General features: G+C 34.3%; 1 long non-coding RNA gene across 1 annotated transcript; it reads left to right on the top strand.

Annotated features, from left to right (window-relative positions):
• Positions 1 to 65,603: 65,603 nt before the first annotated feature.
• Positions 65,604 to 70,174, top strand: LOC141401844 (uncharacterized). Its single transcript, XR_012412457.1, has 2 exons — positions 65,604 to 69,088; positions 69,711 to 70,174. It is a non-coding gene; the product is annotated as an uncharacterized lncRNA (long non-coding RNA).
• The last annotated feature ends 218,184 nt before the right edge of the window (positions 70,175 to 288,358 follow it).

The raw sequence follows: 288,358 nt of genomic DNA, 5'->3' as shown, positions 1-288,358 counted from the left end.
AATTGTACCAAATTCTGTACAATTCGATTTTCCAAAACTACCTTAATCCTTCACTTCAACAGTAACCATAATTCCAAATAACAGGATTCCAGCGCTATCCGTGCACTCAAATCCAAGTTGTACCATTTGGTACATTTCGTACCCATAAGTACGAATTTCAAAAACTACTTCCATCTCAAGCCTATACTCCAACAGCAGTCTGACCAAATTCCAGGATTCCAGCTCTATCCGTTCCCCCAAATCCAAATTGTACCAAAGGTAGTACCACTTAGTACTTTTCGTACCCATAACTACCGCAGTCCTACACTCCAACAAATTTCAGGACTCAAACACTATCCGTCACCCAAATCCAAATTCTACCACATTTAGTAGCATTTGGTACTTTTCATATCCATAAGTACGAATTTCCAGAACTACCTTAATCCTACACTCCAACAGTGATCTTTTTTCCTAATTCCAACTCTATCCGTTTACTAAAATTCGTACTTTAAATTAAAATAAATAAAATTAAAATACTTAAAATTCAGGATTCCAGTTCTATCCGTTCACCCAAATCCATGTTGTAATAAATTTAGTAACATTTAGTACTTTTGGTACACATAAATACGACTTTCAAAGTAATCTCAAATTTCATGATTCCAGCTCTGTCCTCACTCAAATCCCTATTGTACCAAATTTAGTACTTTTCGAAAACATAGGTACGAATTTCCAAAACCACCCTCATATCTCAGTCCTACACTTCACAGTAATCTTAATTCCAAATTTCAGGTTTCCAGCTACATATATACGTTCACCCAAATCCAAATTGTACTAAATTTAGTACCATTTAGTACTTTTCGTTCACATATGTACGAATTTTCAAAACTACCACAATCCTACACCCCACCAGTAATCTCAATTCCAAATTTCGAGATTCCAACTATATCCCTTCACCCCATTTTACCAAATTTAGTACCATTTCATACATATAAGTAAGAATTTCCAAAACTTCCCCGATCCTACACTCCAACAGTAATATCAACTCCAAATTTCAGGAATCCAGCTCTATCCGTTCACCCAAATCGAAATTGTACTAAATTTAGTACCATTTAGTACTTTTCGTACACTCAAGTTTCCAAAAACCGTTTGGTGCATCTTTCTTACTCATCATAAGTGATCCTCAGTCGAAACTGTACCAAATTTAGTACTAATTAGTATTTTTCGTACCCTATGTACGAATTTCCAAAACTTCCACAATACCGAACTCCACCAGTAATCTCAGTTCCAAATTTCGAGATTCCAGCTCTATCCGTTCACCCAAATCCCCATTGTACAAAATTAAGTTCCATTTAGTACTCTTCATACACATAAGTACGAATTTCCAAAACTTCTCCAATTCTACACTCCAACAGTAATCTTAATTCCAAATTTCAGGATTCCAGTTCTGTCCGTTCACCCAAATCCCTATTGTACCAAATTTAGTACTATTTAGTACTTTTGGTACACATAAGTACGAATTTCCAAAACTACCCTCATATCTCAATCCTACACTACAACAGTAAACTTAATTCCAAATTTCAGGTTTCTAGCTCTTTACGTTCACCCAAATCTAAACTGTACTAAATTTAGTACCATTTAGTACTTTTCGTACACATGATTAGTAATTTTCCAAACCATTTCCTTTTAGAAGCACCACTTCCCAACCTTGATTTCCATACCAAATTCCATGATTCTAGCTATATCCGTTCAAAATATACAACTGGTACTAAATTTTAGTACTTTTCGTACACTTAGAGGTTGAATTTCCAAAAACCCTTCGGTACATATTTCTAACTCTCCATCAGTTACCCTCATTCCAAATTTCAGAATTCTAGCTCTTCCCGTTTGCCTAATACAAAGGGTACCATATTTAGTACCTTTTAGTACTTTTCATACCCTTCTAGGTCGAATTTCCAAAAACCCAGCCTTATCTCACCCCTACACACCGACAGCAACCCACAGTCAAAATTTCAGCTTTCTAGCTTCAGCGGTTTCGTCTGGGCGATGATATGTCAGTCAGTCACTCACTCACTCACTCACTCATCACTAAGCTCTTTTATATATATAGATTATTTTTCTGCTACTGACTTTGTTTTGTCGCGTGGAAATTTACATATATTTTATTTTGTAATACTTGTCTGTGTATTGAAAATGTTTTATAAGTAGGTGTAAGTGTGACCTGTCATGGGCTATATTCCCATAATATAATGTCGTTGCTGTCATAGATTTTATGTTGCCAGTTTTCTTCTTCTATATATGCCAGCCATTGGACTTTTATGGCAGTCATGCAATTGGCAACCAATGTCATTGCCCGCGGTATTGCAGATTTCATTGTAGATGTTTTAGATATTGTCCCCATCAGCAATGGTTATTTTATAGGATATACTCCAATTTGATGTCTGTGTATACTCGTGCCGCTCATAATTGCTTTAGTGAACTGTTAAACTGCACTAAATTTAATATAACTAAGATGTGTAGTATGTTATGGTCTACAGTCGATGCTTTTAGTATGTATATGTGTTGTTGTTTTGTGTTATATGTAAGGGTTGGTTCCCCTCTGTCTCAAATCAACTTCTTGGGGTTAATGGGGTGAGCGTTGTAGTTGTTTTATTAATTGTTACCCAATGTTGCGACACTATGTGGATGGGGTATGTAGAGTAGAAATGGTGATATTGACAACTCAAGTGGTTAATATGTTGGTGGTAAATGTGTCAGCCTTGAAGTAGGTTACTTTATTAGGGGATCCGACAGAAATTGGATTAGTTTCCAGAAAAATTTAGCATTGTTTAACGAATTATTCGAACATAATTTAATAATTTTTAATATATAAATAAGTTAGGTTTTCAGTAGAGGAAAAAATAAGCATCGCTTCTAAACCACAAAAAGCTTCACATTTCCCTCATTCTCCCTATGTTGCTGAAGTTTTTTTGCCATAGTGCGGTGTCATTGAAAGTTCCTGCCAACGGAAATATGTTTTTAAATTGGAACAACAATTTGTCCGCCATTCATCCATCTACCATTCATATTCACTCAGCAAGTGGAAAATCATAAACAACAGCGCATTTCAATTGAATTGAATGACATAATTTTCCATATTTTTATGTGAAAGATGAATGTTCTGTTGTTGAGATATCGTCGGTGTAATGCTTAAGTGTTCCATACGCCATTTTTCACTTTTTGAGATACAGGTGGTTTCTGAAGTTTTCCGGTATGCTCTTTCTGAATTTCTAGTCGGCTTCCTCCTATCTGCTCTAGTTTCCAAGATATCCATGCATTGACGCGAAAGCTTAAACTTTTTACAGCTTTAAAATTAATATTTCAAAAATTTACAAGTTAAAAAACACATTTCAAAAATCAGAACTTGAATTTTCGCTTTAGAAGTATTTAATTTGTTGAGACAAAAATAGAAAAAGTTTTGTCACTTTGTTCCATGTGATTTACAATATTTCACATTTGTGTCATATGGAACAAATAGACAAAACTTTTTGTTTTTAAATCTGTATAACCTTTACATTCCAATACATATTCCCCTATATTTTTGCAAATATGTTCTATATACTATTATTAATATTTCAAGTCAAAAATATATATATTTTCTTTATTCAGCTCCACGCAGTTATTACGCAAAACATTAAAATGCGATTATCTCAAAACTGGCAAATGGCGTATGGAACACTTAAGCATGACAGCGACGATATGTAGAGTATTGTAGTTTTTGTTGTTCATGGTCATGTTTGTAGTTCTTATTTAAGCCCTAATTTTGCATTAATACCTGAGATCGTAAAATGAATTTGTAAAAAGAACTTATTTGTGATCCAAACGCCACATTATTCATAAAAAAACTTAAGAATATATTCCAATCTAAGCCTTAGTTTAATTACTATTATGGATCGGTTTCTCCCCACTTTTGTACCGTGTCGGGTGTAAGAAGGATGTCAATGATTGAATTGTTGACCTTTTTGGGTAATCAGGAACTATGGGGGATGATTCTAATACTTCTTGAGGACTTCGATAGATAACAGAGCACTTGATAAGGTATTCCATAGAGAACAAAAGTATTCTTGAAGTATTCCTTAGAAAACGGAAGACATCTAGAGATCTTCTGTAGGCAGCAGATCAGCAAAAGACCTCTTGAGGTTTTCTAAGACATCAGAAGACTTCCTGAGGTTTTCTAAGAGGCAACAGAATATCTTTTCTGAAGATCTTCTATTAACAAGGAAAGCCTTCTTAAGGTCTTTCATAGACAACATAAGACCTCTTCAGGCCTTCTACACACAACAGAAGAACTCCTGATTTCTTCTATAGGCAACAAGAGACTTCCTCTAGATTTCTTCTGTTGGCAATAGAAAACTTCTCAAGGTCCGTAGACTTTGTGAAGTCATAATTGGAGAACAAAATATATCTTCTGATATCTTGTTAAGACAGCAGAATAGATTCTGAGGTCTTTTATAGACAGAAAATATCTGTAGATAAAAAAAAACTTCGTAAGATTTTCTGTGACAACAGAAAACCTCTGAAGGTCTCTTCAGGAAAATAAAAGACTTTTTGAGTTCTTCTATAGTCCGTAAAATACTTTTTTTAGGTATTCTATAGACAACAGAAGACCTCTTGAGGTCCTCTATAGACAATAGAAAACTTCTGAAGGCCTTCTGTGGGCTCTTGAGGTCTTCTATAGACAACAAAAGAATTATTTAGCCCTTCTATTTGCAACAGAATACTCATTGAGGTCTTCTATAGACAACAGAAGATTTCTTGATTTTCTTTCTATAGACAACGGAAGACTTCTGAAGATATTCTGTGGACAATAGGAGACTTCTTGAGGTCTTCCATAGACAACAAAAGAATTCTTAAGGTCTTAAATAGACATCAGGACTATTGAGCCTTCAAAATAACAGAAGACTTCTTAATGTCTTCTATAGACAACAGTAGCACTCCAGAGATCCTCTTATTTAGGTCATGTTTGCACACTTCTGGATTTATTCCATTGACAACAGAAGACTTCTGAAAGTCTTCTATAGACAGCAAAAGACCTCTTGAGGACTTCTATAGACAACAGAGGTCTCTTATAGTCATCAGAAGACTTCCTTAGACCTTAACTGGACAAAAAGTCTTCTTACTGCGGTTCTCCTTGACGGTTTCTATAGGCAATAGAAGACCTCGAGAGGTCTTCATTAGACAACAAAATGTCTTCTATAGACAGCAGGAGACCACTGTAAGTCTTCTATAGACAACAGAAGACCTCTTGAAGCCTTCTTTGGACAACAGAATGCTTCTTGGGGTATTCCATAGGCAATAAAGGTCTGAGGTCTTCATAAGACAACAAAAACCCACTTGAAGTCTTCTGTAGACAGCAGGAAACCTCTTAAAATCTTCTCTAGACAATAGAAGAAATCTTGAGGTCTTTATTAGACAACAAAAGATTTCTTGAGATGTAGCTTAGACAACAGAAGCCTGAATCATTCCTTTATTGTCATAATATGTCATATCTATATATAGTACAGTCCTAGTTTCTATCTGCATTTAGGTATGCAATATCACAATTTTCTAAAATTTGAAGGTTTAAAGATTTACACAGGAATACAATTTTACAGACTATATTTGTCTGATTCATTCAGTTTAGAAATACGTAGATATTCGCCAACATTTTGTAAAACAGTTCATATATTTACAAAATGTATTTCTTATTTTTTGTCATTTAGTTTTATTGGACTCTAACCTAAGGTTTATAAATCTGATTCTACCTTCCCACATATGAACATGTGAGCAATTTGTTGCATTTTGACCGCATGGATATTAATCGTATTAACGAAGTTTTCTATGAATAAGTAATTAAGCTCTTTTGTGAGATAAATATTTATAAATAATTCATGATGCATAACATGGGCTTGACTTTATTTGATAATGGACCAAAATGTTAAGCAAAAATTAATATATTAAAGTTGTAATTGGGAGCAAGAAGCTGTTAAATATTTGTGAAAATTGTGATGTATAGGTAATAAGCTTATGAGTATCATCATGAGTATCATTTGAAATCCAAATCCGATATAAACCTTATTTGTCAAATTTTATATATGCCTATGTATTTTCTAACAATTGTTTTATCATTGTATCGTTATAATGGTCCATAGTGTTACTCCGATCATTGTTGTTGTTCAACAAAAATCCATAAATAATACTTAGTCATGGTGAATTAACGAGCAACAATCCACACCTGTTACCACAAAAGCTATTTGTGGGTTATTTGAAATATGTGTTTGGTTAATAGCAAACCAGGGTATAATTAGCAGTTGTATTTCAATTGCTTTGTGTGACATATTTATGCACACCACTAAATAAATAAATAAATTCTTGATAAATGGGACCATTTTAGCAAGAGTTTCTATCAATTGAAATGCAATAACTTAAAGTGTTTTGAGAAAATGAATGATATATTATTTAGACCTTAGTACCTTCACTGGTGGATATATCAACGTGATACATAGCAGCCCCTAAACGTGGATCTCTTTTAAAATATCGTTTAAACATGATGTTTTATATGGTTTATGATGTTTATTTAGAAGCCATATTAAAAACACATTAAAATATATTCATTTAAAATAGATTTAGTAGAATTTGAAGGCCTAACGACAAAATTGACAATTAACATCCTTATCAATACAACATATTCTGTCGTCTTTCTTCCCAAAGCACACACAATAGCGTCCTAATAAAGCATAGCATTTGATTGCAAGCATTAGCAGATTATTTTTCCTCTGGTAATCCATAAAGGCTATTTTTCTATGTGACTTCTTCCTTTATGAATCATCTTTATTATCCGATTAGTAGACAATCTATCATAACTATATGTGTATCTGGTTTCAAGTGTACATTTATTTCTCATTTTTTTTAAATCACACATAAATGAAATTCAATCAAATAGGAAAATAAAAACAAATCTCAGGGAATTTTCTCTTATCCTCTTCTTCTCTCGTTCCTTCCTGCTTTGAGTTTATGGCATGGCAAAAAAAGAGAACAACGGAAATGATTTATCTACGAAAGGCCGATATGTGAAATTCAAACCAAATCAAACAAACGGCCCACGTAACCAACCAATAGGCCGACAAATATATTGACGTATTTTCTTGTCTTTTATCCAGTCATCCACTCCGACTCTGTATGAGAATCCATTTTTGTCAGCCGATTTCCTTGCCAATGTAGTAGGAAAAAGGAAAAACAGAATACTAACGGAAATTATTGGAAAATAGATGCGACATAAATAAAAATGTTCATGTCCATGTTGTGGTTGTTTGTGTAACGGAAATTTCTTGTTTGTTTATTCATGTATGCTCTAACCTAAAATCTTTTTTTATTTTTACGACATTGTTAAATGTATTTCCTTTAATCTCTAAAATATAGTTGTCGAATTCCTTTAAATTTTTGTGTAAAAATCATTGTCGAGGATAGTCAATCTCTCTTAGAAGACCAACAACATACCTATGAAATTAAATGTTTAAAAATTACAAAATTATTTATTTTTTCTTTATTTTTGCAAAATGTTTAATGAGCTTATCGAGCTTTATTTTTATCCCTTGATCTTTTGACAAAATTAACATAAGATCAGATTTAACTCATGCCTTAATATGAAAAGATTTGTGTAAATTGTTGTATGTTTTCTCTTTTGCCTGAAGAAGAATATAATAGCAATTGTAGAGAATGAACTTTGTTGATTGCTAAAAATGTAAAACAAATTTATTTAGGAATATGTAAAGAATTTATGTATCCTCGGGAAGAATAGCCGAGAGAAAATATTTTTGCATAATTTTCCATTACCCCAATCAGAAATTTGCAAAAATAGGATTTAGGTACAGAAGTTCTTATATATATCACGGATTGGAAAAGGGCCTCTAGCTATATAAGACCAACATACAAATGGTAAATTTCAAATTTCCTTTACAATTACATAGAAAAAAATTAAAAACTTTTTTGGCGAGCACATCCGACATTTTTTGGTACATGGGTAACGGAAAAAAATGTGGTTTCAAATCTGTTCGCGTTCAAAAAATTCGATGCTGCACTCAAAAGTTATATGGGGTTTTACTCTCTTATAAAGAAAAAATATTTAAAAATCCCATTTTGTTGTAATAAGAACATGTATATATGAATCGTTAACAGCATTTGCTATCTATCCGTAGATGCTAAAATAGTTGCTAAATTTATTTTTATTTTCGCGGAAAATCAAACAATATTGAAGAAATCTTGGAGTAAATTTTATTTATTCTAACTCAGAGTCCAAAAAATCTCTAAAAAAATAATTTAAAAATACGCACAGAATCTAGACAACGTGTAGAAAAATGTGAGAAATTATAATGATCGCGTTTATAACTTGCATATTACAGCAACAACAAAGAAAGGAAACTTATTGTTGGAAATTATTTCAAAAATATATTTTTGGTTAAATGCGAAAAATTTGAAAAATAAATGTTGAGAGTTATTCTATTATTTCGCTAAATTTCCATCCAAATCCTGAAGTATTTTGCTTAAACCTCTACAAGAAAAGTAATTAGTCAGTAATAGGTTTTTTCAGAAAATTTACGCACCAAATTTTCGCCTTTGGACTCCTATTTCTAGGAAGCTGTACGGAGCACACTCATGAGATATACATCGAACGACGTGGAATCGCGAGTTCTACAATCCTATTAACTAATTTGGATTATTATCTAGTTGCACCCTCTAATTATAAGAAAAATTCGAAAAACACTGAAATCTAAACTTCAAAATATCAGCATCGATTTTATGGGGATGCCGTGTATGTATCGAAAAGTCATACAATAGAACCATGTTGCCCAAGAGATATTCTTTAGTTCTTTCTTTGGGCACAGGTTCGAATTTTGTGCGGTTTGGCCAGAAATTAAAAAGAACACAAAAAAAATTGTTAACTTCAACACATTTTTCCCATTTTTTTATATTACCACCAACGCAGCTTCCACGAAAATTATTTGTTATGGTCCATATTATGAGATCGTGGCTAAAACACTTCAATTAATATAAATATATTCATATTTTATAAAATATATTAACAGTTCGCGACTTATTAAATGGTGAACCTCAACTTCAACGATTGAAAAACTTTTTTGAATATTACCATATATGTCTATCTATATATATAAAATTGAAATTTGTTTGTCTGTCTGTTTGTTTGTTTGTGCCTTATAGACTCGAAAACCGCTGAACAGATCTTACTAAAATTTTAAGGGTACATTGCTACATGACCTGGAATGAAAATAGGCTATATCATTTTTTGAAATTTCGCGTTGATCTGGAGATATAGCATCAAAACCGGAGGTACCTCCAGAAAATGTAGAATTTGTATGCAAATATCTTTAGAACTATTACAGATACAATCTCCAAATTTTGTATGTGTGACAGAATTTGATGTAGAAATAAATTTACCAAATTATATCCAAATCGGTTCAGATTTGGATATAGCTCCCACATACATATATTTTCGGCCGATTTCCTTATTTTATGTACCAAACATGCTATTTATGTCCAACTTCAATGAAATTTGAAATATGTGACGGAACTTGGTCTGGAAATAAACGTGCCAAATTATATCAAAATCGGTTCATATTTGGATATAGCTCCGATACACATATATTTTCGGCCGACTTCCTTATTTTATGTACCAAACACGCTATATATGTCCAATTTCGCTGAAATTTTGAATGTCTGACGCAATTTGTTCTAGAAATAAATATGCCAAATTATATGGAGATTGGTTCAGATTTGGATATAGCTCCCATATACATATATTTTCGGCCGATTTCCTTATTTTATGCACCAAACAAGCTATATTTATGAAATTTAAAATGTGTGATGGATATTGGCCTAGAAATATATGTGCCAATTTATATCGAAATCGGTTCAGATTTGGATATAGCTCCTACGTATATTTTCTGCCGATTTCATGTATTTGAGGCACCAAACACGCTATTGATATCCAATTTCAATAAAATTTGGAAAGTGTGAACTTGGTCTAGAAATACATGTGCCAAATTATATCGAAATCGGTTTAGATTTGGATGTAGCTCCCATATATATTTTCGGCCGATTTTCCGCATTTGATACACCAAACAAATATATATCCAAATTCGCTGAAATTTGGAATGTGTAACAGAACTTGGTCTAGAAATAAATGTGCCAAATTATATCGAAATCGGTTCAGATTTGGATATAGCTCCCATATATATTTTCGGTCGATTTTCCGCATTGGATGGACCAAACACGCTGTATATGTCCAATGTCGCTGAAATTTGGAATGTGTAACGGAATTTGGTCTAGAAACAAATGTGCCAATTATATCGAAATCGGTTCATATTTGGATATTGCCCCTATATATATTTTCGGCCGATTTCCTGTAATTTATGCACCAAACACTGTATGTATGTCCAATTTCGCTGAAATTTTGAATGTCTGACGGAATTTGGTCTATACATAAATGTGCAAAATTATATCGAAATCGGTTATAATTTGGATATAGCTCCCTTATATATTTTCGGCCGATTTGCTATATTTTATGCACCAAACACGCTATTTATGTCCAATTTCAATGTAATTTGGAATGTGTGACGGAATTTGGTATAGAAATGAATGTGCCAAATTATATCGAAATCGGTTTATATTTGGATATTGCCCCTATATATATTTTCGGCCGATTTCCTGTAATTTATGCACCAAACACGCTATGTGTGTCCAATTTCTCTGAAATTTGGAATGTTTGACGGAATTTGGTCTAGAAACAAATTTTCCAAATTATATCAAAATCTGTTCAGGTTTGAATATAGCTCACACGTTATGTATGTTCAATTTCATTGCAATTTGGAATGCGAGACTGGATTTGGTGTAAAAATAAATGTGCAAAATGATATCGAGATCTGTTCAGATCGGAAATAGCTCCCATATATATTTTCATGTTTTTGTTACATATGTCTAATTTGAATGAAATTATGAAGATTTAGAAGTCATCATTATATACACAAGTACGAGTACTTATAGTTGAGAAGGAATTGACCAAGGCTATAGCATTAAATATTATATCTTTGAGAGACTTCTTAAGAATAATGTTTTAATATGATATAACTAAATCATTATTTGAGTAAAAATTTTGAATACGAGTGGGAGTTATCCTAAGAATAATTTCAGATATAACAATATGTTAATATGTATATGACCTGGAAATAATAAGTCCCATTTATAAAATAAATTACAACTATCCTCAAACCTAAGGTTCTCAAACCTGGTTCTATTCTTAATTTTATTCACTTCAAATCCAATCTGTACAAATAAAGAGAAATTAATATTGTAAGAGTATATAACTACCGTAGGAATACTTATAGTCGAAAAGGCTTTAGGAGGAGTGTTACCTCCTGAAACATACAAAAATACCATAGTAGCTCCAAAACAGCCCTGAATGGGTAGAGAACGCCTTCATATCTCCTATATTTATACGTTAAAATATTAAAAAAGCATTGCATTATATTTTATTTAAGTCGGGGTAGCAAAGCGCACCGGGTTCAGCTAGTCTATATATATAAAAATGGTGTAAAAATGTATAGTAATTCATAAAATGGGAAGGGCTAGGCCGATTTCTGTAAAATTTTTTGTCAGTTATTCGTATTTTCGAGGAGAAGGTCTTTACGGAAGAAAATTTTGGAAAATCTCTCTGGAAAGGTCGGAAAATTGGAAAAATCGAAAATTGAGTTTTTGTATGAAATTTTATTCCATAATAGCGAGACGAAGTTCGCCGGGTCCGCTAGTGTATTATATAAAACTCAAATGAAGTTCGTACGTGAATCAAAAACTCGACCAATTTACAACCGATTTGTTTCGCATTTGTTTTAAAATGTTCGTATTTATCCAAGGAAGGATCTGACGTATTTTATTTTTGAGATATCGCGAAGAATCCGCGAAAATTTGCAAAAATATATTTTGAAGAAATTTAATTGTTTCCTCACATTTCGTTGAAGGCTTTTGTTGTCGACTTGCTTATTTCCACCTTTTTTAAATTTGATAAGTATTTTGACCATGTAGCCCAGACAGCATCAGAGTAATCCACTGCCAAAGGCCAACATTTAGTGCGATATTTTTTCGAAAAACCCTATTTTTGGGGTTTACAATATCCGTTTGATTATGCTGGGACCCCAAGATATTTTAGTTTTTAGTCGTCCGGATCATATAAATCATAAATCGTGAAAATCCATCCACTAGAACGGCGAAAACAATGAAGAAACTGACACATCACTCGCGTTTGTGCGAAAACAGCGGTTTAAAAAATGTAGTGGCATGGGAGCTGTATCCGATTTATCCCAGAAATAGTGTGTGATGCTATATCCACGGCTCTTGATGGATTTTATCGAAATAGGTTTAGATCGATGTATTTTTTCTTGGATGATAGTGACATCGGATGCGCATAAAAAGTCTATGCACTTTGTGCAAATTATAAGCGTTATACCGTTTTTTGCACACTACGCTGCGGGCGATGCTACATCTTAGCGGCCAAAGTAAATTCTGGCAAATGTTTACAAATTAAAAGAGAAGAATTCGGTGTATTGGTAAACCACATGCGCATCAAGCTATTTAGAGGATTTCGCGATTCACACGCATTTCAATATGAACAACACCCGATAGAAATTTATTTCAAGATTATACCCCATTTAAAGGAACCCAAAATCTATTTAAACTTGATCTTCCGTATTGAGAAATCAGGCAAAACCTAATTTCAAGGATGGTTAAATAACTAGAACATCTAAAAAATGTGCAAAGGTCATTGAAACGACGGGACAACCATGTGGTGTATCTATAATCTATCTAAATGTATATAAAGTTATTTATGAATGACATGATGTTCTAAATTAAACTTCCCAGCCGCTTAGTAAGTGGGACAGCAAAAACGCCATGAACATAAGAACGTTGACCTATGCCGATAATTCTCTGCAGAAATGTTTTATACCGCCAAGGGAGACTAAGTACCAATTATAGCCATTTCGTTTGTATAATGTGGCTATAAATTTGAAAATACCGAAGACCAAGAGTTATGAAGACTATTTACAAAACCTGGACCTATAGCGAATGTTCTACGTTGTATACCCTCACTGAAGACTAAATAACAAATTGTAGGCATTTCGGGGGAATAATGAGAGTAAAACATCCAAAAAATCGAAACTCAGGAGGTACCGTTCTTGGGTGCTCTATCATTTCGGTAGGATAATAACCTTGAAAATATCGAAAATCAGGCGATCAGTTCTATGGGGGCTATATCAAAATGTAGACTGGTACAACCAATTTTCAATACCAAATATTCTACTTTTTAGAAACTTCTGTATGTTACATATCGCGAGCTGTGTCTTGATTTCAACAGATAGACGGACATAGTTATGTCGACTTATTTATGTTGATCACGAATATATGCTTTATAGGTTCTCCGAAGAATATTGCGATGTGTTACAAACAGAATCATAAAGTTGATTATATCCTTGATCCTTAAAGTAATTTTCTATTTTACATCTGGAGGTACCATTGCATGAGGGTTATACAAATCTTCGATTTATCATCAATTCGGTTCGAAAATCTAGAGGTATCAGTATTAAAAGATAAATTGTAGATAGATTACTAAGGCTTACACGGAAATCCAAAACGACGGGCCAGCAACGCGGAACCGGGTCAGCTAGTATGTATATACGCAAAGTTTAGTAAATTTTTAAAGTTTTTGAAATATTGCAACTTTAAAAGTTGTTTTTGGTTAAAAAGACCTCTATGACATTTTGTGCCCTTTTAGTAAACAGCACCCGTAGATATTTTTGTTTGGGTGGGCGAAATATGTGCAGTTTAGTTTAAAGAAGATCAACATATTGCTTATCATCTTCAGTCTTCGTGTATGTTTACATATAGACACAGATAGGATTTTTTTTATGTTAAAACCATAAGGATGTTCTTCGTCAATCTTATTTTGTGATTTTGGTGTAAAATTTTCTTTTACTCGCTTTATAATGCTATCTTGCTTGAAGCTCTTTTCAGATTTCATGTCTGTTTGCGTATGGGTATATGTAACTTTATGAATACATGAGCGTATGTTTACTAATATGCAGAATAGGGTTATGACTTTTTGACATTTTTCCTCAAAAATGATTTCCTGTAGCAGGGATGAATGAACTTTTGCCTATTAATCACTATGCTATCGTTTATTCCATTGAAATATAAAAAAAGTTCACGCATAAATCGATTTATTTTAGTCAATTCTAACTTAATATCCCTTTCATACTAATTTTATCGACATTTCGCAGCTATTTTTCATCAAGAAATACACTTTATTGTAGCTACGTTCCGGCAAATATCTCCAGGGTTAAATGTCTTCTTTAGCAGAATATGTTGTCGCATTAGACTGTTCTTCTAAAATATCCACATGAGGACTATGTTTCATAGTGCAAGCGAGAAAAAGGAGTCATTAAAAGGAGGGTTTGGGAAGGCAGACAATATCTCCATAAATTTACGCTACTACTCAGCATGTTTGCCAACCATGGCATTGTGTATGATGGTAGCTAGCTCATGTTTTCTAGACATTCAATGTGGAGATAACGTAGAAACATTGTCAATGTGCACTTCCAATAATGGATGGATTGCATTGACCATTTCATTAATCTTTGCAAAGCTTATATTTTGTTTGACATGGTCAAACATGGAAGGTAGGTTGATATTTGCTATAAATAATGGAGAATTGGTGGCAAGTAGAAGTTAGTGTATGATTGTCTGTATTGTAAACTGCATAATGGCGTTGGGCCAAATTCGTTATTGTCGAGTTCATATTGGGAGGATAATTTAATTCGTAAATTAACCTCAGTTACACGATTAATTTTCCCAATGGCCGCTTGGTAATGTCATAGATTGAAGGTTGAAGATAGATGGATGAACTGGGTGGTAGGTTAGTAGTTGTTGGTTTCTTAATTGGTTTTCGCTATGGATGGTTGGCTGGATGTGTTGCTTAATGTATACATATATTGTTCATTTTATAATAGTTGACATTTTACGAAATTATTGGAAGTTTGTCAAACATGTTGATTGAGCGTGGGAAATTAATGTCTTCTTCTTCATAGGTATTGGAAAAGACATAAACATGTAGAAGAACAAAAAATTGTTAATTTGTTTTGGATTAAGGGTTTATATTAACAAAAATATAACAAATAGCCCAATCGTGTCAATTCTGCCATGAAATGTCGACATGCTGAAAAATGTAATATTGTGTGATCTGGAAGCAAGAATAGATATTCAAATTGGAATTCCCCCGATAGTCACTAAAATATAAAGTTTGATTGATCACTGACTTCAGAATTTAAAATAGAATTGGGCCTTCCCAAGTCCCCTTCAATACCTGCACTTCCTATTATCTGTAGGCATTTAATTTAATTTTTTTATAAAAAAGTCATATGGTAAATGGGATACATCATGAATAACACCTTCAATTTTTTTGCTTATTGTGTTTATCACTGTTGTTGTTACTTCTTCAATTTCATGGCCAACAGGAAACAATATGTTTTTATTCAGAAAAATTCTGCGGTGGTCACATGCGTTTAATGGTGTTGTCAACAAGATACAGATTGGATTCATATATGCATTTACTTACATGGTATATATTATTGAAAAAACAACGACCAAAACATATTCCCTTCATACAAAGTATAACGAAATATCAACACAATACACATAGCGGGAGTAAGGCACACACTGCATTTCACATTCTCCCAATTGTGCCCTAACTTCATCGCATTGAGTCAATTTATGTCTGGAAACCATAGGTTTTTTGTGGTTTGTTCAGGTTCTCTTTTTGCTTCCGTAGCTACAGCATAAGTAGTGTAATGCACTACATGTCCTTTCAAAATTGTAAATTAAAAGCAATCACATGGACCGCTACCAACATCAGCACCACCACCACTATAATTTTTATGTCCTGCAGTCATAAATATTATCATACACCCTCCAACTCTACCAACTGAGCAAAATCAGCAACGCGCCTTTTCATAGCGACAGAAAATTCGTTTTGATGTTTTGTATTGGAAATATAGCATTAAGTGTTATGGATTTTCTTTTTCTCTTTCCCCCATTTGTACAATAGTGTTGCAATTGGTAAAGGGGGGATCAATATGCAGTAGAGAATAAATTCAAAACTTAAGAACCTTTTGAGAACATTTTGAACATCAAATATTTGCGACAAAAAAGAGCAACAATATTGCCATCATTCAGTTCACAGAGAATATGGGCATTCCTATTGTCTATCAACTGTCAAGTAGAGGATCCTTGAATCCTTTTATGTCAATAAACACTTGAAAACATATATTGACCTAGAATAGCGACTAAAAAACGAAATTGCAAAAATTTATGAAATATGAACAACATTTATGTAAAAGCCAAAGAGTAGAGGTCAAGATTAATAGAAGGCTTTTATAATGCAGGTTTTTCGTGGAAGCCTTAAAAACGAAGAAGGCCCTATGAACAATATTGGAAAAAAAAGAAATTGCCATTAATCAAAAGAGCTTGTTTTCATCAACAAAACTTCTGTTTATCTATCAAAGACTTTTAAAAGGTTTTTTGCCTCTGGAAGATATTTTGTCTTTTGAAGGTATTTACAAGGTTTTCTGTCTCTAACAATAGAAGCAATTCTTTTTATAGAAAGCGTTTACAAAATGTTTTGTCTATAGTACTCATTAAAAAGATCATCCGTCTACAGAAGACCTTTAAAAGTTATTCTGTCTATAGAAGACCTTTAAATGAAATTCTGCGTATAAAAGGCCTACAAAAGGTCTTCTACCAATAGAGGACCTTTACAAGTTGTCTTTCTAAAGGAGAGCCTTAAACGTCTTTTAAATCCTGCTGTCTATGGACTACCCCAAATGGTTTCCTGTCTACTACCCTGACGTCTTCTGTCTAAAGAAGACATTTAAAATGTCTCCTGTTTAAAGAAGACCCCTGTAGGACCTTTCAAAGGTCTTCTGCCTATAGAAGACCTTTAAATGGTCTTCTGTCTACAGAAGGCGTTCAAAAGGTCTTCTGTCTATAGAAGACCATTAAAAGGTATTTTGTCTATAGAATACCTCCACAAGATCTTCTGCATAAAGAAAGCTTTCAAAAGGTATTATGTCCATAAAAGTTTAAATTGCATTCTTTTGAATGTATTCTGTCTAAACAAAAAAAACATTGTTCCACAACATCCCATACGGGACAAGGGAGACTTCTCTCATATCAATGAGTGCACCCCGATTCATATTTATCTCAATGATATGGGACCTACTGTTTATCGCCGAGTCCGAACGGCGTGTCCTAAGACACCACTTGTAGAGAAGTTTTTCAAGGCTGAAATACTCAGGAAATGTCGCCAACATTACTGAGGGGTATTTTGCCACCGCTGAAAAATGTTTGGTGTTGCCTGGCCGGGGGATCGAACCACCGACCTTCTGCGTGCAAGGCGGGCGTGCATACCATTGCACCACGGTGGCACCCTATTCTGTCTATAGGAGGCTTTAAATGGCTTTCTGTTCATAGAAGACCTTTAAATGGTCTTCTGTCTATAGAAGACCTTAAAATGGTATTTTGTCTATAAAAGACTTTAAGAACGACTTCTGTCTATAAAAGACCTCCAAAAGACATTCTGCATTCAAAAGTTTTTTGTCTATAGAAGACCTTTTAATGGCCTTCTTTCTATAGAAGACCTTTAAATGGTCTTCCGTCTATAGAAGGCCTTCAAAAGGTATTCTCTCTGTAGAAGACATTCAAAAGATCTTTTGTCTATGGAAGACCTTCAAAAGGTCTTTTGTTTATAGGACAACATTAAAAAGGTATTTTGAATATAGAAGACCTTAGGAACGTTTTCTGCCTATAGAAGACCTTCAAAAGGTCGTCTGTCTGAAGAAGTCTTTCAAAAGGTTGTATGTATAAATGAGACCTTCAAACGGGATTCTGTCTATAGAATGGTGTTTTGTCTATATAAGCCCTCCAAAAGATGTTCTGCCTATAGAAGGCAGTTTAAATTCTTCTGTCTATAGAAGACCTTTAAATGGTCTTCTGTCTATAGAGGACCTTTAAAATTTGTCTGTCTAAAGGAGAGCCTTAAAATTCTTCCGTATGCAAAAGAACCGTTATATGGTATTCTTTCTACAGAAAATCCTTAAAATCCTACTGTCTAAGGGCGACCCCAAAAAGTTTCCTTTCTACGATCTTGAAATCTTCTGTCTAAAGAAGACATTTAAAACGTCTACTGTTTATAGAAGACCTCTGTAGGACCTTTCAAAGGTCTTCTGCCTATAGAAGACCTTTAACTGGGTTTTTGTCTATAGATGGCCTTTAAATGGTCTTCTGTCTACAGAAGGCCTTCAAAAGTTCTTCTGTCTATAGAAGGCCTTTAAAAGGTATTTTGTCTATAGACTACTTCCACAAGATCTTCTGCCTAAAGAAATCTTTCGAAAGGTATTATGTCCATAAAAGTTTAAATTCTATTCTTTCGAAGGTCTTCTGTTTATACCCTCAGCCTTTAGGCTAAGGAGGGTATATACACTTTGATACGATGAAAATGTGCCTCAACGAAATAATGGTTTTAGACCCCAAGTATGTTTGGACGAAATGTGTTTCAGACAATTTGGAGTCGATTTAGCCATGTCCGTCCGTCTGTCTGTCTGTCTGTCTGTCTTGCTGGCTGGAGCGCACGATAACTCTCGAACGGATAAACCGATTCGGTTCAAATTTTGGCTTTCGTAATATTTTGCCCAAACTTAGTTTAAGTTCGAAGAAGAGCTACATCTCCATACGACTGTACAAGTTTCATCAGGGGCAAGTCCATACTTCCTGAGAAAATAGCCTGAAAGTTGCAAAAAACCCCTATGACACCGTGTGAGGTGGTTGGAGCGCAAGATAACTCTCGAACGGACTTGCCGATTCTGTCCAAAATTTGGCCTTAGTAATATTTTGTCCAAACATAGTTTAAGTTCGAAGATAAGCCATATCGGTCCACTCCTTCAGGTACCTCCCCCACAAAAGTTCAAAAATGTTCGGAAAAATTGTTCGTACGGTAACTCTTGAAGGTAGTGTTCGAATTGGTCCATTCTTTACACATCCTAATATATCTACCAGATATAGATCAGGTTCAAATATGGACTATATTTGTCTACTCCATCCGGTACCCCCCACACAAAATTTCGGATAAGTCCACTTTAAGACCCGATATCGAATAACTTTGATTTTTGTTGAAGCAACTTGCATTCGCTGCCTCAATTACGATGGTAAAAGTTTTTTAGGGGAAAATCCATACTTCTTGAGCAAACAGTCCGAAGAGTGTAAAAACCCCCTATGGCACCATATGTTGTGGCTGGAGATCCATTTCCATAACGGTCAATGTCGATCCATTCCTTTTAGTATCTCCTCCGCAAAACTTTCAAACGCCCAAAATTTTTAAAATCCCCTAAATACATAAGTTTTTTGGGAAAAATTTGTTTCAATATACACAGGCTGAGGGTATATCTCTGTCGGCAAAGCCGACTGATCCTTTTTTACTTGTTTTAGGAGGACTTTAAATGGCTTTCTGTCCATAGAAGACCTTTAAATGGTCTTCTTTCTATAGAAGACCTTCAAATGGTCTTCAAAAAGTCTTCTGTCTATAAAAGACCTTCAAAACAACGACTACTCTCTATAAAAGACCTCCAAAAGATATTCTGCCTTCAAAAGGTTTTTTGTCTATAGAAGACCTCTAAATGGCCTTCTGTCTATAGGAGACTTTTAAATGGTCTTCCGTCTATAAAAGGCCTTCAGATGGTCTTCTGCCTATAGAAGACCTCCTGAAGGTCGTCTGTCTGTACAAGTCTTTCAAAAGGTCGTGTGTCTCTAGAAGTCTTTCAAAAGGTCGTATGTATATATGAGACGTTCATACGGTCTTCTGTCGATAGAATGGTGTTTAGTCTATATAAGCCTTCCAAAAGATCTTTTGCCTATAGCAGGCCTTCAAATCTGTCTTTAAATTATTCTGTCTATAGAAGACCTTTAAAAGGTCTTATGTTTATTGAAGACCTTTAAATGGTGTTCTGTCTATAGAGGACCTTTACAGTTTGTCTGTCTAAAGGAGAGCCTTAAAAGTCTTCCGACTGCAGAAAACCCTTAAATGGTATTCTTTGTATAGAAATCCTACTCTCTAAGTACGACCTCAAATGGTTTCCTGTCTACGACCCTGAAGTATTCTGTCTAAAGAAGACATTTAAAATGTCTCCTGTTTATAGAAGACCTCTGCAGAACTTTTCAAAGGTCTTCTGTCTATAGAAGACCTTTAAATGGGTTTTTGTCTATAGATGAACTTTGAATGGTCTTATGTCTACAGAAGATCATTAAAAGTTTTTTTGTCTATAGAAGGCCTTTATAAGGTCATCTGTCTATAGAATACCCCCACAAGATCTTCTGCCTAAAGAAAGCTTTCATAAGTTATTATATCCATAAAATTTTAAACTGTATTCTTTTGAAGGTATTCTCTCTATAGAAGACCTTCAATTGGTATTTTGTCTATAGCAGACTTTAAGAAAGACTTCTGTCTATAAAAGACCCCCAAAAGATATCCTGCATTCAAAAGGTTTTTTGTCTAAGGAAGACCTTAAATGGCCTTCTGTCTATAGAAGACCTTTAAATGGTCTTCCGTCTATAGAAGGCTTTCAAAACGTCTTCTGTCTGTAGAAGTCATTCACAAGGTTTTCTTTCTATAGAAGACCTCTGCCTATAGAAGACCTTTAATAGGTCATCTGCCTACAGAAGACCTTCAAAAGGTCTTCTGTCTGTAGAAGACCTTTGAATAGTCTTCTGTCTATGGAAGACCTTCAAAACATCTTCTGCCTATAGCAGGCCTTCAAAACATCTTCTGCCTATAGAAGACCTTCAAAAGGTAGTCCGTCTGTAGAAGTCCTTCAATAGGTTGTCTGTATATATAAGACCTCCAAAAGGTCTTCTGTCTATAGAAGACCATTGAAAGGTGTTTTGCTATAGAAGGCCTCAAAAAGATCTTCTGACTATAGAAGGTCTTCAAATCTTACTTATATAGAAAACCTTAAAGAGGTCTTCTATCGCTAGAAATCTTTCTAGTAGTTTTCTGTCTATAGAAACCCCCACAATGTCTTTTGTCTATAGAATACTTTTAGAAAGTCGTCTGTCTATAGAACACCTTTATAGGTTCTTCTGTCTATAGAGGACTTCTAAGAGATCTTCTGTTAATAGGCCCTTGTCCGAATAAAGAGGAACTATAAGAGATTTTTTTGCCTATAGAAAACCTCCAAATGGTCTTCGGTCTATAGAATACCTATAAAAGGTTTTCTGTCAATAAAATACTCTTATGAGGCTATTTGTGTAAGGAAGACGTATGAAAAGTCTTCTGTTTTTAGAAGTCCTTTAACAGGTCATCTCTTTATAGAAGACCTTCGAAAGGTTTTCAGTCTACAGAAACCCTTTGAGGTCTACTTTCGCTGGAACACCTTTAAGTCTTCTATATATAAACAAGTAAAAAAGTATCAGTCGACATTGCCGACAGAGATATACCCTCAGCCTGTGTGGATTGAAATTGGAAAAAAACGTATTTAGGAGGGTTTTCAAAACAATATGGATAGAATTAAAGCGCAAAAATTTGCGGGGATATCGATATATAGGGTTTTTTTAAACTGAGTTTCGACAATATTTAGAGTACCATTTTAGTGAATATTTTTGAACTTTTGTGGGGGAGGTATCGGAGGTATCCACTCCTTCTACCTTCGAATTTCATCTAATATTCGAAGAAATATTACGATATCCAAAACCAAATCAATATTCGGTTCGAGCTCTCCAGTTACTACATATCGTCGGTGTCATGCTTAAGTGTTCCATACGCCATTTGCCCGTTTTGAGATAATCGCATTTTAATGTTTTGCCTCACAACTGTGTGGAGCTGGCTAAAGAAAATATTTATATTTTTGACTAGAAATATTAATATAGAACATATTTGCAAAAATATAGAGGAATATGTATTGGTATATAAAAGTTATAGAGATTTTTTTTAAAAAAAGAATTTTTGTCGAATTGTTCCATATCCACACTAGGGTTATGACTTTTTTACAACCTCATATAAAATTTAAAATTTTTTGAAGTGACTTTTTTTCGCGACTTTTTTAATATTTGAATGAAATAAACGTTATTATAGTTATTAGTAGGCTTATATTTATTCATTCGTGCAACAAAAAATAATTTTTTGAAAAAAAAATTTTTTTCATTTCATAAATTTTTTCAAGAAATTATTTTTTTAAAATCGATTTATGCGTGAACTTTTTTTATATTTCAATGGAATAAACGATAGCATAGTGATTAATAGGCAAAAGTTCATTCATCCCTGCTACAGGAAATCATTTTTGAGGAAAAATGTCAAAAAGTCATAACCCTAATCCACACCCAGCAAAATTTGAAGGAAGGGGTTCTATGGGATGATGTGATTTCATTGCATCTTATGCATTGGTTCGAAGGAAGTCGTGAAAGATCCGATCTTTCCATTAGCATTTGAACCCATGCAAAGGAAGTCGTGAAAGATCTGATAGTTTCATCAGCATTTGAACCCATGCAAAGGAAGTCGTGAAAGATCCGATCTTTTCATCACCATTTGAACCCATTCCATCGATCCAACAGAGATGAATATTGTGTTTTTATTTATACACATGTTTCTAAATATATAAGATTAATTCATTACAATAGGCTTGAATTAGTCGGAGACTCAAAATCACAACCAACGTTGTTTAAACTCTCGTCGTAATGATAATGTCATTGCCAAGGGATGGTGAAAATGACATGCCAAAGCATTGGTGTATATGACATGTTTTGGATCCAAAAATGAATGGCACCTTTTGGGGTCCAGCTCATACAAAATTCATCGATGAAGATGCTAACAAGATGACATGCCAGATCACTTTCACCCATTATTGAATAGCATCTTTGGCATCGAACATTTTGCTGGGCACTTATGACATAAATGTGAAATGTTGTTAATCACATGGAACAAAGTGACAAAAGAATTTTCCATCTTTGCCTCAATAAATCAAATACTCTAGCCTTCATCTGTGGATATAGGGCTACTTAGTATTATTTTCTTTGTTTCATTTGTTGCCAATTGTGTGATTATTGCTTTCCCAGCAAAATGTTCGATGCCAAAGATGTCATTCAATCATGGGTAAAAGTGATCTGGCATGTCATCTTTTTAGCATCTTCATCGATGAATTTTATATGAGCGTGGACCCCAAAAGATTCTATTAATTTTTGGATCGAAAGCATGTCGTTTACACCAATGCTTTGACATGTCATTTTCACCAATTCTTTGGCATGCCATTTCCACCAATGCTTTATCATGCCATTTTCACCTACCTTTGCAATGACATTATCATTACGACGATTTGTGATTTGGACTCTTCGACAGCATCAAGTCTGTTGTAAATAATTAATATTATATATTTAGAAAATGTGTATAAATAAAAACACAAAATTCTTCTCTATTCGATCGATGGATTGGGTTCAAATGCTGATGAAAAGATCGGATTTTTCACGACTTCGTTTGAACCAATGCAAAAGATGCCATGAAATCACGTCATCGCATGGAACCCCTTCCTTCAAATGCTGTTGGTTTGTTATGAGCTTGATATTGTCATCTCTTAATTTCTCATTGTTATTGTCCCACTTTTATGAAAACGTGAGTATCCGCGAGTAAGTTTCCACAACAATATTACAATTTGTTCATTTATTGTTATTTATTGCAGTTGAGGTCCTTGTGATGATTATATTATTTAGCTTTGGTGTTCTTTTTTTGGTAAGCTCTTCTCACAGTGGTAGGTAACATGATAAGTAGTCATCTCATATTGTTGTGTACTCATTGTGCTGTTGCCGTTGTTTGTAATTGTTGTCGTTGTAGTCCTAAATTGTGAAATAATTGCTTTGCTAACAATAAGTATGCGATTTTTGCTATGGGGTTTTTGTGTTTTTTTTTGCTTTCTGCTTTTAAGGGATTTTCTGCCATGGTCCAGTATTTTTATGTTTACACCACCGAGATTGGGTGGGGATTGTAATAGTTTTTGTTGAAGCCTCCGCTCTAGTGGCTTTTTCGACAGTGTTTGGCATGCTATTGGCAGATAAGTTGAAAGCTTGTTCCAATATTTTATAGAGAAGTTGGAAAATCATTAATATTCGTTAACAACCAAAAAATACAATGCAGAAATAACAACAACAATGACCATGCACTACCGCTGAAAAAGGAAAAATTCTGTGTCAATTGTGTCCAAGCATTTTTATGGCACATAAGTTGAGATTCACCAAGCACTCCCTCTGTTTATGTTGGGGTATAGGAAGGATGATAACAAATATTCACAATAGGAATAAGAAATAAAAAATATTCTCGTCCCATGGGTAGAAGTTTTGCAAGGCTTACGTGAATAAAAAAGCCTTGAGTAGTTTGTAAGCATTATCAAACATTATAAAATGGAAAATATCGGCATCTGAGATAGATTTTGAAAAAAATGTTCGTTAAAATCTTAGATTTTTGCCTGGGGGTCCATCAAATATACTTGAAAATACTCATTAAACGACTTCTTGCTTGGAATATTCTTTAAAACTGTTTTTATTAATCTCGATGAAGAAATATTCAAATTTCAAAAATTAAATTTACCTCTTTTACCCAAAAATCTTCAAAATCGATTTGTTAAGTAATTGTTTTTATAACCTTTACTTAATTAAATAATAAACAAGCCCATCATGCTACCCTTGTTTATAATTTGTCAGTGCACAGAATAAAGTAAGATGAATGAAAAATAACTTCCTACCATAGCATATAAGGCAAGCAATTAATAAAGAAATGTACCTGAAACTTGTTCATGATTAGTTTTTTTATGCAGCAGATTTTATGCATACAAATCCTCAAGCAGGCCAGACAGATAAACTGTATGTGAAGCCAGTGTAAATATTTACTGGGTGAATATCAGAGGCAAAAACTCAACTGTTTCGAGAGCTTGTTCACAATATTTGGACAGAAATTTAATACGTTTTTAAAGTAATAGCAACAACAACAAGCGAGGGATAACAGAATAAAAATCATTTCAACCAAAATACTTAACCTAAACTTAAACATTCAATAGGGGGGAAAAAGTTAACGAACATGTTGGGATGATTCAAAAGAGGGGAGCAATGAAAAACATCTACATACTTATTACACAAAACAAAAACAGGACAGTAATTTTATAATAAAGATGGCCATCAAAGAATCAATTGGCATTGTGGTCAAAAAATACTCTTAGCATATGACTGTACAAAACAACAGTAACTGAAGTGGTAGACCTAAATGTGCTATGAACAGACTTTTAATTTTAAAAATAAATGGCGTTTTCGTGGATGACAAAAAGGTTTTGTAAAGGACCCCATCAACACAGTCTACACCAAAAAAGCATAATCCTTCTTGGACGGTGTGTCTGAAACATTCGAAGTACGAGGAAAGTGTGAAGAATACCATTTTGATGTTGACAAAAAAGACTACTAATACTTTCCCAGCAAAATTTGAAGGAAGGGGTTCCTTGCGATGACGTGATTTCATGGCATCTATTGCATTGGTTCAAACGAAGTCGTGAAAGATCCGATCATTTCATTAGCATTTGAACCAAAGCAAAGGAAGTCGTGAAAGATCCGATCTTTTCATCAGCATTTTAACCCATTCCGGCGATCCAATAAAGATGAATTTTGTGGTTTTATTTATACACATTTTTTTTAAATATAAAGATTAATTATTTACAATAGGATTGATGTTGTCGGAGACTCGAAATCACAACCAACGTTGTTAAAACTCTCGTCGTAATGATAATGTCATGACATGCCAAAGCATTGGTGGAAATGACATGCCAAAGCATTGGTAAAAATGACATGTCAAAGCATTGGTGTAAATGACATGCTTGGGATCCAAAAATGAATAGCATCTTTTGGGGTCCACCCTCATATAAAATTCATCGATGAAGATGGTAAAAAGATGACATGCCAGATCACTTGCACCCATGATTGAATGGCATCTTTGGCATCGAACATTTTGCTGGGATTATGCAACACTGAAAATACAAACAACTTCTAGTATGCATTTTTTGAAAGTACATGTTGAGACTCGTTCGGATTTTATGGCCTCATCTATACCGGGCTAAAACTACAGTTTTTTCATTTATCGGGCTTTTATCTTAGAAACGAATAGGAATATGGCCTTGCTGTCTTTGGAAATATTGTAACTCTGAACTAGTGGAACTTATCTTTTGAACAGACCACATAATAAAAACTCCATCTCGGGCATCAAACTGGATAAAATATAGAAAACTTTACATAAGTGCTGAAATTCTGGTCATTATCAGCTAAACTATTGGGAGTTGAACCAAGTAACCCTTTGCAAAAGACTTCCAAATAAAGTTCTCAGCAATTCTTCAGAAAATTCTGAAACTCTAAAATGCTTACTTCATGTTGTTTCAGCGGTATTTTCCATCATATCTGTTAGAACACGTATTTTAAACACAGTTTAAACAAACAGTTCATTCTCGCATTTCGGATTTAGCAATATTATTTACAAATTTATTAAATCGTCGTTGAAAAATATACTGAAAACAACGTGATATGATATGTTCTGAAGAGTTGTGTATTACATTCCAGTGAATTTTTTTTCAAAAGAAAACGTTAAGAAAAAATTAACGGGTTTGGAGATATGGTGCGATAAGTATACAAATTATAGAAATTTTCGATATCTTATTAGATTTGAAGCAATAAATGTAGTTTTTGGAGTTCATTTTTTCCACAAATATTTTATTGTTGCCCCTATCTACAAATTTGCTTCAGAGGTGATATGAAGATTCACATAGGATTCAGAGATATAGCTCAGAATTGTTTTAAAAATTCAATATATAACCATGTTTAGATGAGGCCATAAAATCCAACCTGGATCTGACACAACAAAACCCAACCAAGGTTTTTGTCGTTTGGGTCTGTCTATACTTTTAAAAAATCCTGAGCTCAAATTCTTTGCACAAGATTACCTTAAAAATGTTGCCCAGTGTTATCATCACTATCAACGCCATCATTATCATGAACAAAATCAATCAAAAAATCATCATCAGCTGCTAGCTGCTACTGTAATATGTCAACAATTCAACCTACACAGTTATCGATATCAAGTACATCATCAACAATAACCATAGCTTGTGATTGTTACCTTTCCACGGAAAATAATACCCCTCCCCACCGAACAAAAAAACTCCTCCATCGCAGCCTCCATCAAAGCCATGTTGGAGTTATACCAAAACTGGATATGGAAATGGAATAGAAGAGCGCCAAAAACGCAAAGGCTTAGGGAGAATGTCTTCAACTTCATCATCACCGGTGTTGTTGTTAACGCCTTTTGACAAGTGGCATCTTATTGTCTATTGGATAATTATTTTATTATATTGCATAAGTGAGTATCATTCGAATGTAAATATTTATTTGTGTTAAATATAGCCACTAAAATGGGACTAAAATAGTACATCATGAGATATCTTTAACACTTTGTAAAACGATCATTAAAATTTTCGAGTTCTGTTTTGAGGACTATCAGACAAGAATTTTTTATTTTGCTTTAGGGATTTAGGATTTTATGGCCAAAAAACCTAGATTTTTTTTAGGAAAATTTTTGAGGTCAACATACTAATAAATGGGAAATTCCTAAAAAAATGTTTGATAAATAAGATCACGCATTATTTAATAATATGCTATTGGAATTCACACTTGGACGCCTCCATAATTCACTAACCACATTTTGAATTCATTTATCTACAATTCAGACATGCACTCACACTGACATCTATTGTCACACATGTCACACGTTTAAACGCATTTTAATATTCCGTGACATAGTATCGTCTTCATTTTGATTAAATTCCTTCGCAATTGATTACACTTCCTAATATTGTTGTAATTTACTTTGAATTCAATTGACTTGACTGGTATGTACATTCTAGTGAAAGAAGAAGTTAAATCTTCAAATTATGATTTTTAATTAAATGCAATTTTCCTCTAATTGCGAAAGTTCTTTATTGACAGCTGTCACTTGTAATATATTAAAGGAATAAGTCAATGTCAAGGGTAGGAAGACTATATTTTAATAATATCCACAAAATGATTGATTTCGGACAATGAAATGCTCAAGCATTTTAATGACATGCCAGCTGGAACGTAATTCCACATAATAGAGACAATTAATTGTCATTACTAATAGAGAATTCCGCGAAAATTAATCATAATATGGCTTAAAGGCAATGACTTGTCGTACAATGAAATTATCGGACTTAGTGTGTGTGCGTGTTTTGCATCATAGAATTATATGGGATATCTACTAGAACTGGCAAACTATCGATAGTCAGACTATTCTTTTGATTGATTTGTTACGTCGACCAGCAAAACAATGTATTTGGGTTATAAGTCGCGGATTATTTAAAACATAATTGCTTCTGAGTCCGATATTAACAATGCTTTGCGACAGTAATCAAAGTCCGACTATCGATAGTTTGCCAGCTGTAATATCTACATTGTGTATCAATAACGATAAATATATGAAGGAAGAAAGTGACGTAAGATGATTGAGTGAAGCCTCAAGGACACAAACATTGTGATAAAGACGTTAATATAAGGCGAAATAATTAAACTGAATGCCTTTTAATCATTTAAGGAATTTGAACTATAACAATTGATAATTTAATCAGAATCAATCGGCTTTTCCAACTGGAGTGGTGAACCTAAATGTAGTATGAATTGAAAAATCAAATCCATAGCTGCAAAGAAGTATGAAAAGTTTCCACAGTAAATTTTTAGGCGATAGTATAATAAACAGTGGGCAGACCCAATAAACACAGAAAACAATAAAAGTAAAAAAAAAAAACATAATCTTGTATCTCAGAGAAATCGATAATGGTCTATCGAGATAGGTGTTTAAAATAAAATAAGTTTTGTAACAAAAACCACAACGGCGAAAGGTGTATGAATTAGCGGCCAAATATTGAGATATTTCTGACACATAACTCAGGAAGTTTGGCTTCCCCTAGAAAAAATATTAAAAAATTATATTTTAGATAGAATCACAAGAACTTCCCGCTATTAACATTTCAACACGATCAGAGAAGTGGCCTCAAATTGGATCAATGCGCAAAAGTTTATAACTTTTGCGGAGGAGGTACCTAAAAGAGTAGACGCATCTAGTCCATCTTGTAACAGGATCTTGCCAACCATCTCTTTTAGTTGGTTATTGTAGTATTTTTTAAATCATTTGGGTCATACTGTCAGTAAACATGAAGTTGCCCCCTCAAAAAAAATTATATTCTTGTAATCATCGATAATTGTTGAACTTTTGTGAGGAACGTTCCCGAAGGTGTTGTCCGATATAGACCTTCCTGGCATTTTACATGTGTTTGGAAGATATTTCACGATGTACCAAGTTTCGACTAAATCGGATACTCAATTAGTAATTCATTTTCATCATCAGTTGTTGTTTTAGCAACTCAAATATGTTCGTTTGTAAATCTTTTTTAGTTATCTTGTTCATCGGTGTCCAGATTACAAAATTCTGCAACCACGATTGGCTGCATCCATAAGGAATCAGCAGATACCTAAGTGGGTTTTGCTGAGATGTTGAACAAATACGACGTGTCGTGCGGTCCCAATACACATGCTGGGCATGTCCAGGGTATCGTACTATCAATTCGGGTCCAATATGAATTGAGACGGCAGTACGGTTCGCATCTTAATTGAGCTAAAACCAATCGTGTTTTACTTGTCAACTGGTATTGTTGTTCTGCTGCTCCAGTCGTGATTTACGAGTTCGGATTTCATGCTATACCTTTGAACCGTCTGTGCAACTTCATCAATGTGAATGCTATGCTAGCTTCCCTGATATGCTAGCTGCACCCTATTGCAGTCTTCAGGGCTCTTACTTTGTAAGAAGTCAGCAAGATTTCTTGTATTGAGGCAAATGATGTGAATGCTAGCAAAGCAAGTACATTTTAAAGGATCAATATCATGTATGTATGTGTATCAATGTGTAGGCATATCTGCATGCATCATTCCCAATAAACACTATCATTTCATATAAAAAAATATAATTTTGTTACCAATGAATCTATATTATCCGCGTGATACAGAAAATGAGTGAAAGTAAAAATGTCGCTTCCAACTGCTAGCGTTGAAAGTGATAATTTTCCATCATTACTTAATTGCAGTTTCAATAGAGTTATTCATTTAAATTGCTATAGCAAATTAAACTTTAATGGAAATTCATAAAATAAAATTCTTCACATCATTAAATCGTAAATTGAAGTATAATTCGGATGAAATCCTTTCATATGGTTTTTTTGTAACGAAAAATTTTACTCCTGGATACTATTTTCTTAAAACATATAGACTGAATTTAAGGACACAAATTTAACATTTTCAACTTCCATAATCCTCCTACTACATGAGATAAATCAGCTACTTTTGTTCTCCGATAAAATATTGATATGCAGAGAAAACAAACAAAACAAAAACAAAAAGAGGAAATCTTCTTACTTATCAACTTAAAAGTGTGTAAACTGAGGGATTAGCAGTAGAGCAACTGTTTTATCTTCCAAATCTAGTTTGGGTGACAATGCCTGACTCGGTGTCTGTATGGATAAATAGGTCACCCGTGTTATTATTGAGATTTGCTTCCTATTCAGCTGAATAGTCATGCTGAAATCAAGATATCACCATATGAGCTCTATCATCATCATTCCTACCATCCTCACTTAACGCTAGAAATATTGCTTCCTTCTAACCCTTTTGACAATTCTTATTTAAAAGTAATACAATTAGTAACATATGAAGCGTTCAGAGCACACTTCGACTAACTCCATAAAACAAAAAGTTGAGAAAAGCAATGATGAAATGTATATTGTTTTTTAAAATTCCCCTGATAATATGGATTCAAATATATAATGTAGAATGCATAATAGCAGGTATAGCTTTCATCTAACGGTATATAAAATAAAATAAAAACAATAGTCAACAAACAATCGTTAGTAATGTTGTGGTAATGGTGGAGTTAATCGAAGTGTGCACCGAAAAAAGTAATAAAGTTAGGTTTTGAATTTTTTATTAACGAAAAACTTAGTTTTATACACATATATTACAGGTTTCACATAAAAATAAATGTTGGCAGTTCGGTTATAAAACAATATTTGTAATTAATTCATGTTAGCTTTATGTTAGCGTCATTCGTCATGGCTAGGTTTTCGACGTTTTCGACGTATGTAATATACGTCAAAAATGTATGTTATATACGTCATAATTTTCTAAAGGCCATCTATAGTTTCAACAAAAGCCGAAAGAGTATTGCATGTACACGTTGCGAGCAGAGCTACATTTGAATGTGGAGTTAATCGAAGTGTGCACTGAAAAAAATTGCATATTATTCAGTGGTCAATAAAAACTTGTTATTTAAAGGTGCTCATCTTTATTATTCAGGAAAGATATTATAATCATAAATAGATATGGCGATATCAAAGGCTTTGACACTAAAATCTCAAAATTTTCAAAAAGTGGAGTTAGTCGAAGTGTGCACTGAGCGGCTCATATTATCAAGTTAAATTGATGTGGTAACGGATTTTACATTCAGAAGCCTTCAAAAGCAAGATTGATCGGAATTTTAATTTCCATAAACTATTACAAATAATGTCCACCTCAAGGGCAATGTTGATACCATCTTGATATTCAGATTCTGTGGAGAATGTTGTGGATCGTTTTAAAAATTTCCCCAAATTTCTTATAAGTGAAATCCTATATCGAAACACTTGTATTATTCTTCTTCAAAATCGCTGAAGCTTGTACCATGATGTGTCCATCATAAATAATTCTTAAAAAATCAAAAGGATAAAATAATGTTACGACCTTTATTTATTTATTTAAGAAAAACTTTCGTTGATATTTATATCATTTTGCATTTACCACACCGTATTCTATTAATTTCTCAGCAATAGTTTTCTAGCTATGTTCATTCATTCGCAACCATTCTTCTCAGTACCAACCATAAATGTGACAATATCTTTTCCATTGCACATTCCCTTTTCCTCTTCCCCTTCTTCGCGAGCATTTTAATGGCAATTCATAAATGGAAAACTTTTAAGAACAATTCATGAATGCTCGAAACCACAACCGAGTTACGAAGCAAAAATATGGTGCAATTGCAGTTTAAGTTACTACAATAAAATTCAAACAAAAAAATTAACATTCGTTAAAGATGATGCCCCTAAGGGTTAAAGAGGAATTGTTCAGTATCTCGGGTATAATATCCCGCAGGAATTTCACCTATATGAGAACGTTTTTCCTGAGAATCTTTAACACAAACATCGAGATTGAGCAGTCGCTAACCAAAGTTTTAAACAACTCAAGAATTTTTATAGTTTAAAGAATGTTTAAGGGTCTTCCAAATAAAAATATTTTGCAATGTACGAGCCATAAAAGGTTTATTGTATTCCCTTCCTCTAAACAAAAATGAGGACGACACTTTCAAAGGGTCTTCTATCTATATCACACCTTTTAAAGATTCGTCTATCTATAGAGAACCCTCTTAACGGCTTTTATTTAAAATTTTCAAAAGAAAATTCTTTATATAGAAAATCTTTGAAAGGTTGATCCTTTCAAGGTGTTTTTATCTATAGTAGACATTTCAAAAGGCTTTTCTATTTATTGAGAACCATATCGAGGGATCTTTTATCAATAGAGAATCTTTTTAGATGCATTATATCTATAAGAGAGACTTTATAAGGGACTCTTGCCCATAAATAACCCTTTAAAGGTATTTTATTTTAACCAAGCGAGCATTCTACCCAAACAACAGTTTAGCTTCGACGTTCAATTCAAGTGGACGCTTCACTTTTAAATAAATATCCCTGAAGGTGATTGTCGATAAAAATCGAAATATTGTATAAATAAATAAAAAAATTACAAAAAATGATTTTTAATGACCTTAAGCCAAAACAAGTAAAAAAGTATCAGTCGGCTTTGCCGACAGAGATATACCCTCAGCCTGTGTATATTGAAACAATTTTTTCCAAAAAACGCATGTATTTAGGGAGTTTTAAAATTTTTAGGCGTTTGAACTGACAAAAATGTTGATTAGGATTTAATATCAAAAGTTTTGCGGAGGAGATACTAAAAAGAATAGATCTCCAGCCACTACATATGGTACCATAGGGGTTTTTTAGAACTTCAGGGATGTTTGCTCAAGAAGTATGAACTTGCCCCTGAAACAACTTTTACCATCGCAATTGAGGCAGCAATGCAAGTTGCTTCAACAAAAATCAAAGTGATTCGAAAGCAGGTCTTAAAGTGAACATATCCGAAATTTTGAGTGGGAGGTACCGAATGGAGTGGACAAATATAGACCATATTTGAACCTGATCTATATCTGGTAGATATATTAGGATGTGTAAAGTATGGACCAATTCGGCCACTCTCTTCAAGAGTTATCGTACGCACAATTTTTCCGAACATTTTTGAACTTTTGTGGGGGAGGTACCTGAAGGAGTGGACCGATATGGCTTGTCTTTGAACCTAAACTATGTTTGGACAAAATATTACTAAGGCCAAACTTTGGACCGAATCGGCAGACCTGTTCGAGAGTTATTTTGCTCTCCAACCTCCTCACACGGTGTCATAGGGGTTTTTTTGCAACTTTCAGGCTATTTTCTCAGGAAGTATGGACTTGCCCCTGATGAAACTTATACCGTCGTATGGAGGGCAGTGAATACAAGTTGCTAAAGCAAAAATCAAAGCGATTCGAGAGATGTTCCTAAACTGAACTTTTCCAAAATTTTGTGTGGGAGGTACCCGACGGAGTGGACCGATTGAGTCCATATTAAAACCTGATCTAAGTCTGGTACACGCTCCACGATGGGCAAAGTATGGACCAAATCGGTTACACCCTTCAAGAGTTATCGTGCATACAAATTTTCCGAACATTTTCGAACTTTTGTGGGGAAGGTACCGGAAGGAGTGGACCGATATAGCTCATCTTCGAACTTAAACTAAGTTTGGACAAAATATTACGAAAGCCAAAATTTTAACCGAATCGGTTCATCCCTTCGAGAGTTATCGTGCGCTCCAGCCAGCCAGACAGACAGACAGACAGACAGACAGACGGACGGACATTTCTCAATCGACTCCAAATTGTCTAAAACACATTTCGTCCAAACATACTTGGGGTCTAAAACCATTATTTCGATGAGGCACATTTTGCCCGTATGAAAGTGTATATACCCTTCATAGCCTAAAGGCTGAGGGTATAAAAAACAAGTAAAAAAGCATTAAGTTCGGCCGGGCCGAACTTTTCATACCCTCCACCATAAAATATTCATTCCTGTCCCCAACTTTAAGTGAGTACGTTAAAATGTCAGATAATGTACATAAAATGCTTCATTCGGGAGGCCCTTTTTTATGGTGCCTATATCTAACTGTTGACAATTTTTGGTGGGCTAGAAATTGGGAGGTACTGTTATATAGGGGTTATAATAAAACATGTTGACAGTTTTATTATAACCCCTATATAACAGTACCTCCCAATTTCTAGCCCACCAAAAATTGTCAACAGTTAGATATAGGCACCATAAAAAAGGGCCTCCCGAATTCGGTTAAAAAATTTAGCTAGAATCCTCAAAATATCGAAAATCGGTACATAGCGTGGGAACTTCAAACATTCGGAGGTATCTGGGCTATACGAAAATATGAACTTAAATGAACAATTTTTGTTGCAGAATTTTTGTTGACTTTTAAATTTCAAATTACAGAAAGTTCGTCCAAAAAATTAAGCTAAGGTACGGAAAATCGGGAGGTTTGTTTTGGGGCTATACAAAAACATGGACCTACGTTCGGTTAAACATTTTCAGTAAAATCCTCAAAGTACCGAAAATCGGGAAGTATCGTTGTTGATGCAGATGTGTGGTGACCACTACAACCTTCAAATGTCAAATTACAATTAGTTCTGTTTAAAATTGTAGCTAAAATTGCCAAATTACTGGAAATCGGGAGGTACCGTTACATGGGAGCTATATCCGAACATGGACCTATGTTGACAATTTTTGATAGGTGTTGTGACCACTAAGAACTTCAAATGTCAAATTACTGCTAGTTCGGTTTAATATTGTAGCTAAAATCATCAAATTACTGGAAATCGGGAGGTACGGTTATATGGGGGCTTTCTTGACAATTTTTGGTGGAGAGGTGTGGTGACCACTAAGAATTTCAAATGTCAAATGTTCAAATTACAGATAATTCGGTTAAAACTTCTTGGTAAAATTCTCAAAATACCTGAAATCGGGCGGTAACGTTATATCGGGGCTATTCAAAAACATGGACCTATGTCCACTAGTTATATAAGTTTATTGACATTTAAAAACCCTAAATGTCAATTGATAGCTAAATCGGTCTGAAAATGTAGATAAAAACGTCAAAATGCCGTAAATCGGGGGTACTGTTATATGGGGGCTATACCAAAACGTGGACCTAGGTCCCCAACTTTTGTTATATAAGTTTAGTTACACTTAAGAACCCTAAATGTCAAATTATATTATATAGCTAAAAACGTCAAAATACCGTAAATCTGGGGGTACCGTTATATGGGGGCTATACCAAAACGTGGACCTATGTCCACATGTTTTGTCACATAAGTTTATTGACATTTAAGAACTTCAAATGTCAAATTATAGCTTCATCGGTCTGAAAATGTAGCTAAAAACGTCAAAATACCGTAAATCGGGGGTACCGTTATATGGGGGCTATACCAAAACGTGGACCTATGTCCACAACTTTTGTTATATAAGTTTATTGATACTTAAGAACCCTAAATGTCAAATTATAGCTAAATCGGTCTGAAAATGTAGCTAAAACCGTCAAAATACCGTAAATCGGGGGATGCCGCTATACCAAAACGTGGACCTATGTCCACAACTTTTGTTATATAAGTTTATTGACATTTAAGAACCCTAAATGTCAAATTATAGCTACATCGGTCTGAAAATGTAGCTAAAAACGTCAAATTACCGCAAATCGGGGGGTACCGTTATATGGGGGCTATACCAAAACGTGGACCTATGTCCACAACTTTTGTTATATAAGTTTATTGATACTTAAGAACCCTAAATGTCAAATTATAGCTAAATCGGTCTAAAAATTTAGCTAAAAACGTCAAAATAATGCAAATCGGGGGGTACCGTTATATGGGGGCTATACCAAAACGTGGACCTATGTCCACAACTTTTGTTATATAAGTTTATTGATACTTAAGAACCCTAAATGTCAAATTATAGCTAAATCGGTCAAAAAATGTAGCTAGAAACGTCAAAATACCGCAAATCGGGGGGTACCGTTATATGGGGCTATACCAATACGTTGACCTATGTCCACAACTTTTGTTATATAAGTTTATTGACATTTAAGAACCCTAAATGTCAAATTATAGCCAAATCGATCTGAAAATGTAGCTAAAAACGTCAAAATACCGTAAATCGGGGGTACCGTTATATGGGGGCTATACCAAAACGTGGACCGATATAGCCCATCATCGAACTTGACCTGCCTGCAAACAAAAGACGCATTTTCCCAAAATTTCAGAGTCCTATCTCCATTTTTGTGGATGCTAGAGTGATTACCACAGACGGACGGACGGACGGACGTGCTCAGATCGACTTAGAATTTTTCCCTGATCAAGAATATATATACTTTATAGGATCGCAAATGAGTATTTCAATGCGTTACAAACGGAAAAACAAACTTAATATACCCTCCATACTATGGTGGAGGGTATAAAAAAACAAAACCATATATTAACAAAATGAAAAACTCGAGATAACCGGTTAAAGGGGTTTTTATTAAAAGAGGGCGGCTTCTAAAAAAGGAAAAATTGTGATGTATACATACAGATAGTATTTTTTGTATTTATTTATATGGTACACATCTCAAAAAATTCGCGCTGGTGGATACTTCAAAAAATATTTAAAAAATTTACGCCGATTGATACTTCAAAAATATTTATTTTTTTTTAAATTTGCGGATTTTAAAACAAAATCCAGGCTGATTGATACTTCAAAAAATTTTTTTGTTTTATTATTATTTTATTTACATTAACTAGTAGTAAATACAAAGTTAATAAGAAGGTAGCATAAGGTAACAAATCCACGCTGATTAATACTTAAAAAAATATTTAAAAAATCCAAGCTGGTATACTTCAAAAACATTTTTGAAAAATTGATACTTCAAAAAAAAATTAAATAATATATTTTTTAAAAAATTCACGCTGATTGATACTTAGAAAACAATCCAAGCTGGATTATAATTCAAAACTTATTTCCTTAAAAATTCCACTCTGGTTGATATCTCAATCAATGTTTTTTAAAATATTTACGCTGGTCAGTACTTAAAATAATATTTTTTAAAATATTTACGCTGGTCAATACTTAAAATAATATTTTTAAAAAAAATCCACGCAGGATGATACATCAAAATCCACGCAGGATGATACTTCAAAATCCACGCAGGACGATACTTCAAAAATATTTTTTAAAAAATTCACGATGGTTGATACTTCAAAAAATATTTCGTAAAAAATCCACGCTGGTTGATACTTCGAAAAATATTTCTTGAAAAATCCACGCTTGTTGATACCACAAAAACAATTTTTTTTTTAAATCCTCGATGGATTATACTTCAAAAAATATTTTTTTAAAAAAAATCCACAAAGGATGATACTTCAAAATCCACGCAGGACGATACTTCAAAATCCACCCAGGATGATACTTCAAAAAATATTTTTTAAAAAATTCACGCTGGTTGATACTTCAAAAACTATTTTGTAAAAAATCAACGCTGGTTGATACTTCAAAAAATATGTTTTTTCAAAAATTTACGCTGATTGGTAATTCAAAGATTATATTTTTTTGAAAAAATTTGCGGTGATCGATACTTCAAAAAATTTTTAAAACAAAATCCAGGCTGATTGATACTTCAAAAAATGTTTTCGTTGACAAATCCACGCCGATTAATACTTCAAAAAATATTTAAAAAATCCAAGCTGGTGAACACTTCAAAAATATTTTTAAAATAATCCACGCTGATTGATACTTTAAAAAATATTTAAAACATATTTTTTTTTTAAAAAATCCAAGCTGATTGATATTTAAAAAATATTTTTTAGAAAATCCAAGTCGATTCATACTTCAAGAAATATTTGTTTAAAAATCCACGCAGGTTGATACTTCAAAAAATATTTTTTTTAAAAAATCCACACTGTTAACACAACAAAAATTATTATTTTTAATCCACTTTGGTTAATACTTCAAAAAGTATGTTTTTCAAAAATACAAGCTGTTCGATAATTCAAAACTTATTTTCTAAAAAAAATCCACGCTGGTTGATACCTCAAAAAAATTTTTTTTTTATATCCACCCTGGTCGGTACGTCAAAAAATATGTTTTTTTCTTTGTTTTAAATCCTCGCTGGATGATACCTCAAAAAATATTTTTTAAAAAATTCATGCTGGTTGAATCTTCAAAAAATATTTTGAAAAAAAAATCCACGCTTAATTATACTTCAAAAAATGTTTTGAAAAAAAAAAAATCCACGCTTAATTATACTTCAAAAAATATCTTTTAAAAAAATCCACGCTGGTTGATACTTAAAAATTTTTTTTTTTTTAATTCAATACTTCAAAAAATATTTTTTAAAAAATTAACGCTGGTTGATACTTCAAAAAATATGTTTTTTTCTTTGTTTTAAATCCTCGCTGGATGATACCTCAAAAAATATTTTTTAAAAAATTCATGCTGGTTGAATCTTCAAAAAATATTTTGAAAAAAAAAATCCACGCTTTATTATACTTCAAAAAATATCTTTTAAAAAATCCACGCTGGTTGATACTTAAAAATTATTTTTTTTTTAAATTCACGCAGGTAATTACTTCAAAAAATATTTTTTAAAAAATTCACGCTGGTTGATCCTTGAAAAAATTTTAAAAAACACGTTGGTTGATTTTTGAAAAAATATAAAAAAAACGATGTTTGATCCTATAAAAAATATATTATATTTAATCCAAGCTGGTTGTTCCTTAAAAAGTATTTTTTTTTAATTTAATTAAAATTTACACTAACAGACTTCTACTTCCAAATCCTTCCTGGTTGTTATCCCTTTCATGGTAGCACCAAGTTAAAAACGTATTGCAATGTTAAGAGCAAAAACATTGATTTTGTTGTCGTTGGAAAAGGAGGACAAGTTTTAATATTATAGATTGCTTTCGAAGCCAAATTCTTTTTCTTGCTCTTAAAAACTATTCTTGAATATAGCTGACGTTCTATAGAAGAGGACAATGCGGTTTCAAATATCGCAGTATTTGAAGTTTGTTCGTAAAATATCAAAAAAAAAACACAAAAAAATCATAAAATTTCTTCCAAATTTGAATTGTTTCCACATTCCCTCTGGGTACAATGTAGAAATTGTGAACTAAAAATTTTGATATACATTTCTTAATAAAGAAATTCTGTTAAATTTTTATGGAAAAACTTCTTACTTTGCGAAAAGCAGAAGGAATTGGCAACTAGAATGTTGATCCATCGACTGGAAGTTTTTGTTAAGTGTTCTGCACGAAATCACGGGAGAAAACTGGTAAATTGAAATCGCTTGATGAGTTTAATGTGGCGACCTTATGATTTGATGATCCAGATGCGGAGACTTCCTTAGAGATGGATATATATAAGCAGGAACGTAAAAATTCACGATTACAGATTTTCGAGAAATATTTGTAAACGCATTTGAAATCTCTGATTCAAAAATGTAAAAAAAAATGTATTCTAATTTTGTATTTTCAGGGTCCCTCGGTCCAAACGAGAAATGTGGTCACTCTGTAGCAGGAAACTGGAATTGCATTTACGAATCAAGTGGGGCGGAAAATAAACAAAATCGCTCGGATTTTCCCACGAAATTGGTCCCGGTTGTCGGTGCGGTTGTATGGTGCACTTAGGTGCTTCAAAAGCGAAAAGGATTATTGCCGGAGCAACACAAAGTTGTCCGGGAAGATCATTTTGGTTATTGCAGGTAAGAAGTAACTTTAAAATTTAAGAAATATTAAAAGTTTAAATTAATTTTGGGGAAGGTGTAGGTGTATATGTAGAATAATATCTATGTAATGCAAATGCAACAAATAGAAGTCTTCTATCCCTTGGTGTGTCTGTAAAATGTTAGTGTTTGTGGCATTAACAAATTAACTTTTCGCGAATCTGTTCTTACAATATAACCTGCACTAATTTACATCACACCCACATTCTCCAAAGTTTATTGTGATTCGTTTAACAAACAAATTCTCCCAAACAAATAACTTGGCAAACTACAAATAAACCGAGAAAAATATCCTGCTGCCTTTTTTTGTGATAAAAACCATTTAATAATCTCATACATCTGAGGCAACATCGGCATAAAAGCGCTTAACAATCCCAGCTAAGAAAAAATGCTGTCAACCAGCTAACGAAGCCATATAAACTATTGATCCCTAGAGAATAAGTAACTGTAACAGCAGGACCACAAACATCACTACAGAAAATCCATACACATACAACATCGTATGGTATTTTGTCGGCTAAACCATTCACGCGCCTGACTGCACGATGTAGTATGTATGGAATATGTGAACTGGTATGCTATGTATGAATGTGTGTATTTTTGAAAGTTTATGGAAAGTGAAAAAATATGGAATGTTATAGAAATCGGAACAATAAGTTAAAGCAATAGAAATATGGTAACATGTGGCGCCTTCGCCACGTTTTTGTTCAAAATGTTCTCATACCGACACCGTTAAAGTTTTTTCAAATATTATTTTTGGTACAAATATTAGCATATCTTTACTCTAAGTTTTGATATATAAATGGTTATAATTTTGTTTTTAAAATATTATTTTTGAGAATTTACAAAATGTGTAAAAAGTGGCAAAGCCTCCCCACCCATGGGGCAGCTTCGCCATCGATATTGAACATTCTCCAACTGACTCTAAAACTGTAATTTACCATACTTCTTCCTTAAATATCAACATTATGCAAAAAAGCAACATGTTTTCTATTGAATAATCAAAAATTATTTTAAAATTCACAAAAAAAGTAGCCGATTCTAGCGGTTAATTGAAGTAGGTGCCTTGAATTTAGGTACACAAATCACAATATAACTAAAACAAGATACGTTTAGGATAATATTTAATTTTAACTTCATATTATAGTGTGGTATATCTATGGTATAAAGAATTTAAGTTAAACATGACAAATTTCTAACATTAACCCACCACGTCCCTACCATGGCGTAGGCACCTCACCCCTTACATATTTCATAATATTAATATATTGACATTTGCAATTGCTTTTTTCGTGCGAATTATTGGGATTTATATTCTTCAGTAGTTGTCTTCTAACGGTATAAAATGTGTTTTTGATATCACAAAAGGCGTGCGTCCGCTATCATACCTATGACACAACTGCCAACTTTTGGGGGATGATAGATCTTCATTAAACTCACAATTTTGCTTTTAACGGATTTTTTCTAGCACTTGTATTTTGCGAGAAAATCGGCGCTGGCGTAGCCGCCCCATGTTACCATATATAGCAAAAGAAATTAAGAACCAGGAACAATAGCTACAAGACAAAAAATGTGAAGCTAAAAGGGCAATATGAGAATATATAAGAAACAAAAAACGAAAATTTAAGTCAACTATTGTAAGTCACAAAATAATGAAGAATTATTAATACAGAGTATTTTTGTGGACTCTCACAGAATCCGTTGTCCCTTTCAAATCCTACGAAGACAAATGGATTTACTTTTATGAAGAAGCGGAGTGGGAAGCTATTAGACATTAAATTTAATTAAATGTAGGACCTATTGCATTCTATACCAAAGCAAATTGTCATTAATAGTAACAAAACCATTTGTTATATCCATTTGCACTTCTATAAATAGCTACAGTATTCCATAAAAGAAAAACTAGTCTTCCATAAGAAAACCTAGTGGTCTTCTATAAAAAGACGACTTATATTTTATGAGAAGAATTACGGATCTTTCTTTGAAAACACCTACAGGTGTGGGTTGCTGCTGGTATGTAGGGTTGAGATATGGCTGGGTTTTTTGGGAATTCGATCAGGAAGGGTACGAAAAGTACTAAAAGGTACTAAATATGGTACCCTTTGTATTAAGCAAACGGGAAAAGCTGGAATTGTGAAATTTTTCGAAATTGTAAGTGTACGAAAAGTACTAAAAGTTACTACATTTTGTATCAATTGCATATTTTTAATGGATATAGGTAGAATTTTGTAATTTCAAGGTTGGTAAGTGGCGTCAATATAAGGAAATGGTTTTGGAAATACGTAGAGGTGGATACCTGAAATATGGAATTAAGATTACTGTTGAAGTTAGGATTGACGAAGTCTTGGATATTCGTTTTTATGGGTACGAAAAGTACTAAATGTTACTAAACTTGGTACAATTTGGATTTGGGTGAACGGATGGAGCTGCAATCCTGGAATTAAGATTACTGTTGGAGCGTAGGATTGAGATATGGAAGTAGTTTCGGAAAGTTGTACTTATGGGTAAGAAGCGTACTAAATGGTTTGGTAATTTGGTACAATTTGGAATTGGGTGAACGGGTAGAACGGGTAGAGCTGGAAACCTGCAATTTGGAGTTATGATTACAGTTGAAATGTAGGATTGACGAAGTTATGGAAATTCGTACTTATAGTACGAAAAGTACTAAATTTGGTACAATTTGGATTTGGGTGAACGGATAGAGCTCCAATCCTGGAATTTGGAATTAAAATTATTGTTGGACAGTAGGATTGGAGAAGTTTTGGAAATTCGTACTAAAATTGATACAAATTGGATTTGGGTGAATCAAAATAACTGGAATCCTGAAATTTGGAATAAAGATTACCGTTGGAGTGTATGATTGAGGTAGTTTTGGAAATTCGTCTGGGTCTGAGCGAACGGATAGAGCTGGAACCCTGTTGGAATCTAGAATTGACGAAGTTTTGGAAATTCGTACTTATGGTACGAAAAGTACTAAATGGTACTTAATTTGATTGATTTGGGTGAACGGATGGAGCCGCAATCCTGGGATTAAGATTGACAAAGTTATGGAAATTCGTTCTCAATGGTACTAAATTTGGTACAATTTGGATTTGGGTGAACGGATACAGCTGCAATCCTGGAATTTGCAATTAAGATTACGGTTGGAGTGTAGAATTGACGAAGTTTTGGAAATTCGTACTTGTGGGTACGGAAAGTACTAAATTTGGTAAATTTGTATTTAAGCGAACGGATTGAGCTGAAATTTAGAAATAAAACAAGTAAAAAAGTATCAGTCGGCTTTGCCGACAGAGATGTACCCTCAGCCTGTATATATTGAAACACTTTTTTCCCAAACAAGTAAGAAAAGCGTTAAGTTCGGTCGGGCCGAACTTTTTATACCCTCCACCACAAATTTCAGCCATTTCGGTGGATTAATGTGGCCACAACCTTCAAAATACCGAAATTCGGAAGGTACCGTTCTATGGGGGCTATATGATGGCTTGGACCTATACCTACAAATTTCTGGGGGAAAGTTTTATACGCCTAAAGAAGATTAAATACCAAATTTCAGCCATCTCGGTGTGATAATGAGGCTAAAACGTTCAAAATATCGAAAATCGGGAGATATTGTATTATGGGGGCTATATCAACACGTGGACCTATATAAACATTTTATGGTAGAAATGTTTCTTAGCCTCTAGAAACACAAAATACAAAGTTACAACCGATTCTTTGGTTAAGTGGGTCTAATACATTCAAAATATATTAAAATGACGCGTACTTTATAAGGGGCCTTATGTGGGGGCTATACCAAAACGAGGACCTATATAACCCAACTTTGGTAGGAATATTTTTTGGCCTCTGGAGACACAAAGTACCGAATTACAACCAATTCGGTGGTAAAATGGGCCAAATATCTTAAAAATTCCTTAAAACGACGACGCGTCACGCGTCATTTTGTATAGGGGCTATACGAAAGCGTGGACCTACATAGCCCACTTTCAATACCAAAAGTCCTACGTAAATATAACAGATTTTCCCAAAATTTGAGTGATTTCCACAGACGGACAGACGGAAGGACATGGCTATATCGATGTAGAATTGCACGCTGATCAAGAATATATATACTTTGTGGGGTCTACAATGATTATTTCGAGTAGTTACAAACGTAGTGACAAACTTAAGATACCCCCATCCTATGGTGGAGGGTATAAAAACGTATGTATGTATTTAGGGGTTTTTATAAATTTTGGGAATTTAAACCGACAAAAATGTTCATTAGGATTAGGGATCAAAAGTTTTGCGGAGGAGATACTAAAAGGACTGGATCTACATTGACAATTATGGAAGTGGATCTTCAGCCACTACATATGGTGCCATATGTGGTTTTTACACACTTCGGGATGTTTACTCAAGAAGTATGGACTTGCCCCTGATATTTGAATCTGATCTATTGAACAAATTTTCCGAACATTTTTGAACTTTTGTGGGGGAGGTACATGAAGGAGTGGACCGATATGGCTTATCTTAAAACTTAGACTATGTTTGGACAAAATATTACTAAGGCCAAGTTTTAGACTGAATCGGCAGATCCATTCTAGAGTTATTTTGCGCTCCAACCACCTCACACGGTGTCATAGGGGTTTTTTACAACTTTCAGGCTATTTTCTCAGGAAGTATGGACTTGCCCCTAATGAAACTTGTACCATCGTATGGAGGTCAGTGAATACAAGTTGCTAAAACAACAAGTAAAAAAGTATCAGTCAACTTTGCCGACAGAGATATACCCTCAGCATGTGCAAATTGAAACACTTTTTTCACAAAAAAATTATGTATTTAGGTGGTTTCAAAATTTTGATCGTATGAACCGACAAAAATGTTGATTAAGATTAAATTTCAAAAATTTTGCGGAAAAGGTACTTAAAGGAATGGAGCGACATAGACCATGGGGGTGCCATAGGGGGTTTTTACACCCTTCGGGCTGTTTTCTCAAGAAGTATGGACTTGCCCCTGAAACAACTTTCACCATCGTAATTGAGGCAGCGAATGTAAGTTGCTTCAACAAAAATCAAAGTGATTCAATAGCAGATCTTAAAGTGAACTTATCTAAAATTTTGTGTGGGAGGTACGGGATGGAGTGGACAAACATAGTCCATATTCGAACCTGATCTATATCTGGTAGATATTATGAGAATGTGTAAAGTATGGACCAAATCGGTCACTCCCATCAAGAGTTATCGTGCGCACAATTTTTCTGAATATTTTTGAACATTTGTGGGGTAGGTACCTGAAGGAATGGACCGATATTGCTTATCTACGAACTTAAACTAAGTTTGGATAAAATATTACGAAAGCCAAATTTTGGACCGAATCGGCAGATCCGTTCGAGAGTTATCTTGCGCTCCAACCACTACACACGGTGTCATAGGGTTTTTTGTAACTTTCAGGTTATTTTCTCTGGAAGTATGGACTTGCCCCTCATGAAACTTACAGCGTCGTATAGAGGACAGCGAATACAACTTGCGTAAACAAAAAGCAAAGCGATTCGAGACCAGGTCCTAAACTGAACTTTCCCAAATTTTGTGTGGGAGGTACCCGAAGGAGTGGACCGATTGAGTCCATATTGGAACCTCATCTAAGTTTGGAAGAAATAACACGATGTGCAAAGTATGGAACAAATCGGTTATTCCCTACAAAAGTTATCGTGCGCACAAGTTTTGCGACAATGTTGAACATTTGTGGGGGAGGTACCTGAAGGAGTGGACCTATATAGCCCATCTTCGAACTTAAATCGAATCTGGACAAAATATTTCGATACCCAAAATTTGAACAGAATCGATTGATCCGTTCGAGAGTTATCGTGCGCACCAGCCAGCCAGACAGACGGACGGACATTGCTAGATCTACTCAAAATTGTCTGAAACGGATATCGTACAAATATACTTGGGGTCTAAAATCATTATTTCGATGAGGCACATTTTTGGTCGTATCAAAGTGTAAATACCCCCTTTAGCCTAAAGGCTGAGGGTATAAAAAGAGGAGTACTTGTCTACTCGTACAAGACCTACTGTTTTTTTCATGATAAAACCTTTGGTATTTTAAATGAAGAAGACATACTGATCTCCTAAAAGAAGACCTAATGGTCTTCTATTAGAAGAAGGAGGACCTAATGGTCCTCTAAGAGAAGCCTTACTGGTCTTCTCTAAGACCACCTACTGGTCTTCTTCTAAAAGACCTACTAGTCTTTTATAAGAAGATCTACTGGCTTTCTATGAGAAGACTGCTCTTCCATAAGACGATCTATTGGTCTTCTATGAGAAGAACTACTGTCTTTCTATGAGAAGACATATCGAAAGACCTACCCATTAGAAGACCCAATTGATTTAGCGGTATTTTATATGAAGACCTAGTGATCTTCTATAAGAAGGCCTAGTGGTCTCCTATAAAAAGACCTACTGGTCATTTGTCGGAAGAAACAATGGTTTTCTATTGGAAAACCCACTGATCTTCCGTCATACGACCTATTTGTCTTCTATCAGAAGACCTACTGGACGTGTATGATGTGACCTCCTAGTGTTCTGCTAGACGATATACTGGCCTTCCGTTAGAAGACCTACTGGTCTTCTATCAGAAGTCTTCTGATCGTCTATAAGGATACCTATTTGTCTTCTATCAGAAGAAGATCTACTGATAAGGAAAGCTACTGGTCTTCTATTAGAAGATCTAGTGGTCTTCTAAAAACTGGTCTTCGAAAAAATAGCTACTGGATTTCTTTAAAAATATATATTTGTCTTCCATTTGAAGACCTACGTTCATTATATTAGAAGACCAACTGGCCTTTAGTAAAAAGACCTATTGGTCTTCTCATGGATGACCTAATGTTCTTCTATGAGAAGACCTATGGTTCGTCTATCAGAAAATCTACTTCCTTTCTTTAAGAAATCCTTCCGGTCTTTTAGTACAAGATCTACTGGTATTCTATGAGAATACCATCCAGACTTCCCTGAAGAATGCTTAAAAAATATTGGAATTTAATCTTGATTTGGCTTTGTCGATATGAAGGATTTTCAACACTATTGAACGAAAAAAATTATCGAGTATCTGTTATGGATATAATTGAAGCTCCTTCTAGTTCCTTTTTGGAGCTTTAAAATAAAACTGGTTTAGCCTTACCCGCGAATTGTGATTCAAAGCCAATAAGAAAACAATCTGCTTCATTTGTGCTTTGCGGTATTTTGCTATTTGTGTTGCTTCTATAAATATGGAAACACTTATTCCCTTGGGAATGCCCAAAGTATTGAAATGACAAATTTTGTCTAATTTTATAAAAAAAAAAGTTTTTTCCAATATGTTCGCAGTCACTGACTTCGCCATTCCTTAACGTTCCGCTTATATACATATTTTTCCCATTAAATATGATAATATTTTATGGTAATAGGATCAATGTTTTTAGCATTGTAATCCAATAAACGAAACAATCAAAATGATTGGAAAAAAATGAAAATCAAGGGGAGGCAAAAGATAATAACAACCAAATCCTTAAAATCAAGGATAGCCAAAAACCTTACATGACTTCTTGCTTCATATTTAACCTTGTGTAGCTCGTAATCCCCCCTTTTCTAATATGCCTAATGTCTTGCATTATTTTCTCGCCTCACGCCCTGCTGTTTTGTTCAATTACTTAAGTGTTACCCTTAATACTTGCTTATGTTGCTTTATGGTCTATTCTCTAAATTGAGTTGCTTTGCCTCTTCAATTTTTGCTTCTTTTCCACAATCTTCATCCATAATAGCCTTAAGTGACCTAAACAATTTCTTTGGAAATGTATCTTCTCTATTTTCAATATATTTTGCTCTTATCTATTCGCTTCTATTTTCATCTCTTTGCTCTATGGATTTTGCTGTAGTTCTTTTTTAGTCTTTGCTGACTCATTTTCAGCCTTGTCAGTCTTGTACTAAGCTTGTAGTTGTTGCTGTTAAATTGTATTTATATTGTGTAAACGACAAAATCTTTTTGAAATTACATTATTTTACGTTTTCAATCATGGGCATTGAGTTCGACGTTCATATTTTCTCGTTTTCGATTACTAGGACTTCTTTAAGACAAATAAGGATGTAAAATGGAATTGTGCATTGAGATAAACACAGTGGTCAGGAACGATATGTGTTATTAGAGTAGAGGTGTGGAAGTTTACGATGAAGAACATTGTGGCGACAAATTTCTTAAATAATCTCTTAAGTTCTCGGTACGTAAGTGGATGTCTTTCGTGACCAAATTATTTCTTGTAAAAGACTAAAAGGCAAAGGGCAACGTAGTTCGACTTTGGCTAGGCCGTTCTTTGGCTGGGCCTTCTTTTAAAAATGCCGGAAACTTCGAATAAATAAATAAATAAATAAATAAATAATCGATATATAACTTATTAGTCAGTACAGTCATAAGTTCACCCTCATCTTATCACCTCGCAACAGTAAAGCATTTTTGAGGAATAAGGCCAAAAAGTCATAACCCTAGTGTTTATGTGCGTACAGAATAGTTATGAGATTTCGGTCAATGTGCAAATGGCACGTACAGTTTTGGTCACACAATTAGCACACCCCACTACCAACATTTATTTTGCCTAAAAAGACCTTCAAAAGTAGTTGTATTGAATAAAGTATTTGTACTAATATATTCTCAGTAGTATGCTTAAAGAATACAACGCAATACAGAAACTGAAACATAACTGTCAATTTGACTAACCCCCAAAAATGTAAAAAATTTCCTAAATTCACTGGACACGTAATTAGCACACCTTAAAAGAATCACTAATATTGTGAATAGTTTCAATATGTTCGTCCATATTCAGTTTTAAATCCCTTTCGTTTGGGAATAAGTTCCAGTCTGCTAGTTATACTCTCCACCTGTCTCCGAAATTTCAGTATCAGAAGGGAATTATATGGGGAACACCATGGGTCCCAAGGACTGATGGAAATTTCAGTTTTTTAGTGTTTTTTATCGATTTTTGCACATGTAAACAAATTCAATGAGGCAAGTATTTCATAGAAACATCATATTCTTGTTCATCTCTGTAAATTTGCGAATAGTGGAATGTACCCACCAGCAGTGTGCATCTGTAAAATCCGTTTGACACAAAAATTTTCATTAAGAAACTGTAATATCATGGTTTGAGCTATTGATTATATAAATACTTATCCATCTGGACTGAATTTTACCGATATGTCGTGATGTATGCCACGATAAACCTATGTTCATCTCTATGGGACCTACGCAAATTTTAATAATTTTGTAAACATAAGGCAAATTGGAGATAGTCTAGTGAGACCGCAAGATAATATGTTTCCCGAAGCTTAAAACGATTAAATTTAAAATCAATAATCCAGAAAACATTTTTCTTGAATAGTATATGCCTACTTTCATGGATTCTGACCAATTTCAGCAAACCTCAAAATCCTTTATTGTTAGAAAGAGGTTATACCTTTAAACATACCCATGTGCTACGTGTTCACCTAGCGCTTTGTTGACAGTTTTGTAGTGGCAGGTCTTTGGTGTTATTCAGACGTATAATTTTGAATAACAAATGGTGTTATAAGTTGATCCTTCTTTTATTTTCAAAAAATCACTGATAATACTATTCACTTATATCATTAAATCTGTTAAATACATTATAGAAAAGGATTTTGTTTACGAAAATATTTCAATTTGCCCTATCAAAACTCTTAGCTGACTGAAATCATTTTGCCCCAAAGGGGTGTGCTAATTCTGTGACCAACACTGTATTTGGTTTTAGAATATTTATCCTCGACCCATAATTTATTTTTACAAAAAAATCGGTGACCCTTTTTGTTGTTTCCTATTTAATTCTGGTTTTCTTATTCAGAGTCACCGATCAATGGTCATATTATGGATGAAATATTGTGGATATGCTTTCCGTACACGTATTAATATGTTATGTGTATATGTATATGTGTATTGATGTGTAAAAAATATTCCCTTAAGAAAATTATTGAGGTTAGCTGTTATTGATATTAAAAATCTAACCTTTTTAGAATATTATATATTTTTTTACAAAAAATCATCAACTGCTCAATCAAATATTGAAAAGTTATTCTAATCGTAAAATGATAATATGGGGAATATCCACAGAGAATATTAAGCAGGTGAATGAATGAGGATGGGTGGTATGAACTTTTGATAAAACTGACTAGTTAATTATTGTGTTGGTTATTTAGTTTATAACAACATAAAAAAGTGTTGATATAAAATAATAACAATCGTACGCACTCAGTTTTACCCGACTAAAACTTTGAATATTGGCGCAATCAAAGGATGTTAACACACATTATGGACAGTGAATTCAATATTCAAATGATATCGACTACACAGGCCAGAACAATAGCGGCACATATTCTGCTCTGTCGCCAGTAGTACACTATGCAGACATTTTAGTTTGTATTTTGCATTTCCCCAGAGGCTTACGCAATGTCAGAACTTATTGAACAAGAACACAATAAACATTCATTTATGCGTTCACCACTTATCCTCTGTCCATTTCAGATTGCAGTTAAGCTTTCTACGTTTGCCGTGTGCCACACAATATATCAAAATTCGTGATGGACCATCATTATCATTTACATTACTGATGGAGTTGCAAGGTGGTGGAGGAGGTCGTACAAGAATTGGGTATGCTGGTAGCGTCAGCACCAACACTGTTGGAGACACTGTGAACCAGTGTAGTGGCAGTTCACCTATTATTGTGGAATCCAGCGGAGCTCAATTGTTATTGGAATTTTTTGTCGGTGATGATAATAGCAGTGGTAGCATTGCAAACAATACTGCAATTCATACGGGTCTAATACGTACTGGTGGTTTTTGGCTTATGTGGAACTAAATGGTAAATGATTTTTGTCTCTGTATCGGGTGGGGGAGAGTGATGAATTACTTAAACCTTATTTGGGGAATATTTGTTTCAATTTTCTAGGGAAAAATGCAAGCGCCTCATCGAGAAAAATAGAACAATTTTACCAAAACCTAAATTAAAATCAAATTTAAATTGGTCCACTTAGTTGCCATTGCTTTTGCCAGTATTATTATTCTGATAAGTGCTTTGTTGGGTAAGTTTCAAGACTCCGAATCCCCTTTCACTTTAGGGGGGGCCCAATATATGGTACGTCATCGCAAATATCACCTGGACAAAACTAAGCGTAGTGATGAGGGCTCTCGTCTGCATATACCCAGTGCTTCAATGAATTCACTGGCCAGACCACCTTCAAGAGCCATGTCTACTACGACACTCATCTCGAAGGATATTTATATGGTAAAAATGCGCCCCAAATATCAGTTAAGTCATTCGATATTCCGCAAAAGCGTAGATGCTGAGAATTTGGCAAGGGAGACAGAAATGAAAGAGATCAACATTAAGGCAACCACAATCATGATGTGAGCAGCCGCGCACTTACTGGCTGGTTGGATCATATTCTTTAAAAAAGGACTGTTGGTCCTTTAAAAAATATTCTTTAAAAAATCCACGTTTTTAGGGACTGTTGGCCCTTGAACATATATTCCTTAAAAATCCTCGCTTTCAAGTACTGTAGGTTCTGGAAAAAATATTCTTTTAAACAAATTACCTCACCAAGGACTGTTGGAGCTCGAAAAAATATTATTCTAAAAAAATTAGTGTTTCAGGACAATTGGTCCTTGATAACATATTTTTCAAAAAAATCAGCGTTTTCAAGGATCACCAGTACTCTTTAAAAAATCATCAGTTTCAAAGTCCATTGGTCCTTGAAAAATATTCTTTATAAAATCCACGTTTTAAGGACTGTTGGCCCTTGACGAAAATATTTTTTTAAAAATCCACGTTTTTAAGGACGGTTGGCCCTTGAAAAATATTCTCTAAAAAATCCTCGTGAAACAAATTATGAAAAAATATTCTTTAAACATATCCCAATTTTTAAGAACCGTTGGTCCTTGAAAAAATTTTCTTTAAAAAATTTACGTTTTTAAGGACTGTTAGTCCTTGGTCAATGAAAATATATATATTTTTTAAAAAATTCCAAAATATTCCTTAATAAATCCAGGTTTTTAAGGACTGTTGGTCCTTGAAAAAAGATTCCTTTAAAAAATAGGGTTTCAAGGGCTATAGGTTCTTGCATAAAATATTATTTACAAAAATTAGAGTTTTCAAAACATCATTTTCAAGAACGGTTGGTCCTTGAAAAAATATTCTTTAAAAAAATTAGGGTTTTAAGGACTCCTGATCCTTGAAAAAATTCAGGTTTTTAAGGAATATTGGCTCTTGAAAAATTATTATTTGAAAAATTCTCGTTTTTAAGGACTGTTGGTCCTGGAAAAAATATTCTTTAAAAAAATCCATGTTTTTAAGGTCTGCTGGTCCTAGCAAAATATTTTTTAAAAAAAATCCAAGTTCTCAAGCCCTTCGGGGAACCTGTAACCCCTATAGGGCGCGTCCCCAGGTGGCGGATAGGGTGGCGGAAATCAAATACGTCCCGCGGACCAACAGGTTGCTGCGTCTGTCCTTAAGTAAAGCGGCAGCAAACAGCGTCTGAACTCCATGAGGAGCGGCTGAAAACTAGATGGAAAACTGTAAACCCTTCAGAAGGCAACGGGAAACCCCTGGAGTACTATCCCATGAAAATCATGCAATTTATGAATATAAATAATGAACGGCCCTCAGTCTCCGGCCAAACGAGGGTGCTAAGAATCCCCGGAGGTAAAACAAAAAATAACCTGAATATTGGTACCTGGAACGTACGAAGCCTATATGAATCTGGAAAATTAGCTAACACCATTAATGAGATGAATAAACTGAATATTGATATACTTGGAGTTTGCGAAACATGGTGGCCTGATAATGGAGAATTTGCATCTCAAAATGTCAAAATATTTTACTCAGGAAACCTGAATAGAACTCATAGAAACGGAGTAGGTGTCATTTTAAAAAACCACATAGCACAATGCGTAACAGGATTTGTACCAAAATCTGACAGAGCAATGCTTATAAAGTTAGAAACAAAACCCTTAAAACTAAATATTATACAAGTATATGCGCCCACTGCAGACAAGAGCAAAGAAGAAGTGGAAGATTTTTACGAAGATGTAAAATACCTAATAAATATGACAAAACCCCATGATATAACTATCATCCAAGGAGACTTTAATGCCAAAGTTGGACAAGATATTGTACCAGGCATAACAGGCAAATTTGGACTAGGCGAGAGAAATGATAGAGGTGACAGACTTATTCAATTCTGTCAAGAATATGGACTGAAAATTACAAATACAATGTTCTGCTTGCCAAAAAGAAGATTGTATACCTGGAAATCCCTCAGGACAAACCAACAAATATAATACGGAACCAGATAGATTATATTTTGATCAATAAACGCTGTTCTTCATGTGTAATGAAGACATCCACATATCCAGGGGCAGATGTTCCATCGGATCATATCCTGTTAATGACAAAAATAAGAGCAAAATTGAAGAGAAACGCAAAGAGAAAAACACGTGGAAAACTCAATACTGGAAAACTGGAGGAACCAAGGGTAAGGACAAGAATGAGGGAGATCATTGATCAAGAATTTAGAAAAATTGAAGCTGCAGATAGTGAACAGATGTGGAATTCTGTTAAAAATACGCTAAAATCCATAGCGGACAATAATCTAGGAATCACAACAAAACCACAAAAGAATGAATGGATGACAAAGGAGATACTAGATCTGATGGAGGAACGTCGAAGACATAAAAATCGAAACTACGAATTATATTACGAATTAAATAGAGAAATACAATCCGCAATCAGAATTGCGAAAAATAATCTCATAAACAGGCAATGCCAGGAGATTGAAAGATTGCAACAATTAAATGACGATTTCAATCTTCACAAAAAGAACAAAGAAATGGCAGGTGTATACCGCAAATCAATACCTAAAATTCTATACAATAAGGAAAATGAACCTATTTTTGATATATCAGAAAAGATGATAATATGGAAGGAGTACATAAAGCTCCTTTTTGCCGACCAGAACCGATCAACATATGTGATGATGACGAATGAACCGCCAGAAGGAACATCTATAACCAAACAAGAAATTGAGTCAGCAGTAAAATCCTTAAAACTTAAAAAAGCATGTGGTCCTGATGAGATTCCATCGGAAATATTGAAGTTAATAGACGGAGATAACATTAATATCCTGAACAAGCTATTTAATTACATATATGAGACCGGGGAATACCCAAATGACTGGCTGAGATCAAAGTTTATAACTATACCAAAGAAAACACAGCCGAAACACTGCAGTGACTACAGACTTATCAGTCTAATGAGCCATGCATTGAAGATTTTCCTAAAAATAATTCATGGGCGAATATATGAGAAGTGTGAAAAAGTTATGGGTGCTTCCCAATTTGGTTTTAAGGAAGGCATGGGAACCCGCGAAGCTCTTTCTTCCCTACAAATCCTAGTTGAAAAATGCAAAGCTGTTCAAAAAGATGTATATATATGCTTTATTGATTACGAAAAGGCTTTCGATACAGTACAGCACGACAAGTTAATAGAGATTCTTACGTCCATTGGTATCGGGCAGAATGAAATTCGATGTATAAAAAGCTTGTATTGGCATCAGACTACACATGTCGATGTAAACGGAGAATGCACGGAAGACATAGTAATATCAAAAGGTGTCAGACAAGGATGTATATTATCCCCCTTATTGTTCAATGTATACTCCGAAAGAATATTCCAAGAATCTATCAATGATGTCAAAAAAGGAATACTGGTAAATGGTACTTTTCTCAACAATATTAGATATGCCGACGACACAACCATACTAGCCGATAGCATTGCAGGGCTGCAATACCTACTTACTAGACTAACAACGCACAGTGAAAGATATGGTCTAAAGATAAATATTAAAAAGACTAAGTACATGGTTATTTCCAAAGAAAATATGAGTAATCAAACACAATTAAAAATTAAAGATATGGACGTGGAAAGAGTACATAGCTTTAAATACCTCGGCGTCACAATAAATGACAAGTGGAACATTTCAAATGAAATAAGAAGCAGAATCGAAATGGCGAGAGAAGCTTTTGTAAAATACAAGAAAATTTTTTTAAGTCATGATATTACTATAAAGTCAAAACTAAGATATCTGAAAACATATGTATGGTCTGTTTTGCTATATGGAGTCGAAATGTGGACCCTGAAGGCCGTTGACATGAAAAAACTTGAAGCTTTCGAGATGTGGACTTACAGGCGAATTCTAAAAATACCATGGACCAAGTTTGTAATGAACAATGAAGTACTGCGAAGAATACACCAAGAAAAAGAGCTTATACGTACAATAAAGAAACGAAAAACAGCATATCTTGGACACATCATGCGAAACAGCAAATACAAACTACTTCAAAACATCATCCGATGCAGAATAGAAGGCAGACAGTCCAGGGGAAGAAAAGAGAAGTCTTGGATTAACAATATTCAGGAATGGACCGGCATAAATGATGCCTCAACTCTACTCAGCAGGTGCAGAAATCGACAATCTTTTGCTGAAATAATAAACAACTTATAAATACATATAATCACTTAATATAATGTAATATATTTTATGTAATTGCACTGATCGCCATAAATTCGTAAAACGAATAGGCAAATAAAGAAGAAGAAGAAGTTCTCAAGGACTGTTGCTCCTTGAAAAAATATTGTTTAAAAAAGTCCACGTTCTCAAGGACTGTTGGTTCATGAAAAATATTCTTCAAAAAATTGCAAGTTTTCAAAATCAAAGTTTTCAAAAAATCATCATTTCCAAGGAAATAATAACAAACAAAGCACACACATTTATTCTTTTTTATCAAAATAAAACAACAACATTAAACGGTCTCGCGTTGCAGACTCCGTTACTTATGGTTCTACCATGAGTAAAAAGACTAAAACGTCTAATTCTCCGAGAGGAGAAAATCAGAATTATTTTCACCCGCTTCAAACGGTTGATGATGAGAATGAAGATACCAATGCATGTGACGAAATTGTTATCGATAACGATAATAAACCTAAGGTGAGAGTGCCACCAATAACTCTTCTTAAATGCAATGTTGAACAAGTACTGGAAATGTGCAGAGTATTGAAAGTTATCGATTTTTCAATTAAAAATATATCAATTGGGCTTAAATTATTATGTGCCAAGGAAGATGATTTCAAATTGATATGCGAAAAAGCATCAACGCAATTCGAATTTGAATTTTTTACGTATGGTACAAAATACGATAAACCTTATAAGGCCATACTGCTAAAGTATGATAAGAGGGATCCTGAAATAGTCAAAAAGCTTTTGATTGAGCAAGAATTAAAATGTCTGGATGTTAAAATCATTATTAGAAAGGTAAATAATGAGGAACAGGTTATTTATGTTGTTTATTTCGAACGGAAGTCCGTTACAATGAAGGAATTGAGAGAACTCCACTCAAAAATTGGATATTTAAATGTTAATTGGGAGTATCAAAAACCGAACCAACATAAACTAACACAATGTCATAATTGTCAGATGTTCGGACATGGATCCAGTAGGTGCAAAGTTAAATCTTTTTGTGCCAATTGTGCAGGAAACCACTTAACTGCTGAATGTAAGGAAACCCGTTTAAAATGTGCCAATTGTGGAGGCGAACATAAATCGAATTCCCTGGAATGTCCCAGTAGAATGAAATACTTGGAACTTAGGGAGAGGCTCAAGTCTAAAAAGTCTCGAATGCATTCTAATTACCCACGTTTTCAAAACATTGCACAAAATTTTTCGAATAAATTACATCAGGAATATCCTAACACAAATAACACGTCTAATTGGAGACAGACGGAAACAAACAATTTACTTTCAGTTGAAGAACTGAAAAATATCACCTTTGAATTGATTTCAAAATTAAAAAATTGCAAATCAAAACAAGAACAATTTGAAGTGGTAACTGATATTGCCTTCAAATTTTTAAATTGATCAAACCATTGAAATTAGTTTCCTGGAATGCCAGAGGCATTCGCAATAAACATCAAGAACTATATAGCTTCCTAAATATAAGTGAAATTGATATTTGTCTTCTAAGCGAAACTTGGTTAAATTCAAGTATTTCAATAAGACACACTTCATGTGTTATCGCAACGATCGTGCAGAAAGAAGAGGAGGAGAAGTTGCTATTTTAATAAGGAAAAATATTCGTCATAAGATGTTAAGGCCTATAAATACTTCCCTTATTGAAAATATTGGAATTCAAGTTTATTACAATAACAATGTTGTCAATATTTTTTCTTGTTATTTCCCTGGTGGTGTTCGTGATACCCAGAAAAAACAAGAGTTCCTGTTGGATATCCATAAATTGACCAGCGTCAAGAATGTTGTTCTTGCTGGAGACTTTAACTGCAGGCATCAGTATTGGGGTTGTCGAAGAAGTAATGTTTGGAGTAATATATTGTATGATAAGCTACAAACAAATGCTTTCAATGTTATGTTCCCGCAGGAATGCACTTATATTCCCGCAGACCCAAGGAGACAATCTTCCACCCTAGATATCTTATTGACCGATATGCCAACATTTATAAGCTCGGTAAAAACTCTAAATAACTTGGCTTCCGATCATCTTCCAATTAAAATAGAGATTAACTATAATGTCGATTTATTAGATAACTCGTACTACAATTTCAACAAAGCTAAGTGGCATCGTTACAAATCATTTATCAACAGAAAAGCTGATCGGAGGCAAATAGAAGACACTTCTGAATCAAATATCGACCACGTCATAAATCATTTCACAGAAATGATTAAAGCCATCATAAGCCATTGATGTTAGTGTTCCAAAGTGCAGAGGTCGTAGTCCAGTTAATGATATTCCTCAACATATAAAAGAATTGATCCAGTTTAGAAACATATACAGAAGAAATTGGAAGCGTTTCAGAGATACTAGTGATAGACAGCAAATGAACTTACTCAATAGAAGGATAAATGCCGAATTGACAAATCTTCGAAATAAAAAATGGAACAAAACGCTGACTGAACTTGAAAAATCATCATCTCCTTTTTGGAAATTATCAAAAGTTATTAAAAAAAGTCTAATATCATACATAACAACCAAACATATTTTACTCAAGGTGAAAATGGGAAATATTAGCGGACAACTTTCTCAGTAATCACACCATTTCTGAAACTCTGAGCGATGCCAATACTATAAGCGAGGTTAACAATACCGTGGAAGACATAAACTCCTCTCGACCAGAACCGTCTAGCCTGAAATTCACTTCAGTAGGAAAAGTTTCAAGTTTAATTAAAAAAATAAAAAACAAAAAAGCACCTGGCATCGATGGCTTAAGCAACAAGTGCTTAAAAATGTTGCCCAGAAATGGTATTATATACTTAACAAACATTCTAAATGCCTGTTTACGAAACTTTCAAAAACTGTCCCAATTCATAAAATAAACAAACCTTTTGACGATCCTAAATCATATAGACCTATTAGCTTATTATCCAGTATAAGCAAAATATACGAAAAGGTCATTCAGGAGCAACTAATCGATCACATAGACAACAATAATGTTTTGCCAAAACAACAGTTTGGTTTTCGAAGGCAACATAACACATGTCACCACTTTTAAAAATAAACAATATGGTGAAAAGTAATTTTATCAAATCCTTATCTACTGGAATGGTACTACTAGACATAAAAGCTGCATTCGACGGAGTCTGGCACAACGGACTTATTTACAAAATGAATAAATTTGGATTTCCCCTTCAAATTATTAAAATAATAAACAGCTATATTAAGGGAAGGTCTTTCTGTGTCCACATTGGAGCTTCCAAATATATCAAATGGCTGCCCACAGGGTTCTTGTTTATCGCCAACATATATACATCTGATATACCAGCAATAAATAACTGCGTTATTTCAATTTTTGCTGACGACACCACAATAACTAGTACTGGATTGTACTCCAATACGATATTGGAGCATCTTCAAGAAGGACTAGTTAAATTAAATGATTATTTCAAGAAATGGAAAATAATGGTAAATCCTGAGAAAACGCAACCTATTTATTTCTCGAGGAAGAGGAAAACATGTTTTTTGCCCCAAAATCCACTACAATTTTTAAATTGCAATATAGAGTGGGAAAAATAATGTTAAATACTTGGGAGTCATACTGGACAAAAAACTTAATTTTGGTGACCACATTTCCTATGTTGTGAATAAAACAAATAAAATAACGAGGATTATGTATCCATTTATAAACAGAAAATCTGGATTAAATATAGAGAATAAAAAATTGATACTTAAATCAATATTTTTGCCAATAATATATTATTGTGCACCATTATTTTCAAACGCTGCAAATAACCATATAAAGAAACTGCAAATTGTTCAAAATAAGCTGCTGAAAATGATATTTAATCTTCCGATGTATTATTCCACGCAAAGACTGCACTCCCTATCCGGATTTCAGCTCGTTAAGGAAAAACTTGAAATATTCAGGACCAATTTTGAGACAAGATGTATTTCTTCGTCCCATACTCACATAAATGAACTTGTTTCATAAATGGATGTAAAAATCCAACCCCCATCTAGTCAAACAATCTTAAGGTTTAATTTTTTTCCTTATGTATCTAATATCAAAATGTTTAATCATAAATCATATTGTTACAAACAAATATTATAATTAAGTAGAAAAGGAAAATTAAATTTCCTAAACTCTTTATATGTATGTATATATCTGATAAAACCCGAAATGAAATGAAAATGAAAACTGAGTCTACTTTCTCAAGGGCGTTTGGTCCATGAAAAAATATTTTTTAAAAAAATCAAAGTTTTCAAGGACTGTTTGTCCTTGAAAAAATATTCATCTAGACAATTTACGGCCTTTGGATCTCACTTTCAAATAAAATGAAAAAACCTTGCATTCTTCTTTACAGCGTTGATGAACTTGGTAGCACTGATTCCATAGCTACACTGCGGAATGAAATCATTTCCCCCACCAAGGAAGGATAGTGACAAGGATTCGGAGAGTATTATATCATCAGGAATGTCTTCAACGTGTAATAGCCCACCAATGAATGCCAAGCGAGGTAGCATATATTCTGACTATTATGATGCAGCCACTTTGAAGATGACCAGGGAGAGAGATATATGGAAAAGAAAACCTATTGTCAGTCACTGAAGTCTGTAATCGTTCACAAACAGCAGGAGCGAGCAAATGTAAGTTGTAGTTTTTTAAAGGATGGGAAGGGAACCTTATGATAATATTTTTTGATTTTTTCTTTCCATTTCTTCTCTTTTCCTTCTTTATAGACCTGCTATTCTCCTGCCTCAAGTGTATCCAGCTCCGCTACGATATGCAGCACAAATGCCAAATGAAACCACCTTAGGAACCGATTCCATGAATGGTTCTTATATTGAAAAGGAAACATCAGTTGTTAAATCTGCGAGTGACTTACGCACATATTTCTCATTGGCAGTGGATGATATACAATTTGTCGATCACAGCGATGGAAGTGATCCAGAAATAGCATCGGAAGAAAACGTGAAGAAAGAAGAAAAGTATAAAATTGGGCGAAATATAAAGAAGTCTAGCGGAACAGTGTTACAAAATCAAAGAAATGCTAAGAAAATAACAGAAGTTGTCATGAAGGGATTTCCAAAGAATATCTGAGGCATTAAGAAGGAAGGAGGCTTTGCATCTGGAAATGACTGTGATATTAAAACATAAGGTTTACATTTAAGTTTAATTCAATCAATATACACTACAATTATAGTCGCATCCGCAATATCAATTTAGGTCGTGAGCTATTCAAATATAAATTTTATATAATATTTCCCATACTTAAAGTCCAGTTAATTTACTTTAGCCAAATATATTTATAATCACCTAGAGTAAATTAACTTAAATTTTAAATTATATAAGTAAAGGTATAAAATAACGTCTGTGTTTAATTTTTGGGGACTGGAAGCCGAAATAACTAACTATCCTGTAATAAAATATTCATTAACCCTTTGTGTCACGACGTTGCTTGCGGGCAATTTTGCATGATCGTGGGTGCATATTTCCCACACCGATAATCGGGTGGTACCGTTCTGTGGGGGCTATATCAAAACGAGGACCGATATAGCCCATTTGCAATAATAAACATCCTAGGAGTAATAGAAACTACTATACCAAATTCAAAATTTCGAGCTGTATCTTGATTTCAACAGACGGACGGACATGGTTATATCGACTTAGAATCTTACCTTGACTAATAATATATATACTTTATAGGGTATCCGATGTATATTTCGATGTGTGACACCTTTAACTGGAAGGTGCTTACAACTTTAAATGGAAGGTGCCTGCACCTGGGAAGTTTTTGCGGATTCTAAACTTACAATGTTCATAGATGAGAAAAATCAAAAAAAAAAAAATCGCCGGAACGCTTTTTAAATAAAACGCGATTCAAGTTGACAGTTTTACGGTTTTTTTCGTTTTCACGAATTTGCTTGGAAACCGCAAGTCCTACCAAAATGGAACTAAATAAAATTTTATAAGTGTGCAGTGAGCTTTATGATAATTTCGCAGGTTTTACCGTTATTTAGATATAGAAGTTTAAATTGGGACAATGCATTGACTGTATAGCTACCTTATAAATAGACAACGGAATTTTATGCAACCCCTATTTTTGATCCGATTTATGTCAAATTTTGGGACTGGGCATATTTTTGGCTTCTGATTACATTGCAATCGAAACATATGACATATGCAAAATTATGCAAAATGCTTAAATTTTTGCATATGCAAAATTTATGCATTTTGCATATTTTCGTATGCAACAAATATTTCGATAATAGATACAAAAATGTTTGTGTGTACAATTTTCCTGTTTAAAATTCTCTTTAGACAAGTCAATAAAATAGGGAAATGTATAACCACAGCCACAACCTTCAAAATACTGAAAATCGGTCCAATGGGAGCTATATGAAGGCTCGGAACTTAACCGACAAATGTTAGGTGGAAAATTTTTTACCCCCAAGAAAGACTTAATACCAAATTTCAGCCATTTCGGAGGGATATTGAGGGCACAACCTTCAAAATACCAGAAATTTGGATGTACCGTTCTATGGGGGCTATGGGCAGACGTGGACCTATACCGACAAATTTCAGGTGGAAGGTTTTATACCCACAACGAAGACAAAATGCCAAATTTCAGTCATTCCGGTGGGATATTGAGGCCACAACCTTCAAAATACCGGAAATCGGGAGGTACCATTCTGTGGGGTCTATATGAAGACGTGGACCTATACCGATAAATTTCAGGTGGAAAGTTTTATACCCCCAACGAAGACTTAATACCAAATTTCAGCCATTTCGGAGGGATATTGAGGGCACAACCTTCAAAATACCAGATATCCGGAGGTACCGTTCTATGGGGGCTATATGAAGGCGTGGACCTATACCGACAAAATTCAGGCGGAAAGTTTTATACCCCCAACGAAGAAGACTTAATACCAATTTTCAGTCATTTTGGTGGGATATTGAGGCTACAACTTTTAAAATACTGAATATCGTATGCGGACAGATTTCAGCTGTATAGTTGCATACCCCTAACGAAGATTTAATACCATATTTTAGCCATTTCGGTGGGATATTAAGACCATAAATCCTTGAATATATGTTTGTAAATGGTTTTGCATATGCTCATTTCAGCGGAATCCTCATGTAGATATGTACAAATATGTCAAAATATGCACGATATGAAAAATATACAAAAAATTTCTGGTCCTAATTCGTTTTATTTTGTAATAAAACGAGTTTCTGTCTAATCAGATTTTCTCTACGACCATCCTAACCATATATGCATTTGCATAGGATTCCGCTGTCTACTTATAAAACAATATCATACACAGTGCGCCTTAACTAGCTTTAAACGGGTAACACCTGGGAAGTTTTTGCGGATTTCGAAACAGCAATGCTCATAGATGAGAAAAATCCAAAAACAAGAACACATTCTCCATACAAGTGGATCCACTGTGCAGTGGTAACAAAATAACTATTATTCATGAAAAAGGACGAATAGGATATGTAAAAATTAATTTAGAAGGATAAAATGTTCAACAATAAGATTCGGAATTTGGTTTGACTTTTGACAAGGAATCTCAAAACAAATCTGCAATAACGTTAAGGAGAGATGATAAACTGTTTTCCAATCATTATAAAGGGACAATCCAAAAGTTCATCACATCATATCTCAGAAACCTGACCTATGGCGACAATTTTATTTTAGTTTAACGCCCAAAAATCCTGTTGCACAGTGTAGTCATTATAAAGAATGAATCATTCCATAATTGTTTTCTCGGTCTCATTCACATTAAGAACAATCAATGGCAATAATATTTCAATCAACATACCAAAGGAAATGTGCAAAAATAAAATTAAGCGAATAAAACCTTCACCATTTACCTTCTGTTGTGAAGTTCAACAATAAAGGTGGTTGTAACTGGTGTTGCAATCTATGCGTAGATGATTTAGCCACATGCATTCCTATTGCAACACCAGTTACAACCACCTTTATTGTTGAACTTCACAACAGAAGGTAAGAAGTAAAACACCTCACCCATACTCCGTAACGCATTGTTTAAGCAACATCAAAACACCGCACTCTGGGGGTAGCATGATGCACATGAAGGGTCACAAAAACAATCCCTCAGAGTAAAATCGAATGTTATTCTATTTGGTTATTCTTCTATGTTTTTCTATTGCCGGTTGTGTGAGAAATCTTACAGTTGTTATTCATTGCAATTTCATTGAGATTTTCAGTGAGGCAGCTCACTTTCTTATCTCATATTCCTTTCGTTTGTTGTTTATGTGCACTTGCACACATGTTGATGCCTGTTTTGTTTTGCTGTATTTGAAGTATTTCCGAGAGAGCTAGTAAAAACGACGCTCACCATTCGACGGAATGTGTTTGAGCAACCACATTAAATACAATTCTGTTATTTTATGAAGGGCAAAGAGAAGAGGTATTCTCATTCTAGAAAATCAAATAAGAATATTGTTAACTTATCCTCTGTTAAATTTCAATGCATTTTACTTTTTTTTAAACATGAGTATGCATATCTGGTTGTGTAAATAAGGCATATCTAGGGAAATTTTAATGTTGTGTCCTTAAATTTAACAAAGACACGTACTAATAATTCCACAAAATATTTTTTCAACATACACGCAGAGAAAAAATATGTTTGATCCAACAATATTCCAAGAGCAAAATATGTATTGTTAACATATTGTTGGATTCCTCATGTAGTATTTTAAATCCAAAAATAGTTTGTGTCAACTGAACAATATTTCTCTCTTTTCTTCGAAAATTTGTTTCTCTTCTCTCGCTATTCGATGCCGTGTTGAAAAAACAATTTTGGTGAGTTGTGGTGTGTTTGTATGACATGCTTGCCTTTACCTTTGTTTTTGTGTGTATGTTACTTGTGAGACTCTTGTTTTTATTTGTTTCTGTTTTGTTTCATTCTTCTTTCCTTTTCATGTTTGTTATGGTGTTTAATTATTCCTTATGTTGTGGTGGGTTCTTGTGGCTTTTTGTTTGTCTTTGTTGTCAGCCAATGCAGCAAACCATGTATTGTGTTCATCAATGATTGCAATATTATACGCGACATTTATATCAAAGTTATGCGAAAAGTGTATATGAGAAGTATATGCACTCAAATAAAAAATTTCTGGGCTGGTTTTCTGTATTGACAATACTTTTTGTAAACAAAATTAGATTATGATAGTTCCTACAATCGGTATTGTTAACGATTTTAACAATATTGCGGAAATTCGAAAGTTGTTTTTGTTTTCTATGTTTGGAACAAAAGATGGTATTTTTGGAATGGATTACAATGTTTGAACAAAACAAATACATTTTTGGAACCAAAACATATATTTTTGTTCCAACAAAAGCGAAAAATATTTTTTCTCTGCGTGTAGTTGCTGTAAGCTAATGCTTTCCTCCCCATACTCATTTTTGCTCTTATACAATCTGGCAACACTTCATATAGCTTTGTTTTGATTTTAGCCGGCATTTTTGCTACCATATCCTCAGTGGATAGAAACGCAACAGAAGCCGACTCAGCAGCAGCTGAATCAACTGAATCAAGGATAGCAGGCTATGAGCAGCTACATAGGGCAGACCAAAACACTGTATTTCCACCACGAAGCAACGTTGTAGTCGACTGAGTCACTGCTTATGTTCCATGTTTGTCTGCCATCATTGTTGTTCTTACTGTCTGCTGTTATCCTTTCCAATCGAGACGTGTACGTCTACGCCAACCTGCGGTCATTTGGTGTACGTTGCGTTATGGTATACGTTCAACACCAGCAGAGCATCACGTGTGCCTTCAGTTTACAATAGGACGTCGCGTGCGGTGGTTCATTGAAAGCGGGGCAATTTTTTTACGAAAAGAAGAAAAAATTCAACAGACGTTAAAGACCACGCGTCGTAACATTTGCAGAAAACAGAAAAACTACAAGTGTTCACAGTGGATGTCGTTGGCCTTGTGACAAATACGTGAATGAAATATATAAGAAAGAAATTCAAATTGCTTACCACAAAAATAATAAAAAAATAATTGCATACAAAAGAAATAAAGTGGAAATGGAAAAAGTCAATGATTTTAAAAATACTGTCGGAAAAAGGAGAAAAATAAATAAATAATAAAAAGAAGAAAATAAGAATATTTTGATAGAAAGTTCACAATTTAGAAATTGAAGGAAAAAATCCTTGCATCTTTGTCTGGCATCTAAGCAGAAGCAATTTGAAAACAAATGAAATGAATCATCAAAGGAATACCCTCAGTTTTGGTGGGAGAAAGTGAAAGTCTGCTGTGGTAAAACTCAATATTGGATGCAGGAATTAAATGTGTTTTGCTATTTGGAAGAAAAGAAAAACGAACACCTCTAAAGTTGACGCACCCCGCAAATGTTTTAAGGACCATGATCTGCGAATCTGCTCCTTTATAGAGAAGGTGCAGTCTTCGCATTGGCAGACGTACTTGAAAAGTACAAGACCGATATTACTGCCATACAGGAAATACGATGGATTGGGAAAGGCGTCACAACAACACCTAAAGATGACGCACTGTATTATAGCTGCCATGACGTAAAGCATGAGTTTGGTTGCGGATTTGTAGTTAGTCGGAGACTAAAACATCTGGTATCCAGCTTCACTCCAGTGAATGAAAGACTTGCTGCAATTCGAATAAAAGCTAAATTCTTCAACATCAGCTTTATTTGCGCTCATGCTCCCACTGAAGAAAAGGACGAACAGACCAAATATATATTTTACGAGCGCTTAGAAGAAACATATGACCGTTGCCATGCCCATGACATTAAAATCATTCTAGGCGATTTTAATGCCAAAATTGGAAAGGAGAATATCTTTGGCCCAACAGTCGGGAAATTCAGTCTCCACAGTGAAACAACTGACAATGGTATGAGGCTGATAGACTTTGCAGCTGCAAAAAACATGGTAGTTAGCAGTACCAGATTTAATCATCTCGATATTCATGAGGGCACCTGGCTGTCTCCAGATCAAAGAACAAGTAATCAAATTGATCATGTTTTGGTAGATGGAAGACATTCATCGAGTGTGTTGGATGTACGATCGTTCCGAGGCACAAACATTGATTCGGACCACTACCTTGTTGCATCAAAGTTACGTACCCGTCTAAACGTTGCAAACGGACTACTACCTTGTTGCATCAAAGGTACGTACCCGTCTAAACGTTGCAAATAAAGCTCGAATAGACACAACGCGGAAGTTGGACATCGATAGGCTGCAAACACAACAGATAGCCACAGCATATTCCACTCAACTTGCCCAATTGCTTAATTAGAGCACTGCTTGTCCCGATAATATAACATAACAACACAATGGCAAAATATTGCACACTCCATGCAAACAGCCACAAAATCCATACTTGGATACCAGAGAACCCACAAAGGAATTCATGGTATGACCGGGAGTGTCATGCTGCTACCGAAAAGAAAAACGCGGCATATATAGCTACTTTACAATCAGTAGCAACGAGTAGCGCACGAGAGATATATCGGGAGAAAAGGAGAGAAGGGAAACGTCTTTTCCGCAAGAAAAAGTGAGAAATGGAAAAGCGGGAGTGTGAAAAAATCGAGATGTACAGGAGCCAGAATGAAGACCGAGAATTCTATCAAAGAGTGAAACATCAAACAGATGGCTTTGGTACAGGCACATCCTCCTGTAGAGACCAGCAAGGTAATCTGGTAACAGATACAGATAGCGTGCTCAGGATATGGAAGGAACATTTCTCCAATCTGCTGGTATCCAATAGCAGCGAAGACGATGATACCACAGATCCAATCCCAGAAGATGGTATAGTATGTATACCGCCCGGCCAAGATGAGGTAAAAACAGCAATCAACCGGAGAAGAATAATAAAGCAGCAGGAACCGATGGCTTACCAGCCGAGCTGTTTAAAACCGGAGGCGACGCGCTAATTAGGTGTATGCATCAGCTAGTTAGTTAGGCAAGTCCACCATTGACCAGATGTTTACCCTGCGGCAAATCCTGGAGAAGACCCAAGAGATGCAGATCGACACATATCACATTTTTGTCGATTATAAAGCAGCATTCCACAGTCCCCTCCGATCAAAGGTATTCCATGCAATGTCCGAATTTGGTATCCCCGCAAAGCTCATCCGGCTTTGTAAGATGACTTTAACTGATACAAGGTCCTCAGTTTGAATTGGAAGGAACCTCTCCGAACAGTTCAGTACCAAAAGAGGTTTCAGACAAGGAGACAGCCTTTCGTGTGAGCTATTCAACATTTTGCTGGAAAAGGTAATACGAGATGCAAATGTCAAAAGAAATGGCACAATTTACACCAATAGCCACATGTTAGTTGATTATGCTGATGACATAGACATCATGGGACAATACGTAAAGGAAGTAACTGATACCTTTAGGAAGGTCGAAGTAGAATCTGCGAAAGTGGGTCTGGCGGTAAACGGCGAAAAGACCAAATTGATTGTGTCGACGCGCAAAGCGTCCATAGAGCTCGGAGGTTGTTAAAGACTTCGTCTAACTCGGCACTGCCATTAACACCACAAACAACATCAGTTGTGAAATAAGAAGAAGAATTGTATTGGCCAACATATGCTACTATGGTTTAAGTAAGCAATTTAAAAACAAAGCCACATCTCGTCAAACAAAAATAACACTATACAAAACGCTGATACTACCCGTGCTAATGTATTGCTCCGAAGCATGGGTACTTGCGCATGCAGATAAGGCAGTGCTTGGTGTGTTTGAGAAGAAAATTCTTCGACAGATCTACGGGCCGATTTGCGTTGACGGTGAATATCGACGTCGTATGAACCACGAGCTATATCAGCTATACAACGACATCAGTATAGATAAACGTATCGAGATGCAACGATTGCGTTGGCTAGGTCATATCATAAGAATGAGCGATGATGAACCCGCTAAAAAGGCGTAAGAATACACGCCACATGGCGGTGCACGCAGAATCGGCAGGCCTAAGCTTCCATGGAGCATACAAGTGGATGAAGAAATGAAAAGGCGCGGTATTCCAGAAAGCGAACCGAAAAACAGAGAGAATCGGAGATCTTTTCTTAGTTCGGTCTATGCAACAAATGTTCTGTAATGGGCCAGCTAAGTAAGTAAGTATTTGGATTACATCTTCCCGTGATTCTTTACTTTTGGATTTTTCACACTAAAGAAAAGGATATTTGCCGGCATATGCTCTAGAGAGCTCTAAAAGAGCTGACGCCAACATATACATATAAATACATTCATATGAAGCTTGGAATCTTTGTAAGTGACAAAAGGTATGTACAGTGAGACAATTAAGTATTTTGCCTCTTTAAAAAAATTGAAAAAATATAAATAAATTCGTCTAATTTAATTTACATATTTTTGACGGTCAGTTGCCAATGGTTGTTTTGTGGGATATGGGACTTTAAATTGTAGAAATTTTAATAATTTCGAAAAAAGGGATCCATCGGAAAATTATAATTATTTAAAGAATATTTTGCAATGACAAACAGTTTTTAAAGATTGGATTAAAAAAAAATAAGCAAACGTAGTTTTTTAATATTTTTTTATACATTTTGAAAACCAACTTTTGTTTTTTCTTTAAAAGGAATGGACATTTTTAAAGGTCCAGAAACGGAAAACTTTAGTTTTTAATAAATATTATTTTAAAACTTACAAAATGTTGATTGTTTAAATGTTGTTTTAGAAACAACCATAATGTGTTATTTTTCGAATTATCAGCAAACGTGGATTTTTTAACAAAAATATTTTTCGACTGGTCAACTGGTGGATCAAAAAATTTCAAAAAAAAACTGTGGTTTAAAAAAATATTTGTTTAAATTTGTATTGATTTTGTAATATTGTATTGTATTTTTATTTCTATATTTATTATTGTTATATTTATTTACTTTATAGAGGCGGCAGAAAACCTGGAGACATCACTGCTTCATAGATCCCTACAATATTCTCTTGATATTGATGTATCGCTCTTACGCAAGCATTTACCACCCGCAGCAATACCCAAACTAATTAATGAAGGTATTTTTTATAATAATGCTAAATTACATTTTAACCACAGAAGGTTTAATACACTAAAAACCACTGACACAGTTTTGATAACTTCCCAGTAACAAAATGTTGACACATTTATAAATATTTGTAATAATTAATTTTAGTCCTTACTTTGTTTTTACTTTCATTTCTTAGTTTTAAAACAATCAAACAATTAGATATGTGCTAGCAGTGTTCCTGCAGCAATTTAATCTGATGTCAAGAAGGAAGCAAAAAGCCACATATTTATTTATATAGTTCTAACATTAAGCCAATCTGTTTAGTTGTAAGATTGATTTTCAATAAATTTGGCCATAGGCAAAAGCAAAGCAAAGTATTGTATTTTTTCAAGAAACAAAAACGCGGATTAATTGTTTAAAGGAGGAAAAAAGTTAGTTTTTTTGAATACATTTTCAAAGATTAAATAAACTATAATGTTCCCCTTAAAAAAAACCTTTGCCTTTGTTATTCTGTAGCGCCAGATGCTCTAAGAGTTATCTTCTATTACAACAGAAGGTCTAAGAGGTCAATATCTATATACCCTTGAACACAAAGATCACCTAAAGATCTTCTGTATAATAACACAGGGCTTCTCAGATCTTGTGTATAAAAACTAAAGGTATCTAATGTCTTCGGTATATCAACAAATGGCGTATTTAGAACTACGAGCAGGGACAGAGCCCGCTGGTGTTTTGGGATTAAAGCCTTTTTGCTACTCAAGAGCTCCATCGTCTTTTGTATAGAAATAGAAGACTTCTAATGTCTTCATTGTAGGAATAAAATGCCTCCGGAACTTTAGATATCCGAATGACTAAGATGCCTTAAGTAATGAATATGATATGAAAGGCCGCTAGCGCTTTATTTGGGCTTATTGTGTAGTAGTAACAGAAGGCATATGTTATCTTCTATAGCACAAAAAACATATAGCAACGCATAACTACTGTGGACTTTTTTCCCCACAGAACGCGGTTTCTTGTTATATATATACTAGCTAAACCCGGTGCGCTTTGCTGCCCCGACTACGATAAAATATAATGGAATGCCATAATTATTTTAACGTTTTTAATATTTTAACGAATAAATGTAGAAGATATGAAGGCGTTATATACCTATTCAGGGTTGTTATGGAGCTACTATGGTATTTTTGTATGTTTCAGGAGGTAACACTCCTCCGAAAGCCTTTCCGCCTACAAGTATTCCTAATGATTTAGATATATCATAATAAAACATAAATCTTAAGAAATCTCTCAAACATATGATACTTAATAGCTGTAGCCTTGGTCAATTCCCTCCCAACTATAAGTACTTGTGTAAATAATGATGACTTCTAATGACTGCTAAGTCTTCAAAATTTCATTGAAATTGAACATACGTGACAAAAACATGAAACCGACCGAAAATATATATGGTCAAATTTAGTTTTAGACCAAATCCCGTCTCACATTCCAAATCTCATTGAAATTGAACATACATAACGTGTTTTGTGCATAAAATACAGGAAATCAGCCTAAAATATATATGGAGCTATATCTAAATCTGAACCGATTTCGATATAATTTGTCCCATTTATTTCTAGAACGAATTCCGTCACGCTTTCCAAATTTCAGTGAAATTGGACATATATAATGTGTCCAAATCTGAACCGGTCTCGATATAATTTGGCACATTTATTTTTGGAACGTATTCCGTCAGACAACCCAAATTTCAGCGACATTGGACACATATAGCGTGTTTGATGCATCAAATACAGAAAATCGGCCGAAAATATATATAGGAGCAATATCCAAATCTGAACCGATTTCGTTATAATTTGGCACATTAATGTCTTGTTCAAATCCCGTTACGCCCTCCAAATTTCAGCGAAATTGGACATATATAGCCTGTTTGGTGCATCAAATGTGGAAAATCGGCCGAAAATATATATTGGAGCTATATCCAAATCTGAGCCGATTTCGATATAATTCGGCACATTTATGTCTAGACCAAATTTCGTTACACATTCCAAATTTCAGCGAGATTGGACATGTATAGCGTGTTTGGTGCATCAAATTCGGAAAATCGGCCGAAAATATAATCTTAACCGATTTCGATATAATTCGGCACATTTATGTCTAGACCAAATTCCGTTACACACTCCAAATTTCAGCGAGATTGGACATGTATAGCGTGTTTGGTGCATCAAATGCGGAAAATCGGCCGACTATATATGTGGGAGCTATATTCAAATCTGAACCGATCTCGATATAATTTAGCACATTTATTTCTAGAAAAAATTCCGTCAGACCCTCCAAATGTAAGCGAAATTGGACATATATAGCGTGTTTGGTGCATCAAATGTGGAAAATCGGCCGAAAATATATATTGGACCTATCTCCAAATCTTAACCGATTTCGATATAATTCGGCACATTTATGTCTAGACCAAATTCCGTTACATATTCCAAATGTCAGCGAGATTGGACATGTATAGCGTGTTTGGTGCATCAAATGCGGAAAATCGGCCGAAAATATATATGGGAGCTACATCCAAATCTCAACCGATTTCGATATAATTTGGCACATGTATTTCTAGACCAAGTTCAGTCACACGTTCCAATTTTATTGAAATTGGATATAAATAGCGTGTTTGGTGTCTCAAATACATGAAATCTGCAGAAAATATATATAGGAGCTATATCCAAATCTGAACCGATTTCGATATAAATTGGTACATATATTTCTGGGTCAATATCCATCACACATTCTAAATTTCAGCGAAATTGGACATATATAGCGTGTTTGGTGCATAAAATAAGGAAATCGGCCGAAAATATATGTATATGGGAGCTATATCCAAATCTGAACTAATCTCGATATAATTTGGCTCATTTATTTCTAGAACAAAATTGGACATACATATCGTGTTTGGTGCATAAAATACGGAAGTCGGCCGAAAATATATGTGTATGGGAGCTATATCCAAATCTGAACCGATTTTGATATAATTTGGCACGTTAATTTCCAGACCAAGTTCCGTCACACATTCCAAATTTCATTGAATTTGGACATAAATGGCACGTTTGGTACATCAAATAAGGAAATCGGACGAAAATATATATGTAGGTACCTTCGGTTTCGATGCTATATCTCCAGATCAAAGCGAAATTTCAATAAAATATGTAGCCTATTTTCATTCCAGGCCAGTACCCTAAACATTTCAGTAAGATGTGTTTAGCGGTTTTCGAGTCTATAAGGCACAAACAAACAAACAAACAGACAAACAAATTTCAATTATATATATATATATATATCTTCTATCTAATATATAAAAGGCAATGTGTGTATGTTAGTATGTTTGTTTGTTTGTATGTTTGTATGTTCCGAATAGACTCAAAAACGGCTGAATAGATTTTCTTAAAAATTTCAGATAATGTACTGGGAACACCGGTGGTGAAAATAGGCTATATATTTTTTTGAATGGTCATCGCGGAAGTGAGATATCGCGGTCATCCCAAATTATTCAAAAATGTATTATTTCAGATAATATACCTAATTTTAGTAAGCGTGACTACAAAACCGCTATAACACTGGCTTCAATATGTGGGATAACGCGGTCAACGCCATATTTTGGAATATAGTAAAATCCCGATGTCTTGAGATGTCACTATATAGAAATTCCGAAAAATCGATTGGGAAATCTTATGAAATTTTGTATGTGGAGTTTTTAGGTCTGAGAATAGGTCGTAATCTATTTTTTATCCCGCTAAGTGTAGTGACCGGTGGTCCTCCCCACAATTTTTTTAAGAAAACCGCGAAATTCAAGATACGTTTTAATATATTGTTTACAAATTGTTTACAATGCTATGGTAATTACAGTCTTGACCCTGAATGGTCGTCGCGGAAGTGAAAATCGCGGTCATCCCAAAATTTTCAAAAATGTATTATTTCAATTAATTAGAACTGTCGTAAGCTGTTTTTATACGGCTAGGAGTAGTGACCGGCGGTCCTCCCCACAACGTTTCTAAGAAAATCTGAAATCTTTGATATTTTTTTTCCCTGAATGATCGCGGTCATCACAAAGTTTTCAAAAATGTATTATTTCAAATAATATACATAATTTTAGTAAGCGTGACACAAAAATGATATAAACACTAGCTTGAACAAGTGGGATAGCGCGGTCGTGAGCTATTTTAATACGGCTAAGTGTAGTGACCCGAGGTTCCCCTTCATTTTTTTTAAATCTGAAGTCCATGATATTTTTGAACGTATTGTTTGCAGATTGTTTGCAATACAACTGTAATTACTGTCTTGACCCTGAATGGTCTTCGCGGAAGTGAAATACCGCGAAAAGTGAAATATCGCGGTCATCACAAAATTTGCAAACATTTATTATTTCAGATAATATACATAATTTTGTAAGCGTGCCTAAAAAACGCTATAAACGCTGAACACTAAACAATAAGTGGAATACAGTAAAATCCGGATAACTTGAGATGTCACAAGATCGAAATTCCAGAAAGATCCATTGGAAATCAGACAAAGTTATTGATATACAATACAATATCATCATTGAATCAGAATACCACGATCGTGTTCGATTTTTGAAAATATTATAATTACGGATAAAATCTCAAAATGTGGGAAGTGAAACTTCATGAGCATTGATTTCAGTCCTTGGAATAGCTAGGTAAAGATACATTTTTTTAAATACAGCAAAATCTCGATAATAACAACTACAATTTATAGAAGTAATTTTTTTTTATGAATTATATAAATGTTGCCATACATATCCCGAAGGAATATACATTTCGCTGAGGGGTATTTTACCACTATTGCATATAGAGCGCGAAGAAAAAAGGCGTTACGTTCGATCGGGCTGAATGAGGCTAAATCCACCAAAAAATAGCGAAAATCAGGCGCCACCATTCTATGGGAGCTATATCAAAACGAGGACGTATACTGAACAATGGCTATATCTCTGAACTATCGAAAATCGGGAGGTACTGTTTTATGGGAGCTATATCAAAACGTGAACCTATTACTGTTACATACCGAGCGCAAATAAAAAGGCGTGTCTTTTGGTCGATACTAATATTTTTGCTCTCCTCTTTAAAATATATTTAAACCAGATTTCAGCCATTTCGGTGTGATAATGATGTTAAATCCTCAAAAATAGCGAAAATCAGCCGGTACAGTTCTATGGGAGCTATATCAAAACGTGGACCTATACCAACAATTCTTTGCAGTAATAATTACGACCCCAACCGAGACCAACAATCCAATATATAGCAATGTTAATTGACGTGCACCGACCATTATATGTGGGTCACAAAGTGCTTTAAACTGTCGATTTATGGTGAAGGGTATAATAAAAGAGATTTTATATCTTAAAGTTGGGGGATACCATTATATGGAATTTATGTCAAAACATAGATTTATATTATGAAGTTTCTAGAGGGATGCCTAATTATGGGTGTATCAATACTGGATAGATAACTAAAGTTTACACAGAGAACCCAAACAACGGGCCAGCAACGCGGACCGGGTCAGCTAGTATATATATATATATATATATATAATATATATATATATATATATATATATATATATATATATATATATATATATATATATATAATCATGGGGCCACGTTTTTGTTCAAAATGTTCTCATATCGACATCCTTAAAGTTTTTCCAATTATTATTTTTGGTAAAAATATTAGCATATCTTGACTATAAGTTTTGATATAGAAATGATTATAATTTTATATATTTTTTTTTTTAATATTATTTTTGAGAATTTACAAAATGTCTAAAAAGTGACGAAGCCTCCCCACCCATGGGGTAGCTTCGCCATCGACATAGGACATATATCAACGGACTCTAAAACTTCCTCCTCAAATATCAACATTCTGCATAATAGGAACATGTTTTCTATTTAATAATCAAAAATTATTCTAAAATTTACAAAAAGAAACATATTCTAGCCGTTAATTAAAGTAGTTACCTTGAATTTAGGCATAAAAATGCCAAATTAGATAGGTTTAGCACAATATTTGATTTCAGCTTCACATTATAGCGTCGTATATCAATAGCATAAACAATTTAAGTTAAACCTGACATATTTCTCACATTAACCCACAACACCCCTATCATTGCGTAGCCGCCCCTCCCCCTACACAGTTCATAATATGAATATATTGACACTTATAATTACTTTTATCATGCAAATTATTTGGATTTATATTCTTCAGTAGTAGTCTATTAACGGTATAAAATATAATTTTGATATCACAAAAGGTATACAAGATGACTACAAAACCGCTATAACACTGGCTTCAATATGTGGGATAACGCGGTCAACGCCATATTTTGGAATATAGTAAAATCCCGATGTCTTGAGATGTCACTATATAGAAATTCCGAAAAATCGATTGGGAAATCTTATGAAATTTTGTATGTGGAGTTTTTAGGTCTGAGAATAGGTCGTAATCTATTTTTTATCCCGCTAAGTGTAGTGACCGGTGGTCCTCCCCACAATTTTTTTAAGAAAACCGCGAAATTCAAGATACGTTTTAATATATTGTTTACAAATTGTTTACAATGCTATGGTAATTACAGTCTTGACCCTGAATGGTCGTCGCGGAAGTGAAAATCGCGGTCATCCCAAAATTTTCAAAAATGTATTATTTCAATTAATTAGAACTGTCGTAAGCTGTTTTTATACGGCTAGGAGTAGTGACCGGCGGTCCTCCCCCACAACGTTTCTAAGAAAATCTGAAATCTTTGATATTTTTTTTCCCTGAATGATCGCGGTCATCACAAAGTTTTCAAAAATGTATTATTTCAAATAATATACATAATTTTAGTAAGCGTGACACAAAAATGATATAAACACTAGCTTGAACAAGTGGGATAGCGCGGTCGTGAGCTATTTTAATACGGCTAAGTGTAGTGACCCGAGGTTCCCCTTCAATTTTTTTTAAATCTGAAGTCCATGATATTTTTGAACGTATTGTTTGCAGATTGTTTGCAATACAACTGTAATTACTGTCTTGACCCTGAATGGTCTTCGCGGAAGTGAAATACCGCGAAAAGTGAAATATCGCGGTCATCACAAAATTTGCAAACATTTATTATTTCAGATAATATACATAATTTTGTAAGCGTGCCTAAAAAACGCTATAAACGCTGAACACTAAACAATAAGTGGAATACAGTAAAATCCGGATAACTTGAGATGTCACAAGATCGAAATTCCAGAAAGATCCATTGGAAATCAGACAAAGTTATTGATATACAATACAATATCATCATTGGAATCAGAATACCACGATCGTGTTCGATTTTTGAAAATATTATAATTACGGATAAAATCTCAAAATGTGGGAAGTGAAACTTCATGAGCATTGATTTCAGTCCTTGGAATAGCTAGGTAAAGATACATTTTTTTAAATACAGCAAAATCTCGATAATAACAACTACAATTTATAGAAGTAATTTTTTTTTATGAATTATATAAATGTTGCCATACATATCCCGAAGGAATATACATTTCGCTGAGGGGTATTTTACCACTATTGCATATAGAGCGCGAAGAAAAAAGGCGTTACGTTCGATCGGGCTGAATGAGGCTAAATCCACCAAAAATAGCGAAAATCAGGCGCCACCATTCTATGGGAGCTATATCAAAACGAGGACGTATACTGAACAATGGCTATATCTCTGAACTATCGAAAATCGGGAGGTACTGTTTTATGGGAGCTATATCAAAACGTGAACCTATTACTGTTACATACCGAGCGCAAATAAAAAGGCGTGTCTTTTGGTCGATACTAATATTTTTGCTCTCCTCTTTAAAATATATTTAAACCAGATTTCAGCCATTTCGGTGTGATAATGATGTTAAATCCTCAAAAATAGCGAAAATCAGCCGGTACAGTTCTATGGGAGCTATATCAAAACGTGGACCTATACCAACAATTCTTTGCAGTAATAATTACGACCCCAACCGAGACCAACAATCCAATATATAGCAATGTTAATTGACGTGCACCGACCATTATATGTGGGTCACAAAGTGCTTTAAACTGTCGATTTATGGTGAAGGGTATAATAAAAGAGATTTTATATCTTAAAGTTGGGGGATACCATTATATGGAATTTATGTCAAAACATAGATTTATATTATGAAGTTTCTAGAGGGATGCCTAATTATGGGTGTATCAATACTGGATAGATAACTAAAGTTTACACAGAGAACCCAAACAACGGGCCAGCAACGCGGACCGGGTCAGCTAGTATATATATATATATATATATATATATATATATATATATATATATATATATATATATATATATATATATATATATATATATATATATAATCATGGGGCCACGTTTTTGTTCAAAATGTTCTCATATCGACATCCTTAAAGTTTTTCCAATTATTATTTTTGGTAAAAATATTAGCATATCTTGACTATAAGTTTTGATATAGAAATGATTATAATTTTATATATTTTTTTTTTTTAATATTATTTTTGAGAATTTACAAAATGTCTAAAAAGTGACGAAGCCTCCCCACCCATGGGGTAGCTTCGCCATCGACATAGGACATATATCAACGGACTCTAAAACTTCCTCCTCAAATATCAACATTCTGCATAATAGGAACATGTTTTCTATTTAATAATCAAAAATTATTCTAAAATTTACAAAAAGAAACATATTCTAGCCGTTAATTAAAGTAGTTACCTTGAATTTAGGCATAAAAATGCCAAATTAGATAGGTTTAGCACAATATTTGATTTCAACTTCACATTATAGCGTCGTATATCAATAGCATAAACAATTTAAGTTAAACCTGACATATTTCTCACATTAACCCACAACACCCCTATCATTGCGTAGCCGCCCCTCCCCCTACACAGTTCATAATATGAATATATTGACACTTATAATTACTTTTATCATGCAAATTATTTGGATTTATATTCTTCAGTAGTAGTCTATTAACGGTATAAAATATAATTTTGATATCACAAAAGGTATACAAGATATTACAAAATATACCTACCATGGATATTTTTCGCAATACCCCAAAAATATGAAACTGCGGGCATCAGCAATCATATATTTGATAAAAATGCCAATTTTTGGGAGATGAAAGATCTTCGTTAAACTCAAAATTTTCCCTTTAACGGCATTTCTGTAGCAGTTATAATTATCAAGAAAATCGGCGCTGGCGAAGACGCCCCAGTGGCGAAGCCGCTCCAAGTTACCACAATATATGAGGCGCTCAGCGCCAAAACGGCGTAACCCACATTTTCAAAAAAATCAAACTGACCATGCTGAACGAACCGGAACCTTTTTAATATATACTAAAAAAATCTAGAGTTGGGTAATCTAGTTCCTTGTACTAGTTCCAAAACGTATGAGTAACATCATGAAATATAACGTGTGATAGTAAGTATACGCAGTTTGTTCAAAGAAAAAATGTGGGCCATTGGAACTGCGAAGTGAACTATATAGTTCCAAATAGTTCCTTTGGCACAACTCTAAAAAAATCCCCAATTGCATAGGTTAACCCTATGTTATTCAACATGCCATAAACTGTTTTTCCTTTACTGAAAGTTTGAAAAAATGTGGACGCCAAAATGGCCTAAGCCACATATGTAGGCAAAATCGAATACTGGAATACTGGGTTAGGCCAAAAACACGTAACACGTAACATTAAGTCAGGAGTATATTTGAAAAATAATATAAAAATAAATTTTTGTGAAGAATATGTAAGTAAAAACCAAAGGTTATGTAATAAAGTTGACTTACGCCCTGGTGTCAATGTAGAATGTAAAAAGTTAATAATGTATCGCGATCAATGTGGTGGCCAAAACCGTAAGATAAGAATGAACATTATTTGCATATACATGGCCAATAATTCGGCCTTCTGTGTGGAACGGATATACCACAAATTTTTAGTGACTGGCCATTCATGCCTACCATGCGATCAAGATTTTGGTCTCATTGAAAAGGAAAAAAAAAATATTATAAGGCACTTTTACGCCTGATGATTTGGAATCGTGTAATCCTCACGGCAAAAAGGGAACCATGTCTCTTGGTAAAGATGACGACAGATGAAATAAAAATCATATCCTCAATTGAGAAACTAGTATCAAACAGAAAAATCTCCGAAGACAAGACTTCAAAAATTGAATGGCTTAAGATTCAGTGCCTACGATTCCAAAATGCGAAGCCAATTATAATTCATGTTTTATTTCAAGAAGTTAATATTTCAAAAAGGAACTCCAGCAAGTACGTAAATTTTGAATTGGAACCGCTTTATCCGGGAGAAAGATTCATTAAAGCTGCAAAGTTTAAGGATTTACAGAAACTCAAAGGGTAAATCATGCATTTTATAATAATTTAAAAACAAATTCGAGAGCCGAAGATGAAGATATCCAGGAAGAAGGCCAATAATTTTTATTAATATGTATCAATTAAAACGCTCACAGTTATTTTTATTATTCATCTGCATAACTTTTGTTTTAATAAATGGAGACAAAATGGCCTAACCCTCAGTTCCTATCAATATATATTTTTTTAAGGGATGCCAAAACGGCCTAAGCCACTTCAATTTTTTTATTAAATGATTAAAACAGTCCTTATCTATGTAAACTAATATCTAATGATTAACCTTAAACAAATATTACAACTAATATGTATTTATGATTAATAAAAAAATATAAAAATATTTTAAAAACTTGTTTTCTTTCAACTTCGATCATCAACCATTTCTATGTGGGTTAGGCCGTTTTGGCGCTGAGCGCCTCATATATATATATATATATATATATATATATATATATATATATATATATATATATATATATATATATATATCTATATATATATAAAATTCTTCGAGACTGCCATGATGTTCGAAATTAAACTCCTCCGAAACGGCTGGACCGAATTGAATGAAATTTTGTATGTGGAATTTTTAGGTCTGAGAATAGGTTTATAGCTATTTTTTATACTGGTCAGTGGAGTGACCAGGGTACCTCCTCCACAAATTTTTTTAAGAAAACGTGAAATCAAACATATTTTTGAACGTATTGCTTATTGTTTCCAATACGATGGTAATAACTGTCTTGGTCCTGAATGGTCACCACAGAAGTTGAATATCGCGGTCAGCCTAAGTTTTCAAAAAATGTGTAATTATAGATAAAATCCTTAATTTTAGTAAGCGTGACTACAAAAACGCTATAAACACTGACTTCAATAAGTGGGAAAGCGCGATCAACACCACATTTTGGAATACAGTACAACCCCGATAATGTTAAACGACGCTTGACCGAAATTCCAAAAAATCGATTGAGAAATCCGTCAAAACCTAACTTGAAAGATGGTTAACTAACTAGAACGTCTTAAAATGTGCATGGTCACTAAAATGACGGCCCAACATGCGGTGTATCTATAATCTTTCTAAATGCATATAAAGTTCTTAAAGACTGACATGATGTTCTAAATTAAACTTCCAGCCGATTCGGACCGGTTCATTTGGTGGGAGAATAGCGAAAATGAAGGGTGTGGGGACCTGCCCAACAACGGATTTTAACAAATCGCGAAATCTTAGAGATTATCAATACAAAAGCAATTGTGGTCTCCGTCATTAATGTGTGTTTTGGAAGCAGAATACCGCGTCCAATTTTTGAAAACTTTATTCTTACTGATTAGATTTACAAATTTAGTAAGTGGGACAGCAAACATGCCATGAACATTGACGTTTTAGGATAAATCCAACTATAATTTTGAATTCATTTTTATAAATCACTGATGTTTGATGTTATATAATAACATGTTCAACGAAACAGCACTTTTTTAACAACATGTTCGACGACGTTTAAGTTTGCCGGCCCGAACTTTTATACACACCAGCATAAATTATATTGAAATCAGGTTTCAGCTATTTCGGTTGAAAAATGTGGCTAAAACATTAAAATCCTCAAAAAGTCGATAGGTATCGTTTTATCTCCAACGTGTATTCATACCGACAATTCTCTGCTAAAATATTGATACCTCCAAGGGAGACTAAATATCAAATATAACCATTTTTGTTGAATAATGCCGCTAAAACCTTGAAATTACTGAAAATCGGAAGGTATCGTACATACAAAACGTCTTCCGAATATTCTATGCGGAAATATTTTATACCCGTAATGAAGACTAAACACAAAATTTTAACCATGTCAGGGGAATAATGACACTACAAATTCCAAAATATCGAAACTCGGGAGGTACCGTCCTATGGTAGCTGTACTATAACGTTAATATTATAGCCATTTCGTATGAATAATGTGGATATAAACTTGAAAACACCGAAGATCGAGAGCTACCGTTACATGAACATTATGAAAACCTGCACCTGTACCAAATATTCTATGTTTTACAACCACACTGAAAACTTAATACTAAATTGTGAGATAATGAGACTAAAACCTCCAAAATATCGAAACTCAGGAGGTACCATGCTAGGGTAGCTCTATCAAAACGTGGACCTATGCCTATAATTCTTTGCAGAAATGTTTTAGGCCTCTACGGGAGAATATGGTCAATCACTTTTTAATACCAAACCATGCTAAGACCATGTTTATATTATAGCCTTTATGCCGGGTTAATCTCCTCAATGAGGATTTATTTGACGTATACCAAAGAAATTGACATTTGAAACCCAGTGGGTTTGTTAAATTCGGTTATATATAAACGTACTATAAGAGTAATAAATATAAACTTTTGTACTAAATTATGTTAAATGTCGGGAGCTCCATCTTGATTTCAACAGATAGACGACATCGTTATATCGACATATTGTTTATGCTGATCACGAATATATACATACTTTATAGGTTCCGACGAATATTCCGATGTGTTGCAACAGAATCTTAATTATACCTTACACATCTTATGGTGGAGGCTGCAATAAAAGTAATTTTCTATTTTACATCTGGAGATATACCAAAACATCTACTTATTGTCAGTTCGGTTCGAAAATCGTTGGTATTGTTGAGGTTACGAAGTTTTTCGGCAAATCACACACACACGAATCGAACGCAAAGAAAGAGCTTGCATGAGAGCAAATGTTTGAATTGTTTTTGTTTTGTAGCTAGGGTTCATACAAACTTACTAACACACTGTCATAAATTGCCAATGTTTTTAATATATTCACATTTTTTTTCTTCCCTCTTCTTGGTCGGCAACTAATCTAGAGGGATCATTATTAGATAGATAAATTGTAGATAGATTATTTAGGCTAACACGGAAAACCAAAACGACGGGCCAGCAACGCGGAACCGGGTCAGCTAGTATATATATATATATACATATATTATTCTCTCTCTCTAAATACTTTATTTTGCATTGACTATACCTCTAGTTCGAAAAACCATTTCACATTTATGTATTTTCTCAACTATATAATGGGATTCTTCCATTCCATTTGTGGGCAATGTTTCCACCGAAATTCGCGTCGATGTTGTTGGCACCACTATATCCTCTTGTTGTTATTATTATTGTTGTACAAATATGTTGAGTAGAGTTGTACCAATTTAGTTCAATTGAACGACCTAGTTCCCTATCTAGTTCACTACCTAGTTCTAGTTTGCCCAACTCTAATGTTGAGTTAATCCCTTATCCCTTATAACTTCTCACATCTTTATGGGTTAAATGTGTCTGCGTACTTGCAACCCCATTTTGTGTTATTCCTGTATGTTAATCCACCAATGCTACCATTTTAAAATCATTGCAAAAATCGTTTAATACAACGACTGTGGGAAACGAATGTGCGTTTGTATTTATTTTAAAGTGTAGGAGACCAACAACGGCTCACAAAAATCGAAGTTAGCAATAATAACATTTAAATAGACAATTGTTTTTGTATATTTAAAAGACACCAAAAACATAACACAATGTTAGGCAAATAAGGGTACAAGCGTAGCGTTACGTTAGCGAAAATATTCCTTTACGAGTATTTACCCCATAAATTAAACAGTCAGGATTGTAGACAAAACGAACTCACACAGTAAAAATAACATTATAAACTCTGTATGGCGCCAAATATTATCTATACAAAGAGGCGAAATTTATTGTTGATAATTATTTCAATACCAGCAAAAGTGATTTCCTTGTTTGAGGGGTCTAACATAGACAAAGTTTGCTCTCCTTTTCCTTGAGGTTTCTGTATACTAACACATCCATGGAGCTAAAATTATTTGCGTTATAATTTTTTCAAATCCAACATCACCATGAAAAGTGAAAGTACAGCAGTTTTGTGTTTGGTAGAAATAAAAAATATGGTATGAGAAAGACAATTGCTATCCGGTAGGGAATTTGCTTTGCATTTAGAAAACGAATCAAATAACGTTTTTTTTTAACTCAAAGAAATTTCCCAGGTACAAAAATAATAAAGAAGACTTCTTGTAGGTATGAGGCCGCCAGAACGTAAATATTTATTTGCGATTAAAGTTTATTTGCGATTTATAATTATTTCTTTATTTGATGATGAAGTAGAATTTGAACCCTGCGGTGGTGGATGATACCCCATTGGAATCTGTGCAACAGAAAATATAAGGGCGAATAAAAAACCGTTAGGAAGGAAATAAAAAATGAGATTACATAGAACTCTGCCATAATCCATTAACAAACAAAAAATAATGTGAAAACTTTCTACGTTTTTAGCTATTTGAAATCAATTAATTTAATTATAGGGCGATATTGCCATTACAGCACCATTGTTGGTACAAAAGTGATTTTTTTATTTGATTGAAAATTGATTAGTAGTGGCTTCTTACTGTTCGATACACTTAATTGGATTGCTGTGATTGAAGTTTGATAAGGATTTGAAATATTGACGGTCGAAGATCTTTATATTTTAGATATCAAAGGATGAAAATCTCATGATGAGAGAAATAATATGAGAAATGCTATAATTTTTAAAAAAGAAAAAAAAACTCACACTTATTTTCACGATTTTGCTTGAAAATGGTAAGTCCGATCGAAATGGGCCTAAAAAAATATTGTTTCTGCAAAAATTCTCTAGAGGATTGACCTTTATAATTTGTTCGTAGGTTTTAGCATTTTTGAGATATAGAAGTTCAGGTCACATTTTTAGGTTTTATTTGTTAGGTTTTCACCATTTTGCTTGGGAACGGCAAGTCTTATCGAAATGGGACTGGAGAAAATCATATAGCTGTGTAAATTCTCTACAAGACTTAGTTTTGCAATATTTTCTTAGGTTGTACCATTTTTGAGATAGATATATTTAAGTTGGTAAATTGTAGTCATGGTATAGTTTTATAAAGAGGCGATACAGTCAGTGCATTGTCCCAATTTGAACTTCTATATCTCAAAAATGGTAAAACCTACGAAAATATCATGAATGTCAATCTTCCAAAAATTTTCACTTTCTTTACACCCATAGGACTTGCGGTTTTCAAGCAAAATCGTGAAAATTTAAAAACCCCCTTATAAGTGTGAAGTTTGACCGCGATTTATTTAAAAAGCCCCCCGGCTATTACAGTTTCAGAATCCACGAAAACTTCTCAGGTGTAAGCTCCTTCCATTTAAATTTGGTTAAGGGCACCGTGGTAGGTCTTTCGTATGATTTCCCTTAAAGTACTACAAGGTTTTTCATAGAAGTCCAACAGGTTCTTTTACAGCAGATATAAATGACTTCTAATAAAAAAGAGAAGACCAGTGTGCCTTCCTTAAAATGACCTGTACATCTTCTAAAAGATCTTCTCCAAGTGTATTTGGAGCATGCAAACATTATTCCAATCAATTGACCCAAAAATTCTTCCGATATGCATTTTGTAGTCAAAATAGAGATTAAGAGTTTTTTTAAACTATGATCATTTAAATAAACTAAATTGATTTGACAAATTTTGATAAGTGTAGAACAAATTTGTGCCCGGAGTCGGAGTCGAGCTTTTTTTCACGACTCCGGCTCTGACCCTGTAGATGGTCTCAGTGCCTTTTACGCTATGGTAGACGATCTCGCTACGGTAGATGCAATCTGAGCCTTTCAACTATATTGAAGATGGCGTCAAGGTACATTCACTCTATTGCAGATGGTCTCAGTGTCCATCTATTCTAAGTAAAATTCTCTCAGGGCTTACATACTCTATGACAGATGGCCTCAAGGCCCATCTACTCTATAGTATATGGCATTTGAGGTCATCTACTTTATGGTAGAGTGCCTCTGACTCCATTTATTCTAAGGAAGATTTTCTCTGAGGCCATTTACCATAGAGTCGATGGGCCCTGAATTCATCTACCATACATACATCTACTCTGTAGTTAGTTGTTGCCCTCAGGGTTCCATAGTAAATGAAGTTGACAACTGATCGCATCCACGTTGTGAAAAATTGCTTCTGAACCCATACATCCAGTCTATGACCTCTGGTACATTTAGCCTATAACAGCTGTATTACGTTCGATGTCGTGTTTTGTTGTTTTTACAATTAAAAAAAATTAAAGTGGCAGTTAGTTTAGTTGTATTGTATTGACTTCATAAAATTGGGGTAGAATTTTTTCTATCAATACAAAAATTTAGGATAAGTTATGAGATCTTTTAACGAAGACAAAACTAGTTATATTTTTATGGGTGACGTAGGGGATGGATTATACCAAGCAACGGTCCTGACCGGTTTTATGAAAAAACGAAAGAAAAGAAAAACAAACCCCTTTAAAGTTGACGAACCCCGTAAAGGTTTTAAGGACCATGATCTGCGAATCTGCACCTGGAATGTTCGCACTCTTTATAGAGAAGGTGCAGTCTTCGCATTGGCAGAGATGGAAAAGAGGGAGTGTGAAAAAATCGAGATGTAAGGGAGCCAGAATGAAGTCCGAAAATTCTACCAAAGAGTCAAGCATCAAACTGATGGCTTTGGTACAGGCACATCCTCCTGTAGAGACCAGCAAAGTAATTTGGTAACAGATACAGATAGTGTACTCAGGATATAGAAAGAACATTTTTGAAATCTGTTGGTATCCAATAGCAGCGAAGACGACGAAGATACCACAGTCCCAATCCCAGAAGATGGTATTGAATGTATGCCGCCCAGCCAAGATAAGGTAAGGACATCAATAAATCGGCTGAAGAATAATAAGGCAGCAGGGGCCGATGGCTTACCGGAGGCGACACGCTGATAAGGTGTATTCATCAGCTAGTTAGCACCATCTGGCAGGAAGAACGAGTAGCCGACGATTGGAACCTGAGTATCCTGTGCCCCGTCCACAAGAAGGGAGATAAGACTGTATGCTCTAACTATAGGGGCATAAGTCTACTCCCTATTGCCTGCAATAATTGGACCATACCAAGACGGCTTTAGACCTGGCAAGTCCACCATTGACCAGATATTTACCCTGCGGCAAATCCTGGAGAAGACCCAAGAGATGCAGATCGACACCTACCACCTGTATGTCGATTTTAAAGCAGCCTTCGACAGCCCGCTGCGTTCAAAGGTATTCCAAGCCATGTCTGAATTTGGTATCCCCGCAAAGCTTTCGACAGCCCGCTGCGTTCAAAGGCATTCCAAGCCATGTCTGAATTTGATATCCCCGAAAAGATCATCCGGCTTTGTAAAATGACTTTAACTGACACGAGGTCCTCAGTTAAAATAGGAAAGAACCTCTCCGAAGAATTTGGTACCAAAAGAAAGACAGCCTTTCGTGTGAACTCTTCAACATCCTGCTGGAAAAGGTTATACGAGAGGCAAATGTCAAAAGAAGTGGCACAATCTGCACCAATAGTCACATGTTACTTGCTTATGCTGCTGATATAGACATCATGGGCCGATCAGTAAAAGAAGTAACTGATACCTTTATAAAGGGCGAAGGAGAATCTGCTAAAATGGGTCTGGCGGTAAACGGCGAAAAGACCAAATTGATGGTGTCGAAGCGCAAAGCGTCCATAGAGCTCGGACCAACTGTAGAAGTTGGTACCTACAATTTTGAGGTAGTTAAAGACTTCGTCTACCTCGGCACTGCCATAAACACAACAAACAACATCAGTTGTGAAATAAGAAGAAGAATTGTATTGGCCAACAGATGCTACTATGGTCTAAGTAAGCAATTTAAAAACAAAGCCACATCTCGTCAAACAAAAATAACACTATACAAAACGCTGATACTACCCGTGCTAATGTATGGCTCCGAAGCATGGGTACTTGCGCAAGCAGATAAGGCGTCGTATGAACCACGAGCTATATAAGCTATACATAGACATGAATATAGTTAAACGTATCGAGATGCAACGATTGCGTTGGCTAGGCCATATCATGAGAATGAGCGATGACGAACCCGCTAAAAAGGCGTATGAATACATGCCACATGGCGGTGCACGCAGAATCGGCAGACCTAAGCTTCGATGGAGCAAACAAGTGGATGAAGAAATGGAAAGGCGCGGTATTCCAAAAAGTCAAGCGAAAAACAGAGAGGAATGGAGATCTTTTCTTAGTTCGGTCTATGGAACAAATGTTCTGTAATGGGCCAACTAAGTAAGTAAGTCATTTTCCTCAGCAGAAGGTATGCAGTTAATCTTGTGTTCTGTATATCAGGTTCTAGCTGTCTGTTGACAACAAAAATAAGTCTAGGGGGCATTCTGTATGGTAGTCAGTAGCTGAAGTCAAGGTTTCCCAATTTTAGCAGTTTTTAAAATGCAAATTAACTTATATTCCATTGTTATAACCATATTCTGTTTAATATTCTGGTTAAAAGTTTTACTGCAGATGACTTCAGTTTTTTCTGTTCCAAAACCTTGGTCACTACCAAACAAGTTACCTTTTTGTTACAATTTAATTTCCTCTTACCTTGTTGTCCATCCTATAACAACAAACAAACAAATAAAGGAAACAAATGCCTTCACGTTTCAAGTGGAGAACCAGAACATAGCAGGAAATTACAAACATCCGTATGTAAATCTATCCAATCTTCTCCATAGACTAATGAATGTATAGACAGAGTAATTGTAATGTGTTTGTTTTTTGTAGGGGTCGCTCTCACACCCAAAATTGCATTTTGTTTGGGTAAATTGCAAAATATTGTTGATTTTTTTATATGAAGGTGTACATCCGGCCAAATACTACCCATATATTGTCTTTTACCATCATAAACAGTTTAAAAATGTATAGTTATTGCCACTTTAAAAATTGAGTATCTCGTAAACTTACTCAATTCTCATTAAGTGAGTGGATTTCTTCGTATATACATTCATTAGTCTATGACATTCTCCAATTGCATGAAATTTAATTATTTTTTTCAAACTCGAACGGTATTTCCTCCAGAACCATAGAGAGAATATCTGACTTAAAATATAAAATAAGTTTGAATAGACTTGAAATGATTTTCATCATCGAATTTCACACAAAGAGAAAAACCTGTTGATAGAGCGGAGACATGACAACAAATTTCTAAGAAAGGAAAATTGGTAGTAATAACCGAAGGAGGCGACTGTCAATGAAAATCTTGTGGGGAGCCTACAGCAATGAGAAAATTCAAGGAGTTGATTGTACGCAAAACTGATTGTTGTGATTGTCGAAAGTTTCGACAAAGAATATGTTGTCAATTTTAGGGTCAAAATTATATTTTTTACTATTTACATTTGAATATATTGTTTCTAATCTTTTTAATTCAGTGTTACTGCCTACCAGCCCGGACGATAATGTCCTTTCCGCAAAATCTGTGTTTGCGAGACTGTTGTTATTGTGCTTTGTTTGAGTCTTGGGACTAGGATGCTAGCAATTAAACCACACACACACACACATAAAGCACTTGACATCTTCTTGTGGTTTAATAGTCGACCTTCTCTCAGCTGTGGTCGTTGGGTAAAGAGTTAATGTCCTAAACTAATATATCAGTATTAACTAGAGATTCATTTGAAGGTCTATTATTAACGAAACGAGGATTCTATAAATAAGTTCGGTTAAAGCTAGGGTTTTGGGTAGGGAAATCCCGCACCGGGAATTCTCGGTTTTTTGGTAACGGGATTTTCCCGGGAAACAAAATCATATTTCCCGGGAAATCGGGAAATATCTTTTTACATTTATCACAACTAATATTAAATGAATGAATAAATTATGTCCGTCACTTATATACCATAGGATCAGAATGCGATTAGATTTTACAGAATCGATCAATTACAAAAGATTTGGAAATAACTTTAATCTACAAAAGTGTTTTCAGGGAAAAAGTTATATGAGCCGCACCAAAAACATGGACTATAACGACGGATTTTTATTCTGTTCCATTTAAGTGCGAATCAATATTTTCTATTTTAAAGTACAATTTTTACACCCTCAGCCATTGGGCTAAAGATGGTCCGGTTGACTGGCTGGTGAGCACGATAACTCTCGAACAAAGCCACCGATCAGGTCAAAAATTTGGCATTCGAGAGTTTTTTTCAAACTTAGTTTAAGAAATGGACCATATCGGTGGCCCACTACTTCCGGTACCTTTCCCATAAAAGTTCAACAATTATCGCTATAATGGTGCGCACGACAACTCTCGAAGGGAAGAACCGAATCGGTCATAATTTTGCATATTGGAATATTAGTTCCAGACATAGAACGGATTCCACACAAGATTCGGAAAAAGTGAAGTTTAAGAGCTCCTTTCGGATCGATTTGAAATTTTTTCAGCAGTGTGTCTTTACGATCCCCCTTACGACGGTACAAATATTGTCGGGGGGCAAGTCCATAACTAACGCAGGAAGTTTCTGATTGGTCCAAACTTTGCACATCATATTATTTCATCTAGTCATGTGTCAGATTGGAATATGGACTATATCGGTCCAGTCCTTCGGGTACCTCCAACACAAAATTTAGGAAAAGTGCACATTAACAGCTCATCTCGATTTTTTTTTTAAATTCTATCCAAAAAGTTCTACTTGAAGGCCCTGTTACGACGGCGCAACTTGTTTTGGGAGGGCAAGTCCACTCTTCCTGAGTTAGGAGGAAGTTCGTAAGATAAATCTAACACAGTCTCTCTTTTAAGTGTTTGGCAATATGTTTTGTGTGCGGCCCTAGTTAAAACGGTACACAATTTATTCGGTGCAAATCCATACTTCCTAAGAAATTGGCCCAAAAACTCAAAAAGGCCCTGGAAACGTCAGAAATATTTTGTTTGCTTATTTTCTTTAGGTCCGATGCTGAGGGTATATATCTGTCGGCACTGCTGACTGAGAGTAAAGAAAGAAATTACTTGTTTCAAGCAATCTTAAGCATAAGAATAAAACATACGATTTTCGAGGTCCGTAAAATTGGAATTTCTGATCAATAACGTCATTGCTTGAGCCAATCACTTTCCATCGAGCGATTTCCTTATTATTGAATATTGGAAATGATGAATGTGGGCAAAATACGGGAAACATGGTGCATTTTTAGATATTTTTTCCATTTTAATCCATAAAGCGAAAATTTTATATAAGTTACTATGGGAAGATAAAAAATCAAGGAAATAATGATCCACTCTCGTATTTTAAAATTTCCCGGGAATTCCCGGATTCCCGGGAATGGCGATTTTATGATTCCCGTTTCCCGGGAATGATAAAAACCGGGAAAACCCAAAACCATAGTTAAAGCAGATCGAATATCAGAAAAGATTTTATGTAGTCAGATTCATATGTCTTCTGCATGGTAACATCTGGTTTACATGTCTTTTCTAAAGGCAATGCGGGTCTTTTGAAAGCCAACAGAGGTTCTTCTGTATATCATAGAACACATGAATTTCTATTTAATAGGTCTTATAAAACATCTGTAGGCATCGTAGATAATCTGTTAGTAAAGGAGCCTCAGATATATTCTTAATAGTAACAGAAAACCTAATGGGCCTCCTGTTTAACAATAGAGGTTTTCTTGCTATCAACAAAGTCGTTATTGTTTTCAACGTAGACACAGAAGAGCTCAGAGCTGTTTCTGAAAATTTAAATCATTCACAGATATACCCGTCGAGTAATCGCTGTTCGGCGTCACAATTCCAGCCAACGTCAGCTTCATTAAAAATGGGAAAATGTCTTAAGCAAGTTCTTTGAAGCTTCAAACTAAGCTTAAAATAAGCAAAATAATTATCATGAAATTTTTTCATCTGCATTTTTCGATCACTACAGTGTAGCTTGATCCTTTTTGGCTCTATCTTTCTTTAAACCAAAGCCTTATCCTATTGTGTAACACTTACACTGGCATTGGCTTCACTATGATGCCTTGATTTGCTTCTGTATCTCTATTTCAAACACCAATTTGTTAGTCGTGCATGCCATAATATTAATAGCTTCCTTCATTACACAAGACGTCGTCTTTCAAACATCCAACGTCATTGAAAGTCTAGCTGCTAGCAATGATTGTAGACGACATCAATGTCTCATTTAGTTTCTTCAAGACCATCAGAAGCAGCTGCAGCATCACATCAGATTCAGTCTCATTCATCATGAGCAGCATCATTTCATCATTATTAAGGCCTTATTCATTCATTCATTGCACACCATTTTGAATCTCATTTTCTTTTGGTAGAAGTTTCTATTAATTTTAAATCTTATTTAGCTCTAAGCATTACGCAATCACTACGCGAGTACAGTATTCTATGCAGGTTGTTTCTTGTTGCTGTTTTTAATGCCTAGCTTTCACGAATAAATGGCTGATTAGAGAAGGTAGATGCACGGTGTTTTTTAGAACTATGTTAAAAAGAGCAGATATTATAATATTCTGTCACAATTTGTTACAGTTTTGATGTCAAATACTCTTATAAGACGTCTCTAAGAATGCACTTTTCGTATCTTTCACTGGGACATATGGGTAGGTAACAGGAAAACTTTTATTTCCTAAACAGAAGACATTCGAGTTCATATTTTACTATACAGAACAATTCAAATACCTTCGGTTGATATACAGAGATTTTCAGCGGCCTTCTATTTCTATACAGATGACATCAGGGACTATCTATTGCTTCCTTTTATGAACACACTTGGCGTGTTTTCCCACAGAAACCATGGTATTGTGTGAAGGAACAGGAATGTCCCTTTAATTTTCTGCAGCAGAAGGCCTGGTAAGAGAAGGAAACATTGTGTTTTGTTTACCAGGCTCCAGCTGTCTATTGGACAGAAAAAGATAGCCTAACAGATACCCTGTATGGTAGTTAGTAGTTGACCTATGGTCTCCAAAATTTAATACTACTAATAAACATAAAGAAGGGCATATTCCTTTGTAATAGGCATATTCTATTTAATCTTCTCTTTAAAAGTTTTACTACAGATAACATTAGTTTTTTGCCAAAAACTTAGTCACAGGCAACACTAGTTACTTTCTTTTTACCTTGTTGTCCATCCTATAACAACAAACAATCAAATAAAGAAAACAAATTTCTTCACGTTTCAAGTGGAGAACCAAAACATAGCAGGAAATTACAAACATCCGCATGTAAACAAAATCTATCCAATATTTTCTGGCATGAATGTCATGAAATTTAATTCTTGTTTTTTGTAACTCAGACGGTATTTTCTCCAAACCCACGTAGAAAATATCTGACTTAAAATTTAAAACGTTTGAAGAGACATAAAATGATGTTCATCATAGGCACACATGCCTGCAAATGGCTAAGGTCATGTTTATATTATAGCCTTTTGCAGGATTAACCTTGTTTATGAGGATTTATTTGAAATATAAGCAATGGAATTGACATTTGAAACCCAGTGGGTTTGTTAAATCCAGTGATATATAAACGTACTATTAGAAAGGAAAGTTGACAGAAATGACAGAAGGAGGCGAGTGTCAATGAAGATCTTGTGGGGAACCTACAGCAATGAGAAAATTCTTGGAGTTGATTTTACGCAAAAATTATTGTTGTGATTGTCGAAAGGTTCAACAAAGAATATGTTGAAAAATTCATTATATGACAGTCATATAATCTCACCAACACAAAACAATATTTTTATACCCTCAGCCTTAAGGCTAAAAAGGGTATATGGCGAAAAACAAAAATTTTTTACAATCGATGAATCCGAGTTTCACCCTTTCAGAATTCGCGAACTGTTAACATATTCTATATAGTATGATATACATTATTTAAACTGAAGTGTTTTAGGAGGAATCCCATAAGGTCGACCATTAAAATTAATTTACGTGGAAGCTGTGTTGGCATCAATGTAGAAAAATAGGTAAAAATGGGTTGAAGCCAACAAGTTTTTTTATGCTCCCTTCCGATTTTAGGCTTTACCTTACATTTTATAGACATATGTCCAAAGAAAGACTCAAAGAATAATTCATGGGCAATATGATACTAGTGTATCATTTTTCGATATATCAACTGCATCCACCTAAAATTGATGCTGACATTTTGAAGCCGGAATTTCGGGGTTTTTTGAATTGTTTTAATAATTCGGACGCGCAACAAGATAATATTCAAAACTCACATTAGGATTATAAAACTCGTGATTCTACGTCATTTAATGCATATCTCATGAGTGTGCTCCTTACAACATCCTAGTAATTGGAGTCTAAAGGCCAATATTTGATGCGTGATTTTTTTTAAAAACCTATTTTTTGCGTTTAAAATTTACAAGTGCCATTCAATTTCCTTTGTACCCCGCGTGAATTTAGTTTTTTTTACGCGACGGATCTAATGAGACCTTCCGCGATCGAATCCATCCACTAAAACCGCGGATATAGATACCCTGAAAATAGGAAAAGCAGCAAAAAATTATTTCGACAAATCCGCGTACTAAACCGCGATTTTCTTGAAATTTTTTTACGTAAATGAAATCCTTTATACGCGATTATAATATTTGCGAAAATGCGTGTCATAAATTACAGAGATTCGCGTGTAATATGGGTTTTTCACCAAAAATAGAATGTGGAGGCACATCCGCGGTTCTTGAAGAATCTAATTAAAATTGGTATATTTGGACGTATTTTTGATAGGCGCTGACGAAACCGGATGCGCATCAAAATCGTATGCACATTGCGCGACTTTTACTAACTTTAAGGTTTTTTGCAGTGTATGATGCAACTGGTGGCACACAATGGCCCCAGAGTTAAACATCGAAATATGGATATATATTGAAGGAGAATGATTCGCTGTATCCAAAAACGGATGCGCATCAACCGACTTTAACTAATTCGCGAATAACAGGCTTTTTAATTATAATATTAATTGAATGATTGTAATTTCAATATTACTCTTAATTTCCTACCCTTATAAGTTATCACAGTAATCAGTTAAACTCTCGCGATGGTAAACCATATGTTTTGATGAGTTTTAACTGTATACATTCATTATTCTATGGGATTTTAGAAAATAGTTGGAGAACTCCCAAATATTTTTTTCTAATTTTTAGAATCAAACCAAAAAAATATTTGCAACAATATTTTCCAACAATAAGTTTTTTTCTTTTGTTGTTGCTATAATATGCAATTTATGTACCCAATCTCTATAAATTTGGTATCATATTTTTCTACGCAATGTCTAGATTCCGCATATATTCTTTAATTTATTTTTTGAGGGTTTGTACGGATTCTGGGACAGGATAATTTGGATTTACTTCAACTTTTTTTTATTATTTGTTGACTTTCCGCGAAAATAATAATAAATTTAATAACTATTTAAACATCTACGAATAGATATGAACTGCTGTTAACGGTTTATGCATACATTTTCTCATAACAACAAAAAAGATATTTTTAAATATTTTTTCTTTATATGAGGATAAAAACCGCTATAACTTTTGCGCGCATTGGCCAATTTCGTGAACGCGAGCAGATTTGAAACCGGATTTTTTTCCTTTACCTCTGTACCAAAAATCGTTGATGTGCTCGTAAAAAAATTTTAATTTTTTTCAAATGGAATTGTAAAGGAATTTTGTTATTCGCCATATGTACCCTGTATATATACACTTTCATACGGGCAAAATGTGCCTCATCGGTACCGGTACCTCCCCCACAAATGTTCCAAAATGAAAATTTATGGGCATGATAACTCTTGAAGGGAGTAACCGATTTGGTTCATACTTTACACATCGTGAAATTTCTACCAGACTTAGATGAGGTTCCAATATGGATTCAATCGGCCCACTCATTCAGGTACCTCCCACACAAAATTTCGGATAAGTTCAGTTTAGGACCTGCTCTCGAATCGCTTTGATTTTTGTTGCAACAACTTGTATTCACTTCCCCCCATACGACGGTACAAGTTTTATTTATTTATTTATTGAGTCTAATTTTATTAGGGGCAAGTCATACTTCCTGAGAAAGTAAAGGTGCAAAAAGCCCCTATGGCACCTTGTGTAGTGGTTGGAGCGCAAGATAAATCTCGAATAGATCTGTCGATCCGGTCCAAAATTTGGCCTTCGTAATATTTTATCAAAACATAGTTTAAATTCGAAGATGGACTTTATCGGTCCACTCCTTCAGGTACCCCCCCCCCCCACAAAACTTCGAAATGTTCGGAAAAATTTTGAGCACGATATCCCTTGAAGGGAGTGACCGATGTAATCTATACTTTGCACAACCTAATATATCTACCAGATATAGATCATGTTCGAATATGGCCTATATTTGTCTACTCCTTCTGGTACCTCTCATACAAAATTTCGGATAAGTTCACTTTAAGACCTGCTCTCGAATCACTTTGATTTTTGTTGCAGCGATTAGCATTCGCTACCTCCATTAAGACGATAAAAGTTTTTTCAGGGGCAAGTCCATATTTCTTGGTAAAACAGGTGTAAAAAACCCCTATGTCACAATATGTGGCGGTCGGCGAGAACGATAACCCCGAACTGTTCAACCGATTTGGTCCAACATTTGGTATTCCTCATATTATATACGAACTTAGTTTCATGGGCAATACCGGTCCACAACTTTCGCTACTTCTCCCCAATATTTAAAACATTTCACTAAAATGCTAGGACGATATCATTTGAATTGGGCAACCAATTTGGTCCAAACTTTGGATCTCCTAATATTTATCAAAATTAAGTATAACTACTAAATTGGCCCATATCCTCCCTAAGGGTACCTGCACTACAAAAGTTCAACATTTGTGTCTTAGTGCAGTTAATTCCTAATCCACATTTTTGTCGGAAAGTTCAAATGTCCAAAAAGGGCCACAAAATTCTGAAGAGACCTTATGGACATTCAACCTGTCCGGAGGTGAAAGTTTCGCTCTACATTGGCTGAGGGTATATCATATTTTTGAAAATTTAACATAGCTGAAGCCAAGGTTCACCCTTTTAGAATACGCGACTTGTGGTTCTATACTATACAAATTAAATATTTTTGGATACAATGAAATGTTGTTGGACGTGGCAAAAAATATTGGCCTTAAAAGATAATTTGTGTGGAAGCTGTGGCTATATTTATGTTAAACAAGTAAGAAAAGTCTATAGTCGGACGGAGCCGACCATGGGATACCCTATACTACTATCCCTGGACAATCGCTCTCCACGGAACTTCTTTTCAATGATTGTGAAAATTTAATTAACAAATATCAGAGATGTAATGTATAATACTTATGACCAAAACCAAAAAGTTATCTAGCATGACAAAGACATTTTTGTAGCAGGAAAGGAAAATTTAGTTCACACATACGTTGCACAGTGGATCCACTTAAATAGAGAAAGTGGCCAAAAATATTTAGAGTGTAAAAATCAAGTCAATGCGCCAGTTACAGCTTTGTGCTGCTGCGAAGAGTGTTTTAAGAAACCACGAGCGTAACATTCTCCCCCCTTTCCCTTCTGGAGGGGGTATATGGTAAGAATTGTTTTATGCTGTTAATACAAAATGACATGAACAAAGGTCCCGATTATCTTATGATGCAAAAATAGGCTTTGGGAAACAAAACAATCTCCAAAACTACATAAAATCCAACCAATTTAGCGGATTAAAAAAAGTCAACATTTTTGTCTGAAAATTGGTAAAATTTTTAATATTCATCTTATAGCGATCTTCCTGGAAGGCACGTACCGCCAACGTAAGATAAATTTGGAAGAAGATTTCTTCATTTTGCCACTGATACCAATAATGTACGTGGTCAGATAACACAGTTATACGCTAATATATCCATAGAAACCCTATTCTAGGGCAGCTTTAGTCAGCGGCCCACCATTTATAGTCTGGCACTAGATGGCAGCTGATTTTAATACAGAATAATCTTAAACCCATGAACTACTTTGGAAAATAATTTCCGAGGTGGGCACTGGTGGGCATCATGACTAAAACCTTAGGTCAAATTAAAGTACAGGATCGAATTGGCATTACAAAATACGCTAAGAAAATATGCAGCTAACTAGAATTCCACAACACGCTAAAACACTATTTTTTTAGTGAAAATTAAGCTATTACCTCCTCCTTCAAAATCCATTATAATATTTTGCTATACGTATTAGTTTCGCGATATTTTAAATATATTTACTTGCACTTAAAATATAGGTTGTACTCACAACAAACAAATATTAGTCAAATGTTCCGACTTTTGAAGATATTCTTAAAAAGATCACGTCCGAATGAAATAAAAATTAATATATTTTTAAAAAGCTCCATGTCATAGCTGTCAGAGTTGCCAGATGTTGTACCATAATTTTGACATTCATTTTTTTATTTTTGGCCAATGGGTGGATCCTCTGTGCGTTGGTTTGTACGCTTCTTCTTCATCATAGACTCAAACTTTGTTTAAAATTTTGCGGGTTATTATTTTGACTTACAGAGCCGCTACAAAATTGGTTAAAATTTTGTTTTTGGTCTATTTCATTCCCTGAACATTTCACGATCATCACCAAAAACTAATCATAACTAATTCTGGCCCGAACACAACCTCCTTAAAAAATTCGTTACAATCGGTCCATAATTGCGGCTTTAAGCTTGTTTAAAATTTTGAATGGTCGGACACAAATCGCTAAATCGCTTTATCTCGTCGAGATATGAATTTTGGCACACCAAATAAGGGGTCTAGGACGAATATTTCGTGGGGTTACATAAACTTTTGGAGCGACAATATGTAGCATGGGATAAAAATCTGGTTCTCTACACAGAACCCATTATATATTAGGCAGTAGGCCCGTTATCTAGCAAACACTTTATTGCAATTTACATCAGAGGAAAGGTCAGTAGTTTTTTCCCATATGTAGGCTACTTTGCGAAATATATATGTCCTCAAGGAATTGAAATATCGACCAAAAATAAATTTTTATACTTTTCATACAAAAGTAATGGTCCATTTCACCCGCTAAAGAATATCAAATCATCATTCAAAATTGTAGGCATCTTTTTCGACCTATACTCCTACCCGGTGCAAAATTTCGTGACTATTGATGTATAATTGCGACTTCTAGCGAGTTTATTATTACATTACAAACAAATAACGGAATATATTAGGCTGTAACTCTGTTATCTGATCATGCACAATAACATAATTGGCATCAATTGAAAGGTCAAGCGTTCCACTTTCAAGTATATCTCACTTGTCCGGAATGTCACTTCCAGGAATTAAGATATAAGCTGTATATTAAAAATTTTCACAATTTTCACACAAAAGTTTTGGTCCATTTAACCCTCTAAATGTTATCCGATCGCCATCTCAAATTGCAAGCTTCTCCTTTGTGATATACTCTTACCTTTTTTAAAATTACGCGTTGATCGGACTATTCTTGAGACCTACAGAACCGCTAGAAAATTGGTTAAATATTATGTTTTTGGTCCATTTCACCCGCTAAATATTTCACGATTATCACCAATAAGAATAGGGATCTATTCTGATCTGAACCCGACCTCCATACAACATTTCGTGACGATCGGTCCATAATTGCGGCCTGGAGCGTGTTTACAATTTATAATGGACAGACGGACGGACGGACTGACGGACGGACGGACACACATCTCAAAATCGCTTTATCTCGTCGAGATATGAAGATTGGTATACCACATTGGGGGTCTCCGACGAATATTTCGCGGTGTTACATGAATTTTTACCAAAACAAACTTATAATACCCTTTTCCACATTGTGGTATAGGGTATAAAAATGGGTAAAAATGGGTTGAAGCCACCAGGTCTTTTTTGTTTTCTCTCGATTTGTGAGTAAACCACACTTCTCTCGATTTTCCTGTCAAAGTAAAAGTAGAAGCAAACTAAATAAGGATCATCTCACTAATGTATTACTTTTCAAAATTTGAACTGCTTCTACCATTAAATGATGCTGACAGTGTTTTTTGACATTTTCTTCTAATTTCATTCCGCAAACAGGTTTTACAAAAAATCGTATATAGGATTGTAGAACTCGCGATTCTGAGTTATTTGATATATGTGTCGTGAATGTAGTCTACGCAGCTTCATAGAAATCTGCATACAAATGCGGAAATATTGTGCGCACATTTTTCTAAAAATCATATTTTTCGGGCCTAATTTTTACAATTGTCATTCGATTTCGTACTTGATTGCACATTTTAGTTTTTTACGTTCCGGATCTAATAAATCATTCCCCGTGAAAATCCATCCACTAAAACGCGAATTACAAGAAAGTCCAAAGTAGAAAAATCACCTAAAGTTGTTTTTGGAAATAACGCGTATTTTATCGCGTTTTCTGCGGTTCGTTTCCACTGCAATGAAACAACTAATACAGCATCTTCGTTTTAGCGGAAACGGAGTTTTGAAAACTTCAGTGATAAGGGAGCTACATTCATTTTATCCCAAAAAATAGCGCGTGATGCTACATCCACGGTTCTTAATTGATCGCCTTGAAATAGATATATATCGATGTAGATTTTCATGGTGGACATTGAAATCGGATGTGGACAAAAATTGTATGCACTTTGCGCAAATTAGCGATATTTTATAGGTATTTTAATGCTAAGATGCAGCTGATGCTACATCTTAGCCTCCAAATTAAATTTCGAAAAATATATACAAATTAAAAGATATGGTCTTGCTGTACATGAAAATCACATGCGGACAAAATGATTTTGATAATTACGCGATTTACACGTATTTTCAAATGCATATAAATAAAAATGGGTTATTTGACCTCTATTTCCATTTCAGAAGCTTTGACATATATCCTCATTAACCCAATTAGCTTCCCTAATGGGAAAGCTTTAATGTGAATGTCAATAAAGCAAAATCCGTCTATTTTATTGGGAGATTTAAGCAAAATGAAGGAAGTATTCCTGTAAATTTTTACAATATTTTCTAGTACATAATGTATGTGAAAAAAATATTTTTTCGAACAAAAAATTATTTTTTGACCAAAATATGTGCTTATTTTGGCTGTAACATCCAAACTATAACACCAATCTGTATGATAGCAGTCTCATTTGATACGCCGTGAAGTTTGGATCCACAACAATTTTTTATGTAATTATATGACCACTAAATGGGCTTTAATTTTGAAAAAAGTAGACTTATATTCAATAATTTAGCAATTTTATGTACATTACGCGAATTCTGTGTAACATTTTGCAGGTATTATAAAATCTACTCGCTGAAGTCACTTCGAGAGAACTTTTTTGTAACAATTGTGCTCATTAAAATAATTAGCGTTTTTATAATATTTTCTTTCTTAAAAAGCGAAATAAAAGCGCCATAACTTTTGTCCGCAACAACCAAAAATTGGCGCGCGACCAGATTCGTACTGGGAATCTTTTTCTTAACCTACATATCAAAAATCGTTGATGTAGCGCGAAAAAAAATTATCCTTTTTTCTGAAATGGAATATGAAATAATTGACAATATTCCTGATATATCTGTCGGCAAAGCCGACTGACACTTTTTTACTTGTTACGCCATATTTTCTTCTTTGAGGTTGCCAAATATAACCGGTTCAACAAAAGGACTTAAAATTGTTTCCCATTATCAGACGTCAGTCATAAATGTCATTATCTGTCTTGTATTCTGCCCCTCATTCGCACTTTACGAGCGTAAAAATTGTTTGAAGGATATAATGAAATTTTTACCCACAACTATTTACATTTTGTTACAAAGCTTTTGATTTCACTGTCACTGCCCACCAACCAAACTTACCCTTTCATTGAATGATAATATTCTTTCAGCAGAAACATTGTGCGATCATGTGCTTTTTCTGTTTCTTTTGAGTTTTTGGATTAGCAATCTAAAGATTAAACCGCAAACACATAGACATACATAAAACACTTATCATCTTCTTGTGGTTTTATAGTCGACCATAATCTCTCAGCTGTGGTCGTTGGGCAAAAAGAGTTAATGTCCGAAAGTGATAAAACAGCATTAACTAAAGATTTACTTGAATGTTTATTGTTAATAAAACGAGGGTTATATAGACAAGTTTGGTTGAAGAACATGGAATGGTGTCGGCAACGTTTTTATTTACTGTAGCAGATAGCCACAGGGTTCTTCTGTGAGGCCTCAATGTTCGTTTGTATACCAACATAAATACATAAAATCGAAGTTTTGTTAAGCAGCAGAGGATAATTTATTTGGCAACAGAAGTCCTCAAAGATATTAATCATAGTAACTGTACAATGTTTGTATGGAAACGGAAGGCCCAGATGTCTATTCTCCACACGCAGAAAAATTTATGTTAGAAATATGTTTGGATCCAAACAAATATATGTTTGGGACCGGTTGCAAACAAATATATGTTTGGATGCAAACATAATATGTTTGGGTCCAAACAAATATATGTTTGCAACATTTTGTAACATATCTCAATTTGATATGTTTGGGTAAAACATATTTTTTATGTTAGAACATTTTTTTCATGGGTGGAGAGAGGATGTTTGTCAACGAGAGTAATAACAGTGCTCTCGCGGCTGCGGAATGCTGTTTAATAATAAAGAGTTGTGTGTATTGTATAATAGAAAACGGAGAAGCGAAGAAGGGGGCTTTGGTGCTTTGATGGCGTGTATGCGTCAAACTCGTGTGTTTCTTGTTTTGTTATTGTTAACCAACGTAGCTGAGGATAAGAAGAAATGGTATGAATTATTTTGTTTTTTCTTTCTTCAGTGTTTTAGTTGCCGGCGTAGCGTCAAGACGGTAAAGTGAGTGAATAAATCAGTGTTATGTGTTTTCTTAAAGAAATTGTTCTTTTTAGTAAATTAAATGCCCAATACATTTTATAATTGAATCGGAAAGTTGCATGGAATTATTTTATTGGACAAGGAAGAAATCGCATTTAATATTGGTAATTACATACATACTTATGTATATTTGAAATATGTCATATCCATATTTATTTATTACATTACATAATCATTTGATTCCAGATGCCGATTCCCCGCTGATGATTTCAACTATGAGGAAAATTTGTTTTATTTCACAACTAAGGAGAAGCGTTCAACTACGTTACTATACATTTTTTCTTTCTAAAAGTGTAACTATTTACAAATTATGTCAATCAGTTTTTCTTTTATTAAATTGTGTTATGTATTTCTTTGGAATTTTGTATGTACCTATGTGTTTGTTGTTGTTTTGCATTTAACTAAACAACCACAACATTTGTGTGTATACTATAGAGATAGCCAGTGAGTTCTTACTGAGAGCAAATGAGCATAAATTTCAAAGTGTTTTACATTGAATTTTACACTCCCTTGCTCTCAGTAAGCGCCCACTGGTGCATGTGTTTGTTTTTTTTTGTGGCTTTTGGGTTTGTATTTATTTGCACCCAAACATTTAAATTGTTTGCACCCAAACATAGATTTGTTTGCACCCAAACATATATATGTTTCCACCCAAACATAAATTTGTTTGCACCCAAACATAAATTTGTTTGCACCCAAACATATATATGTTTGCACCAAACATAAATTTGTTTGCACCCAAACATATTTATGTTTGTACACAAACATAAATTTGTTTGCAGACCCAAACATATATTATGTTTGGGACTGTTGCAAACATATATATGTTTGCTGCAAAATATGTTTGGGACATATGTTAGAGAGGCCGTTTTTTTGCGTATAGCAACAAAGTTATTTCCTTTGAAGAAACAAAAAACCTCTATCGATCTGCTTCTATATTTTTGGATTATGGAATCCAATTCCCATCCCATTCGACATTAGACTAATTGAAACTTTTTAGTCTCTCATGATAGTGTAGCTTGAATGAAGCTTTCATGGCTCTATCTCCCTTTCAACTAAAGACATCACGTATTGTGTGACACTTGTGCCAGCTTTGTTCTCTCTGTGATGTCATGATTTGCTTCTTTATCTCTATATAATCACCAATTTGTCCAACTTGTATGTTATTTTTGTATCAGCTTCCTTCGTTTCGCAAAATGTCGTCTTTCAAACATGGAATGACAATGAAAGGGTAGCTGCTAGCTAGGATTGTACACGACATTATTGTCTCATTTCATTTTTTCAGGAGCATTTCCAGCACCATCATATCAAATTCGTTGTCATTCATCATGAACAGCATCATCTTTTCATTATAATGGTCATTGCTTCGCTTTCTTTTTCTTTTCTTTTGTTTTGTCATCCATTCATTGATTGCACTGCCCTTGTAATCTCATTTTCTTTTAGTGGAAAATCCTATGAAATTTAAATCTTTTTTAGCAAAAAGCATTGCGCAAATAGTCTTTTCTATTAAGTTTGTGAGCACTTTTTCAATTTCATTTCCATAATTTTAAATAGAAAGGTAGATGAAGGCGAAACTTATCGACAGAAGCCTGATTAGAGAAAGTTGCAAGGTGTTTTCCTTATTCTATAGTCACACGTTGAAACTTTCATACGAAACTTTTTAACTTGTAGCTTTAGAGTTAGACTACAGCTAAGGATCCTGTCGCATCCTGTCGCAGTTTCTTACAGTTGTAATGCCTATTACTCTTGTCAGACAAACAGATGGGAAGAAACGTTAGGTAAATTCTAGGGTATTCTTCTCACTTTTCGTTAGGATTGTTGGTGGCGATTTAAAGGAAATGTTGCTACTTAGAAGACCTCAGAGACCATCTGTTACCGCAGACTTCAGAGGCCTTCTTTTGCTGTATAGAACAACTCTAAGACTTTCTGTAACTACACTGAAGGCTTCAAAAGCCTTGTTTTGATATACATGGGACCTCTGAGCATTTCTCTTGAGACTTCTAGGGCCTTCTGTCAATATACGAAAGAGTTTTGAGCCTTTATGTGGTGAACCGAAGACCTCATAGACCTTCTGTTGCTAAACAGAAGGCCCAGATTCTTTATATTAACATACCAAACACCTAAGAAGCGTTTTGTTGGTCTACAGTAGACCACAGAGGCCTTTTGTTGCTATACAAAAAACCTTAGTGGCCTTCTTTTACTATACAGGATATGTCAGAGGCCTTCTGTTGATATTTAGAAAACTTTAAGTTCTATTGTGGTATGCATAAGACTCCTAAGGTTTTCTGTCGATATACAGAAGACCGTGGAACCCTTCTGTGGTATGCAGAATATCTCTGACACTTTCTATTGATATACATAGTGCCTTTGGTCACTTCAGAGGTATACAAAAAACCTCCGATGCTACTGATTCCTCCTATTAAGAATACATCTAAGCATTTCTCTCCAATAGACGAAAACACTAAGCCCGTCCCTAGTACACTGAAGACATCAGAGTCATTTTATTGCTCTACGGAAGCCCTTAGAGCCATTCTGGTGTTTTACAGAAGACCACGGAGCCATTCTGATGTCCTGCATAAAACCCTTGAGGCATTTTGCTATTATTCACAAGACCTCACAGACCTTCCATTGCTAATTTAAGCCCTCAGAGGTCTTCTGTTGATAGACTGAAGATCTCAAACATCTTCTGTTGCTACAGAGAAGACCTGAAAGACTTTCTTTTGCTACACCGAACACCTCTGAGACTTTTTTTCGATATACTGAAGACATTGGAGCCCTTCTGTGGTATGGCGAAGACCTCTGAGACATTCTATTGATACATAGAATACCTGCGAACACTTCTGAGGTATACTGAAGGTCTCTGAGATCTACTTCTATTGATAACCAGAAGGCCTCTCATGCTTTCTGTTAACATACAGAAAGCTTCGAAGCACTTCCGTCGTATAGAGACGATTTCTGAGTTCTCTTATGCCCTACATAAAACTTTAGACACCGTTTGTTAGTATTCGCGAGACCGCAGAGGCCTTCTCTTGGTAGACGGAAGACCAGTAAAGCATTCCTTGGTTTACAGAAGATCTCTGAAGCCTTCTGTTGCTATGCCGATCTCAGAGGCCTTCTCTTACTATATTTAAGGAGTCATGTGCCTTCTCTCTGAGGACTTCTGTAGATATACAGAAGAACTTTGACAAGTTTTAAAGATCTTTGAGGCCTTCTATGAGTGTATAGATGACCATTAAGCTCTTCTGAAGAATACAGAAGATCTTTACTTGGTATAAAGAAGACTTCCGAGGTCCTCTGTAACTATGCAGAAGATCTTTGAGCCCTTCCGTGGTATACAGAAGACATCTGTGTCCTTTTGTTGATAAACTGAAGATACACGAATTCATTTGTTGTTTTATAGAAGACATCAGAAGCATTTCGCTACTCTTTAGGTGACCTCAATGGTCTTCTGCTATTCTACGCATGGCCTTAGAGGCCTTCAGGTGTTTTTCAGAAGACTTCAGAGGTCCCAAACTGCTCTATAGAAACATTTAGAGGCCTTCTGGTGCTCTACAGAAGACCTCAGAGGTCTTTCATTGCTCTGAAGAAGACCTCAAAGACCGTCTGCTGTTCTACAAAAGACGGGGTTCTATTTAGTTATGATTAGAAATCGGATGTATGCATATTTTTGAAATTTCAACCAATTGTAACTACATTATTATATAGAATTATACCGTTCAAATTATGGGAATTTGATGTCATTCTGAAAATAATCAATATTACGTACAAAACTCCAGCTTCTGTTCAATATGGACAACGGAAGTAGGTAACAATAGTCATTATTTTTCTATCGACTATTAATAATAAGAATCGATTTTTTTATAAAATCAAAATTGTTCCTTTTATAAAAAAAAAAAACAGTTCTCATATTATTTTCTTGTTTTCTATCCCTTTCTACGAAAAATATAGACATTGAAGCGACAATATTGTAAATCCTCATCAAATCTTCATTGCTGCACTCCACTTATATACCATTAAATTTAAATACCATTAAATTTTATAATTCAATTTTCTTTCACACCTTAAAATAAATTTAATAACTAAAACATAATGCTGTTTTACGACACATTAATGAAAGCAAAATTCGTAGAAAGATATCTCTAATTTTTAACAGCTAATGGATTATGACAAAGTTCGACGTAATCTCTTTTTTATTCTGGTATAAATGGTTTTTTCTTCGCCTTTATTTTCTGGGAAAACTAATTTCTGTCGGGGATATTTCAATGGAATATCATCCATCCACCACCTCAGGGCTTGACTTCTTCTTTACAATTAAACAAAGAAATAATTATAAATCGCAAATAAGCAAATAAATATTTAAGTTCTGGCGGTCTCATGCCTACAAGAAGTGTTCTTTACTATTTTTGTGCCGTTAAAGCAGAAATAACATTCTTTGATTCATTTTCTAAAAGCAGCGTAACTAACAGACCTCACAGCATTTATTTACCCCATACGAGTACCGTCTTCTTTGTTCCTCCACAAAAGCTGCTGTACTTTCACTTTTCATGATGATGTTGGATTTTAATAAATTATAACGCAAATATTTTTTGCCTCATAGATGTGTGAGTGTAGAGAAAAAACCTCATCTCTGTTAGACCTTTGGAACCAAGAAATCACTTCTGCTGGGGTAACATAATTTTCAAATTTAATATATTTAATATATATATTTAGTATATTTAATGATTGGCGCCACATAGGCTTTACAATGTTATGTGTGAATGTAGAGAAGAAACCTCAATCAAAAGGAAAGTGAACTTCATCTCTGTTAGACCTTTGAAACCTAGAAATAACTTCGGCTGTGTTGAACAAAATTTTCAACAATAAGTTCCGCCGCTTTGTAAATTTAATGTTTGGCGCCACGTAGGCTTTATAATGATGTTTTTATTGTGTGAGTGCGTTTGTCTATAATCCTGTCTGTTTAAGTTGTGGGGTAAATAAGGGAACATTTTCGCAATCAAAATGTTAAGTCTGTTCCCTTATTTGTGTTATGCTTTTGGTTGCATTTAAATAAACAAAACAATTGTCTATTTAAATTTTGTTGTTGCTTACGTTGCTTTCAGTCAGTCAACCGGAACAGTTCGCCCACTCTATAATATTAACTCAAACGCACAAATCGTCTGCTTACAGAGTTTGTCTGATACAATTTTTGCAATGATTTTGAAAGTGGTAGCATTATTTTGATGTCAGTGTTGTTTTTACAATTACTTGGTCTGGAAGACCAATACACAAAAACGTTGAAAAATGGGGTTGAAAATATGCAGACACACAGTTAATCCAGAACTTTTCACATCTAAAAGAGATTAACTCAACCCACAGTTTTTGCAGCAACACAAATAATAACATTAGGCAAACGGTACCAGCAACCACGGTAGTATTAGACAGTTCTGACATTAAAGCCGCTAATAACATTCTACACAGATTGAATTAATGAAAAAGGCTAGCACAGGATTGTAGAAAAAATTAATAAAGTGAAATGGTTTTTTAATCTATGAAGAAAATCAAACAAAAGAGGTACAAGTCTTACAGATAATAGAAATCAAATACGTGGTAGAACAATATAAGGTAACAACAATACCCAGCTAACTGAACTGGGCTTTAACATTATTGACAAATTCCGATGTACATTAGCGATATATTTTTGAGAAAAAAATGTATCAATCCGAAAAAAACTATTTCCCATAAAGACTTCTTCATATCAATGACATGCAACCTCCTCCAAGTCCGAACGACATGCCGCACATTTGTTAATATGTGTGATGTTTTGTTAAATTAGAAAAAAAAAAAAAACAAGTAAAAAAGTATCAGTCGGCTTTGCCGACAGAGACATACCCTCAGCCTGTGTGGATTGAAATACTTTTTTTCCCAAAAAAAAAAAGAAAAAATTTGATTGCTTGAGTGGAGTATTCCCCCATTGGCTCAACTTCATTTATTACCCTCTATTACAGAGAGAAATGTTTTTCAAAACGAACTGACAGTGTTGCAAAATTTTACTGATCGCTACCAATATCATGATTTCATCCCGGCGAAGGGAATTATCAATTGGCTTCTCAGTTTTTGAAATGATGCCTTTTTAGCGAAAACCCGAACTCTTTAAGTGTCTAGTATTCCCATATGAATGAGAATCACACTCGCTTTTCGGCTTTTCCAAAGAAACACCAAAATCAAAATATTCTGCAACATGTCAGCACGTATCAACTAAGAATTCATCGAATTCTGTGAGTTTAAAAGAACATCACTACAGATATTGGTAGCGATCAGTAAAATTTTGCAACACTGTCAGTTCGTTTTGAAAAACATTACTCTCTGTAATAGAGGGTAATAAATGAAGTTGAGCCAATGGGGGAATACTCCACTCAAGCAATCAAATGAGATTGAATCTTCAACAATAAACAAAACAAACAAAAAAGAAAAAAATTATGTAAAATATTGGGCGTATTCACCGACAAAAGTATAGATAGGGTTAAAGCTCAAAATTTTCCGGGGATATCACACTAGCCTACGAAAAACATAATATCGCTGTAAACAGGGCCACTAGGAAAACCTTCGGTAAAAATGTCCAAAGCATCCTAGAACAGACCCTTAACCAAACAAAATTGTTGAACATTTGTGTTGGCGGTAACACAAGGATTGGCCCAAATTGAAACATAAACTAAGTTTCGACAATATTTAGAGATCAAAAGTTTGGACCAAATCGGTTGCTACGTCCATGAGAAATAGCGCGCACCATTTTAGCAAATATTTTCGAACTTTTGTGGGGGAGGTATCGGAAGGAGTGGACCTATAAGCACCACCTTCGAATTTCATCTAATATTCGAAGAAATATTGCAATATCCAAAGTGTGGACGAACGCAGTATTCGGTTCGAGCCCTCCAGCCACTACGTACAACTTTCTGGCTCTGTTCTCAAGAAGTATGGACTTGCCCCTGAAAAAACTTTTACTGCCTTAATTGAGGCAGCGAATGCAAGTTTCTTCAACAAAAATCAAAGTGATTCGAGAGCAGGTCTTAAAGTGAAGTTATCCAAAATAAAGTCCGTATTCGAACCTGATCGTTGGTATGGACCAAATCGATTACTCCCATGAAGAGTTATCGTGCGCACTATTTTGTCTTGCAGATATATACAGATTTTCGTTGATTCAGAATGTAAGTTTATAATATAGGGCGAGTTCCTGGAGTGTACATAAAATATATGTATTCTGAGACCTATCGTATTTCTGGAGTTTGATAATAAATAAAGTTTTTATATATTGTAGGACCTATATTAACATTTTATGGCGAACATATTTGTAGAATATTTTGATCTGATAGGATCGCATTTTATAGGAAATTTTAATAATGTTTGGGAAAAGGTACCAAAAAGATACTTTTAATGACCCGGTCAAACAAGTATCGGCAACGCAAAAACATAATTACCAAACTTTTGGTCAAAATCCATTAATGTTCAGATTTTTGGCCAGGTTGTTCGGTAAATTCGCCACTGTGCACTGTCTTAAAAGTTTTGATTCCCCATTCTCTGTATAGTATTTTACCTTATACGTACGTGTCAGAGTATGTCTGTGATGTCTGATAGCAACATGCTATTTTCTCGCTTCCTTTCATACTTTTTTGTTTTACCGTCTGGGCATGTCTGATAATCGGTTTGTTGCACACCATGATTGTCGATAGAGTGTGCGTTTAAGGTAGAATATTGGAAGTGAAATTAGTAGTAACATTGCTGTGTGGTTGTGATTGTGTTGTAGAACAGAGGATATAAATTGCAACGAAAAAGAAAAACAATTATAGGGATAAGAATTGAAGGTGGATTTGTACATGATTGCCAAAGGGTTGAACAGCAGTTGCTAAATAGAACATGGTACATTCATGTAGTTTTATTCATAGTCGGAGTGCTTAAAGGTTTTAAATTGTATTTTAAAAATATGCGAGAAATGTAATTTTTTTAACCAAGCACACACTTTTAGGTTATAAAACTGTCAATAAAAAATTACTCTTTTAAAGATACCAATTTAATATGCTTAGTAAGCCCACAAAAGTATAGGAAGATCGGTCCATCCTTTTTTGAGTTAGAATGAACAGGGTTCTATAAATGTAATTTGTGAAAACTACATTAAAAGTTTTTATTTCAAACACGAAACACAACGGATGCTTCATTGTGAGCGCCAATATCCCACTTAATTTTATTTCGGTCGAATTGTAATTTGTACCGTATATTCTTTGGTATTTGTACTTAGAAAAAGGCAATAAATATGTCGATGTTTTGAAATTCGCCAGTGGTTGTGACTCTTTACTTACATTGCTTTGTTGCGTATGACTATTGACGTTACTTATACGCAAACTGGTTTGTTAGATTCATGTGGGTGGAATCTTTTGAACAATATTCATACTAAATATATTTACATCAAAAGAAAATAAATGTTGCCAACATCAGCTAAAAATTAAACAGTTTTGAGAACAATATTGCCTCTGGAAACCATTATTCACATAATTTCCGAAATACATCCTTCAGCAATTTAACACACAATTATTACCACAGAATCTTTACCTCCCCAAAACCAAATCTTTTTTCGCAGAAAGTAACCAAAGAATCATAAGATAATCAAGGAAATATTCACACTTAATAAACTGGAAAATGTTAATTAAAAGCTGCAAGAAACAAGAAACTCTGCGTAAACTTATTACTCTTTTAACTAGCGAAACTACCAACCAACCCTTCATTTGCAATAAACCACAATATTTTTTACTTCTTCTTTTCGGGTTTTCTTTGCTCTGTACAAACTTTTGGCATACTAACATTTCCATATAAAGAAAAAGGAACAAACATGTTCCACAAAACCACAAAATGTTATAAAAAGTTTGTCTCATTTCCTTTTTCTAAAGTAACAAAATAAGTCATATATTCTTTCAAAAATTTTAAATACTTTAAAAACAAGTAAAGCCTTAAAATTTACAATTATTTTTCGCATCGTAACTATTTGCGTAAAATGAAAAAGGAGATTGTTTTTTCGTGTGTATATATTTTTTGTAACGACTTTAAGAGTAATTTGTTGAGCTTACAAAAGAAAACAAAAAGTTTCATTTTATGTCATGTTATTTTTCGGGTGCCATGATAAGAGGCTTAATGCTTCTTTTTTCTTCTTTTCGTTTGAAGTGAAAATCTAGAAGAGTTTATATTTTACCCCTCTATTTCGTTTATGGCAGACAGTGTATTCCTTGAAACGAATGTGCCATAAATGAGGATTTCTTAAGTGGATTATCATAACTTGAAATACTTTTGCTTTGGATGTGCAGCAACTCTAAAAAGGGGATTAAACGTCGAGTATATCAGAGATTAGCATTTAGAAATATATTTGAAACTCAATGAAAACACGGTACGAAAACTTTAAAAGAAACTGCTAAAAATAAGGAAGATATACATGAACCTCCGGTGGGTATGATTGCCACCGATACTTACATATATGTCACATTTTCCTATTTGAAATGTGATATTCAAATCCTCAAAAGACATCAAACAAGGTATTTGTAGGTAAGTCAAGCTTAATCTCATATTTGCTCTTTTCAAATTTAAAAACAACAAGTTTAAAGTGGGATGTTGGTAAAATTTATTACTTTAGGGGATGGCAGAGAAGACTAGTTTCGTCCAACGCCACTTCGACTCATCAGTTCTCTTAGTTCTTTGTATTGAAACAAAGAAACCTTCCCCAATTTTATGACGACTCGACCTCAAGAATAAGTGTGACTGAAGAATTCGTTTAAATGCGAATTCAACCGAAACACCTAAAAATTCTCGTAGCCGCATATGTAAACCAAATTAACTACTCCCACTGTCATGTGTCACCACATTGCAGAGAATGCACATAACTATTTTGATAGTTGTCGAAAAATAACAACAACCAATCGTCCACGGTGCTTTGTGTGTCTATTTTTAGATTCACTTTGGCAGTTTTATTGAGATGTGTGTTTTACTTACTATTTGTAGGTAAGTCAAGCTCAATCTCATATTTGTTGTTTTCAAATTTAAAAGCAACAAGTTTAAAGTTGGATGTAGTTAAAATTGATTACTTTAGGGAAAGGAATTATATGCACGGATGGCACTATATGATCTAAAGGATCTAAATAAATACCAGAGCTGTATATAGCAGTGTTCGAAAATAATCACTATGGTATCGTACCGTACCGTTCTGTACCGTACCAAGGTGGATAGGTACACTACGCTCCGGAACACAAACACTAAAAAATATTTTAGTGATACTGTACCGGAACACGACGATAATCGTAGTGTACCGCATGCCGGAGCACTAAAAATCGTAGTGCTCCGACTGCGGAGGACTAAAAATCGTAGTGTTCCGACTTAAATAAATAAAAATTATTATTTATTTATTAATTTTAAATAAATAAAAATTAAAAGAAAATGTGAAAAACATCTGATTTGGTTTTTGGACAATGGAGCACTAAATCGTAGTATTCGACTGTGGAGCACTAAAAATCGTAGTGTTCGATTGTGGAGCACTAAAATCCTAGTGTTCCTACTACCTGATCACTAAAAATCGTAGTGTGCCGACTTTAAATTTTTAGTGATCCGGCAGTCGGAACACTACGATTTTTAGTACTCCGCAGCCGAACACTACGATTTTTATTGTTTCGATTTTTGGAGATCCGGCAGTCGGAACATTACGATTTTTAATGATCCGGCAGTCGGAACACTACGATTTTTATTGATCCATTGTCCAAAAATCAAATCAGGCGTTTTTCACGTGTTCTTTTAAATTTTATTTTTTAATTTGTATTTATTAAAAAAATTATAAAATATTTAATTTTCCTCACAATAAACACATGTATCCACAGTCAGAACACTACAATTTGTAGCGCGCCATTGTACAACAGCCGAATCAATGTTTTTCATATTTTCTACTTAAGTTCCCAACCTTTTTATGTCTTAATTTGTACTCATCTCAAAAATTATAAATATTTAATTTTCCTTGCAAATCATAATTAACTCGTGTGTGGTACATTATCATTACATTATTTTTTAGTCTTCCGACTGCGGTAACCAACGTTTTTAGTGTACCAAAATGTGGTACACTAGGTTTATCGTTGTGCTTCGGAACAGTATCACTAAAATATATTTTTGTGTTTGTGTCCCGGAAGACTAACGCTAAAAATATTTTAGTGATACTGTACTCGGAGCGGTACACTATAATAGTGTACTGTTTATTTTTGAACTCTGGTATATAGTTCCAATAATTCTTTCTCCGAAATAGTTCGTTAGAACCAGTTCGTTCCGGAACTACACAACTCTAGACTCAGTTAATAACGGTTGTGTATAGGAAACAGAAAATATTCAGCGATGTGTTGATTTTTGACTATACTCATAAGTCTTTGGACATTTTTTCCGGTAATCTTGCAAAAAAACAACTGTTGTAAGCAATAATTTGTAGCTTTGCTTCCTTAGAGTTTTTTGTAAAAAATAGCAGCGGTGACAAGGGAAACTTCTCTCATATCAGTAAGTGCGCATTTTTATATCCGAGTTCGAACGGCGTGTCTTAAAACACTACTTGTAGTGAACATAATCAAATATTTATTTATCTATTCAGCAGATCTTACATTTAATCCCTTCCTTTTAGCCAATGAAAAATTAAATTGTCACAACTTGATTTAGTGAGTTTAGGCCTAAGACTCAATCAATGTGAAATGAGAATTCACTTGAAAGATACAATTTTTGTCACAACTTTCGGTCAGTTAGTTAAACCATATTTAAAAATTGCAAATGCTCTCTTTGTTAAACTCTTTGTATAGCTTGTGTCCAAGTTGCTTTGCTATTTTCTATCTCCTTTCGTTCATTGGTTTGAGTTTAATGCTAATAAACACATCTTCAATACTTTAGTTTCGGTTTGCCATTCACAAATCCAACATAATCTTTGGTTGTTGCGTTTGTTTGCTTTCTTCTTGAAAAGTGCACATTATTGCAATTACCATCGGTGATAGTTTTCAAACCCCAAAAACCACATGTTAACTTATTAATAATTGTGTTTAGTACCAAGGCTTAGTTGCAGGGTTTTTAGTTTCATTTCATTATGATGACGGCAAAAGAGACGGACAATTTGGTTAGGAAGGAAAGCAGAGGGAAATATTATGAGTACCCGACTTCAAAACGAGCACATAATGTAATGGAGATGCAGGAAATACTTGAAATGCTCTTCTGGTCCTTTACAGTTTGTTTAGAAAAAACTACAAAATAGTGCAGACACACCAAAGGGTGAGAGAGTTAGAAATGGAATGAAACAGTTTGGCATGCTTAGCCAGCTTTATAGCATGTTTATGCCCTCAGCATTTATGCTAACGAGGGTACATACACTTTTATACGGCAAAATGTTCCTCATCGAAACAATGGTTTTAGACCCCAAGTATGTTTGGGCGAAATCCGTTTCAGATAATTTTGAGTTGATTTAGCCATGTCCGTCCGTCTGGCTTGAGCGCCCGATAACTCTTGAATGGATCAACCGATTCGGTCCAAAATCTGTCTTTCGTAATATTTTGTCCATACTTAGTTTAAGTTCGAAAATGGGTTATATCGGTCCACTCCTTCCGGTACCTCCCCAACAAAAGTTCGAAAATGTTCGGAAAATTTGTGCGCGCTATAATTTTTAAAGGAAGTTAACAATTTGGTTCATACTTTGCATATCTTGAAATGTCTACCAGACTTAAATATGGTTCCAATATGGACTCAATCGGTCCATTCCTTCGGGTACCTTCCACACAAAATTTCGGAAAAGTTCAGTTTAGGACCTGTTCAGGAATCGTTTTGATTTTCGTTGTAGCAACTTGCATTTACTGCCCCCCATATAACGGTATAAGCTCCATCAGGGGCAAGTCCATACTTCCTGAGAAAATAGCCTGAATTGTACAAAAAAGCCCTATGACACCGTGTGTAGTGGTTGGAGCGCAAGATAACTCTCGAACGGATCCGCCGATTCGGTCCAAAACTTGGCTTTCGTAATATTTTGTCCAAACTTAGTTTAAGTTCGAAGATAAGTCATATCGGTCCAGGTACCTCCCCAAAAACTAATCAATGTGAAATGAGCATATTCTTAAAGAATAAAATAATTTTTAAAACTTCAGTTGAAAAAACTGCAACTGTTCTGTCAGTTACAGACTTTGGCAATTTTTGCTTTGGTCGAAGTTGTTTTGCCTCCCCTTTTGCGTTGCCCATATATTAATCAGTGGCTTAAGCTAAAGCTGTGAGCAAACAACTTTATCAGAGTATCAACTGTTCGTTTTTAAATCAGATATAATCTTTGATGGTTCCTTCTTTTTGGAAAATGTTTTGTATACTTGAACGTGTGTGTTTGTGCAGAGTGCATTATTGCAATTACAGTTGGCAACCCGAAGTAAGTTTTTCAAACACCAAAAACCAAATGTAAACTTATTAAACATAAACAATATGCTTAGGACGACCAAGGCTAAGTTGCAGGGTTTATAGTTTCATTTCATTATGATGATGATAAAGAGAGAGGACATCTGGTTAGGAAGGAAAGGAGGGAGCAATAGTATAGATTCCCGGCAACAGAGAAAAACTAAAAAGAGCACACGATTAAATGAAGAAGCAGAGAATACTAAAAGTTCACTTTTGGTAACCCTTCACTGTTTATTTAGGAAAAAGCCACTAGTTATTATGTGACGGGCAAAAAGGGAAAGAGAGTTAGAGAGAAAGTGGGGTAAAGGGGCCATGGTTAAATAACATCAAAGCATGTTTATTTTCTTTTTCTCCTGTTGAACATTCTGAGTGCCCAATGTTATTGCATTTTGTCAAAAAAAAGAAACCTTTATATTTTCTTTGTTTAATGCCTGTCTGTTTAATTTTTATCCGCTCGAATTTCCCTTTGGGTTTTTGTTTAGTGAGCATTATGCATTTTGCATCTCTGGTAAAATGTGTCTGTAGCATTCTGGTTGTGGTTTTTAAGTTGGCACTGCTTTGTGGTGTAGATAGATTTTTTTTAACAAATACAACTGGGGTTTGTTCCTTTATATTCGGAACAAATTCTCTTTCAAAATGTCCTTAAGAATATTTACATCTGCAAAGAAGAAGTGGGTCTGTGAGTTGTTGCTTGCTTAAAACGCAAAACAAACGTATTTTTGTTAATTGTTTTGCTGTCATTTAGTTTAACTAAATACGGCGTCATGGTAAACAGCCTAGAAACAGACAACAAGTTTAAAAATACACTTGAAAGAAATATCAAATGACGCTATGGTTAGACACAGAGACCGACATACATAAAGAACGTAAACTGCATGCAATTGTTTATAATGAAATGCAGCCAAGTATTGTGGGCACATAAATCGCATTGGGATAGAGAATTAGAAATGCGGTTAGGTCAGTTACTTCAAGGATTTGACTTACATCCACGTATTAAATACATTATGTTTTAATTTATAAAAAGGCGGATGACCCCAAGGACAATATTCTGTAACGTATAGAGACTTTCAACCACCCAATAGAAAAAATATGTACGTTCCGAGGGCAATTATCTTAGATCCTAAGATGACGGGTGAATCTATAAACCAAATAGTATCAGACCGCAGTGAAGTAGCTTTGTGTAAAGTTTTAATACCAGACAGAGACATGTGGATCGATGGACCTCTAGCACAGATTCCCGGTGGAAGCTGCGAGTTTACGGATGGGGCTGTGCTAGAGGGAGAACCGGACTGGGTCTATATATCATGGAACCGTAAACGAAAATCTCCCTCCGACTGCCGGCTCATAATATGTTTCTTCAGGCGGAAATCCGCAGCCCTTACGGCTATAACAACCAAGACAGTGAAATCTAGAACTGTCTTGGAATGTATACAGTCTATAAACAACTACTCCCAACATGGCACTGTAAATATTATATTTTTACCAGGCCATATAGGGATTAGGGGTAATGAAATAGCAAACTCCTTGGCAAAAGAAGCCAGGGAGCAACCTACAGTGAGTCTATATAACGCCAAGCCCTTCAATGCGACGCGTATATAGCTAAAGGCATGGGAAAAAGATGGACAAAACAAAGAAACTAATTTTACTAAGTAAAAAAGACATCAGTAGACTGAACGGCATCCTTACAGGACGCCTGGGGCTACAAGCGAACCTGCACAAAATAGGTTGTGCAGAAAGCAGTGAATGCATAGCATGCGGAGAGGACGACGACACGTTGGAACCCTACATCTGTCATTGCCAGGCCTTCACAAACCCGAGAACCCAGCTACTAGCGACCGACATAATACAAGTACTCGACCAAATTAGGACAATCGATCTCAAAAAATAAGAGACTATGTCAATATAACAGAAATCCTACACTAACGTCTATAGAATAATGAGAAATTTAGTGAATTCTTATACTTTAATTACGCCACCTCATCCTGACCCCAAATTAGAGCTCACAACAGGCCTCTGTGTGGCTTAAGTGTATGTCCACACGGACATATGGTGATCCTACATCACACCTCTTTTCAACCTAACCTAATCAAACCTAAGATGGCAGGTAATACACAATGGGTGGATCCAATATGCAAGTGCCGTAAAAGTAGAGGGTTCACAATCACACAATATATAAAAGAGTTATTTTTGTGACGTCCCAAGATCTTAAAATATAATATAAATAGAGGTAGTATACTATAGAATAAATGGATCAGAGGCTATCTTCCATAAAAGGGAAGGTCTCAGAAAAAATTTTATGGCGTTTTTGTTTTCAGTGGTCAAATAAAATAGTTTAGAGGTCAACAATCATGGATGAAATAAGAACATATGTCATTTATCAAGAGTTGATTTGTTCAGAGGTGGACAACTCCTGATAAGATATGCTCAAATACCAACTACGATGATCGAGATATACCTTTTGTTAATTTAACATAGATTAAAAGGTCTCATAGGCCATCTTCCATAGAATATGTGAGCCGTGTGACAACCTATCATAGAGAAGGTGGGCTCTGAGATTATATTCTATAGAGCATATATGCCATGAAGCCATCTACTCTAGAATAGATGGCTCTTGAAGTCATCTACAATAGAGTAGATGTGTCCTTAGTCCATCTACTGTATGATAGATGACCCTGATGTTATCTAACTATAGAGCAGATGTGCACTATTGTCATCTACTATAGAGTTCATGAGCCGTCAGGTCATCTATTATAGAGTATTGGGATCATGAGGTCATCTACTATAAGGAAGATGGATCCTAAGGCCATGTACACCTATCACAGATTAGATAGACTTTGAGACCATATTCTATAGAGTATATATGCCATGAAACCAACTACTCTAGAATATATAAGGCTTACGATAGTGTAGATGTGCCCTTATGCCATCTATTGTAGGATAGATGGGTCCTGATGTTATTTGCTATAGTTTTGATGTGCACTAAGACCATTTACTATAGAGTTCATGAGCCCTGAGGTCATCAATTATAGAGTAGAGGGACCCTGAGGCCATCTACTATAAGGAAGATGACCATGTACTCATTTCTCTAAGATAATTAACCTCTGCTTTTATCTACCGAAGACAAGAATGTTTCAGAAGTTAATTATTATATGATGATTAGGGTAAGATGACTTTTACCATAGAGTTGACTACATCAAAGTATGACAAATGGTCGTTGGTCAATGACTTTTGAAATCGATTTGTCTGGCCGAAACCCCAATATTTTGCCAGAAACCAAAAATTAGTTCAAAATGTTGAAAGATGTGAGCGTGGTGTGCTTCTAAAGACGGCAATTTTTCTCCATTTTGGAAAACACGTAATTTTTTCAAATTTCTGGAGAAAAAATAGCGATCTCTTGGAAACTTTTTTGTTAGATAGGTATATGTAAAAAAAACTCATATTTTGACGAAAAAAGTAAAAAAAACCACAACAGTTTAACATTGAACTTGAATTCCTCTGCATTCTCTGAATTCTGCAGACAGAATTTGACCGTTTATGGTTCACAGAAAAGTCGATTATGATCAAATGTTACAGATTTTTGACCAGGAAAAAAACTATTCTGAGTCTCAGTGCGCTGGTAAATTCGGCAGTTCAATAACAATTGGCCGTTAGTCAATGACTTTTGGTTAATGAATTTTGACAAGTGGTTAATATCTATTGATGCATGATTATTGACTTTTGGTACATGACTAGTGACCTCATGTCAGTGGCTAAAAACTCCGGTGAGTGATTACTGGTCAATGACCATTGACTTCTGGTCAATGATGACCTGTGGAAAATGATTACTGCCCCTTGACCTTTAGAATTATGGATATAACTAATAGTGGATATTGACACCTGATACAAGACTATTGACCTGTGATCAATTACTATTGACCCGTGTTCTGGTCAATGACTGTTGAACTGTGGAATATTACATTGATCTCTGTTTAACGACATTAGCCCCTCGTCCATGACTATTAACGTCTGTAAAACTTCAGTGGAATTGCGATAATTCGTAACAAACTGCCGGTCCTTTGAAGCCATTTCCTTCGCATTTAAACCCCGCTAATTCGTAGAAAATAGCCGGTCCCTTCGATTACGAATTACACTATGCAACACGGAAAATGCAAACAACTTCTAGTATGAATTTTTTGAAAGTACATATTTGGACTACAAAAAACCTAGCTGGGTTTTGTCCTGTCAGATCCAGTTCGAATTTTATGGCCTCATCTAAACCGGGCTAAAACTATACTTTTTTGCATTTATCAGGCCTGTATCTCAGAAACGAATAGGAATTTGGCCTTGCTGTCTTTAGCAGTATTGTAGTCCTAATTTAGTAGAACTTTGAACCAAGTAACCTTTTGCATAAATCATCCAAATAATGTTCTCATCAATTCTTCAGAACATTCTGAAACTCTAAAATGCTTATTTCATGTTGTTTCAATCATGTATAATATCTTTTACAACACCCATTTCAATCACCTTTCACACGAACACTTTATTTTCGCATTTGGGATTTCACGACATTATTGACATATTTATTAAATCGTCGTTGAAAAATATACTAAAAACCAAGTGATAGAGGCATTTGACAACAATGGCATGTTCTTAAGACTTGTGTATCACATTCTAGAGAACTTCTTTTTCTAATGAAAACATTAAGAAAAAAATTAACAGTGTTGTTGATATGGTGCGAAATGTATACAAATTATGGAATTTTTGAAATTTAAGACAAGAAATGTAGTCTTTCGAGTTCAATATCTTCCAGAATATTTTGTTCTTGTCCTTATCTACAAATTTGCTTCAGAGGTCAGAAGAAGATTCGCATTGGCTTCAGAGATATAGCACCGAATTTCATCAAATCCGAGCTGGATCTGACACAACAAAACCCAACTAGGGGTTATCGTCGTACTTTCAAAAAATCCTCAGTTCGAATTGTTTGCACAAGATCACCTTAAAAATGTTGCACAGTGTTATCGAAGTTCTACTGTACTTTGATCTGTATATTGGTCTTTGGTCCCAGACTATTAACCTCAAGCCCATGACATCCCAGCTCGCTTCCTGTTTTCCATGGTTCAATAGCTATTGAATACTTGTCAATGCCTACTGTCTTCTGGGAAATGGCTTTTGGCTTATGGTCTATGATACATGACCAATGTTCATTGACTATTGACGTCTTGGTAATGTCGAGTGACATCTGGTCTATGATTATTGACTTCTTGTTTATGATTATGGACCTGTAGTCAGTGACTATAGACTTCTTGTCAATGGCTATTTATCTCTTGTCAATGACTATTGACCTTTGGTCAATGGCTATTGGCTTCTTCTCGATTATAATTGACCAATGATCATTGACTCTTGACGTCTGGCCAATGTCGATTGACCTCTGGTCTATGATTACACTGTGATACAAAAGTTAACAAAATTTTTTTTCAGGGATTCTAATGGATTTCGGTTTTGTGGGAGTCCATGGAAGACGAAAATACCTTTGGTTTCTTTGGGTCCCTTCGTTTTTATATTTTATAACGGAAAATGTAGTGAAAAACGGGGTTTCTTGGATTTTCAACTTTAAACGGGCATATCTTATTTATTCCACAGCGGATTTCTACAGCCTATTTTTTCCTTGAAAGGGCAGATCATTGTCAAATGGCTAAGTTGTAGTGATTAGAGTGTGACGAAAACGCATTAAAAAAAACTTGAAAATGTTTTTCGTCATACTCTAGGCTGTGGAGAAGATAACAAACAGTGTAATTATTTACTTTTATCAAAGTAAATAAAAGATTGGTACCATAGTGCGTATGATGGTAACCATACAAGGTACCAATTTTTTATAAGGGAAAGTATACAAAAAACCAAATTTATTTTCGTCTTCCATGTACTCCCACACAACCGAATTTATGCATCAGAACGCCTGCAAATTTTTCGTGTAGCACCGTGTTACTGACTTCTTGTTTATGATTATGGACTTGTAGTCAGTGACTATTGACATCTTGTCAATGGCTATTGACCTCTTGTCAATGAGTATTGACCTCTGATCAATGTGCAATTAATACTGACCATTGACTACAGTATAATGGTCCCTGGCTCTGATCAATGACTATTGACCTCTGGTCAATGATTATTCCCCTTTTGACACATATTACCTCTAGTCAATGAACTCTTGTCCCTAACTATTGAAGTATAATCAGTGACAGGTAACCTCTGTTCCACAACTTTTGATACCTGATAATTATGTACCTCGAATCAATGATTATTGCCCCGGTGTATTTTCCTCACTGGCCAGTAATTTTTAACTCCAGTTCAAAATATATTGATCTCTTTTCAATATATGTATATGGATCTTCGCATTAATTTCTTGGCTCAAAATAGGTCTTTATATTCCCTTTTAAATATTTTTCTCCTTTTCATAGAACAATTTTATGCACTTTATTATTTGCATGTCTGAATAAATTTACATATCATTCCCGGTTTTTCTCTTTATCCTTGCAAATTCTGACATTCCATCCAACATTGTGTCAATCCTTGACTCTATCAGAATTGCTTTATTTGTCCTTTTTAGCTCGTCCACCATGGTTTATATACAGTGTAAATAGTTGAGATAAAAGTTAAACTTTTGTAATTATTTGTGAAAATAGTTTTTTATTTGACAGTAAAATGAAAAGTAGCATACTTTAACAAAGAAGAAAATTCACAAAATAACGAAGTTAATAAAAAGAACAGAGAGAAAAACTGTTGCCTTTTAGTTGTCACGCTATTGTTGTTCACAGCTTCTTATTGTCTCTTGTTTATATGGCAGCCAACAGCATTCTGCTTCGAAGGGGGCAATAGCAAATTAATACTGTTGAAGTTTGCTTAAATACGTGACGCCTAGTGGAGAAGAAATTGTTGGGAAAGATAGTACATTCGAAGAAAAATTTAAATCATGAGGATATTGTAGGGAAATTATTTGCTCTCGTAGTGGATCGCTGGTTACTATGATCTGAATTTAAAACTTCGGGAGACAGCAACGTATTCTTGCAGTGAGCTGCAAAGCATTTTTATTTCACAGAAGCATGCAAAACCAGTTTCCACTTGCATAGGTCATTTGAAATCACAGATTTGCTTGAGTGTTAATGAGTTTTCATTGTTTTATATAGTATTTCGTTCATTCCTTAGTGTTCCTTTATTCCACCATTTTAATGCTAAATGACAGTTAAAAAGCATTTTCATTCACGACCATTAACATTATTGTAACATGGTGTTGGTGTTTGTAGTTAGAGTTTTAATTTCCTCACATTTCATGTTGCTACTTTAGTCTTCTCTTGTATAATTTAATAAAATGCGCATAAATAGCTTCAATTGTTACCTATTGTGATTGTGTTGTTTTAAGGAAAGCACAAAAGGGGAAAAAGAACATTACTTTGTATAGTTTTTTAATATGGCTTTATTGGTGTCTGTTGAAAACATTGTTGGAATGCTAAACTCCCATCTCTGTCTTACTTTTTTACTTCAAAAGAGCTCATTGAATCCATTACACACCACTAAGGCAGTGAAGTGAACTATAAAGTTTTAAATTTGAGGCGAATGGATATTGCATGTTCTGCTTCGCTTTGTTACCTTCCTATTATCCTCTCCAATAAAACTCTTATTTAAAGTCAATTCTACAATAGGTTGGGTGTGAATTTTGTAAGTGTATATGTTATATTTACATATCAGGTTAACACCACACTTGACACCAATTATTTGCTCTTCTTTCTCAATATCTCTATGGCTTTTTACTCATGGAGTGACACATCTCAAAAAATCCAGTTTCGAGAAAAACGCGTTTTAACTTGCCTATTGAACTTTGGCTTCCCATTAAAAAGTTCCGCATTAAAAAGTGTCAATTGAGCTCAATTTAGTCCATTGAACGTACTTCCAAAGATATTATAAATTGTATTCATTTTGATTCTTCTTCTTGCCATTTGTATATTTCATAAGTTGTGATAAAGTTTTTTTGTATTGAATAACAATTCGAGATTGTATCCCTTTGTGATTTAGAAGGTTTGAAAAATTAAACCACGAGCACATACACACCTTTAACTATACAAAGTGATGATTTACTAGCTTGTTAGCTTTTTGTGTGCCAAGGAGTTTGTATGGGTTAGCATAGAGAGCAGTGGTTACCACTCTGTAGAGCTGTTTAGCAGAAGTTTTTAATTGAAATTATCCTGAGAGTGTGTGAGCTGGTTAGTTCGAGAGTATGTTAGTTTTAGGTAAATAACTATATTAGTATTATATTACATAAAGCCATGTACTGTATTTGCGTTTGGTTAACAAAGTCGTTATAATCGACTGCAGTTAAATATGTTCAAACTAATTAACCCTACAAAGTAAATTGTTTAAAATTCAGCTAAGCAGAATTTTGTTTAAATACTGCAAATTATTAGTAAAAACTCTTTTGAAAATATTAAACGTTGTTATATACATAGAAAATTAATTACATAAATTCTTCTATTCATTCCGTGATTTGTGCGAAAAAAAGTAACCCAATTTTTATCAATAGACCACTCAAATTTAAATAACATCAAAAATAATAACACTAGTAAATATCTAATTTTTTGTGTGTTTTAATTCAAATTGGCGAGATTTTTTCAAATCCGGAAGAATTTTTTTCCCCTATCAGCTGTTGTCGTTGAGATATAGCTTAGGGCAATATTTTGCGATTTTTCCCAGGTTTTTGCTATCTTGGGACTCCAAAAATATTTTGGGTGCATTGCTTTGACAATTGGTCATTAGAGCGAACAAAAAAAAAATTGCACATACAAAGTACATTGAAATAAATATCGGTCCGGAGGCACGGGTTATCGTTAAACGATTATCATACATTTTTGTAGCAATCCTTTTTTAGTCACAATAATGAGCTGGTAATTTTTTTTCATCAAGTGGAACATAATTGCGGCCTTTAGACAATTTGCGTGAAAATGCACCTTTGGCCCGTACAATTTACTATGGAAACACGGGCAAGGGTTAACGTTAACCGATCGTCACAAAATTTTATATATTAGGGGTTTGGATCAAATGGAAAAAAATTTAGGGGGAAGGCATTTAAAAATGTGTCGTTTTTTGGGCCGCCTTACAAGTCACGTTTAATTGACCTCAGGCGAATGGCAATGGAAATTTATTCTATTTTTTGATTTCTATTTTGTTAACTACACAAACTTTGAATTCATTTGAATTCCCCTAAAATCATGTATTTTATCTTTCCATTCTGCAATTGTCCACATTATTATTTGCCTTGCCCAACCCAATTTAAACATCATTATTTGTTCGGCTCTTCACCCCTCAAGTGGCTGGAAATGTCTTCCAACTTTGTGTCAATCCTTTCGTCTATCACGAATGTCTTATTTGCCTGCGTTTCCTCATCTACTATGATTGATGTTTTTTGCAATGTAAATAGTGGAAGTAAAAGTTTAACTTCTGCTATTATTTGAAAAATAGTTCTTTATTGACAGTAAAATTTAAAGTTTTTTATTTTACAAAAGAGGAAATTCACAAATGGACGCAGCTAATAAAAAAGGAATAAAAAATTGTTGTTTTTGTCATGCTAATGGTTGTTCGTTGTTCACAACTATTAACATCCGTAGGATTACTTGACACCTAGGGGTAATAGTAAATTAATACCTTTAAGTGTTTATGAAGTGGGAGTTGGAATAATACGAAATTACATTATTTTAAAAGTTTAATCACAGATAGTCCACATTGTCCTGAATACAACAATATATACTTTATCTATGGAAGGTCCATAATTTCCGATATAAAGGCCCTCAAAATTCCAAAAGATCTCGCAGCAGCACAAGTCTGAAAATGCTTCGTAAAAATACCGGTTTTTGGAAAAGCTTATAATTTATATGAAATTTCGTGTGCAGGTACAAAAGTCGGTAGCGCTGGCGAAGGCCTGCTATTCTGAAAATATTACTATTTTTTAAGAAAACTATTGGGCTTAAGTGTGGTTTAGGAGCAGATCTGACCAGATAGGAGTTTTTGTCCTGAACATAAAAATATTTTTTTCTGGGAAAATTCATACTTCTGGAGATATATGCCTTGAAAGTACAAAAAAGGCAGGTCGCGCGTTAGCCCGACTGGTTCCATCCCATAACCATATTTATTTACCAAAGCGTCTCTGGATTATCCATGTTCTTACATTTATTTTATTGAGTGTTATTACTTTTAGCACTTGTTATTCATTACCTATCTTCTCATATTCTTTTGTATTCTCATTCCCTTATTGTAATGTTAAAAGATAATTACAAAGTTTTTTATTCTCGGCTTTCAGTATTATTATTTCATAGAGTTTCTGTTAGTGGCTGGCAAGGACATTTCAAGTTCTTACATTTATTTTATTGAGTGTTATTACTTTTAGCACTTGTTATTCATTACCTATCTTCTCATATTCTTTTGTATTCTCATTCCCTTATTGTAATGTTAAAAGATAATTACAAAGTTTTTTATTCTCGGCTTTCAGTATTATTATTTCATAGAGTTTCTGTTAGTGGCTGGCAAGGACATTTCAAGGGACATTCATATACAGTAGTTTCCGCTTATTTGCACATCTAAAGTCATCAAGGACATTATGTACAGGTATAACAAAAAAACAGTCATATTTAATATGATGATCTAAAACAGCTAAATTATTCTGCGCAAAGATAAAAGTAGTAAGGCAGATATATATAAGAGACATCTAAAACTAGTCTTTGTAAATCAAATCTAATCTAAACAAGATATTTATCCATTGCCTGCTTTAACAATTGTTAACTTAGCTTTTATTGGGTCCTTTATTTCTAAATAAAAAAATTCCAAACGAAAAGAAGGGAATAAAGGGAAACATTAGGTGCAATTCTTAATTTCATTCCTTGTTAGTAACCGTAACGGTATGTCACAAAAAAAAACAATTAATGTCACGGAATGTGTATACTGGCACATTGACACTTTAACCAAAGATGGAAAGTTTAAGATATAAAAAGTTAATCAAAATATTAATATTGATGTTAAAGACGACATTGTCTATATAGTAAACCCCTATCCCTGCCTTACATTCTCTTTACACGCAACAGCTCATTGACTTAATCACACAGAACGAAAAAGTTTTCTGTTAATGCAGTGGGGGTACGCGTTTTTTTTGTATTACACATACGCTTCGATTCCTCTTTTCTCGCCAGTCAGTTAAGTCTCCTCATTACCCAGCAAAATAAATTGGAAGTAGTGCAATGTGGACTAGTTCTGTCACGGCATGTTTTGATGCAGTTCAACTGGAGTCGTGAAAAAGGCACTCCAGTCCTCACATTTTAACCGCATTTGGATGCAATCCAAAGAATCACATCCACTTGTCACATTTTAACAACATCCGGATGCAGTTCAACGGAGTCGTGAAAAAGGCACTCCAATTCCTCACAATTTAACAGCATCCGGATGCAGTCCAAACGGAGTCGTGAAAAAGGCACTCCGTTCGCTACATTTTATTAGCAGTTGTTAGAGATCCCTACCCAGCAAAATTTATTTGAAGTTGTTCCTTGTGAAGTAGTGATTGAATAGCTTTTTTTGAAGCAGTCCACGTAGAGTCATGAAAAATGCAGTCCGTTCTTCACATTTTGACAATGTCCGATTTGAATCCATTTCATAAATTTTTCACATTTTAGAAATTTCAAAATTTTGCAAAAAAAAACTTAAAAAGACAAAGAACTTAATTTGTTTCTTGTTAATTATAATAACAGCAATATGTTTGCATCCATAAAAAGTAATTTGTATACAAAAAATAATAAAAGTGATTTCGAACTACATCTTTGTTTGTAGACAAAGAAGTAGTTGAATCATATGTTGTTGTGATTTATTCACTACAAAGAACTAATGCAAAATGTGTGCTTAAGAAGTAAATTAGACAGTAACCTCACTGCACCATGCCCTTGTAAAAATCATGACTTCTTTCACGTAAAAAGATGTAGTCCGGAATCACTTGCACTCATGATTTAACTAATTCACTGCATTTTAACTGACCCTCTGGCACTGCATTTTAACTGACCCTTTGGCACTGCATTTTAACTGACCCTTTGGCACTGCATTTTAACTGACCCTTTGGCATTGCATTTTAACTAACCCTTTGGGGTAGAATAGGAGGCAGTCCAAAGCACGTGTTTTGATACAGGCATTCTGCGGAAATTGTGCAAGCCATTACAAAATATGCCAGAACAAATAAAATGCATTTATTATTTGTGTAAAACAAAAATATTAAGAGCTTTATTACATTAACACAAATTATGAAAATTTTCAATTGAATTCAATCGCAAACATGCGTGTTTCCTCCGCTCTCCATTTGTTCCAAGCTGAACTGTTTTTACTTCATTTGCTAAATGGGTTGCCTTCCCATCACCAGTTAAGATTTCGACATGTACTCCAACAGCACTCCATTCGGAAATTTTCTTGTCGTGAGTTACCGGAAAAATGTTCACAAATTAAATATTATTTAGTTTGTATTAACAAATGTTTGGAAATGTTAACACGCTTATCTCTTTTTGGAAAATGTAGAGATGTACAAACTGATTTATGTACATGTAGGGATCTCTAAAAACTGCTAATAAAATGTAGCGAACGGAGTGCCTTTTTCACGACTCCGTTTGGACTGCATCCGGATGCTGTTAAATTGTGAGGAATTCTAGTGCCTTTTTCACGACTCCGCTGAACTGCCTCCGGATGTTGTTAAAATGTGACAAATGGATGTGATTCTTTGGATTGCATCCAAATGCGGTTAAAATGTGAGGAATGGAGTGCCTTTTTCACGACTCCGTTTGAACTGCATAAAAACATGCCGTGAAAGAACTAGTCTACATTGCACTACTTCCAATTTATTTTGCTGGGTACGTTATAGAGAAATCGAGGCAAAATGGCAAGCCAGTCATTTTAAAGCAATGAATTAAACTATGCATAGTATTCATTGGAAATTTAACGTATTTTTAATCAATTAATTTAAAAGCGTTAATAGATGAGTTTTGCTTCTCCATTTAAGTGTAAACTTCAATAATGAAGAGCCCTGACGACTGTGTTTTGTTTCACATTTGTTGTGCAAACTAAAATGAATCATGTAGTGGTTTGCGATGGAAATTTCTCTGACATTCTTTTTCATTTACAAAAACGTTCTGATGAATTAGCTCGTCTCGAAATGAATCACGTTTTTCATAAAATCTTTATAGTCGGATTATTTTGTGTGAGAATTTCCACTTGTACATTAAAAAAACTTCGTTATACAGAAGTATTCATTATAGGGAAGTTCGCTACAGAGAGGTTAAAAGAGGTGAAAATGTGCTGGAAAAAGTTATGTTAAATTTTTATTCGTTATAGAGAAAATTTCGTTATAGAGAAGTTCGTTGTAGAGAAGTTCGTTGTAGAGAAGTTCGACTGTATATACGAACTTTCTCTTCGCTTCTCCCTTTGCCACTCGATCACTTTTTCACATTGCACCAGTGTTTAACGGAGTCAATTGGTTGCATTGCTTACCTTTAGGGGTATTATGCTTTGATTTTGTTCATTGCACTGTTGTGGTTTCTTTTTTGATGTCAGTTTTTTGTTCTATACATATTGAATCAAATGGCGTTTATGTTCTTTTGTGGTTTAACAGGTTTGCAAAATTAAAACACACACATTTTAAGATACAAAAAGCTGTTTTACTAACTTGTTAGCCTTTTGTTAGTTAAACATATGGAGGTGGATAGCGTAATATGCAATGTTTCTCTTTTGAAATCTATTTTCAACATTATTTCTCTTTTTGAAAACAAAATAGAAAAATGTTTTGCCATTTTCTTAAAAATTTACTTTTTATTCGGAATTTATAAAAAAGTATTATTAAAAAAAAAGTATACAACTTACTAGTGATTTTGGTTATCATTTGTAACTAGCGAATTTATTGGTTACTGGTAATGCAATGAAGGGACATGTGACTTTCCCAACACATTCGACACATTGGTAATGCAATGAAAAGACAATTGACTTTCCAAAGACTATCGAATTGGTTGGTCACTGGTAATGCTGTGAGAGGACAATTGACTCCCTCCTATGACATCCCCGTGTTAAATTCATCAGTCTATAGCACTGGTGGTAATTAGTTGTGTTTACCAGTAAATTGTTGAAAACTACGGCCTAGGCAAATTAATGTATAAATACAGTTGAACCTCGATTATCCGTGAATCGATTATCCGGGAACCTCCATTATCCGTGATAGAAAAGAAATGTTGGACTTTTTTCCATTTCATCTATTTTTGGTTATAAACTTCGTTGCTCGGGAGTAAAAACACACTTTCCAATTAATCTGATTAAGCAAACAGAAGGCAAACAAACGAAAAATGGAAATTCTCCCGTATTACACAATTTGTGTATTTATGGTATCACAAAAACCATGGGGCAAAGTCCATTCAGATGAATCTGATGATGATGATATTATGTATCCTTCTAAAATTTGGTGGATTACCGTAACGAATTTAATAAAAATTGCAGATTTTCATATTATTGTATAATTATATGTCATTTTTACTTAAAAAATATGTTCAAAAACTGCGTAAAAGCATTGCCTCCATTATCCGGGAAAATCGATTATCCGTAATGCCTCCGGTCCCGACCATCACGGATAATCGAGGTCCGACTGTACTACAGTGTAAACATTAACAGAATACGTTTAAGCGTTGTTTTTAGAAGTTTATTAAATGCGTCTGTGCACTGTATGAATATTTAAAACTATGATCTACACAAAAACGCCAATATAACAATCAAATGATATTGAAACTTCAACCAAAACAAAACAAACAAAATACAGCGGATGGTACGCGCAGGGGAATTTTTAAACAAAATTCCAACAACAATCATTCACAGGCAACTGTGCTGATGTTCTTTTCAACTCACAGATTTCGATGAATTCTTAGTTGATATGTGCTGACATGATGCAAAATATTTTGTTTTTGGTGTTTTTGTTTAGGGAAAGCCGAAAAGTGAGTGCGATTCTCATTCATATGAGAATACTAGACATTTAAAGAGTGCGGTTTTTCGCTAAAAAGGCATAATTTCAAAAACTGAAAAGCCAATTGATAATTCCCTTCGCCGGGATGAAATCATGATATTGGTAGCGATCAGTAAAATTTTGCAATATTGTCAGTTCGTTTTGAAAAACATTGCTCTCTGTAACAGAAAGTAAAGATGAAGTTTAAACCATTGGGATAATACTCCAGACATAAAAGCATTAAAAATGGAGCTACAGAATTATAAAACATACAACACTCCTGGCGTAGGCAACACTGCGTACTGTCAGGAGCCATTTGACATTTCCATGGGAATGATTGACAGTTTTAAGCAAAAAAGTGGAATTTACATGTGAACATTTCCGCCCGATCATCAGAGTGCATCGATCAAATTAAGTCTTTGTATGTCGATAAAGGACGATCCTACAGCACTATGAAGAACTGGTTAATTAATTTCATCGTGGCTGACACTCAATAAAATACGAAGGTCGCTAGGGTCGTCCAAAAACGGCAGTTGGGCCTTAAAAAACAAAGCCGTGCGTGAACGGCTTCAAACGACGTTTATAAGATCATCAGAGACGACGAACTTGAACTTGGTTCTATCTATATGAGACCGAAACAAATTTGCAATCGACCGTGTGAGTCTTCGAAGACGAAAGTTGTTCACGGAAGAAGCACTTCGAAGAAAGTGGTCGCCTGCTTCCTCGGTAACACTGACCATGTGGCGACTTTAAGGCTTGAGGGACATAGGACGGTTAATTCTGAGTGGTACATTACAATTTGATTGACTGAAGTCTTCTGAGAAATTCGAAAAACGAACATGAGAAGACGCATCATTGTGCACCATGACAATGTGAGTTCTCACACATCGATTCAAAGCATCGGCTTTTTGATCGAACCAAACGTGAAATTTATTGGTGATTTTTTTAATTCCCGCACATCAAGAAAAAAGGCGTGGTCAACGATTTTCGTCGCCAGAATATGATGTTGAAGCGTTCAAAAACAATGTTTGAAGGTGTTTCAATCGGAGTGGAAGAAGTGCTTGAACAATTGATTTGAGCGCATGAAATAGTGTATAAATCATGATGAATCTACTTAAGAAAACAATAAAACTATTTTTGATGGTAAATATTCGCGTTTGCATCGCGCATGTTTGCATGTTATCGCGCAACCCTCGTAATTAACATTTTAAATCTGACCAAAAAAGTGATCTTATCCTTAAAGAAGACAAAATAAAATAAAAATTCAGTATGACACCGGCTGAGGCTTCGACTTGCCAACTTCTTAGTTAGATAAAATTATTTAATGTAACTCCTTAGGTCATTATAGTTCAATTAAGTACATCAATAAATATATCACAACAATTTACACCAATAAGGGTAAACAGCAGTTTTTATAAAATTGGAAAATATGAACGATTTTGGTCAAGTTTATATTGAAATCGTGGTGGTGTAGTGCATCATATAGTTTTGTCCTGCCCACTTTGAGCCTTCCCGTACTGGTTTATGTTGATTTTGTTTATATTTTTTAATTAACCCTTCTGAACTTTAGGATGACAAATTTGGATGAAATAAACACGGCTGACAATAACCCTTCTTGAATAAAATATAAAAAATGTTGTAAGCACTTTGTCAAAATTCATCACTTTTCCAATGACAGCCACAACACCCCATTATGTGTTGGAATAACAAAACCACATACGTGGTGACAACGCTAAAAACATATAAAAAATAACTTATTATATCACACACATGGTTAGCCCATTCTCCCAGTTCAAAAGCGAACACAGCCAGTCACTGTTGCATACATACGAGCATTATTGTGCAGCGTGTACTCTATATGTGAGTGATTATTACGTTTGAGGCACATCATGAAAAAACTAGACAAGTTTACATTTTCCACCACTTCATTTTTTTACTTTTTTTACCTTTCGCACATTCTTTCTATTTAAATTTCATCTTGGCCTTCTTGGGTATGTTTATCTTAAACAACTTCAAACAAACATATCGACGCCTCCAAACAATAGTATGCTAAGTCGACTTAGCATGTTTTCAAGTTCTTTACATTTTTATATTTAACGTCCTTTAACTTGAATTCTGTAAAATTTTGGTAATGATCGGACAATCCGAACAGAAGTTATAAACAAATATTTACTTAGCATAGTACTGAAGGTCAAAGAAATTTCCAAACTTTTAGAGCTTGTCCTGCAAAACTCGCTTTTCAGAATTAGCAAACTATTATTTGGAGGTGTCGAACATCCTTTAACTTAAACTCTGTCTAATTTTGGTAATGATCGGTCAATCCGAACAAAAGTTATAAACAAATATTAACTTAGCATAGTACTGAAGTTCAAAAAAATTTCCAAACTTTGAGAGCTTCAAATGCAAAACTCACTTTTTAGACTTAGCATACTATTATTTGGAGGTGTCGATATGAGTGTAATAATCATCATCCTCATTATCATCTAAGACGACAACAGATTTTTTTTAAAAGAACAAGAGAAAAAATTTATAGCAAAAAATTGTTTTAAGACATAATCAATCATTCATTATTGCTTTACCTTAACATTTGCTTATATTACTCGAACAAAAATAAATGAATTTGACAGCTTTGCATAAAAAACTAGGCAAAGCTATGCTATTAAAGAGTTAAATAGAAAATATTAAACCGATATGGGCCATTTTTTTGCTCCTTTCAGGGTTTTTTCTCAGGAAGTATGAGCTTGCCCCTGATGAAACTTGTACCGTCGTATGGAAGGCAGTGAATACATGTTGTAACAACAAAAATTAAAGCTATTCGAAGGCAGGTCCTGAACTGAACTTTTCCGAAATTTTGTGTGGGAGGTACCCGAAGGAGTAAACCGATTGAGTCACGATGTGCAAAGTATGGTTATGGGTTACTCCCATCAAGAATTATCGTGCGCACAAAATGTCCGAACATTTTCGAACTTTTGTGGGAGAGGTACAGGAAGGAGTGAACAGATATTTCCCATCTTCCAACTGTAACTAAGTTTGGACTAAATATTACAAAAGCCAATGATCCGTTCGAGGGTTATCGTGCGCTCCAGCCAGACGGACGCACATGGGTAAATCAACTCAAAACTATCTAAAACGGTTTATTTACATAATTATTATTATAATTATTATTATTTCGATAAGGCACATTTTGCCCGTATGAAAGTGTATGTACCCTTCACGGTGCTCTTGAAACCATTTTAAATGGAAGGTGCTTACACCTTGGAAGTTTTTGCGGATTCTGAAACTACAATGTTCATAGATGAGAAAAATCAAAAAACAAAAAAATAGCCGGAGCGCTTTTTAAATAAATCGCGATTTAAGTTGACATTTTCAGGGGTTGTTTAGTTTTTCACGATTTTGCTTAAAAATCGCAAGTCCAATCGAAATGGAGCTAAAGAAAATGTTGTAGCTATGAAAATTCTCTATAGATGAGAAAAAACCAAAAACAAGAAAAAATCGATGTAGGGATTTTTAAATAAATCGCGGTCAAAATTCACATTTTTAGGTGTTTTTTAAGTTTTCACGACTTTGCTTGGAAACCGCAGGCCAATCGAAATGGAGCTAAAGAAAATGTTGTAGGGTTTCGCGAAATTCTCTAGAGGATTGACGTATCATTTGTTCCCAGCCTGTAACATTTTTGAGATAAAGAAGCTCAGTTTACATTTTTCGGTTTTTTCGTTAGGGTTTCGCGATTTTGCTTGAATACGGTAAGTCTTATCGATATGGGACCTGAGAAAATCTTAAAGCTGTGAAAATTCTCTACAAGACTGGCTTAAGTAACTTATCCTAAGTTGTAACATTGTTTTAGATATATAAGTTTAAGTTGGGAATTTGCAGTCATGACATTGTTTTATAAGGGGGCGATACAGAATTAAATTGAATTTGACTTGTCCCAATTTGAACTTCTATATCTCAAAAACAGTAAAACCGACGAGAATACCATAAAGGTCAATCTTGTAGAGAATTTTCATAGCTACAACATTTTTTTCAGTCCAATTTTGATAGGACATGCGGTTTCTAAGTAAAATTGTGAAAACGCAAACAACCCCTAAAAATGTCAACTTAAATCGCGATTTATTTAAAAAGTGCTCCGGCGATTTTTTTTTTGTTTTTTGATTTTTCTCATCTATGAACATTGTAGTTTCAGAATCCGCAAAAACTTCCTAGTTGTAAGCACCTTCCATTTAAAATTCTTTCAAGAACACCGTGCCTTGTTAGTATAAATGCTGAGGGTATAAAAATTGCGAACTGTGAAAATTTCGATTTGAAGAAAAAATGTTTCCTAATTTGTCCAAAATCGGCAAAAAAAAATTTAAAAAAAACGTGTCTATCTTAAAGACAAGATTTGCATTTATTAATAAACTTACCAAATAATATGAAGGTTTGCACCTTCGTTTCCGAGCTATCGTTGGCACCGACTTCAAAAATCTCATTTCGAGAAATGCTTTTTAAGTTGTGTCTCTACACACAAAACACAATGGGTTCTTCACTTTGATCGGTCATATCTCAGCCAATTTTGATCCGATCGACTTGAAATTTTTTGAGGCATACACTATACTGCCTTTACTTCAAGATAATTCTTTTTTGATTGTTTGAAAGTGATAACTAATGGTAGCCCCTTAAATAGGCAAATGTTTTCATTTTATATTTCCCAAAAAAACATTGAGCCACAAATTCATAAAATCTTTACTGTTGTATTTATGCTATCTTTATCATTTTTTTTTTAATTCCTACATGTAACTTCTTCGTTTGATTTTGTTCATATTTTTTAATTAACCGTTCTGAAATTTAGGATGTTCTAATTTGCATAAAACATTTACTGTTGACATTAAACTTACATGAATGGCAAACATAATAAATACTGTAAACACTTTACCACCATTCATCACATTTTACAACGACAGCGACAACACCCATTGTGTATTAGAAAATTTGCATAACAACAAAACCTTATACTTGTCACTACTCCAACGCTAAAACATATAAAAATTATAATGCACTCCTCCGAGAAAAGTTCACCCTCAACTTACCACACACATTGCAAACCCTTTTCCCGATTCCCAAGAAAACATAGCCCACAGCGTATACGAACATGCTACTTATACTCCATGCCTAAGTGATCATGATGTTTTAGGCACATCATTGAAAAAGGAGGTGAGTATCTCTTTTTACCACCATTTTTATTTCACTTTTCCACCTCTTTTTTCTGTAAATACATAAGCTTTCTTTTTTGCACATTCTTTGTATTTAAATGTCATCTTGGCCTTCTTGGGTATGTTTATTTTCAACAACTTCAAACAAACGTATACAAGTGTAATAATCAGCATCAGCATTATCTCAGAGGACAACAGACTTTATTTAGTAGAATAAAACAAGAGAAGAAAAAAAAACAGTAAAATGAAAACTAATAAATTATTATTTTAAGTTATAATAAATCACTTATTGTTGCTTTAGTTGTCATTTGTTTATTTTAATTAATCACACATCCAAAGTGGCAGAGAGAGTCGTTTACTTAAATGTTAATTTTCTTGCATTACAATAAAGTCAACAAATGTTTAGTTAATTTATAATATATGATTTATTATAACTTCCAATTATAATTTATTTTTATTGGCGTTGCTGTTGTTTTATACTCTAATTCTTGAATTGAAGATGTTTATTATTATGACATACACTTATACATTTGTCTGAGGCTGCTAAAAATAAACATTTTATTAAGGCCAAGACGAAGTTCATATAAAAGGTATGTGTCAAAAGATAAAAAGAGATTTATTTAAATAAAAGGGGTATATGGGTGGAAAAAACACTTACGTACTTACCTACTTTTTGCAATGTTATGCAATAATAACGTACAAATCCACAGACTTTGGTCATATTTCACATACATATATTAAGTCTAGGCTATATGATGAGGATTCGAAAGCGGGAACGGGGGTCCTATGTGTGGTATAATGAGTTGATGGTGAACTTTTCTTTTCTTGGAGAAGTACATTATTATTACGCTGTTGTTTTTTTTCTCGTTGAAGTGTTGACAAGTATGAGTTTTTTCTTATACCCACTTATTGCGCCAGTATGGTGTTGTTGCTGTCATTGGAAAAAGTGATGAATGGTGGGCGTGGTGTTTACAGCATTTTTCATATTTTTCATTCATGAAGAGTTAATGTCGGCAATGTGTATTTTATGTAGAATAGCACATCAGCAGCGGTAATTAAAAAGGGTAAGCAGGATTATATACAAATTATGCTTAAAAAGTTAAAAAATATGCCTTTTTAAAAACAGAACATTTATTATAGCAGATAGGGAAACTCTCAAAATACCTTAAACTGGTCAGTACGTTTATAAGGGAGCTTTACATAAAAGTGGAACAATATTGAATATTTTTTGCAAATGAGGTATTTTATACATACACTCTGTTCACGTAGGAACAGGCTAATTTCATAATAAAGATAGTGAATATATTGGTGAGGGTTGCGTGAGCAGAGGATAGATATATTTTAGTTAATAAATAGGGATCCATTTCTATATAATACAGTCCACTTGAAAATAATAAACATGTGGTAAGCAAACCGCCTTATCGTAGGAGGTCGTTAGATTATAATGATATTAGAATTTCCATTGCCACATGTGGTATATCTGAGCTAGATTGCTGGATGTAATCTCTTATGCTACAGACTGATAACAATGTGTTGCATGTTTGCTTGCTACATGTGAGATAACGATTTAAGTTTAGGGCCTCTCCATAAGATTTTATTGCAGATGCGTTCGCACACATACATATGTGCACTAGGGTTATGCCCTTTTTACATTTTTCTCAAAAATGATTTCCTGTGAAAAAAATCCCAAAAATTATTTCCTTTTGCACGAATGAATAAACTTAAGCCTATTATTAGCTCTTTGATTTTTATACCCTCCACCATAGTATGGAGGGGATATTAAGTTTGTTTTTCTGTTTGTACCACATCGAAGTAATCATTTGCATATAAAGTATATATAATTTTGATCAGGATAAAATTCTAAGACGATCTATTTGAGGTTCCTAGTGGTCACAAAACTTCTCCACCAAAACATAGGTCCACACTTTGATATAGCTCCATATAAGGTTCCCGGCCGATAAAATACACTTTTATGCTTTTATAGTTTACTAGCAAATGCCCGCTACTTCGTATGCGGAAAGGAAACGAAATATATAACGAAATATATATAAGCAATATTCAGTACAATTTTTCAAACTCAGAACTTTGTCTCAAACTTTAGAGCGATCTTCATAACAAATATTTTCCAATTTCGTATTTTTTGTACAAATAGCGTATTTTTAAATTATATAATCCCAGCTTTGTTCCTACACGCAACACCAAATTTAGTACCTTAACTATTTAAAATGGTTTTGGTATCAACATGTTACCCAACTTTTCCTACACATAGGTAAACGTTTCAAAAACTACTTCCTTATATTCAACATATATCCTAACCCCAATTCAGTTTTCCAGTTCCCCTGAAACCCATTTGAGGACTATTTAGTAGTTTTTTTATAAATAAGTACGAATTTTCAAAACTTCCTCCCTACCTCCACTCTAAACACCAATTGCTAATCTAATACCGAATTTCAAAATTCCAGTTCTACCCTTTACAAAAACACAAATTGTACAAAATTCTATACCATATAGCAAATACCAAAAGGTACCAAATTTTTACCATTTAGCACTGTTCGTACACGATTTTCCAAAATGTACTTTCATATCTCAGCTCTATCCGTTCACCTTAACCCAAATTATAGCCAATGTAGTTCCATTTAGCACTTTTCCATAAGTACGAATTTCCAAAACTACCTCAATCCTACACTCCAACAATAATCTGTTCACGCAAATACAAAATATAACGAATTTCGTAACATTTAGTACTACTTCGTGCACATTTGTACGATTTTCCAAAGCTACCTCCATATCTCAATTCTATATTCCAACAGTAATCTTAATTCCAAATTTCAGGATTCCAGCTCTTCTTCATCATCTTCTTCATCAGTGACCCCCATTCCAAATTTCAGGATTCCGGCCCTATTCGTTAACCCATACCCAAATTGTACTATATTTAGTACCATTTAGTATTTTTCGTATAATTGTAATTCGAATTTCCAAAAACCTTTGTTTTTTACTCTCCATCAGTGACCTTCATTCCAAATTTCAAGATTCCAGCTCTATCCGTTCACCCAAACCCAAATTGTACTAAATTTACTACCATTTATTACTTTTCGTAGACTTATAGTTCGAATTCCAAAAACCTTTCATTTTTACTCTCCACCAGTGACCCTAATTTAAAATTTCAGGATTCTAGCTCCATCCGTTCACCCAAATCCAAATTGTACTAAATTTAGTACCATTTAGTACTTTTCGTGCACTTTTAGTTCTAATTTCTAAAAACCTTTCTTTGTTACTCTCCATCAGCGACCCTCATTACAAATTTCAGGATTCCAGCTCAATCCGTTCACCCAAATCCAAATTTTACTAAATTTAGTACCATTTAGAACTTTTCGTGCACTTATAATTCGAATTTCCAAAAACCTTTCTTTCTTACCCTCCACCAGTGACCCTAATTTAAAATTTCAGGATTCTAGCTCCATCCGTTCACCCAAATCCAAATTGTACTAAATTTAGTACCATTTAGTACTTTTCGTGCACTTTTAGTTCTAATTTCTAAAAACCTTTCTTTGTTACTCTCCATCAGCGACCCTCATTACAAATTTCAGGATTCCAGCTCCATCCGTTCACCCAAATCAAAATTGTACTAAATTTAGTACCATTTAGTACTTTTCGTACCCTTGTAATTCAAGTTTCCAAAAACCTTTCTTTTTTATCTTCATCAGTGACCTTCATTCCAAATTTCAGGATTCCAGCTCTATTCGTTCACCCAAACCCAAAATGTACTAAATTTAGTACCATTTAGTACTTTTCGTACCTTTATAGTTCGAATTTACAAAAACCTTTCATTGTTACTCTTCATCAGTGACCTCATTCCAAATGTCTGTATTCCAGCTCAATCCGTTCACCCAAATCAAAATTGTACTAAATTTAGTACCATTTAGTACTTTTCGTACGCTTACAGTTCGAATTTCCAAAAACCTTTCATTATTACTCTTCATCAGTGAGCCTCATTCCAAATGCCTGTATTCCAGCTCTATCCGTTCACACAAATCCAAATTGTACTAAATTTAGTACCATTTAGTACTATTCGTGCACTTATAGTTCGAATTTCCAAAAACCTTTCTTTGATACTCTCCACAAGTTACCCTAATTTCAAATTTCATGATTCCAGCTGTATCCGTTCACACAAATCCAAATTGTACTAAATTTAGTACCATTTAGTACTTTTCGTACCCTTGTAGTTCGAATTTCCAAAAACCCGTCGGTACATCTTTCTAGCTCTCCATCAGTTACCCTCATTCCAAATTTCAGAATTCTAGCTCTTACCGTTTGCCTAATACAAAGGGTACCATATTTAGTACCTTTTAGTACTTTTCGTACACTTCTAGGTCGAATTTCCAAAAACCCAGCCTTATCTCACCCCTACACACCAACAGCAACCTACACCCAAAATTTCAACTTTCTAGCTTCAGCGGTTTCGTCTGGGCGCTGATGAATCAGTCAGTCAGTCAGTCACTCACCTCACTACTCTTTTATATATATAGATTTAGGCATTAGTGGTCACAGAATATCCCCGCCTAAAATTGTGGACTGGAAAGAAAATAATTATTCCGTCTTAGCTCAGAATATTTTATGGTGGAGGTATAAAAAGTTCGAACCGGTCGAACTTAACGCTTTTTTACTTGTTTTTTAAATTATATCTTTGAAAAAAGCGCATATAATATTTTGTACGATTCTCAGGATTAATGAAAATAACAAATTAATGCGAAACAAATATTATGTCAGTTAGTTTATCTCATGTGGTTCTAAAGTTTATTTTCAAATATATACCTTCTAACAGTGACTCAAAGGAGAGAAAATTGGATCAGCTAAGAAGAGCAGTGAGTGTGCCTCATAAGCCTCTTTTCATTGAAAATTAAATCCAGTTTATAATTGGTCATTCGAGTCCGATTGGTGGCCGTCACCAGCAAGCTGGATGGCTGACTATTTGCCTCAAAAGGAGGAAATTAGGTCAGCAAAAGAAGAGGAATCTGGTGAAGTTGTAATATCCAAGTGTGAGTATTGTCCTTAAGGGAAGGGCATTCAACATTCTGCGTCAAAAGGAGACGGCGGCTAAATACTTAAAAGACCATAGACTTTATTCCATTCATTTTCTCGTCCTCTTTTAAGTGTGATCCATATATGCAATATACCAAAAGTAGATGAAATGGGAAATTAAAGCCATAAAATACACATTCAACATTTTGTGAAAATTTTGTAAAATATTTATTCATGATGTGTTTAAATACATACAACAAACGAAAGGAAGCCATTGAAATCCCCAGCGCAATAACATATTTCGTAATAAAAATACAATTTTAATTTACTTAACAACAATACACATACTTGTTACTAAAACAAAGTTGTGAATGCTAAAGGCCTCCTACGGCAGAAAGAAAAAAACAAATAAGAAACAGCATTACAACAACGAGGTCGAGTTCCAATTTTATGTAATTACAATGAATATAAATATACAATGGGGGGAGACTAAAGACTAAAGAATGACTCCTCCCCTTGGTTCCGTCCACGAGAACGAGAAAAAACGAGGATATGAAATCCTTTAAAATTAATATATGTTAGAATGTTGTTTTTTTGTGCCTCAAATACCCAACGGGTTACCACACATTTCTTCACATCTTTACATTTTGTGTAACACTTTCCACACAATCATGCATACCACCTGCCTGCCTGGGAATAGGTTAAATAATTATATGGTCCGCTTTTTTACAGACAGACGACTTCAGGGACTTCAAATAATAGTACCTTGTATGTTTTTATTTTCTAAAAAACATTTTCTTCTAAGCTTGCAAATGATTTTCAGTTATAAACAAACGTCTGTCGCTTTTCTTTATTCTGAAGAAGCTACAGTTTTTTAGCTTCCTGTTTCCTTTGGCGTAAATGTAAATTTACATATATTAACACACATTTGTTTGCTTTTGGGGTAATGGTGGATGCGGATGGATTCTGAAGGAATTTTACTGGTAGCAGTCGTCTCTAGCGTAGAAGATTGGCAACACATTGTTGCTACACGGTAAACAAGTTTAACGCACCGTAAATAACATTAATCTACAATTTGCAGATGTGTTCAGCACCTAACACAACCATGGTTGCCAATAAACGTATAGAATAATTATTTTTTTTCAAGCATCATCAGGCCAATAAACGTGGATTTTTTAATAAATATTTTTCAAGCACCATCAGGCCACTAAACGTGTTTTTTTTAAAGAATATTTTTCACGGATCATCAGTCCAATAAACGTGGATTTTGTAACGAATATTTTTTCAGGGATCATCAGGCTAATAAACGTGGATTTTGTAAAGAATATTTTTTTAGGGCCCATCATACAAATAAACGTGGAGTTTGTAAAGAATCATGCCAATATACGTGGATTTTTTTAAGAATATTTTTCAGGGCCCATCATACCAATAAACGTGGAGTTTGTAAAGAATCATGCCAATATACGTGGAATTTTTTAAGAATATTTTTCAGGGAAAATCAGGTCAATTAACGTGGATTTTTTATGAATATTTTGTCATGGAATGTCATGCCATGAAAAGGGATTTTTTAAAGAATATTTTTTCATGTATCATCCGGTCAATAAACGTGGATTATTTAAAGAATATTATTTCAAGGATCATCAGGCTAATAAATCTGGATTTTTAAAGAATATTTTCTCAAGGATAATCAGGGCAATAAACGTGCATTTTATAAAGAATATTTTTTTAAGGACCATTATGCCTATAAACGTGCATTATTTAAAGAATATTTTTTCAACGATCATTAGGCCAATAAACGTGGATTTTTTAAAGAATATGTTTTTCAAGGATCGACAAGCAAATAATCGTGTATATTTTAAAGAATATTTTTCAGGGATCATCAGGCTAAAAAACGTGCATTTTATAAAGAATATTTTTTAAGGACCTTCAGGCCAATAAAAGTGCATTCTATAAAGAATATTTTTTCAAGGATCATCAAGCCAATAAACGTGGATTTTTTAAAGAATATTTATTCAAGCAATATAAGGCCAATAAACGTGGACTTTGAAGACAATATTTTTCAGGGATTATCAGGCCTATAAACGTATTTTTTTTAAACAATATTTTCAAGGATCTTCAGGCCAATAGATCAGGAATTTTGAGTAATATTTTTGAGTTAATTTAAGTGGATTTTTTAAAGAATATATTTTTTATAGATCATAGGGCAAACGTGTACTTTCTAAAACATATGTTTTAAAGGATCATCAACGTGGATTTTCTAAGGATATTTTTTTTAAGAATAATCAACGTGGATTTTCTAAAGAATATTTATGCAAGGGTCAACTTGAATTTGTTTTAAACATTTTGTTATGACAATCATTGCATTTTACCACTGTTTGTGATAAAACCACCGGAAAATGTTCCTCTAAAAGTTCAACCAGACCAAAACAAATGTAAAAACGGATAACGAAACCTTTTAGTAAAACTTGCAGGTAGCAGACCTATATCAACAGAAAATGAACAAAAGAGTTTTGTTTATTTCCAAGAGGAATATTTATCACGGTTCATGCACTCGAGAACACAAGCGTGCGTGTGAGCTATTTTCACACACCTTGGGTTGTAACGGTGTGGAATTTTTATTGCTGAAAAGGCCCGCTGGATTATTATAGTCAAAAAGTCATTAATTAATGCAGGACTTGAGTAAATCCTCACAAGCACCACACAATATAGCGCCATCACGAGTGCCTACATGTGGTATATAAGTATTAATGCGTGCATCATCTGTGCTGGTATGTATTCTGGAGTTAAACAAATGGACAGGAACGTGTAAATGCTCCAAGTTTAGCGGGTTGGGTAGATGCTGTTGTGAGTTTTATGCGATTTGTTGCTGTTGTTAAAGATTGCGCGGAAGAAAATTTATTATTATGAGATTACATTCCGTCATAGAAGTAGTACAGCGAAAGAAGCGGAACAAAACATAAATGAAAACAAACTGTAAAGTTTTTAAACAAAAAACTTGTTTAAGCCTCTTCACGTCAATGTTATAGCTACCCCTATGACTGTCTAGCTATTGGAGTCTGCAATTTAGAACAAGTGCACATACATATAACACAGTTTCTTCAAACGGGAATTCCTTCAATGTCATGAAGCTGGGCGAAATATATGAATGTATAAAAATTGTTATTACATGTTTTTCATATAAATGCTGGAACATTGTTGTTGCTCTGGATATTGTGCACTTATTCACTTGATTTAGAGTAAAAAAGGAAAAAGTTTTACATATTTTCTGTTAAACATTTGCCGCTTTATATTGTTCTTCTTGTAGTTTTATTTCATTTCCTTGAGAATATCCGTAGTTCACGTGAAGAGAAATTCGTACACACAATTTTAAAGTAACAGTTTACGTTGACGTATGTGTAGTTATGTTGATTGTGTTCAAAATGGTTTTGTAGTATAAATGAAATGTGCTGGGAAATTTCGTTTTAATGTTACAACTCCCACTATTTTTCCTCCCCCACAAACAAATAAACGGAAATGAATGTACGAAAATCTTGTATAAATTTTATTATGTAGAATACTATATTACAAACAGAAAATTGTTCTCGTTATCATCAACATAAAAAACCAAGAGCAATCTGCTTTCACCTGAACTGTGAAAAAAAGAAGAGCATGTGAAAAGAAATTAAATAAATTTCAACTTAAATTGTTCTGCAGGGGAAAATATTTAAATACAAATAACACATGTAAAAATGTATTTGGATGGCACAAAATAGCAAAGATCTGCCAAAGCATAGAGATATTTAAGCATCGAAGCAATTATTCTAACTAAAACGTAACAAATTTTTCTTATAAGGAAGTGGTGCTTTCTTTCTTTAAAAAAATAACATTTGTTTGACACACCTCCTTTAACACCACTTTATGACAACTCATTCAAGGCGCCAGAATTCATTGAAGAATGTTTGTAAAACTGTGAGGGTTTGTTTTTTCTTAGCCATTTAGCTAAATAAATTAAAAGTGGATTTATTACACTCCAACTTAGACGTGGGAAAACGTAATTTTCCAAATGAAATAAATTGACTAGCTAGTCGTATACATTTCGACAAACTTTTAAGTTAATTCAGCAGAGAAAATATAATTTTAAATAAATTAAATAAACTTCGGAAATATACAACACCAACGTCTGCTTTGCAGAATAAGCTAGAAATTCCATTCAGCAAGAGCTTTAGTTATTTTTTAAATACTTTTTCACTTTTTGTTAATTTAATTGAATTCATATATGATTCAGATGCTCAAAAATTTGACATTAAAAATAAATCAATTTATTAGCTACCTATATAAAATTTAAAAAAAAAATTAAAACGCCACTTTTTTCTGTCTGATGATCGTTCAAAAAATGTTTTTAAAAAATCCACGTTTATTGTCCTGAAGATGCTTGAAGAAATAAAATCCACGTTTATGTTCCTGAAGATGCTAAAAAAATAAAATCCACGTTTATTGGACTGATGATCCATGAAAAAATATTCTTTAAAAATTCTACGTTTATTTGGGTGATGATCCATGAGAAAGTATTCTTAAAAAATTTACGTTTATTGGACAGATAATCCTTGAAAAAATATTCTATAAAAAACCACGTTTATTGGAAAGGTAGTCATTGAAAAAACATTCTTTAAAAAATTCACGTTTTTTATACTGATAGTCCTTGAAAAAATATTCTTTAAAAAATCCACGATTAATGGACTGATGATCTTTGAAAAAATATTTTTTAAAAAATCCATGTTTGTTGGACTGATAGTCCTTCAAAAATATTCTTTAAAAAATCCACGTTTATTGGCCTGCTCATCCTTGAACAAATATTCTTTAAAAATTCACGTTTAATGGCTTGATGATCCTTAAATAATATTCTTAAAAATACACGTTAATTGGATTGATGATCCTTGAAAAAATATTATTTAAAAAATCCACGTTTATTGGCCAGATTATCCTAGAAAAAATATTCTTTAAAAAATCCACGTTTATTGGCCAGATTATCCTAGAAAAAATATTCTTTAAAAAATCCACGTTTAATGGTCTGATGGTCCTTGAAAAGACATTCTTTAAACAATCCACGTTTATTGGACCGATAATTTAATGGGCTGATAGCCCTTGAAAAAATATACTTTAAAAAATCCACGTTTATTGGACTGATAGTCCCGGAAAAATATTCTTTAAACACTCCACGTTTATTGGAACTGATAGTCCCTGAAAAACTATCCTTAAAAATCCACGTTTATGGGACTGGTAGTCCTTCAAAAAATATTCTTTAAAATTACATGTTTTTGAACTGGTATCCCTTGAAAAAATATTTTTTAAAAAATCCACGTTTATTGGCCTGTAGTGGAATTCTGTAACTCATTTTTAAGTTGCCGACAAAAATCGGTAACATTAAAACACAAAATTATGAGTGAAAAGTATCAATAAAGTGACGGCACTGTTGCTATCGGTAGGATTTAGCAATAGCTTTATAATGGTTACTAGGGGACCCGGCGAACTTCGTCTCGCGGTCTGTTAGAATTATTACTGAAGTCGATGGCTTTGTTGTCGAGTTCAATTGCAAATATTTCTTTGTTTTGAACTATTTAGGACGATCTTTGACGCAGATGCCCATTAGACAATTGTACTTTCTATAATTGTCAGTTTGTCGAAGAAAGAGGCTACTGAGAGGCAAAGTGTTTCTATTTTCCTCGAATCTCTGTCCCATAAACTGACAATTGGGCAACTGTAAATCGGGACTAAGATATATTTATTAAGCAAATAACATATTTTGCGACGCACATTTGAAACAAAGTAGTATCGTAACGCACCCATTCGTTTCATAATCGTTGGTTTCCTTCTTATCAGTACCTCCTACTGGCTGGTGTGTCTGGCTGGTGTGCACGATAACTCTCGAACGGATCAAACGAACTGAATTTTGAACTTCGAAAAACCTTGCCCAAACTTAGTTGACCCATATTGGTCCATTCCTTCGGGTACCTCCCCCACAAAAGGGCGCAATTGCATTTGGTCCAAACTTTGCAAATCGTATTACTCCTTCCGGATATAGATCGGGTTTGAAAATGGACCATATCAATCTACTCCTTCGTGTACCTACCACACACCATCAATGAAGTTTAGGAGCTTCTCTCAGTTTGTTTTGAAATTTTTTCCAGCAGTCCATACTTCCTGATATACTGGCCTAAAAACTCCAAGAAACCCTGACGGCATCATCTAAAATGCCAAATCCTGAAGATAACTCTCGCAGGGAGTTTCTGATTGGTCCAAACTTTGCACATCGTATTATTTCACCCAGTCCAGTCGGTCCAGTCCTTCGGGTACCTCCCACACAAAATTTGGGAAAAGTGGACTTTGAGGACTCGTCTCGGATCTATTTGATTTTTTTATTCGCAGAATGTTTTCACGATTCCTATTACAACGGTACAATTTTTTTCCGGAGTAAGTCCATGACACCCTGCCGGCACATGCTTAAACTGCTAGTATGAAGGATAACTCTCAAATTTTTCAACAATTTTTTTCCAAACTTGATTTAAACTCTGTGTTTGCTTCTTTTTTGTTTTTGGTTAAAACCTGAGGGTACAGCTGACTGATACTTTCTTAATTGTTTCTTTCCAATTTTGAATATCATACTTTTTCGATATACATACATACATACGTATGTATTTGACCATTTGCAATTGCGTTCCAGCTCTGCGGGAACTAAACTGATTTTCAGTGGGGGTATCAATATATATCTGGTACTGCTCAAATTTTATACCACATAAATCGGAAGTTGATCTTTCGAAGATGTTTTTACTTACGGTTCAAAAGTATACATATGTATGGTAATATGGGGCGGCTGCGCCATCGGGGCTGCTTTGCCACCGCAGATTTTCTTGAAAACTACAAATGCTACAAAAATACCGTTAAAAGGAAAGTTGTGAGTTTAGAGAAGATCTATCATATCCCAAAAGCTGGAATTTGTATCAAATATATGATTGAGGATGCAAGCAGTATTTTGTTTTTCAGGGTATCGCGAAAAAAGTTCATGGTAGGTATATTTTGTTACATCTGGTTTGCCTTTGGTGATATCGAAAATACATTTTATACCGTTAAAAGACAACTCCTACAGAATAGAATTCCAATTAATTTGTATTAAAAAATAATTATAAATGTCAAGATTATTCATATTATGAAACAGGTTGGGGGTGGGACGCCTATACCAGGATGGGGTGGGGTGGGTTAATGTGAGAAATTTGTCGGGATTAACTTATATTGTTTATGTTATAGATATACCAAACTATAATGTGAAGTCAAAATCAAATATTATGCTAAACGTATCGTATTGACGTAATATTATATCTTTTGTATCGAAATTCAACATACCAACTTCAATTGAATTCTAGGATCTGTTTCTTGTTGTCAATTTTAGTATAATTTTTGATTTTTCAATAGATAAAACGTCCATTTATTGTAAAATTTTGTAATTTAAGGAAGAAGTATGGTAAATGAATATTTAGGTTCCCTTGGCGTAGGTATCCACGTCGGTGACAAAGCTGCCCCTTGGGTGGAGCGGGGCGGCTTGGCCAATTTTTAGACATTTTGTAATTTCTCAAAAATTATATTTTAAAAACAAAATTATAAACATTTATATATCAAAACTTATAGGCAAGATATGCTTATATTTTTTCCAAAAATAATATTTGAAAAAACTTTAACGGTGTTGATATTGGAACATTTTGAACAAAAACGTGACACACCCTCCCCATGTTACCATATATATGTCATAACCTCATTTCCAATGAAATTACCTCTGAGCTCTAGATTTTTCAAATAACCCACCAATTTTGTGGATTTTGTACTTTTTTCCATAAAACTGTGGAAACCATTTCCAGCGTTTTCATCTTTTTAATCGGAATCTGACCGAAGCCACTACTAATCTTTACAAACTCTAAACTAAACTCTCTCTTTTTAACAAAGTTTTCGCTTTTACGATTCTATAAAGACGCTTTAAAATAAACGAAAATCGATTTGATTGTTAATAAAAAATGTCTATACAACTTTAAGAAATTGACAAAACAGAGTAGTACAATGGACCCTGACAGTTGGTGCATATACAATTTCACCAAAAACTGTAAAAAAGTGTCACGGTATACTCCTAACACGAAGCTACATACAAATGTGTCAAAAAATTTTTTGCAAAATTTTCGCAGATTTTCGCTATTTTTAAAGGTTTTATCCTTTTCTTCCGAATTGGTGCGAATTGTCAAAATCTGTTCAGCCGTTCTTGAGTTATAAGCGTAGTAACTAACATCATCCTTTTTTATATATACACTAATACCTCGATTTGCGTTGCCTCGATTTGCGTTGTTTCGATTTGCGTTAACAAAAAAATAATAGAGTTTGTTTCGATTTGCGTTACTGATTCGATTTGCGTTATAATAATAATAAATTTATGTCGCTTTTAATCTCTTGAAGAGGACATTCATGAGGTCTTAACGTCACACGATGAAACAATTAACATAATTATTTATTTTCCATTGGCTCGGAACATACATTAGATGAAGAACCAAGATTCCAGCAGAAAAAAGAGGTTTGAAGGTCTCTCAGATATCAGAAGCTATGCAACTTATAACCAAAGAAAGAACCGTTTGTCTCAGAGAAATAAAACGTTATGAATCAAAGTTTAAAAGAAAAAATCATAAGAATAAATTTATAATATTTTTAGATAGGTTTTTCACAAATGAACTGATTTTGATGCTTTTATATGTTAATAATAATATCATTTATATGGCAGTTGTATCAATTACCACATTCACATGAATTTTTAGTGCAAAATTTAGAAAATAAATTTCAAAAAGAATTTTTGGGAACCAATTAAAATATTCTTCACACAAACGTGTGGAAACATGTGTTTCGATTTGCGTTGTATCGCATTGCGTTGAAGTTCGCCGGAACCAATTATTAACGCAAATCGAGGTATTAGTGTATAGAGTATCTTACCAAAAAATATCTTTAATTATCGAAATTATAAGCATTTCCATTTTACCGATATTTGTCGGTAACTCGAAAAATGAGTTACAGAATTCCACAACTGATGACCCTTGAACAAAGATTCTTTAAAAAAATGCACGTTTAATGGCTTATTGATCCTTACTTAATATTCTTAAAAAATACACATTTATTGGCTTGATGATCCTTGAAAATATTCTGTAAAAAATCCACGTTTAATGGCCTGATGATCCTTGAAAAAGTATTCTTTAAACAATCCACGTTTATTGCCTTGATAATCCATGAAAAATATTCGTTAAAAACTCCACGTTTATTGGCTCGATTATCCTTGAAAAATATTATTTACATAAACTACGTTCATTGGCGTGCTAATCCTCGAAAAATATTCCTTAAAAAATCCACGTTTATTGGCTTAAGAATCCTTGAAAAATATTCTTTAAAAACCCACATTTATTGCATTGATAATCTTAAAAAGCTATTCTTTAAAAATCCACGTTTATTGGCCTGAGGATGCTTGAAAAATATTTAAAAAAAAACACCTTTATTGGCATGATGATCCCTGAAAAAATATTCTTTAGAAATCCACGTTTTTTGGCATGATGTATTCCTCGCAAATGAAAAAAAGTTTATATTAATTCAATTTATGAAATTTATTTTCCAGCTTTCATTAAATTTCAAAATGTCTCTATGACAAAATGATGAAAAGTTGCCTTTAATTAATTATAAAACAACGGAAAACGAAAATATTTGCTTTAATTCCATCAAGAGTGCACAAAGTGTAGAAACTATTTTTTTTTCTACAAAGAGAATTAAGTGACTTAAGGAAAGAAGAAAATAGTTGAGGAAGAACGTCAATTTTGGCCCATCACCAAATTTAAGCTTTATGCTTTTGAGCAATTTCACAGATAGGAAGTATTAATAAACAAGATGACATAAAAGACAAAGCACGCAGCAAAATCATGCTGTGAATAGAAAAGACAAAGAAGATGCTACTGATTGAAACATATTATGCTAAGACGATAGGATGAAACAAAGCTATGACGACGAAAGAACAAAATAAGAATACAATAACAGAAGAAGTTGTAATTATAACAAGTAAAAAAGCATTAAGTTCGGCCGGGCCGAACTTTTCATACCCTCCACCATAAAATATTCATTCCTGTCCCCAACTTTAAGTGAGTACGTTAAAATGTCAAATAATGTACATAAAATGCTTCATTCGGGAGGCCCTTTTTATGGTGTCTATATCTAACTGTTGACAATTTTTGGTGGGCTAAAAATTGGGAGGTAATGTTATATAGGGGTTATAATAAAACATGGGCCTATGTTGACAGTTTTTGATGGGAGCTTTTAATGTCAAATAACTCCTAATTCGGTTAAAAAATTTAGCTAGAATCCTCAAAATATCGAAAATCGGTACATAACGTGGGAACTTTTAAATTCCAAATTACAGAAAGTTCGTCCAAAAAATAAAGCTAAGGTTTGTTTTGTTAATAAAGTTTAGTTACACTTAAGAACCCTAAATGTCAAATTATAGCTATATCGGTCTGAAAATGTAGCTGAAAACGTCAAAATACCGTAAATCGGGGGGTACCGTTATATGGATCTAACGTGGACCTATGTCCACAACTTTTGTTATATAAGTTTATTGATACTTAAAAACCCTAAATGTCAAATTATAGCTACATCGGTTTAATAATGTAGTCAAAATACCGTATATCGGGTGGTACCGTTATATGGGGGCTATACCAAAACGTGGACCTATGTCCACAAGTTTTGTTATATATGTTTATTGACACTTAAGAACCGTAAATGTCAAATTATAGCTAAATCGGTCTGAAAATGTAGCTACAAACGTCAAAATACCGCAAATCGGGGGGTACCGTTATATGGGGGCTATACCAAAACGTGGACCTATGTCCACAAGTTTTGTTAGATAAGTTAAATGACACTTAAGAACCCTAAATGTCAAAATATAGCTAAGTCGGTCTGAAAATGTAGCTAAAAACATAAAAATACCGTATATCGGGGGGTACCGTTATATGGGGGCTATACCAAAACGTGGACCGATATAGCCCATCATCGAACTTAACCTGCCTGCAAACAAAAGACGCATTTTTCCAAAATTTCAGCGTCCTATCTCCATTTTTGTGGATGCTAGAGTGATTACCACAGACGGACGGACGGACGGACGTGCTCAGATCGACTTAGAATTTTACCCTGATCAAGAATATATATACTTTATAGGGTCGGAAATGAGTATTTCAATGCGTTACAAACGGAAAAACAAACTTAATATACCCTCCATACTATGGTGGAGGGTATAAAAAAGCATTAAATTCGGCCGGGCCGAACTTTTCATACCCTCCACCATAAAATATTCTTTTCTGTCCCCAACTTTAAGTGAGTACGTTAAAATGTCAGATAATGTACATAAAATGCTTCATTCGGGAGGCCCTTTTTTATGGTGCCTATATCTAACTGTTGACAATTTTTGGTGGGCTAGAAATTGGGAGGTACTGTTATATAGGGGTTATAATAAAACATGGGCCTATGTTGACAGTTTTTGATGGGAGTCTTTAATGTCAAATAACTCCTAATTCGGTTAAAAAATTTAGCTAGATTACTCAAAATATCGAAAATCGGTACATAACGTGGGAACTTCAAATGTCATTAACAGCTAGTTCGGAGGTATCTGGGCTATACGAAAATATGAACTTAAATGAACAATTTTTGTTGCAGAATTTTTGTGGACTTTTAAAATTCAAATTACAGAAAGTTCGTCCAAAAAATAAAGTTAAGGTACGAAAAATCGGGAGGTTTGTTTTGGGGCTATACAAAAACATGGACTTACGTTCGGTTAAACATTTTAAGTAAAATCCTCAAAGTATCGAAAATCGGGAAGTATCGTTATATTGGGGCTATGTTGAAAATTGTTGATGCAGATGTGTGGTGACCACTACAACCTTCAAATGTCAAATTACAGTTAGTTCTGTTAAAAATTGTAGCTAAAATTGCCAAATTACTGAAAATTGGGAGGTACCGTTACATGGGAGCTATATCCGAACATGGACCTATGTTGACAATTTTTGATGGAGAGGTGTTGTGACCACTAAGAACTTCAAATGTCAAATTACTGCTAGTTCGGTTTAATATTGTAGCTAAAATCATCAAATTACTGACAATTTTTAGTGGAGAGGTGTGGTGACCACTAAGAATTTCAAATGTCAAATGTTCAAATTACAGATAATTCGGTTAAAACTTTTTGGTAAAATTCTCAAAATACCTGAAATCGGGCGGTAACGTTATATGGGGGCTATTCCAAAACATGGACCTATGTCCACTAGTTATATAAGTTTATTGACATTTAAGAACCCTAAATGTCAATTGATAGCTAAATCGGTCTGAAAATGTAGATAAAAACGTCAAAATGCCGTAAATCGGGGGAACCGTTATATGGGGGCTATACCAAAACGTGGACCTAGGTCCACAACTTTTGTTATATAAGTTTAGTTACACTTAAGAACCCAAAATGTCAAATTATAGCTATATCGGTCTGAAATGTAGCTAAAAACGTCAAAATACCGTAAATCGGGGGGTTCCGTTATATGGGGGCTATACCAAAACGTGGACCTATGTCCACAAGTTTTGTCACATAAATTTATTGACATTTAAGAACTTCAAATGTCATATTATAGCTTCATCGGTCTGAAAATGTAGCTAAAAACGTCAAAATACCGTAAATCGGGGGGTACCGTTATATGGGGGCTATACCAAAACGTGGACCTATGTCCACAACTTTTGTTATATAAATTTATTGATACTTAATGTCAAATTATAGCTAAATCGGTCTGAAAATGTAGCTAAAACCGTCAAAATACCGTAAATCGGGGGGTACCGTTATATGGGGGCTATACCAAAACGTGGACCTATGTCCACAACTTTTGTTATATAAGTTTATGGACATTTAGGAACCCTAAATGTCAAATTATAGCTACATCGGTCTGAAAATGTAGCTAAAAACGTCAAAATACCGTAAATCGGGGGCTACCGTTATATGGGGGCTATACCAAAACGTGGACCTATGTCCACAAGTTTTGTTATATAAGTTTATTAACACTTAAGAACCCTAAATGTCAAATTATAGCTACATCGGTCTGATAATGTAGCTAAAAACGTCAAAATACCGCAAATCGGGGGGTACCGTTATATGGGGGCTATACCAAAACGTGGACCTATGTCCACAACTTTTGTTATATATATATTTATTGATACATAAGAACCCTAAATGTCAAATGATAGCTAAATCGATCTAAAAATGTAGCTAAAAACGTCAAAATACCGCAAATCGGGGGGTACCGTTATATGGAGACTATACCAAAACGTGGACCTATGTCCACAAGTTTTGTTATATATGTTTATTGACACTTAAGAACCGTAAATGTCAAATTATAGCTAAATCGGTCTGAAAATGTAGCTACAAACCGTCAAAATACCGTAAATCGGGGGGTACCGTTATATGGGGGCTACACCAAAACGTGGACCTATATCCACAACTTTTGTTATATAAGTTTATTGACATTTAAGAACCCTAAATGTCAAATTATAGCTACATCGGTCTGATAATGTAGCTAAAAACGTCAAAATACCGTAAATCGGGGGGTACCGTTATATGGGGGCTATACCAAAACGTGGACCTATGTCCACAACTTTTGTTATATCAGTTTGTTGATACTTAAGAACCCTAAATGTCAAATTATAGCTAAATCGGTCTAAAAATGTAGCTAAACACGTCAAAATACCGCAAATCGGGGGGTACCGTTATATGGGGGCTATACCAAAACGTGGACCTATGTCCACAAGTTTTGTTATATATGTTTATTGACACTTAAGAACCCTAAATGTCAAATTATAGCCAAATCGGTCTGAAAATGTAGCTAAAAACATAAAAATACCGTAAATCGGGGGGTACCGTTATATGGGGGCTATACCAAAACGTGGACCGATATAGCCCATCATCGAACTTAACCTGCCTGCAAACAAAAGACGCACTTTCCCAAAATTTCAGCATCCTATCTCCATTTTTGTGGATGCTAGAGTGATTACCACAGACGGACGGACGGACGGACGGACGTGCTCAGATCGACTTAGAATTTTACCCTGATCAAGAATATATATACTTTATAGGGTCGGAAATGAGTATTTCAATGCGTTACAAACGGAAAAACAAACTTAATATACCCTCCATACTATGGTGGAGGGTATAAAAAAAATATGTAATATTTTATTAGTGATTCCTGAAGGCAAACTACACTATATTCTCTTAACTAAATTATGAAATGAATGAAAATATGCAGCATTATAAACTACATGACAGCAAAGTTACGTTTTAAACTTCTCCAGATGGTTTATAAATTAAGAGTAGTTCAGTCAAGAAAATAACCTCCACTATCCAGTTGAAAAATCTTGATGATTAACCATAAGATTTGGTTTAAAAAACTATAACAAAGCCTATTTTTTTAATTATATTTTGAAAAGGCTTATACTTATTTAAACTTCAACCAACTATGAACCCGTCATTAGCTTCAAAGAAAACCACAAACCTCCCAAACATCATATAAAATCCAGAAAATTAATTATTTAAAACCCTCCATGAACATCACTTGCAGGTGTTCAAACCAATGTTTTTCATTCTTTTCCCCAACGGCAGCAAGAGGAATTGCCCATAAAATACCAAGCAGTGGTGTGATGTACCATTTCAAAACCAACTCACTCAACAAAAGAAAATCCTCGACTATTAGTAGAATATGTTCGAAGGATTCATTGCAGATTTAACCTTTTATTGTTATAGTCAGTCATATGCTAATAAATCTTGTATATCGCCAAACCAAACAGCTGCAAAAAAAACCAAGCCATACATATTTATGGACGATAGACGGCAGTAATAGTTTTGTACTATACTTTTTAGTAATTCATATGGAGTTGGTTTTTTTGCGTTGCAGAAATGTTTTAAATTTGCAATGAAAACTGTTGTACAAAAATATTCACCGACATACAATTTTATTTCAAAAGCGTATCTGTAGCATGTATTTGTGCATACCATTAAATTAATGAAAATTAACTTATAAACCGTAAAAATAATATTCTTTCGTTTTTTCTGCATATGGAATAAACTCGTTAAATATGTTGCATAAACCAACAATATTGAAATATTAAAACAAATCATAGATTAAATGTTTATTTGAATTGTCGTAAAAAATTGATGTTTGATTAAATTAACCGAGGTTTGAAGAATTATTTCAATATGTGACATATGATAGTATCACAAAACTGGATGTCCATATAAATTTTTGCATATTCTTAAGTCCGAAAAAAATTTAAGGGATTTTATAATTAAATTTATTTTAAAACAAATATTACTTATGATCGGATCACCGCACACAACAACATCCATTGTAAATGAATACTGTGCTTAGGTCAAGGACTATTGACCAGAGGTCAGTATTGACTTCTGGGTAATGACTATCCGGTTAATGGCTTTTGATTCCTGGTCAGTAACTATTGTCTTCTGGTTGGAATTCAGTTTTAGGACTGTTTCTGATTACGAGGAAGATGTCAAAAATTTTTAAATAAGTTACAGAATTTTTTGCAAACAAAATTGTTTATTTGCAACAAAAAATAGGTAGATTGTTTTTAATTTCGTGACAATTCAAAAATCATAATATTTACATACCTCATAGCCCTTTCTCATGGCACAATCGTAGCAAGTTGGTTTGTAGTATTGCCGGTACTGCTCGTGGTTCATACGACACACTGTGGTTTGGAATCAAGTTTTCCTGGCCAAAATACTGTAACTTTTGAAAGGACAAAGATATTTTCATAATTTTTTTCAGTATTCCGTTGAATCAAAACAATAAAATTCGGTTTAGGAAATCAAGGTCACAGTTCATAATACATAAACAATAATGATAAAAAAAATTTTAACAAATAAAAAATAATTAAAAAATTAAGTTTCAGTGTTTTATTTATAAATGCACTTAAATGCAAGCGTTCTAGTTTTAAGTGCATTTATAAATAAAACACTGAAACTTAATTTTTTTAATTATTTTTTATTTTTAACTTTTTAGTAAATACATTTTTTGACCACTGAAGTCTCTAACCAAATTACAGTCAATTTAGCCCGAAAATGTAGATAAAAACATTAAATTGCCTGAAATCAGTTGGTACCGTTATATGGGGCTACATTAAAATCTGGTCCATGTCTAAAATTTTTGGTGGGGGAGTTTTGGTACAATTGGGAACTCCAAATGCCAAGTTGCAGCCAATTCGGACTAAAAATAAAGACAAAATCCTCAAAACATCTGAAACCGGGGGGTATCGCTATATGGCGGCTATAGGAAAGACCCATATGGACCCATATTTGTTTTGGTTTCATATTCATGTATTGTCATCCAAATCTCAAAAGTGTGCGAAGTTCCAGTTCGATTGGTCAACTGCAACTGTGTTAAAAATGCAACTTAACAAAACACCTTAAAAAATATATTTTTTATAGTTTAAATAAATTTTATACTAATACCCATATATTTAAAAAATGTCAGTCCAATAATATTTTTATTTCATTAACATTTAGAATTTAGTGCCCGGAGAAAAAAAATAGGTAATTTTGTGTTAATAGTAGGGCAATTTATTAAAACGTTTCTCAAAAAAAAAAAAAAAAAAAAAAAAAAAACAAATAACCCAATACCTGTTGTAGTTTCCAAGAATAATTTAGAGACTTCTTTCTCCAGAAAGAAATTAAAATTTAGGGGCATCCCATGCCCACACTTTCCAATATTTCCACCTAATTTTTTTGCTTGTCTTAGTTTTAATATGTTTACTGTCGAATGCCGTATAGAAATATAAAAAATCATTGACTACAAAAAATTGAGGGTTAGGCAAGATAATTGATATCTGAACCATTGTACGACAGGACGAAGGATTTTTTGTTTTGTTACAGCAATTCGTCTGACTGAGTATGTCAAACATTTGAGACAATCAAATTATTTTTAGTATGGTGATTATAAAATACTTTTTTTGAAATACTTTATTCCCAAAAATAAAACGTATGTATTTAGGGGGTTTTCAAAATTTTGGGCGTGTGCTCCGACAAAAGTATGGATAGGATTAAAGCACAACAATTTCCGGGGATATCGATAGATAGGGCTTTGTTATCACACTAGCCTACAAAAAACATAATATCGCAGTGCCACTAGGAAAACCTTCGGTAAGAATGTCCAAAGGATCCTCGAACCACACAAAAATTTTGAACATTTGTGTGGGTGGAACGATTTGGCCCAAATTTGAACATAAACTAAGTTTCGACAATATTTAGAGATCCAACGTTTGGACCAAATCGGTTGCTACATCTATGAGACATCGCGCGTACCATTTTAGCGAATATTTTCGAACTTTTGTGAGGGAGGTACCAGAAGGAGTAAACCTATTAGCACCACCTTCGAATTTCATCTAATATCCGAAGAAATATTACAATATCCAAAGTGTGGACGAACGCAGTATTAGTTCGAGCCCTCCGGCCACAACATACTCGTATAGTGTCATAGGGGTTGTTTACAACTTTCGGTCTGTCTTCTCAAGAAGTATAGACTTGCGCCTGAAAAAACTTTTACTGCCGTAATTGAAGCAGCGAATGCAAGATGCTTCAACAAAAAACAAAGTGATTCGAAAGCAGTGAAGTTAGCCAAAATTTTGTGTGAAGGAATGGACAAATATAGTACATATTTGAACTTTTGTGTGGGAGGTACCTGAAGGAGTGGACCAATATGGCTTAACTTCGAACTAAACCAAATTGTGGACTGAATGGGCAGATCCGTTCGAGAGTTATCTTGGGCTCCAACCACTACACATGGTGTCATTGGGCTTTTCTGTACCATTCAGTCTATTTTCTCAGGATGTATGGACTTGCCCCTGATGATACTTATACCGTTATATAAATAAAAGTTTTTACCCGTGTAATTTCAATAAATTGTATATGAGTCTTAAACGGACCGACCAATAATATTTTTATTTGACTAAAATTTTGAATTTAGTGCCTGAAGAAAAATAAAATATCTAATTTTGAGTTAATACTAAGGCAATTTATTAAAACGTTTCTCAAAGGCAACATTCCTACCTACCTGAAAAAAAAAAAAAACAAATAACCCAATATCTTTTATAGTTTGCTAGAAAAATTTAGCTCCTTCTTTCTCTAGAAATTTACAAAAATTAAAATTTAGGGGCAACCCACGCCCACACTCTCCAATATTTTCATCTAATTTGTTTGCTTGTCTTAGTTTTAATATGTTTACTGTCGAATACCGCAGATTGGTCGGTGGACGTTTGTTGCTGTGTCTTATTTTCAGTTCGGCCGACTGAGTATGCCAAACATTTGCGACAATAAAATTATTATTTTTATAGCCCGTTTATGTATTTCGAAAATGTGTGCGCATGAAACACGTCCAAACTGTAGTTTTGGAAATATTATTTCCTTTGCTTTTGTTCATGGCACAATCACCAAGGTCTAATCCCTTTATAAGAAAATATTTTTGTTGTATTTTGCCCAACAACATAAAGAAAGTTTTGACAAAGCATATTCAAAATTTTACGATACCACTACATTGGTAATTGTGCCATCCCAGTTGTTCAATAAATAACAATTGTCTACTTTTACATAGGCATGTAACTAGTCACTAGTTATTTTACAACCAAAAATGGCAAATAAAATAACCTATAGCTTGCTTTTCTCACAGGAAAAGGGCGTTCCTGCCTATCATGTCAATTCACTAGTTACAGGTAATGCGGTGTGTAATATATTGACTATTTTATAGACTACCGATGGATAGTGTAATCGACAGCGTTTCTCTCTTGTAATCTCTTCTCAACATTATTTCTCTTTTTGAAAACAAAATAGAAGAAATGTATTGTCATTTTGTATAAAATTTATTTTTTATTCTGAATTAAAAAAAAGTTTTTTGGTGCGTTTGATGTGCAAAAACTTATTGTTAAATAAAGATGCAACAAACATGTTATTGGACTAAATTAAAAAGGATGAATATTTTTAGAAGAATATTTGGTAAGTATAGATCCTCTTTGGGACAATACATTTTTTAATTATCTCATTAAACTTTTACGCATTTTATTTCAGGTACATCTGAATTATTTAAAGCACCCCTGAGATGCACATTCCCAGGACCAAATAAACATAAGTCCCAGTATCAAGGATTCACGCATAAGTTTCAATATCAAGGAATTTAAAGATTAACATTAAATAGTCCTTTATAATATATGTATGTATGTATGTTTATCCATGTCATGTAGTTAAATAAAGCGTGGTTAGCGCATATTCGAAATATACAGATTAGCTGTTATAATTGTGTTGTTCTGGTTACAACTTACTAGTGATTTGGGCTATCATTTCTGACCACCGAATTGACTGGTTACTGGTAATGCACTGAGGAGACAATTGCCTTTCACATGACTATCGAATTGGGTGGTTACTGGTAATGCAGTGAAGGGACAATTGCCTTTCAAATGACTATCGAAATGGGCGGTTACTGGTAATGCAGTGAGGGGACAATAGACCCCTTCCTATGACATCCCCATGTTAAATTCACCAGTCTATAGCATTGCGAGTAGATTGGGTGGTAACTAGGGCTGTTTACCAGTAGCCAGCAAAATTGCTAGTTATTCCCTAGTTACCCGAACAACTGGGATGCTTTTGCTTCAAAACAAATATTAAATTTGAAAAAAAAAACAGTTGAGTTTGGTAGTGTTTCTTACGTATTCATTTTCTTATCGACATACATAAACAGGCTGTTTGTAATTGATTTTTATAAAACAAAAAAGCAATCAATACCTTTGTTGTATTTAAAACATACTTTTTTGGTTACATAGATATTCTGAAATTATATTCATATTCAAATCTTTTTTATTATGTGGTTGATGTTTTGAATACATATATACTGATAAATACGTATGTGTGTGTATAACAAACATTTACATATTGTTCACCAAATACTTCATAAGTTGCTGGGGAATTTACAATTAAAAAGAGATTTTGTTGGTAATTGCTTTTATATGATTTCCTTAAATTCCTTAAGGATATAGCAATCAAGAATCCTTATATGTTTTCATAATTATTTAGGAGGCATTTAGGTTTTGTATTTTTAATATTTACATTTATTTATTTATGGGATTAGAAATATTGAATTGAAAGATAATTGAAATTGATGGTAGTATTATGTGGCATGAATTAAGCAACTGTGAAGTGGTTAAGGCTATATTTATAATTGAAATTTATGGTAATGGATTCATGTGTAGTAATAGAATTAAAATAAATTTAAAATAAATTAAAAAATAAAAACAATAATTTTAAAATAAGATTTTATCAATTCAATTTCATACGGTTATTGCTATTTTCTTTAATTTCAGACAATCAAAAATCTTTGGCACACCCAATATTGCAAACGTAAAGGTAGGCACCATCATTTTTATTAAAGAGATAACTTTCAGCCGGTAACATATTGAAAAGTACAAAACCCAATGCGGACAGTTTTTTTCCTGGAAACAAATTTTCTATTTATTTTTCTACAAATATTCTAATTAAGCCCTAGTTTTCCCTTGAGGATTCGGGAATGTTATGGGAACATTTGTATGTTGTTATCTTGGAAAATATTTTCCAAAAAAGGTGACATGAGGAAGCTTCAAAGACCAGACTCCTCTAGTGTATGATATGATTTCTCCATTGTGCTAAAATCCAGTACGACACCACTTTAAAATATTCTAGAAAGTCAATAAATACTGCCCACATTAGGCGTGAGAGCTTGAACACGCGATGATAATGTAATGGTGTATTTTCGACTTACTATGCAGATGTGATATGCAGATGTGCTTTGTTAACTATTGAAGTTTTTCTCTCACAATTTAAGTTTCAAGGTCTGAAGTATTTGAAAATATGCTCCTAAAAAAGATCGGGATTTGTTGTGGTTGTTCTTAAAAAATTTTTACTGAAATTATAAATGCAGCGGAATGCATCAAGGAGCATTTTTTCCACAATCTGGGTATCGAAATATATTTTTTTCTGGAGCCAAATTCTTGAATGAATGATGTGTTTATTGTTTAAGAAGAATTTTGTTTATCACATTTATCCTTACAGTGTAATTCATCATATAGACATTTGTGAATATTTTCTTATATTTCTGTGTTGAGTATTTAATATGTCACGAATAAATTTATTATTACCAAACCCTTAAAATGTCTTTAAAGGATTGTTATTCTAAATTGTCTTAACCATAACAAGTGCATACATTTACATTAATTAACTGATTAAATTTGTGGTCTGTATAAGTATAAAACTTGTCTTTGGGCATTTTATGGAATTTCTGAATGATGCTGTCCGTCTGGTTTTGTTTTGCTTTAATTGTACATCTTGTTTCTTATGTGGTGCATCATGACCTTAAGTCAAAACACTGAATGTTCAAAGACCACTACTTCAACTTTGGCATTAACCAATCATGTAGTATTGCTTATATTGAAATATTTTATCAATTAGATTCTACGACCAAAAACCATTATTAATACGAGGGGCACTAAAAACGCAGTGTCGTCATTTGGTATTTTTTAGAAAGTTTGACAGTTTTTAACATAAGCGTACTCAGGACACTTTGACATACGACCACATGGTTGTTTACAGTGGCTTGATTGAGAAACCTCCAAAACATGGGGTTTGAACGCTTTTACAGCATATACAGCCGACGAAAATAGTTGACCACGCCTTTTTTCTTGATGTGCTTGAAGCAGATGAAGCCATTGGATCCCCAGTCAGGACTGTACAGCGCATGACCGATCAGATCCACGTTTTATCCGGTCAAACTTGCGCTGGTTTGAATCGACGTGTGAGAGCTCGCATTGTCATGCTGAAGAACGATTCGTCTTCTATTGTTCGTTTTTCGAATTTCTTAGAAAAGTTCAGGCAAACACATTGTAGCGTAACACTCAGAATAAACCGTCGTACATTCCTCAAGCCGTGTAGTAGCCACACGGTCAGTTTTGCCGAAGAAACAGGCTTTGAAGGTCTTCTTGCATGAACAACTTTCTTTGGATTTGGCTCGCTTTCGAAGACGCAAATGGTCGATTCCTGTTTTGTTTCGGGATCCTAAGCATAGATCCAAGATTCGTCGTCTTTGGCGATCTTATGAACGTCGTTTGAAGCACCGCGATCGTTTTTATTCACAATTTCTTTGCACCAATTCACAAGATCCTGTTTTTGAGCAATTGACGATTTTTGCTGGATCTACCGAGAAAAATCCATTTTTGCGGCTAGGTGTTCATGCAATATCAAATGTTAGTTGGTGGAAGAAATTCCCAAGGGGCCTTTATCTCACGGTATGGTGATCTAGCATTATCCATTCACGTATGGCTTAATTTTTTTCTGGCACAACGGCCGATTTTGTGTGGCCCTCGCGACCTTCGTTTTTGGCGAGTGTCGGCCACGATTGAATTCATTAAAACAGTTTTTCATAGTGCTATAGCATGGTCCTTTATTTACATACAAAGATTTAGATTTAGATGCACTCTTGCCGTGATTATCCACGTCGAAAATTGTGAAAATGATAGGACGAAAATGTTCACAAGTAAATTGCATTTTTCTTGCAAAGTGATTTTTCAAGTCACTGTAAACAAGCCGACACACTGCGTGTTGCCTAGGCCAGACTGTTTTTAGTGTCCCTCGTATTACAATATTAATATAATAGTATTCAGATATGTTTAAATGCTAATTTTCTATATATTCTGCATATTAACATGCATATTATAAATTCTATACACAAAGAGACCATGTGAGCGGTCTTGTAATAGATAAAATTAATTTCTATAAGAACAGCATTTTGAAAATATGCAACAGTTTTCCCACTATTGTTGCATTTTTATAATGGAAATTTTCAGCCAACGAGAATATCAATGAAATTATTGAACAACTATATGCGCCATTGAATGCCTTATACTTTGAGCATTAATCACACAAGGCAGACTATTAGGGTGAAATGGAATCATATGAAAGTGTTGAAAAAGAAACAAGAATTTTGATTAAAACCTTATATTGCATTACTCACAATTTTAACACTTTAATTAGGTGATTTAACATGAAAAGTATTGCATCTGAAAATTTTATTATATTGAATCATAAATTGCTTAAATTGTATTATTTAGTTCAGCTAACTAAATAGTTCGAAAAAAAATATTTTTTATTCAGTATATTTTTCAATTATCCTACAACAACCCAACCTAATGTATTATATGTTTCTGGCAACTACAAAATTTAATGCAATACCTTGTTAATGGTTGGTTAAATATGTATGACGAGCACATATAATGTGATGATGAGTGTTTCCTGTTATATGTTCTCGTGTATGTGTCTGTGATGTTGTTTACACATTTTCGGTTATAAGTGTTTGCTTATTATTGGCAACAACGACAGCCAGTCTGTGTTGGCGTCATAAATGCCATCAATGTGTCCATATGTGTGAATGTTTACAGACATTGACATCGTAAGCAAATATTAATTTTATTATTATTGGCTAGCCTTGTGCACTGAGTGAGGCTGCTACACAAACAAACAAAGCATGAGCAAACAAAAACATTTTCATCAGAACAATTTAAATTAGAAAATTGAAGAATGAATGCAATAACATATACAGTGATAATGCATTTATGTGCATTTATGTGCATAATTTAGAAGATTAAGCGTTCTTCTACACACATATATACTTGGTAGACTCAAGCAAAGACAGCAACATTGCACAATTTCCCAGAATAGGCTAATTAAAATTTGTAAATTGCTTTCCACATTTTAAGGCAGAAATGGAAATTATGTTATGGTGAACGCAGAGGTTTTAAGAATAAATTGTGGAATACCTCTTTGATCAATGTGGTGTAAGAAGTATATTGCGATTGTAACAAATAGCAAATTAAATACATATTTCAATTAAACTTTAATTGAGAAAATGGCAAAATAATATTCATAAAAACCGAAATACAAAATCTCATAATTATTGTAAGAGGATTAATCTGTAAATACATATGTATGTAGGCATGATCAATATCATTAATAGTTTAAACAATTTTAGGATTAGTTTGGGAAACACAATTAACTTTGAATTATATAAATTTAGTTTTTTATACCCTACACCACTATGTGGGGAGGGTATTATAAGTTGGTTTTGGCCAAAAAGTTTGTAACGCATCGAAATAATGGTCGTAGACCCATACTTATATATATCAAAATGAATGTCTCGACGAGCTGAGTCGATCTGGCTATGTGTGTCCGTCCGTCAGTCCGTCCGTCCGTCCGTCTGTCTGTCTGTCCATCTAAACCTTGTAATCACTCTACAGGTCGCAATTTTGATCGGATCGTCACGAATTTTTGGATGTTGATGGGGGTCCCGGAGGGGAAGAAGCCTATTGATTTTGGTGATGGTCGGATAATATTTAGGGGTCGGAAAGGGCAAAAAACTTAGGCGGATAAAAAGACAACGTTTTTTTCCAAAGCCAATATCTCAGCTTCTATATGGGGTATACCAAAAGCAAAACCTGACAATGAAAGCACAAAATATCACCTTTGTAATGATGTAAAGTAGGTGGTCGTAGGTGATCAAACAACGAAGATATCGCAATAGTAGCAAATAAAACCCCAATTTTCATTTGTGCGATTTTAATTATATTGACAAATATCACAGCTTTGGTTGAAAATTTTCTAAAAGCAAAGCGTGACTATGAAAGTAGAAGATCCCGTCTTTACAATGATGCAAACTAGGTCGGCGTAGGTAACCAAATAACGGAGATATCGCAATAGTCGGTAATACATCCCATTTTTCTATTTTTTGGAAATCACGCTACAGGTCGCAATTTTGATCGGATCGTCACGAAAATTTGAGGGTTAATGGGGGTCTCACATATGAAGAAGCATATTGATTTTGGTGATGGTCGGATAATATTTAGGAGTCGAAATGGGCAAACACTTATTTGGAGAAAAGTCAACATTTTATTTCAAAGCCAATATCTCTGTTTCTTTAAGAGGTATATCAAAAGCAAAACCTGGAAAGGAAAGTAGAAAATATCACCTTTACAGCGATGTGAATTATGTTGTCATAGGTGGTCAAATAGCAGAGATATGGCAATAGTCGATAATGCATCCCATTTTCCGATTTTTTTGTAATCACGCTTCAGGTCGCAATTTTGATCGGATGGTTAATGGGGGTCCCGAAAAGAAAGAAGCCTATTGATTTTGATGATGGTCGGATAATATTCAGGGGTCGGAATGGGCAAACACTTATTTCGAGAAAGGTCAACGTTTTATTTCAAAGCCAATATCTCTGTTTCTTTAAGAGGTATATCAAAAGCAAAATCTGGAGAGGAAAGTAGAAAATATCACCTTTACAGCGATGTGAATTATGTTGTCATAGGTGGTCAAATAGCAGAGATATGGCAATAGTCGATAATGCCACAGGTCGCAATTTTGATCGGATCGTCACGAAATTTTAGGGGTTAATGGGGGTCCCACAGAGAAAGAAGCCTAGTGATTTTAATGATGGTCGGATAATATTCAAGGGTCGGAATGGGCAAAAACTTATTTAGAGAAAAGGTCTACGTTTTATTTCAAAGCCAATATCTCTGATTTTTTAAGAGGTATATCCAAAGCAAAACCAGGCAAGGAAAGTAGAAAATATCACCTTTACAACGGTGTAAAGTAGGTTGTCGTAGCTGCTCAAAAAACAGAGATATCGCAATAGTCGGTAATGCATCCCATTTTCCGATTTGTTTGTAATCACGCTACAGGTCGCAATTTTGATCGGATCGTCACGAATTTTTTGGGAGTTATTGATTTTGGTGATAGTCGGATAATATTTTGGGGTCGGAAATGGGAAAAACTCATTAGGAGACAAATTCAAAGTTTTATTCTTTGTGAATATATTGGCTTCTAGTAGGAGTATTCCAACGGCAAAGCCTGTCAATGGAAGAAGAAAATATTACCTTTACATTGGTGTAAAGCAGGTTGGCGAAGGTGGTCAAACAAGGGAGATACCACAATAGTCGGTAATGCATCCAATTCTTCCATTTTTTGCAATCAAGCTACAGGTCGTAATTTTGATCGGATGGTCACGAAATTTTGGTTGCTTATGGGGGTCCCAAAGACAAAGAGGCATATTATTTTTGGTGGTAGTCGGTTTATATTCCCTAAACGAAATGTTTACCAGTGAAAAGCTTATGCACAGGGGTAGTGGTGTAGGGTATCACATGGTCGGTCCCGTCCCGACTATAGCCTTTGCTCACTTATTTTTGGTATAATTTGTTGATTTTCACGATAGTCAAATAATAGCTTAGCTTAGGTGTTCAAACAACGCAACATTCCCCAGTCTCTCCCAAATAGCCGCTTTTTTAAACACAAGGAAAAATATTTTTTTAACTGCAATAAAAAAAACCTCAAATTCTATGTCTGCATTAAAACGCGAAAACAGGACTTTTACGACGATTACAGTTTATTCGTGTACAGCGATATAAAAAACAAATACAAAATTAAAAGTCCACGGGGTGTGTTCATAAAATGTGGAGCATATTTCCAAATCAATAAAAAGCAGACTTGTTTTTTTTTTTTTTTTTTTTTTTTTTTGAACATTAATATCGATTTCTTTGTCAGTTTTTTTTTCACAAACTCCTTTAGTTTCTGCGATAAAAATTTGTTTTAATAACATTGAGCTGATAGGGATATATTGATATCAACAAAAATTAAATTAGAAATCTCGGATTAGTGAGAAGTGTTAATTAATATTAATTCTAATTTCCTCTCATCTTCCTGTGATGCATAATTTCAAAAAGGAGTCGGAAATTCTTTCCCGAAGTAAGGGTTTGTAAGACATTTAACGACGTGTTTTCGCTTTGGGGGGCCAGGGTCCTCGCAAGAATTTATGTTTGCTTAGAGACATTAGAGAGAGAAACGCATTACGAGTATTTCATTTTTTTATAAATTATCAGAGGCAAGGTGGCGGCCTGGAATGATGAATACGGATGAGAGGACGGTTGGTGGCGACTCTGACACAGCAGCAGCCCGATGAGTGCCGACGACAGGGCAATTGGTGGGGACCTCTGCAAAGCAGCGACGCGATGAATGCTGATGACAGGACGTTTGGCGGTAGATTTTAGCACAGCAACAGCTTGATGAATGCTGACGACGACGTGGTTGTTGGCAATTTTGGCACAGAAACGGCTCGATGAACATCGGTGGCACATAGGTTGGAGGCAGCTTTTAGTACAGCAGCGGCGGTCTGATATACGCTGACGTCTTGCGGTTTAGCCAAGGGCACGTTTTTCAACCCCACTTGACTAAGACGACAACACAACCGAGATATCCTACGATGACCACAGATAGCTTCTGCACAAGCCGAGGTTCGTTTGGCACCTCACTCGACAAGACAGAAACTACTTGCACTGATCGCCGAGATTCGTTTTTTAACCCCACTCGGCGAGACTGCTCGCCTACGTAGATACTAAACTACTTCCACACAATTCAAGGTTTTGTTTTTCAACACCACTTGACTCCACAACCGCCAATAGACGACGGCCTCTCTTGTCCTTTCAGCACCTCCTCTTATACCAGCTGGCGAATGGCCGTCCTTTGATTTACTTTTGATCGGCGTACTACATCTTTGTTGACCATTTGTCGCTAGGTGTTCCCAGCACTGTCGTCAGTTTCAGGACTTACCACTAGGGGACATTTCGACCGTTAAGTTTGAATTTAACATTTGAAATACATATATTAGAGTTCAATGTAATCAAAAACGATCACGATCAAAAACGATCACCCACGATTTTGAGCGTTACAAACATAACATACCTGAGCTTCTTGTAAAAAAACTGTAATGTATTTGCTAAATGTGCTTATTTCTTACCCAAACAATAATTTTCAATGGTATACGACGTACATTTTGCAAACTTTAAATATTAAATGTTACGTATGTTTTTCATTTCCCCCAAACTGTTGCTTCGAACATGCTCTATGTCCTTCATTAGTATTTGGCCACCTATAATTCAAAATTAATTGCACTAAAAAGGCCACAACATGTGATGATTAACCAACCAAACCAATCAAAAATTGTAAAAGTTGTTTAACTTCACAAACACATTTCCTTAATAGTGGTGTCCCAATCAGCAACCATGTCAACTAAACTTTCTCTCTCCCTCTCTGCAGTCAACATAAAATCCATGTAAACAGACAGACATTTTGGGTTCTGAATATGTGAAATTCTCTAGTCGTCGTTGGCGTGTGTTGAAATTATCATAAAAATCAAACGCATTTTCGTATCAACAAAAATCGAACTAATACCATCACAAAATTATGAAGCCGCTCAGGGAAGAGTACTACTAGTAGACGACCCTTTTCTCCACCACCATAGTCCAAGGAAAAATATTTTAATTTGCAAAAGTGGTGCGCAACTAACTTTTCCACATCATTAAGTGGCATCAGTATTTTGGTCATGGCAAATGGAAGCTTTATTTGATTTTCAATGCTTTCCAAGGGAGGTTTACTCAACATTAAGCCACAAGGGTATGGAAGCTTTACTATGGAAACTAAATGAAGTTATGGAATGTATGGAATGAAGTAAATTAAAATGTTGTTTACTTTGGCAAACAAATCAATTTTAATGTCACAACCGTAATCGACAATGACCATGGTTGATCGCATAGGCAGCATCAATGGCATGTTTTGGGGTAGCTTGGCAAGCCATTACGTATATGTTGTTTTTTGTGAAGTTTTTGTTTATGGACCTTATGCAGTCGATTAATATTTTTGTATGTGTACAAAGAAAATCCATAAAATTTCACAAATGCAAAACTAAAAATAAAACCATAACATAAAACTAAATTAATTACATATGTCACTCGTCCCTATACACTGACCATAATATGAGTGCCAGTGTGTCCTTTCAGGATTTATTCTGTTGTCCAATAAAGCTCGACTAGAGTAATATCTGCTTTTGAGATTATTGGAAAAACAAAAATAGAATAGACAGATTTGAAGAGACAATTGACTTTTACCCATTCTAGGGGGACGTACTTGGAAATCCAGCTCCTTTGCAGTATATGGACACGTATTGGAGAATTGATAAGTTTTAACACAAACTGACAGTTTTCTAATAAAGACATTGCATATTTTTGTGGTGCACTAAAAAAAGAAAATTGAAATGCAAATTCAAGAAAAAAAAGCTTTTATAAAGAAAATTTTTGATTTTAGTGTTTGAACAAACATTTATTTGTATACATATGTTTCATTTATGTTAAAATAAACGCTTAAAATATCACGATTTGACGAAATGTATGTATTGGACGTATGTAAAAATTGTCCGATACTTAAAATTATATTCAATTTCAATAATAAATATTGTATTTAATAAGGGTATGAAATACAATGGAAACAATCGGTGCGGCAACTTTTTAAACGGTAGGGGAAAAGTGATAATGCATTCATAATATTTATTTTTGATATTTGCAAAAATTGCAGAAAAGTTATAAACCTAATGGTGTTTTGAATTGTAGATTTTGGGCTAGTACCTCAATTGAAATAATTTATATATTAGCGCCTTATACAGCCTTTGACGAAATAATAATACATTTTGATAAAAGTAGCTAACCTAATAGCCAATTATGTTTATCATCAATTCCAACAAATAAATATAATGTCCTTTATCTGTTTAAAACTCCATTACAATCTCACAAATTTTATCTTAAATCACTTTTCTTGAATTGAATCTCTTATGTCTTAGAAAGATAACCGGTTTTGACGTGATTTCACGGCAATTTGTATGGTATATCCCACGTTGTTGTTTTGAGTAGCATAGACACTAAGGCATCGAAAGAATCTAGACTCTAGCTAGACGAACAACTGCCTCTAGCAGAATTTCCACACACAAATTCATTAAAACATCCGTTCATTTAAACGCATATAGTCTTATATAGTCTAACGGTAAATAGAAATTTGAAAGTACTGCTGCAGATATTAGCATATTTTGTTGGTTCATTGCCGTTTATATTGCTCTCAGGATCTTGCCACGATATCTAGAACACGATAACTCCCGAACCGATCAATCAATTTGGCCCAAACTTTGAATCTCTTAATAATTTCTCCAAATTTAGTTTAACTTCTAAAATGGCCTATATAGGTCCTCTTCTTAGGGTATCTCTCCCATAAAAGTTCAAGGTTTGTGCCAAAGTGAAGGCTCTGTTCGAAGATCGTTTGTAAATGTATACCGATGGTGTTCGTTGTGGTCATGTCTAGAACGATATTATGTTCTCCGTGGACAAGTCCATGCTTCCTTGCATACTGCTCTAAAATTTATACGATGATCCACTGAAATCACTAGTGGGCGCGATATCTATCGATATGATTTGTCAATCAATTCATTTCATCGCCATAACATTTAGCAGTAGGACTTGTGGATTATTTATGTACATAAGTAAGTTGAAATGACGTTAAACTTTCGCGTATACTCCAAATACCTGGTAGAGAGCAAGGGGTTTGGACTGCATAAATTCAGTGTTTAGGTATTTTGTTAAGGAAAATCCTAAAATGATAAATTATTAAAAAAAAATCATTACTGACTTCAGTGCATGTTCATGTGGCGATTTTTCGCCGCCCTTCTTCTCGACATAATGTAACCTAACCTAACTTAAAGAGTATTGTCTGTGTAGTTCCTTATATAAGAAGTGCTTGAGAGATTTCTGTAATGCACCTGTATTTCTACATACATATATGGACATTATGGCGATCTTCATCTCATGTTTGTGTCCCTTAATTTTCATATTTTAATAGAACTCATTATAGAAAGGCAATAATTTATTTGATAAACGTGCTTATTTCTTACACAAACAATATTTTCCAATGGTATTTTTGTCAAATAAAATTCAAATATTAAATGTTACACATACATACATAGTTCATTACCCCAGACCTATCCTTTGGACAGTTTTCCAGAAAGACTCTATGTCTTTCATTTGCGTTTTGTCACCAATAATTCATAATTTAATTATATTAAAATGGCCACAAAATGTTCAGATTTGCGAACTAAACCAATCGACAATTATGAAACTTGTTTAACACCACAAAACAATGGGGACATCAATAAGCCACCGTGCCAACTAACCCCTCTTCTTCTGTAATCAACATGAAACCCATGCAAACAGACAGACATTTTAGGTTCGAAATATGTGAATTTCTCTCGTCGCTGTTGGCGTGTGTTGAAATTATAATAAAAATCAAACGCATTTTCCTATCAACAAAAATCTTACTAACGCTTCCGTAAAACAGCCGTACTGAGAAAAGTACTTCTAATGCCACCCTTGCCATCACCACCATAGTCCCTGTGAGAAAAATATTTTCATTTGCAAAAATGGAGTGAACCAACTTTTCCACATCATTAACTAATATCTGTATTTTGGTCAAGGTAAGTGGTAGTTTGTGTACGGATTTGTTTGTTATTAAAAGCTTTCCAAGGGAGGTTTACTCAACATTAAGTCACAGGGGTGGGGAAAATTTACTATGGAATTTAGATGAACTTATGGAATGTGTCCCTTCAAGGAACCTGTAACCCCTATAGGGCGCGTCCCCAGGTGGCGGATAGGGGAATGCTTCCCAGATATGGGTGGTAGGACGGAAATCAAATACGTCCCGCGGACCAACAGGTAGCTGCGTCTGTCTTAAAGTAAGCGACAGCAGTGGAGCGGCTGAATACGTAGAAGGAAAACAGTTAACCCTTCAGAAGGCAACGGGAAACCACTGAAGTATCTCTCCCTCGAAAACCATACAATCATGAGTGATGAAACAAATACACGGCCCTTAGTCTTCGGCAATACAAGGGTGCTAAGAATCCCCGGAGGTAAAAAACAACATTTAAACATTGCAACATGGAATATAAGGAGTCTCTATGAAGCAGGAAAACTAGCCAACACCATAGTGGAAATGAATAGATTAAACATCGATATACTCGGAATAAGTGAGACCTGGTGGCCACAAAACGGTGAATTTAGCTCCCAAAACGCGAAAATATACTTCTCTGGCAATTCTACCGAACATCTCAGAAACGGTGTGGGATTTATAGTAAAAAGTAACATAGCGCAAAGTGTAACGGGTTCTATTTTTAAGTCGGATCGGACTATGCTGCTTAAAATTCAATGTAAACCAATTGATATAAACATAATCCAAGTATATGCACCTACTGCGGACAAAAGTAATCATGAAATTGAATCTTTTTACGAGGAAATCGACGACTTATTAAGAATGACAAAAAGCCACGAAATAACAATAATTCAAGGCGACTTCAACGCTAAAATAGGAGCAGAAAAGTGCCAAGGTATAACAGGAAAATACGGTCTTGGCGAAAGAAATGAAAGGGGTGATAGACTAATTCAGTTTTGTCAGGAACATAAAATGATGGTAACAAATACAATGTTCTGTCTTCCCCCAAGAAGACTATACACGTGGAAATCACCGCAAGATAGAAGGGACACTATTGTGAGACATCAAATAGATTTTATATTAATTAATACCAGATACGGATCTTCGGTTATGAAATGTTCAACGTATCCAGGTGCTGATGTTCCTTCAGACCACAATCTTCTGATGATGAAGTTGCGCATAAAAATTGCCACGAGCAAAAAACGGAAGATTCGCCGTAAACTCGATGTGGCAAAGCTTGAAAATACTACATTCAAAGCAAATTTCCGAGATAAAATAAATCAAGAACTGAGAAACATAAATACTGAAAACGTTGACGACTTGTGGAACGCACTATGGACTACGCTCAAGCCCCTAGCGGATAATACCCTTGGATACCACAAAATATCTAAACAGAAAGAGTGGATGACACAGGATATTCTCGACTTGATGGAAGAGAGACGAAAACATAAAAACATAAATTTTGAACGATATTGGGAACTAAATAGGGAAATCCAAACCGCTGTAAGAATAGCAAAAAACAACCACATAATTAAACAATGTCAGGAGATTGAAAGATTAAAAAGCCTTCACGACGATTTTAATCTCCATAGAAAGTTAAAAGAACTTGCTGGTGTATACCGCAAAACTCCCTCAAAAGTACTTTACAACAATAATAATGATCCTGTTTTTGAAATAGAAGAAAAGAAAAATATCTGGAGAGATTATATAAAACAAATTTTTACTGATGAACATAGAACAACTTTTGAAGAACAGACGCAACATACTCTTACAGGAACACCAATAAGAAGAAGAGAAGTTGAAACTGCTATAAACAGTCTGAGAGATAAGAAAGCTTGTGGGTCGGACGAGATTCCCTCGGAAATCCTAAAACTAATAGATGAAGAAAATATAGAAATTATAACAAAACTATTTAACCATGTACATATATGATACAGGCCGATTCCCGCAAGATTGGCTAAAATCAACATTTATTACCATTCCGAAGAAATGCCATGCAAAATATTGTAGCGAATACAGACTTATTAGCCTTATGAGCCATGCTCTAAAAATATTTCTGCATATTATCCACTCCAGAATATACTCAAAATGTGAAAAAGCCATGGGAACATCCCAGTTTGGATTCAAGGAAGGTATGGGAACCCGAGAAGCACTTTTTTCAATACAAACATTGGTTCAGAAATGTAAAAACGCACAAAAAGACCTATTTCTATGCTTCATTGATTACGAAAAAGCTTTCGACACAGTGTTACACGATAAGTTGATTGACATCCTCATCTCCATTGGCCTAGATCAGAAAGAAGTACAATGTATTAAAAGTCAATATTGGAATCAAAATGCACAAATAGAAGTGAACGGGGAAATGACAAATAGTATTGATATATCCAAGGGAGTCAGACAAGGGTGCATATTATCACCTTTGCTATTCAATATCTATTCAGAAAAATTTTTTCAAGAATCGATAAACAAAATTCCAATCGGCATTCCTTTAAATGGAACATTTCTGAACAACATAAGATATGCTGATGATACAACTTTACTGTCGCATAGCATATCTGGACTTCAGAATCTTGTGAATAAGCTCACAACACACAGCGAGAAATATGGTTTGAAAATTAACATCAATAAAACAAAATTCATGGTTATAAGCAAAAAGAATGGCCACAATAATGCAACATTGAAAATTCACAACACCAATGTGGAGAGGGTTAAAAGTTTCAAATATCTAGGAATTACAATAACTGAACAGTGGGACTGTTCAAAAGAAATACGATGCAGAATTGAACTAGCCAGAGAAGCATTTTCAAAATACAGACGAGTGTTTACGAGTCATGACATTAATCTTGAAACAAAGATTCGTTTTATCAAAACCTATGTCTAGTCAGTGCTATTGTACGCAATGGAAGTATGGACCATAAAAACAGCTGATATAAGAAGACTTGAGGCTTTTGAAATGTGGATCTATAGGAGAGTTCTGAAAATTCCTTGGACAGCCCATGTGACAAATTCCGATGTTCTAAGAAGGATGCACTGCGAAAAAGAACTTATCTCAGTTATAAAAAGACGAAAGACAGCGTATTTGGGACATATAATGCGAAATCAAAAATATAAATTACTGCAAATTGTAATCCGCACAAGGATAGAAGGAAGGCCTGCTAGAGGTAGAAAGGAGACAACATGGATCGATAACATCACAGAATGGACTGGCATCCGAGACATTACAACCCTATTGTTTAAGGCTAGAGATGGAGAGGCGTTTGCAGATATACTAAGCAATCTATAAACAAAAATATTACAAATATTGTATCCATATGTATTTATAAAAAAATATTTGTATTGTATTGGTCGCTAACATTCGGAAAACGAATTAGCAAATAAAGAAGAAGATGGAATGTGTGGAATGGAACAAATTAAAAAATTGTTTGCTTTGCAAACAAATCAATTTTTATTGTCACAACCATAATCGACAATGACCATGGTTGAACACATGTGCAGCATCATGGGTATATTTTAGGGTAACAGGGCAAGGCATTACTTACATGCACATAGTGTCTTGTGATATTGGTATTTATGAACCGTATGAAATTGATTAACATTCTAATTTGTGTTTGTGAAAATCTATAACATTCTCAAAATGCATAGAAAAACAAGTAAGAAAAGTCTCCGTACCATATACCACTATCCCTGGACAATCGCTCTCCACGGAACTTCTTTTGATTGATGAATGATTGTGAAAATTTAATTATCAAATATCAGAGATGTAATGTATAATACTTATGACCAAAACCAAAAAGTTATCTAGCATGACAAAGATATTTTGTAGCAGGAAAGGAAAATTTAGTTCACACAAACTAAAATGTAATGAACCCCACTTATGTAGTAATACTACTTCCGTTGTTTAACCGCTACGTTATTGAAATGTTTACCAATTTGTTTAAAAATTTGCGGGTTATTATTTTGACCTATAGAGCCGCTACAAAATTGGTTAAAATTTTGTTTTTGGTCCATTTCATCCCCTGAACATTTCATCATTTCATTTCATCACCAAAAACTAATCATTTCTATTCTGGCCCGAACCCAACCTCCTTAAAAAATTCGTTACAATCGGTTCATAATTGCGGCCATAAGCTTGTTTACAATTTTTAATGGACGGACAAACATCGCTAAATCGCTTTATCTCGTCGAGATATGCATTATGGCATACCAAATAAGGGGTCTAGGACGAATATTTCCTGGTGATACATAAACCTTTGGAGAGATAATATGTAGCATGGGATAAAAATGTGGTTCTCTACACAGAATATATATTAGGCAGTAGGCCCGTTATCTAGCAAACACTTTATTGCAATTTACATCAGAGGAAAGGTCAGTAGTTTTTTTCCATATGTAGGCTACTTTGCGAAATATATATGTCCTCAAGGAATTAAAATATCGACCAGAATACAATTTTTATATTTTTCATACAAAAGTAATGGTCCATTTCACCCCCTAAAGAATACCAGATCATCATTCAAAATTGTAGGCATCTTTTTCGAACTATACTCTTACCCGGCGCAAAATTTCGTGACTATTGATGTATAATTACGACTTCTAGCGAGTTTGTTATTACACTACACACAAATAACGGAATATATTAGGCTGTAACTCTGTTATCTGATCATGCACACCAACATAATTGGCATCAATTGAAAGGTCAAGCGTTCCACTTTCAAGTATATCTCACTTGTCCGGAATGTCACTTCCAGGAATTAAGATATAAGCTGTATATTAAAATTTTTCACAATTTTCAACCAAAAGTTTTGGTCCATTTAACCCCTAAATATTATCCGATCGCCATCTCAAATTCCAAGCTTCTCCCTTGTGATATACTCTTACCTTATTTAAAATTACGCGTTGATCGGACTATTATTGAGACCTATAGAGCCGCTAGAAAATTGGATAAATGTTATGTTTTTGGTCCATTTCACCCGCTAAATATTTCACGATCATCACCAATAAGAATAGGGATCTATTCTGATCTAAACCCGACCTCCATACAAAATTTCGTGACGATCGGTCTATAATTGCGGCCTGGAGCGTGTTTACAATTTATAAATAAATTAAATATGACCTCCGGTTTCCCGGCGTTTCTGGTGTTTCAGCTTGTCAGTTTATTGGAAACACAAAGAAAAGAGAAAAGCCTCAAAATTACATTAACACATTTTCAGAGGAAATTACTTGACAATCCACCTCAGCATTGTCTTATATTGGAGAGTTGATAAGCTTTTACACAATCTGACATTTTTATAATAAAGACATTGCGTATTTTAAAGGAAAATTGTTATGCAGACTTAAGGAATAGAAATAGAAAGAAATAGGTTCGAATTATAACACAAGTAAATTAAAGTTTTTAAGATTGTTGATTAAATTTTAAAGACAATTTTAATTTATTTTTAGTAACTTAATTAAATAATGTACATACATAGATGAAAATGACATATGCTCTGCTCCAGAGCAGCAAGAATCCACTAAATTTGACTGTTATTTCGATATAATTGTATAAATTGTTATCGTAGTAAAATTTGTTGTTGCAAATTCTGGAACACAGCTATAATTATACAAGTCGAATATTTTAACGAACTAATACATTTTGGTATACACAAGTGGCTTTATCGATCATTACATAACTGAATTGAGGCTTTCAATTCCAAGAAGTGTATAATAACTTCTTTATTGTATACATGTTTGAATGCCCGCTATAATCTCCAAAATGTGTCTTCAAATCTTTTATCGTAAACTTTAGTTGTTTTAGAGATATATCAGGATTTAATGTGATTTCACGGTAATTTGTCTGTGGTAACACACTTTAGAGATTATAGTTATTTGTATAAGAACGATGATACCAAACTTAAGAAGAAATGCTCGTATACATACGTGCATTAGGGTTATGACTTTTCGTCATTTTTTTTTTTTTCTCAAAAATGATTTCCTGTATCACGGATGAAAGCAATTTTGCATATTAATCACAAATATGGTGTTTATTCCATTGAAACATAAAAAAAGTTCACGCCCAAATCGATCCTAAAAAAAAATATTTTTTTGAAAAAATGTATGAAATGAAAACAAATTTTCTCAAAAATGACTTCCTGTTGCACGAATGAATGACCTTAAGCCTACTCATCACTAAAATAACGTTTATTCAATTCGAATATTGAAAAAGGTCATGCACAAATCATTTTAAAAAACTTTTGAGTTTTTTATTTCTTTTATTTTTTGTTACAAATTAAAAACAAGCGTTTACGACATTTTTATGATTCTCAGAATTAAAGAAAATAATTGAGAAAGAAATGTTATGTCAGTTTGGTTATCCCATGTTGCTCTAAAGTTTATTTTCAAAAAAGGCATGTTTATGTATGTCGATAAGAAAATGAATGCGTAAGAAAAACTACTAAATTTTAGTATGTGTTTCAAATTTGTTTTTTGTTTTGAAGCAAAAGCAAAGGAAATAATATTTAAACAAGTAAAAAAGTATCAGTCGGCTTTGCCGACCGAGATATACCCTCAGCCTGTGTACATTGAAAAACTTTTTTCCCAAAAAACTTATGTATTTAGGGGGTTTCAAAATTTTGGGCGTATGAACCGAAAAAAATGTTGATTAGGATTAAAATTTGAAAGTTTTGCGGAGGAGGTACTTAAAGGAATGGACCGACATTGGCCATGGGGGTGCCATTGGGGGTTTCTACACCCTTCGGGCTGTTTTCACAAGAAGCATGGACTAGCCCCTGAAAAAATTTTTACCTTCGTATTTGAGGCAGCGAATGTAAGTTGCTTCAACAAAAATCAAAGTGATTCGATAGCAGGTCTTAAAGTGAACTTTTCTGAAATTTTGTGTGGGAGGTACCGGATGGAGTGGACAAATATAGTCCATATTCGAACCTGATCTATATCTGGTAGATATATTAGGATGTCTAAAGTATGGACCAAATCGGCCAATCTCTTCAAGAGTTATCGTGCGTACAATTTTTCCGAATATTTTTGAACTTTGGAAGTGGGGTAGGTACCTGAAGGAGTGGACCGATATGGCTTATCTACGAACTTAAAGTAAGTTTGGAAACAATATTACGAAGGCCAAATTTTGGCCGGAATCGGCATTTCCGTTCGAGAATTATCTTGCGCTTCCACCCATAAACATGGAGTCATAGGGTTTGTTTTTCAACTTTCAGGATATTTTTTCAGGAAGTATGGACTTGCCCCTGAGGAAACTTGTACCTTCGTATAGGGGACAGTGAATACAAGATGTTACAACAAAAACCAAGGCGATTCGAGAGCAGGTCCTAAACTGAACTTTTCCGAAATTTTGTGTGGGAGGTACTCGAAGGAGTTTACCGATTGAGTCCATATTGGAGCCTCATCTAAGTCTGGTAGAAATTTCATAGTGTGCAAAGTATGGACCAAATCGGTTACTCCCTTCAAGAGTTATCGTACGCACAAATTTTCCGAACATTTTCGAACTTTTGTGGGGGAGGTACCGGAAGGAGTGGACCGATATAATCCATCCTTGAACTCGAACTAAGTTTGGACAAAATATTACGAAAGCCAAATTTGGGACCGAATCGGCAGATCCGTTCGAGAGTTATCTTGCGCTCCAACCACTGCACACGGTGTCATAGGGTTTTTTGTAACATTCAGGCTATTTGCTCAGGAAGTATGGACTTGCCCCTAATGAAACTTACAGCGTCGTATAGAGGACAGCGAATACAACATGCGTAAATAAAAATCAAAGCTATTCGAGACCAGGTCCTAAACTGAACTTTTCCGAAATTTTGTGTGGGAGGTACCCGAAGGAGTGGACCGATTGAGTCCATATTGGAACCTCATCTAAGTTTGGTAGAAATTACACGATGTGCAAAGTATAGACCAAATCGGTTATTCCCTACAAGAGTTATCGTGCGCACAAGTTTTGCGACAATTTTTGAACATTTGTGGGGGAGGTACCTGAAGGAGTGGACCTATATGGCCCATCTTCGAACTTAAATCGAATCTGGACAAAATATTTCGATACCCAAATTTTGAACCGAATCGATTGATCCGTTCGAGAGTTATCGTGCGCACCAGCCAGCCAGACAGACAGACGTACAGACAGACAGACGGACGGACATTGCTAGATCGACTCAGAATTGTCTGAAACCGATATCGTCCAAAACCATTATTTCGATGAGGCACATTTTTGGTCGTATCAAAGTGTAAATACCCTCTTTAGCCTAAAGGCTGAGGGTATAAAAACTAAAGTTTGGGGGTGTTTCATGCGCACACATTTTCGTTTCAAAATACATACATCATATGTGTGAGGTTTTTTCACCGAATCGCCTTATAATAAAGATTTTATGTAATCTTATGTAGAAATTCATCACGCTTTGACACATGGGTATGAGGTTGTAAAAATGCATAACCCTAACGTGCATGTATACGTATATATGTCTACTTTGTTAGTCTGTATGATTGTAGACAGTGTCAAGATGCCTTAAAACAAAATATCTAACATTTGCATACGAAAAAAATTCATGTATGATTCACCATTTCTTCTTAAGCATAAACCTTCCCCGCAGGCAGCAAGCATTAAATTACTACCAATCTTCTCTTGGGATATTCTACCCTCAAGTTTTCTACTTTCTTGCCTCTCGTATGCAGATTTTTATTACATATTCTTTACTGTTCCTCTTTTGGGTCTTACTTCTTGGAGTTTGTTGTTGTTTAAAGCTAGTCTTTTTCTTCATTCATGCTTTGCTAGTCTGACTTTCAGTCTCACTGCCTGTTTGTTCGACAGTTTGGAAATTGATTTTTAGCATGTGCCTTAATTTTCTATCAGGTGTTATTGTCGTAATCTTGTTACACACAGCATCCATTCATTCGCTCTTCAGTTAGTTTGTCTGTCTTATTAGTTTTTATTGCTCAAAAGCAGGAAAGTAGTCGGCAAGCATTGCGTTGAAACAGCTGGATTAGTAGATTTTTCTTCTTTGCAAGACCAACAATGTTTGTATAACGGCTATATAAGGGTGTGTGATACTGCTCTATTTCAGTTACATTTGTGTTCTTTTTTGTAGAATAATCCTAGTTGGAATTTTGAGTAGCTTAGACTGTAGACTGAAAGTAAATTGACTGTAGCTAGACTAACAACAAATTTCCTTACATATTTACATACAAGCATCCTTTCATTCATACACGCATAGTCTCATATAGTCTAACGTAATATTATGTCAACGTTAAAGACTTTATTTTATATTCTAATTTTGTAGTTTGGGTAGCACCAAATTTATCCATTTTTGGCAATGACAAAAAAACTGTATAAAGAAAAAGTAAAATCAGGAAACTAAGCATTGAAGCCAAATAGAAAGGAAACAACATTAAATAAACTAGATATTCGAAAGTGTTGCTGTAGATATTAACATATTTTGTTGGGTCTTTGTTGGCGCTTTCGGAATCTTGGCACGTTGTCTACTAAAATTTTATAAAGATTTGATGTTGTTATTTTCGTGATAGCAATAATGATTATAAATAATTATATTTGTCGGTAATGGTGCAATTGAATTTCTTTGGGTGGTGAGAAAATTTTAAGAATTGTCTTTATAGGAATTTGTAATATTTATTAAGGCTTAATTGTATAGCGTTTTGAGTAGCTATAATGGGGAGAACCACAAAGTATCAAAATAAATGAGCCAATGGGGATATTTAAATAAAAAGGAAAGGATTTTTAATATTGTGGACTTGTTGTGGGGTTAAACATTATTCTCAATTTAAAATATACGACTTAGTTTTAAAGCTCTCTTCTAGTCTAGTGTAATTAAGCATTACGTACAGATAATAGTACGTATAACTAACGACAGCTGTCATACGACCGATTGTACACTGACATTGAATAGCATCTAATCAAAACGTTTAACAAACTTATTTTTGGTCAGTCAATCATTGCTTAATAATCTACAATATTAGTTATATATGTCAAAGTACGATGAGCATAGTCAAATCATTGCAGAACAATTTGATGACATTTTTACTTTTTGGTTGTTTATTTCTATTTTGTTCCTTTAGTTAATGTAACAACCACGTATTTTTATAGTGGTAAACTGCATATAAACTGCTACTACATTAGGGATATTTTTAATTTCTATTGTTGTCAAAGTTTCCGTCATAGAATCTGTTTCCATGGTATACAACCAACACATCAATCGATTGCAAAAAGACCAAGAAAACTCCTACTAGCCACTACGCTTCAGTCTAGCATACTACAAAATCGCATGCCAATATCGCAGATCAGAATCACTATGGTCATTGATGATTAAGGTTGTGCCAGTAAGATAAATTACTTTGATAAAGCAAGTAATTTCCACATAGTACATTTTCATAACTTTATTTAGTAAAGTAAACCTTCAGGGTTTGTTTTTTCAAAAGCCGTATATGGTTTTGTGGCAGCATTAGTTTGACTTCCGTTGCTAAGATAATGTGTTGGATTTTTATGACAAAATAAACTATGACAAGAGGTTTTCGCATAGAATTAAGAATACTTATTTGTTTTTATGGCTTTTATGTCGACAGCATTGAGGTTTGCTGGCCCACTAAATAACTAGTATTTCTTACAATAACGATGTGTTATGCGCCGTTATAAAGTTTACAAAATTTTCAATTTGTTTCGCTCTCCTAGCCAATCACCTTGTAGCCTTTGAGTATAATTAAATCATGAATTATTGCTGTTCAATGTAAAAAAAATGAAATATGTAGCATATTTTTGGGAAGTCTTTAATATGCGATGATTTAAGGTAGATATCCATAAAGTGTAAATTTTAAGTTTTGTATGATGTGAATGCTGTTGAATATTTTTTGTAAACTTAAGAAATAAGCATATTCAGCAAAAATTATTTTTTGTTAGCTAGGAAGTTAATTATAATATGCAAATTAGGAGACCCTAATTCTAATTTATTACCAACAAAAGTTAGCAAGAATAAAAGAGAAGAGAAAAATGAACCTGCCAGATCTAAAAATATTTAATATATTTAATTATTATTCATTCACAAAATTTATCAGAGATGTCTATTTTGTTTTGTTAATACTTATTGAAAATTTTTCTAGAGTAGTACAATAGCGTATGATTCATTATCACAATCATACGTCCCGTGTGCATTTTATCGAAACTTAAACTAATCTACTGAATATATAAATGTAACAAGTTATGGCAATTTATGTTTTATGGAAACATATTTCATTAATTTTTCTTTTAAAAATATGTTAGCATCTTAAAAATAGTTTATTATGACACATCAGTCTTGTTATTCATGTCGCTTTTCGCGCACATATTTAGCTATGCATCAATGGTATTGACAGATTTGTGATTAAAATTTCCCCCATTCAACATGAAAGGATTTGTAAACAGTAGAAAAATGTAGGAAGTTAATCATGTATGTATACGACATGAACCCTATATATTAGGGTTATGACTTTTTTACAACCTCATATCCCAATATCATAGCTTGGTGAGTTTCTACATAGGATTACATAAGTTTTAATTATAAGGTGATTCGCCGAAAAAACTCACGCATACAATGATTTTAAAATTTGAATTTATCAGAATTATGGACAACACAGTGACTTCAAAATGTAAGCTGAAATATAATAGAAAATAACCTTTAGAGACACATGAGAAAACCAAACTGACATAACATTTGTTGATCACTAATTTTCTTTTATTCTGAGAATCATAAACATTTCGTAAAAGCTTTATTCAAAGACAGAAAAAATCAACTTTTTTTCAAAGTAGTGGGTACTTGACCTTTTTTCAATATTTGAAAGGAATAAACGTTATTTTAGTTACAAGTAGGCTTAATTTATTCATTCGTGCAAAAGTAAATAATTGCTGAGAATTTTTTTTCATACATTTTTTTAAAAATATATATGTTTAATCGATTTGTGCGTGAAATTTTTTATATTTCAATGGCATAAACGTTATTTTAGTGATTAATAGGCAAAAGTTCATTCATCCATTCTTCAGGAAATCATTTTTGAGAAAAGATGTTAAAGATTCATAACCCTACTATACATCATTAAGAAGGCTGATCGTATGCTTTATTACGTCAATCATAAGCTAAGGTATACTGTACAACAAACATAACATGTAAATCAACATGAAGCTCTTAAAGTTGTGATCATGTTAATACACTTGCTTCTTTTCTACACGAACAGAATTAAATTGTGCATTCATCGTTCCCGAAAGAATCGCTCCCATTTCCAGTCATCGTCTTCCCACAACGTACGAATTTGTCATAATGAAGGCATTTGCATATATTAGCAAAAAGTACTAACAGAAAATTAAATTTGCCTCTTATTAGGGGAACTAGAAAAGTTTCTGGCCGGATGGATGGCCCATCAATTTTACATTTTGACCGGTCCAAAAGGCGCTGCTGTGAATAGATGTTTGAGAGCTCGAATTGTCAAGGTGCACAATGATTCGTCTTCTCATGTTCGTTTTTCGAACAAATTGTAGTTTGCCACTCAGAATTAACCATACTACATTCATCAAGCCCTATAGTAGCCACATGGTCAGTTCAGTCAAAGAAACAGGCGACCATTTGCTTCACATTCACAAATAAATTCCATTGTTTTGCAAAGTGATTTTTCCAAGTCACTCTAAACAGCACAACACATGTTGTCAAGGCCAGAAACTTTTCTAGTTCCCCTCGTGGTTTGCGTGGAATAGGGAGCCTGTTTAACTTTTTAATCCACCGTCTTACAATGCTTTTAATCAATTAAGTAAAAATATAAATTCATTTACTATTCGGATGTGGATTACTTTTTTATAAATGCCACTTATAGCCATTTTACATTAATTACTATACTTTATTAAAAACCCACCACTCAACCAATTGGCTAAAAGAATTTCAGCGTCCGCTTATTCCAGTTTATTGTTACTCTGTTAAATAGTAAAACCACGAATATACCACTACCTTGAGAAAATGAGCATAAAAACCAACTCATTCTTTTGTATACAATTCTCAAATAATATCACAGCCATAATACGGGTTTAATTTATTCATTCCTGGCAACCTAATGGATTCATTGAAGTTAATTTTTCTGCCAATTCTTTAATTTTCTGTCCTGTTGCTTTTTTCCTGGTGATTAAATAGTCTTTATATTCCTGAGGCTTTTCATTGCGAATTAATGTTAATTGCAGAGAAAGGACTGTGACCAACGGTGTGACAAACATATTGAAATGTTGTGAAAAAGCTATACACAAATAATGAAAATAGTTAAACCATAAAAGCTCTCCTAATAGATTGGTGGCAGTCCATTGTCGTTATGGTCATCATGTTAGCCCATGTGAAGCTAACGAAACCGGTAAATTATATATGTGGCTAATTACTCATTTCCATTAAAATGTTGCCACAAACATATCAGTGGTACATAATACATATATTTATACTTCCAGGGAGAGCCATCCAAAGTTATTCCTCAGTAGTGCAATGTTGGCACTGAATGACGTTGCACTTTAGATTTGTGTTAAAACCCCAGTTTCCCTTAATCACTGTTGATGAAAGTTAATTACTAACTGGCTCAGTTACACTCTACTGAAGTTTATATAGGAATGCGATACAAAATGTACTGAAATGAAACCTGAAAAGGCAGTATAAAAAATAAAACAGAACAGCTTGTGCAACCACGTTCGTAATAGAAATTAACTTTATATTAATTTGTAGTGTACGTGGAGTATTTAAAGCTCTTACACATTAAGTACTTCATTGTACGAATGGAGAAAAATGGGTGGAGTTACATTCCAAGCCAAAGGGAAATAAATAAAACTGGTTCTATAGAGCGTATGATTATTGATAGAATTCATACGTACTGTGTTCCGTTTTGAAATAAAATTTTTTACTATTTATTGAGTTAATACATCCTTAACACATATTTCATTAAAATAAGAATAGTTTTAAAATATTATTGTATACATACATAAGTGCACTCGGGTTATGGCTTTTTTAAATCTCGAATCAATGTATCATATTTTAATAAGTTTTTAACTAAGATTAGATGAAATCTTAATTTTAACGTGATTCGACAAAAAAAAAAGCTCACGCTCAAATTCATTTGAAGCTTGTTCCATATGAGCTTTTTTGATTAACTTTTGAATTCACTATAAGAAGATATATAAGCGAAAATAAGCTTTGGAGCAACACGACATAACCAAAATGTTATGCCATTTGTTTCTCTCAATAGTCAATAATAGGCAAAGGTCATCCAATCGTGCAACAGAAAAAAATTTTTAGAGAAAAGATTGTGTTTTAATTCCAAAGTATTTTTTCAAAAAAAAAAAAAAATAAAAAAAATAAAAAAAATAAAATAAATAAATAAATTTGGTTTGTGCGTGACCTTTTTTAATATGTAAATTGAAAAAACGTAATTTTTGTCATTGTTAGGAAAAAGTTCTTTAAATTGTGCTACAAGAAATCAATTTTGAGAAAGAATGTCAAAAAGTTATAGCCTTACTGTATGCGTTGAGGTACTGAATCATTACTACGTTTATAATACCACAGGCATACAAATTACACATATGTATGTATAAGTATACTTTTACCAGCATTTATAAACAGTTATTTATCAGCAATCTAATAAAATGCGCTCCACAGAGTTCTGGAGCACTTAAGCTTTTTGTTAAAAGAACTGTTTCCTTTAATAACTGCTGGTGATATTTAATTAGTAGCTGAGTGATTACCCTCCCATGTCAAAATACGCTTCTACATAGGAAGTAAAAGAGAATGAAATGAAGAATAAAGAAAGAAAAATAATAACTTTACTTTGTATTTGCACGTATTCTGTGCAGTATAGTTTTAAAAATTCGTTTCGTACTTATTTCATTTAAAAAACTAAGTGGACCGTCATGTGCTCTGTCACACCTTTGATAATGAAGCATTTTATGACTGCAACAAAAATACAGAATTATAAAGCGAAAATGTAATAAATAAAATTGGTTACAGATAGAGTTGGGTAAACAACTCCCTGGTTCACCGTACTAATCACAAAACGTATGAGTAATGTCAAAAATCTAACGTGTGTTATTACGTATACGTAGTTTGTTCATGCAAATGATGTGGTCTATAGGAACTGCGTAGTGAACTAAATAGTTTCCTATAATTCATTTGGCACAACTCTAGTTACAGATATCTTATGAGCTATAGAGAACGTATGAGTAATGACACTTATCATACGTTCACTGTTGGGTGTGGAAATCCAATTCTAGTGGTATTTTATTTTATACTTGGTCATATGTCTTGCATATCATTTTTACAATAACTTCGGTATAAGTATAAGATTCGAAGCATTTCATTATCGGCCCAATGGCAAGTTTCTGAGGCAAGAAGTATATTTTTCAAGTCATATATTTGAATAATGTACACGGTGCTCTTGAATCAAATTTAAATGGAAGGTGCTTACACCTGGGAAGTTTTTGCAGATTCTGAAACTACAATGTCCATAGATGAGAAAAATCAAAAAACAAAAAAAATCGCCGCAGCGCTTTTTAAATAAATCGGGATTTAAGTTGACATTTTTAGGGGTTGTATAGGTTTTCACGGTTTTGCTCAGAAACCGGAAGTCCTATCAAAATGAGACTGAAGAAAATGTTGTAGCTATGAAAATTCTCTACAAGATAAACCTTTACGGTGTTTTCGTAGGTTTTACCACTTTTGCGATATTGAAGTTCAATTTGGGACAATGCACTGACTGTATCGCCCCCTTATAAAACAATGTCATGAACGGTGTGCAATGCACACTGTGCATTAACTAACTTTTAATGAAAACCGCTTACACAGGGGAAGTTTTTGTGAATTCTGATACAGCAATGTTCATAGATGAGAAAAATCCAAAAACACGAAAAAATCGCTTTAGGGATTTTACCATCTCAAAAACGGTAAAACCTACGACAAATCCACAAAGGTAAATCTTGTAGAGAATTTTCATAGCTACAATATTATTTTTAGTCCCATTTTGATAGGACTTGCGGTATCTAAGTAAAATCGGGAAAACCTAAACAACCCCTAAAAATGTCAAATTAAATCGCGATTTATTTAAAAAGCGCTCCGGCGATTTTTTTTTTGTTTTTTGATTTTTCTCATCCATAAACATTGTAATTTCAGAATCCGCAAAAACTTCCGAGGTGTAAGCACCTTCCATTTAAAATTGTTTCAAGAGCACCGTGTGTGGTAAAGGGATTCGATTCTTGACATTTTGGAACACTTAATAAGAAAAATATTTCAATCTGACAACGCTTCATGATCACATATCGGGCTGTCAAAGGTATTACATCTAACATTGTAAAACTCTGCTCATAGAATACATTAAAAAGTCTTCTGTTCATCTTTGACAACAAAGTTTCAGCATAAAATATTTCAACATTCATTGAAACTTTAATATGTGCACACACGAAAACCAACTTAGCATATTTTTCTATAGTTTTCTTACTTTTTGTATGTCACATGCCCAAAGACATAAATACAACAAGATAAGACATTTTTGTGCTACCATTCTTCAGTGAATGGCTTTTGAATTTAACATAATGTTATATTACGATATGGTGATATAACATTTTTTTCTTTTATACATTTTTACGTATTTAACCGAATTTACCGATACAATTGACATAGAATTATTCTTGAATAGATCCTTGAATTCATAAATTTCGTTTCTGATAACATTATATGAAATGTTCCTCCTTGGTTGCGATTTTGAATTAACTGCAACCTGTTAAGGGTAAGGTTTCTATACAAAGTTTCGTAAACATTTTTTTGTTGCATGCATTTTGTCTAGACTTAGTTGTATTTATGTCTTTTACATGCCTTTGTATTCACTTTTGTTTAGGAGCACATGCAAAAGTAAAAGCCATTCGTCAACATATTTTTGGAGATTTTGTTAAATAATAAGAGTTATATGCCAACTATATGGCATGTATAAGTAGTATAGTTCTCAGAGTGTCAGGGCTAGAATTACACAACCACAAATGGTTATATAATGGCCATGCAGACAAAGAAAAATATAAAATGATATGGTAAAAGGGAGAGGCATAAGAATACAGTAAATAAGTTGGAGACCTAAGTTGAACTCTAGGCCAATCTCTTTGATTATTACGGTAGCTTTATGTTTGTACATATGTTGAGCATTTTTCCTGCATAACCAACACGGAAAATGTTTCAAGTACTACAGAGACACATATACCCTCTCATGTGTTTATATTATCATAAGAAAGGTACGGACATGTAACCAACTTGAAAAAGAAAATAATAGCATGACTTTGTCTGCGACCATAGTGACGTGCAAAGTTTGCAATTGGGGCGTTTTAGTTGAGGTGTAGACAGACCATTTCATAAAAAGGGGGGTGTAGGATAGTGAATTTTGTTGTATAATGAAGTTGGTTCTTTATGGTGTTTTGATTGGGCGAAAATGAGTGAAGTTCATTCTAAAGTACATATATGTGTTTCTTACACATACCAGAATTACATCGGGACACACTCATACACATCAACAATGTATGCATGCTTGATTACAGGTCCGTATTTTTATGGGTATGCATAGAATACATGTGTTTATAAACTACCACGTATCAGTCAGACAGCCAGGATGTGTGAGAGTCGTTCAGTGATATATAGACAAAGCACGCAATTACCTGTAGACCTTATGTCTGCCTGCATACATACTATACACAGAAGTATGTGTGTTAAAGAATTGTTTTTATTGTTAAACATAAATATTCTTTTAACTTTTACATGGTCACATTGGGTTGTATGGATGTGTATATTGTGTGAGAGTGTGCTTGTTCTAATATTATGTGAATACATTCATGTATGCAGCATTGTTGCTTTTTACATTGTTCATGTTTATTTGTTGCAGTATGTGCTTTATTCAATTTCTTTTGAAGAATTTCTCCACAGGTTCTTTTAAGAGCAAATTTGTTTTTATTCGCGTTTAATGTCGGTTTTCATCATAAGCAACGTCATTTGTAGCAATCATTCCACCCATAACCTCCTTTTAAAAATTTAATTATACGCCTAAATTTCATGTGTAGTTGTGTATGTTAAAGCAAGGTTATATGTATGTAGCTTCTTTAATGATTGCTAAATAGTGTTTGTAGTAGCTGCTGGCATGAGAAGAAGAAATTAAAACGGATATTAACAAGTAAAAAAGTATCAGTCGGCTTTGCCGACAGAGATATACCCTCAGCCTGTGTATATTGAAACAATTTTTTCCCAAAACACGTATGTATTTAGTGGTTTTTAAAAATTTTGGGCGTTTGAACTGACAAAAAAGTTGATTGATCAAAAGTTATACGGCGGAGATACTAAAAGGAATGGATCGACATTGACCGTTATGGAAGTGGATCTCCAGCCACTACATATGGTGCCGTAGGGGGGTTTTTACACTCTTCGGCCTGTTTGCTCAAGAAGTATGGACTTGCCCCTAAAAAACTCTTCCCTTCGTAATTGAGGCAGCGAATGCAAGTTGCTTCAACAAAAATCAAAGTGATTCGATATGAGGTCTTAAAGTGAACTTATCCGAAATTTTGTGTGGGAGGTACCCGATGGAGTGGACAAATATAGTCCATATTTGATCTTGATCCATATCTGGTAGATATATTAGGATGTGTAAAGTATCGACCAATTCGGCCACTCCCTTCAATAGTTACCGTACGAACAATTTTTCCGAACATTTTTGAACTTTTGTGGGGGAGGTACCTGAAGGAGTGGACCGATATGGCTTATCTTCAAACTTAAACTATGTTTGGACAAAATATTACTAAGGCCATATTTTGGACCGAATAGGCAGATCCGTTCGAGAGTTATCTTGAGCTCCAACCCCTCACACGGTGTCATAGGGGTTTTTTGCAACTTTCATGCTATTTTCTCAGGAAGTAAGGACTTGCCCCTGATGGTACTGGTACCGTCGTATGGAGGGCAGTGAATACAAGTTTCTAAAACAAACATCAAAGCGATTCGAGAGATGGCCCTAAACTGAACTTTTCCGAAATTTTGTGTGGGAGGTACCCGAAGGAGTGGACCTATTGAGACCATATTGGATCCTCATATTACCCTTGTAGAAAGTTTACGCTATACAAAGTATGGACCAAATCGGTCACCCCCTTCAAGAGTTATCCGAACATTTTCGAACTTTTGTGGGGGAGGTACCAGAAGGAGTGGACCGATATAGCCCATCTTCGAACTTAAACTAAGTTTGGGCAAAATAATACGAAAGCCAAAATTTGAACCGAATCGGTTCATCCGTTCGAGAGTTATCGTGCGCTCCAGCCAGCAGGACAGACAGACAGACAGACAGACAGACGGACGGACATGGCTAGATCGACTCCAAAATGTCTGAAACCCATTTCGTCCAAACATACTTGGGGTCTAAAACCATTATTTCGATGAGGCACATTTTCATCGTATCAAAGTGTATATACCCTCCATAGCCTAAAGGCTGAGGGTATAAAAACTACTATTGAGGAAATAACAATGCAATTTAAAGAATACCAAACAATGAGGCATAAAAAGGAAAGGCAAACGACTTGTTGAAGTGAAAGTTTTGAAGACATGTTCCTATGCCATCAGGGATTTTTAATCCTTACCCTGTATGTAAAAAAGGTTACGAATCGTGTATAGTGTGTCAAATTTACTAAAAAATATATAAGTCGTTTTCCAAACACAATACCCTTTAAGTGCATTCTTCTTCCGTATATCTTACATTTTACACGTCAATTTTACAATGTCAATATTCAGATACTTTTAATTCAATCAGCTTTATATAAGGATCAGAAATGTGCCTCATGGAAATAATAGCTTTAGTTCACACATATGTATGTCAATACCAAATCCGTTTCAGACAATTAGAACTAGCTATGTCCGCCCATCTATCTGTCTGGTTGGGTATAACTTTGGTTTTATTCCCTGTTGTCCAGTTTACAATGAGACAAGTCCGTGCCTTCTGACATAATCGCTGAAAGTCCAACTAAAATGGAACTGAGGAACAGAATATCACATGTGAACAAAACTTTGAAAATCGTAATGCATACAGTTCCAAGAGAGTCTACGTCGAATAACCTACAAAAGTTTTCGCTTAAATGAAGATTGCGGGCTATTTGGAGATGGTTTTAAAATTTGCATTCAAGGTAATCTTTGAGGGTCTTATTTAAACGATATGTTTTTTCGTACGCAAGCCTATCCATTGTAATATAATGATCCGAAAACTCTATAAAATCTTATGGCGACCAAATAAAATGGCTGGGGGCCCGAAACTATCGAAATAAGAGACACCCGAACTTATATCAAGTTTCAAATTGGAATATGTTAGTATTTTCCTAAAGGTACCTACTCCTTCGAAAACGTATTGCGTCAGCAAGTAGGTGTTTCTAATTTTTTTTTTTTTTGAAATTTCAACTGATGAACACAGGAAGTATTCTAACAAATATTTTTCCTTCCAGGATGAGTCGATAATAATATTTGGATTTTAAAAATAAATTACTTTCGACAAACATGACTAGAAGTGTGGATTTTAGAAAGACACATTTTTAAGGATTATTGGTCAAATACATTTTCAAATATCCACAATTTTTTCATATTTCCAACGAATATTTAAGAAGTGGATATTGCATTCATTCATGATAGATATTGCTGTCCCATTCAGCTATAGGCTCAATTATACTGGGGGAACTAAAATAGTTTGCGGCCAAGGCTACACGTAGTGTCGCCAGGCGTCATTTGACATTTTTCGAAAGTTTGATAGCTTATAGCCTAACCCTGCGTTTACACAATTTTCAAATTTTGTTTCCTTGGGATCACTGTTCTGCTTCTCTTCCTCCAAGGATTAGGTGAATATATTATTCTTCTATGCAGAAGTTCACATAAAAGTACATAACATTTTTGATATTTGTGTTATTCGAAAAACACACATACAAGTACATTCAAACACTTGCACTAATATTTAAATTTCAAAATACCATCTACACTATTGTGTAGTGTTTCGAGATTCTCAACAGGGAGATACGAAGGCACTAGAGAGATGTCACTATAGCTCTTTACCCTTGCACTTGAAATCAAAAATTATCTCGACACATTTCATGAAATGACAATTCATTAATTATTGGAAATATTAAATAATTAATATAAAAATATTTCATTTTGGTACGATACAATACGATTTTTAAACACGCACGGAGCAACCCTTACTCAAAAGTCTCCGTAGCACATGTGTTGTTTTCTAAAAAAAAATTGAGATTTATAAAAAAACTGAGATTTCAATCTATAAAGATTCGGAAATTAAATTTTCGCAAAAAGGGAAATGCACACACAGTTCATATTCCTGCATTTGCTGCAGGACTAATATCTTGTGCAATTGTATTTCGCTCTCAGCAAGCAGTCATGGAGTGTGTGCTTGAATGACTGACATACTTGGCATTGTAGAAAATTTCAACGAGCTCCTATCCCGTTAACAACCCATCTAGCTACTCAACCTTCAGTCTGCTAACATTCTTCTATGGCAATTGCATTTCTTTCATGTTCTTTTAGCACGCAAATCGACAACAATGTTTCTTTACATTTCTCTGTGTTTGCATTTTATTCAAGTGTGTCCATATTAAGGAAATAACGGTGTATGCCGGTTATTTAAAAAAAACTACATTCAATTTGAAAATGTTTAAAGATTGAAATCTTAGTTTTGTGGACATAACTATGATACAACACATGTATCTTTCAGACTTTCGGGATTTGAGTGACCCCTGTCGAGACATAATAATATGTAATAAATTTACATGCCTTTATTTTGGCTGGCATCCTAATCTTCTACTTTTCGTTTTTATTGATATTGTCTCTGTGGATTAATATTTTATGAGTTGTCTTTTCATGGAATACAAAAGGGACACTTGTATTTCTAGCTTGCTTTTTTGTTCTAAGAATGCATGTGTTCTCCTTAGATTTCAAGTGTAAGGATAACATGCTATAGTGAAGAGTCCCCCTTACGACTCTCTTTCATATTGTTTTCTATTCCCTGAGAGTATTGCTGCTATTGTAATCTTTGATTGTAGTTTCCAATAGGGTTTCCGGTTAAAATGTACTTAAACAGTTGTATATATTTAAATGTTGCTGCAAATGTTTGTTTTAATAATTGTGTGAGATAGATTTAAAAACGAAAAGTATTTTTTTTTTTTTGCCTTATTAAGGCGAAGGTCATTTTTAGAGTGATATTTGAATTAATTCTCTTTCGAGTTGAGCTATTTAGACCTAATAGGTACATTGAAAAATTAGGAATCCACCGAAGTCCCACACATTCAACCACTATGCGACGTTTCACGGGTGGTTAGACCGATCATCAGGCATATTGAATGGTGTTTTTTAGTGGGTGGACGAAGGCTAAGCTTGGAGACTAGCATTTATATCACAAATCATTCGAAATTTGTATATTCGAATTACTTATTTATTTTAATGTTAGACATTTAATTCCAAACCTTTCCTATAGTCCGACTTGGCTGGTAACCCTATTTTTCAATGCTTTATTACAAATACTAAGGCAGCTTTTTTCCACCTTTATTTTATTTGTTCTTCTATATCAGAAGATTTTGATCATCAATATTTGTCATCGGAATCTTTGACAAGTTGATGGTGGCTTAGAACGCTAAGACGCCTGCAACCGTGTCACTTGGTTGTTGGGGTCCCAGGTTCGAATCCCAGCCTGGCTCATGCTGAAATCATTTTTTTTTTGTTTTGCCTTATTAAGGCGAAGGTCATTTTTAGAGTGATATTTGAATTAATTCTCTTTCGAGTTGAGCTATTTAGACCTAATAGGTACATTGAAAAATTAGGAATCCACCGAAGTCCCACACATTCAACCACTATGCTACGTTTCACGGGTGGTTAGACCGATCATCAGGCATATTGAATGGTGTTTTTTAGTGGGTGGACGAAGGCTAAGCTTGGAGACTAGCATTTATATCACAAATCATTCGAAATTTGTATATTCGAATTATTTATTTATTTTGATGTTAGTCATTTAATTCCAAACCTTTCCTATAGTCCGACTTGGCTGGTAACCCTATTTAACCCAAATAAAATAAAGGTGGAAAAAAGCTGCCTTAGTATTTGTAATAAAGCATTGAAAAATAGGGTTACCAGCCAAGTCGGACTATAGGAAAGGTTTGGAATTAAATGTCTAACATTAAAATAAATAAGTAATTCGAATATACAAATTTCGAATGATTTGTGATATAAATGCTAGTCTCCAAGCTTAGCCTTCGTCCACCCACTAAAAAACACCATTCAATATGCCTGATGATCGGTCTAACCACCCGTGAAACGTAGCATAGTGGTTGAATGTGTGGGACTTCGGTGGATTCCTAATTTTTCAATGTACCTATTAGGTCTAAATAGCTCAACTCGAAAGAGAATTAATTCAAAAGTATTTAAAATGTTACAAACACACCTCTTTTTCAAATCTGTTAGGAAAGAAAAGTGGAAAGGTGATCTCAAAAAAATGTGTTATTTTAATGTAACAAAAAATATGTTATATAAAAAAAGTGAAAATTTAATCATTGAACGTTTTTAATTAACTGACCTATGGACTATTGAAAAAGTGAATTCTAGCAAAGTCCCACACACCCAACCAATATGTTACAATCGTTTCGCTGGTGTTTAGTCAGCTCATCAGGCACATCAGATGTGACTAATGGCTAGAAGACAAAGGTGGAGTTTAGATAACTTCTATTTGTACGGACATTATTGCAAATTAGCAGATATGAAGAGCTCAATAATCAATCAAACCCTAAATTATTATCAATTTTCTTATTTCTACCCTTGGACTAATTGTTGATATTTTCTTTGTATAGCTTAGATTATCATAAATTACTTTATAGATCATTTTTCTGTTCCTTTACTCCCAAAGGCTTAGTAGAATATTATAATATTTATGTAGATGTTTGTTTGAAAGTTCATAACACTGTTCATCCTCATGTTGTCCGAAAATATGTACATTTAGCATGATATGCAAACACTTTTCAAATTCCGAGTTTCTGGCTAGACAAAAATGAATGCATAGATTGAAGCGGAATACAAATAGGAAGCAGCATTTACACAAAACCATCCATTACAGCAAAGCTACTCTGAGGAAGAATATAAAATTATAGGATACCACTAGAGGCAGCTGTCTTTGTAACATGAAATCACCAAATAAACAAACAACTTGAATATATGGCCAATCGCATTTCATGAGTAGACAATTCTTGGAATAGTTACCAAACATTGTCTACAACAATAACAACAAACAATTGCACGCTAAATATCATAAAGACGACCCGTAGCCAGAACATAAATTAAATTATTTAACTACATCTCTATTCAGAAACTCCTTCGTAGCGCTAGTTCAAATGACGATTTAACAAAGTGTCTCACAATATACATATATAGTAAAGTTTTACATTCCGGAAATGTAGCCGATATAACATAGATGTTTAAGGACCAGTTAAAATTGTTATGTCTTACTGGAGTATTCGACCTATGACATGTCGTAAGCAAAACGGTAGTTATAACCAACCGCTTTGTTAACTGTCTTCATTTTCTCGTCTTCATTAATACAGGGTAGATTATAGCAATTATCACACCTACATATTTACACCGTCCAGTCATACATCATAAAGTCATCAAGTAGTGTTGTTTGCGCAGCATTAATAACGTCTTTTGCATTTGTTTTTCATTCTTATCAAACACTGATAGAATGAGTGTTTGAATGATTGACAGCCTTGTCATTGTTGCAAAAATGTAAAGAGCTACTATCCCGTTAACCAACCATCCAGCCACCCAGCCTGCTAACATTAGCTGTGTCTGGTTACCCTAAAATTTGTAACAATTTGTACCAATTGTTGCTGGAAGTCGTCTGTTAGCACAAAAAACCAGCAAAAGAGAGCGATTCGAGAGAGACATTTTGACAGTTCTTTCACTGAGAGCTTGCAAATTCTTGCTGGACAAATTTCTTCTAGCAAGCACTTGCAAGCTCTTCTTCTTCCTGAAAACAATCAATCATCTGTTTTTAATTTGTTGTTGATTTATGTTTGTGAAAATTAAAAACCATTTTATTGTGGAAAAAAACATAGTCTAATTGTATTGTTTTATAGAAAACAAATTTGTAAAGTGGAAAAATACTTTTTTTGTTTCATTTTCTTTTTTATTTTTAATAAAATACAACATGTTTGCTTCCTTTATTGGCGGACAAATTGTCTGTTTTGGCAAGCCAGCTGATTGCTTGCTGGTTTTTGCTGGGAAGGTGTCTGTTTACTTTTTACAATTTTCTAGCAAAAGAGAACAAAAACCCCTTACTTTCCGAGAAAGTTCTTGCTGGAAAATTTTTGCTGGGAAAGTAACCAGACAGACTTATTTGCTGCTATGGCAATTGCAATTTTGGAGTCTTTTTTACAAATGCTCTTTTAACACGCAAACCCTCTACAATGTTTTTTTACACTTCGCTGTGTATGCATTTTAGTAAAGCGTGTCGCTATTAAAGGAATGCCGTGGCATGCCAGGCCTTTGAAAAAAATATTATGTTCAATTTCGAAATTCTTAAAGATTGAAATCTTAGTTATGGATTAAGACTTTGGCAGTATGAGAGGACCCAAAACCTAAACATAATAATTTTTCATAATTTAGCAATGTTTTTTTTTAATAATATTAAATTTAAAACTTTGCATTGTTATTGCTGTTTTAACAAAGTTTTGATAAATATTTCCAGTCTTTAGTAATTGTTTATATTTGTGTTTTTCTTCTTTTTGGTGTATTTCTTTGTTTTCAAGTGTAAGGATAACAAGCCTTCGTGACAACTCTCTCTAATGTCTTTTTATCATGTTGTCATATCAATGTTAAGGGTATTGTTGCTGTTGTTTTGTATAAATGATACTTCCCATAGGATTTCTGGTTGAAATGTTCACACAATTTTGTGGTGCAATTGTTGCCCGAAGTTTAGAGTTTGGACTGCAGACTCATGGTGTTTTGAAATTTAAATTCTAGTAAATACATACATTCAGATCCATGTATGTGTGTTTTTTTCTGACAACAAAAGTATCAAAACCGTTATGTTCTTTTAGGTGAAGTTTCCTATAGAATTTGAAAACAGGAAAACCGAAAAGTGATCTCTAAATAAATTTATGGAAGTTAAGTGTGAGACTAAAAATAATTTATGTGATATCAACGATAGTCCTTGTGTATTATTAAGATAAATATTCGAGAACTATGTAATTTTGAGAAAATATGGAATTTTTGAATAATTTAGTTCTGTAGGGCAATTTTGTAACATATTTGTTGGCTACGGTCCTAAAATCTATTGGCTTTAGCCTAAAATCTATGGCTTCGTCATAGCTCGGATCCAAGTTCTGTTAGATTAGAACATGCTTACCTAGGAAATTGCCGCTCACTGAAGAAGGATATTGGTTTAGGATTTGTTTTGGATCCGTAACCATTTATGGGGGGACTGCCTGTTGGTATACGGTTTTCATGGAGTTTATAACTGACAATCGGTTGACGTCTGATGAAATGCACGGTGCGCCTGAACCAACTTTAAATGGAAGGTGTTTACAGCTGCGAAGTTTTTGCGAATTCTCAAACAACAATGTTCAAAAACAAAAATATCGGCGGAGGGATTTTGAAATAAATCGTGGTCACGATTTTGCTTGAAAAGGCAGGTCCTATCAAAATGGGCTTAAAGAAAATGTTATAGATTAGCCCTTATGATTTTTCCTAAGTTTCTACCATTTTTGAGATATAGAAAGAAGTTCAGGTCAAATTTTTTGAGTTTTTTTTAGGTTTTCACGAGTTTGCGATTTTGTAAGCACGTTCGCGGACGTTTTTCGAAATTAGTTTTTTTGTATTTATTAATTTATTATTAATATAATTATAATTTTTAATTATACCCTCAGCCTTTAGGCTAAAAAGGGTATATACACTTTTATACGATGAAAATGTGCCTCATCGAAATAATGGTTTTAGACCCCAAGTATGTTTGGACGAAATGTGTTTCAGACAATTGGGAGTCGATCTAGCCATGTCCATCCGTCTGTCGTAATATTTTGCCCAAACTTAGTTTAAGTTCGAAGATGGGCTACATTGGTCCACTCCTTTCGGTACCTCCCCCACAAAAGTTGGAAAATGTTCGAAAAGTTTGTGCGCACGATAACTCTTGAAGGGAGTAACCGATGTGATCCATGCTTTGTACATGCTTTCTACCAGACTTAGATGAGGTTCCACACAAAATTTCGGAAAATTTCAGCTTACGACCAGCTCTCGAATCGCTTCGGTTTTTGTTATAACATCCTGTATTCACCGCCCCCTATACGACGGTACAAGTTTTATCCGGGGCAAGTCCATACTTTTGGAGAAAATAGCCTGAAAGATGCAAAAAGCCCCTATGACACCGTGTGTAGTGGTTGGAGCGCGAGATAACACGCGAAGCATCTGCCGATTCGGTCCAAAATTTGGACTTCCTAATATTTTGTCCAAACATAGTTTAAATGCGGTCCACTCCTTCAGATACCTCCCCCACAAAACTTCAAAAATGTTCAGAAAATGTGTGCCCACGATAACTTTTGAAGGGAGTGACCGATGTAATCCATACTTTGCACATCCTAATATATCTGCCAGATATATATCAGGTTCGAATATGGACTATATTTGTCTACTCCTTCTGGTATCTCTCACACACAATTTCAGATAAGTTCACTTTAAGACCTGCTCTCGAATCACTTTGATTTTTGTTGAAGCGATTTGCATTCGCTACCTTCATTACGACGGTAAAAGTTTTTCAGGGGCAAGTCCATATTTCTTGGGAAAACAGCCCGAAAGGTATAAAAAATCCCTATGTTACCATATGTGGCGATCGGAGAGCACGATAACTCTTGAACTGTTCAACCGATTTGGTCCAACATTTGGTCTTCGTCATATTATATCCAACCTTAGTTCATGGGCAATACCGGTCCACAACTTCCGGTACTTCTTTTTAAAAAATGTCAATAAAATGCTAGGACGATATCACCTGAGTGAGGCAAACAATTTGGTCCAAACTTTGGATCTCCTAATATTTTGTCAAAATTTAGTTTAAATTCTAAAATGGCCCACATCGGTCCTCTCTAAGGGTACCTCCCCCACAAAAGTTCAACATTAGTGCAGTTAATTCTAAATCCACATTTTTGTCGGCAAGTTCAAATGTCCAAAAAGGTCCACAAAATTCTGAAGAGACCTTAAATACATTCGATCTATCCGTAAGTGAAAGTTTCACTTCACATTGGCTGAGGGTATACATATATCTGTCGGCAAAGCCGACTGACACTTTTTTACTTATTTATTATTCTATGGATATATGTACATTCATCACAAAAACTTACGATAGTATACAAGTAAATGACTAAATATTGACTTTGAATGTACATGCTATAGCAGTCACGTCGTCTTACGTGTTAAAGTTGGTTCAGGAGCACTGCGTTTTAAGTTCATAACACTATGATGTTCTCCGAAAATATGTACACTTGGCATCAAAGGCAAGTACTTAGCTTTACATATAAATGTAAAAAATATCAACAGGTTTGCATTTTTCAAGTTCCGAGTTTCTGGATTACATTCACCCAAATAATTGGATATCCCGTTCAATGTGCATACAATTTTGTGGTGCAACTGTTGCTTGAAGTTTAGAATTTAAATGTTAGGGGAAGTGTTTGTATACGATTGCATGTGTGTTTTCGGACAACGAAAGTATAAAAAGTATTATGTAAGTTTAAGTGAACTTTTCTATAGAGCTAAAAACACCATGTCCGTTGGGAGGGAAAATCCAAAATAAATTTCTAAAATAATTTATGGCAATTCAATGAAAGACCAATGTAATTGTACATTAAATATGAATTTGCTTATGTATATTATTTTAAGTAAGTATACACACTTCAAACCTGATGAAGTTGGAAATACCGCCATAGCCAGGGGGTAGGCCGGGCTCCCGAGATGCATTTCTGGCTTAGTCCCTGCTTGCAAACAATTTTGATCGCATTAGTTTGAAGAGTGTTACAGAAATCTGTTTGCTTCTTATTTGAGTGGCTAGCTTGGTAAGACAAAAATTTATCCAACTCGTTCTTCTAAACCACTTCAAGTGGCACCAACTTACGAAATGCTCTCGTTCATTTGAGATTTCCATAGAAGTATGACCTTACCCTTCTCCGTCTTTTGCTAGATACAAATCTTTGAACCTCTTCCTTGTTGTTTCTGTATTTATTAACTTTTTATTTTCGTTTTTTTTTTTTGCAGATTTGCCTATGGATACTGGAATGTTCTGTGATTTGTGATGAAATTACCACTACGATATAAACTATTGTGAGTATGGTTTCCAACTTTGGTTTGTTTTCAGTTGGCTACTCCTTAAATAAAATTCTTCAAATTTCAGTTTCAAGGAAAGACCAACGAGAGTTTTGCCACAATATTTTTGTTAGACAAATAGTTTTTTGGTCCTTCCTTTGGTGTTAAAAAGTTTTACAACAATATTTTTGTGTTTTGGTCGTTGGGTTTGTCAGAGAGACGACAACATGCTGTAATTAAACGTTTGCACACATTTTTGTGGTTACTCCACAAAAACAAAACTCATGTAAATGTGGCTAAAGGGCATTCCTTCCTGTGGTTGAATGGCGAAATATAACACAGAAATCAAACATTAATTTAAATAACAGAATGCAAATTATATGTTATTATTAAATTAAAATATTTGATTTAAACATTTAATCGTTTAAATTAGTAATGCGAATTTTATTGCAAGTTATTTGCCCAAGTCCTCATGTCTTCATTAACATAATTATATATGCCGGTTGAATTAATAGAAAATCTGAATGAAAAATTTACTATTCTAATGAAAAAACAGACAGTTCAAAATGGAGTCACGGCTCATTTCACAGACAAATGATAGAAATGTGCGAGTTCGACACATATCGGTGTAAGGAAAATAATACATCAAAGCCGTAACTGTTACCGACAAGCGCCCAAATCTTAAAATACACCCCAAAAACTCCAACTAACCTAACACCCCAGAAACACGAACGCGTTTTACCGCCGCACCGCCGAATTTGTTTGATTTTATTGTGTCGGAAAGCTAACTGTGTTATCTGTCGAACAGGAATTATGAAAATATCTCTAGCCGTTCCATACTTACAGAGTTTTGACCAGGAAAAAACGATTCTGAACCACTGTACGCCGTGCAGTAAACTAAAATGCGTAGAAATAATTGCTTGTTTAAGCAAACTACTATAAAAACAAGAAATTTTTAAAATAATTAAGCCACAAAAATGTTTTTCTTTGGCTTTTTCCGCCCGCCACCCTCATGTTATACAAAATAATTGGTTATGTGGCGTTATAGTGCTACCATGCTTCGTCGTGCTACTCACTATGCCTTTTATCTATCTACCCTATTGAAACGTTACACAGTAGTTCTTGTTCCTGTCCACTTAATCTGTTTGGCCACGCTGCAAAAGTGAACAACAGTTAGTTTGAAATGAATTTTTGTGACTCTCTTCAGTTTTTTATTTGTTAATGGAAAATATTTGTAAATAGTTTTTTAGTGTTATTTTTGTTTTTGGCTATTCACTGAAGCCAAACTGTTCTTTTGACCATGGAATTGTCAGTTTTGAATTTAGTTCTATGCGAAAAGCATTTTATGGTGATGTTTTCATAACAGCACCAGTCTACTTTGTTATACAAACATGTTTGCATGTGAATATGACGGAAACTAATCAAAATATATGCTCATTCAATTTATATATTTAAATAGCACATTCAAAGAATTTCTATAAAAATATACAGAGCACTACCTTCTCTAGGCAATGGTTGTGTCTGTAATTTTCAATAGAAAAACATTTGTATTAATAGTTTTTTTATAGAAAACATATTTGCCTATAGCATTTCTATAGAAAAATTTTATGTCGCGGAAATTTTTATTTTATTTTTAATACTTGTCTGTGGATAGAAAATTTGTTTATAAGTGTAAGTGTGATCTGCCATGGGCTATTTTCCCATTAGCCTAATGGCGTTGCTGTCATAGATTTCATATTGCCATTTTTCTTCTATGTCAACCATTGGCCTTTTATGGCAGTCATGCGATGGAAAAACCAATGTTATTGCACCCGACATTGGAGACTTGTGTCTCCATTGTATTTGTTTTAGATTTTGTCCCCAACATTTATATGTATTTTGTACAATAAACATGGTCTTCATGCCAGTGGTTACTCGTTCCGCTCATAAATGCTTTAGTGAAATGTTAAAAATGGACAAAATTGAATAGAACTAAGCTGAGTTCTGTGTTATGTGTAGTTTTTTGTGTTATGTTTAAGGGTTTGTTCCCCTCTGTCTCAAACCAACTTGTTGGGATTAATGGGGTAAACATTGTATGCAGATACTTCTGCTTATTTTATTAATTTTATCCAACACTGCGACATTCGCTCGGAGAAGGGATATGTGGCTTAAAGATGGGGATATTGGCAACTTAACCCATTTTTCATTCAAAAATGACAAAATAACAAAATTTTTACTTCTACACATGTAGGATAAGAATCAGTCAACTTTGCACATATGTAAAGTCGCGCTTGGGCATGTAAATCATGTTCTTCATATTTTATGAAACGGTTAGATATATTGGCAATCATTATACCCTACACACTATGTGGGGAGGGTATTATAAGTTGGTTTTGGCCAAAAAGTTTGTAACGCATCGAAATAATGGTCGTAGACCCATACTTATATATACCACAATGAATGTCTCGACGAGCTGAGTCGATCTGGCTATGTGTGTCCGTCCGTCAGTCCGTCCGTCCGTCCGTCCGTCTGTCCGTCTGTCCATCTAAACCTTGTAATCACGCTACAGGTCGCAATTTTGATCGGATCGTCATGAAATTTTGGATGTTGATTTTGGTGATGGTCGGATAATATTTAGGGGTCGGAATGGGCAAAAAACTTATGTGGATAAAAAGACAACGTTTTGTTTCAAAGCGAATATCTCACCTTCTATACGGGTTATACCAAAAGCAAAACCTGACAATAAAAGTAGAAAATATCGCCTTTCTAATGATGTAAAGTGGGTTCTCGTAGGTGATCAAACAACGAAGATATCACAATAGTCGCAAATAAAACCCAAATTTTCATTTTTGCAATTTTAATTATAATGACGAATATCACAGCTTTGGTTGGGGACTTTCCAAAAGCAAAGCCTGGATGTGAAAGTAGAAGATCCCATCTTTACAATGATGTAAACTAGATCGGCGTAGGTGACCAAATAACGGAGATATCGCAATAGTAGGTAATACATCCCATTTTTTCATTTTTTATAATCAAGCTACAGGTCGCAATTTTGATCGGATCGTCATGAAATTTTGGATGTTGATTTTGGTGATGGTCGGATAATATTAAGAGGTCAAAATGGGCAAAAAACTTATTTGGAGAAAAAGTCAACGTTTTATTTCAAAGCGAATATCTCTGCTTCTAAAAGGGGTATGTCAAAAGAAAGAAAATATCACCTTTGCAACGATGTTACGTAGGTTGTCGTAGGTGGTCAAACAACGAAGATATCGTAAAAGCCGCTAATAGAACACAACTTTTCATTTTTGCGATTTTAATAATAACGACGAATATCACAGCTTTGGTTCCGGAGCTTCCAAAAGCAAAGTCTGACAATGAAAGTAAAAAATCCCATCATTACAATGATGTAAAGTAGGTTGGCGTAGGTATCCAAATAACGTAGATATCGCAATAGTCGGTAAAACATCCCATTTTTCCACTTTTTTGGAAATTACGCTACAGGTCGCAATTTTAATTGGATCGTCACGAAATTTTGGGTGTTATTGGGGGTCCCACAGAGGAAAAGTTAATGTCTTCCTTCTGTAGGAGATATATCGAAAACAAAACCTGGCAAGGAAAGTAGAAAATATCACCTTTACAACGATGTGAAGTAGGTTGTCATAGGTGATCAAACAACAGAGATATCGCAATAGTCGGTAATACATCCCTTTTTCCATTTTTGTGCAATCACACTACGAAATATTGATCGGATCCTCATAGAAAGAAGCCTATTGATGGTTGGCATACATCCCACTTTTTAATTTTTTTTTGGGTTGTACTGTCGATGCACTTAAATGCGTTTCAAAAAAATTGACCTGTGTTTATGAAGACATTCAGAGCAAAGGCGCTAAGCTATCCCAATTTTAATATGTTGAATATTATTAGTCAAAAGCTTATGAACAGGGGTAGTGGTGTAGGGTATCACATAGTCGGCCCCGACCCGACTATAGCCTTGGCTCACTTGTTTTTATATTTTTTTATCCAAAAATATAGGTTTAAAAAATTTTAATTTATCGAGGGAGAGATTTCAAGAGAAGACTTTTTTATTTGCTGACGTATGAGACTTAATATGTATACTAAAACTTGTTTAAAATTTTACTGTTTTCATCCAAAAATATTTTTTTTTAAAGTGATTTTACTTTTCGAAAAATCGAACACCAAATACTAAATGGGTTAATGGCAGAGTTGTAAATATACCAGTTATGAAATGGGTTTGTCGTTTAGTGGATCAAACTATTTGTATTGCCTAATAAATTATGGGAAAACGGCCAAAGTATTATTATGTGAGTAGATTAGTTTTCCAGAATAATACCCCGGTTACACTTAACCGGATTAAACCAGTGGATTTCCATAGATCAAACGTCAAATAAATCCTCATGATTTGGATTAACCCAGCAAAAATCTCTAATGTAACCGTACTATAAGAACAATAAGCATCACTTTCAAATCACAATGATCTAAAACTAAAATTCCCCATCTTCACTAACTTCATGCTTTCTAGGAATATAATTGAGAAATTACCTTTTCTTCATTCCATCTCCCTATTTAGTTGGGGTTCCTTTGCCTCTGTGCGTCGTCATTGAAAGTTCCTGTCAAAGGAAAATTGTATTTAAATAGGAAATACAATTTGCCCTCCATTCGCACTCTACAGGTCCAAAAAATAAAGAAAATCCCACCGCCGAACGCTTCATGTCAACATCAAGTGCTTTGATTTAGAAGATATCGTATGATATGAAAAGCACAGAAACATAGGTGTTGTTTTTGTGTAATAACGGATCAAAAATATTTGTTCAGTACTTATACCATGAGTAAAAGATGTGTGGACACCATAACCATCAAAATTAAACCCTTTCCTTTAAAAAAAAAAAATAAGATCTGACTTCCCCTATCGCTAAGGTGTTTCTTCATATCGAATGTCTTTATTGCAGTTTATTTGTGCAATTTATTTGCCCAGGGCACCATACCTCCATTAATATAATTATGTATGTCGGTAGAAATAAGAGGAAAACTAGTAGTAGTTAATTTGGTTTACATATGTGGCTACGAGAGTTCTTAGGTGTTTCGGTTGAATTCGCATTTAAACGAATTCATCAGTCACACTTATTCTTCAGCTCGAGTCGTCATAAAATTGGGGAAGGGTTCTTTGTTTCAATACAAAGAACTAGGAGAACTGATGACCAAGTGGCGTTGGACGAAACTAGTCTTCTCTGCCATCCCCTAAAGTAATCAATTTTAACTACACCCACTTTAAACTTGTTGTTTTTAAATTTGAAAACAACAAATATGAGATTAAGCTTGACTTACCTACAAACAGTAAATAAGAGGAAAACTTACTGAAAATTAAACATTTTAAAGGGAATACAGACAGTTAAAAATGAATGCTTGGTTAATTTAACAGTCTTATGATAGTAATGTGTTAGTTCGACACATGTCAGCGCCAAAAGTAATCTAACGAGACTTCAAATACCCCCCTGTAACTAAGCAAACACCCCAGAAACAGAAACGTATATTAACGAGATGGTGTGAACCAAAACTGTAGTAAAAAATTTGTTGTTTAATCAATACTATAAAACAAAAATCATTTAAAATGTTTAGTTTTGGTATGGTTTGCCTTATCTATGTTGATGTTTGTGGTATTGTTTGGCTATAGGCTTTTCATAAATAACAAGTGAGCAAAGGCTATAGTCGGGATGGGGCCGACCATGTGATACCCTACACCACTACCCCTGTGCATAAGCTTTTCAGTGGTAAACATTTCTTTTAGAGATTATAATCCGACTACCACCAAAAATAATATGGCTCTTTCTCTCTGGGACCCCCATAAGCAACCAAAATTTCGTGACCATCCGATCAAAATTACGACCTGTAGCTTGATTGCAAAAAATGGAAGAATTCGATGCATAATCGACTATTGTGGTATCTCCCTTGTTTGACCACCTTCGCCAACCTGCTTTACACCAATGTAAAGGTAATATTTTCTTCTTCCATTTACAGGCTTTGCCGTTGGAATACCACTACTAGAAGCCGATATATTCACAAAGAATAAAACTTTGAATTTGTCTCCAAATGAGGTTTTCCCCATTCCGACCCCTAAATATTATCCGACTATCTCCAAAATCAATAGGCTTCTCCTCTGTGGGACCCGATATTTGATATTTTCTACTTTCCTTGCCAGGTTTTCCTTTTGATATACCTCTTAAAGAAACAGAGATATTGGCTATGAAATAAAACGTAGACCTTTTCTCCAAATAAGTTTTTTCCCATTCCGACCCATCATTAAAAAAAGTAGGCTTCTTCCTCTGTGGGACCCCCAATAACCCCCAAAATTTCGTGACGATCTGATCAAAATTGCGACCTGTAGCGTGATTACAAAAAAAAAACAACAGAAAATGGGATGCATTATCGACTATTGCCATATCTCTGCTATTTGACCACCTACGACAACCTACTTTACATCGTTGTAAAGGTGATATTTTCTACTTTCCTCGCTTTAGATATACCTCTAAAAGAAACAGAGATATTGGCTTTGAAATAAAACGTTGACCTTTCTCCAAATAAGTGTTTGCCCATTCCGACCCCTGAATATTATCCGACCATCATCAAAATCAATAGGCTTCTTTCTCTTTGGGACCCCCATTAACCCCCAAAATTTCGTGACGATCCGATCAAATCGGAAAATGAGATGCATTATCGACTATTGCCATATCTTTGCTATTTGACCACCTACGACAACCTACTTTACATCGTTGTAAAGGTGATATTTTGTAGTTTCCTTGCCTAGTTTTGCTTTTGATATACCTCTTAAAGAAACAGAGATATTGGCTTTGAAATAAAATGTTGACTTTTCTCCAAATAAGTGTTTGCCCATTCCTACCCCTAAATATTATCCAACCATGACCAAAAACAATAGGCTTCTTCATCTGTGAGACCCTTATTAACCCTCAAATTTTCGTGTCGATCCGATCAAAATTGCGACCTGTAGCGTGATTTCCAAAAAAATAGAAAAATGGGATGTATTACCGACTATTGCGATATCTCCGTCATTTGGTTACCTACGCCGACCTAGTTTGCATCATTGTTAAGACGGGATCTTCTACTTTCATAGTCAGGCTTTGCTTTTGGAAAGTTTCCAACCAAAGCTGTGATATTCGTCAATATAATTAAAATCGCAAAAAATGAAAATTGGTGTTTTATTTGCTACTATTGTGATATCTTCGTTTTTTGATCACCTACGAGCACCTACTTTACATCATTAGAAAGGTGATATTTTCTACTTTCATTGTCAGGTTTTGCTTTTGGTATACCCCATATAGAAGCTGAGATATTCGCTTTGGAAAAAAACGTTGTCTTCGTGACGATCCGATCAAAATTGCGACCTGTAGCGTGATTACAAGGTTTAGATGGACAGACGGACAGACGGATGGACTGACGGACGGACACACATAGCCAGATCGACTCAGCTCGTCGAGACATTCATTTTGGTTTGTATATAAGTATGGGTCTACGACCACTATTTCGATGCGTTACAGACTTTTTGGCCAAAACCAACTTATAATACCCTCCCCACATAGTGGTGTAGGGTATAAAAATCGTTTTTGTGATTTTTAATATTTTATTTTTCCAATATTTCGATTGGAATCTCCAATCATCATCAGGGAACTACAATTTGACACCAAATCAGCATTTACAAAAAACAATATTACAAATTACAAACTTACTTAAAGAAAGTTGTCGTTGTCTAATAGTCAGCGAGCTTACTTCAACTAAAGTTTGTCGGGTTTGTATTTATTAACTATGTGTCTGTATATATGGGCGCAGTTGTCTGTGTCAGTTTTGTAGTTTAGTCTTACATTCGTAGGAGTGTTAATTATATGTAACATCTCAAGAGTAAAACGTTTTTGGTAATTATTCTCTTGAGTTAAAACTTTTATATTATTGAAATCAGGGGTATGTCCCGTCAATGTGCAGTGAGCTGCCAACGCAGTCTTCTGTTCCAGAGGCCTATTGTAAGCTTTTTGGTCAGATTTGTGCGCGGATATCCTTGTCTTTAATTTTGTCTTAGTAGTGCCGACATATACCTTCTGGCATATGTCGGACTTGTCCCCCTTACAATTGATTCGGTATACTACGTTGGATTTGTCCTCGTCTTTTAATTTATTCTTCAATTTACTGAAAACTTTATTTAATGTGTTGGTAGTTTTAAATGCTAACTGATATTTGGTATGATCATATATATCAGAAACTTTTAACCTTTCTGAGAACCCCCGTATGTATGTCATAGGTTTGTATATTTTCTCGCATGTTTCTCGTGTTATTGTGGTGTTTCTGTTGATTGCGCGTCTAATAAGATTCTCTACGGTTAAGGAGGGGAAGTCGTTTTTTCGTAATATTTCTCTTATTTTATGAAAGTTTTTCTTGTGAAAGTCGGTATCACTTATGTCTAATACTCTCTTAATAAAGTTAGATGCTGTGTTAATTATAGTTTTTCTCGGGTGCTTAGAAGTAAAATTAATCAGTCTCCCTGAGGCCGTAGGTTTCTGGTACCAGTCAAGTTTTAGTTGAGTTTCATTCTTAATTACTATTGCATCCAGGTAAGGTAATTTATTGTCTTTCTCTATCTCCATTGTGAATTGTATGTATGAGTTGAATGAGTTCAGAAGGTCCAAATTTTCTTTTATTTCATGTTTTTTCATAACCGTAAAGATGTCGTCCACATATTTGGTCAGGATCTTTGGTTTTGTGCGCATTTTCTACAGTGATGAGTCCAGCAATTGTTCATGACAATATCAGCTACAACGGGTGAGGCTGACCAAAAAGCTGACCAAAAAGCTTACAATAGGCCTCTGGAACAGAAGACTGCGTTGGCAGCTCACTGCACATTGACGGGACATACCCCTGATTTCAATAATATAAAAGTTTTAACTCAAGAGAATAATTACCAAAAACGTTTTACTCTTGAGATGTTACATATAATTAACACTCCTACGAATGTAAGACTAAACTACAAAACTGACACAGACAACTGCGCCCATATATACAGACACATAGTTAATAAATACAAACCCGACAAACTTTAGTTGAAGTAAGCTCGCTGACTATTAGACAACGACAACTTTCTTTAAGTAAGTTTGTAATTTGTAATATTTTTTTTTGTAAATGCTGATTTGGTGTCAAATTGTAGTTCCCTGATGATGATTGGAGATTCCAATCGAAATATTGGAAAAATAAAATATTAAAAATCACAAAAACGATTTTTATTTATGAAAAGCCTATAGCCAAACAATACCACAAACATCATTTAAAATAATTAAGCCACAAAAAGCGTTTCTATGGTTGTTCCCTTGGCTACCTCAGCAAACTATCCCAGCAAAATGTTCGATGCCAAAGATGACATTCAATCATGGGTGCAAGTGATCTAGCATGTCATCTTTTTAGCATCTTCATCGATGAATTTTATATGAGCGTGGACCCCAAAAGATGACGTTCTTTTCTGGATCCTACGCATGTCATTTTAACCAATGCGTTGACATGTCATTTCCACCAATGCTTTGGCATGTCATTTCCACCAATGATTTGACATGTCATTTTCACCAATGCTTTGACACGACATTTTCACCCATGCTTTGACATGTCATTTTAACCAATGCTTTGGCATGTCATTTTCACCAACCCCTTGGCATGAAATTTTCATGTCTTGTTTGGAAAATGGAAATGCTGTATTGAAATATGGTTTTCATGAAAAACAAAACTCTTTATTAATTCAAACGAATTCATGAAATAGCTACAATTAATTTATCAGTTTAGTTTTTCAAAAGTTTACATCCAAAATTGTAATGTAATCACCACCGCTGCAACGCAAAAGATTACTTCCTCCGTTCTCCGCAACTGATATTCTTTCATCTTACAAAAGGTTTTTTCAATTATCTTCCCATCACCAGTTCAGATTTCAACATGGACTCCAAATGCACTCCTTTAAGTGTTTTTATGTCGTAAATTACTTTTATTTTATAATTTTGTTATTTTATAACAACATTTTGGTAATTTATACTCTTTTGTTTAGTGACGGAAATATGTAGGGATCTACAACCCGGCTTGCTTTAGGGATCTCTAAGAACAAAATGTAACAAACAGGGAGGAGAGACTTTTTATGGAAAATACCATTTATGCTTAATTAATTTATTTTTAATTGTTTCTTTCCAAAAGTAGTTTCTTCTTTATTTTCAGATTCTTGGTCCTTTTCGTTTCGGACTTTTTTTCAAATTCCAAGAAGCGAGATTTGATTGATTTCATTCTATGTCAGATTTAGAACAGACAAGGGAACTTTTAAAATAGCAATGTGTGCAGTCCGATTCTATTTTTAGCTCGATGGTTGGGACTTCATATAATACCAATTGTTTAGAAATTTTAGTTGTTTGATATGCAGGGAATGTAAGACAACATCACGACGACAGTTCTAACAACTTTGGTCTGTTCCAGAAACTGCAAGAATCTACTTATTTTTACTACGATAACAATTTTTCCTTTGTGTTATCGGAAAATATAGTAAAAATTAGTAGATTTTTGCAGTAATGGAACATACCAAAATGAAAATAAACAGGTGTGTAAATAAAAACACAAACATCATCTCTATTGGATCGATGGAATGGGTACAAATGCTGATGTAAAGATCGGATCTTTCACGACTTCCTTGGCATTGGTTCAAATCCTAATGAAAAGATCGGATCTTCCACGACTTCCTTTGAACCAATGCAAAAGATGACATGAAATCACGTCATCGCAAAGAACCCCTTCCGTCAAATTTTGCTGGGATGTTTTCAAAATGGTAGGTTATGCGATCTTATACTGTTACCACGCCACTACCCCATCTTGCTTACATTTTATCAACTATCCACTATGTTTTTCATCTACCCCTTTGAAATGTAACTATATAGTCCTTGGTCCTGTCCACTTAATCTATTTGTCCACGCTACCAAAGTGAACAACAGTTAGTTTGAAATGAATTTTTGTTTTTGGTCGCTTAGTTCTTTGTTTGTTAATGGAAAATATTTGTGAATAGTTTTGAGTGTTTTTTTTTCTGTTTTGGCTGTTCATTGTAGCACAGCAGTTCGTTTGACCATGAAATTGTAAATTTTGAATTTTGTGCTCAATGGGAAAAATATCAACTTGTTTTGTTATACGAGACTTTCTTTGTGTATATACTAACCGAATAGATGTTTTGTGTATATTTTAATCAATTTAATAATATTTTCAACACGATTTCTTATGGAAAATAAATATTTTTCTATGAAAACACTTGTCCCAATAGTTGCTCTATAGAAAAACGTTTGGCCTTATAATTTTTCTATAGAAAAACATGTCTATAGACAAACATTTGCCCAATAGTTTTTTCTATAGAAAAACAGTTGTCCCAATAGTTTTTCTATAGTAAAACATTGTACGAATATTTTTTCTATAGAAAAACATTTGTCCCAATCGTTTCTCTATAGAAAAACATTTGTCCCAATCGTTTCTCTATAGGAAAACATTTGTCCCAATCGTTTCTCTATAGAAAAACATTTGTCCCAATCGTTTCTCTATAGAAAAACATTCTTTAGTTCGACTCAAATTGTAGGGTAATCAGTTTTAGGGCCATATAGCAAATTTCTCATTTTGTTTAATTTGCTGGATGGGCTTATTGACCTGTTTATCGATACAGAGTCGGCGGAAAAGGGAACTGATGAAGTTGTTTGGTGACAACTGAAACTATAGTATTCCCTACCCTCCGCCCGCAACTAATCAATTTCATATCCACTGTAAAACATTTTGTTGTTATTCAAATACTTGAATACAACAAAATATGGACTAAAGCTGAAATAAACACAAATATGTATAGTAGTAGTCTAAACAGATACACTTGTCCCATTTATCCCAATAGTTTTTCTATAGAAAACCATTTGTCCCAACAGTTTTTCTATAGAAAAACATTTGTCCCAATAGTTTTTTTATTAAAACATTTGTCCCAATAGCTTTCTATAGAGAAACATTTGTCCCCAAAGTTGTTCTATAGAAAAACATTTGTTCCAATAGTTGTTATATAGAAAATCATTTGTCATAATAGTTTTTTTATAGAAAACAATAGTTCCAATGGATTTTCCGTAGAAAATCAGTTGTCCCTATCAGGGACGTACGCAGGATTTCATTTCGGGGGGGGCCCAACTTGACCAAAAATCATGAAAATTAAAAATGTTGTGTATCGTTACGTAAAGCTATTTTTAAGTGTTTTTAGTTGATTTTATGTATATTCAATATTACCACAAAGTATATACATTCAATAGAGAGATCACAATATTTTAGATACAAGATTGAAATTTGGAACTGATTATAATATACTAGTCATTGGATGTTTAGAATTGAAAATGAACCATATCAGACCACGTTCGGTATAGTTTCCATACAAAAGTTTTTAACCAAATTATACAATAGAATTGAAGCAATAACTAAAAAATCTTTCAAATGAATATTACCCATATAGATGTACGTTTTGGTGTATCCCAGATTTTTCAACCACATTAGCTCTTATTTGACATTTTGGGTTCTAAATCCCGCAGCGAATAGCTTTCGAAAGATTTTCTGTAATTCGAGGCTATTAGCATAGTATTTAAAAATATCGTCAGTAATATGGATTTTGGAAATCCTTTGGTGGGAGAACTTCCATGAAAAAAGTGGTGAAAATAGATCCACGTTCGAACACAGGAATTGCATTCGCGAATATGTCGAATAGATATATACAGTGTTTGGAGGATATAAACAGTTCGATCCGACGCCGTTTCTTCTTTAAAGTACATATATCACACACTAACTTCAGTGGCATTAAAAATTCTTGTATTATTGTAAAAAAAAATAATATTCTTTAATGTCATAAAAACACCAAAACTTTACTATTTTAGCAGAAGTGATGGAGTCCGTGAAAGGAGCCGGGCGTTGCAATCTATGACTCATAGACTCCGAATCCAACTCGCAGTATTGTTTGAGACTACGCAAAAACTTGGTCAAAAAAATATCTCTAAAAAGAGCTCGGCAACATTTTAGCTAAATTTTGAAGAAATAGGTTAAGTCGAAAAACTCCATCTGATACATCAATTGTTGTTGTTCCCGCTTATTTCTATCTTAATTGTACGACTAGATGTTTATGGACTAGATGACCTTTAAAACTTTTCAACGACCAATCACTTCTGTCGGCACAGCCGAGACAAACTGATGAAAATTCATAACTATTGTTTTCTGAAAAACAAGTAAAAAGTAACAGTCGGGTTTGCCCGACTTTTTTGATTTTCTTGATATGGAAAAGACGATTTTAGACATTTTTCGTGATATACCCTCAGCCTGTATGGGTTGAGACTTTTATATATAGACAGAGCGAATACGGGCTACATAGCCATTTTATTCTATAAATTGTGTAGCCAAAAAGATTCAGAATTTCGTCTCCTGTTATGGACGTATAAACTTTCTAACAATAATTTCGAAACATTTGGGGTGTATAACTTCACGATTGTTGGCGTTACGAATCAATGCTTATGTTGTGCTCAAAAATGTGACTTTTATGAAAGCGCAAAAGTTTTGCACTTTTGTACAACCGATACCTGAAAGTATCGACTGATATAGTCCATTTTGGAAGTGGACCTAATTTTGGAATTCAATTTAGTTGGTCGGCATAAGATTTAGAGCTTTTGGACCAATCCTGACATACTATGGACTTACGCACTAAAAATACAATATCGCTGTAAACAAGACCGCAAGAAGTACCATTGGTCAAAAAGTGCAATGGCTCATCGAACAGCCCTTAAACTACACTAATGTTGAACTTTTGTGAAGGATGTATCCGAAGATGTTGTCCCAAATAGACCCTCATGGTACTTGGTATATGTACGTAATTTTAGGATGTTTATAGTTTCGGTCAAATCGGAGAATTGAAATTTTGTGTTGGAGGTATCTGAAGGAGTGAATCGATGTAATCCATATTCGAACCTACTCTAGGTCTCGCAAAAATCGAATTGGACTTTGCTCAAAATTTTGGGGAAACATTTTGAAGTCTGGTGCCCTAAGGAAGTTTGGACAAAATATTGCGCGATCCAAAATTTGGACCAAATCTGCTGATCTGTTCGTGAGTTATAATGAGCACGAGCCTGGAACTGGAATAAATCGACCCCAAATTGTTTGGCGCGGGTTTCGTCAAAATATATGATTAGTCTAAGAACATTATTTCGATTAGGTAAATTTTTATCGTGATGGTTCAATATCACGGTGCTCTTGAACCAACGTTAAATGAAAGGAGTTTACAACTGGGAAGTTTTTGAGGATTCTGAAACAGCAATGTTCATAGATGAGAAAAATCCAAAAACAAGAAAAAATCGCTGGAGGGAATTTTAAATAAGTTCACATTTTTAGATATATTTTAGGTTTTCGCGATTTTGCTTGGAAACCGCTAGTCCTATCGAAATGGGGCTAAAGAAAATGTTGTAACTTTGAAAATTTGTTTGATTTGTTCCTAGGTTTTACCATTTTTGAGATAAAGAAGTTCAGGTCACATTTTTGGGTTTTTTGTTAGGTTTTCACGATTTGCTTCAAAACAGTAAGTCTTATCGAAATGGGACTACAGAAAGTCGTATAGCTGTGAAAGTTCTCTTCAAGATTGGGATTCGTAATTTTTTACTCGGTTGTACCATTTTTGAGATATATAAGTTTAAGTTAGAAAATTGTAGTCATGACATTGTTTTATAAGGAGACGATACACTCAGTGAATTGTCCCAATTTGAACTTCTATATTTCTAAAATGGTAAAACCCACGAAAATGTCATATAAAAACAATATTGTAGAGAATTTTCACTGCTACAACATTTTCTTTAGTTACATTTTGATATTAGGTTTGCACGGTTTTGCTGGGAAACCAAAAGCCATATCAAAAAAACCCTATAATTGCAATTTTTTTTTATTTTCTCATCTAAGCTTCTTTCATTTAAAGTTGGTTCAAGAGCACCGTGATATACAATAACAAATACAAATAACAGCATATTTTAATACAATACCATATAACCAACGTTTAAGCATTAATTTCGTTGACGGTTGTTTTCAGCTACAAATTTGTTACTGATAGGAAAAAATTCAGATTGGCATGCTATTTATAGCAGATATTATCACTTTATAATGCACAATACATTTTTCTCCATTATTTTATTCCACTGTTTAGCAACAAATTGATATAAACTAGGAATACACAATTTTGATTAAGGCAGTAAAACAATTTTCTAAATGGTTTTCGAGATATACTCCACGTATTGTCCAATAGACATTTCATTTAATGTACTTCTAATCCGCATAAAACTGAATATGTAATCGTTTTGAATACAAAATGAATTTAAAGCCTCAAGACCTTTATATTCATTACAGAATTTCAAAACAATGGCATGGCATAAAGAAGGAGTTCAGTTTTACTGGAAGTTTCTCTAAAAAGAGTATTCACACAAAAAAATTAAATATTCTTAGACAACTTGTTGACAAAGTACATTTTCAGTACAGAACCTTCAGAACAATATCAGTTTTCATTTGAAATTTCAAAACCAAAAATTATTTTAGAGAAAAAATCGTAATAATTTGTTAAAGTAGCTAAAAAAAATTGTCGGACCAAACCATTTCGGGGGGGGCCCGGGCCCCCCGTGCCCCCCCCCCCTGCGTACGTCCCTGGTCCCTATAGATTTTCTATTCATAAAATTTGTCCCAAAATCTATATACATATATAAAAGAGTAGTGAGGTGAGGTATTCACTGACTGACTGATTCATCACCGCCCAGACGAAACCGCTGAAGCTAGAAAGTTGAAAATTTGGGTGTAGGTTGCTGTTGGTGTGTAGGGGTGAGATAAGGCTGGGTTTTTGGAAATTCGACCCAGAAGTGTACGAAAAGTACTAAAAGGTACTAAATATGGTACCCTTTGTATTAGGGAAACGGTAAGAGCTAGAATTCTGAAATTTGGAATGAGGGTAACTGATGGAGATCTAGAAAGATGTACCGAAGGGTTTTTGGAAAATCGAACTCTAAGTGTACGAAAAGTACTAAAATTTACAAAATTTAGTACCAATTGTATATTTTGAACGGATATAGCTAGAATCATGGAATTTGGTATGGAAATCAAGGTTGGGAAGTGGTGTTGATGTAATTAAATGTTTTTGGAAAATGGTACTAATGTGTACGAAAAGTACTAAATGATACTAAATTTAGTACAAATTATATTTGGGTGAACGGATAGAACTGGAATCCTGAAATTTGGAATTAAGATTACTGTTGAAGTGTATGATTGAGACATGAGGGTGATTTTGGAAATTCGTACTTATGTGTACGAAAATTACTAAATGGTACTAAATTTAGTACAATTTGGATTTGTGTGAACGGATGGAGCTGGAATCCTGAAATTTGAAATTACGGTCAATTGTATAGAGTAACGAAGAAAACTTTTTTGGAAATTCGAACTATAAGTGCACGAATAGTACTAAATGGTACTAAATTTAGTACAATTTGGATTTGGGTGAATGGATAGAGCTGGAATACAGACATTTGGAATGAGGGTCACTGATAAAGAGTAACAATGAAAGGTTTTAGGAAATTCCAACTATAAGGGTACGAAAAGTACTAAATTTAGTACAATTTTGATTTGGGTGAACGGATTGAGCTGGAATCCTGAAATTTGGAATGAGGGTCACTAATGAAGAGTAAAAATGAAAGGTTTTTGGAATTAGAACTATAAGTGTACGAAAAGTAATAAATGGTACTAAATTTAGTACCATTTGGATTTGGGTGAACGGATAGAGCTGGAATCCTGAAATTTGTAATGAGGGTCACTGATGGAGAGTAACAATGAAAGGTTTTTGGAAATTCGAACTATAAGTGCACGAAAAGTACTAAATGCTACTAAATTTAGTACAATTTTGATTTGGGTGAACGGATTGAACTGGAATACAAACATTTGGAATGAGTGTCACTGATGAAGAGTAACAATGAAGGTTTTTGTAAACTCGAACTATAAGGGTACGAAAAGTACTAAATGGTACTAAATTTTGTACAATTTGGATTTGGATGAATGGATAGAGCTGGAATCCTGAAATTTTAAATTAGGGTCAGTGGTGGAGAGTAACAAAGAAAGGTTTTTGTAAATTCGAACTAAAAGTGCACGAAAAGTTCTAAATGGTACTAAATTTAGTACAATTTGGATTTGGGTGAACGGATTGAGCTTGAATCCTGAAATTTGTAATGAGGGTCACTGATGGAGAGTAACAAAGAAAGGTTTTTAGAAATTCGAGCTATAAGTGCACGAAAAGTGCTAAAGGATACTAAATTTAGTACAATTTGGATTTGGGTGAACGGATAGATCTGGAATCCTGAAATTTGGAATGAGAATCACTGTTGAAGAGTAAAAATGAAAGGTTTTTGGAATTCGAAAAACTTATACGAAAAGTACTAAATATAGTACAATTTAGATATGGGTTAACGAATAGGGCCGGAATCCTGAAATTTGGAATGGGGGTCACTGATTAAGAGTAAGAAAGATGTACCAAAGGTCGAAAAGTCCTAAATGGTAGTGAGTTTAGTATGATTTGGATTTGAAGAGCTGGAATCCTGAAATTTGGAATTAAGATTACTATTAGAATATAGAATTGAGATATGGAGGAAGCTTTGGAAAATGGTACTAATGTGAACGAAGCAGTACTAACTGGTACGGAATTCGCTGTATTTGCGTGAACAGATTACTGTTGGAGTGAGGATTGAGGTAGTTTTGGAAATTCATACTAATGGAAAAGTGCTAAATGGAACTACATTGGCAATAAATTAGGGTTAGGTGAACGGATAGAGCTGAGGTATGAAAGTACATTTTGGAAAATCGTGTACGAAAAGTGCTAAATGGTACAAAATTTGGTACCTTTTGGTATTTGCTATATGGTAGAGAATTTTGTACAATTTGGAACTTTGTAAAGAGTAGAACTGGAATTTTGAAATTCGGTACTAGATTAGCAATTGGTGTTTAGAGTGGAGGTAGGGAGGAGGTTTTGAAAATTCGTACTTATTTATACAAAAAGTACTATAATGGGTTTCAGGAGAACAGATAAAGCTGGAAAATTGAATTGGGGTTAGGATATATGTTGAATATAAGGAAGTAATCTTTTAAAATACACTAAGTCGAGAGGTACCGTTATATGGGGATATACGAAAACGTGGATTTTTATGGTAATTTTGGATTTTTATGGCCATTTTGAATGCCGAAAATTTAACGGACCTATTCGGGTTCTGGGCGAAACCGCTAAAGCTAGAACCTTGCATTGTAAATGTGCGTGATTGTTGTTGTGAAGGCGTGAGATAAAGTTTAGTGTTTGGAAATTCGTACTGGAAGGGAATGCTGTGTTAGTGAAGGGTTAAAACCAGGAGTCAAATTTGAAATTTGCAATGTGATACGTAGTTTTGGAAATTCGAAATAAAAAATATGGTAGTTGTGTAGGGATGTGATACTTCAGATTTTTTTTTTGTAAATTCTGACTACAATCGAAAAAAATATTGGTAATAAAAATATGTCTTAGTACAACAGAATCTCCAGTAGCCACCATTCCCGTATTAAATATTGTTTATATATATTTTGTTCCCTTCCCGCATACGAAGTAGCGGACATTTGCTAGTTTAGTCTAAACAAATACACTTCTCCCCATAGTTTTTTAATAAAAACATATTTGCCTATAGTATTTTTACAGAACAACTTTGTCCCAATAGTTCTCCTATAGAAAAAACATGTCAATAGTATGTTCCTGCGCAGAAATTTATACATATTTTATTTTTTAATTTCTTGTCCGTGTAAATGTTGCCTGCCATGGGCTACATTTTAAATAGCCTAATGACGTTGTTTGTAGATTTCACATTGCATTGGCCTTTTATGGCAGTCATGCGATGGGGAACCAATGTCATTGCTCCCAATACTGGAGACTTCATTGTACTTGTTTTAGATTGTGTCCCCAACAGCTATAAGTATTTTGTACAATAGACATGGTCTTAATGCCAGTTGTTATTCGTTCCGCTCATAAATGCTTTAGTGCACTTTTAAAGTGTACTAAATTGAATAGAACTAAGCTGTGCTCTGTATTATGGTCTGTAATCGATGTTTTTAATATGCCCGTTTGAAATTGTTTTTTTGTCATATTTAAGGGTTGGTTCCCCTCTGTCTCAAAACAATTCTTGGGGTTAATGGGGATGCGTTGTATGCAGTGACTACAATTTATTTTAATAATTTTACCCAATACTGCGATATTTAGAGATGAGGATATTGGCACTCAATGGGAGAGTTGTAAATATACCAGTTATGAAGTGGGTTAGTTGTATTAGTGGAGCAGACAGTAATTAAATTTGATTCCGCAAACTATTTGTATTGTTCAATAAATTATGGGAAAATGTCCAAACTTTCAATGTATGAGTAGTTTATTTCTTCAGAAGAGAAACAAATAAGTATCGCTTCTAACTCATAGTAATATTCAAACCCAAAATTCTCCACCTTCTCTGATTTTCAGAAATATCACTGAGTAATAACCTTTTCCCATTCCACTCCCCTATGGTGCTGGAGTTTCTTTGCCTCCTTGTGAAGTCATTGAAAGTTCCTGTCAAAGGAAATTTGTTTTTAAATTGGAAAAACAAATTCCCCGCCATTCATATTCACTCAGCAAGTGGAAAATCATAAACAATAAGACATTTCAATTGAATTGAATGACATAATTTTCCATATTGTTATGTGAAAGTGGAATGTTCAGTTGTTGAGATATGTAGAATGTTGTTGTTTTTGTTCGTGGTCGTGTTTGTAGTTTTTTGTTATACCCCACTTTTGCATAAATACCAAAGAGCTTTTGGGGTCTTCTATAGACAACAAGTGTTCTACTGGCAACAGAAAACTTCTTGAGGTCTTCTATAGACCACAGAAGACCCCTTGAAATATTCTACAGACAACAGAAGACTTCTGAAGGTCTTCTGTGGGCAATAGGAGACTTCTTAAGGTCTTCTATATACAACAGAATACCTCGTGAGGTTTTCAATAGACAACAAACGACTTCCTTAGGTCTAGTTTAGACAACAGAAGCCGTCTTGAGATCTTCAATAGACAGTAGATGACCTCTTGAAGTCTTCTGTAAACAAAATAAGGGTTGTTGAGGGATTCCATAAACAACGGAAGACTTCTTAAGGTCTTCTTGAGTTCTTCTATATACAGTAAAATATCTCTTGAGGGTTTCTAAACAATAGAAGACTTGTTAAGGTCTTCTGTGGACAATAGAAGATTTCTTAAGGTGTTTTATACACAACAGAAGATCTTTTGAGATCTTTTATAAACAACAGAAGAATTCGTGAATTCTTCTATAGACAATAAAATACGTCATGAGGTATTCTAAAGATAACAGATGATTTCTTAGATCTTCTATAGACAACAAAAAAACTTCTTTAGAGATATTCCTTTGACAGCAGAAGGATTCTCAATGCCTTCCATAGACCGCAGAAGACCTCTGGAGGTCTTCTATAGTTTTTATGGGATAAATATTTATAAATCAGTTCTCCTGCAATACATGAGTTTTACTTTATTCGATAAAGGATGAGAATATTAAGCAAAAGATTGATATATCAAAGTCATAGTTGTTACTGAGACAACGATCTGTTAAATTACTTTGAAACTTGTGATGTAAAGATTATAAGCTTGTTAGAGTGCTTCAAATATCATACATTTTAAATCCAAATCCGATGTAAACATCATTTGTCACGTTTTATATATGCGTGTGTATTTCCTAACAATATTAAACAATATATTATCTTTGATGAGACGACTCCTAGTCTCATCACAAATGCACCCAAGAAACCAAAGGAAAATAAACTAAGAAAATGAAAACATACGCGCGAGCGATGTTGTTCGCTTCGTTGATTTAGAGAGACTCTTCTTTATTCACTCCAAAATATTTAAACCTAAATCTTACAATCTAACAATAACACACATACACATACATTTTGTTTACACGTACATTAGAAATGCACGCTGTGTCTATAAATACATTATGCAGCCGTACACATACGTTGCGTTGATAATGGAAAATACATCTTTTATTATCGACCTTTCTTATCTTTACTATTTTGGGCACCACATTTGTTCCATTATTTATGACAGGCAGTTGGTTATTTTTAAACATAGATTCTTAGAACACATGCATTTAAAAGAAATCTGCCTGACTCTATTTACACAGAAAAGAGCCTTCTACAAAATTCACCATTCTCCCCGCCTTAAAAGATCCTAATCTTTTAACAGACATTGAACATTTTCTAGCTTGCTATCTATCTGACTTCATTTACATAGACTAGTTTAGATACAGAACAAAACAGTTTGCTGGTCTTAAAGCAATCTAATCCTTTAACTATAATGTATGTATGTTATTTTTTACTTAATAGGAATATTATCATAATCATTATCATAATGTAATATTTTTTCATTTTTACACTGCTGAATGCATTACTTATTTTCTATGTTAATAATAAACAACACATAAAGAATTATAATGACTTAATTCTAGGTGATGGCAACCAACACCTTCAGCAACCAGTATGGATGAGGACTTCTTTTCCCTCGATGAAAGACGTGGTATATCCAATTTCGTTTGGTAGGATATTTCTTTTTAATTGCGCTTGCTTTATTGATTATACCATCATAACCAGTCCAACTTCGAAAACTACTTCTGGCCTCATTTCCTTCTTCACCATCGGCATTCTTCAGCGACATCTCTATGTTATCTCCATCTTGCCATCTTTGTGATACCATAACAACATTGGTTGGTGGTTCATGTGTTGCGCCCGTAACATAGGAAGAGCCCGCCGTCATATTGGTAGAGTTGCGTCGTTCATGAACGAACCGGCTCAAAGGAACGATTCCGTGAAAAGAAGGAACGGATCCGTATCCAGCTCATTCTTTTATATCGTTCATTTAGATCCCCGATGGACGAGTCATTGCTGCTTACAAAATTAGCAGCATTGGTTTTGCAGTCAAACTCTAAACAAACGCTGCGTTAGCGGAAGCAGCACAAATTTCCACACAAAACAAACAATGATTCAGAGAGCTACTCTCGCTCAGTAACTCACCTCATTCAGTAGCACATCTCGGTCATATCTTTCTTTTGTATCATTCGTTCATCTGGTTCTTTCATATCAAAACCACCACCACTACGTTCAGAAACAAAACCACCCCCATTAGCACACAAACAAGCAAGTAACACAACAGTTGTGTCATTCGTGAACGAACGTTTTCAAAAGAACGATTCGGTGAAAAGAACGACGGAGTCATATGCAGCAGAGAACGAACGACTTCAAAAGAAAATAATACAGTCAAATGTATTGTTGATCGAAAAAGAGCCAACGAACGAAGTAAACGATCCGGATCTTTTTAGTGAACGGAATGAAAAAGATCGATCCGCTCAATGAACGAGATTGCCCAACACTACATATTGGCACCGCCATCCATTTTTACGTAGTGAGGGCAATAGAACGTCTTGTCTTTAGGTTTAATTTGTCAACCCTCTATTCCCACTTCATTGGTACCTTTGTTTTGTACCCTTGCTTTAGCATCACCCTTTGAAATTTTGAAGTCATCCTTCTCTCTGCTCGTTCTAAAATATATTTGTCTTATATCTTCTTCGCCACACAGTACTTTGTCGTCGCCAGCACTTTCTTGTAGTTGTTGTGACATTTCAACTCGGCATCTTTGCAAGTCAGCTTCCATATTGGAAATGTCAACAGCATGACGTGCACGTTCGCTATCGAGCAATTTCTCTAACTCATAATTGCGGGCATTCAATGCAGCATTCGTAGCTTCCAACTCAATAATGCGACTACTCCGGCTTCCAATATGTGTACGATTGACACGTAATTCTTCCACAGCCTTTAGCATGAGCAGCATTGTATTTGGCACTAACGTCAGCAACCTGTGACCCATATATGCGAGCCTTTTCTTCAGCAATTGAGCAAGCATTGGTTATTTGATCCAATCTGGCCTTCAATTGCTCATTTTCTTCACGTTGAATTATTTCACTTTTAAACTTCCGCGAAACATCACCGCCAAGGTTTTCATTTTCAGTTTTCATAGTTTCCGTGTCCCCACCATCTTTCTGAGTGGACCCTACACTACCTGAAAACGTTACTGTTTTCTTAAATTCAGGAATAGTCACATTTTCAATTTCCTTAATCGAATTACTATCTACCTGTCGATTTAACTTGGGAACCCATTTCCCATTGATTTTTCCATCATTTTTTATTTCCACCTTTTTAGGTGCTACTCTATAAATGTTCCCACTTCTTACTATGTGGTAGGTAACAAATTTTTAGAAATTGATAATTTTCTGTAAATATGTCTTCTTTTCCTACGGCCTCCAAATATCGCACGTACTTTAACGATAATGACTGATAACATTCTGCGATGCCTTCTACTCTTGAGACAAGAGCTCTCTTAATCTTTATCCCAAAATTAAAAGAAGCATCTGTTAGTCTCATTTGCAACCCAATCTGTGGCGGACCTGATTGAAACTGTACGGACTTCTTTCCACACTCTTCCAATGAACTAATTAAACTATTCACCTCAGCTATAAAGTCTACATTATCTAGACGTGGCACTTCTATGGGCACAAACAAACCCATAGCTTCCATGCCTTCCTCTATTTTTTTCACCGCATATTGCACTCCCACAGCGAATATGCAGTGATCGTATGGTACTTTTCCCATACGTCGGAGCTCCACGAGCCTATCACGTCACCTATCACAGCAGTATTTTTTTACACTACGTGAACTATCACTTTGGGGTCACCAAATGATGAGACGACTCCTAGTCTCATCACAAATGCACCCAAGAAACCAAAGGAAAATAAACTAAAAAAACGAAAACATACGCGCGAGCGATGTTGTTCGCTTCGTTGATTTAGAGCAATGTCGTGCTTTGATATTGTTAAAGTTACGAAGTTTTTAAATGGAAGGATCTTACGCCTGGGAAGTTTTAGCGGTTTCTGAAACTGCAATGCTCATAGTTGGGAAAAATAAAAAAAAATCGCCGGAGGTCTCCAAATAAATCGCAGGGGTCTTAAAATAAATCGCATTCAAAGTTCACATTTTCAGGGCTTTTTTAAGGTTTTCACGATTGCTTGGAAGCCGCAAGCCGTATCGAAATGGGATTAAAGAAAATTTTGTAGCAGTGAAAATTCTCTACAAGATTGTACTTTTAGATGTTTTCGTAGGTATTACCATTTTTGAGATATAGAAGTTCAAATTTTGACAATTTACTGACTGTCTCCTTATAAAACTAGGTCATGACTGCAATTTCCCAACTTAAATTTATATATCTCAAAAAATGGTACAACTTAGTAAAAAAATACCAAGCCCAATCTCATAGAGAATTTTCACAGCTATATGATTTTTTCTAGTTTCATTTCGATAAGACTTACCGTTTTCAAGCAAATCGTGAAAACCTAACAAAAAAAAAACTAAAAATGTGACCTAAACTTCTATATCTCAAAAAAGTAAAACCCTAGGAACAAATCATAAAGGTCAATCCTCTGGAGAATTTACACAAGTACAAATTTTTTTTAGCCCCATTTCGATAGGACTTGTGGTTTCCAAGCAAAATTGTGAAAACCTAAAATAAACATAAAAATATGAAGTTTGACCGCGATATATTTAAAAATCCCTCCAGCGATTTTTTCTTGTTTTTGGATTTTTTTCATCTATGAAGGTTGCTGTTTCAGAATCCGCGAAAACTTCCCAGATGTAAGCGGTTTCCATTCAATGTTAGTTAAGGTGCTCCCTGCATGAAATTGTTTTATAGGGGGCCATACAGTTTCGATAGGTCTTGCGGTTTCCAAGCAAAATCGTGAAAACCTAGAAAAGCCCTAAAAATTCGAACTTTGACCGCGATTTTTTTTATTTTTCTCATCTATGAACATTATAGCTTCAGAAACCGCGAAAACTTCCCAGGTGTAAGCACCTTTCATTTGAATTTAGTTAAGGCGCACGGTGTCCATAGTGTTACTCTGGTCATTCCCTTTGTACAGGAAAAATCCATTAATAATATTTAGTCATGGTGGATTAACAAACTACAATCCACAGCTGTTATCACCGAAACTATTTGTTCTATTTGGTTTAATAGCAAACAAGGGTATAATTAATCCTTTTTTCTGGTTAGCAGTTGTATTTCAATTACCTTGTGTGACATATTTATGCACACCAATAAATAAATTAATTTATGATAAATGGCGCTATTTTTAAAAAGAATTTATGTCAATCGAAATGCAACAGCTTAAAGTGTTTTGAAAGACAATCAGCGTGTAAACAAATTTTAGGCGCTAGTCAATATTTAGTCCTTAGTACCTTTACTGGTAGATATGTATATCATTGAGTATTAAGCTATAGTAGAATCCCTCAAAAGTGGATCGTTTTTTTAAAAAAAGTATTTAAATATGATGTTTTATATATTTTAGAAGCTATATTAAATAAAAAACAAATTAACTCATTTAAATTAACCTGCGTTCTATATTGAACATAACCTAGTATCCTCTTTATATAAAATAAATAGTGTATCTTTTCATATCGCATACAATAACGACCTAATAAAACACATCATGGGGATCTTCCCAGATTTGTACCTCGGTACGGAAAGTCTCTGATCGTCATTCACTTGGGAGTGTCCAGAGATGATTCATTTGTCGATTTTTCCAAGCAGCTCACTACTTCCGATTTTATATCAAGTATTCCCTGGTAATATCAGACAGACAACCGTTTGTTGATAGCTAGAGTGAGAAGGCGACCCGGCCTAGAGGATTCGTTGGCAACCCCAACGCTAGGATCGGACGCTGTGGCCCAATCAGCCGCACGTCTTAAATTAAACTGATTACAGAAACATTAACTAATGCCCTGTGTTCCTCGCGAACGTTTTATTTATGTATATAATAATTGTATTAACGTTAAAACTTACATAAATAAATAAAGGACATATATAAAACACATCAATTGATTGCAAACATTAGCAGATTATTTCCTTCTTGTAATACATAAAGTCAATTTTTCTATGTGACCTTTTCCTTTATGAATCATCATTATTATCCGATTAGTAGAGTCTCTATCATAGCTATGCTTTTAAGTGTGTGAGTATACAATTCAATTTCTTTCGTTTTTGTTAAATCACACATAAATAAATTCAATCAAATAGAAAAATAAAAAAAATCTTAGGAAAGGTTTTATATCACACTCTCCCTTCTTTCCTGTTTTCCTGGTTATGACAGGACATACGAATCGATTGCCAAATATGTTGACGTATCTTCATGTCTTTCATCCATTCATCCTCTTTCTGTCTCTAAACAAGTTACCATTTTCCTTGCCAATGTGTTGAGGAAAAGAAAGACAACAAACGGAAATCATTTAAGCATAAATTCAATATCTTTGTATATGCTCAGAACTGTGTCCATGCTGGAATGGAATAACGGAAATGGCTTGTTTGATTTTTCATTTATGAAGGAAGCTAAATTATTTATATTTTTCTCCTTTATGTAATCTACTTGTTTTGACAACCAAAATCAAATGTTGCTGATTGAATCCATTTGAACTTGTCGAAGATAACCATTTTTTTTATTTGTTACATATTAGGTCTAAACCAAAATTTCGTATGAAATTCAGTGTCTACAAAATTATAATACAACCCTGCCAGCAATTGGAAGTGAGTTTCGCACTTTCTCGCCTAAGAGGTCACTCCGGAGACACCCCTAGGAAGATCGTCGTTGAATTACACAAACAATTTCTATAGCCTTATTTTGATTACGTTTTGTCGCCTATGCCGATACTTCGGAGTGACTTCTGAGTGACTTCCAAAGCGATTGTTTACATTTATTTAATGATTCAACACATTTGAACAAATATAGAACATTTTCTATCTGATGATTATATGAGACGGTGGTGCAGTGGTAGTAAGCACACTCGCTGTGCACTCTGAAGGTCCGGGTTCGCTTCCCAAGTCAGGCAAAAAAACATCACATTTTTAAAATTACAAAAATAATGTAAGCGGAAATTGCAAAGACTAATTTCTCTAAAAGAGAAGAGAAATAAAAAAATAAATAAAAATAAGAAAAATAAAAATAAAAAATATTAAAAAAAAATAAATAAAAATAAAAAAAATAAAAAAAATTTAAATAAAAATAAATAGAAACAAGTAAAAAGTCGTTAAGTTCGGCTGGTCCGAACTTTTTATACCCTCCACCATAAAATAGTCTTAATTAAAATGGAATAATTAGGGTCCTTTCACAATTTTAGGTGGAACAACTTTTTGACAATGGATAAATTCCTAGTGTCTCCCACAATTGCTTAAATTACACTGTGAACACAAATGTTGGGGCAGGGATAATTCCTTTTGGAAATGAAAGCCCTTGGTGTGTGTATATTAATAACCACGAAGGACAGATGCGCCGTGAGTCGAACTACCGCGTTATGGCGTGATGAAGTTTTTGCAAGAGACCCTGTAAGCCATCATGAATTAGCATTATATCTTTGTTTGTTGTTTTTGTAGAGCACTTAAGCAACAGTGAACAAAGATATAACGCTAATTCCTCATGGTCACAGGATTTCTATCAAAAATTTTATCACGCCATAACGCGGAAGTTCGACTCACGGCAGATCTGTCCTTCGGGGTTCATAATATACTCACCAAGGCCTTTCTTCCCCAAGAGGAATTTTCCGTGCCCCAGACTTTCTCCTCCATTTTGTTGCACAGTGTTATCTAATCTAACAAAATGTGTTCAGCTGGGTGAAAGGTACCACCAACGGGGCTATATCAAAGAGTCAACCTATCTTTAAATTTTTTTGGTGGAAAAGTTTTATAGCTGCAGGGAACTTCAAGAGTCAAATTGAGGGTAGTTTCATGAAAACAATGTAGACCCTCAAAAATGGACCCATATTGACGAATTTTAGTGAAGAATTTTCGTGACCACTGCAAAATTCCCGAAAATCGGGAGGTACCGATATATGGGGGCTATACCAAAACATGGACCTATATTGACGATGTTTCGTGGAGATCTTTCATGACCACTGAGAACCTCCAATTCAAATTGCAGATAGTTCGGTTAAAAATTGTGGCTAAAATTCTCAAAATACCGAAAATCGGGAGGTACCGTTATATGGGGACTATACCAAAACATTGACCTATGTTGACGATGTTTGGTGGAGATGTTTCATGACCACTGAGAACCTCAAATGTCAAATTGCAGATAGTTCGGTTACAAATTGTGGCTAAAATTCTCAAAATACCGAAAATCGGGAGGTACCGTTATATGGGGGCTATACCAAAACATGGACCTATGTTGACGATGATTGGTAAAGATATTTCGTGACCACTGAGAACCTCAAATGACAAATTACAGCTAGTTCGGATAAAAATTGTAGCTAAAATGTTCAAAATACCGAAAATCGGGAGGTACCGATATATTCCCAAAATACCGAAAATCGGGAGGTACCGTTATATGGGGACTATACCAAAACATGGACCTGTGTCCATATCCTTTGGGATATAAGTTTGTTGATCACTAGGAACCCCAAGTGCTAAATTATAGCTAATTTGGTCTGCAAATGTGGCGAAGAACGTCAAAAAACCTCAAATCCGGAGGTACCGTTATATGGGGGCTATACTAAATAGTTGACCTGCCTATGGAAAAAAGACCCTCGGGTGCAAAATTTCAGCACTCTATCTCAATTATTGCGGATGCTAGAGTGATTACAACAGACGGACAGACGGACAGACAGACGGACAGACGGACATGGCTAGATCGTCTTAGAATTTTATCCTGATCAAGAATATATATACTTTATAGGGTCGCAAATGCTTAGTTCGATGTGTTACAAACGGAATGACAAACTTAATATACCCTTCATACTATGGTGGAGGGTATAAAAAAATTATTTTTTTTTTTAATTTCTAGAACTATCGCGGAAATGATCTTCTAGAAGTGTCACTGGAGTGACTACCAAGACGACACCCCGGGGTGGTTCATTTCTTCACAACGGTCACTTCAGGGTGACTTCTGCAACTATCGCCGCGACTGTTTTCATCGCCCTGGGCGACACGCCTAAGTCACTTCCGCGATAGTTTTTGCTTGCAGGGCATTTAAGTTTTACGAGGTGCACTAGAAAACCTTCTGTTGCTAAATCCTAACGATATCAACAGTGTTGTCATATTTTATTGATATTATTCATTTTGCGTTTTAGTGTTACCGATTTCTGTCGGTAACTCAAAAAAATGAGTTACAGAATTCCATGATTGTTAGATATTCTGTCTATGATAGGCCTAGAATTTCTATGTGTATAGAATACGGGATTTTAGAGGAAAGGTATATTTATATGACTACCAGAAAACCTTTTGTCTGTCTGTAAACGAGCTGTGGATTTTCAATATATCAATAATATGCTTAGAAAATTTTCTGTATATAGTATAAGTATTTTCTCTACAGAAGTCCAAAAGGAGGTATTATTTTACTTTATTAATATAGAAAATATACAATATTTGTTTACTAAAACAAGTGATTGTACAAAAATAGCTTAGCTCTATATCTTAATCATAAAATTTTTTTACTAAGAAGACAAAGAAGAAATCATTTCTGTAGAAGGCTGACATTAAGTCCTTTGAAAAGGATACTTTCTATAAATATTCAACGAAACCAATAAAAGTCCTATGTCTGATGTTCTCTTTGATATAATTTCTTCTTGTAAAATAAAGGAAGATAGTTATTATCAATGTTCCCGCGTGCGAATGAATTTATCTTCACTATTTGAGTTCACTTTAAACAAATATTTCTCAAAACAAATCTCCAAGGGACAATGTGAGTCGTCCTTCAGATCAACGAGTGTAGCGCCTTAGTCAATTTATATTGTCAATGTACCCACTATATATATATATATAACACCTTGCTCGCCGTCTTCTGATTACGAGCTGCCTCTATACTGGGCATAGGCTGTCTATAAATTGTCTCCATCTCTGCCGGTTTGTAGCTACTTCACTCAGTTCTGCAATGTTATTATAGGATCTTCCAAGACTGTGGGACATAGAGTTAATTTCTGATATCGTTGACCTTCTCCATGTTGTTTTCGGTCTACCCCTTTTTCGGCTTCCTTGAGGGTTGTAGACTAATGCACGGTTGCATACTTCTTCTGGTGTTTTTCGCAGTGTGTGGCCAATCCAGCCAAATTTTCTTCTACGGATTTCGATATTTATGTCAACCATATTTGCTTTCCTCCACAAATGTTCGTTAGATATTCTGTTTGGCCAAAAAATACGTAAAATTCTACGTAGGCACCTATTAACGAACGCACGCAGTTTCCTCTGTATGTTCTCTGTAACAAACCATGTTTCGCAGCCATATAATAATACAGAGAGAACACAAGCCTTAAAAATTTTAATTTTCGTCCGGGTGCTATAAGTATTCGCATTCCACACATTCCGCAATTGTGTAAATGATCCGAGGGCTTTGCCAATACGGGTTTCAATGTCTTTTTTGGCACCGCCATCTTCGAAGATGCAGGTTCCAAGGTATGTGAACTCCTGTACTCGTTCTACACATGCATCAAAGAGGTTTAGTTGTTCCGTGGATGTCGAGTTTATTCTCATTTCTTTGGTCTTTGCCGTGTTGATTTTAAGACCCACTTTACTGGATTCTCTCGCAAGATCATTTAGTTTTTGCTGCATATCGCAAAGCCTATGCGAGAGTTCGCATTTGTCGTCAGCGTAATCCAGAGATTCCAACCTTTCGTTAGGTTTTAGTGGATCCCACACAATACCTCTAGGTTTTTCATGGTATGCACGCCTCGCTACGGCATCGATCACAACCAAGAAGAGCAAAGGTGACAGAAGGCATCCTTGCCTAACACCCGAGATTGTATTAAAGGGGTCTGACATTTTACCCTCGTGCATAACTGTACATTCGAAATTGTCGTAGCTGCTACGTATAATCGAAATTATTTTTTGTGGCATCCCCAGGTTTTTTAGTTCTGCCCAAATGCATTCTCGATGTATGGAATCAAAAGCCTTCTCATAATCGACAAAAAGAATGTACAAAGGGGAACGCATTTCAATTGATTGTTCGATAATGATCCGTAGGGTATTGGTTTGATCGACGCAAGAGTGTCCGCTTCGAAATCCAGCTTGTTCTGGTCGCAATTTGTCGTCAACTTGTTTGACGATTCGTTCCAGCAGTATTTTCATGAAAACTTTCATTATTATACACAGTATAGTAATACCTCTCCAGTTATTGCACTTTGTGACGTCACCTTTCTTTGGGATTTTAATAATTATACCCTTTAACCAATCTTTTGGGAAAACTTCGGTATTCCAAATCTTTTGAAAAAGTGGATGTAGAATGTTTCCGAAGAATACGGGGTCACATTTTAAAATTTCAGCGGAAATGTTGTCAATTCCCGCAGCTTTTCCATTTTTTAACGATTTAATGGCATCAACAATTTCTTCTTTCGACGGCGGTTGGGTTTCGATGGGAAGAACTGGTGTAGTGTCGTTGTTGGTTACTACGGTATCTTCTCTGTACACATTTAGTACTCCCATAAAGTGTTGTCTCCATCTCTTTAGTTGCTCGTCAACTTGTGTTAAAAGCTTCCCTTCTATGCTTTTCACCGGTAGAGTTTGTTTTATTTGCGAGCCTGCGATTTTCCTTGTAATTTTAAAAAGGTCCTTCATGTTTCCCACTGCTGCAGCGTCCTCTGCCTCCGAAATCATCTTGGACATACTTGCCTTCTTGTCGTCCCGTATTGACTGTTTTACATGTTTATCAAGTTGGCGATATTCAGCTTGTTTTCTTCTTCTTTCTTCTGGGTTTCTCAGGGAGTTTATTTCATTTTTTAATAAAGCTCTGTTATTAATCAATGACCATGACTGAGCGGATATGAATTCTTCCCTTTTTTTTCTTTTCGCGATCTAGACCATCCTCGCAGGCCTTCGTAACTTCGGTTTTGAAATTATTCCAGGTTTGGTCAACATTATTGGAAGATTCGGTGACTTTTATAGTGGAATGCAGAAGCTCGGAGAATGTATGCCGTTGCTCAGGGATATTAAGCTTATTAGTGTTGTATTTTATTCTGCTGTAATTCGATTTGTGTGACTTACTCTTTATAGAGAATTTTATTTTTCCAACCACGAGATGGTGATCTGATGCAATATCAGCGCCTCTTTTACTTCGGACATCACAAAGACTATTGCTCCATCTTGCTGATATATGAAGAAAAGACAAAATTTTTTAGTTTTCCATAAAAAAAAATTAAAAAAATTTTTTTTAAGCTACATGAATGATTTTTGGTACATAGATTGGGAAAAAAATCCCATTCTTAAATCTGTTCGAGATACTAATTTTGGTTGTTGCGCGCAAAAGTTATGGCGGGATCAATTCTGATAAAAAGAAAAAAATCTTTAAAAGACTCTAATCATTATATTGAGAAACTCTCTTAATTAGGGGCTCCCTACATACTATATGGTTACTGAGGTCCCATAACTTTAGTGATAAAGTTGTAAATTTTCGCGGAAATTAGGAAAGCATTCAAAACAATTGGTAGTTTACAACTTGTTCTAATAAAATTCAAGCTGTTTATGCATCTGAAAAATATATAAAAAATATGTACGTAATCTAAACATCGCGAAGATTCAAATGAAACCAAAACTATACAAATACCTTTAGCGGTTTGCATATTATAGCAAAAAACAAAAAATATATTGAGGAAATTTATAAAATTTTTGTAAGAGAAAATATTTATTAAAATTTATTTTGTGAGTTAGTTGAACAAAATGTAAGAAAAATAGGTCGGAGTTTTTCTTCTATTTTAGTTAAATTCCACGCAATAAATCACATTTTTATACCCTCCACCATAGTATGGAGGGTATATTAAGTTTGTTTTTCCGTTTGTAACGCATTGAAATACTCATTTGCGACCCTATAAAGTATATATATTCTTGATCAGGGTAAAATTCTGAGTCGATCTGTGCACGTCCGTCCGTCCGTCCGTCCGTCCGTCTGTGGTAATCACTCTAGCATCCACAAAAATGGAGAAAGGACGCTGAAATTTTGGGAAAATGCGTCTTTTGTTTGCAGGCAGGTCAAGTTCGATGATGGGCTATATCGGTCCACGTTTTGGTATAGCCCCCATATAACGGTACCCCCCGATTTACGGTATTTTGACGTTTTTAGCTACATTTTCACACCGATGTAGCTATAATTTGACATTTAGGGTTCTTAAGTGCCGATAAACTTATATTACAAAACTTGTGGACATAGGTCCACGTTTTGGTATAGCCCCCATATAACGGTACCCCCCGATTTACGGTAGTTTGACGTTTTTATCTACATTTTCAGACCGATTTAGCTATAATTTGCCATTAAGGGTTCTTAATTGTCAATAAACTTATATAACAAAAGGTGTGGACATAGGTCCACGTTTTGGTATAGCTCCCATATAACGGTACCCCCGATTTACGATATTTTGACACTTTCAGACCGATTTAGCTATAATTTGCCATTAAGGGTTCTTAATTGTCAATAAACTTATATAACAAAAGTTGTGGACATAGGTCCACGTTTTGGTATAGCTCCCATATAACGGTACCCCCGATTTACGATATTTTGACACTTTCAGACCGATTTAGCTATAATTTGCCATTAAGGGTTCTTAATTGTCAATAAACTTATATAACAAAAGTTGTGGACATAGGTCCACGTTTTGGTATAGCTCCCATATAACGGTACCCCCGATTTACGATATTTTGACGTTTTTAGCTACATTTTCAGACCGATTTAGCTATAATTTGCCATTAAGGGTTCTTAATTGTCAATAAACTTATATAACAAAAGTTGTGGACATAGTTCCACGTTTTGGTATAGCCCCCCATGTAACGGTACCCCCCGATTTACGGTATTTTGACGTTTTTAGCTACATTTTCAGACCGATTTTGCTATAATTTGACATTTAGGGTTCTTAAGTGCCAATAAACTTATATAAGAAAACTTGTGGACATAGGTCCACGTTTTGGTATAGCCCCCATATAACGGTACCCCCGATTTACGGTATTTTGACGTTTTGAGATACATTTTCGGATTTGGCTATAAATTGACATTTAGGGTTCTTAAGTGTCAATAAACTTATATAACAAAACTAGTGGACATAGGTCCATGTTTTGGAATAGCCCCCATATAACGTTACCGTCCGATTTCAGGTATTTTGTCTATAATTTTTTATCTATAATTTGATATTTAGGTTTCTTAGTGACCAAAAAACTTATATTCGAAAAAATTATGAACATAGGTACATGTTTTGGTATAGCCCCATATAACGGTACCTCCCGATTTTCGGTATTTTGAGATTTTTACCTACAAGTTTTAACCGAATTAGCTGTAATTTGAACTTTTGACATTTGAAGTTCTTAGTGGTCACCACACCTCTCCACCAAAATTCTCTGAAATTTTGGGAAAATGCGTCTTTTGTTTGAAGGCAGGTCAAGTTCGATGATGGACTATATCGGTCCACGTTTTGGTATAGCCCCCATATAACGGTACCCCCGATTTACGGCATTTTGACGTAGCTACATTTTCAGACCGATTTAGCTATAAATTGACATTTAGGGATCTTAAATGTCAATAAATTTATATAACTAGTGGACATAGGTCCATGTTTTGGAATAGCCCCCATATAACGTTACCACCTGATTTCAGGTATTTTGACGTTTTAAGTCACATTTCTAGACCGAATTAGCTATTATTTGATATTTAGGGTTCTTACTGACCAAAAAACTTATATTCGAAAAAATTATGAACATTGGTCCATGTTTTGGTATAGCCCCATATAACGGTACCTCCCGATTTTCGGTATTTAGGGAATTTTACCAACAAGTTTTAACGAAATTATCTGTAATTTGAACATTTGACATTTGAAATTCCTAGTGGTCACCACACCTCTTCACCAAAAATTGTCAAGAAAGGTCGATGTATTGATAAAGCCCCCATATAACGGTACCTCCCGATTTTCAGTAATTTGATGATTTTAGCTACAATATTAAACCGAACTAGCAGTAATTTGACATTTGAAGTTCTTAGTGGTCACAACACCTCTCCATCAAAAATTGTCAACACAGGTCCATGTTCGGATATAGCTCCCATATATAATTTGACATTTGAAGGTTGTAGTGGTCACCACACATCTGCATCAAAAATTTTTTAACATAGCCCCAATATAACGATACTTCCCGATTTTCGGTACTTTGAGGATTTTACTTAAAATGTTTAACCAACGTAGGTCCATGTTTTGGTATAGCCCCAAAACAAACCTACCGATTTTCCGTACCTTAGCTTTATTTTTCGGACGAACTTTCTGTAATTTGAAATTTAAAAGCAAACAAAAATTGTTCATTTAAGTTAATATTTTCGTATAGCCCACATACCTCCGAACTAGCTGTTAATGACATTTGAAGTTCCCACGTTATGTACCGATTTTCGGTATTTTAAGGATTCTACAAAACAAAAAAAAATTCTGCAACAAAAATTGTTCATTTAAGTTAATATTTTCGTATAGCCCACATACCTCCGAACTAGCTGTTAATGACATTTGAAGTTCCCACGTTATGTACCGATTTTCGGTATTTTGAGGATTCTAGCTGCAATTTTTAACCGAATTAGGAGTTATTTGACATTAATGGCTCCCATCATAGGTCCATGTTTTATTATAACTCCTATATAACGGTACCTTCCAATTTCTAGCCCACCAAAATTTTTCAACATACATAGTTAGATATAGGCACCATAAAAGGGCCTCCCGAATGAAGCATTTTATGTACATTATCTGACATTTTAACGTACCCACTTAAAGTTGGGGACAGGAATGAAAACTAATTATTCCATTTTAGTTCAGAATATTTTATGGTGGAGGGTATGAAAAGTTCGGCCCGGCCGAACTTAACGCTTTTTTACTTGTTTATTTTAATCACTTCTCGAAAACACGCTAACATCTAGCAGAAGATATGGATATCTTTCAAATAAATGTTGGGTTCCTTTAAATGGGGTATAATCTTGAAATAAAATTGTATCGGGTAATGTTCATTTTGAAATGCATGTAAATCGCGAAATCCTCAAAATCACTTGATGCGCATGCGGTTTACCAATACAGCGAATTCTTCTCTTTTAATTTGTACACATTTGCCAGGATTAACTTTGGCCGCTAAGATGTAGCATCGTCTGCAGTTTAGTGTGCAACAAACCGAGTTCACTATCAACCGTGAAAAAATACATCGATCGAATCCTATTTCGATCAAATCCATCAAGAACCGTGGATGTAGCATCACACACTATTTTTGGGATAAATCGGATACAGCTCACATGCCACTAAATTTTTTAAACCGCTGTTTTCGCAAAACCACGAATGATGTGTCAGTTTTTTCATTGACAAGAAAAAGATCCACAGAAAATGCGACTAAATCCGCGATATTTTCAAAAACATTTTTCGCACATTTTTCGGTTTTTGCAGTTGCTGTTTTCGCCGTTCTAGGGGATGGATTTTCACGATCTATGATTTATATGATCCGGACCGCCGAAAAACTAAAATATCGCGGGGTACCAGCACACTCAAAAGGATATTGTAAATACTGTACCCAAAAAATAGGTTTTTTAGAAAAAATATCGCACTAAATTTTGGCCTTTGGCAGTAGATTACTCTGCTGCTGTGTGGGCTACATACTTAATATACATATCAGATTATGCGAAATCGCGAGTTCTTTAGTCCTATAATTGGTTTTTCGAAATATCCGAATGCGCGTCCCAGTTACATAAAAAATACAAAAAACACCTGAAATCCGGCTTCAAAATGTCAGCATCCATAAAAGGTAGATGCAGTGGAAATTTTGGAAAGTGATACATTAGAAGTGTAATCTTTATTTTGTGTTCTCCAACTTTTACTTTGGACAGATGTCCGTCATTTGAATGGTTTAATCAGAAATCGAATAGCAATCTAAAAAACCTGTTTAGATTCAACGTGTTTTTACCTATGGTTTTTCCTTTACGCGGTCGTAACTACCACGTAAATTAATTTTTTTGCTAAATTTTTGAGCTTTGTACAAAAACATCTAAATTAATCCAGCAATAGTCATAGTTACTGGCAAACTACAATAGTTCGCGTATTATAATAGTGCAAACCTTGGCTTCATGGAAACTAAAAAATGTTGACTTTTCCTCATATATAGTTTAAAAGATTATTCAATGACCAGCCCCGGCTAAACCTTTTTCATTTCTCAGGGAGCTTGAGCCATCTGTGTTGGCTCCCGGATGCATCCTGTTACCAAGATTGATCATAGACTTAATAAGGCAAGAATAATCAAAAGTGCTTTATTGTTTGCACATTTCTGACATCCGAATATCTATAAAATTATTAGTCGTGCTCCAACTATTTTAAAAACTCTCTAAAAACTAACTTTACAGGCTTAATAAATATACTCCCACTTTCGTTTGTTTGTTGCGTAATCCATGATTTATGCCTACGCTAATTTTCTTTCATTGCCAAATAAAGCTAAACCATTAAGCTGTCTACTATACAGTTACATCCCCGTAATGCCAAATAAACAATATGCCGAGCGCTTACAAGTTCCGTTATTGACCATTAAATAAATTTTTTGTAATGATTTTGCACAATTTCCTTAACAGACATGATGAGTTAAAAGTTTGCCAACAGAAACTATAAATCATTGGTAATGGATTTAATGTTTTCATTAGCACAACTGACAATAGACACACATTTCGAATACTGTTCAAAAAAGACTAACGCAATATAAGAATAAAATTAGATTCGTGTTTAAGGTATTCATAAACATCTGTTGTGTGGCAAATTTCCAAAGACCTGCAAATTATAATACAAAGTCATTGTTCCACCTACAGATTACGACGACTGTTGTATTTCTTTTCTAACAAGTTATTTTTTTTTAATTTTTTGGTTAAGTATTTATAAACTTTAATATCCCTTGTCGGGGATAAGCATGATAAATACTTTTTAAAAATCCATTAGGCATAGAAGAAGGGAATTTCTCCCTAAGGGAGAATAGGGAATAAAACCTTAACACAAACTTCTTGGTAAACAAAATATAATTATAATTATTCCACAAACATTCCAGACGGACAAGGGAGACTTCTTGTAAACAACATGATTTCCAATTTCCATATTTTCCTAATGAAATTCAAAAATGCTTGACGATGACTTTCAACACGTCATTATAATGAAATCATCTCTATCAACAATAACACATTACTGTCATTTTGGTCATCAACGTTTTGACTTGTAATTTTGAGTTGCCATTTTAAAGGAGGGTATTTTTCTTAGCGAAGAGAGTAGGTTGTAAGTACTTGCTTTTACATGACGATAAAAATTATCATAAATCATAAAAATTAAATTGTTTCAAGCAACATATGTTTTGATAACCCAAAATTTTCTATTAAAAAGAAATAAGGATTTTATGCAACTATAAAATTAAAGGCAGTATGACTCTCATAATTTTAGAAATATATTAAAATTGTAAAACCTAATTGATAGGGATGGTAACGAGTTAGCAAAAAAGTTAGCATAGGTTTTTGACAAATCAGTTTGATTTAGGTTAAAGTACCTACTAAAAGAATAATGATAGAGGTTTTGCTTTATATAGAAACCGATGGAATGTCTTCTATAGCTACTGACAGATATTTATTCTATATGCCTACTACTGACACCATATGTAGGAAGACCGTCTATGCATAGACGATCTACTAACCTATAAGTAGACCAGAAGAAATTTATCCTATCTATAAAAGGCAGACAACAAATATTTTATATATAACTGACAGAAAGGATGTTTTTATAGAAGCGTGAAGGAATGTCTCCTATCTGTGGGATACCAGCAGATGCTCTTGAGTCTATAGAGGACAGACAAAAATGTTTATTTATAGTAGATCGACAGAATAACTCAATGAAGCCTTTAATTTATAGGAAGGTCTATAGAGGCTGTCAGAAGGCAATTGTCACTTTGTAGGTGAGAGAGGGTGTTAAGAGGCAAAGGGTTACCATATGCCTCACCACTCTCTCCATCAACCTGACAATTGCCGCACGGAAAATTGCCTAATATAAATATGGACTACATTCGAAAAAATTTTGTCCAAAATCGCAATTTTATTCAACACATTTTCCCCGATAATAACAATTTTGGGTACACAACCATCCACCTACTTCTACCAGCAATCTAAGGGAAATGGTATGCCCATTTGATAATTGATCTGGTAGCTGAGCTTAATTTATGAATTAAAATAACCACCCACACTTAAGTTGACAGCTCCAATTTGGCCAAACTCCATTATGCAGCTTACAATGCAGACAAAATGTACACACCGACATAATTTATTCCTTCCTCTACCTTCTTCCTTCATTACTTGCACCGAGTGCCAATTATCCTTTAATGTTTGACCATGTCACACACACAAATATAAATATTTCAAGAGTGATGGAATGGTCAGTGCACTGTACTTACACACGTTGAAATATTTGAACTTTTGTGGAAGGCGTGGAACTACTTCCGCAACAGCCATTTTAGTTGGTGTTCGTAGATGTTTGAAACATTAGAGTTATAAGCTCAGGAATGATATACTTAACCCAGAAAAAATTATTTAAATGTCAAAACGATCCGAGATTACTTCTAAAACCATACTTTTGAGAAAAATGTTGACAGCAGATTGTCTGAAATGAATTTCAACCGAACCAATATAATTTTTTCGATCCCCTTTAGCTTAAAGGCAGAGAGTATAAAAGTGAAAAAAAAACGCTCCGAACTTATTAATAGAGAATCAATAGTAAGCTGCCTATAGAAGAAGACCTATATGGTCTTCAATTTGTAGAATACTTATAGCATGTTGTTTCACCAAAAAAGACGTAGAATTGCTCCCTTTGGATAGAAGGCCAACATAAATTTGTCAGAAGTTCTTCTTTTATAAACTACTAGCAAAGTGCCCGCTACTTCGTATGCGGTTAATATACAAAACAAATAAACAATATATAATATAGAATGGTGGAAACATTTTGTGTACAAATACGTACCACTTTAGTTCGATTTTCGTCACGCCTACATATCAAGAGCAATCCACATTTTTTGAGATATTTTAATTGAGGTTCTCAGCGCAAATACGGCCTAACCCGACAACCGCCATCCTCATTTCCAGCTCTATCTGTTCCCCCAAAACCAATTATAGAACTATTTTGTACTTTACATGTAAATACATAAATACGAACCTCTTCCTATTATTTCAAAATTCCCTTTACACAATCAAAAAAATTTACCAAATCCTGTGCCATTTACAACTTTTCGTATATTTATGGCACATATTTCTTAAATCGGACGTTATAAGCAAATGATAACAGTAATCTTAATTCCAAATCTCACGAATCCAGACCTATCCGTTCATCCAATACAAAATTGTACCCCACATGGAACCATTTCGTACCCCTAAGTGTACCTAATTCCACATTTTAGGATTCGAGCGCTATAATTTCACCCAAATCCTAATTGTACAAAATGTAGTACTTTTTGTAAGCATAAGTACGAATTTCCAAATCTAAGTACGCATTTCCAAAACAAACCCCAACAGTAATATTAACTCCAAAATTCAAGATTCCAGCTCTAGCCGTTCGCTCAAATCCAAATTGAACCAAATTTAGTACTTTTCGTACTCATAAGTACGAATTTCCAAAACTACTTCCATATCTCAATCCTACACTCCAACAGTAATATTAATTCCAAATTTCTTGATGCCAGCTCTACCCGTTCGCTCAAATCCAAGTTGTACCAAATTTAGTACCGTTTAGTACTTTTCGTACATATACCAAATTGTACCAAATTTAGTACTTTTTGTACTCATAAGTACGAATTTCAAAAACTACTTCCATATCTCAATCCTACACTCCAACAGTAATCTTAATTCCAAATTTCTTGATTACAACTCTATCCGTTCGCTCAAATCCAAATTGTACCAAATTTAGTACTATATAGTACTTTTCCTACACATTACTAAAAATTTCCAAAATTTTATCAATCCTACAATTCAACAGGTATTTTAATTCCAAACTTGAGGATGGCAGCTACATCAGATCACCGAAATCCAAATTGTACCAAATTTAGTACTATTTAGTACTTTTCGTACCCATAAGTAGAAATTTTCAAAACTACCTCAGTGCTATATTCAAACAATAAGCTTAATTCCGAATTTCAGGATTCCATACATATCCGATAACTCAAATCCAAATTTGGTACCTTTAGTACTATTCGTATCCATAGTACGAATTTCTAAACCTACCTCTATCAACACTCCAACATCAATTTTAATTCCGAATTTCACGATTCCAAATGTACCCTATCACTGAAATCCAAATTGTACCAAATTTAGTACTTTTCCTACCCATAAATAAACATTTCCAAAACTTTATCAATCCTACACTCCAATAGTACTCCTTATTCCAAATCTCGGAATTTCAGCTATATCCGTTCACCCAAATCCAAATTGTACCAAATTTGTATCATTTAGTACTTTCGTACCCATGAGTACGAATTTCTACAACTACCTCAATCCTACACGCCAACAGTAATCTTAATTCCAAATTTCAGGATTACAGTTGCATCCAATCACCGTAATCCAAACTGTACCAAACTCGATACCATTTAGTACGAATTGTATCCAAACCTTCCTCTTTCAACACACCAACAGTAATCGTAATTCCGAATTTCAGGATTCCAAATGTATCCGATCACATAAATTAAAATTTGGTACCATTTAGTACTTATCGTACCCATAACTAAAAATTTCAAAAACTTCATCAATCCTACTTACCAACAGTAATACTTTTTCCGAATCTCGGGATTCCAGCTATTCCAGCTATTTAGTACTATTCGTATCCAAAGTACGAATTTCCAAACCTACCTCTATCAACACTCCAACAGCAATTTTAATTCCGAATTTCACGATTCCAAATGTATCCCATCATTGATATCTAAATTGTACCAAATTTAGTACTATTTAGTACTTTACCTAACCATAACTAAAAATTTCCAAAACTTTATTAATCCTACACTCCAATAGTACTCTTTATTCTAAATCTCGGAATTTCAGCTATATCCGTTCACCCAAATCCAAATTGTACCAAATTTGGTACTATTTAGCACTATTCGTACCCAAGAGTACGAATATCCACAACTACCTCAATCCTACATGCCAACAGTAATCTTAATTCCAAATTTCAGATTTACAGCTGCATCAGATTACCGTAATCCAAATTGTACCAAATTTAGTACCATTTAGTACTTTTTGTTCACATAGATTCGAATTTCCAAACCTACCTCTATCCAGCACTCCAAAAGTAATCTCAATTTCGAATTTCAGGATTCCAAATGTATCTGATCACCCAAATCCAAATTGTACCAAATTTGGTACCATTTAGTACTTTTCGTTGCCATAAGTACGAATTTCCAAAAGTATCCCAATCCCACACTCCAATAGTAATATTAATTCCAAATTTCACTATTCCAGCTCTATCCGATCAATTAAATTCATATTGTACCAAATTTGGTACCATTTAGTATTTTTCGTACCCAAAAGTACGAATTTCCAAAAAAAAGAGGTATCCTACACCCCGACTGTTAACCTAATTCTAAATTTCAGGATTCCAGCTCCATCCGTTCCCCCAAATCCAAATTGTACCTTATTTGGTACTATTTAGTACCTTTCGTACCCATATGTACGAATTTCGAAAACTACCTCCATATCTCAAACCTACGCTCCAACAGTAATAGTAATTCCAAATTTCAGAATTCCAACTTTTTCGGTTCGCCCAAATTCAAATTGTACCAAATTTAGTACCATTTAGTACTATTCGTACACATGAGTACACATTTTCAAAACCACCTCCTTATATCAACTCATCTTCTAAAACTTGATTTTCATTCCAAATTTCAAGATTTTAGCTCTATCCGTTCAAGTAATACCAAATAGTACTAAATTTAGTAACTTTTAGTACTTTTCGTACGCTTATAGTTCGAATTTCCAAAAACCATTTGGTACACCTTTCTAACTCTCCATCAGTGAACCTCATTCCAAATTTCAGAATTCTAGCTCTTCGCGTTTGCCTAATACAAAGGGTACCATATTTAGTACCTTTTAGTACTTTTAGTACAGTTCTAGTTCGAATTTCCAAAAATCCAGCCTTATCTGACATCTTCGGACCAAGAGTGACCCTCACCCAAAATTTCAAGATTCTAGCTTTAGCCGTTTAGTCTGGGCGTTGATTATCAGTCAGTCAGTCAGTCAGTCAGTGAGTCAGTGAGTCATCATTACTGAACTCTTTTATAACACTGTGCAACAAAATGGAGCTCAAAGTCTGAGGGGTGGAAAATTCCTATTGGAGATGAAAGCCCTTGGTAAGTATATACAGAACCCCGAAGGACAGATTCGCCGTGAGTCGAACTTTCGCGATATGGCGTGATGAATATTTTGCTGGAGACCCTAAAAGCCATCTGGAATGAGCGTTATATCTTTTTTCGCTGTTGTTTAAGCTTATATTTAAGATGACATGTCTTCAGTCAAATCAAATGAGGATTTTTTTCGTAGAACATTTCGACCTTCTAACATGCTTCCTTCAAGGTCCTTTTCGTCCTTTATTTCAAGAACCGCAATAAAAGTGGCACAAGATGACATTTTTCAGCTTCGGAATATTCTACAAAAATGTTGCTCGAAAGATTTTATCTACGGTTCCCAAAGACATAAAATCGATAAAATATTGTTTAAGCGGTCGTTTTTCACTTTTACCCGAATCTTGCTCAGACAGCTCTATATCTATTTATTTCAATACATTATTGTTAACCTATTGATGATCTAGAATTCTCGGAGTCATTAAAACAGTTGTATCTTGTTTTGCTACGCACGTTAATTTCATTATTTTTTGGAATAAATATCCGGATATCCGAATTATAGAACCGGTTATTCTGATATTAAAACCGAATTTTTATGCGGTTTTTATGAACCGAATAACCGTATATGTATATCATTAGAAAGCTATTAAAATTGTCCAACAGATATGACTAATATGCATTAGACGTTTTAAGCGGTTATGGCGCTGGAACAAAAAAACCGTATTTTTGAACCGTTTCTTAACGTTTGTGAGGATACATTTCTGTACGTGAAAAAAATTATGATCATGACCTGGGGGGTGGAAAATTCTTTTTGGAGGTGAAAGCCCTTGGTGTTGACATACAGAACCTTGAAGGACAGATCCGCCGTGAGTCGAACCTTTGTGTTATGGCGGGTTGAATTCTGGGATGGTGACCCATTATTGCAAGCGTAAAAAAATACGTAACTGAATTTCAAGTGGGTTTAGGGTGCTACTGGGACAGTATGTGCTATGTCGGCGTAAGATTTGTTTTCGTGATATGCCTTAGCCAAATCGGCTGAGGTTTTTTTGTTTTAATATTTTAACCCTGAAATTGTATCTTTCCTTTTCTTTAAAGTATATTTTTATACCTTCTTCAACAAAAAGGACATAAACAACAAAGCAGGATAAGAGTAAGACAATAAATGTTCTACAAAAATCGTCCTAAAACGATTTGACTTAGCACATACTAGCACCCTAAACCCACTTGCAATTCAGTTACGTAACTTTTTACGCTTGCAATAATGGGTCACCATCCCAGAATTCAACCCGCCATAACACAAAGGTTCGACTCACGGCGGATCTGTCCTTCAAGGTTCTGTATGTCAACACCAAGGGCTTTCACCTCCAAAAAGAATTTTCCACCCCCCAGGTCATGATCATAATTTTTTTCACGCACAGAAATGTATCCTCACAAACGTTAAGAAACGGCTCAAAAATACGGTTTTTTTGTTCCAGCGCCATAACCGCTTAAAACGTCTAATGCATATTAGTCATATCTGTTGGACAATTTTAATAGCTTTCTAATGATATACATATACGGTAATTCGGTTCATAAAAACCGGATAAAAATTCGGTTTTAATATCAGAATAACCGGTTCCATAATTCGGATATCCGGATATTTATTCCAAAAAATAATGAAATTAACGTGCTTAGCAAAACAAGATACAACTGTTTTAATGACTCCGAGAATTCTAGATCATCAATAGGTTAACAATAATGTATTGAAATAAATAGATATAGGGCTGTCTGAGCAAGATTAGGGTAAAAGTGAAAGACGGCCGCTTAAACTAGATTTTATCGATTTTATGTCTTTGGGAACCGTACCTAAAATCTTCCGAGCAACATTTTTGTAGAATATTCCGAAGCTGAAAAATGTCATCTTGTGCCACTTTTATTGCGGTTCTTGAAATAAAGGACGAAAAGGACATTGAAGGAAGCATGATAGAAAGTCGAAATGTTCTACGAAAAAATCCTCATTTGATTTGACTGAAGACATATCATCTTAAATATAAGCTTGAACAACAGCGAAAAAAGATATAACGCTCATTCCAGATGGCTTTTAAGGTCTCCAGCAAAATATTCATCACGCTATATCGCGAAAGTTCGACTCACGGCGAATCTGTCCTTCGGGGTTCTGTATATACTTACCAAGGGCTTTCATCTCCAATAGGAATTTTCCACCCCCCAAAATTTCGGTTCACAGTGTAAGTATAGATTAAATATTTTTTCTGTCTGTTGATTACACTGTGATACAAATGGAGACAAAATTTTTTTGCAGCATTTCTGAGGCACAAATTCGGGTTTGTGGGAGTCCATAGAAGACGAAAATACCTTTGGTTTCTTTGAGTCACTTCGGGTTTTGATTTTATAACGGTAAATGTAGTGAAAAATGGGCTTTCTTGGATTTTCAAATTTAAACGGACATTACTTCTTTTTTCCACAACCGATTAGCACACACTGTATTTCATTATAAAGGGGAGAGTAATGCCATTCGAACAAGCCATAGGTTTTTAAAATCGGTTAACAAATGGCTAAGTAATAGTGGTTTAAGTGTGACAAAAACGCATTAAAAAACAGTAAAATGTTTTTCCTTGTGCTCTAGGCTGCGTAAACGACACCTAACTGTACAATTATTTACTGTTAACAAGTAGGAAATTTAGTTGGCTTTCCAAAATGGGAAAAACCAACGAAATCGGTTGAAAAATGAATGCGTTACGGCATCTTTTGTATTTCAACTTTTTGGTTTTTTTTCATATTTTCCTTTATAAAAGATGGGTATCTTAGCATGTATGATTCTAATTATGATTATCCTGCTTAACAATTACGCACAAGGTATCAATGTTTTATAAAGGAAAATATGAAAAAAACCAAAAAGTTGAAACCCAAAAAATACCATAACGCATTCATTTTTCAACGGATTTTGTTGGTTTTTCCCATTTTGGAAAGCCAACTAAATTTCCTACTTGCTAACAGTAAATAATTGCACAGTTAGGTGTCGTTTACGCAGCCTAGAGCACAAGGAAAAACATTTTACTTTTTTTTAATGCGTTTTTGTCACACTTAAACCACTATTACTTAGCCATTTGTTAACCGATTTTAAAAACCTATGGCTTGTTCGAATGGCATTACTCTCCCCTTTATAATGAAATACAGTGTGTGCTAATCGGTTGTGGAAAAAAGAAGTAATGTCCGTTTAAATTTGAAAATCCAAGAAAGCCCATTTTTCACTACATTTACCGTTATAAAATCAAAACCCGAAGTGACTCAAAGAAACCAAAGGCATTTTCGTCTTCTGTGGACTCCCACAAAACCGAATTTATGCATTAGAACCCCTGCAAATTTTCACTGTAGCACAGTGTTATCATAGTACGCGTATCACAGTATTTATATTTGCAACAATAAAGTAAAGTTTTGCTTTCAGGTTCTGTTTTTCTTGCCATTTTCTGCACCCACAATAAGGAACTGGGAATCTTTTTTTCCGAATTGTACCAAAAAAAAAGAAAATTTCATGTCTTCTAGAAAGGACATGTTGTTGATAAATTTTTAAGTTTAAATATTCACAGAATATTCGTTTCTGGAATTCTATTTTCTCTTATAGTATGCAGTCAATATTGCATACACTCCGGGCAAAGAGTATCTTTGGGAATTTATTTATTTCAAATATTTATTATAATAAAAAATTACAATAAAATTATTCTTTGGAAATTTGTAGTATTGGGGTTTATGGTAGACCAACAAATAAATATATGTTTTGCTGTGGCTTATTACATTAAAACTTGTTAAAATATTGCAACCAAAATAACTCAAGGATATTTTGAATATATTCTTTTTTTGGTAAATTGCATCCAACGCTTCTTGTGTGTGCATGAAGTCTCTGCAGTTTAGTAAAATGAAGATGAACATTTTGTTTGTCATTTTGGTCCTTGTGTGTATGTAAACATTACGTGTGTGGATGTAGTTTTTCCCTTTAGTGTTGAAACCGAAAGCATATGTTTTTTTAAGACTGTGCCCCCATCTTTTCTTTAGGTTTTGTTGTAAGTTTGTTTTTCAGCTTTGAAGTGTTTTTTGTATTGTTGGGAGCCTTTTTCAGACTTCATGTTTGTTTGCGTATGCGTGTGTATGTTTATGCATATATGAGCTCTCTGTGTTTGTGAAAGTGCAAATGTTTAGTAACATATGCGGAAACACACAACAGCTGAGGATAAAACTACAAATATTCTACTTTGTTACCCTAAAGGAACGGCAAAAGAAGTAGTGACAATAAAGAAGGTTTGAATGTAATCAAAGAGTCACAAATATATTAGGGTAGTAACTGACCAACACATTTTATGAAATTTATTAAGAGTCCTTCAAACGTTCATGTTTTTTTTTTTAATTTTTGGGGGAATATTGGGATAAGAAATATAGAATATGTGGTACAAATTTCTCGTTGATCGGAACAAAATCGCCAAAGTGGAAAGTTATTAAGAGTCCCTTAGACGATCATGTTAATTTTTTTTTTTAATTTTTGGGGGTATATTGGGATAAGAAATATAGAATATGTGGTAAAAATGTCTCGTTGATCGGAACAAAATCAAAAAAAAGAATCCATTGTGTTTTGTATGTAAAATAAGGACTTTAGCCCAGTTAGCGCCGAGATTTTTTTGACAAAACTTAAAATTATATGTATATGAATTGATATTTTTGAGCCTTTTTAAGAAATTTTTTGTAAATAAATTTTTCTCTAAAACGTATACTCTTCCTGCAATCGCGCGTTCTCTTAATAGTGCAAAAAATTTTGAAGGCTAATATAGGCGCGCTCTTACATGAAAATCCCTTGGTTTTTGATTGAGAAAATACTCTTACTACACTCCTAACAAATCCCTGACTTTATATAAATGAAACATTTATGATTAATTTTTAATACATATTTAAATTTTTATCAAAAATAGAACTAAAACAAGTAAGAACGGCGTTAAGTTTGGCCGGGCCGAACTTGTTATACCCTCCACCACGATTTGTATTGAAGTAAAATGGAAAATTTTCCCTTCGTGTATGAAGAAAGCAAAATTCCAAATTTCAGGAATTTCGGTAAAAAATATGGCTAATTTTCACAATAACCACATTCGGGAGGTACCGCTCTATGGAGGCAATATTAAGACCTGGACCTGTACCGACAAATTTCGGGGGGAATGTTTTATACCCCCTACGAAGACTAAGTACCAAATTTCAGCCATTTCGGTGAATTATTGTGGCCACAACCTGTAAAATACCGACAATCAGGAGGTACCGTTCTATGGGGGCTATATGAAGGCGTGGTTGCGTTTTACGCCAATTGCGTGGAAATACATAGGCCAAATGAAGCTGTATAAGCTTGGAATGGCAGACAACAACAAAATGCAAAAAAAGCCCACAAAGTTTTGCGATAATATCCGAGTTTTAGGTCAATTTTTGCAACCATTTTTTGTGTCGTTTAACGACCGAACTCTATTATAGCTACTTTCCGGCAAATATCCCAAGGGCTAAATGTCTTCGTTAGCAGAAAATGTTGTTGCATTATACTGTTCTTCTCAAATATCCACATGTGGACGATTTCACATAGTGCAACCAAGAAAATGAAGATGTTGAAGCAGAGTTTTGGAAATACAGACAATATTTACAAAGATTTACGCTACTACTCAACATGTTTGCCAAGCAAGACATTGTGTGTTATGGTAGCAAGCTTATGCTCTACAGACGTTCAAGGTGGGGCTACAGGGTGACATTGTCAATGTTCTCTTTCCACAATGAATAGATTGCATTGACCATTTCATTAATCTTTTCAAAGTTTATATTTTGAGTGACATGGTCAAACATAGAAGGTAGGTTGGTGTTTGCTATAACTAATGGGAAATGGAGGACGTAAGAGACATTGGGGCAAATAAATTTTAGTGTATGGTTGTACATTTGTCTACATTGTAAACTTCATAATGATTTTGGACCAAGTTGTCATTGCCTAGTTAAGTTTTGGGTGGATAGCTTAATGAGTAAATTAACCTCAGCTACAATATTAATTTTGTAATGGACGGTTAGTGATACAATAGACGGTGGATTGTAGATTGATAAATGAACTGCGTGGAAGGTTAGTAGTTGTTGGATTCTTGATTGGGTTTAACTGTGGGTGGTTGGCTGACGGTATTGCTTGTAATTTTATAATAGTTGACATTACAGGAAAATGCTGGGATTAAGCCAAATATTTGAATGTGGATGAAGGATATGTAATAGAAACTAAAGCGTGGGAAAATAATTGTGTCTCTATGCCTATAGCAAAACATATGAACTTTCAGAAAAACAAACATTGTTTATTTATATATAGTGTAATTTCTATTATAAAATTGATTTAACCAATTGGGTCCCTGCTATATGTTTGATTGTCTTTAATTGAAGTTGGTATTCTAATTGGATCACTATAACACAGCTTATGCGTACTTTTTTATTTAATGGTTGGACTTGTAGTATATATGGTAAAAATCAAAAAATGTTTTACAATCGATGCATCCTAGTTTCACCCTTTCAGAATTCGCGAACTGTTAACATTTCTAGATAGTATGACTGAAATTCTTTAAAATTGAGTGTTTTAGGAGGGATCCCATAATGTCGACCACTAAAATTAATTTACGTAAAAGCTGTGTTGGCATCAATGTAAAAAAATGAGTAAACATGGGTTGAAGCCAACATGTTTTTTATGCTTCCTTCCGATTTCTTACATTTTATAGAGCTATGCCCAAAGAAAGACTCAAAGAATACTCCATGGGCACCATAGTACTGGTGTATGATTTTTCTATATATCCACTGCATCCACCTAAAATGTATGCTGACATATTGAAGCAGAAATTTCGGAGTTTTTTGAATTTTTTTAATAATCCGAACGCGCAATAAGATAATATTCAAAACTCATAATGGGATTATAGAACTCGTGATTTTACGTCGTATATTGTATATCTCATGAATGTGCTCCGTACAGCGTCCTAGTAATTGTAGTCCAAAGCACAAAATTTGATGCGTACATTTTCTTAAAAAAAAAAACATCCAACTTCCTTTGTACCCCGCGTGAATTTAGTTTTAAACAGTGGATATAGATGCCTTGAAATTAGGAAAATCTGCAAAAAAAACATTTTGACAAATCAGCCTACTACGCCGCGATTTTCTTTGAAAATTTTACATATATGGAATCCTTTATACGCGATTATAATGTTTGCAAAAACGTGTGTCATAACGCGAACGGATTTGAAACCAAAATTTTGTTCTTAACCTCTTAAATACGATGTTGTATTTGTTTGGAAGAACTAGTTACTAATTCAGAATTAAAAGACCGATTGGGACTCTTCGGTCATTAGGGTCACTTAAGTTCCCTTGAATACTTTTACTTCTTTTATATTTTCTTTAGCAATTGTATTATATATATTAGGGCTACAACCAAAAAATACAACGCCAGTACCATGTGCGGAATATTGTCCTGATAACGAAAACGCGTATTTTAGTTCGAATCGATGAAAAAAGTTTCCGCACCGACTGCGATTACTAAAGCCCTTTTAATTTTTTTTCTATTTAAAAATTTAAATTTGCTTTGTTTGAATAAATATTTATAGAAAACAAATACGATTCTCACAGGCAAAATCATTAAAAACAGTCTGTAACTTTCGCGAAATCGTTGCAAATGACCACATATTCTCTTGTCCGATACGTACAATAAATACAAACATGAAATTCGCGAGTTTATAAAGAAAAACAAAAAATTGCAATATTGTCAAGCGTGCATTAAATGCACGCAGAGAAGAAATATTTTTCGCTTTTGTTGGAACAAAAATATATGTTTTGGTTCCAAAAATGTATTTGTTTTGTTCAAACATTGTAATCCAAATCCAAAAATACCATCTTTTGTTCCAAACATAGAAAACAAAAACAACTTTCGAATTTCCTCAATATTGTTAAAATCGTTAACAATACCGATTGTAGGAACTATCATAATCTAATTTTGTTTACAAAAAGTATTGTCAATACAGAAAACCAGCCCAGAAATTTTTGATTTGAGTGAATATACTTCTCATATACACTTTTCGCATAACTTGGATATAAATGTCGCGTATAATATTGCAATCATTGATGAACACAATACATGGTTTGCTGCATTAGCTGACAACAAAGACAAACAAAAAGCCACAAGAACCCACCACAACATAAGGAATAATTAAACACCATAACAAACATGAAAAGGAAAGAAGAATGAAACAAAACAGAAACAAATAAAAACAAGAGTCTCACAAGTACATACACACAAAAACAAAGGTAAAGGCAGCATGTCATACAAACACACCACAACTCACCAAAATTGTTTTTTCAACACGGCATCGAATAGCGAGCGAAGAGAAACAAATTTTCGAAGAAAAGAGAGAAATATTGTTCAGTTGACACAAACTATTTTTGGATTTATAATACTACATGAGGAATCCAACAATATGTTAACAATACATATTTTGCTCTTGGAATATTGTTGGATCAAACATATTTTTTTCTCTGCGTGTGCTCTGAAATATAGCGATTTGATAACAAATTGATCCAGCATGGTTTGATATTGACTTCAAATTAGATTAAAACTATTTAAAAGTTATTACGAAAAGCGTATATGAACTTCAATGCATTTAGTGCGGAAACTTTTTCGCGATAGAGAAAAGATGACAACATATTTTATAGTAGTTTTTCATGCTTTGTGTGTGGTTATGTGGTGGTATTTTTGATATTTTCAAAAATTGCAAAAAATGTATAACCCTAATATATATATATATATATATATATATATATATATATATATATATATATATATATATATATATATTTATAAACTTGCACAACCCGGTCCGCGTTGCTGGCCCATCGTAATGAGTTTTAATGACAACTTTTAATGCTTGACAATTCAAAAATATATATTTTATCAACATATTTTGTGTGTAACCTTTCTTTTCTCTTACGGACTTTGACGGATTTTTTCGCCCATTGATGCTGTTTAGGATTTATTATCGTCCATGCCACCTGTCTTTATCCTAAAGCGACCTAATTATAAAGTTTTTAAAAAATGGTTAAGTCGAATTCTCCTCCTTATTAAGACTTATATGTTTAAGTTTTTCATTGCTGATGGACAGTTGAAACTCACCATTTAGGAAATTTGTTAATTTATCGATTTTCTTGATCAGGGGAGCAACAACCGTTGTTTTGAAAATTAATTTGCAAGCCGATGCATTCATAATTTTATGAAATATACCGATTATAAAACAATAGGCCCCCGAAATATAGCATTTTTGGATCACGGGACATTCCTGAATATCTTTTGAAAATTGCATGAAAATATCGCATAGGGAAAGTACCACGCCTAAAATATGTAGCCTGTTTTCGGAGACCATCCCTGTACATTCCCTGACAATTTCAGGAAAATCGGTTCAGTAATTTTTGCAGAAAAAATTTAAATTGAAAATTGAAAAAAGTGGGTATGGTTAAATTTTCTTTGCATAAAAACCTAAGTTTGGTTATGACGAACATTTCAAAAAAAGAATTATCCAAATTGGTCCAGCCGTTCTAAACTAATGTCATTGCCAACAAACGACATTTGATTTTTATTTATTTTTAGTTTTTGTAGAAAATATTAAAACTGAAAAAAGTGGGCATAAAAGTGAGCGTGAGATTTCAATCAAGCAATTGAATACGAAAGAAGGAATACGATCGTATGGATTTTAAATTAATGACAAATACATATTTGAATTTCAATGGCGAATGAGCGAAGTGGTTAAATTGGAAAAGCATGGTCTTAGATTGTGCCATTTATGAATAAAAGATTTTCTGTAATCAAAAGGCGATGAAGAACTAAATTACTGTTGTTTAAGTTAAATTTTGGATTGAGTCACTGATAATACTTTCTCTAATTTAAATCATGTGATGACTTTTTATCATTTGATAATTTATTATTGTGATAGGAACTTGTAGTGCTTTACTACTACTTTACATGAGATGCTATTTACATATGTGTTGTCACTAACAACTGACTGTTCTCCAACGATTCTTGGCCAGCCTGTATTATATTTCGAGGTCATATTACATTACGGGTTTGGTGCCAAAGATAAAACTTCTGCCTTACAGCATTGTAAATAACATAGTCAAATTAGTAGAACAAACTTATTATCGTTTAATACGTATTTGCTTACTTATATCGCACGATACAGAATATTTGTCGCATAATTCAACCAAAAAATGTCCAGAACTTTCAAAAATAAAATAAAATTTTCGCTAAAAAACTGTCAAAAAAGTGTCACGATATACTCCAACCGCGAAGCTGATAGAAATGTGTGGAAAATTGACTTTCCTCAAAGAATATTTTTGCACTTTTTTCGCGATTTTTTTAGGTTTTATTCTTTTCTGCCATGAGACCATTCCGAATTGGTGAGAATTGTCTAAATCAGTTCAGCGGTTCTTGAGTTATAAGCGTAGTAACTAACATCTTATTGTTTTTTTCACAACAGATTTAATTTCGTACCCAACATGTAAAGGTATGCCCTTATTCTGAAAACCCCAGCCGTGTTCATGGGAATATAATGGTGTTGTCAACAAAGTAGAATTTACGGGATAAATGGATGTATGTACGAGTATGTAGGCAAACAAAGGATAACGAAATATCAACAGCATTCGGCTTATATACACTGAACAATTCACATTCTCACTATTGTTCCCAAACTACCTCCTATTGAGTCAATCTTTCCATTGATTTTAGTTCTATGGATCTACGAGCGGGTGTAGTGCATTAATGTTAATGTGAGTGTGTTTTGGAGGTAAAGACAAAAGAACAATCGCCACATATCACAACCTATAGGCAAATGCCAGTAACTGTTGTAGAACCATGAAAATTTTTTTTCTGTTATATGTTTTATAGGAACCGTTCTCAGTATATGAACATATATCCGTTTTAAACAACATCAGCCATATTTAATGCACGTTCTGTCAAAATTGTAAATTAAAATTAACCACATACACCGCTACCAACAATAGCAGCACCATCACTATTATCATTGCAGTCAGAAACATTCAACTCTACCGACTGACTACAACCGGCCACACGTTTGGCCATTGCGGGAGAAAATCCATTTTGTAATTTTGTAGTGAAGGTACAGCTTTGAGTGTCATATTGAGCACTAAGAGGGTGGTAGTTGGTTCGGAGAAAAATCAATGTGTAATAGAAAATAAATTCAAAATTGTTAAGTACCTTATAATAGTACTTCCAACATCATATATATGCGACAGAACACTGCAGCAATATTGCCATCATACAGCTCAGAGACAATATCATTTATATTGTCTATCAACTGTCAAGCAGTGGAGGAAATCCTTGAATCCTTTTTTGCAATATAAACACTTGGGAACACATATTGAATAACAACTAACAAGAAATTGTATAAAATATGAACAACATTTATGTATTAGCCAAGTAGAGGTCAAGATAGAATAAAAGGACTTTATAATAGATGTTTTTCGTGGAAGCCCTAAAAACGACGAAAACCATACGGACAATATTATAAAAAATTTCGTTGCTGATGAGATCTTAGAAGGTCTTGTTTCTGTCAACAAAATTTCTGTCTATAAAACCTAAGAAGGCCTTTAAAAGGTCTTCTGTCTATAGAAACCCATTTAAGCGTCTTCTGCCTATCAAAGACATTTAAAAGGTTTTCTGTCTCTGGAAGATATTTTGTCTTTTGAAGGCCTTTACAAGATTTTTTGTCTCTAAGAGTCCTACAAAAGGAATTCTTTCTATAGAAGGCATTTACAAATGACAGAAGATCTTTAAAAGGTATTTTGTCTATAGAAGACTTCATCTATGTATTGAAAATCTCCAAAAGATCTTCTAGAAAGCTTTTATAAGGCTTTCTGTCTATATACGTTTAAATTATATTCTTTCGAAGGTCTTCTGTTTTTAAGATGCCTTTTAATGGTTTTCTGTCAACAGAAGATCTTTAAATGACCCTCTGTCTAAAAAAGTCCTGTAAGTGGTCTTTTTTCTATAGAAAGTCTTCAAAGGTCTTCTGTCTATAGAAGACTTTCAAAAGGGTTTTCTGTCCATAGAAGGCGTCTATTGAATACTATCAAAACCATCTGTATGTAGAAGTCCTTCAAAAGGGTTTCTGTATATAAGACCTTCAAAAGGTTTCTGTCTATTGAAGGCCATTAAAAGGATTTTTGTCTATAGAAACCCTCCAAAACATCTTCTGCCTACAGGAGGCCTTCAAATCGTCTTCTGTTTTTAAATTGTATTATTTTGAAGGTCTTCTGTCTATAGAAGTAATTTAATTTTTTGTTAATTGGCACTGATGGTCTTTCGTCTATAGAATACCTTTAAAGGGCCTTTTGTCAATACAATAAAATAAGAGGTTATTTTCGTAAGGAAGACCTTTGAGAGGTCTTCTGTTTATAGAAGTCCTGCAAAAGATCTTTTGTCTATAGAAGACCTTGGAAAGGTTTTCCACAAATACTCTCTCTTAAAACCTTTAAGTCTTCTTCCTGTAGAAGGCTTTTAAAATGTTTTTTATATTTTTTTAAAACTAAAAATTTTTAAGAAAACAAACGTTGTACTTTTTATTTATTTATTTATTTATTTATTTATTTATTTATTTATTTATTTATTTATTTATTTATTTATTTATTTATTTATTTATTTATTTATTTATTTATTTATTTATTTATTTATTTATTTATTTATTTATTTATTTATTTATTTATTTATTTATTTATTTATTTATTTATTTATTTATTTATTTATTTATTTATTTATTTATTTATTTATTTATTTATTTATTTATTTATTTATTTATTTATTTATTTATTTATTTATTTATTTATTTATTTATTTATTTATTTATTTATTTATTTATTTATTTATTTATTTATTTATTTATTTATTTATTTATTTATTTATTTATTTATTTATTTATTTATTTATTTATTTATTTATTTATTTATTTATTTATTTATTTATTTATTTATTTATTTATTTATTTATTTATTTATTTATTTATTTATTTATTTATTTATTTATTTATTTATTTATTTATTTATTTATTTATTTATTTATTTATTTATTTATTTATTTATTTATTTATTTATTTATTTATTTATTTATTTATTTATTTATTTATTTATTTATTTATTTATTTATTTATTTATTTATTTATTTATTTATTTATTTATTTATTTATTTCTTTATTTATTTATTTATTTATTTATTTATTACATTAACTAGTAGTAAATACAAAGTTAATAAGAGGGTAGCTTTGGCTACAAAGGCCATCAGCTATTTTTTTGAATTTTTGAATTTTATTGATTTCTTTTGAATAGTAAGAAGTATAGAATGTGTGGTAAAAAATGCTCGTCGACCGCAACAAATTTGACTAAGATAGGAGTGTTAAAAGGAAAGAATCCGTTGTGTTTTCCATGTGAAATAAAGACTTTAAATGTATGGACCAAAATTTTTCTGTGGGCTTATAAATGTCTTATTTGTAAATTTTTTTGACCTATCGATTTTGGACATTGTTTTAGGTAGCTCTACTGCATTATCTCTTACTACTCATTCCATATACATGCCATATGCAACTATTTTTCACCATGAAATACACTTTATTGTAGCTACGTTCTGGCAAATATCCCCAGGGTTAAATGTCTTCTTTAGCAGAATATGTTGTCGCATTAGACTGTTCTTCTCAAATATCCACATGTGGACGATTCACAGTGGAAGCATGAAAAGGCAGACATTGAAGGGGTTTGGGAAATAGGAGACATTAAAGGAGGTTTTGAAAATGCAGACAATATTTACAAAGATTTACGCTACTACTCAGCATGTTTGCTAACCAAGGCATTGTGTGTTATGGTAGCAAGCGCATGTTCTCCAAGCAATCAAGTTGGAGAGAAAGAGGAAAAATTGTCAATGTGCACTTCTCGCAACGAATTGATTGCATTGACCATTTCATTAATCTTTGCAAAGTTTATATTTTGTGTGACATGATCAAACATGGATGACAGGTTGGTGTTTGTTATAAATAATGGTGAAATAGAGGAGGAGTGGGCATGAGAGCAAGTAAAATTTGGTGTATGAGTGCACGTTTTGTCTGCAGTGTAAACTGCATAATGACCTGTTGCCAAATTGGTAATGTTAACGTAAGTGTGGGTGTGTTGCTTAATTAGTAAATTAACATCAGCTACAAGATTAATTTAAGAATTGCCGGTTTGTAATGTCATAAACTGTAGGTTGTAGATTGAATTGGGTGGAGGTTAATATTTGTTGGTCTTTCAATAGGGTTTCGTGGTGGCCTTCTCGTTCAAAATATTGTCAACTGTGTAATATTTGACATAATAAGAAATTATTGGGATTTTGCCAAATATTTTGATTGTGGAAGCAGGATATTTACTGGAAACTAAAACGTTGGAAAATAATTGTTTATCGGTTGGTAATGCAACATACATGAACTTTTAAAAAAACAGCAATATGTATTTTATATTGGTAAGTGTAACAACAATATTATTAATAATGTCATTTCTATTGTAAAATTGATGGGGCGATCTAACTCACACTGCTTAAAGGGTAACGTCTAATCCAGTACCTTTAATTTAACCTCTCCTATTGCCTTTAACATATTTATAATTGTTAGCTAAAATGGTCACTCAATTGGGTTTAGAATTAACAAAATTTATATAGAATATGTACTCACTGGTACAATTGAATACTTATTACACACTCCCCTGCCATGCCCCGCTTGGGTGTGATCGTGGAACAATGTTTCGAGTTCCAGCAATAAAGACATTTACAGTGGTAGACAGCCATGTATAATTTCTCTTCCTGCGTTGTGTTCTATGTTAGATTCGCCGTCAGCTAAAAAATCGGGCTGAACTCGTTAATATGAGAGAAGTCACTTTTAGTCAGAATTTTTACATAGGTTTTTATACTCAGAAAATGTTGTCACTTTGCGGCGTTGTCTGGCCTGGAAGCCATATACATACAGATGTTTAGAACGTCATACCTGATATTCTAATTAGTATTTTTGGAAATACACTAAAGATACGATTTATAATTTGTGCTTGGAAGAATAAGTGACTACTTTACAATTCAAAATCTTCCACTATTTGAGCCATTTAAGTCGTGAATACTTTGTGGTAAGGGGTCTGTGTATTTGTATATAACATGCAAAAAGAAATGAGATAGACCCATAGTTCATTTTAGGGATATATATATAGAGTCACTTTCTGAGTCAATGGACGGACATGCATACCGCCCGTTCGCAACGTACAGGTCGCATTTATTTTTATAACCATAAGAATAGCGCTATTGCTTTTGGTGACAATCGGTTCAGGATTGAATATACACAGAAAAAAATTGTAACAATTTGATAAAAAAAAATTCAAAAATCTGATTAATTTTTAATCGATTTTTTGCCGATAAAAGAAATGTTTATATTGACAATCGTCGATAAAAAAATTTGTTGTTTTCATTAGAAATTATTTGATAAAGGAAAAAATTGTCACATATACAATAATGTTTGTCAAATATCAAAGTAAATATCGATAAAAATATGTTCATATTTCCAAATTTTTTGTTGATTTTTTGTAAATACAAACCCAAAAGCCACAAAAAGATAGATACATACACACACATTTATCAATGGTGGTTGCTTCTTTTATTAAAATGTATAAATGCCAAATACCAAAAAAAAAACATACACACAAAAACACCCAAAAGCTGCGATAGGTACATACACAATTATAAATCGTACAAGAAATAACAAATGAAAGAAAAATGGAATGGAACAAATTATAACAAAATAATAATTTAGTGTCACACTTCATTTTAAATAGAAGAAAACAAATAAAACACTTTTAAATATGAAATACAGGAATCCCGTTGAATGCTTCTCGTTAGTTGTGAAATAAAACAAATTTTCCTGTTAAATTAAAAATCATCAGCGGAAAATCGGCATCTGGAATAAAATGTAATAAATAGGTACATCATATTTCAAATATATAAAATAGTATAACCGTGCGATTGCTCCTTCTCCAGTAAAATATTCCCATTCTCCTCTTTCCGATTTTTCGTTTGATTTGGTTCCAATCATAAAATGTATAAGCACCATTATTTGCACATAAACACTGATTTATTTCCACACTTTTCGATCTGATCACAGCAAACGTCTTAAATAAGCTGCCACCAAACTGTTGGGTTAGGTTTATAAAAACAACAAACCAAACTTTTAGTATATATACAACCATTCGCCGTGGCAACAAGTAGATCAACAAAATAAACCAGCGTTAGGCGAGAGAGCGCCCACGGGCGCTCATTGAACGTTGCTCTCTCCACACACACAATTCAACCAATTAAAAAAGCATGCACTCACACAATGACACCGCGTAAAGTATGCAATAGAAAAGTATGGTGCCTGACCCTGAAATAAACTAAACGCCACACACATTCCCTCCATGCCGCAAAAATGTCATACCCATGCTTTGAAATAAACATAGCAACGCCATACACAAACACAGCACATTGTTGTAGCTGTGTTGTGTCATAAAATGTTATTTTCTCTCGCTCTTGAGAGCTAGAACATGTGACAAACGTTAAAAACCATTATAACAACAAATATTGGTTAAAAAACATAAAACATGTCAATGAATTATTTGCTTGAACTCGTTTATCGGTCGCTTTTTAGTAACATTTTCATGTTTGATAAATATTTTCCCAATATGTTTGAAATATTTTATCGACACTCAACACAAATATGGTGATGAAGATTTTAATCAAAATTTTCGGGGTGTCTTTTTTCTGTGTATGCAACTCCCATATATAGTTTTGGCTGATTTTTATGTATTTGATGCGACAAACATACTTTGTCCACTTGCAATGAAATTTAGAATGTGTGACGGAAGTTGGTCTAGAAATAAATTTTCCAAATTATATTGATGTCGGTTCAGATTTGGATAAATCTCTTGTATATATGTTCCTGCCGGTTTCATGTATCTGATGACATTTTGAAAAAATCGGACGCAATTTGGTCTAAAAAATTTCGCCAAATTATATTGAAATATTGTTGGTGCAGGGTAGGGTATCATATAGTCGGCCCGCCCGACTTCAATCCCCTCCTTATTGGTTTTTTATAAATGAATACTATATTACATCTGTTTTCTTATTGATTTTTATTACCTTTGTTGTTGTTACTTATTCAATTTCATACCCAAAATGAAAAGTTATGTTCTCATTCTGAAAAACGCAGCCATTTTCATGGACGTATAATGGTGTTGTCAACAAAGTAGAATTTATGGGATATATGCATATATGTAGGCAAACATAGGATAACGCAATATCAACAGCATTCGGCATACATACACTCAACATTTCACATTTACACAATTGTTCCCAAACCACCTCTCATTCAATGCAGTGTAATGCATTCATGTTAATGTGTCTGTTTTTGGAAGTAAAGACAAAATATACTATCGCCTAAAATTTATCACAAGCTATATAAATGTCACTATCTATTGTAGAACGATTACAATTTTTTCTTTTTCTCTGTTATATGTTTTACTCAGTATATAGGCATATTTTCGCTTTAAACAATGAGTAATGCAAGTTCTGTCGAAATTGTAAATTAAAATTAACCACGTGCACCGCTAACAACAACAGCAGAACCACCACGATTAACATTAGTAAGAAACATTACCATACAACCTCCAGCACTACCAACTGAACACAACCAGCCACGAGTTTGGCCATTATGGCAGAAAATGCATTTTGTAATTTTGTATTGAAAGTCTAGCATTGAGTGCCATATGGAGCAGCAAGAGGGTGGTAGTTGGTTCGGAGAAAAATCAATGTGTAGTAGAAAATAAATTCAAAATTGTTAAGTACCTTCTGAAAGTACTTTCAACATCAAATATATGCGACAGAACACTGCAACAATATTGCCATCATACAGCTAAGAGACAATATTGTCATTTACATTGACTGTCAACTGTCAAGCAGAGGAGTAAATCCTTGAATCGTTTTTTGGCATATAAACACTTGGAAACACATATTGACCTAGAATAGCAACTAACAACAAAATGGATAAATTGTATAAAATATGAACAAAATTAATGTATAAGCCAAGAGGTACAATGAGTAGAGGTCAAGATAAATAGAAGGCCTTTAAAATAGAGGTTTTTCGTGGAATCCCTGAAAACGACGAAAACCCTACGGACAATATTATAAAAACGAGATCTTAAAAGGTCTTTTTTCCGTTATCAATATAAATAAATAAAAACCTAAGAAGGCCATTAATAGGTTTTCTGCCTATCAAAGACTGTTAAAAGGTTTTCTGCCTCTCGAAGATATTTTGTCTTTTGAAGTCTCTAAAGGAATTATTTCTATAGAAGGCATTTACAAATCGCAATCTTATGCTTATAGAAGTCGTGAAAACGGTCATCTTCAAAAGGTCTTCGACCTATAGAAGACACTTAAAAGGGCTTCTGTCTGCGGAAGACCATTAAAAGGTATTTTGACTATAGAAGACCTTAAAGAAGGTCATCTGTCTATAGAATACCTCTAAAAGATCTTCTAGAAAGCTTTCTTTACAAGTTTAAATTACATTCTTCTGAAGGTCTTCTGTTTTTAAGATGCCTTCTAATGGTTTTCTGTCTACAATTAAATGGCCTTTTGTCTATAAAAGACCTGTAAGTGGTCTCTTCTCTGTAGAAAGTCATCAACATGTCATCTTCATCTTCTGTCTGTAGAAGACTTTCAAACGGGTTTTTGAAGGCTTAAAAGGTCTTCTGTTTATAGACGAACCTTAAATGGCCTTTGGTCTACAGAAGGCCTTCAAAAGGTCTTTTGTCCCTAGAAGACCTCCAAAAGATAGTCTGTAAAGGCAGATGTGACCTTTACTTCAAAAGGCCTTCTGCCTGTAAAAATCGTTCAAAAGAGTTTCTGTCTATAGAAGACTTTTAAATGACCCTTGGTCTAAAGAACACCTTTAAATAGACTTCTGTCTTCAGAAGGCTTTCAAAAGGTTTCTTACATGTAGAATACTTTCAATAGTTCCTCTGTCTATAAAAGACATTTAAAAGGCCTTCTGTTTGTAGGAGACCTTTAAATAGTCTTCTGTCTACAGAGGGCGTTCAAAAGGTCTTCTGCCATTAGAAGGCCTTCAAAAGGTCGTCTGTCTGTAGAAGTCCTTCAAAATTTCGTTTGTCTTTAGAAGTCCTTTAAAAGGTTTTCTGTATATAGAAGCCCTGCAAAAGATCTTCTGCCTATAGGAGGCCTCCAAATCTTCTGTCTTTAAATTGTATTATTTTGAAGGTCTTCTGTTTATAGAAGACATTTAAATGTTCTGCTGTGCATATATAAAAAGCATTCAAATCTATCGATGAAAATCTTTTAGAGGTTTTCTGTCTGCAGAAGACTTTTAAAAGATCCTTTGTTGATTGGCACTTTTTAGAGGTCGTCCGAATAAACATCTCCTGATGCTCTTCCGTCTATAGAATACTATTAAATGGCCTTTTGTCAATATCATAAAATAAGAGGTTATTTTTGTAAGGAAGGCCTTTGAAAAGTCTTCTGTTTATAGAAGTCCTTTAAAATATCTTCTGTCTATAGAGGACATTCGAAAGGTTTTATACAGAATTCCTTTAAGTATATACTTTCTCTGTTGAATAACATTGGCATCTTTTTATATATAGCCCTATATAGAATTATTTTCTTTGTTTCATTTGTATTTTGTTTCAATTGTGTGATGATTGCTTTGTTATAAGATAAATATTGTCAACTCTTAATTCCTCCTCGAGTAAGTTTCCACAATATTACAATTTGTTCACTTATTGTTGTTGAGGTCCTTGTGATGATTGTATTATTTAGCTTTGCATGTCATTTTTTGGTAAGCTCTTTTCATAGTGGGAGGTGCTATGATAAGTAGTCCACTCATATTGTTGTGTACTCATTGTGCTATTGCCATTGTTTGTAATTGTTGTCATTGTAAATGGTAGTCGTAAATTGTAAAATAATTGCTTTGTTAACAATGAGCATGAGATTTTTGCTATGGGGTTTTTTGTGTTTTCTTTCACCAAACATTGCCTTCCGCTTTTTACGGATTTTCTGCCAGGGTTCAGTATTTTTATGTTTACACCCAATCTCGGTGAAAATTGCAATAGTTTTTTTGAAGCCTCGGCTCTAGTGACTTTTTTTCGCCAGTGTTTGGCATGCTATTGACAGATAAGTGGGATATTTGTTCCTCTTTTTCAATATTTTACAGGGATGTTTGAAACTCATTAATATTCGTTAACAATGGCCATGCACCACCGCTAAAAAAGGGAAGATTTATTGTCAATATTGTCCAAACATTTTTATGGTAAAGAACTGTTAATAATTTATTTTTTTTTTGTTTGTTGTTGGCACATAAGTGAGAGCCACCAAGCACTCCATTTGTTTCTGTTGTGGTATAGGAAGTGGTGATAACAAATGACAACAATAGGAGGCATACGGAGGAGGAATAAGAAATAAAAAATATTCTTGTCCGATGGGAAGATGTTTTGCAAGGCTAACACGAATAAAAAAGCTAAAGCTGGTGTAAATATTATCAAAAAGGAACTTTTTTTCACTATAAAATGGGAAATATCTGCATATGAGAAAATTTTTGAAAAATGTTCGTTAAAATCATAAGTAAAACCATACGCTCTTCAAATATACTTGAAAATTTCATTAAAAAGATTTCTTGCAAAAAATACTTTTTATACCCACAGCCTTTAGGCTAAGGAGGGTATATACACTTTGATACGATGAAAATGTGCCTCATCGAAATAATGGTTTTAGACCCCAAGTATGTTTGGACGAAATGTGTTTCAGACAATTTGGAGTCGATCTAGCCATGTCCGTCCGTCTGTCTGTCTGTCCTGCTGGCTGGAGCGCACGATAACTCTCGAAAAATTTTGCCCAAACTTAGTTTAAGTTCGAAGATGAGCTACATCGGTCCACTCCTTCCGGTACCTCCCCCACAAAAGTTCGAAAATGTTCGGAAAGTTTGTAACTCTTGAAGGGAGTGACCGATTTGGTCCATACTTTGTATAGCGTAAACTTTCTACCAGAGTAATGTGAGGTTCCAATATGGTCTCAATAGGTCCACTCCTTCGGGTACCTCCCACACAAAATTTCAGAAAAGTTCAGTTTAGGGCCATTTCTCGAATAGCTTTGATTTTTGTTTTAGCAACTTGTATTCACTGCCCTCCATACGACGGTACAAGTTTCATCAGGGGCAAGTCCATACTTCCTGAGAAAATAGCATGAAGTTGCAAAAAACCCCTATGACACCGTGTTAGGTGGTTGGAGCGCAAGATAACTCTCGAACGGATCTGCCGATTCGGCCCAAAATATCGCCTTGGTAATATTTTGTCCAAACATTGTTTAAGTTTGAAGATAAGCCAGATCGGTGCACTCCTGCAGGTACCTCCCCCACAAAAGTTCAAAAATGTTCGGAAAAATTGTTCGTACGGTAACTCTTGAAGGGAGTGGCCGAATTGGTCTACACTTTAAACATCCTAATATATCTACCAGATATAGATCAGGTTCAAATATGGACTATATTTGTCCACTCCATCAAATATGGACTATATTTGTCGATCCATTCCTTTTAGTATCTCCTCCGCAAAACTTTTGATCTTTAATCCTAATCAACATTATTGTCGGTTCAAACGCCCAAAATTTTTAAAACCCCCTAAATACAGACGTATTTTGGGAAAAAATTGTTTCAATATACACATGCTGAGGGTATATCTCTGTCGGCAAAGCCGACTGATACTTTTTTACTTGTTAAAACTGTTTTTTAATCACGATCAAGGAACACTCAAATTTCAAAAACCAAATTTACCTTATTAAACCAAATGTTCACTTATTTAACCAAAAATCGTCAAACTTTATTTGTTAAGTAATTGTTTTCATAAACTTTACTTAATTAAATGAAAAACAACATCATGCTACCCTTGTTTATAATTTGTCATTGCACATAATAAATGAAGATAAATGAAAAAAAAAAAACTTCCTACCATAACACATAAGGCAAGTATTTCATAAACAAACCTAACAAGCCTGGCCTTTACAGGCCATTAGGAATGAAGGACAAGTGAAGTATGGCCCCTGCAAACAAGCAAGCACCTTGTTTCAAATAAATTAACTAAGTAACTCAAAGGGCGAAGGATATGAAATATATACAAATAAGAAGACTATCAAAAAAGTGAAAATTGTTATACGATTTCTTTGAAGCGCTAAATGAGAAATCGACAATGTCGATGACAAGCTTCAAGCTATTGCAACATGAAAAAATGAAACTCGAAATTAATTGAATTTGAATTCAGTTACATTCTCGTAATTGAAACTTGTTCGTGATTAGTTTTTTATGCAGCAGATTTTATGCATACACATCCTCAAGGAGACCAGGCTGATAAACAAACAAATATGTGAGTGAAGCCAGTGTAAATATTTAGTGGGTCAATAACAAAGGCAAAAACTACAACTGCTACGAGAGTTTGTTTACAATATTTGGACAGAAATTAAATACATTTGTAAAGTAAGGGAAACAACTGCAATCTGAGGAGAACAGGATAAAAATCATTCCTACCAACTGCTTAACCTAAACATTCAATAGGGAAAAAAGCTGGAGAGCGTGTTGGGATGCTTCAAAAGAGGGAAGCAATGAAAAACGCAAACCAAAAACAGGACAGTAATTTTATAAAAAAAGCTGACTGCAATGCCAGTTAATCTGTCAGCTTGGCAACCATATTTTTCATTCATTTATTATGCTCGCCATCCAAATAAATAAAGCCAAAGCCAAGTATTAAGAAACACTTATTCCAATTTAATGAAAAAAAGGCTGCGGGCAAATGGCGAGAGGGAATATCCAGACTAAAAATTATCGGCTGTTGTTCATGGATTTTTAACGCTGAGCAAAATTTTTAAATAAAAGAAGCAACAAGAAAGGGGATATGAATTAGTTTGGTGGAATAGTTCCTTTAGGTGGAAAAGAATATTGCTTCGATAACTGAGTTACCGAATGATGAGCAGTGGAGGGACGAAAAAAAAACAAGAAAACAACTAAAAGAGAATCAGTTGGTTTTGTCGACATCTAAATACCCTTAGCCTGTGACTGTTCAAAAAGCAGTAACAGATATCTAATTATAAAATCATTTTCGTAAGTGACAAATGAAGTATCAAGAGTAAATTTGTATGCGTTTTTGGGCATAATTATTCCACTGACAGTCATAATCAACACGGTCTACACCGAGAGTAACCAAAATTTTTCTTACGTGGCACTGTGATTTAGAATCCTTTTTTCCTGGTTATAATGCTGTAACTTTTGAACGGATATTTTCAATTTTTCGACATAATTAGTTCTGTAGTAGAGGAAAATTAAAATGTTGAATTTTTTATATTTTGTATTAAAATATGGTGTTTTTAGCCCCAAAAACTAAACTATAGAAATAAAATATTAAAGAATTATTTTTAAGATGCAACATTTTTGTTAAACAAATTAAAAAAATTCTCCATGGTTTTTTAAAAAAATCTCATATTTAAATATATTAGAAATGGGTGGGCTGGCGTTTTTATTTGGGATGACGAATTCTATTTTCTTTGCAAAATAGTCAGGCTTAATCCCATAGTCGCTGTTTTAATATTTTATTAATTAACTTCAAATTATAAGTGGGCAAAAATTGTCGACAATTGGGATAAAGCAGAGAAGACTATAGTTTCAGATCTCGCCAAGATTGGCAGTGGCTTAGAGCGCTAAGACCTCGACAACATTGTCTTTTTGTTGGAGAGGACCCATGTTCAAACCTCAGCCGGGGCAGCCGGGCTCTGCTGTGAATTTTATTTATTATTGTCTTTTTAGGACGGAGGCCATTATTTATGAAGTTTTTAATTAATTAATTGAATTAATCGAACTAACATGGCCTAAGGAGTTTTGTATTGAAAAATGAATTCTAGCGAATCACAAAAAAGAATTAGTTTTTCGTTGAGATTCGGCGACCAAAAATTGGGATTATGAGGCTGAGAGCTTCTGGATCATTAAGTTAGTAAGCATTGAATTATTTGTTCACACAAAATTTTATAATTCCAAACAGAACAATGTACAACAGCTCATAAACTGCATTTAATCGAAAAATAAATATAAATAAAATATTTTCCACTACGTTAAATTCTTGTCTCCTGCTAGTTACTGAGAACGGAAATAAATTCAAAATGTATAGAGGAGCTACGAAAGATAAGAAAATGAAATAAAAACTTAGCAATGACGGCGGAAGTTTGTGAAGAAATAAAAATAAATACACAATCCTAGGGAATTAAATTTCCATATCCTATCTTCTTATACTGTTTCCACAACAAAGAGTTATGCTTTGCTGAACTATAAACAGCTATAGGAAATGAACATATTACAACACTTTGCTCCAGAAACAAGTTAAATAAATTTATTTTATTTCCCGTTTATGTCAAAAACTGATTTTCTGCCTTATTATATTTTATATTTATTTTATTTCCTTGCAGATATGAGATTGATGTTATGTGCATTTAACTTGCCGGCATGTTTATGCTCCACACTCCACAACATTTCTTGCATTACCAGTAAGTAACAGAGATTTGCAAAATGAAGAATCGAGAAAAAAATAAACGGAAACGAAATCATCAATCATGCATTTAAGCTAAAAATTCAAGTAACCTCTTCAAAGCCATGCAATTTGACAGTCAAACCATGAATTAAAGTCGAATTATCACAGTCACCAAGAAAGCCATACAAAACATACAAACAATTCAAAGGTTGCATTTCAAATACCTAGCTCGAGTCTGTCATATGTTGATATTTGACAAAAGTGTTTTTGTTTCGGTTTCAAAGGACACAATCTCGCATTCTATGAATGATTAAAACACTCAACAAAATATCCTGCACGCGTAAAAGCACACAAAGTACACAGTGGTGGTGAGAACAGAAGAGAAAGTTGGTGAGTTATACCCACGTGTCAAAACAATGCGGAGTAATCTTGAATGGAGAGAGAAAACGTGATATATCGAAAGGTGGAAATTTCAGAGGCTATGTTTATTAAGAACCCAGTGGGAAAATGGGGAATGTATTACCTTTGTAATCGAGAAAGGAATGCAACTGACGAAAAAATTGCACATTGATTACTCACTATATTTCCAAATCCAATGTCAACGGAATCAGTACACAGACAATTCGTAGATTACACATTAATTTCTTCTGGACTCGCGAAAAGAATGCATTATTTTCCTAGGACATGTTCCGTGTTAACAATAATGTTTTCCGGAATCAATTAACCATAGTGTTTCTTCATTACCTTCTCGTTTACCATCGCTTCCATTTTCCCATTGGGAGGATATAACAGAGAAAGACAAACATGGGAAACATTGTTACGAAAATCCTTGGCGAAATAGAAAGTAAATGAGAGAATAAGAGAGAACCGCTAGAAGAATAAATCCAATACCCATGAGATTTAAAGCAAAATCAACAACAGAATCGAAATCGAAAATTTGAGATTAGAAAACACAGAAACACCTTCAACATTATCGTTCTCACCCTAACAAAAAACAACAAACAAAAACTGTTCCAGAAAAAACATTGCCCTATATTTTAAGCACAAAACCAGAAAGACAATAGCCGCCCTTTAGTAGATTCTTTACAAGATTGGTGATAGAGAGGATGTTACTCTAGGCAACTAAAAAAGCATAACATTTGTGTACAAATGCCACTAAAAACGTAAAATATAAAGGATTATTGTTCTGAAAAGGACTCGCTACGTTTTGAAATGTGCGATTCTATGCTGAACAATAGCAGCATTAACCGTAATTTTAAAAGCTTCTTTGAAACAATAAGAACAACAAAAGTAAAATCAGGACAATTATTATCAACGGCCTCATTATCATCACAATCACCCAACTTATCAACTGCTGCTAGCTGTTACTGTAATGTGTCAACAATTCAACCTACACAGTTATCGACATCAAGTACATCATCAACAATAACAATAGCTTGTAATTATTATCCTTCTACGGAAAATAGTACCACCTACCCACCAAAAACAACATTTCCTTCGCAGCCATGCTGGAGTTATACCAAATCTGGATATGGAAATAGCTTAAGGAGAATATCTTCAAGTCCATCATCACCAGTGTTGCTGTTAACGCATTTTGATAAGAGGCATATTATTGTCTATTGGATAATTATTTTATTATATTGCACAAGTGAGTATCATTCGAATGTAAATATTTATTTGTGTTAAATATAGCCATTGAAATGGGATTAAAATAGTACATTATGAGATAACTTCAACACTTTGCATAACGGCCATTAATATTTTCGGGTTCTGTTTTAAGGACTATAAGGCAAGAATTTTTTATTTTGCTTTCGGGAAAGGCAAAGAAGATTTAGGATGTTATGATCTTAGCCTGCTAAACCTGGTTTTTTTACGAAAATATTCAAGATCAGCCTACCCAAAAAATGTGAAATTATTAAAAAAGGTTTTATAAATAAGATCATGGATTCTTTAATAATATATTTTATTAAGCTATTGGAATTCACACTTGGACGCCTCCATAATACACTAACCAAATTATGAATTAATTTTTCTACAATTCAGACATGCACTCACACTGACATCTATTGTCAAACATTTCATACGTTTAAACGCCTTTCAGTATTCCGTGGCATGCATCGGCTTCATTTTGATTAAATTTCTTCACAATTGATTACATAATCGCTTGTGTTTATGTTGCTATTGTTGTAATTTACTTTGAATTCAATTGATTTGACTTGTATTGTACATTCTTGCGAAAGAAGAAGATAAATCTTCAAATAAAAATTTTTAATTAAATGCAATTTTGCTCTAATTGCGAAAGTTCTTTATTGGCAGCTGTCACTTGTAATATATTAAAGGAATAAGTCAAAAGGCGGGAGGGAAGGAAGGATGTATATAAATAATACCCACAAAATTATTGATTTCGGACAATAATGAGCTCAAGGATTTCAGTGGCATAAAAGCTAGTCATTAATAAGCGGGAATTCTGAGGAAATTAATCTTAATACGGCCTAAAGACAATGGAATATTCGAACAACGAAATTTTGAGTGTGTGTGTGTGTTCTCGCATCTTGGAATAATAATAAGTCTTCATGTTCGGTAATCAATAATATTATTTGAGGAAGAATGTGATTGATGGCTGAAGGACACAGATACACGTATACATAAAATTAAAACAATTACGATAGGTATTTTAACTTAAGTTAAATCGAAATGCTTTCGAGCAAGTTATTAAATTTGAACAATAACAATTGAAAATAAAAATATAATTAAACTAAATTAAAAAATATAAATAAAAACAAGTGAGCAAAGGCTGTAGTCGGGACGGGGCCGACCAAGTGAAGTTGAAGAATTTTGTTAGATTAAAATTACTTTTTGGATGGTCGTGGATTTTTAAAGACAATTTTATGGAGACTCCTGGATTTTTAATGAATATTTTTGAGGTTTGTGGGTTTTGGAACAATATTTTTAGGAGGCTCTTGGACTTAAAAAAAGAAATTATTTTTACGAGGCTTGTGGATTTTTAAAGAAAATTTTGAGGACGCTCCTGGATTTTTAAAGAATATTGTTAGACGGTTCGTGGATTCAATATTTTAATCATTTTAAAACTTGTAGAAGGCTCGTGGATTTTTAAAGAAAAATTCTAGAAGGCTTGTGGATTTTTAAAGAATATTTTTAGTAGTCTCGTGGATTTTTAAAGAATATTTTTAGGAGTCTCGTGGATTTTTATAGAATATTTTTAGGAGTCTCGTGGATTTTTACAGAATATTTTTAGGAGTATCGTGGATTTTTAAAGAAAATTTCTTGGAGGCCTGTATATTTTTAAGGAAAAATTTATTTATTTTAATAGAAGGCTCGTGCAATTATAAAGAATTTTTTAACAAGCCCTTGGATTTTTTAAGAATATTTTTAGAAGACCCTTGGATTTTAAAGATATGTTTAGGAGGCCCTTGAATTATTTTTATGAATATTTTTAGGCGGCCCGCGAATTTTTGAAGAATACTCTTAGAACGCACGTGGATTTTTAGCTTATATTTTTAGGAGGCCCGTCGATTTTTAAAGAATAGTTTAGAAGGCTGGTGGATATAGTGCATTTCATAGAAAATAACACTCACACAGTCTTATAATATTGGTTCGCAAACACAACAAAGAAATAAAGGCCGAAGGTACATAACAGAAACATCAAGAAAAGAAGCTCCACCAAAAATGTTTTTAGTCTATATCGGAAAAGTATCGTCAAATCATTTGCTAATAATATTATTACCGATATTCGAAATCGAGGGTTTTCCTGCCACAAACTGAGGGACGATTGAATCGTTTTCAATTCATTCTAGTGTGTCGTTCTCGAAGAAAATATCGGCAAAACTATGGAGAAACATTCGAAAACAATATCGTTTCCCATAGCAATGGTATGGTGGGATGGAATATCTCAATAGGAGCTTGTAGTGAGCGAGGAGAGAGATACAATACATAGCCTTCTTCCATTTATAGCACATTAAAAAATGGATGAATCCACGTCACTTCATGCTATTGTTTTTTGCAGCTCGAGGCATCAACCACACATCTCAGCCATGTGATTGAGTATAAAACCTCCAAAATAATCATACTCCAACCAGAGGAACACAGATATCATAAAAGCCCTGTTGTTCTAAAGAATTAAAATAAAACCACGAAACATAGCCTCGATGGGATATCAGACAATCACGTTAACACCAATTCACAAATTCGATGACATCCCACGTTGGTACATTATGACATGGAACACTCCTTCGCCTTCCTTTCTGGTAGTGTACTTACTTACTTACTTAGTTAGTTGGCCCATTACAGAACATTTGTTCTATAGACCGAACTAAGAAAAGATCTCCATTCCTCTCTGTTTTTCGCTTGACTTTTTGGAATACCGCGCCTTTCCATTTCTTCATCCACTTGTTTGCTCCATCGAAGCTTAGGCCTGCCGATTCTGCGTGCACCGCCATGTGGCATGTATTCATACGCCTTTTTAGCGGTTCATCATCGCTCATTCTCATGATATGGCCTAGCCAACGCAATCGTTGCATCTCGATACGTTTAACTATATGCATGTCTTTGTATAGCTTATATAGCTCGTGGTTCATACGACGTCGATATTCACCGTCAACGCAAATCGGCCGTAGATCTTTCGAAGAATTTTCCTCTCAAACACACCAAGCACTGCCTTATCTGCTTGCGCAAGTACCCATGCTTCGGAGCCATACATTAGCACGGGTAGTATCAGCGTTTTGTATAGTGTTATTTTTGTTTGACGAGATGTGGCTTTGTTTTTAAATTGCTTACTTAATCCATAGTAGCATCTGTTGGCCAATACAATTCTTCTTCTTATTTCACAACTGATGTTGTTTGTTGTGTTTATGGCAGTGCCGAGGTAGACGAAGTCTTTAACTACCTCAAAATTGTAGGTACCAACTTCTACGGTTGGTCCGAGCTCTATGGACGCTTTGCGCGTCGACACCATCAATCACCCACTTTCGCAGATTCTGCTTCGACCTTCCTAAAGGTATCAGTTACTTCCTTTACTGATCGTCCCATGATGTCTATGTCATCAGCATAGGCAAGTAACATGTGGCTATTGGTGTAAATTGTGCCATTTCTTTTGACATTTGCATCTCGTATTACCTTTTCCAGCAAAATGTTGAACAGGTCACACGAAAGGCTGTCTCCTTGTCTGAAACCTCTTTTGGTACAAAATTCTTCGGAGAGGTTCTTTCCAATTTTAACTGAGGACCTAGTATCAGTTAAAGTCATCTTACAAAGCCGGATGAGCTTTGCGGGGATACCAAATTCAGACATTGCGTGAAATACCTTTGATCGGAGGGGACTGTCGAATGCTGCTTTATAATCGACAAAAAGGTGAAATATGTCGATCTGCATCTCTTGGGTCTTCTCTAGGATTTGCCGCAGGGTAAATATCTGGTCAATGGTGGACTTGCCAGGTCTAAAGCCACATTGGTATGGTCCAATTATTTCGTTGACCATTGGCTTTAGTCGTTCGCACAATATCCCTGACACTATCTTATAGGCAATAGGGAGAAGACTTATGCCCCTATAGTTTGAGCATACAGTCTTATCTCCTTTCTTGTGGACGGGACATAGGATGCTCAGGTTCCAATCATCGGGTACGCGTTCTTCCTGCCAGATGGTGCTAACTAGCTGATGCATACACCTTATCAGCGCGTCGCCTCCGGTTTTAAACAGCTCGGCTGGTAAGCCATCGGCTCCTGCTGCTTTATTATTCTTCAGCCGGTTGATTGCTGTTTTTACCTCATCTTGGCCGGGCGGTATACATTCTATACCATCTTCTGGGATTGGATCTGTGGTATCATCGTCTTCGCTACTATTGGATACCAGCAGATTGGAGAAATGTTCCTTCCATATCCTGAGCACGCTATCTGTATCTGTTACCAGATTACCTTGCTGGTCTCTACAGGAGGATGTGCCTGTACCAAAGCCATCTGTTTGATGTTTCACTCTTTGGTAGAATTTTCGGACTTCATTCTGTCTCCTGTACATCTCGATTTTTTCACACTCCCGCTTATCCATTTCTCTCTTTTTCTTGCGGAAAAGCCGTTTCTCTTCTCTCCTTTTCTCCCGATATCTATCTCGTGCGCTACGCGTTGCTATATGCCGCATTTTTCTCTTCGTAGCAGCACGACACTCCTGGTCATACCATGAATTCCTTTGTGGAGGTCTCTGGAATCCAAGTGTGGATTTTGCGGCTGTTTGCATGGAGTGGGCAATATGCTGCCATTGTGTTGTTATGTTATCGGGACAAGGAGTGCTCGCGTTAAGCAATTGGGCTAGTTGAGTGGAATATGCTGTGGCTATCTGTTGTGTTTGCAGCTTATCGATGTCCAACTTCCGCGTTGAGTCTGTTCGTGCTTTATTTGCAACGTTTAGACGGGTACGTACCTTTGCTGCAACAAGGTAGTGGTCCGAATCAATGTTTGCGCCTCGGAACGATCGTACATCCAACACGCTGGATGAATGTCTTCCATCTATTACAACATGATCAATTTGATTACTTGTTCTTTGATCTGGAGACAGCCAGGTGCCCTTATGAATATCGAGATGATTAAATCTGCTACTGCTAACTACCATGTTTTTTGCAGCTGCAAAGTCTATCAGCCTCATACCATTGTCAGATGTTTCACTATGGAGACTGAATTTCCCGACTGTTGGGCCAAAGATATTCTCCTTTCCAATTTTGGCATTAAAATCGCCTAGAATGATTTTAATGTCATGGGCAGGCAACGGTCATATGTTTCTTCTAAGCGCTCGTAAAATATATCTTTGGTCTGTTCGTCCTTTTCTTCAGTGGGAGCATGAGCACAAATAAAGCTGATGTTGAAGAATTTAGCTTTTATTCGAATTGCAGCAAGTCTTTCATTCACTGGGTGAAGCTGGATACCAGATGTTTTAGTCTCCGACTAACTACGAATCCGCAACCAAATTCATGCTTTACGTCATGGCAGCTATAATACAGTGCGTCACCTTTAGGTGTTGTTGTGACGCCTTTCCCAATCCATCGTATTTCCTGTATGGCAGTAATATCGGCCTTGTACTTTTCAAGTACGTCTGCCAATGCGAAGACTGCACCTTCTCTATAAAGAGTGCGAACATTCCAGGTGCAGATTCGCAGATCATGGTCCTTAAAACGTTTGCGGGGTTCGTCAACTTTAGAGGGGTTTGTTTTTCTTTTCTTTCGTTTTTTCATAGTAGGCTGTTTTTTTCTAGGGGAGGGTTACTAACCCGACGCCCAAACCCAAGTTTTTAACGTTCTTATGGGTGAACGCGCGGCACATGTTAGCTCACTACCTTTAACGGGTGTTAAAGGCAGTTCCCCAGGTGACACCACGGGGAGGTCAGTGTCCACTTGAGATGAAAGAGGGACCAAGATAGATCCTGGGCTTTGCCATGTTAAAACCGGTCAGGACCGTTCCTTGGTATCTTCCATCCCCTACGTAGTGTACGTATGTATATATGTTGGTGTTTCTGTGTGTATTTGTAAAGTGTATTGAGTTCATGTCACTGTGACGCTGTTGCAATTCCTGAAAGGCTAAAGCTAACATGAAATAAAACGGATAATTGTTCTCCTTGCAATATCACAACCAGACAGCTTCAGCAAAAAAACATACGACAAAATGACGACAAATGATTGATGACAACGAACAACCGAATGGTGTGAATCCAAGCAATGCAAGGAGACTTTAAAGGATGTGTTCAGGGCAAAAAAAAAAAAAACATGAAAACAATATGAAATCATGTATTTACATCATTATTCCCAACGAACACTTTCATTTCATAAAAATGATATATTTTTATTTCAAATGAATGAAAGTATGTATATAAACCATCGATGTGTAACACAGTAAATGAGAGTAGGTGAATATGTTGGTATTGTTTTCAGCTGCCAATGGTGAAAGTGATAATTTTACATCATTATTAACTTGAAGCATCAATGAGTTTATTCTTTAAAATTATTATAACAAATTGAGCTTTAATGAAAATGCATAAAATTAAATCTTTTACATCATTAAATTGTAAATTGAATTTTATTTCGGATGAAATCCTGACCCTTGATTCTTGTTTTATGAAACTGTGAAAAGAAAACATTTTCTTTATAATTTTGTTAATTTGAAATTGTTTGTCTTTATAAAAGTTTTCATTTTAACATTTTTATAAATCAAGAATTGAGTTCATGGATAATATTTTCTTAACATACATATAAAGTTTGAAGTTAAGGATATCTCCATAGAGAATACAAATTTTGTCTTCATATTAGTCTAAGGAATTTCGATACCACTCTTGAAATTATTTGAATACCTCTACTGTAATAACATCTTATCACGAGACTCTATATTATCCTATGCTATTAACATAATGACGACAAACATTCTACGCTAAATACCTCTCCTTGGGGTAATTCAGGTTTTTTTGTGTGTACATTGAATTGGATAGCAATCCGATTTAACACAAATTTAAAATTTGCAACTATCAACAGCAATTGTTCGCCGTTAAAATATTGATATGCAAACTAGAGAAAATTAGGAAAACTACTCACTTATCAGCTTAAAAGGGTGTAATCGTAGAGCTTAGCAATAGATTAACTGTTTATTTTTTTATTTTGAGTGACATTGCCTGACTTTATGAAGAAATAGGTCACCCGTGTAATTCTTGAAATTTGCTTCCTATTAATGGTTATGAAGATATCAGCATATGAGCTCTATTCTATCATCATCATTCCTATCATCCTCACTAACACTAAAAATATTTCTTCCTTCTAACACTCTTGACTTTCTTATTTTTTTGCAGAGTCTGATACAGGAGGCTGGGGACCATGGAGTGAATGGACGCCTTGTTCAACAAACTGCTTGGGTGGCACAAGGAATCGTTATTGTTTTTGTGATTCACCACGGCCACGTTATGGCGCGAAATTTTGCGAATTATGTGTATCCATATATATGATTCGCTTGCTAACAGAGTGCCATCTTAAGATACAATTTAAAACTTAAAAGAAATGTCTTTAAGCTTAAGTAACTTTTTGAAAAAAAAATGTACAATAAGTAACATATTGTCAAGTTAAATTGATTTGTTAACGGATTTTACATTTAGAAGCCTTTAAAAGCAAGATTGTTCGGAATTTTCATTTCCATACACTACTACAAATAATGTCCAACTTAAGGACAATGTTGATGCCATCATAATATTCAGATTCTGTGGAGAATTTTGTGGGTCGTTTTAATAATTTCCCAAAATTCTTATTAAATCCTACATCGAAATACGTGTATTATTCTTCTTCAAAATCGCTAAACCTTGTACCTTGATAAATAATGTTGTGATAAAATAATGTTACGACCTTTATTTAAGAAAAACTTTCTTTGATATTAATATCTGTTATCAATTACCACACCGAATTTTATTAATTTCTTAGCAATAGTTTTCCAACTACGTTTATTCATTCGCAACCATCCTTCTCAGCACCAACTATAAATGAGACAATATCTTTTCCATTGCACATTCCCTTTTCCTCTTCCCCTTCTTCGCGAGCATTTTAATGGCAATTCTTAAATGGAAAACTTTTAAGAAACAATTCAAAAATGGTCGAAACCACAACCGAGTTACAAAGCAAAAAATACCTTCAATGCATCGTAAGTAATATGGTGCAATTGTAGTTTAAGTAACTGCAATAAAATTCAAACAAAGAAACAAAATTGTTAAGGATGACGCTCCCAAGTATTAAATAGGAATATTATAATATCCCGCAGGAATTTCTCCTACATGAGAAAGCTTTTCCTGAGAATCTTTAACAACAACCATCGAGATTGAGCAATCGCTAGCCAAAGTTCTTAACAACTCAAGAATCTTTATTGTTTGAATAATGTTTAAAGGTCTTTCAAATAAAATTATTTTAAAATGTACGAGCCATAGAAGGTTTATGGTATTTCCTTCCTCTGAACAAAAATGAGGAGGACACTTTCAAAGGGTTCTCTATCTATATCAGGCCTTTAAAAATTCCTTTATCTATAGAGAACCCTCTTAAAGGCTTTTATTTCAAATTTTCAAAAAAAATTCTTTATATAGAAAACCTTTGAAAGGTTGATCCTTTCAAGGTGTTTTTATCTATAGTAGACCTTTTAAGAGGCTCTTCTATTTATTAAGAACCTCTCGGGGGATCTTTTATCTATAGAGATTTTTTTTTAGATGACATTATATATATAAGAGAGACTTTATAAGCGACTCCTGCCCATGGATAACCCTTTAAAGGTATTTTATCTTTTATCAAAAGAGCATTCTACCAAACAACAGTTTAGTTTTAACGCTAAATTCGAGTGGACACTTCACTTCTTAAATAAATATCCTGAAGATGATTGTTGATGATAATCGAAATATTGTATAAAAAAAAATCAAAATCACAAACCAAAACTGATTTTTGAATGATCTTAAGCCAAAAAAACAAAACCAAATATTAACAAGATAAAAAAATCGAGGGGACCGCTTGAGGGGGTTTTCATTAAAAGGACCGCTTCTAAAAAAAGGAAAAATTGTGATATATACATACGGATAATATTTTGAAGCGCTCTTTTATTTATAAGGGACTCCTCTCAAAAAATTGAAGCTGATTGATACTTCAAAAATTATTTTTTTTTGTTAAATTTGCGCTGATTGATACTTCAACAAATTTTTTAAACAAAAACCAGGCTGATTGATACTTCAAAAAATGTTTTCTAACAAATCCACGCTGATTAATACTTCAACAAGTATCTAAAAAATCCAAGCTGGTGGATGCTTCAAAAAATATTTTTTAAATTTGTATATAGATATTGTTGACCTTTGATCAGTAATTTTTGTTTCCATTTGTTCGGCTTAAGGTCAGAAAATTAAAAACAGAAATTTTTTTCGGTTTTTAGTTTATGTTTTATTTCCGATATTTCGACTATCTTCGATATTCATCATCAGGGATTTATTTGCTTTAAAAGAAACAATTATCATTTGTTTATATATAAACATAAATAAAACAATCATATAACAATATTTACTTTATTTTAGTATTATTTGTTGTTAAACTGCAACCGCTTTGTCATCCTCTTTTGCTGACATTAACTTTCCAACTAAAGTTCTTTGGTGTTTTTCAATTGTATTCCTATAAATCTGCGCACAGTGTTCTGTGTCAGACTTATAATTCATTCTGTTTTCACCAGGTACGTTCACAATATGCAACATTTCTAGTATGAATCAGCGTTTGTAATTGTTTTCCTGCGCTAGGATATCTACGTCTTTAAAATTCGGCGTGTGTCCTTCTTTGATGCACTGGGCTGCAAGAGCTGTTTTTTGCTCCGGTGGCTTGTTTTTAGCCTTTTGATCAGATTTATGGGAACTGAGCCTGGTCTTTAGTTTTGTTTTTGTTGTTCCAACATATGTTTGTTTACATATATTGGATCCGTCACCATTGCATTTGATTTTATACACCACATTAGACTTCTCTTCATTTGGTACTTTTGACTTTGTTTGACTAAAGAAGTTGTTGTTGGTATTGGAGCTTTTGAAAGCTAATTGGTATTTTTCATTATTAAATAAATTGGAATGTGAAAATCGTTCAGAAAAGCCTGGAATGTATGTTGACCTTTTGTATATTTTTTCGACTCTTTGTATGTTTCGATCGTTTTTGTTCTTTTCTACGTGTTTAATTAAGCCATTAATAGTTTTAGTGGGAAAATCATTCATTTTTAGAATGGTTCTTATTTCCATTTTGTTTTTGTTGTGAAACTTCTTGTCACTTATATTCAGTATTCGCTTATGTACATATTTTTCCCATTAAATATGTATGATAATATGTTATCGTAATAGGATTCAATGTTTTCCACATTGTAATCCAATAAGCGAAACAATCAAAATGTTGGAAAAAAATTAAAATTGTGGAGAGGTAAAAGAGAACAATAACCAAATCTTGTAAGTCAGGAATAGCCGGTAACTTTTTGCTTCATGTTTTATTTTGTTCAACCCGCAAATTCCCCTCTGTATTTAAATATACCTTCTTCATCTGTTTTGGCTTCCATTGAAAGTTCATCATTGCCTCACTCCCTGAAGTTTGGTTAACTTACTTAAGTGTTATCCTTAATACTTGCTTATGTTGTTTTTTGGCCTATTCTCTAAATTGCATTTTTTCATCTTTCTTGCTTCTTTTCCACCCTCTTCATCTGTAATAACCAGGGTTTCGGAGTCGGAGTCGGAGTCTACGAGTCGGAGTCAAGCAATTTTGCTGGAGTCGGAGTCTGAGTCGAAAAAAATAACTCGACTCCGACTCCGGGCAAAATTGTTTCCACGTAATAGAAATATAACATTCCGGGCCACGGAATTTTATGGGTGTTACGTGGAAGCCGAGCTGAAGGCTACCGGACGGGTCACAGGTTGCGGATAGTGAAAAATCTTCAGATATGAAGGTTAGCTGCGAATAAGTGAAACACAAATAAGCAGTCCCGGACAATCAGCGGGTGGTAACACTGACAAGACGAGTAGATGCCGTCTTACATTAGCATCTCCAATAACCCACGTAACGTCTGTTCTCCATCTTAGGAGCGGTTACGAGCGAACGTCGGTCTTGAAGCAAGCGGTCCGCTATATAAATGTGATTGATAAGGAGAGACTGGATGCCTGAAGATTACGAAATCACCAGTACGTATCCCACTGACGTAAATGGGGTTGCTTAGGGTTGGTAGCCCGGTCGTAAAACCAACTTACCCAAGAAACGGAAACAAGAATAACAAACCAACGGAATACAACGATGACGACTTTTAGCTTTCGAAAAAGGAATATGATTGGAACATGGAACGTTCGTTCACTTTCGGATGCATCGAGACTTGAACAAGTTTGCAAAGAAATGGACAGGTACAAAATTGATATTCTAGGACTCTCAGAAACACGGTGGCTTAGAACAGGAGACATGTGGACGCATTCTGGATACTACTTCATATACAGTGGCACCCAAGACACCACACGGAACGTAGTAGGATTTCTTATATCTCGTAGTGCAAAGAATGCACTCCTAGGTTACAACCCTATCTCAGATCGCATTATCACCTCAAGATTTAAAACCAAGTTTAGAAATTTCACCATTATGCAGTGCTACGCCCCAACGGAGCCAGATGACGAAGAAATAAAAGATGACTTTTATCGAGAACTTGAAGGTGCAATTGCAAACACTCCCAAAAGTGATATACTAATGATTTTAGGTGACTTCAATGCCAAAGTCGGATAGGCCATACACTCAGAAAAGATGACACTGATCTAAATAAAATGGCCTTCGAATGGAATCCCCAGGGTACAAGGCGCAGAGGACGTCCCAAGATGACATGGATACGAACAATTCAGGCAGAAAGCAAGAACTTCGGCACATGGCCAGAAATACGAAGAATTGCCCAAGATAGACAACGTTGGAACGAACTAGTTTCCGCCCTATGTTCCGTGTAGGAACGGCATATTTTTAACAAAAAATTATACATGCAATGTTCAAATGTACATATGAATGTGTTTTATAATTGTTAAATAAATGTTGCCAAGGAAATAAAAAAAAAAATAGAAATATAACATTAAATTTGGAACAATAACATTTTTTTAAAACTCATTATTTATTTAAAAAAGGGTATAAGAAAGCATGTATGCTAGCGGTATATTATACTAAGTTAAGGGACAATTCACATGATATTTACTATCCTCTGAACTGAACATTTTTGCAAACAAAAGTAAAGTTCTATGACAATTGAATTCAGATTTGACCTTTAACCTATTTTGTCAGAAATCTTACTGGTCTTTTCACAAAGGTCTACTGGTATTCTCATCTAGTTTTTTATGAGAAGTCAATCTATTAAAGACATTGTGGTCTCTATGGGAAATCTTACTGAATATCCTGTGACTCAAAATGGAAGGCAAGATCTGGGGGTGGAAAATTCCTTTTCGGAACAAAAGCCTCAATTGAGAAGAATTCCTTTTCGAAATGAAAACCCCCAATTGAGAACCCCAAAGGATCCATTCCATAGCTGAAATTTCTGAGTTATGACATAATGAATTTATTTTATTGACCCCCATCAATCATTGAGAAAATAGTTTTATATCTCTATTTGGAGATATTGTTTCATCATTTTTAGATGACATGTTTTCAGTTAAATAAATGTCGAATATGGTGTCCTTCTAGCTCAGTTCCTTCCATGTCCTTCTGATTCTGAACTCAAAAAGGAAAATAAAATGAAATTTTCTTCAAAACTGTTCCACCGAAAAATATATGTAGGTTTCCCATATCCAAGAAATCAATATGTTCACGTTTTCATTGTCCTTTATCAGTTTTACCCGTTATTTTCTTTATGTATTTCGGTAAATCTCGCATAATCTATTAACTATATATGAAATTCGGATGGTTACACTTCTGAATTAGGGCATCATAAATTCGTTGTTGGTCAACGACAGACTCATCCCGCCATAACTCAGAAGTCTGACAAACGGCGAATCTTTCTTCTAGCATTCATTATATACTCAATGAGAGCTTTAGATGTAGACATTAAAATAAGCGGATCTGTCCGCCAGGAACAGATATAGTTCATGTGTATCCAAATTTTCTACACAATTAATAGCATATACGAAATTCGATGGAATACGTTATCATAAAGTTTTCATGGGAAAAGGTCGGATAAAAGTGATAAAGGACAATGAACACATGACAATATCGATTATAAACATAATAAAAATTTTTGTGTAGAATTCGTGTGCTAATTTTTCAGTTCCAGAAAACATCCATGTGCCTACATGCTGGGTGGAGTACACAATATATCTCAAATATTTCAATAAAATTATCCACTCCACACTAAAGTTCAAAATGTGAGCGCTGAATTTTAGTTTATAAATTTCAGAAAAAGTAGTAATTTCAGAAAAATATATAACAATTGGTTTATTAATTTTCGAGATAGAATTGGCACCGCAAAATGCTTTAATAAAAACAGGGTTTCGTAGACTACATCAAAACTTCGTAATATTTTTCTCTGCCAAAAAGGTACGTAGTTTTCTCGGAAAAAAATCATGAAAAATGGCTTTTATTGAGCTTTATAACTGGGGGTCTCCTTTTAAGGCTAAGCACACTAAAATGTTGGCTTACATCCAGTTTGAAACTTGGTCATGAATTGTTTATAGTTTTTATTGCATGTAGTCCTTATGATTTGTATTGCCCCTTCATTTTCACATATTTTGGAAGCTTAAAGATTTTCTCACGCGGTAGAATTCCGTCCAGAATATACACCTGCAAAAAAAAAAAAAAAATTAAAACCGACAAAAACTTTCTAACTTTGCTATTTTTCAATGAAAGATTCGGCAGAAACAATATCGATATATTCGAACGAATGCCCTTTCTAACGAATATGTAAGTAAAAACTAACACATTAGCCTATATAGGCCAAAATATAGGAAAAAATTAAAAAATTGTGCACATTTTTTCATTTATAGTGGTATAGAAATTCACTCTCAGGAGTCGAACCGGAGTCGGAGCCGGAGTCGTGGAAAAAACTCGTCTGGAGTCGGAGTCGAGCCAAAAATACCTCGACTCCGAAACCCTGGTAATAACCTTAAGTGACCTAAACAATTTCCTATAGAAGATATCTTCTCTATTTTCAGTCTATTTGACTCTTATCTATCCGCTTGTGTTTTCATCTTTTTGGTCTATATATTTCTTGTTGTTCTTTTTTGGTCTTTGCTCCTTGTCAGTCTTGTACTAAGCTTGTAGTTGTTGCTGTTAAAATGTATTTACATTGTGTAAACGACAAAATCTACTTGAAATTACATTACAATACATTTTCAATCATGGGCATAGATACTGCCAATCTCCTATTCTTATTTTCACTTAGTTCGACCTCTTTAAGAGGAATAAGGATGTGAAATGGAGTTGTGAGTAGAAATAAACACAATGGCCAGCAACGATATATAATAATTGGAACAGAGATGTGGACTTGGAATTTCCAAATCAAGAACATTGTGGACAAACAATTTCTTAAATAAACTCCTAAGGACTGCGTACATAAGCGGCTGGATTTTTTCCTTAAGTTATTTCTTGTAAAAGACTAAAAGGCAAAGGGAAACCTAGTTCGAATTTGGCTCTGCGGTTCTTTATTCTTTTACCAGAAATGACTTAAACAAAAATGACATGCTCTTTATCTACCAAGGCCTTAATGTGCAAAATATACTGTTGAAGAAAGTGGTGCTTTTAAAACATTTTTAGGGAAAAAACCTTGCCACTGATTGCTAACGTCATTACAACAAATCTAATATAAGTAATTGAAATATATAAATATTTCAGCCATTCTTAAATATATTGTATGCGATGCACCAATAAATATGTTAGACGGGTGGCACAAAGCCATCATTAAGATTTCACATCATCATCTTTAACGATTTTCTCAAAAGGTGAACCAAGTCATTTGTATGATATAGTGGGACGAAATAGAAGGATATACATGTGTGCTCTATACGTCTGTTTGTTGCGCTGAAGATTGCCTGAGATACCGTTACCTCCACATTAAGGGTAGTATGTTAAGGTATGTATGTTTTCGACGTAAAGCATCCATATCCTTTTCATTTGTGCAATGACACGTATGTGTAAATGACACGTATTTGGTTTTCCCAAATTTTTATCCAATACAATTACGAGGGCAGATCGGAAACTTCTTAGCCTAGCACAAAAAGCGCGGTATAAACAGAAAAAAAGTTAAGTGTTTTGGAAATTTCCATCTCTGTTATGAACACATGTTAAACTTTGTTTCGATCTGGCGACTCCTTCATATAGAAACATGTGTTCAAAAAAGACGCATCCGCAATTTTTTTACAATGGAAAAATTAGAAATGCGTGCTGTCATTAAATATTTACATAAAAAAGGTTTATCGGGACAAGAAATTCATAATGATATGGTGAATGTGTTAGGTGAAAGTGCTCCTTCATATGCAACAGTAAAAAATTGGGTTGCTGAATTTAAACGTGGTCGTACAAGCATTGAAGATGAACCACGTAGTGGACGTCCAAAAACAGCAACAACAACAGAAATTGAAGCCAAAGTGCATGATATGGTATTAAATGATCGACGAATAAAAGTGCGTGAAATTGCTAATATCATGGACATCTCAAATGATCGAGTCCATTTAATTTTGCATGAAGAACTACAGATAAAAGAGCTTTCTGCAAGATGAGTGCCGCATTTGTTAAGAGTCGATCAAAAACGCATAACATTTCTCAAGCTTGTTTGGATCGTTTTAAGCGAAATAAAATGGATTTTAAGCGTCGTTTCATAACTGTTGATGGGACATGGATCCACCACTATACTCCAGAGACTAGAGAACAATCCAAACAATGGACTGAAGCTGGAGGAAGTGCCCCAAAGAAGGCTAAAACAATTCAATCTGTTGGTAAGGTTATGGCAACGGTTTTTGGGACTTCAAAGGTATTTTATTGATTGACTATCTGCAAAATACTATTGCAACCTTTTGGATCAATTAAATGTACAAATTCGAGAAAAACGTCCTGGCTTACAACACAAAAAAATAATTTTTCATCAAGACAACGCACCAGCGCACAAGAGTGTTTTAACAATGGCTTAAATCAACGAATTAAAGTACGAGTTGCTTG

The sequence above is a fragment of the Musca autumnalis genome, unplaced genomic scaffold, assembly GCF_047663935.1.
Source record: "Musca autumnalis isolate F117 unplaced genomic scaffold, ASM4766393v1 scaffold_4, whole genome shotgun sequence".
In the NCBI taxonomy this organism is placed as follows: domain Eukaryota; kingdom Metazoa; phylum Arthropoda; class Insecta; order Diptera; family Muscidae; genus Musca; species Musca autumnalis.
This window is presented reverse-complemented; position numbering and strand designations above follow the sequence as displayed.